The sequence below is a fragment of the Schistocerca nitens genome, chromosome 2 (assembly GCF_023898315.1).
Source record: "Schistocerca nitens isolate TAMUIC-IGC-003100 chromosome 2, iqSchNite1.1, whole genome shotgun sequence".
Lineage (NCBI taxonomy): Eukaryota > Metazoa > Arthropoda > Insecta > Orthoptera > Acrididae > Schistocerca > Schistocerca nitens.
The window spans coordinates 464,667,007-464,955,364 of NC_064615.1; the positions used below are offsets into that span (position 1 = coordinate 464,667,007).

Genomic DNA, 288,358 nt, shown 5'->3' on the forward strand with positions numbered 1-288,358 from the left:
AGGTGTTGGTATGGTACTGAGTCTAATGCTCTTCGGAAATCAAGAAATAGTGCATCTACTTGACAGCCTTGATCAAAAGCTTTCCGTATGTCGAGTGAGAAAAGTGCAAGTTGGGTTTTTTCATGATCGATGTTTTCGGAATCCATGCTTGTTGGTGTGGAGGAGGTCATTCTGTCGAAGATACCTCATTATGCTTGAGTTCAGAATTTGTTCTAAGATTCTGCAACAAATCGATGTCAAGGATATTGGATGGTAGTTTTGTGCGATGTTTCTATTACCCTTTCTGTAGAACCGCATCGTCTAGGCGCCTTTCCACGGTTCGCTCGGCTCTCCCCGTCGGTGATCTGAGTCCTCCCTTCGGCATGAGTGTTCGTCTTGTCCTTAGCGGAAGTTAGTTCAGTAATGTATGAGCCTAGGGACCGATGACCTCAGCAGTTTGGTCCCATAGGAACTTACCACCACCTTCCTGTATAGGAGTGTGGCCTGTCCTCGTGTCCAAGAACTAAACATGGTTTTTTGTTCAAGTGGTCTACAATAGATTATAGTTTGAGAAGGAGCTAACTCAGCCGCAAATCTAGTATAGAATCTGCCAGGGATTTCATCGGACCCTGGAGCTTTGTTCTGTTTGACGATTTCAGTTGTTCGTCAGTCTCAGTCTTCTTTTCAGTGGTATGAGGATGAAACTGTGGCGTTTCTGCTGGGTTTTCCTATGTAAAGGGACGTTTGAAAACAGAGGTAAGCATTTCACCTTTTGCTTTGCTACCTTCAATTTCAGTTCCTGTCTCATTTGCTAGGGACTGGACATTAACTTTGGTGCCACTAACAGCCTTTACATATGGCCATAATTTCTTTGGTTTTTTTCAAATACCATTTGATGATGTTCTGCTATGGTAGTTGCTGAAGGTCTCACACATTACTCACTTGACAGCCAAATGTGTTTCATTCAGCATCTCTCTGCCTATAGCCCTATGCTTTGTTTTACACCTATTACATAGTAATCCCTGTTTCCTTAGAAGTTTCTGTACAGTAACTGTATACCATGGATGTTCCTTCTGATTATGATTTGTTCTACTGGCTACATATCTATCCAGTGCATAGTCAACTGTTCTTTTAAACCTGAGTCATAGTTACTCTACATGCTCCTGCCCTGTGCTGAAAGTTTTAAGTTCTTCATTGAGATATAAGACTACTGATTTTTTATCCTTTTTACTGAACATATATATTTCTGCTTATTTTAGTTATTCTTTGTACTTCGTACTCTAGTAATCATTGTTGCCATTAGACCCAATATATTCCCATCATTAGTGGGGTTCCTAACTACCTGTTCTAGGTAGTTTTCAGAGAAGGCGATTAGTAAGGTTGCCCAGGATGTCCTATCACACCCACCACTAACAAAACTGTAATCTTCCCAATTACACTCCTGGAAATGGAAAAAAGAACACATTGACACCGGTGTGTCAGACCCACCATACTTGCTCCGGACACTGCGAGAGGGCTGTACAAGCAATGATCACACGCACGGCACAGCGGACACACCAGAAACCGCGGTGTTGGCCATCGAATGGCGCTAGCTGCGCAGCATTTGTGCACCGCCGCCGTCAGTGTCAGCCAGTTTGCCGTGGCATACGGAGCTCCATCGCAGTCTTTAACACTGGTAGCATGCTGCGACAGCGTGGACGTGAACCGTATGTGCAGTTGACGGACTTTGAGCGAGGGCATATAGTGGGCATGCGGGAGGCCGGGTGGACGTACCGCCGAATTGCTCAACACGTGGGGCGTGAGGTCTCCACAGTACATCGATGTTGTCGCCAGTGGTCAGCGGAAGGTGCACGTGCCCGTCGACCTGGGACCGGACCGCAGCGACGCACGGATGCACGCCAAGACCGTAGGATCCTACGCAGTGCCGTAGGGGACCGCACCGCCACTTCCCAGCAAATTAGGGACACTGTTGCTTCTGGGGTATCGGCGAGGACCATTCGCAACCGTCTCCATGAAGCTGGGCTACGGGCCCGCACACCGTTAGGCCGTCTTCCGCTCACGCCCCAACATCGTGCAGCCCGCCTCCAGTGGTGTCGCGACAGGCGTGAATGGAGGGACGAATGGAGACGTGTCGTCTTCAGCGATGAGAGTCGCTTCTGCCTTGGTGCCAATGATGGTCGTATGCGTGTTTGGCGCCGTGCAGGTGAGCGCCACAATCAGGACTGCATACGACCGAAGCACACAGGGCCAACACCCGGCATCTTGGTGTGGGGAGCGATCTCCTACACTGGCCGTACACCACTAGTGATCGTCGAGGGGACACTGAATAGTGCACGGTACATCCAAACCGTCATCGAACCCATCGTTCTACCATTCCTAGACCGGCAAGGGAACTTGCTGTTCCAACAGGACAATGCACGTCCGCATGTATCCCGTGCCACCCAACGTGCTCTAGAAGGTGTAAGTCAACTACCCTGGCCAGCAAGATCTCCGGATCTGTCCCCCATTGAGCATGTTTGGGACTGGATGAAGCGTCGTCTCACGCGGTCTGCACGTCCAGCACGAACGCTGGTCCAACTGAGGCGCCAGGTGGAAATGGCATGGCAAGCCGTTCCACAGGACTACATCCAGCATCTCTACGATCGTCTCCATGGGAGAATAGCAGCCTGCATTGCTGCGAAAGGTGGATATACACTGTACTAGTGCCGACATTGTGCATGCTCTGTTGCCTGTGTCTATGTGCCTGTGGTTCTGTCAGTGTGATCATGTGATGTATCTGACCCCAGGAATGTGTCAATAAAGTTTCCCCTTCCTGGGACAATGAATTCACGGTGTTCTTATTTCAATTTCCAGGAGTGTAATTGTTGGATGATTAAAGTCTCCACCAGTGATTAGAGTATGATTGGGGAACTTATGTATGTGTGAACTGAGGATTTCTCTAAAGTTTTCGGTTACTTCAGACGAGTCTAGTGGCAGAGGGATCCAATTATAATTCTATGCCATCCCTGATACTGAGTCTTCCTCAAACAATCTCACATGCATCTTCAGTTTCTATCTTCGTGGGTTTGAGTTTCTTGTCTACTGTGACAAATATGCCACCTCCATTTCCCATTTACCTATCCGTTCCGTGCACACTTAAATTTTCCCCCAAAATCTCAATGCTATCAATTTCAGGTTTTCCACGAGACTATGAAAACTCTGCACTCATTGGAAGAAACCATCACTCATCTCTATGATACGTACTGTGTATTGATGGAATTATAAATATATGAGGCAACAATGCCCAGTGTAAGTAGAGAACTAAGATCTAATTTTAGTATGTTCATATACACAGCTATTTTTAAGTGTTTATAGGTAAAAGGTTAATAGCTGCATGTGCATGTTCTCTATAAAATACCCTGCATGCCAATGTGAATGAGTAGTTGTCGCCATGACAGAGTGGATGAAACATCCTTGTCGCAAGAGTCTTACAATAACCAGCTGGTACAGCAATGAGGTTGGATACCGGAGAAAAAGACTGGAGAATGGATCATTCCTTCACAATAACATACACGCTTTAATTGTTGAAGCATATGACTGTGGAAGACTTGTCATTCTATCACTGTTATAACATCCTGATGGGATCTGCTTCAAGCAGGTATATATTTTTTCAACAACATTATTACAGCCAAAATAGCTGCATAGTATCAATGCAGTATCTTACCAGAAATTCAGCGAAAGCAGTGATATTTCACCATCTGAAAAAATAAAACCAAACAGCATATTCGTATTTGGCTGCGTCATAGTGGAGATCCAGGATCAGAGCCTCAAATATTTTTGTTTTAACCATCATGTGAAAGTAGATGTGTTCTGCTTGAGCCAGACATACTCCAGGATTCTGAAGCCATTGCTAAGGAATAGTGTGAATCTTATCATTGCTTTCAAATAAGACAATACGAATTTAAAACATATTTACCAAGCGCATGTAGGAACTGACATGACATTCAATGACTTTGTCACGATATGCAATAAAATGAGGAAAATCAATGATGGTCCATACAGATGAAAATTCGAGGAGATGTTGGTTAAAAAGTAACTGTATGTAACTGTGTCAGTACACTGTACACTGTGGATTAATTTTCAGACATTCAATGCACACATTCAAAGGGTGTGAAGCACAGACCAAACATTTGCACATCGATGGAAAAATAGAGCCAGTCAGTGTAACATTAATGGAACTGGATAACAGTGTCAACACAGCTATGAAAGGTGAAGCTGAGGTGCAGCAGATGAATGTTAGAATCCAGTGATGTAGGCAGGCAGTCTACACAAATTTGACACAATTGGACAGCCTTATCAAGCCAGCAGCTACGAAAGGTGAATCTCAGGTGCAGCAGTTGAATGGTGGAATACAGTCATATTACGATGTGATAAATGCAAAGATCAACGAGGCTCTTATGGAAATGCAGGCAGTAGCTGTAAAGGTCCATAGAATTGAATATATACATTACAGGAGATACAAGAAGTCTCCCCCTGTCAATATTGTGGAAAGAAAAGCCTGGGAAGAATAAAGTGAAACCCTTCTGAGGTTAGTCAGTGTATTTAATGGAAAGGTTGACGTGACTGAGAAAACTGTGTGTAAGACTTTATAAGATGTGTACTGCCTCGAATTGTAATCAGTATGCAACAGCATTTCAACAAAACGCAGTGTCATTGCGGCGCACAACGCTTTTTGTCACGAACTACGACTCCTAAAACTAGGGCAACAGGAGCAGGAACAGCCTCTCTCTGTAGCATTTAGACCTGTTACAGAACGTATTAAACAGCTCTCTCACACGGTGGCCTATGACGGTAGAAAACGAGAAGAAGAAAGATATACTATGGCCAATTTCATAATCATCACACTGTCAGCAAAAGTGAAGCGACGTGTTATGTCAGACAGGATCGGTCATGCAAGTTGGGAAATCATCTTATATGAGTCTGCTTCTCCACATACTCGATTCAGATTGGAGATAAAAGCATTTTAATGAGCACCCTATTTAGTGGAACTAATGTTCTTAAAAACTTTGAACCTCCAAAGTATTTTCCAAAAGAGATAAAAGTGTTTGTTGAACTATTATATATGATTAATGTACATACTCAAAGCCACACGCAAGTGGGCGAATAAAAAGCCCAAACAGTAGGAAACACAATGACATAATTAGACTCATGGTAGCTGGAGTATGTGGTGCAGACAAAGGCATAGAAATTGAACATAAAAGGCTGAACACTTTACCTCTGGAATACATGAACTGTGATGACATGAACGAAATCATAGATTGGCTAGGACTTCTAACAGCATCAGTCACCACAGGAAATACATCTTACATAAATGAAATAACATTAGTCATTTCAGAGCTTTGAGAAAGACACATTGTGAATAATAATTATGGAGACAGTGGTCCATGAACGCCTCACCCCTGCACACAAAACATTCTTGCATAGACGTGTTATAAAATGAAGACTGGATGGTTTATAGCAGACATATCTCGTAGATATGCGATAATATTCACAACAAATAAATGCTTCAAATCCATTTTGATGATCGTAGACACATATTCAAAATGTTCTTTATTCCTGCCTGTGAAGACAAAGATGGGGAAGGAAGTTGTGTAGGTCTATGAACAATTGCTGCAGACTGGGACAAATCAGTGTCCTGACGATGTACAAACCGACCACCATAGTGTTGAATTTTACAGTAGGTTATCGAACAATACAGATTAAATCATTGTTCAGCATTCTCCCACTTGAAACTTACTGTTGTTGAAAGTCTGATCAGGATAATCAAAAACTGGATGTGGATGCAATTTAATCCTTGAGGCTCGCACAAATAGGAAGACATTGTCTCACAAATCATTGAGGAGTACAGTCAAACTAATCACGATAAATTAAGATGAGACTGAAAGCTATATGTGATAATGAGTTCTTGGTACAGTATACAATCATATTAAGATGGTAGATCCACGCAAGCAGAAGTTTAATGTAGGAGATTTGGTGCATATATCCAAAAACAAAAGAGTATTTGAAAAGTCTTAAATGCTGAACTGGTCAGTTACAATCTGTAGTTGCTTACTGACGATGCTGTGATGTACGAGAAGGTGTCGAAGTTGAGTGACTGGGTGGATGCAGGATGACTTGACAAAATTTTTGACAAAATTTATACTTGCAATGTATGGCAACTAGCACCAAATGCAGAAAATTGTAAGTTAATGTCGATGAGTAGGGAAAACAAACCCATAACGTTCAGATACAGGGTCAGTAATTTCCTGCTTGACACAGTCATGTCATTTAAATATCTGAACATAATGTTCCATGCAATATTAAATGAAATGAGTGTGTGAGGAGTGAGGTGGGGAAGGCGAATGGTTGACTTCAGTTTATTAGGAGAATTTTGGGAAAATCTGTAAAGGAGGCCGCATGAAGGACGCTAGGATGACCTATTTTTGAGTAATGCTTGAGTGTTTGAGATTCTTACCAAGTCGTTTAAAACATTTTATATGCCATAGTTTCTTTCTGGCAGCCATTTTTAAAATTGCCATTGGGCAAATTTTAATGGAAAACGTGATTTGTGGAAACTTTAATCGCCAAGTTATTTTCAAAGATATCAGAATAATTTAAAAAACTGTTGTGTTCAGAATGAAATGAACTTCAGGCATATATTTTTTAATTTTTATGTCAGGCAAGAGAGTCAGTCAAAGTTTTATGAAGGAAGAGAGACTCACTAATAATATGTTATTTCTGTGCTGAACACTTACATAACTATCTGCAGTATAAGTTTTAGTCCTGAGAATGCACTAGTTTTTTCTTCAAGATCTTTTTTAAAACAGAAAAATGCCTATTAACATCAATGTTCGCAGGTCAATATCTGAAAAGGGACTGAAATGAAACAAGTGAAAATTTTACAGAATGTTCTTTATAGTCATAGGAATACGTCATAAAAATTATGACTGAGGCTCAACTACACTGAGTGTAACAAAGCAGTGAACTTCAGTAAAAACGCAACCTCTCTACGTGCTTGTGGAGTGCCAAGTTAACAAACAAGGCTAGAAATTATTACAATTGACATTGGTCGAATTATGTTTAAAACATTACATACAATAAATGATAAAATATTGCTACTTTTACATAACAATAGCCAGTGATAAGAATAGTTAAGAGTTACAATTCTTAAACTTAATTTACTGATACATTTGTTGTGCTACACTTGTGTACAGTACACACACAATAATGTTTCTCTAAACTTCAGTTTAACTACTTGCCAGTTGCAATTTTCATTAGAGAGTTAAATGAACACAATATTTCATTGCATAGGTTATCAGTTATGTTGTGTGTTCTAACAGACACTGTAATGAGTTCCTATGGAGTCACTTTTCGTACTACACACATAAAAAAAAGTTTTGCATCACCTTGATTCCAAGAGTTCCGGAACCTGTACAGAAAATTGGAATAGAGATCAATATAAACATCATTTCCATCCTTTTTACTGCTCACGAAAACCACAAATTGCATGTTGTACCACCATACAGCGACACCTTTGGAGGTGGTGCTCCAGATTTTTATACACCCTGTTTTGCATAACCCTACTGCGCTTTTGAGTTAATATGTAGTTTATATGGCATAATATTTTAATTAACTGTATATTGCTTATTATTGGGAGCAAAACAGATAAAATACGATTCTCACAATTAGTTTCTGCACTTGAAAATATTTTAATTTTGTACATCTTGATCTGTTACGTGGGGATTCACACAACGCTAAATGATTTCCACCTGTGCGCATATGATTTTTAATTTGCAAACTATTTTTATATAACCCTGATCTGGCTTGTTAGAAATGGAACACTGTATCATTACTGTAACTAATTATGAAATTAAACATGTCCTTCGATACTTCACTCTGAAATGCACTGAAAACAAAACAGATAAAATACGATTCTCACAATTAGTTTCTGCAGTTGAAAATATTTTAATTTTGTACATCTTGATCTGTTACGTGGGGATTCACACAACGCTAAAAGATTTCCACCTGTGCGCATATGATTTTTAATTTGCAAACTATTTTTATATAACCCTGATCTGGCTTGTTAGAAATGGAACACGGTATCATTACTGTAACTAATTATGAAATTAAACATGTCCTTCGATACTTCACCTCTGAAATGCACTGAAAACAAAACAGATAAAATACGATTCTCACAATTAGTTTCTGCAGTTGAAAATATTTTAATTTTGTACATCTTGATCTGTTACGTGGGGATTCACACAACGCTAAAAGATTTCCACCTGTGCGCATATGATTTTTAATTTGCAAACTACACTCCTGGAAATGGAAAAAAGAACACATTGACACCGGTGTGTCAGACCCACCATACTTGCTCCGGACACTGCGAGAGGGCTGTACAAGCAATGATCACACGCACGGCACAGCGGACACACCAGGAACCGCGGTGTTGGCCTTCGAATGGCGCTAGCTGCGCAGCATTTGTGCACCGCCGCCGTCAGTGTCAGCCAGTTTGCCGTGGCATACGGAGCTCCATCGCAGTCTTTAACACTGGTAGCATGCCGCGACAGCGTGGACGTGAACCGTATGTGCAGTTGACGGACTTTGAGCGAGGGCGTATAGTGGGCATGCGGGAGGCCGGGTGGACGTACCGCCGAATTGCTCAACACGTGGGGCGTGAGGTCTCCACAGTACATCGATGTTGTCGCCAGTGGTCGGCGGAAGGTGCACGTGCCCGTCGACCTGGGACCGGACCGCAGCGACGCACGGATGCACGCCAAGACCGTAGGATCCTACGCAGTGCCGTAGGGGACCGCATCGCCACTTTCCAGCAAATTAGGGACACTGTTGCTCCTGGGGTATCGGCGAGGACCATTCGCAACCATCTCCATGAAGCTGGGCTACGGTCCCGCACACCGTTAGGCCGTCTTCCGCTCACGCCCCAACATCGTGCAGCCCGCCTCCAGTGGTGTCGCGACAGGCGTGAATGGAGGGACGAATGGAGACGTGTCGTCTTCAGCGATGAGAGTCGCTTCTGCCTTGGTGCCAATGATGGTCGTATGCGTGTTTGGCGCCGTGCAGGTGAGCGCCACAATCAGGACTGCATACGACCGACGCACACAGGGCCAACACCCGGTATCATGGTGTGGGGAGCGATCTCCTACACTGGCTGTACACCACTGGTGATCGTCGAGGGGACACTGAATAGTGCACGGTACATCCAAATCGTCATCGAACCCATCGTTCTACCATTCCTAGACCGGCAAGGGAACTTGCTGTTCCAACAGGACAATGCACGTCCGCATGTACCCGTGCCACCCAACGTGCTCTAGAAGGTGTAAGTCAACTACCCTGGCCAGCAAGAGCTCCGGATCTGTCCCCCATTGAGCATGTTTGGGACTGGATGAAGCGTCATCTCACGGGGTCTGCACGTCCAGCACGAACGCTGGTCCAACTGAGGCGCCAGGTGGAAATGGCATGGCAAGCCGTTCCACAGGACTACATCCAGCATCTCTATGATCGTCTCCATGGGAGAATAGCAGCCTGCATTGCTGCAAAAGGTGGATATACACTGTACTAGTGCCGACATTGTGCATGCTCTGTTGCCTGTGTCTAGGTGCCTGTGGTTCTGTCAGTGTGATCATGTGATGTATCTGACCCCAGGAATGTGTCAATAAAGTTTCCCCTTCCTGGGACAATGAATTCACGGTGTTCTTATTTCAATTTCCAGGAGTGTATTTTTATATAACCCTGATCTGGCTTGTTAGAAATGGAACACGGTATCATTACTGTAACTAATTATGAAATTAAACATGTCCTTCGATACTTCACCTCTGAAATGCACTGAAAACAAAACAGATAAAATACGATTCTCACAATTAGTTTCTGCAGTTGAAAATATTTTAATTTTGTACATCTTGATCTGTTACGTGGGGATTCACACAACGCTAAAAGATTTCCACCTGTGCGCATATGATTTTTAATTTGCAAACTATTTTTATATAACCCTGATCTGGCTTGTTAGAAATGGAACACGGTATCATTACTGTAACTAATTATGAAATTAAACATGTCCTTCGATACTTCACCTCTGAAATGCACTGAAAATTACTCTTATTATACGTACAGAATTTACAGTTTGCTATGTTTGCTAAATGCAAAAACTGCAATGGATTTTTTAATATATGCACACTGTTGGTTGCCATGACTATGACGAGAGCATGAAACTAAAAATGAAATTTGGTTTTTTGGATTATTAGCCAGAACAAGTTTCATCCCAGCAGTCTTTGATATCAAACAAGTAAAATTTTATTACTCTTATTTACGTAAATTATTTACGTCACTGATATTGTAATAGCAGTTGCCCATGTCCACCTGACAATGATATAGTAAAATCCACCATTCACCTCTGATGTCTCCGGGAAGCTGAAAGAAATAATTTTGATGCACCGTTACCTGCCCGCGGGAAAACTGCTTTCATTCAATTTAATTTGGATTTGCCACTGCAGCAGCTCCCGCGATTGCTGCACAGCTCTGCGTCATGAAAAATTCTAAATATGCTAAAAATGGCTAAAATATGTGCAATGAAATACTGGGCAAGCTAGCAATAAACTATTACAAGTATTTTTAACAATTTCTATATTCAAAAATCAACATAAATTTAAAGTACACACCTTTTTCATCTATCAGCCTCCAATGGTGTGTTTCTCAAACAAGGAACAAAAGAAAAATACAACTTTAATGGCTACAAGAAGACAGAGAAAGTAATGTTTTAACCTCCACTCTTTATAGGCAATTTAATATGCGTCTTTGTTATCTTTTTAAATTATCATTGTTTAATTTGATTTTTACACTCGCCAACCACAAACTTTACTTGCAAAATATAGATACATAATTATTGCACAAACATAGAAACGAAAAAAGATTATTTCTTTTGTTTTACAGTCTACATAATCGACAAACGTTCATATAGAAATGAAATAAATAATAATAATAATAATAATAATAATAATACTGATATTTTTTCTTTTTTTCATATATTACAATGATTTTGAGAATGTCTTGCCAGGGTGCCTACTCTGAATCTTTCCGCCATTGTGCCGATCCCTTCGGTACTCAAGAGCACCAGAAGGGCTAGTACTCAAATTAGAGTCCCTGCAGTATTCAGTATGCATTTCGGTAGCGATACCGTTCGGGTCTAGAGAACCGAAGCGCTGTTGTCGGTTTGTGCCGCGCAAGCGAATCAAAAGCAAGCGGCCACAGATCCATGCATGCGCACTGCAGTCCACACAGCGCCACGAACACAAATCGCCTAACAGACGACACAGGCGCGCTATTCTCCCAAGTACCGAAAATTACGTTTACGTTGCCATAACGCATTCCATCGAGCTGACGTGCCCGCCTTCATCGCCCTTACCTCCTCCTTGACAGTATCAGGTGCAGTATATCCATTTCCATGATTCTCAGCTGAAATGCATAAAAATTTTTACAGTTTCTCCGACCGCATGTTTCCACGCATGCATAATAACGATAGCGTATTTGATTGTATTCTGCAGATTGTCGTAAATGCCGCATTATGTCGTCTTATTCTCATTCACACTGACATCTTGTTTTGGATCTTACGTTTCGCAAAATGAGTTAGGAATAGTGTGTAGTACCAGATTGCACTAATACATACAAAAAAACACCCGAAAAATTGATTCTGAGAGTTTCAAAGAATAAGAAGATAAACAGATCCAAATGATTAAGTAGCTCACTTCCCTATATGATACGTCTACGATTTGTGTCTAAAAACAAAATTGAAAAAAAAAAAAAACGCAAGTTCGAGAGCTCCTGCAGTTTGTCGAAGTTTATAACATGCATCTCATGAATGAAAATGTTTCGTATATGGTGCTACAGTCTAAAAATATTACGGCAGAGATCTTTCATCTCTGTCTACTGTGGTTGGGGTTCAAATGGCTCTGAGCACTGTGCGACTTAACTTCTGACGTCATCAGTCGCCTAGAACTTAGAACTAATTAAACCTAACTATCTTAAGGACATCACACACATCCATGCCCGAGGCAGGATTCGAACCTGTGACCGTAGCGGTCGCTCGGCTCCAGACTGCAGTGCCTAGAACCGCACGGCCACTTCGGCCGGCCTGTGGTTGGGGATTCGAGCGCAGGTAAATACTTGTGACAAGGAAGATTATGAAGATGACTGCTGCTAGATACATTCCCAGTAATTTAAGTTGTACTCTTAGATTCCTGTCTAACCGCATACTCGGAAATCGCTACATATTCGGAAAAATGGTGAATTATTTCTGTCGGTCACTGTCGGTTGCTTCACTAACAGCAATTTCATCTCGAACAATATTTCGTATTTTAAACACACAGAAATCACGAAATCATTACTGAGGAAGTGCGCTCTTACGGGTAAGTAATAACGAATATTGCTGAAAAATCTTAACTTACACGAATAACAACGTCTCAGAACGTGTTTGGATATATGAAGAGGAAAAAAAAATTTTTTTTGCATCCACCGATGTGCGAATCTGTGTCCTTTCGCTTCGCATTCCCGCGCGCTAACCACTTCGCCGCGCCAGACAACAGATATGCAAAGCCCAATTCTTGTAGTATTGTGTTGAGGAACGTAGGCTGACTTCGTTGTCAAACGGTGCTGCGTAAGTCATAAATGCGTGATAGTTTGGAAGGTTTCCAACATCAGGCTTCACGTAATTGCTTTCCACTGTTGCTTGAAAGTTGTACACATGTTTCGATAATTACTAACCCATTTGTGGGAAAAAGTACACAAAGGCACTAGTAACGTCAGTTCACACTCATGTAATATACGTTAGCAGAGCCGATGTCTTGATATTTAACGATCTTTAAACTCTTATTTGCATAAAAATAACATATATTTTGAGAGAATATTGATCGAAAACGTTTTTTTATGTAATCATTCACAGTAACAACCTAACATAACCATATTTCTAACGAAGGAAAATAGTCAATTATGAACTCACTTTCCAACCGGATGCATCCTCTGGTGATTCTTTAGTAACGCAATCACTAAACACAAAGCTAAAACCGCTAAATATGCTTTAAATAACAAATTATAGGTGCACATAAACCACAGCTCACCGATCGACAGGGCCAGACCGAAATCCAAAACCTCTCAGTACAATTGTCGTAAGATCGGTGGGAGGACCATTCGGTAACAAGTCTCAGAAGCTTACTGAATAGGATATTTCGATAAAGAACCGAAAATGACGTCACTACCGAGACTAACCTACTACACCGATCGGTAAGAACGATTCAGAATAAGACCCCAGGGGACGTCGTCCATGAGCAGCCTTTTCAATCTATCCCAGCATGTTCGATAGGGTTCATGACTGGAGAACATGCTGGCCACTTTAGTCGAGCGATGGCATTATCCTGAAGGAAGTCATTCACAATATGTGCATGATGGGGGCACGAATTGTCGTCCATGAAGATGAACCCCCCGCCAATATGCAGCCGATATGGTTGTACTATCGGTCGGAGGATAACATGACGTCCTGTGGCTGCATGAAAAGCGTTTCTCAACATGGTGGTGTCGCTATCAGAGTTCCTCCAAGCCATAACCCATAGGTAGCGGTCATCCAGTACACACTTGGGAGGCCTGAGCAAGGCATGTCATCGACAGTTCCTGTCTCTCTGTATCTCCTCCATGTCCGAACAACATCACTTTGGCTCACTCCGAAATGCCAGGACCCTTCCCTTGTTGAGAGCCCTTCCTGGCACAAAGTAACAATGCAGATGTGATGAAACTGCGATATTGACCGTCTAGGCATGGTTGAACTACAGATAACACGAGCCGTGTACTTCCTTCCTGTGGAATGACTGCTACTGATTGGCTGTCAGATCCCTTTTGTCTGATAGGTGCTGCTCATGCATGGTTGTTTACATCTTTGGGCGGGTTTAGTGATATCTCTGAACAGTCAAAGGGACTGTGTCTGTGATACAATATCCACAGTCAACGTTCATCTTCAGGAGTTATGGGAACCGGGGTATTGCAAAACTTTTTTTGATGTGTGTATTTTCTTTGCAGGCAAACAAGCAATATCATTTTTGGATAGTTGAAAGGCAGTTTTTGGCCCAGAAGTGTTAAAGAAATACACAAAAACATCACTATTATCTTCACTTTTGTCTTGAATTTCTCCAAACCACAACTTCTCAACATACATACAAACAGCAACGTCATTATTTCTTAAAGATGATACATTTGTAAAAAGTATTGAAGACTGATGATCACCAAAGTTTCAGCCTTTAGAAGTAACAAAACATCTTATTTGATTGTCACTTATAGGTATATATTTGTGATAGCTTTTCTTCATTTCACTGGTAAACAACATTCAAGTCTCTCAGTCAGTTTTGTTTAAATTTGCTCAATTTCATTTGAAGACACAAATATATATTTAATTCCAGTAATATTCTGTTGACAGTATTTGAACAGATCATATGGGATCAGGATCTGTTTTGTGTAAGGTCTTTGAAGAGAAGTTCGTGTAACTTTTCGTTTTGTTGTTCCACCTATTTCATCACAAGAATTCTTTCGATGTGATAAGGAAAAGAAATTTAACTCTGCTAGTAAATCAGAATCATTATCCTGTTGGCAGACATTAATGAAGTTTTTCTTATTTTTGCACTGCCTGCTTGCACCATCCCTAAAGTAAATGACCATTGCAACATGACATATTATATTCTTAATTTCCCTTGTGAGGTGATGTTGAAAAGTGTAGTCATGGTATTGTGAACAAGATGGTCACTAATAACACAAACAAATTTGCAACATACTTTGTCCTCTTTTTAAAGTGGTTGACAAATGGATGTAATGTTGCTTGTGTCTTTCTCAAGACATGGATTTCAAATGGCAAAGTTAGGAAAAGCTAAGCTCTGTGCAAATTTATTGAAGATGCTAACAAACAGTAGGCCTACTATCAAATGCCTGACCCCTTCCCATCAACATATTCCATCTCTATGTGCCGATAAGTGGAACCATAAGCCAAACAAGATGGAAGCCTCAACAGTTGCTGCAAAACCAACAAAAGCTGAAGACTGGGAAATACAGGCAGTGCTCCGCAATAAGACACCACTACCACATGCAGTAAAGAAGAAAGTAGCCACAATAAGTACAGAATGTACATAATCTGCTGCTGAAGTGGTACCACATGCTTCCAAACAGTTTAGTCACATATCATCCTGCAGAAGGTCATGTACTGCTATCTCTGTCTCAAGCCAGTGGCAGATACATATGGAAAGGGGGGAGGGAGCCTCCAGTGGGGCGGCAGGTAGATGTCAATTGTTGGAGGGAATTGTTGTAAATATCTGTTGAATGTTGTTCGCTATCTTTTATGAGAGCCCACTGAAAGAAATGTTTCTATTCTGTATTTGCTTAGCGGGATCAGGTTTATGATTATACGTGAAGATTTAGACTTCTAATTGATACATATATTTAGTGAAGTTTCACACACACAATTTTGTAATATTCATTCTGTTGACACTGACAGTAAATCGCTCAATCCTAAACTGCACTATGAGCAGCTCAGAGGTGACCTCTACTGTACATTCCCACCAAATTGTCTATCGCCCTTATAATCAAAATAAATGTTCGCCACAAAAGTGGAAAATGGTTGTCACCATTTGCCACACGGATCTGTAAATATTATGGGTGTCACACTAACATTTACTTTAGCGAAATCTAAGCGATCCGGAACAGTGTACAGTCCTCGCGAGTTCACTATCTATTATTACTGAAAATAAGCGTCATCCGAGGCAGCGCACACTCTGGCGTTTAACTGATGCGGATTTTACAGTGGCTGGGTGTGAAGTGAAAACTAGTCTTATTTTTTCTTTATTGTGATTTCATTCCCCTGCTCCATATCGGCAGGGGAAGGCTGTCAGCGGCACAATCCACCGCTCTTCAGCCAAGAGACATGACAGCTAATAAAAGAAGAAAATGATACATACAAAGCAATAAAAAGGGGAACATAAAAACAGAGGAAGGGGAGATAATGGAGGTAAAAATACACTGACATGGAGACGTTCATGGGGAGGACAATTTAAAAATTCGACATAAAGTTAAAAAAAACACAGTTGGTGATGCGTGGAGCATGAAAAGGGCACTGTAGTCACACGCACAGGTTAAAAGTTGGCCACAGTATTAAAAACGCTCAAGGAAAAGAATTTTAAATCCACTTGAAGAGATGGAGCACGCACAATGGAGAATAAAACTGCCAGGAAGGACCTGCCAATGGGGAGGCCTTAGAGTATGGAAAAGGAGCAGAGAGCAAGGTGCAGCAGGGGAAGGGGCGGGATGAAAAGAGTAGGATTGGCACATTACGACCAATTTCTGGTTTCCTAGCTTTATTATTTAGCACCACTTATTTTTTTCTTAAAACGAGGTATTTAAATAAAATATTGACCTAATCAATCTGAGACTTGACATTTAAAACATTATTACATAAAAGTATATGTTGACGAAGTTTGAAAAAGCAACTTTAACCTTTAATTTTATTCTTAACTAGGGTGCAAAACTTGTGCGCTACGCACATACGCGTTATGGTGACGTGGTGCTACTAGAAGTGAACTGGGGTAAGTCCCGGCACACTCGCTCGCCTCTGTATCTCTCAAACAATACAGAGCTTGTTTCGCTACACCTCCCCTTGCGCGGCCATCCCCATTGCCATCCGTGCCGCCCCTGCCAGTGAGCTCGCACGCTATTCGTTCGTTTCTTCATCAATCGACTCGGATGAATCGAGTAGTTGTACTTTCCTATGTAACACGCGCGTCCGCGTCATCGTATTTTAATGGTAGAGATTCTTCAATACAAGCAAAGGAGCATAAATGCCCTTAATGATCGTGACTCTGTTATGCAAGCGTTGTCTGTTTGTCCTAGGTCTAACTATCCTAATTTGCACACGCTGTACAAAATATTTGCTTGTGTAGCTGCATCTATTGCTACAGTAGAAAGAAGTTTTCAACATTACGACGTACAGACATGACTGAGGTCGACAATGAAGGAGGAACGACTTAATGGCTTAGCTCTGTTGAGCACTCACGCTCAGGCCGGTATTACACTATCAAATTGCTTTGTCAAAGATATTTGATGGTCTCATAGGGAACTTTGTCAAATGTCGTCCAATATTTGATCAAAGAAGTTTCTTGTCTTCTGTTTACTGCAATGTGACATGCTACCACATGGAGCGCTAGCATCGCTGCATTCTGTTGTCTGTAGTGTTTTTATAAACATTGCGGGTATCTACAATTGGTGTGTGCCGACAACTATTAAATTAATAGATATGTATTAAGTTGATGACGCACTTTACAACGTGAGGCACGATGAATACAAAAATATATTACGAAGATTGGAGACCTGACCTAACCCTCTCCTGTAGAAAGGAATCGGGACTGTTACAGTGAGCCTGTCTTCTGCAGGGAAATACAGAAGCGTCCGATCTTACCCGTCGGCTTTGACCCATGACGTCACAAATACCGCGGAAACGACCATAAACAACAATTCCAATATGGCGGATATAAAAACATCGAATACGTATTGTAAGCACTGAAATACACAAGTTTCACAAAAAGCCTAATGACTGTAACGGGACAAGCGTGGGAAATTGGGGGTTTTTGGGTGGGGAGAAACTAAATATGTCGTTATGCGGTGGAGGGAGTCTGCAGTGCCCCCCCATCCCCCCACAGGCTTCATTAGTGTCAAATCAATATTTTCGAATCATAGGCGGCCGCTGCCGCGGCCGCATTCCAAAAAAAAAACTCCCAACCTAACCTCAAGTGGGCTACGCTACAGATCAATATGTTCATCAAATTGCTTCATATTACGTATACATGTTCTTTAAACAAGAGTACATCAAACCATGTATTAGGTTTTCCGCGCCGTAATGACGTCACACACCACAACACGCTTACGTCACGGGTCAAAGCCGACGAGTAAGATCGGACCTTTCTGTTGACCCTTCTGCGGATGTAACAGTTCTTAAGTGAATATTGTGCTTTGTGATATGAGGATACACTTCATTGAGCACATACAGAAATGAATGCTCATCCATTCTTGTACGACTTGACGTCCTCCACTATAAGTTCACGTAACAAGTTTTGTCGAATGCTTGTATCGTGTCGTCGTAAAACCCACGGCGTCACCCAGGTATGTTTTCTTTTTTCCCTCGCTTCTCTTCCGCATATGCACACAGTGCAATTGTGGTACATGCAATTGCTGCGGTTAATAACAAGTTGTTGTCAGCCATCTTCAACTTTTACGAAAGACATGATGACAGTGTAATACCACAGTCTTATGTTAGACTCTGGTAATACCCCTTCTAGCGCTACGTCAAATATCTTTGTCAAATATATTTGACGGAATATTTGATCACATATTTGACAAAGAAATTTGATAGTGTAATACCGGCCTTACCACAGTCTAACTCTTACGTAACAGTCGCGACACACACTGCTGAAAAACTTGTTACCATTTGACAGATGGAGCGACAATAGTGCTCCAAGCGGCGAATAAGGTGAACGTCAGACTCGTCGTAAGCATGTTTGTTTTGCATCTATTTCCTACGTAATTTACGAAATATTTGGGTTATTTTCTTGCCTCCAAGGGTTTGTGCAGTATCAGAAGGCATATATGTTTCTAAAAATGATTCTAAAATAAGGGCAAGTATGGACAAAAACCGTGAATCGAGTGGCAAGCTACAACACATTCTTGAAGGAAGGCTTGTGACGTTGGATAGAATTGCAGCTTACCACGTTGATATCAAAAGAATATAAACATACAGATTCACACGTAAGAAGCACAGACATGTACCTCTACACGCAAAAGCGATCGACAGCTTATTTATCGTTCTGTAGGCCTACTGTGTTTGTCATTATCGTCGCCTGGTGCCACAAGTACGACCTTCATCCTTATATTATTCTAAGTTGGACAAGCAACTGCCAAATACCCGGAGAAATATGTTGAAAACATTATAATGATCAGTGATCAAGGTGCTAAGAAAATAATGTCATCACACGAAGGAAGCAAGGAAAATAAAGTGGCTAACAACAGAAGTGACTGAAATACATACCAAAGAACAAGCTTTTGAAATACACGAATGACTGCACTTAATCTAACCACTTCATCGTCAAAGCAGGTCTGTATTGACGATTCACACGAATCTGCACTGATACACGGAGAGTTGAACTGGCTGCTTCTGTGTCATATGACTGTTTTACAGCTTCAGAGTGATTGTCCAATCTTTGTGGCAGTTTCCTCTTCATTGTCAGTTGAGGTGGCTTATTTGGGAAGTGGGTACTGCGTTCCACACGAGTGTATTATTGTCTGCGTTCGTGAACTGGTTTTGTTCGAAATTTAGTGAACAAAACCTAATATTATTATACAGGTAAACTAGGTCTTTTTTCATAAGGTCTTCTCGTCTGCTATTAACTAGCCATTTTCTTCTCCTAAAACGAAACATTAATCATTAATACACATGTAGTTTGCAAGTGAATCCTGACGATACAGTTTAGTAACACGATCCTTACGAAACTTAAAAAAAGACGGCTGTGTTGTCTTCTTCCGCTACAAACTCTCCCGCTTGTAAAAACAACTGTAGAAATCAAAATAAACAACCACTATTCGCTTTCATGATCGCTCACAATTTAAGTTATTGGCCGCTTGGGGCGCTGCTGACGCGGTAGGCAACAAAATCGAGGTGAACTGTCGCGACTGTTAAGCCCGGTCCACACGCAACGATCTGTCTGCGCAAATGTCTGCGCACATCACATCTGCGCAGACAGATCGTTGCGTGTGGACAGAAGATTTGCACCAACCTGAGGTGTGTGCAAACCTGGAAGTTGGAGTTGGAGGTTTGAGCGAAACCTCTCAAATCTGTGGGTTCAAACCACATCTGCGCAGACAAGTTGGAGCGTGTGGACAGGAGATCGCCGCAAATCTGGCGCGAAACAGCTGTTTGCTCAGTCTAATGTTTGTATTTGGGCGCATAGGGCATTAAAATGGCTGATACTCGTCAGTGTTCTCGAGAGTTTGTAAGTGAATTCATTGGATTATATATAGAAACCATCCATGTTTGTGGAAGATTAAAAGTAAAGAATATAGTGACCGAGACAAAAAGACAGCAGCATACAATGCTCTAATTGAAAAATTGCGGGCAGTTGACGCCTCGTCAAACAGAGAAACGGTAAAAAAAAAAAAAATCGTTGCGAACTGGCGAAATTATTTGCGGATGGATGTCGAAACTTATAATTATCTCTTAAAGCTTGTAACCCCTCATATTATGAGAAAAAATACTTGTATGAGAAGGGCAATTTCTCCTCATGAACGGCTGGCGGTAACATTAAGATTCCTAGCAACAGGAAGGAGCTACAAGGATTTGGAATTTTCAACTGCAATATCGAAACAAGCGTTGAGTAAAATAATACCCAACACATGTGAAACTATTTACGCTGTCCTGAAGGATGAGTTCATGAAGGCAAGTCAAGTAAATTAAGTCTGTCAGCGAGCTGTTTACCGAAAAGAGTAATCCAAAGTTCAGAAATCTAGAAGATCTGGTGTAAGAGTAGATCAAGTATACCAGCCAACGTTATGGTATTTTGATCTGCTTGGCTTTCTTAGTGATCAAGAAACGCCAAGACCAAAGAGGAGTACAATTGAAGATGAAATTGGAGTGTCAATGTGCCAGGAAATGGAACACGAGGTAATGTAAAACAAAACAGGTTCGCCCTGCAACTCTCGCAGTAAATGTACGTGAGAAAACTGCTTTCGCTTTAGCAACCACTGTCTACACCATTTTGACCGCCTTCTCTGTCTCTTGCGGTTGGTCTGAATGTTTTTTGCAACACAAGTTGCGAACACAGACCACAACAGAACTTCCTCCATTTCTATATTTCAAAATAACTGAATTAAATTTTTGACGTTTACGGGGAGCGTAGTCGCTTGCCACGGATATTTCTTATCTACACCGACAGATGGCGGGCGAGTAGTAGATTGGGGTTTGTGTCGTGTGAACACACCACATTTGCAGCGATCTTTTGCATGTACAGACATCTGCGCCAATGTCTGCGCAGACAGATCGTTGCGTGTGGACCGGGCTTTATGTTAGACTGTTCTTTTGATTGTCCTTTTGACGCTGTAATTAACCAATTTGCCAGGAAGAATAAGCGCACAGAATTCATCATTTAAGGAAGAGAACCACAATTGTAACTTTTTTATATCATATGTGTATAATCAGTTTAAATAAAACGATTGCATGTGCCTTGACTATTTTTTATTGTGGTAAAGGTAAAGGTATCTCAAGATGTCCTTAGGGCCCCTCCTTGAGGTTTTCTCTATCCGCTACTGTCTCAGGCAGACCCAAAAAATTGCCACAGAGAAGTGTAGATTTTTTATGGGATGCTTCAAGGTAGCCCAACCACAAACTAACTTAGTATCTAGTGCTATACAAACAATCTGTGTTCCTCCAAATTGCCTTATAATACACTAAATCTTCCTCCTTGTAATAACTGCACTATTTTATTTTTACACTTAAATATCAGGTCCCTAAAATATATAACTGACGAACTTGGTATTCTTTTGAAAGATAATAGAAGAATGATAGTACGCTTAGATCAACATTGGATCATACAAGTAGACACAAAACCGTTCCGTCAGATTTTCATCCAATTACAAGTTAATGTAGACCCAATGAAGGTTATGGGGGTTCCTCAATACATATAAGTAGTGATCAAACAATGGAAAATCCAGGACGGAATGTAACACACAGCAGTCTTGTGTGTGAGTTGCGTTTGTATGAATGTGTTTGTGCATATGTTTATCTATTGTTGACAAAGGCCCATGGCTGAAAGCTTTAATTGTGAGTACCTTTTGGTTGTGTCTATCTGTGACTCAGTATCTCTGCTATATGGCATGTAACGTTTTAGACCTGAAATGTACTGTTATGGACATTAACGACTTAAGTATTAAAATGTTTTTGAAGCAGCCTATTATGCTTCTACAATTAGTACAGCTTGTAACTGTGTATCACTCCCCTGAAGTGGTGGAGAGAAATTTACTGAATGCTTAGAAAAGCTTATTATGTGTGTACAGAAATATGCCAACTACAACATGCTAATTTTTGCAGACTACTGATGTTAGAAAAAAATACGGTTAAAAATATTAATTTAGCAAGATGTTAAGATTACATAAATTTTTCTTTACAAGTGAAATTTTATTTATTTATTTATCCATCTTTAAGCATTTACATAAAATCGATGTCGTCACGAGTAATGTACAATTTACATATTAAGAAATATAACTATTGTGAGGTATCACACAAAGCTAAAGCATACATTTTAAAAGAACATACATAATAAAGGAATACATTTGATACATAAAGATATCCCACATAACTAAAGTGTGCATTTTAAAGAATGTGCATAATAAAAGAATACATTTCATACATAAGGATTTATCCGCATGTTTAACAGTTTAATATGGAACTACAGAGACAAAAAAAGCTTAGGAATAGGTACAAACAGAGTTGCAGGTTGTTTCGTAAGTCAGGTCTATTTTTGAAGAGTTTTCAAATTCTTTAACACTGTAAAAAGCTTTGTCTTTCAGCCATGTTTTATTCTTACTTTTAAATATATTAAGAGAGACACAATGTGCCTGCACAGGTAATGTGTTGAAAAGCCTTATTCCCATGTATTCATAACTGTCTTGTGTTTTCTTGAGTCGAGTTGTTGGTATGTCTGTCTTAAATATTTGACGAGTGTTATGATTATGAACGGACTGCCTAAGGTTGTAACGGTTAAAGTTTTCTTTTGTGTGCAATAGGCAGCTGTATATAAAAAGAGAAAGGACTGTCATTATCTGTAATTATTTGAAGTATGACCTACATGATATGTTATTTTTGGTAATCCCAGAGATGCTCCTGATGGCTTTCTGCTGCCATATAAAAATTTTCCTGGACCATGAAGAATTACCCCATAGAAGAATACCATAACTAATATGGCAATGAAAGAATGCATAATAGGAATTAATCAGCAGGCTTTCAGAAACACAGGTGCGTAATTTTTTCAGTAGATAGATAACATGCAAAAGCTTTCGAGATATGTTGTCTATGTGACTTTGCCAAGTTAATTTCGTATCTAAGTATATGCCAAGAAGTTGGGTAGAACTGTACTCAATATCAGCATTGGATAAGCGAAAGAACTTGCCCCCCTTCTAACAGCCATGTACCGCAAGTCTCTAGAGGAACGGAAGGTTCCAAATAATTGGAAAAGGGCACAGGTAGTCCCAGTCTTCAAGAAGGGTCGTCGAGCAGATGCGCAAAACTATAGACCTATATCTCTGACGTCTATCTGTAGTAGAATTTTAGTACATGTTTTTTGCTCGAGTATCATGTCGGTTTTGGAAACCCAGAATCTACTATGTAGGAATCAACATGGATTCCGGAAACAGCAATCGTGTGAGACCCAACTCGCTTTAATTGTTCATGAGACCCAGAAAATATTAGATACAGGCTACCAGGTAGATGCTATTTTCCTGGACTTCCGGAAGGCGTTCCATACAGTTCCGCACTGTCGCCTGGTAAACAAAGTTAGAGCCTACGGAATATCAGACCAGCTGTGTGGCTGGATTGAAGAGTTTTTAGCAAACAGAACACAGCATGTTGTTCTCAATGGAGAGACGTCTACAGACGTTAAAGTAACCTCTGGCGTGCCACAGGGGAGTGTTATGGGACCATTGCTTTTCACAATATATATAAATGACCTAGTAGATAGTGTCAGAAGTTCCAGGCGGCTTTTCGCGGATGATGCTGTAGTATACAGAAAAGTTGCAGCATTAAAAAATTGTAGCGAAACGCAGGAAGATCTGCAGCGGATAGGCACTTGGTGCAGGGAGTGACAACTGACTCTTAACATGGACAAATGTAATGTGTTGCGAATACATAGAAAGAAGGATCTTTTATTGTATGATTATATGATAGCAGAACAAACACCGGTAGCAGTTACTTCTGTAAAATATCTGGGAGTATACGTGCGGAACGATTTGAAGTGGAATGATCATATAAAATTAATTGTTGGTAAGGCGGGTACCAGGTTGAGATTCATTGGGAGAGTCCTTAGGAAATGTAGTCCATCAACAAAGGAGGTGGCTTACAAAACACTCGTTCGATCTATACTTGAGTATTGCTCATCAGTGTGGGATCCGTACCAGGTCGGGTTGACGGAGGAGATAGAGAAGATCCAAAGAAGAGCAGTGCGGTTCGTCACAGGGTTATTTGGTAACCGTGATAGCGTTACGGAGATGTTTAGCAAGCTCAAGTGGGAGACTCTGCAAGAGAGGCTCTCTGCATCGTGGTGTAGCTTGCTCGCCAGGTTTCGAGAGGGTGCGTTTCTGGATGAGGTTTCGAATATATTGCTTCCCCCTACTTATACCTCCCGAGGAGATCACGAAGGTAAAATTAGAGAGATTTGAGCGCGCACGGAGGCTTTCAGTCAGTCGTTCTTCCCGCGAACCATACGCGACTGGAACAGAAAAGGGAGGTAATGACAGTGGCACGTAAAGTGCCCTCCGCCACACACTGTTGGGTGGCTTGCGGAGTATAAATGTAGATGTTGATATATTTATAGCCTTTTCATAGTTAATAGCTAACTCATTGGCTTCGAACGACATATTGGATAATCTGAGAAAATCTTTACTTTGCTCCTTCAGTTTATTTATGTCCTTCCCTGAATTGATGAAGGTTGTATCATCTGCATAAAGCACAGATTTGCATGGCATATTGCTGGGCAGGTCATTTATAAATATTATAAACAGTAATGGCCCAAGTACTGATCCTTGGGGAACACCCCTAGTGACATTCAGTAACTGTGACTTTTGACCGTTGTAGCTTGCAAAAAATGGTTCAAATGGCTCTGAGCACTATGGGACTCAACTGCTGTGGTTATCAGTCCCCTAGAACTTAGAACTACTTAAAGCTAACTAACCTAAGGACATCACACACATCCATGCCCGAGGCAGGATTCGAACCTGCGACTGTAGCAGTCGCACGGCTCCGGACTGCGCGCCTAGAACCGCGAGACCACCGCGGCCGGCTGTAGCTTGCAGTTTGCTTTCTGTTACTGAGATATGATTTAATGAGGGAGAGTTCCAGCAGTATTGTTGGTTTACAGAATCAAATGCTTTGCTTAAGTCCACTAGTGTGGCTTCAGCAGATAATTTGGATTCAAAAGAAGATTGCACAATAGAAACAACATTTTCGACAGCATTAATTGTTGATAACTGGGCCCTAAAACCATATTGAGACTTAGTCAGAATATTGTGTTTTTTTTTTTTTTTCAAATGCATGTTAATTTGCTTTTGTGTACAATATTCGATTATTTTTGAAAAAATAGGTATCAGAGAAATTGGACGATAATTATCAGTGCAGGATTGATCACCCTTTTTGTGTAATGGAATTACTACTGTCTTCTTTAGACATTCTGGAAAAATACTGCTGTCAAATATCCAGTTTATGAGTGTGCAGAGAGGGAATGATATCAAGTCGATTATTTTTTTAATCACAAAACTTGAGAGGCCATAAATATCTTCTGATCTGGAGTCACTTAACTTTGTCACTGATTTAATTACATCACTTATTTCCACATGTCCCCAATTACAGGTTGGCACAGTATCAGCAAAGTTTTGTAAAAACTGGTTTATATAAGTAGATTGTGAATTTGATTTTGAACTCTTCTTATGAGAAGATGAGGGATTAGGGTTTGCTGCATTGATAAAAAAAAGAGGTTAAATTCATCTGGGGCGACATTAACATCAGTTGTAACTTTTACACTAAGGCTACCTGTACGTAATTCTGCTTTAATGACTCTCCACGCAGCCTTACACTTATTACTGGAGTTTTTGATGAAGTTATCATTTGCTCTATATTTTGCTAATCTGATTTGTGATCTATAGTGTCTCTTGAGGCTAACATACGTTGCATTGTCAACACTACCATTTTTTACCTTATCATAACATATCAAAACCATTAATCGTAGCTTCTGTAAATATGGTGTGAACCACCTATGTGGAGTAGTTCGACCATGCTTTCTTGCCATAGTTTTGTTTCGTTTGGTAACCATTGGACAGGAGGTATTGAAAATTTCAGATAGAGTACTAACAAACCTGTTACAATCCTCCTCAACATTGTTGGAAGCATATATTATATTATTCCAGTTTAGTACCTTCAGCTTATCCGTGAAGCTATTTATGCTTTTATCATTTAATAACCTGACATACCGGGTTGGTTCACAATCCCCCATTGTTTCATTAATTGTTAGTTTTCCCCATATACCTTTGTGATCTGTCAGATGGTCGACATTAAGGAGTCCCAATTCAAAATCATCTTTATGTATATTTGTGATAAAATTGCTGAGACAAGAAAGTTGTCTTGTGGGACTATAATTTGCACAGAAGAGATTATGGGATCTTAGCATGTTGAGCAAACTAGTATTTTTGTGTGTTTTTTTCAATCCTGCCTTTGTAACTTCATAACAAATAGACATAAAAGTGAAATGAACTAGGATTTAAGGTTCTTGGTAATTATTTGCTATGAAAAAGTAAAAAGCATTGTTGAGGACAAAGCCACTTATAACAATCTCAAATGACATTATACATCACAAACCAGGGTAGCACAAATGAACATTACACTGAAAAGCCAAATAAAGATGTAAGGCAGCTAGGGGGATTAGAAAAGCAGAATTGTGTACAAGTACAAATTGTAAGGAAACCCCAAGTACTGTCTGTATCACAGCAGATAAATTTAATCCATTTTCTGTCAAGGCAGCAAATCTCACTACCACCTCAACTTCTGGTGGGCATATTTCCAATTCAACATATGCTCCTAATCTAGACCCCATTTCTGGCAGGCAGTTTCTTCAAAATTGTGCAAACACTGTGCCCGCTTTTGGGTGAACACAAATACAAGTATGTGACATGGTTAAATTAATAACAACACTAGGAAATTCAAAATCTAAGGACATTTATGGTTTATAAAATTTTGTGATTAAAAAAAATAGTGGATCTCATATCGAACAATGTCTGTACACAATTAAATTAGATACATGCTAGTGTTCATTTTCCAGAGTGCAGAGTGTCTAAAAAGAACAGTTATTGCCCCTCTTCATAAAAGGAATAACAAGTTATGCACAAATAAGTATTGTCCAATTTCACTAGTAGTTATTCTATCCAAAATAATAAAATACTGTGAACAACAGGATATTTACAGACATTTATCTGAAAACAGTGTCATGATTCAATCTCAATATGGTTTTCTGTCCAACTTATCAACAGTGGAAGCAGAGACATTGTTTCTTTCATACAAACCTCATTTGAATCAAAGTTATCTGTTGAAGTCATTCTTGTCAATCTAAGCATGGCATTTGATTCAGTGAACCTTACAATACTAGGTACTGGAGAAACTTTGGTGTTGTGGACTTACAACTCTCCCCATAAGCTCCTATCTATGTGACAGGAAGCGAATTGTAGTTTACAATAACCAAAAGTCCCAATACTTATATGTAACTTGAGGAATTCCTCAAGGTTCTGTGCTTGGCCCCTATTCTGTTTATAATATTTGTGATGATCTTCCCAGTAACATGCCCCGTAAATCTGTACTTTGTCCTGATGACACAACATTAATTAGCTCTGGGATGAAACTGGAAAAAAAGAGTACCTTACCTGTCTAATACGTGGTTCAAAACCAATTAGCTATCCATCAACTATGAAAAGACAATTAACATCATTTTCAGTTTATCAAGCAACGAAACTGGGATCTCAAATGTTAAGCTACTTGATATACACCTTTACTCGAAATTAACTTGGGACAAACAAAAAAACCACTTATGCTGAAAGCTCTCATGTATTACCCTTTTATTGACTAAACTACAGACATGTGTAATAAAACCTCCGTTACCTAACTCCAACTATGCCTTCTTTCATTGCCATGTGCAATATGGTAACCTTTTATTGATTAATTCTGCAGAGGGGGGGGGGGGGGGGGGGAACCCTCATTGGCAACAAAAGGCTATCAGATCTATTTCTGGAGTTACGAACTCTAAAACCTCCTGCAGACCACTTTTTAAAGAGTTACAAGTATTGACAGTCCCATCACTTTTTATATAATTTTGTGTACTAAAGATTAAAGGAAACTTAAATAACTACATCTTAAGGGAAGCCGTACACCAATCCAAAACTAAGCAAATGAAACAGACAAATATGCCCATGTCAAGATTAAAGAAAATACAATCTTGTTATAAATACCTGGGTATAAAATTAGTTAATACTTTATCTCTTGCGGCGCATCTTGTCTAACTTAACGTCTTTAAAACAAAAACTAAAAAATGGTTGAAAACAAGACTTTCTACAGTATTTCAGAATTTCAAAACTGTTATAAGGATGACCTGAGATACTAAATTACTTCTAACTGTAAACCATTTTGTATTTACCTTAGCACACCAGCAGTTTATTTGATACTTCTATATATTATTTTCTGTCGTATATTTTATGTGGATTGTATTATTATTAGTATGTGTAGTGTAATTGCGTCACCAAAATGTATTTGTAAAATATATGTAACCTCCCCATGATAGCATCGATTGCATAAAAATACTCAAACATGGATCACAATAAATAAATACTAGTAGGCCTACGGTGAAAACTTTGAATTTCATATATACTGTAAATGTACAGTTTACCACAAAATCATCAATTACTTAACATTGGATGTCTTTCAGGTTTTGTTTCATTCCCTTGCTTGAGCTTTTGAGATAAATTGATGGGATTTTAAAAGTACCAGCTTATCAAGAAGAGAATGTAAAAATTCCTCCCTGGGCATTACCTGTGCAATGAACATGGCTCTATCATTTCGTACCTACTGTTTGAAAATTACTTTGTCAGGCAAGATGTCAAGTTCCTTTTTTGGGACATCAAGTAGGGTATATGGTCCAGTACATTCTGCACAGATCTCGAGTATGTATTTTTCATTATCGGTACTATACACTATGAAAGCTATCATGTCTTTATCATTTGCATTAAGCTTTGCTCCTTCTGTCATAAGGTTTGATGATGCTTCCAAACGTACACACTATGAGTCCCTGATGAGCCCAGAAGAACGCACCACTTTGATTGTAGAATGCAAAACACAGAGTGACCAATTCTGTGAGCTGTGTATTTCTGTTTATAGAGGCTGTAGAGCTCATTCAGCAATAGAAGAATTAACCTTTTCTGCTTGTGCATCTTAACATTGTTAATCACAGTTGAAACACACTCCTTTTTACAAGGACATGGTAGTAGTAGTAGTAGTAGTAGTAGTAGTAGTAGTAGTAGTAGTTTATTCATCCAGAGACAATGTACATTGCATTGCACAACTATTTTAATCATACTTGTAAAATTCCATAATACGATTAATATCACTTATTTTTTTGGCACCTTGTCATTTTGAAACTCTAACTTTTAACTTCACCATATATTCATGTGCACCAAATTTCTTGATTATTTTTTTTTTTTTTAACTACGATCTTGGCAAGAGGCTAATTATATTAATTTTATCATCTTTACTACATACTTTCACTTTTTCTTTCACTTTGGTAATAAGTACATCACACTTGCTTTGTGCATATTTTCTGTACTATTTTGATTCTGAGCTTCTAAACCACTATGGAAAGATGCTTCTCTTGGACACTGAGATTGTTCAGGAATGACGTTAATATTCACATTTTTGCTCTTGGAAAGGTGTTCAACTAGTATCTTATGCAAACCGTTTTTAACTGATTTTTTGTGAGTACCTAATGGGTCACAACATTTTCTGCCAAAAGTGTGGTTGTATTTGTCTAAATATTTATCTTTGTGGTAATGGTAAATATTACTAATTTCTTTCAAAATTCTTAATTTTTGTGAGCATTGTTCAGCTGGCAAGTCACTGACCCTTATTAATTCTTGAGGTATTTCTTTCCCATAGTGTTGGTTATGGCACTGTTCACTTATTAGTTCAACCATAAAACAACTCATACTTAATACGTGAACAATCTTTTATTCTTGGAAACATTTGATGATGGAGGAGCTCAAGTTTACACTTGTTCATTGACTTTGGTGTCTGCAAAGAAAATAATACGAAAAGTAACTCCATTGGAACTCACAACAGTGTCTGTTAGAACACACAACATAACTGATAAACTATGCAATGAAATATCCTGTTTTTTCCTCTCTCTAATGAAAATTGCAGCTGGCAAGTAGTTACAACTGAAGTTTTAAATCTAAATACATAGAAAAAATGTTATTGTGTGTATACTGTACACAAGTGTAGTACAACAAATGTATTGGTAAGTTATGTTTAAGAGTTAGAACTCTTTCTATTGTTATAAATGCCTATTGTTATTTAAAAGTAGAAATATTTCATTATTTATTGTATGTACTGATTTAAACAACATTTGATCAATGTCAATTTAATAATTTCAAGCCCTTGTTAACTTGACACTCCACAAGCAACACAGCACTGAAATTTAGTGCTGTGTTGCTTTCAATGTACTTGAGTCTCCATCATAATTTTTTATGAGGTATTCCTACAATTATAAAGAAAATTCTGTAAAATTTTGAATTGTTTCCGTTCAGTCCGTTTTCAGATACTGACCTGCGAAAATTGATGTTAAAAGGTTTTCGGCCATTTTTGAAAAGCTCTAGAAAAAACAGGAGTGTATTCTCAGAGCTAAAACTTATACTGCAGATGGTTATGTAAGAGTTTAACACAAAAATAACATATTAGTGAGACTCTCTTCCTTCATAAAAATTTATGGTCGTAAAAAGTAATGATTGATAAATTTTTTCCTACTCTTTACAGAAAGCATTTGTTTGACTGTCTTGTATGATAGAAAAATTTTTAAAAAATATGTACCTGGAGTTTATTTCTTGCTGAACACACTGGTTTTTAATTATTCTGTTATCTTTGAAAATAATTAGGCAATTAAAGTTTCTGCAAACCACATTCTCCATTAAAATTTACCCAAACACCGTTTTAAAAATGGCTGCCAGAAAAAACTATGGCTTATACAATGTTTTCAAACAGTGTTTTGTGACTGTCTGCCAACAGTGAACACATGGAAAAAAGTCTAGGGAAATACGAAATGTTGAACAACATTGTCTGGGTGATTTGAAACTAACTGACCCAGCATGGAGACCTGATACTGTCTGTCTGTGATGATTGCTGCCTTTGCTTCTTTCACGTCATAGCTTCCCTGATATATTTTTGCTAACAACACATTTCCTGCAGAGCTCAGTTGAAAACGGTTAACCTGGTTGATAAGATCATCATATATACTTTATTTCCATTGCCTCTTTTTTGAGGGAATCCCACAACCTGTTGATGTGGCACAGAAATAAATGTGCTTTCTTCATTGATGCTTACTTTGCCACGGCAGATTTGTCAGTCTGGTTAAGGTGAACCCTCCTCACATGTTCCAAACAACACTGCGATGTGCATCACTGCTTCTGGCCTATGTACTAATGCTTTGCCTCAAACCATATGATATATTGTTTTTTTTTTCTCAGTGCACAGAGGTTATTATTCCCTTTTTAATCCATTCCTTACAAACTTTCATTCTGATTTGAATTTGTGATCTTTTGAGGGGAAAGGCTATATTAAAATAATGGCAGTGTCAACAAATATTAATGTTTTCTTATGAGTAACTTCTGTACTGAACACCTTCTCACAGGAGTCACACTTCAACATGTATCTAAATACATTTAAATTACTAAGAACTTCATTACCTGTATGTATGTTTTGGACTATCTGTGGTGTAAGAGTATGGAAACTTGGGTTTAGTAAAATTCTTTTGTATTATGATACACACGGTGTCCTACGAAGGAGTTTAGAATGTTTGAACTTTGATAACTTAAACAAAAATAACAAGAGCTATCATTGTTAAGTCACATAGATGGTCACAACATTACTGATGATGCTTTACTGTTGAAGTTCAGCAGCAACACAGAATCTGCAACAATGAGAACAAATCGACACTTGTGCTGTGGCTTCAGTTGGAATGGATTCACAAGCAGTTGCAATCGCCTGTCTGTCATATCATCCAGCATATGTGGCTTTGTGGCACAGATAGTGTCCTTCTGAGTTCCCTCAGAAAGAAGTCTAACTGCATTAGATCAGGAGATCTAGGTGGAAACTCAACACTTTCTTGTAAGCCTATCCCCCAATCAACAAATATGTCATCCAGGAATTGCCGCACATAATGGTGTAAATGTGACGGTGAACCATCTTGTCAAAAAAAATGATCTTCATCTCGGTACAGTTGGTGTACACTTTGCTTCTCCAACATGGTAGGGTACTTCACACCTGTCACTGTTTCTTCAAAAATGAAATATGCGACAAGTCCTCAGACTGATGTATCACACCACACAGGTAATCCTCCAACAGATTAACAGCTCTATATTCTGCAACATAGGGTTTATCTCTTGCCCAGAACACAGTTATGGTGATTGATGGTTCCATCCAGTTTAAACATCACCTCATCAGACCAAACATTGACATGAGTCAACAGTTAATTATTGCAAGTCCATTCACAAAATTCAAGGCATCTATCCAGATCATCCTCATTCATCATGTGAAGAAACCTGGGAATATAGGGTTTCCACTTTGCTTGCTTTAAAATATGGTGAACACTTTATTTGCTTACATCCGATTATGTGGAGCTTGCAGTATAGACTACTACTTGCGAAAGCTGGCAGTAAACATCATCTCCCCCCTCCCTTTCATCTACTACTGATTTCTTCCTGCAGCACTGTCCCTTCTTCAGATCACACTCACACTTCCTCCTTCCCTCTCAAATTTGTCATGTGATTTCGTTACTGTTATCCGTGACGATGGTGCAGTATCAAACCCTGCCTATCACTGTCTCTGTATTTCTTTCATGTATTCAGATTCCCAATAACACTTTAAAATTTATTTTCTTGGCTCCAAGGACATGTTTCCTGCCATCTTGTTATTTACAATGGGTTACTGGAAACTACAAACACACAAAAGAAAAACAAAAGAATGGCTGTACACGCTACTCATGAGAGCACCATATAATCACAACTGGATCAGGTTGCCATTAATACCTCCTCAACAGTGTAAATCCCATTGTGGGACACCATGTATTTTGAACATTCAATAGTGTAATGAATGAATGATCAATAAATGTTGTAGCAATAGCGATACTGAAGACAACTGTTATTCCCAGTGGGGTCTCTCTCAATATTTTCCATATTAAATGCAGCCAAAAGGTTTCTTATATCAAATTCTGTGATATACTGACAACATTAAGATTTACATTCTCATACAAAATAATTGTGCTTCCCCTTGGAATGTACATACTAATAAAACATTCTAGAGTTACTTGGAGAGAATGCCACCAGGAGACCTGGGTGCAAATGATTAACTTTAGATATTCAAATTCAAGTGCACAGTATTCGGTCTGTTTCTCAACATCAAGCTGATTGGATCTGTTGGATTTACATAAGTTAATGCTGTTATTCATAAGAGTTTGACAGCATCTACCCCATTTACATGACCAGCTGTAGTTATTGCCAGCAGGTGTGATTTGGAAAATTAGAAATGGAGAGTTCTTCAGTTCTGAGTCAGTACTGAGTGAGGTAGATGTTATCTACATGTGGAAGAACAGTCAAGCAAAAAACTTCAGATTCTAATAGTGTCTTTGTTACTTACAATCTTTTGACAGAAAATTATGAAGGTTTGTGCTGATTTTGATTCTGTAAAGTTAGAGCAGTATCAGTTATCTGATTAGTCTGCTGCAGTTTGCTCTTGACATTGTTTCTAGCTGCCTTCCACTGTAATGCTGTAAGTATATAAGTGTGGGCTACAGAATCTAATCTGTGCCTGTGTTTTAAAAGAGTTCATCTGAGAAATTTGGAAAGAAATGAACAATTCAGGTGTAGGAAATGGGCTAACACTAGGCTACAAGTGTATGACTCTTACAATTGATGTATAGCCTATGCAGGTGATCTCATGATCTTTTCAGACTCCAAAGGTATGGCAGCAAAATAACTTAAATAACTGAACACACAAACAGTGGAATCTTGTTTGAGAACATACACTTTATGACAAACATAAAATCAGGACCAAGAGAAATGGAGAAAAATTAAGCACGCAGACAAGTCTAAATACTTAGGTTAATAGCTAGGGCCTAAATTATGAAAGAAAGAAGCCTTTACGAAATGGAAATGACCTTCCAAATAATGAAAGTTATCCAAAATATGGGATTGATATCCTTAAATGCCAAAATTAGACACTACTGTATGATTATTTGACCAGACTCTATATGTGGCAGAGACTCACACAATGAAGAAATAATGTCAGATGGAGAAACTTGAGGCCAAAGAAAGAAAGACTTTGAGAAAAATGCTGGTTCCAACCGAAGGAAAGAGTGAATACAGAGGGCATTACAGCCACAAACTGTATACACTCTTGCAGAATAAAAGTGACACAATTCGGAAAAGAAGTGTTGTTTTTTATGGTCACATGACATTAATGAGCCTATGGCGGATACCTGAAAGCATATTAACCTGTTTTCAAGACAAGAAAATCAAAGGAGCTTGGTTCACAAAAGTTTAAAAAGATCTAAGAGAACTGGAAATTTCGCTTAAAGGCATCCAGGAGTATGGCTTATTTAAGGAAATGCTAAGAATGCTCAAAGATTCAGGCGAAGCCGAAGGCAGGGATACAAGTGAGAAAAGACAACACTGAAAGTGAATGCCAGAGCATTGAGCAGCAGTTAAAACTCGCAAAAAGACAGTTGAATTTACATGGTTCTTAGATGGCTAAGCCGGCCGAAGTGGCCGTGCGGTTAAAGGCGCTGCAGTCTGGAACCGCAAGACCGCTACGGTCGCAGGTTCGAATCCTGCCTCGGGCATGGATGTTTGTGATGTCCTTAGGTTAGTTAGGTTTAACTAGTTCTAAGTTCTAGGGGACTAATGACCTCAGCAGTTGAGTCCCATAGTGCTCAGAGCCATTTGAACCATTTTTAGATGGCTAAAATGACGAAAGAAGAAGAAGATAAGCACATACAGAAAAACTGTCTTGCAAAACAAGACTACTGCATTTACACATTCCATTTATAATTTTATCTCACGATATAGGACTTCCTTTCTATTGTAATTTAAGTGCTCTCGCCATGTTAAGAATGTAAATTTTTCTCCAGCCTCTTATGAATGGGGCGCAAAGTTCTTTGATTGTAATATTGCTTTTTCAGATATCTTTGTTAATACACAAATTAACAATCAGGTCATGTCTATGAGGTATTATCACAACAACAGAGTTTTTCATCTTACTTACGTCTAAAATATTCTTTACAACTGTCACTTACTGGATTCATTGTGTACCATCTACTTACAAGGGAACCTCCCCATCAGACCCCCCTCAGATTTAGTTATAAGTTGGCACAGTGGATAGGCCTTGAAAAACTGAACACAGATCAATCGAGAAAACAGGAAGAAGTTGTGTGGAACTATGAAAAAATAAGCAAAATATACAAACTGAGTAGTCCATGTGTAAGATTATCAACATCAAGGATAATGTCTGCTCAGCAGTGCCGTGGTTAGCGTGAGCAGCTGCGGAGCGAGAGGTCCTTGGTTCAAGCCTTCCCTCGAGTGAGAAATTTAATTTTTTATTTTCAGTTTATGTCACAAACTCTTATGTTTTCATCACTTTTTTGGGAGTGATTATCACATCCACAAGGAAACCTAAACAGGGCAAGGTAGAAGAATCTTTTTACCCATTCGCCAAGTGTACAAGTTAGGTGGGTCGACAACATATTCCTGTCATGTGACGCACATGCCGTCACCAGTGTCGTATAGAATATATCAGACATGTTTTCCTGTGGAGGAATCGGTTGACTATGGCCTTGCGATCAACTGTTTTCGGTTCCCATTGGAGAGGCACGTCCTTTCGTCTACTAATCACGAGGTTTCGCGGGGCGGTCGCAAAACACAGACACTAAACTTATTACAGTGAACAGAGACGTCAGTGAACGAACGGACAGATCATAACTTTGCGAAAATAAAGAAAATAAATTTTTCACTCGAGGGAAGACTTGAATCAAGGAACTCTTGTTCCGCAGCTGCTCTCGCTAACCACGGGACCACGGCGCTGCTCAGCTTACGCTGTCCTTGATGTTGCCTATCTTGTGGATGGACTACTCAGTTTGTATATTTTGCTTATTTTTCTCGATTGATTTGTGTTCCGTTTATCAAGTCCTATCCACTGTGCCAACTTATAACTAAATCTGAGGGGGGTGCGATGGGGAGGTTCCCTTGTTAGTACCAGTCACACAAGCAACAAAGTCACTACCATCAGTATACCCTTATCTGACATCAATAACGTTTTTTGTCCTCACTGCAGGTTTCATAATCCCAGTTACACAAATGTAAAACTTCATTCTTCAAATTGTTAGTGAGCTTTCTACCATTGTTATCCACTAGGAAAAGCAAAATGAATTTATTTGTTGTCTATCTGACATTACTATTACAACTTCCCATTATGTTTTGAACCTCATGCTGGTAAAAAAGTTCCTTGAGATGGAACACTCCCGTCCACAAATCAACATATTTTTAGAAAGCATCACGCATGAAAAACTCAGTCTGTCCTTTTCTCACATGATATCCTGCAAACTATGTATGGAGTATACCAGGAAGATTCCAATTCTTAAATTTCCAAAAAGCATTCAACAGGTCACTGCAGACTGTTAACGAAAGTACGAGCATATGGAAAAGGTTCCCTGATGTGTGTGTAGCTCAAAAACTTCTTAAGTAATCGGTCCCAGTAAAATCTCCTTGATGGCAATTGTTCATCAGAGACAAGGGTATTGTCAGGGGAGCCCCAGGGAAGTTTGACAGACCCACTATTATTCTCTACACAGGTAACTGATCTGACAGAAAGGATGAGCAGCAATCTGCAGCTGTATACTGATGATGCCGCTGGGTACGGTAAGGTGTCATCATTGAGTGACTGTAGGAGGATACAAGACAATTTGAACAAAATTTCTAATTGGTATGATGAATAGCAGCTAGTTATAAATGTAGAAAACTGTAAGTTAATGCAGATGAGTAGAAAAACAGTTCCTTAATGTTTGAATAGAGTATCAGTAGTGTGCTACTTGACATAGTCAGATTGATTAATTATCTAAGTGTAATGTGCAAAGCAATATGAAATGGAATGAGAATGTAAGGATTATAGCGGGGAAAGCAAATGGTCGACTTTTTTTTAGCGATAGAGTTGTAGGAAAGCATGGTTCACCTGCAACAGAGACCCCCTATAGAACATTAGTGCAACCCATTCAAGAGTACTGCCTCGAGTTTTTGGGATCCCCACCAGGTTGGATTGTTTGGGGGAAGAGACCAAACAGTGAGGTCATTGGTCTCATTAAATTAGGGAAGGACGCGAAAGGAAGTCGGTTGTGCCCTTTCACAGGAACCATCACAGCATTTGCCTGGAGTGATTTAGGGAACTCACGGTAAACCTAAATCATGATGGGCAGACTCAAGATTGAACCGTCATCCTACCGAATGTGAGTCCAGTGTGCTAACCACTGCGTCACCTCACTTGGTTGGATTAAAGGAAGACATCTAAGCAGTTCAGAGTTGTGCCGCAAGATTTCTTCCAGTATGTTTGATCAACATGTGTTACAGAGATACTTTAGCCGTGCCTCAGTGACACAAATAGTCGTACCATAGGTACAACCACAATGGCGGAATATCTGTTTAGAGACTAGACGAATGTGTGATTCCTGAAGAGGCGCAATAGCCATTTCAGTAGCTGCAGGAACAACAGTCTGGATGGCTGACTGATCTGGCCTTGTAACATCAACCAAAACGGCCTTGCTTTGCTGGTACTGTGCACGGCTGAAACCAAGGGGAAACTACAGCCATAATTTTTCCTGATGGCATGCAGGTCAACTGTATGGTTAAATGATGATGGTGGCATCTTCTTGGGTAAAATATTGTAGCAGTAACATAGTCCACCATTCATATCTCTGGGTGAAACTATTCAAGAGGATATCACCACCAGGAGAAACAAATCTGGTGTTCTATGCATTGGAGTGTGGAATGTCAGATCTCTTAATGGGGCAGGAAGGTTAGAAAATTTAAAAAGGGAAATGGATGGGTTAAAGTTAGGTGTAGTGCGAGTTAGTGAAGTTGGGTGGCAGGAAGAACAGAACTTCTGGTCAGGTGAATAAAGGGTTATGAATGCAAAATCAAATAGGGGTAATGCAGGAGTAGGTTTAATAATGAATAAAAAATAGGAACACAGATAAGCTACTAGACAGGAAAAAGGAATGCATTACTGTAACCAAGACAGACACAAAACCCACACCCACCACAATAGCACAGGTTTATATGCCAACTAGCTCTGCAGATGAAGAAGAGATTGGAGAAACATATGATGAAAGAAAAGAACTCAGATAGTTAAGGGAGATGAAATTTTAATAGTCATGGGGGACTGGAATTCAATAGCAGGAAAACGAAGATAAGGAAAAATAGTAGGTTAATAACATAAACTGGGAGAAAGGAAAGAAAGACGAAGCCATCTGGTAGAATTTTGCACAGGGCCTAATTTAATCATAGTTAACACTTGGTTTAAGGATCATGAAAGAAAGTTGTACATATGGAAGAGACCAAGAGACATTGGTTACCACAATTTATTAGGTATGAACTGTAGATTCAAACTGAAAAAACTACAAAAAGGAAGGAATTTATGGAGATGGGACCTGGATAAACTGAAAGTACTAGAGGTTGTAGAGAGTTTCAGAGGGAGAATTAAGGAATTATTGACAAGAACAGGGGAAAGAAATACAGTAGTGAAATAATGGGTAGCTTAGAGAGATAAAACAGTGAAGACAGCAGAGGATCAAGTACGAAAAATACGAGGACTGGTAGAGATCATTGGGAAACACAAGAGATACTAAATTTAATTAATGAAAGGAGAAAATATAAAAAATGCAGTATATGAAACAGGTGAAAGGAAACATAAACGTCTAAGGAATGAGATTGACAGGAAATGCAAAATGGCTAAGCGGGAATGGCTAGAAGACCAATGTAAGGATTTAGATGCATATATCACTAGGAGAAAGATAAATGCCACCTACAGGAAAATTAAAAAGATCTTTGGAGAAAAGAGAACCATCTATATGAATATCAATAACTCAGATGGAAAACCAGTCCTGAGCAAAGAAGGAAAAGCAGAAAGGTGGAAGGAGGATATAGGGGGTCTATACAAGGGAGATGTACTTGAAGGCAATATTACGGAGATGGAAGAGGACGTAGATGAAGACGAGATGGGAGATATGATACTGCATGAAGAATTTGACAGAGCACTGAAAGACCTAAGTCAAAACAAGGTCTTGGGACAACATAATATTCCGTTAGAACTACTGATAGCGCCTTTGAAAAGCCAGCCATGACAAAACTGTTCCATTAGGTAAGCAACATGTATGAGACAGGCGAAATAGCCTCAGACTTCAAGAGGAAAATTACTGAACTGAGAGTTCAGTAAGTCACGGTTGCAAAGATCTAACACAAATTCTTCACAGAAGAATGGAAAAGCTGGTAGAAGCCGACATCAAGGAAGATCAGTTTGGATTATGGAGAAATGTAGGAAAACACAGCAATACTAACCCTATGACTTCTCATAGAAGATAAGTTACAGAAAGGTAAACCTAAGAGTCAAAGGGTTTGAAGGTGAAACAGTCGCTGAGAAGGGAGTGAGACAGGCTTGTAGCCTATCCCCAATGTTATTCAATCTGTATATTGAAACAAAAGAAAAATCTGGAGTAGGAATTAAAGTCCAGGGAGAAGAAGTAAAAAGTCTGAGTTTTGCCGATGACATTGTAATTCTGTCAGTTCTGTCCAACACAGCAAAGAACATATGAGAGCAGTTGAAAGGAATGGACAGTGTCTTGAAAGGAGGATGTAAGATGAACATTATCAAAAGCAAAATGAGGATAATGAAATGTAGTTGAATTAAATCAGGTGATGCTGAGGGAATTAGTTTAGGAAATGAGACACTCAAAGTAGTAGATGAGTTTTGCTATTTGGGCAGCAAAATAACTGATTGTGATCAAATTATAGAGAATATAAAATGTACACTGACAATGGCAATTAAAGTGTTTCTGAAGAAGAGAAATTTGTTAACATTGAGTATCAATTTCTAAGTGTTAGGAAGTTGTTTCTGTAAGTATTTGTTTGGAGTGTAGCAATGTATGGAAGTGAAAAACTGATGATAAATAGTTTGAACAGGAATAGAACAGAAGCTTCTGAAATGTGGTGCTACAGAAGAATGCTGAAAATTATATGGGCTGATCATGTAACAAATGAAGAGGTACTGAATAGAATTGGGAAGAAAAAGGAATATGTGGAACAACCTGACTAGAAGAAAGGTTCAGTTGACAGGACACATTCAGAGACATCAACAGAACATCAGTTTCGTACTGGAGGGAAGTATGGGGGTAAAAATCGTAGAGGGAGGCCAAGAGATGAATACAGTAAGAAGATTTAGAAGGATGTAGGTTGCAGTAGTTACTCGGAGATTAAGAGGCCTGCACAGGATAGAGTAGCAGGGAGAGATGCATCAAACCAGTCTTCAGACTGAAAACCACAATGACAACAGAGGCATATAGACAGCCATTTTTTCCCTTCCTCAGTCTGCGAATGGAACAGGAAGGGAAAAGACTAGCACTGGTACAAGGTACCCTCAGCCATGCACACTGGCTTGTGGAGTACATATGTAAATGTAGATGCAGATGTGGACTGGAAGTTTGCTTTTATTGTTTATGAACTTCCTGCAATTACTTTCTGACAGCACACTGAACCTGTTTGTGCACACAATACAGCATTCAAGCAACCATTTTGAAAAAGTACAAATTAAGAAGAAAGAAAGATGATGCATAAGATGGGCTTACAGAGGAAAAATGAAAATGATAGTGACTCACAGATACATGCAAAATATTCAGCAACTATTTTGAGTCATTTGGTGAATTACATCAAAATGTTGTTGGTACAGTAAGCACATATAACTTTTGTAGTTTAGGGTCCCAAGACTTATGTTGCAGGGTCCCAAGACTTTTATGTTGCAGGGTCCCAAGACTTTTATGTTGCATGCAGCATACGAAACCATCAAATAGCAGACTGAATCAATTAGTTATTAATTCATTCAGATCTAATAACTCAAGATATGGTGATGTATCAAGCAGGCTTAAGATTAGTGCACTATACATGTGTGCTAACCTCTTATCGGTGTTATTCATCTTCTGGTTGCTGTTTTTCCTGACAGATTCAAACATTTGTTAATTAAAGTACTTTTATAACATGAGGGGAAGAGACTGTGCAGACAACTAAAGGCCAGTTAGCCTAGTTAGGTTTTCAAAGAGGTCATGAATAATTCAGTATACACCCACAGAATCGCACACAATTTTTTGTTCAGCTTTGAAATTTTCGTCCAAGAGAGGATTTTCAGTAGAAAATGCAATTTACTCACCTGTGTGTTTGGTACTTACAGGACTTAGGCTTTTCACTTCAATTTGACAAACGGGTTTTGATTTTGTGGACCATGTTTGGTAGGTTGGACTATTACGGAGTTTTTGGGAAAGCTTATTGATGTTTCTTTTCTGGCTTGAAAACAAGAAGCAGAAGGTTGTTCTCCATTCTCAAGAAACGAATTTTAATTGGACAGGGGTGTTGTAAAGTGGGGGCTCACAGTGTTTCATTTTTGATCAACACAATTCCACTGTCCATTAAAACTATGCAACTTCCTTATCCATCATTATGCTACCCCCATTCCCAATCTAGTGCCTCACAAGTAATTTCCATGCGGATGACTTAGGTGCAAGTCCTAGCCCCATAGGTGTCCGCAAAGCAGGGTGGACGCCCCCCCCCCCCCCCCCCCAATAAAAAAAATCTGGAGTACAGAGATTTTATTCACTATGGTATTCTCCTCCACTTCTAGAAGTGGTTCCCTGTGATTCTGCTGCAGATCGTTTCGCCAGTTGTGGCACTACACGGCTGATCACAGTAAGATAATACAATGGTTTCAGCAACTGCTGTTTAACTTAAGTTTGTTTGGCAGTTTCAGTCTTCCCCTCACCTCTGGATAAATTTCTGCAGACTCTCATGCCTGGCCCATCCCACACCTAGCCTTACAACAGACCAGCCATGGGATTTTTCTATGGAGTCAAAGTTAGCACCACATGAGAAAGCAAACACACCATATGCAGTGATGCTGCATTCGCTGTGTAGGGTTCTATGTGGATATGACTTCTAAATAGCTGTCTATCTGCATCAATGGCCATTGCCAAACTGTGGCTGACCACAGACTTCATTATTCAGTTACTGATCCCGCACTTCACACAATCACTCCAATGTTATTTGGACCCCCACCCCAGCTCTCCATACTGTCACCACCACCACCACCACCACCACCTACTCCGAACTCTGCAGGAGGGAATTATAATTCCCTCCCCCAGTCTAAACATCTGCTTATCTACATTCCTTGCTGCTTCTTTTAGCCCAGCTTCCTTTATTTCCAACATGGTTTTTCCCATTTCCCTTCTTTCTTACTGCAAACTTTACTCTACAGTTTTGCAATTGTTACTTTACTCTATTCCCATTTTGGCACTGCCATTGTGAGCCACCTGTCTCCCACTCTCCTGTTGCATATGTTATTGGCTACAGGTAAGTTGTTGCTTCACCCGAGTTTTGTTAGAATAGTTCAATAATTTTAAGGTGATTACAAAAGGTTGACAGTTGCTGACAGATGTATCTGCCGGAAGTTGTCAATCTTCTGTTGACTAAAAATAAAAAAGCTGAGAATCAATGAAAAAATGAGTACGGAGATCACAATAAAGTCAGAATAGTACCAATATAACAGAAGTAATATTTTTCACAATTCTTTATTTTGTTAAAATGCATAACAATTTCTTATAATTTTTATTTGTATTTGAAGTTCTTATAATACATGACATTTCTCAATACAAACATTTGTCAAAGAATGCATGTGTTTATACATGTACAATTTGAACAGATGACTGAATGACAACAATAGTTTCAGGATCCCTGGACACAACTGTATTTCATTAGATCAGTATAGAATATTGTGTAAATTAGGGATTCAGCATCCTTCAGACATTCATTTCAATTTGCTGTAAAAAACTTTATTCATTTGGGGCATAAACAACAACACTGTGTAATTCTCAAAGCAAATCATTCAGAAATACATAATAAAGAGCAAACATGTGAAACATTTCTATCTAAAAATAGTGAATCACATTTACATAACTGCAAAAAGAGAGATCTTTTAGGAAAAGGGCACAAACATACTGTATAGTGACACATATGTAAGTAAACATTCTCAATGAAAACATTCTCAATCACGAAGAAAATATTATAGCAACACTCATAGAGGTTAACCAGCAAAAAATAAGATAACAAAAAATTAAAAAAAGAATTAATGGCTAAAACAATAGCAAGTCTGTAACCAGATCCACATAACATTTAGAACATGTACACATAAAATAGGAGGTTATTCATAAATATGACATCTTCAATAGGGAAACTGTCACCAGCAAGTTATATAACAGACACTCATGACATGGAGCACTGAAAAGATATTTAAAAAGTAAAGCTAAACAGTGAAAAACCACATACTGAAAAATGAACACAATGGTAGACATTTGGGATAAAATAACACACAAATGATAGTGAGAAAAAGCTTGTTAGTAGTTTCAGTGCTGTAAATAATGATAAAGATGTATAATTTTAGCAAAAGTATAAATTCATTAATTTTATTTTTGTAACTGGACCTGTAATTACCACACTCCCTCACTCAACCAGCACTTTCCAACCAACTTGTCCAAAACAGATAGCAAAAAATAGTTTGTGCAGTGGACTGGTAACATTCCAGTCATAAGCTACAGTCTTATTACCACTGTCAATATGGATACGGACCTTACTATTGCGGACATGTTCACATGTGAAACATAGTTTTGAACCTTTCTCCAGTGGAGGCAGTTTGGTAGTCTTCCCCTTGCCATCCACAAATACACTTCCTGTAAATAAAGAAATTTTATTTAATATTACTTATTGAGTCAATAACTGACACAATGCGGAAAAGGAGGGTTGCTTTTTTCTGCCACATTTTCAGACTACAAGAAACCAGAATAGTGGATAGTGAACCAACTGTTCACCTACTTTTGGAAAAGTAAGATCAAGAACAACTGATTCAAAGAAGTTCAAGATGATTTAGTTGATTTAGGCTTGACAATGCAACAAATTGAAGGCAGAGAAGAGAAGAAGATTTTGAAACAAAGTGACATGAGATTTAAACTAAAGACATTTGCACGCAAAAAAATACACCACAACTGATGTAGGAAGGGCAGCCAGGTCGGAAAGGATGAATAAGTTTTGGGAGTAGAAGAGGAAAGCCAAATCTACAACTAGTAGTAAGACTTAAATGTATATGGATTGTATAAAGTGCTCCAACGTGGGTGTAAAATATGTAAATAAATAAATAAACAATTACTTATAAAAATATTTTAAAAATGGTCATTTGCTGTAAAATGAATATCTTTACAACAGTTATAATGTGGTTCAGTAAAATGTGTGAAAAGGTCATTTACACAAATGTACTAATATTTATTAAGACTAAGAATACAATTCTGAATGCACAATAGGCGTTTCCTGTGACCTCATTACACATAACGGTTGCTGAAGAAGTAAAACAGACAATACAAGAATAAAAAGATTGCTTTTGAGGCCTTTCATGTTATAAAATGTTTTGGCTGCATTGGTAGCTTTTGTATTTGACAACATCTAGTTAGATCTTCAGACACACTGGGGGATGCCAATTGTTACTATATTCTTTTTGTAGTAAAAGTGAATCCATTAGCCATATTTAAAGATCTTGCAAGACCTTTAAAGACAGCTGAAGGCTTCATTTATGCTAAAAAATTCTCATTAATTCTGTTTCATGAAAAGAATGTCTTAAGTAAAAACCAGCCAGTTTTTATCACCATGTTTACTTATTATACAAAACAGGAGATGCTCTGCTGATCAACTGAGAATACCTGAGATGAGACATATTTCTAGTTAGTTAAAATCATTTAATGCTCTGGTGATAACTTCATTTAATTAAATTCTGCCTGTTTTATGTCTTTTTTGAGAGAACAAATTTCATGACCACAAATGGGACATAAGTAAATCTAAAAAAACTCATTTTTCTCCGAGCAGCTCAATTCCCCTTCCTAGCCCTATGTAGGGGCAGGGCCATACTGTGGTCATCACAAGACAGGCCTGTGTCAAGGGTGGGGGTGGGGGAACTTCTGTTAAAATACAAAAAGTGTAGACAATGGATGTGTAAAACTGGAAAAGAGGGGAAAATAGTAAATTATTAAAGTGGGAATAAAGTGGCTAAAACTGAATTAGTATCTTAAACTTCAAAAGTATAAAACTATAAGCTTTTACTCTGAATGTATAAAAAATAAGATATTACAAGAAAAGGCCTAGAATGATGGATGTATAAACAGTAAAAGACAAATATCATAAAATTATAGATGTACAATTATCACTATTGTCAAATCCTGTTCCCTGTAATTATAGTTGCTGAACATAGTTTCACTTTTGTAATTTATTGTTTTACACTTTTTATGGAATTACTGACAGGTTTCAAATAGATTATATAATGGTAAGACAGAGATTTAGGAACCAGGTTTTAAATTGTAAGACATTTCCAGGGGCAGATGTAGACTCTGACCACAATCTATTGGTTATGAACTGTAGATTAAAACTGAAGAAACTGCAAAAAGGTGGGAATTTAAGGAGATGGGATCTGGATAAACTGACTAAACCAGAGGTTGTACAGAGTTTCAGGGAGAGCGTAAGGGGAACAAATGGCAGGAATGGGGGAAAGAAATACAGCAGAAGAAGAATGGGTAGCTTTGAGGGATGAAGTAGTGAAGGCAGCAGAGGATCAAGTAGGTAAAAAGACGAGGGTTAGTAGAAATCCTTGGGTAACAGAAGAAATATTGAATTTAATTGATGAAAGGAGAAAATATAAAAATGCAGTAAATGAAGCAGGCAAAAAGGAATACAAACGTCTCAAAAATGAGATCGACAGGAAGTGCAAAATGGCTAAGCAGGGATGGCTAGAGGATAAATGTAAGGATGTAGAGGCTTATCTCACTAGGGGGTAAGATAGATACTGCCTACAGGAAAATTAAAGAGACCTTTGGAGAAAAGAGAACCACTTGTATGGATATTAAGAGCTCAGATGGAAACCCAGTTCTAAGCTAAGAAGGGAAAGCAGAAAGGTGGAAGGAGTATATAGAGGGTCTATACAAGGGCGATGTACTTGAGGACAATATTATGGAAATGGAAGAGGATGTAGATGAAGATAGATGAAGATGAAATGGGAGATATGATACTGCGTGCAGAGTTTGACAGAGCACTGAAAGACCTGAGTCGAAACAAGGCCCCGGGAGTAGACAACATTCCATTAGAACTACTGATGGCCTTGGGAGAGCCAGTCCTGACAAAACTCTACCATCTGGTGACCAAGATGTATGAGACAGGTGAAATACCCTCAGACTTCAAGAAGAATATAATAATTCCAATCCCAAAGTAAGCAGGTGTTGACAGATGTGAAAATTACCGAACTATCAGTTTAATAAGTCACGGCTGCAAAATACTAACGCGAATTCTTTACAAACGAATGGAAAAAACGGTAGAAGCCGACATCGGGGAAGATCAGTTTGGATTCCGTAGAAATATTGGAATATGTGAGGCAATACTGACCTTACGACTTATCTTAGAAGAAAGATTAAGGCAAGGCAAACCTACGTTTCTAGCATTTGTAGACTTAGAGAAAGCTTTTGACAATGTTGACTGGAATACTCTCTTTCAAATTCTGAAGGTGGCAGAGGTAAAATATAGGGAGCGAAAGGCTATTTACAATTTGTATAGAAACCAAATGGCAGTTATAAGAGTTGAGGGGCATGAAAGGGAAGCAGTGGTTGGGAAGGGAGTGAGACAGGGTTGTAGCCTCTCCCCGATGTTATTCAATCTGTATATGGACGATAAATAGTTTAGACAAGAAGAGAATAGAAGCTTTCGAAATGTGGTGCTACAGAAGAATGCTGAAGATTAGATGGGTAGATCACATAACTAATGATGAGGATTGGGGAGAAGAGAAGTTTGTGGCACAACGTGACTAGAAGAAGGGATCGGTTGGTAGGACATGTTCTGAGGCATCAAGGGATCACCAATTTAGTATTGGAGGGCAGCGTGGAGGGTAAAAATTGTAGAGGGAGACCAAGAGATGAATACACCAAGCAGATTCAGAAGGATGTAGGTTGCAGTAGGTACTGGGAGATGATTGCAGTAGGTACTGGGAGATGAAGAAGCTTGCACAGGATAGAGTAGCATGGAGAGCTGCATCAAACCAGTCTCAGGACTGAAGACCACAACAACAACAACATAGTATTATACTTCCAATGTTTTAAATTTTTAATATTTAATGACACTTAACGGAGTTCTAAGTCCTCCACATAATTATACTGCTATAATGTTACAATGTTCATGTTTTTTGTGATTTATACATCCATTATGCTAGACATATACTTTTAATATCTTAATGATAATTTTATACAATTTTTTAAATACTTTTAGAGTAAGACCTTATATTGTCAAAGTTTCATATTTTTAATATTTTAAGACACTAATTCAGTTTTAGCTACTTTATTTCCAATTTTATAATTTACTATTCCCCACCCCCTCCCCCGTTACAGTTTTGCACATCCACTGGTCAACAATTTCAGTATTTTAACAGAAGAGGATCTTTTAAAAATAATTGAAATTTTGCAGTTTTAGTATGAGACCTTATCTCGTTAAATCCCTTGCACCCCTGCCAATTACCTCTCCCTCACCCCTCCCTTGCCTTCTTTTCCCGCTCTAAACCTTCCTCATTCCATTTTATAATTTTACTATTTCATGCCATTTACAGTTTACATACCCACTGTCCTAAACTAGCATTAGTGTAGAAGCTGCAGTAGCCATATGTAGAAGGGCACGTGGTCGAAAGTGGTGGAGGGAGACACCAAGGTGGAATAAAAGAGTCACGGAGGTAGTGGGAAGGAAGAACAAGGCCTTCATACTGTGGTTCCAAGAAAGGACTAAATCAGGGCTTAACAACTGGCCGGTTTTGAGCGCGAGTACTCGCATCTGCTCAGGCACGTGCTCGCGAGCAGGTGCAAAGTCGTGGAGTAGGGTGGGAGGGGAGGGAGGGGAAATGCGCGCGAACGTTTGAATAGGGCTGCAGCTTGCCTATTGAAATAGCGCTGACTGTGTAACGTTTAAAGTACTACGATCAGCTCTAACTGTCAGTTCGCCGGTTAAGAATCATGTCAAGTCGCCGTTGTGTAACCCCAACCATGCTTTGGCAGTTGGGAGGAATTGTATCTGTTTACAGAAAAAGATGGTGTTGCAAAATGTTTAGTATGTCACAAAACTCTGAATTCTTTTAGGAAATTTAATTTGCAGCGACATTATATGTCGTACCACGCGAAAGACTACGGAAGTGGAAAATGTGATGGACCAGATCGTGCACAGAAAGTTATTAAACTTAAAAGAAAGCTATCCGAAGAAGATCTGGATGACGAAGAAAAATAAACTGAGGCAGCTCTCAGAGTGAGTTACAAAATTGCTTTGCTTTTAGCAAAATCCCTGCACCCCTTCACTGATGGCGATTTAATAAAAGAATGTTTGGTAGTCGCAGCGGAACATTTGTGTCCATCTCAAGTTGAACAGTTTCGGATTGTGCCATTATCTAACATGACCATTACGTGTCGCATACGGGACATGGCAGACGACGTCCAGAGCCAGCTTGCAAATATCTGTAAAGATTTTATGGCTTATTCAATAGCTCTGGACGAAAGTGTTGATATCACAGGAATAGCGCAACTTGCCATATTTATTAGAGGTGTTAAAAGAGATCTTCAGGTGAGGGAGGAGCTCCTCGATGTAGTAGCCATGAAGAACACTACAACCGGAGGTGATATTTTAAGTAGTATTGAAGAAAGTGTTGAAAATATAGGATTGACGTGGAATTCTTTGGTTTCAGTGTCTACAGACGAAGCACCTGCGATGACAAGGAAAAAAATCAGGTTTTGTTGCGCTGTTGAAGGAGAAAATGCAAAAACTGTCCGTGCCGAATGAAATACGGGGCGTTTACTGTGTGATCCACCGGGAAAACTTATGTGCAAAGAGTATCACTATAAAAAATGTAATGAGTGTTGTTGTTCGTACAACCAATTATATAAGGAAGCATGGGCTACAACACAGGCAATTTAAAAGCTTTCTTGAGGATGTAGAAAGCCAGTGTGGCAGCCTGCCTTATTACAGCGAGGTCCACTGGCTTAGTCGTGGCGATTTATTAAATCGATTTTTTTGCCTATTAGATGAGATAAATATGTTCATGGAAGTAAATAACATGTGTGTTCCTGAATTGAAAGAGCCTTCATGGAAATGTGATCTCGCATTCTTAGCAGATTTAACTAGCCATCTGAATGCTTTGAACATTTCACTACAAGGTAAAGATCTGCTAATTATTCATTTCATAGATCGAATACGAGCTTTTAAAAAGAAATTGACACTTTGGGTGAGTCAGCTGGAAACAGGAAATCTAGCTCATTTTCCTAAATTATCATCTATGCAAGATGTTCACAAAGACTGTGAACGTTATTCCCATAGTTTAGTTGCCCTTAAGGAAGAATTTGATCGACGCTTTCAAGATCTGACAGCATTAGACAGTGATTTTGATCTGTTCTCCTCTCCATATTCAGCGAATATTGAAGAGATTCGTCCTGAGCTGCAACTCGAAATTATTGACCTGCAGTGTGACAGAGAATACAGAGACAAATGTCAGAACAAGAAAAACATTTTGGAATCCTACAGACACTTTCCTCAGGATAGATTTCCTCGTTTGCACAAACTGGCGGCTACAATAATATCAATGTTCGGTTCCACATATGTTTGTGAACAACTGTTCTCTGCAATGAAATGTAACAAGACGCGCCTGAGAAACGAATTGTCTGATCAAAATTTAAACTGCACGCTGCACCTACGATGTACAAGAACAATTACTCCGAACATAGACACAATTGTAAAGGGCAAAAAGTACAAGATAACCGAGAATCTCACACTTCAGTGACACCTTTTATTGTGTAATAGTTCACAAATTAATACGAATGTAGAGGCATACACTAAGCTAATAAAATTATGTGGCACGTGTACATTCTCCTATATTTGTTTAATTTGTCGCAGTAACAATTCGTGAGTGATGTCCCTGCAGGTGGCCACGGATTTACATTGACTGGCGGCAACTGTTGTGTGCCCCACGTGACTCTCCCCACTCTCCGCTCTGGTCCGGTAGTGGGGGTAGCGTGCTCGCGCTGCTCCGTGCTCGCGCCTTGCTGCTCACAGCTTGCTCCGCGAGCATGTATGTTGTGAAGCCCTGGACTAAATTAATAAGAGAGGAGTATAAGAAAAAAAAAAAAAAAAAGAGGCCAATAAGACAGTGGTTGAGGAGACAAGAAAGTGGATGGAAGAATTGACAAAAACGATGGAGGAATAGCACAGGAAGTAAAAATGTACTGTAAGGATTGGCCAAAAGTAAGAGAAGAGGTTTGAGAGAGGATGCAACAATGATGGATAGAAATGGCAAAGAGGTTAATAACAATGAGACATTGAAAACAGTGTGGAAGGAGTACTTTGAGCATTTGCTAAATCTGAATGGACTTGGAGATAAGAATAATAGAGTAAAGGAAGTTGAAATAAACTGAGGAGGAAGGGGGGGAGGGGAGAGAGGAGAATTTGACATGGAAAAAAAATGGAAATGGCACTGGACTAGATACAAGATGAAAGGAGGAAAGGCACAAGGTGTGGATGAAGTGAGTGTTGAAAAGGTAAAGGTAGCATGGTCGATTGGGGAACAGTGGCTTTGTTGTGAGATGAGGGTGGTGTGGAATGAGAAGAGACTCCAGAAGATTGGAAGAGGGCACCAATTGTCCCTATATTCAAGAAAGGGAGTAGGAAGGAGTGTAGATATGAAAAGATCCTGGAGGGCAGAAACCAAACAAGGGTCAAGAACAAATTGAGAGAGGAACTATGAATTTGGGGAAGACCTTGTGATGGCCTTTCTTGATATTGAAAAGGCATTTGCTAGGGTCTGTAGAACAAAGGTCTGGAAAGCACTAGAAAAGAAAGGAGTGAAGGAAGACTTGACAAGCAGAGTAAAGGAGATGTACTGTGGAAGTCTGAGTTACGTGAAAGTGAGAAATGTAAGAACAGATTGGTTCCAACAAACAAGTGGTGTGAAACAGGGCACTGCATTGTTGCCTCTCCTCTTCATTGTGGTCTTAGATGAGATAACAACTAAGGTGACAGAAAAAAAAATGGAGAAGACAAGATGAAAGCAATGGTGTTCACTAATGATTTGATGATGTGATGAAGCAGGAAGGAGGAGATTCAGGAACAGCTGGATGCTTGGGAAGAAACTGAAAGACAGTGGGGAATGAAATTTAATGTAAATAAATATGAGATCCTGGTTACACCCAGAAAGAAAGATATACCAAATAGCGGAATAAGGATTGGAAATGAACAATGGAAGAAGATGGAAAGTGTCAAGTACTTGGGAAGTGCGACAGAGAAAAATGGAAGAAATGAGAAAGAGATAAGTGAATGTGGCAGCCAGGCAGTACCATTCCTGAGAATAGGAGTCTGGTTTGGAACAAAGCCGTCCCACAAGAAAGCAAAGAAAGCAATGTTACTACTCCCAATACTGGCTTGTGCACCTGAAACATGGGTAATGAAGAAAAGAGATGTTAGCAGATTACAGGCATGTGAAATGAAGACCCTCAGAAGTAGGATAGGAGTAACAAGGAGAGAAAGGATGAGGAATGAAAACGTAAGGGAAACAGTACAAGAGGCACCCTTGCAGAACAGGACAGAAACATCAAGCGTAAGATGGTATGGGGACTTGAAGAGAATGGAAAACGAGGATTCCCAAGAAGATACATGAAATGCAAATTCAAAAGAAACAATCAAGAGGAAGACAAAGGGATAGATGATTGAAAGTTGCGCATGAGTGCGAAAAAAGAGATGGGGACTGGACCAGAGTGAACACAGAAAGGTGATGGGAATACACAACTAGATAGCAAGGTTTATGTTCCAAACAGACCCAGCCTGGGGCTGGAAACAGTTCAATATGGTGGTGGTGGTGATAATTAAGATAATCCTTCTAAGCTATTAATAATTTAATGAGAATTTGTAAATAATTATACTTTCTATAGTTTTAGCAAGACTCCTCTTGTTCAACTCATGACATCCCCACAGCTCCCCTCCTGCTTCCATTTCCACAGCTCCCCTCCTGCTTCCATTTCCATCCCTTAACCACTCTCACACCATTTACCCATTCCCCTTCTTTTCCCCCTTTTGCCTTCTTTTTCCTCTTTTCCCGTCCTCTAACTGCTAGACTACTCTAATAGACATTTATCTAAAACACTGACAGCAGCTGCAAAACACAGTACTCTGAAGCAAGATTCTGAATAGGCAAGGCAGGTCATCAAACACAACTACGTACATAAATTCTACATTTATGTAAAATTCTTTTTTCTACTGATTGTAAAATATTATGTGGTACACATTTAGTTTTACTTTGTTTTAGATCTGACGATGATCCAGAGTGCTTGAAAAATGTCATACAATTAAAAATGTGCAACTTACACTGAATGACAAATGAGAATTATTTTGCATATCAATATACATCGAAGAGCTAAAGAACTGGTACACCTAACTAATACCGTGTAGGGCCCCTGTAAGTATGCAGAAGTGCCACAACATGATGTGGCATAGACTCAACTAATGTCTGAAGTAGTGCTGGAGGGAAATGATACCATAAATCCTGCAGGGCTGTCCATAAATCCATAAGAGTATGAGGAGGTGGCGTTCTCTTCTGAACAGCACATTGCAAAGGATCCCAGATATGCCCAATAATGTTCATGCTCGGGGAGTTTGGTGACCAGCAGAAGAGTTTAAACTCAGAAGAGTGTTCCTGGAGCCACTCTGTAGCAATTCTGGATGTGCGGGCTGTCACACAGTCATCCTGGAATTGCCCAAGTCTGTCAGAATGCACAATGGACATGAATGGATGCTTACATAAGTGTCACCTGCCAGAATCAATCTAGATGTGTCAGGGGTCACAACTGACATGCAGGGTCCATGGATTCATGAGGTTGTCTCCGTACCCATGCACGTCCATCAACTCAAAACAATTTGAAATGAGACTCGCCCGAATAAGCAACATGTTTTCAATCATCAGCAGTCCAATGTTGGTGTTGACAAGCTCAGGTGAGGTATCAAGCAGTCATCAAGGGTAAACAAGTGAACCTTCAGCTCCAAAAGCCCATATTGACTGCAGCACTGTATTCTGCCCGTTTACATATCTCAGTATTTGAATACACATGCCTATACCAGTTTCTTTGGCACTTCAGTGTAGTTGGGATATTCTTTGTAAAGCAGGACACACTTGCAATATTTAAAAGTTTAAAATTTGGTACTTTTTATATATATTTTTGAAAAAGCTGGATATTTTACTGTATGGAAACAATGGTTTGTGGCCCATTATTGCTTTCCCTCATAATTTGTAGCCATTTTTATAATGCTATATGTTTTTCGTGTGATAAAAAGAGTGTGAATTACTGGCAATTTTGGACCTTCATTTCAACTATTTGGCAGGTAAGAATCAGCATATCATTATTTATATTACTGTTACATAACCTAATGTATCGCATAAAGAGTATAAAACTGAAGTAGGTAAATTATAGGTTGGAGTAAACAATGTAATACAACAGCATGAACTTTCATGTAACATGAGTCACTTTCATGTAATTAAGTTTTTATAGCAAGAGAGATATTAGAGATAACTGTGTCTTGTTCAGTAATTTACTTCTTAGCGTAAATGTGTAACTAATATCACTAATAAAAATTTCCTAATTCAACCAATATTGTAACGTGAGTCACAAAATCTGAGTCACAGTTGTATGATTTTAAGATTAGAAGAAGAGGATGCCCTTAGCAGCAGCAGCAGAAAGAGAAACTTCTGGAATAAGCTCGGGCGGGGGAGGGAAGCAAAAACAAAAGTTTCTACAGTTGAGTCAACATAAAAAAGGACTGTTATTAGAAGAAAAAAGAGCTAAAAATAGGGAGAGTGTTAAAAAACATAGGAAACATAAAATGCAATATCAGAAACTTAGTAAAGCAAGTTTGTCACCGTATAAGTCACAAGTGCTCTGGATAAAGCCCTGACTCGAGTGCTGCAATTATTTGCATTAGCAAGGCGCTGAAAATGTGAAGGTAGTTTCATTCTGGTCAGATGGACCTGCCTCACAGTTTAAAAACAAATATATTACTGCTGCTGTGCCTCAATTTTAGTCGTTTCATAATGTCAAAATCGAGTGGAACTTATTTGCTACATACCACGGTAAAGGAGCCATAGATGGAATTGGTGCAGTTGTGGAACAGCTAGTGGCGAACACAGTAAAAAAGTGAAAATTCATAGTAGGTGATGCATCAACTTTCACTCAGGTGGCTGCAAGTATCACAACTATGCAGGTTTTTCATGTGTCTATTGATGAAATTTAAGGCATCAATGTGAAACTTTATCTGGCTCAAATATTTGCTTCAGCTCCATCAATACCAAACATAAAAAGGCATTCATTGCTTTCACTACAAGAAAGGAGTACTACAAACATATCCGCTTGTCTCCAAAGAATTTTGCTGCTGCAAATCGTCATACTGAGGAAACTATAGATAGTGTGAAAATTGGAGACTGGTACAAAGTAGAATATGACAGTAAATTCAATGCTGGAGTACGTACAGTTTTTGGAAATTCTTACTTAATCAGTACAATGGAATGTGCTGGTCACTATTGGAAATGGACTGTAAAATGTGATGAAATTATAAAGAAAATTAATCCACTTGATGCTGTCAATGCAAGAAAATATTTTCAGTTCTCTGACTTTTAACTGAAGGAGGAGGAGGAAGGAGATTAGTGTTTAACGTCCCGTCGGCAACGAGGTCATTAGAGACGGAGCGCAAGCTCGGGTGGGGGAAGGATGGGGAAGGAAATTGGCCGTGCCCTTTCAAAGGAACCATCCCTCTTTTAACTGAATTTACAGTTCATTTCCCCAGGTGTCATGCTCTTATAATTTTTCATAGTGTTTGAAAAGTGAAATGTTAATGTTAAGATTATCTTATTTGGCACATAATGTCATATTTTCATTTCTCTGCTTGCAGGAAAAAGTTTTTCCAACAAGAAGTAGCAAGTAACATGAGTCACGTACAAGTAACATGAGTCACGTAGCATTGAGTCATGCGCCTTTTCAATATATTAAAATATTTCACTTGGTACATATATTTTTAGAAATCTGTAAGTCTGTCATTTGAATGCCAACCTAATATGCATTTTCTGTGATAAAAACCAGATCAATACTCCTAATTTTTTTGAGGACACTTTCGACCTAAAATACACATTAGGAATAGGACGTCCCAAATTTGTAACATGAGTCACAATATAAATTACACTCTTGTTCTTTAATTTTAATGCTCTTCCCTGCTTAAATAATTTTTGCCTGAATAACACAATTTATAATGATGATTTACAAAAGAAAATATGGGTTTATAGATGAATAACAATTCTACATAATAAAACACTGATTTCAAAATGTAACGTGAGTTCATCGAACAATATTTGAAAACCTGAGAGCTTTCAAATCTCATCGAATACAATCCCCAACCATCAGTCTTTCCTTCTCATCTCATACAGTAAGTCTCCCCTGACACACGGTTCTGGGTGACTTCCCGAAATCTACCCCTTTTCCTAGACTTCTCCAGTCCTTTCCCTTCACCCCTCTTCCTTCTCCTTTAACCCTTCTGCCTGAAAACGGAGCCACTGGCTCCGAAAGATTGCCAGTTACAACCATTTTTTATGTGTGTGTTTTGCTGCCACTTGGTGAGTAGATTTTTTATCTATCCATTTAAATAAGATTATAAAGTGTGTTGCATTACAAAGTGATGATCTCAGGTTAATTTTTTTTTTATACTGGCTACTATCACTACACAGCTGTTGAACATGGTGTATATATCTGTGTGTGTGTGTGTGTGTGTGTGTGTGTGTGTGTGTGTGTGTGTGTGAGAGAGAGAGAGAGAGAGAGAGAGAGAGAGAGAGGAGCAGAAACGGTAAATAGAATAGGGAATGGAAGAGTAGAACTGGTACAAAGGATGTTATAAATAACAAGCAGGTGTCTGCAACATGAACATGCACCCTTCCTTGGTACAGGAAGTTGGAATGCTAGCAAAAAAGAAGCATGCGTCTCTTTTTCTTTTGTTCTTAGTAATAAAAGCAATAAATGATATATGTCCATTTAAATATAGAAGTTTATTAACTTTTAATGCTGACAGTATTGTACCATCCCTTATTTTTATTGGTAAATTATACATTTTAACAGTAACATCTTTACAATGTACTTTTTTATAAATGCCCAGACTTTGGGCATTTAAAAATATCTATTGATAAATGTCCTGCCCACGGAGCATTTGCCTGGCCCACATCACGGCACATTGCAGCACTTGCTGCGACAAGCAATTATATTGTGCCACTTACAGCCTGCCTAACAGATATGCTCAGGTCCACGGAAGCCCCAGGGAGGTGGAAACTCAGATTTTGCCACCTCTAGGAAAATAAGTCGGTCGTTGGTTGACTGCCAGGATATACAAGAGACATTGTACAAGGCTACTATTGTATAACTTGGAATGTAACCAACTGTAAAAATGCGATGTACTCATTGTAATAGAAAGTGAATACACATATTGCAAAGAAGAAGAGCGTGAAATCATTCAGTAATATCAGATCTCTTAAGTAACTTTCCAGACTGACACAGGCACTGCAACATAGCAAAAAAAGTCTGATGCCAAGATACCTGGACCACAGTACTTCTGGAACTATTTCCACATGCAAGTAAAATTAATAATCTACAGTGATCATAAAATATTTACATGTAAACATATCATTATAGATGAATGATACACTGCACATCTGTCATCCACACAGGGATGATCAGAAGTGTCTGTATTTTCAGGTAATAACATGTGATTGAGAAAGGAGAAGTAGTCAAAATTAAAAGGAAATTTTTACTTTGTGAAGAAAATTTGTTGTCCACAGCAACCGGACAACTGCAATTACTTGGTGTTTGAGTTATTACTAGCACTGCAGTTAAAATGGAAAATTCATGAGTCAGACGGTTGAGGAGTAAGGATTAATTGCCGCAACAATAGCTGAGAATGAGAAGAGAATATTAAGTCCATGGTTGGGAAGATAGGTGTTTCTGTTTATGTCAGTGGTTCCACATAGACATACAACAGCTGGTTATGATCTGTTCACAACAGCAATGGCAGTGGCAGCAGCAGCAGTGCAATAATTCACCCACCGCGTCACACATGTGTCTTGTTGGCAGCACTACACGGCGAGATCATCATGAACCTACGTGAGCTGTGTTTGGCTCACGCAGATTTTATTTATTTACTTACTTATTTGCAGTGTTGTGGTTTGTGGATGAGATGAACGCGAGTGCAACTAGCCGACAAAGTTTGTTACTTTCATGCAGTGTAAGGTCAACGCTGAAACAGCTGGCTGCAATGAAGGGTTAACAGTAGATTTGTTATTGTTTGGTGTAAGCCTGTAGGCATCTGAAGCATGTCGCAACCAGTAGAAGAGGTGTTAAGTGGTTTATGGAGAAGACGACTAGTGAATTTGAAGAGGCAAACAAATGGTTAAATAGAAACATGGGAAATCTTAGAACACAACCATATGCAACAATGCGAATTTAGAAAATCATACACACAACAAAAGAAGTTTTGCATCACCATGGTTCTGAGAGTTCTGGAACCTGTACAGAAACTTGGAATAGAGATCAACATAAACATCATTTCCGCTCTTTTTATTGATCATGAAAACCACACATTGCTTGATATACCACCATACAGCGAGACCTTCGGAGGTGGTGGTCCAGATTGCTGTACACACTGGTACCTCTAATACCCAGTAGCATGTCCTCTTGCATTGATGCATGCCTGTATTTGTCGTGGCATACTATCCACAAGTTCATCAAGGTACTGTTGGTCCAGATTGTCCCACTCCTCAATGGCGATTCGGCATAGATCCCTCAGAGTGGTCCATAAACAGCCCTTTCAATCCATCCCAGGCATGTTCGATAAGGTTCATGTCAGGAGAACATGCTCGCCACTCTAGTCGAGCGATTTTGTTATCGTGAAGGAAGTCATTCACAAGATGTGCACGATGGGGAAGCGAATTGTCGTCTGTGAAGACGAATGCCTCGCCAATATGCTGCCGATATGGTTGCACTATCGGTCGGAGGATGGCATTCACATATTGTACAGCCGTTACAGCACCTTCCGTGACCACCAGCAGTGTATGTTGGCCCCACATAACGCCACCCAAAAACAGCAGGGAACCTCCACCTTGCTGCCCTCGCTGGACAGTGTGTCTAAGGCGTTTAGCCTGGCCAAGTTGCGTCCAAACATGTCTCTGACAATTGTCTGGTTGAAAGCATATGCAGCACTCACTGGTGAAGGGAATGTGATGCCAATCCTGAGCAGTCCATTCGGAATGTTGTTGGGACCCTCTGTATTGCGCTGCATGGTGTCGTGGTTGCAAAGACGGACCTCACCATGGACGCTGGGAGTGAAGTTGCGCATCATGCAGCCTATTGCGCACAGTTGAGTCATAACATGACGTCCTGTGGCTGCACGAAAAGCATTATTCAACAAGGTGGCGTTGCTGTCAGGGTTTCTCCGAGCCATAACCCGTATGTAGCGGTCATCCACTGCATACCTGAGTGGCCTGAGTGAGGCACGTCATTGACAGTTCCTGTCTCTCTGTATCTCCTCCATGTCTGAACATCGTTTTGGCTCACTCCGAGATGCCTGGACACTTCCCTTGTTGAGAGCCCTTCCTGGCACAAACTAACAATGTGGATGCGATCAAACTGTGGTATTGACCGGCTGTTGGATCCCCTCTGTCTATTAGGTGCTGCTTATGCATGGTTGTTTACATCTTTGGGCAGGTTTAGTGACATCTCTGAACAGTCAAAGGGACTGTGTCCGAGATACAACATCCACAGTCAACGTCTATCTTCAGGAGTTCAGGGAACTGGGGTGATGCAAAACTTTTTTTGATGTGTGTATAAAGAAATCTAGGAAAGAGAAAAAGGAATTGCATACTTTGATTATAACTTCCAAACAACAACAACTGGGTATCGCAATCAGAAGTAACTAAACACTGTGACAAAGTTAATGAACAACTTATAGAGGTTAATAATTATGTAAAGTAATTGAGAGAGATAAACAAATGGGCATTTAAAACAATTTCTGAACAAATCTGAAACATGGATGGGAAAATCGACATATTAGAACAAAATAGGGATTTAGAGGTGACTGCTATCACAGGATATGTTTGTACTAACTTGAAGGAGAGTGTGAGCTACATAATTGATCAAAATGTACATGAGAAAGTAGATTCAACTGTCAGTACACCTCAATCGACAGAAAATTTACGGAACTGAAAAAGATGAAAAAGCAATTAAACAGAAAGAAAGCTGGCAACAGCCTGTCAGCAGAATAATGCGAGGAATTACAAAAAGGAAATGGGATTAATTTATCCGTACAATTCTCAAAGTTTAAACCAAATGAGGTGGTTCACCTCCACTTACTTTCTAAGGGTATTCTTTAGGTCGCTCCCTAAATAATGGGAGGAACTGAAAAAGATTTTGTGCTCATTTACTTAGAAGGTAGCACAACTGGCAGGAGATCAACACGTACAGAGGAATTTATTTTTGGGACGATTTCCAGTAGAAATTTAAAAGAAAGAACTGATCTCTGAGTGTTTGATACTAAGTATTACATAGTACTTGGAAGAATTATAAGAAATGCACAGAATTGCATCTTACAAAATCCAAATATCTACACAATACATTTAAGGAAGGGCATCTAGTTAAGATTGTAGTGCCTCAAGAATATCAGTGTTAATTCTAGAAACACTCGGCTTTCAACCATCTTGAACACCCGATCTTTTAGGTACGAGTGCAGGAGAGTGAGAACGTTTCTACTGATCCACCTGTTTCTATGTACAAGTAGGAAGTTTGTTATTAGAAGACTGTAAAATTGGCGAGTCACTGACAACGACTAATGTTTGCCGCCAGTCCCACAGAAGACGTGAGGAGACCTCAACGAATAATTATGTTGTATTCTTTGATGTGTTAGTGTCTGTGGTGATGTAAAAAGAAAAAAGACTATTAAAAAGTTGAATATGGAGTGCTACGCACATTCATGTATTGGAATCACTTGAGACTAGAGACTTTTAAATTATTTCATGCCTTGGCTATGAACGAAACAAGACACATGTATGCTATTTGAATATGTGTAAATGAGTCTAAGGAATAAGTTAGCTTGCAGAAGTTATTATCTGTGAAAGTTGAAAATATAAAGTGATGGAACTGAAAAGTATTATATGAGTACCAAAATTATTTCAAGGATAGAGAAGTATTTTAATAAATTCCTTTAACCAGCTATAGTCTTCGGAGAAGAAGCTTGAGGGAGATCGACATAGCTGATTATGCAGAGAAGAGGATCGACTATACACAATGTGCAAGTTAACTGAATTGAGAGACGTGTGTGCCTTGCAACCCAATACCACACTGTCTGTTGTCATCCGAAAATGTTAGAAGGTGTTTAGTAAGAAGACTATCGCATTATTTGCAGGGGGGGGAAGGGGGAGGGTGCAGTTTGTATAACACAGAATTAATAAAAAGATACATAGTTTAAGGCTAAATGACTAGGAGGATCTATCTCATTTAATTTTAGTGTTTTTAAACATCTCTGAGGGAATTTTTTTTTTTTTTTTTTTTTTTAATTTACGTACAGCAACTGCTTGTGCCTTCTTTAAAGTTGACGAAATGGTAGATATCGGATGATAACATAGCAACAATCTTATGCCTTGCTGTCTCTTCATAACAAGCAAGTTTTAATGATGGACACTGGATAATATCTATACAGAAATAACTACATATATTGACCCCTGTACAATAATAACAGAACCTTTTCCAACTTCACTGAGAATAAGAAATCGGCAAAGGAAACTAGTGAATATTGAGAATCAATTCAATAAACAATAAATCCTTTTTAAATGCAACTACCTGTAAAAAAAAGACATGGAGAAAGTAAAAGACCTCTATAATAGCTAATCCCAATTATACAATTAAAAAATAAATAATAAATTAAACAATACCTATCCAGTTGCGGTTACAAAAGCTAGCTGTTAGGATCATCACATTCACTGGGGGTAAGAAGAGGGTAGATACCCACCTCAGGAAGTAATTGATGTATATTTTAACACAGTACAAGGATAATGAATGAAAATAAGTTTGTAATAGCATGAACTCAGGGAAGAGGAAAGCATGTGAGCCACAGCAGATAGGTGAGCTCGGAAGTCCTGAAGCAAGCTCTAGCTATAAAAGGGAGTAAGCTTATGTGAATGAGGAAATCACAGTGACATGGCAAATTCTGATATGCACACTGCACTCACAACCAACAAATGGAAAATGGACATGGCCTTTCAAAAACCTTAAGTTGATAACAATAGTCCCAAGGTTGTTGAGACTGCATAGCAACAAACATTGCAACAACCCAATCAACTGTTTCACTTGCCCTTCCATGATAGCTACACCTGATAGTACCCCAATACAGGAACTCAAAGACTGAATTTTAACAAAATAATTCAAACTATCTGTTCTGTCAATGAACAGTTAAATCACAAATCTAAAACAGTTAATAGCACTTTTAAACTACAAAAAAGGGCCATTAGAATCTTGTTTGGGTGCAAGCCTAGAGACTCTTGTAAACCACTCTTTAAGAAATCTGGTATTCCTCCATTACCATGTGTATACATTATGGAAAGCCGTTTGTTCTTTAAATTAAATGTAATAGGCAAGGACTGGAGACTGCAAAAAAACTGTGATATACGTGATCACTTTACCAGACAAAACAGAAACTTACATATGACTCAAATCAGCACAGCGCTGTGCCAAAAAGGCACTTTTCACATGGGAGTTAAGCTTTATAACAAACTTCCCAAAAACGTAAAAGCTATCACTGAGGTCAATACATTTGGAAAATCTGTAAGTCATATTTACAGCATCACTGCTTTTACTCCATTGAATAATATTTAAATTTATGAAATGTGTTATATAAATACTTAAGTGTAAAGTGTATTATTGTAACCTTAAATATGTATGCCTTGAAATGACTTTCAGCCTGTATATTTATAACTTGACTCGTTGGTTGGTTGTTTTGGGGAAGGAGACCAGACAGCGTGGTCATCGGTCTCATCGGAGTAGGGAAGGATGGGGAAGGAAGTCGGCCGTGCCCTTTCAGAGGAACCATCCCGGCATTTGCCTGGAGTGATTTAGGGAAATCACAACTTGACTTGTCCAATGTCTTATGCATAAGCTGCTATGTAGACAACAGGATCAATAAAAAATACAATACAATACAAGACCACAACTTAATTCAGAATTATCTGATTATGTTAGAAATCCCACACATTTCCCTCACTTTCTGAAGTAAATTCAATTTCCCTGTTGGTTCCAGTTTGTTACAATGGGTTGTTTATGATACTTACCTTGTGCATTAACAAAGATTACTCCAGGTTGTAGAAGATTTTCATCGATAAAATGATGATCAGCAAGAGCAAGACCTTCATCACTACACCCTGCATCGCATTCCAGAACCTTAAAACAGAGGATTACTACATTATTTTTGTATTCCTTAAGTATTACTTTCTATGTTGACTACTACCAACACAGCAACAATCTAAATATGTAGAAAGGAAAAAATCTAATAACACTGCCCCGTCTCTTATTATGAATACATAAAAACTATCACTATAACTATAGACAGACATTTGCAATGTGTATCAAAATTTTTTATGACAAAATATTTTGGAAAAACGTCCAAAATTTCTGTTTATAGCATTACAGGGCTGCATCAAATTAATATATAGCTGACTTTACGATGACAGATCAATCACTATTGACAAAACAGAGAAGGCACTGAGCAGTAGATAGTAAAATAGAGACCCACAGCCTTTCAATGAAACTAGATGGGAAGAATATGTATGCCAAGTCAAAATGACAAAGCACAATATATTATTAAAATTAATAAGTATGAGTCTTCTCCAAGAACTTCTTTCACAATAAAGACTCGTCTCGGACATGGTGATGGTTTATCCCCACTGCATTTCAGTGGGCCCTTGCAGTACATCATGAAGATGTGCCAAAAGGAAGCTTCACCTAAGGTCAACATTAGAATAAAACACCCAAGAACAAACTGCAGAAGGTTTGCAGGTGATATACCTCGCTTATGCCTTAATGTGGATGGATAAATAGAACCAACAAAATGAAAACAGTTCTATTTTTAATCTTGTCATCATATAATAAGAAACACTTAACAGTAGATACCAAAATCCAGCTCTATAAAATCATAAAGTTCTTGGAAGCCACTTATGTACTGTTCCAAATTCTGCTCAACTTGTCAAAACTGAATGAAGGATCATTAGAACTTTTGTAAATAAAAATCTAGGCCCTCCCCAATGAAACTTTCTGTCACGAGACTGACCCAATCCTCAGTATTATGAAGAAGAAAAGAATCTCATATTTCTTTCATATCTTGTGACTGCCAGAAAACTGTATCTTATGACAACTAGTGAGAAGAAATCTGGCAAAGATGATGAGAGAGCTAACAATAAGAATTACAGGCCGACCCGGTAACTGAACTCAAGGTACTAGATGCAGAGAACAAAGGTAATATTGACACTTTTCTTAAGACTTACAAATTTCAGCAGAAATGATGCATAGAAAGGTTAGGGAGGTTTCATAAGAAATGAGAGAATCACAACAGGAACAAACAAACAGGTACTAGGTGAACTACAATAACCAAGTAGCACAACCTACAAAGAAAAAGTGAATATGTAGCATCTCAATTGGTCCAATGTAACCAATAATAATAATAATAATAATAAAACTGTATCAGTATGTCTTCTCCAAATATATTTATGCTGTCCTGGTGCTTCCAGCTGTCACCTCTTGAGTTGCATGCCTTCATGTTTGACACTAACTAGCCTAAGTACAGGTAATTATCATAAATCACAGAACAGAATGGTAGATGGGCCATTTTATTAGCAGATTATAGGTATATGACCTTTACAAAGGCAATTTTCTAAACAGTATACATGTTACTTCATAAATGATATAAAATCAATAAATAAAGATAATCAGCATGATAATGGAGAGATTCCTGATGATTGGACAAAGGCAATTATTATACCTATTTTTCAGTAGGGTAACCAGCTGCTCTGGTAGGACTACAGAGGAATAACATGTATGAAGATTTATGAAGAGAGAATTTTACAGAAAATACAAAACAAGATAAAACTGCAATTGAGAGAGGAACAACAGGGCTTTTGGCTAGACAATCAACTATAGATGCCATATTTACATCTAGACAGGTAGTAAAAAAGAAATGGGAAAGACACTGTAGTTGCTTTCATAGATATAAAAAAGGTGTAAAATACTGACAGGTGGAAAGAGATACGGCAAGGTCTGAAATGACTGGAACTATCTCAAAACACCTCTAACTCAGATTCAGAAAGATGTAAAGGAAATCCCTGGATTGTGTTATAATAGATGGAAAAATCAGAATGGTTTACAGCAGATACAGGGATTCAACAAGGAAGTGTACGCTCATCAGTGTTTTTCAGTGTAGTCATGGACAACATCACAAGGGAAGTTTACCAAGGATCAACAGCAGATGATAGAAAATTATACTATGTGCAGACAGTGTGATGACATGGGAAGATAATGAGCAGAAACTGAAAGAACAACTGAATACCTTGCAAAGGATAAATGGAGAAGCAGGTATGGAAATAAGCTCAACAAAAAGCGAGATAGAGAAAATCAACACGGAAAATGAAACATGGAGGGTGTAAGTTGTACAGTAAAATTTATTAAAGAAGTAGATGTTTTCAAACTTCTAGGAAGTAAGCTAACATCAATGAAGAAATTTTGGAGAGGACAGTAAATTTCTCAAAATTATTATTATTGTATATAAGGCATAATCAGGAATTGAAAAATAACCATGAAAACAAAGATCATGATATATAAATTACATTATTTAACAATTTTGATCCATGGATGAAGATGCTGGACCTGTACAAAGAAAGACTGAGTAGAAAACAAGCAACAGAGATGAGCTTTCTACAAGGGATCCTGAGTAAGGTGAGAAGGGATAGGATAAGGAATGAAAAAATAGGAAACATGGTTCAAGATCAGTCTCCTAAAAGAAACTATGGAGAGAAAGAGGCTGAAATGTTTCGGCCACATTAAAAGAAAGGGGAAAAAAAGACTACCAAGAAGAGCTCTGAAATGGACAGAATCTGGAAGAAGACCAACTGGAAGACCATGAGACCATGAACAGAGATCAGGTGAATTATGATGTAAATCAGAGAGGACAACAATGGGAGTAAATGGTGAGTAAAAGACTGTGGGAGATAAGAAAATACTGGAAGAAGATTTGTGAATGACCTGCACAGGCAGAAATGTTTCAGGAAGAAGAAGTAGAAACAGCAGGGTGATACCTTCATCGAAGAATACTTCTACTCCTCAGATAAAACTCAGAAGTACACAAAAATCTGTGATCTGTCCATCTGTTTTGCATCTACCAGAGAAGCAGGAGGCAAGGCAAGGAACAATTAGGAGAACAAAGTATAATGGATGTGACAGCTCTGGAGTGAGAAATAGAGACATGGAAATAAGATACATGGTGGACTAGAATGGTGGAGTGTAGTGGAAACAGGAGGGGAAGGCGAGGCTAGGTGGAGAACAGGGGCTAGCAGAGACTGAGGCTTGGTTGATTGTGGACATGATACATATATTGGAGGGAAGGTTTCACCTGCACATTCCCTCAGAAAAGCTGCTTTAGAGCCTACAGAGAATTCAGATAGCATGGCTTGTGAAAACAAATAAGTTGCCAGGTCCAGATGGAATTCCATTTTGGTTTTACAGAGAATACACATTGGCACTGGTCTCTGACTTAGTTTACATTCATAGCAAATCTCTCACCCAGTGCAAAGTTCAAAGTGAATGGAAAATAGTGCCAGTGATTCTGTATATAACAAGTGTAAAAGAAAGGACTTGTAAAATTACATGCCAACACTCTTAATGTCAGTTGGCTGCAGAATATTTGAGCATACTCTAAGAGAATAAATATAATAAGCTTGTGTCCACAAATCAGCATGGATTCAGAAAGGATCACTCATGTAAAAGTCAGTTTGCAGTTTTCCAGCACAATATGCTGCAAACCATGGATGAAGGGTAACAGATAGAGTCCATATTTCTAGATTTCTTCAAAGTGTCCAATCCAGTGCCACACTGTTGACAGTTAACTAAAGTCCAATCATACAGAATAGGTTCTCAGAGATGTGAGGGTCCAAAGCCTCTTTAAGTTTCAACGAAGGTCAAAATCTGCAGAATTGTCTCCAAAACAGATTCCAGACTCCTGGTTCTGAGCCAAATGGAAGGTTTGAACTAGAGACTGAAGGTTCTGTCACAAGCTAGGTTGTGATTTCCTACACTTGCGCCATAGGGTTGAGAACCACAGGCTGTGGTGTACACTACATATTATGGGCTGCTAAGTACATAGTTGATTGTACATGGGGGCGCACACAAGAGTTAGGTGACTCTCCTTCTAGTCCAGATTACCGAAGTATCAGTGTAACATCCAAAGAAATGCTCCCAACAGGAGAGGATATTAAAATCATTGTGGTTAACTGCCAAAATATTTGCAACAAACTGCCACGGAGTCTGAAGTGATCCTAATATGCAGTGAAGCTCACAGAAATAATGTGTACAGAAAGCTGGTTAAAACCGAAAATTGACAGCACTGTGAACTCAAATGTAGTGTGGTACCTTGAACAGAATGACCTGCCCCAAGTCATGAAAGCCATGAATCAAGGAAATCACACAGATTCAGTGTTCCCTGACTTCCAAAAAGTACAGGACTCAGTATCACTCACATGACTATATCAAAAGTATGATCATATCAGGTATCGAGCACGATTTGTAACTGGACTGAGGATTTTTTTGGTGAGGAGGACACGTTATCTAGGTTGGAGAGTAATCTACAGATCAACACGTAACTTTAGGTGCGCCCATGAAGTGTGTTGGGACACTTGCTGTTCATGTTGTATATTAATGACTTTGCAGACTTTTCACAGATAATGCAGTTATCTATAATGAAGTACTGTCTGAAGAAAGCTGTATGAATATTGAGTCAGATCTTGATACAATTTCGAAGTGATGCAAAGATTCACTATAAATGTACGGTGATGGAAAACTGTTCACTTCACAAAATAAAGAAACATAGGATCCTATGATTGCAATATCAATGAGCCACGGCTGATATTGATTAATCCGTTCAGATTCCTGGTTGTAACATCTTATAGTAGTAATATGAAATGGAATGCTCACATATCAGCCATAAATATAACACGTGGCAGACTGTGGTTCACTGGTAGAGTACGAGGAAAATGCAATTAATATGAATAAGAGATTGTTTGCAAAATACTTGTGCTGTCCATCCTAGAGTCTTGACAAATGTGTGGGACATGCACCAAATATGACTAACAGGCTTATTGAAAAGATACAAAGAAGTGCAGCACAATTAGTCACTGTTTGATCCTTGGGAGAGTGTCACAAAGATGCCAAAAGAACTGAATTGGCAGAAGCCTGGAGACAGATGCAAACCATTCCATGAAGGCCTCACTCCTACACGGTTCATGAAATCAAAATTAGATGAATTAGAACAAGCACAGAGGTGTTTAAACAATCATTCTTCCCATGCTCCATATGTGACTAGAGTGGGAAAAACCCCAAATAACTTGTACAATGGGATGTATTCCCTGCCATGCACTTCAAAGTGTAGATGTAGAATAAATTCAGTTTGTTGTCCTGGAGAGCTAGTGTTCACCAGGGGCAAAAATATCTTCAGGATTACACCTGGGAAATAATGTTGAACTGTTCTTGTTCTCCACATGCATAAACAATCTGATTGATAGGGTGAGCAGCAATCTATGACTGTTTGCTGATGATGCTGTAGCATATGGGAAAGTGTCTGTAGGGGGAATGTAGAAGAATTTGAGTTAATGCAAATGAGTACAAAAAACAATTCCATGATGTTCAAGTACGTTATTAGTGGTGTGCTGTTCAACAAAATCTCACATGCCTTAAGACAAAGGAGAAAAGGTGAAAGGTGCTATACATGGGATTAAAATAGAAGTAAAACGACAGAGAAGCTAAAAGAAAGACACAAGGAAATGTGGCTGGCTGACCACTTACAAAAAACATGGGTGAGCCAGTCATCCTGTTAACACATTAAGAACACCTCCCTAAAATGTGAGGAAACAAGTGAGACAAATCAAAAATCCTTAAACCTGTCACCACATTCATCTGCATGTTGCTTAAAATAGAGGGCAGATTTGTTGGAAAAATTGCAGCTGCTGTTTGGTTGGAAAATAAAACACAGTCTAATAAAATGTGAAGACAAATAGGACGACTTTGTCCCATCTGCGGGACTGGGAGGAGGTACACCATGGCCGCATTGTGGGCCTTATACAAAACAGAGCTTGTTGTCTGTCACTTCCAGCCACTCATGTTTCCATCAACCCATGACTTTGTACCTCAAAATACCTATGTGCTCTGGCACCCAGTAGGACACCTACTTCCCCAGCCTTTGTAACCAGAGGAGGGTGTCCTGGATATCCTGGACTACTTTTTCAGCTGGATACAAGCGTTTTAGGGACTGAAGGGTACTCACCAAGTCAGAACAGACAAGGAATTTTGCAGGCACGGCACATCTCATCTGCTCCAGCACCCTCAAGATCGCGGATAGTTTGGCATCAAATGCAGTGCACTCTGGAGGCAACCGACTCCTGAGAACAAAATCCCAGAAAACAAAAGAACAACCAAATGAGTCCCCTTCTTTTGACCTATCCGTGAGTACAGTCCACATCAGGGTGCTCATTAAAAATAGCGTACTAAAAACAGAAGCTGGAGGGCACTCCCTGCTCTACTGCACCAAATCTAAAATTACTTGAGGCTTCTGCAGTAGCTAGGATGGCAGTCGGTTAAAATCCCGGATTTGAGCCCATAAGTGCCCCACATAAAGGTCCAACACATAAAGGGACTCCAACACACATTTTGCATGGATCTGAAACAGCCTCGTTGCCCATGGATAATTTATAAAGATGAATTCCATAGCCAGACAAGCAATGGTATGGTATGCTGGGGAAGTAGGAGTAGTGAGGAAGTGATAAGCCTGACACTATAAGAAGCTGGTGCCGGATGGTACATGGTGGTGCTCAGTCTCTTGAACTTCAGCACAGAGACTGAGTATGGGGCTGGTCCTGTAGGCATCCTGATCCACTCATGGTGTACAGCATCAATGATCTTCAGGTAAGAAGGCCTCACTGACCTGTACACTGTGCACAAAGAGTCCTTTCTCAGTAAAACTGGAGCAGATGCACCCTATCTGCTCCTCAAGACCTGCGGTAAGACACTTCAAAATGTTCATTGCCTTCTAGGGCTGCTTTCACCTCCTTCAAGTCTGGTAAAAGACAGTTTGGAGTAAAAAATGAGGCCGAAAAATACACACAGGGTCTTTAAAAGGGAGAATGGTGTTCCACATACACAATTCACGTTAATTAAAAATACAATGAGAATGGTTAAATGAACTCTCTCTCTCTCTCTCTCTCTCTCTCCTCTGCAGAAAATGTAAAACTGGTCTTTGCAGCCCACTCCTCCAGCCTCTTTACTGTAAGTTGCAACTGACGAGTTGCTGTTGAAATGCTGGTGGGGAGAAACAGAAAACTGCACAGTTGTTCACAAATAAGGAGCATTATACAGGACTACTTACCATAGACATGGTAGTGTTTATGGCTATGGAGAAGAGGGTAACACTTAAAATACTGCCCAGAGGAACACCATTCTCCTGCTCAAAACTAAGTCACCAGCTCAGTACTGAAAAAAGTGTTTTGGTAGGAAGGGCCAAACAAAGATGGGGAGGTGGCCTTTGGTGGAGCTGCCTGAGAATATGTTGCCTCCAAGAAGTAAAGTACACCTTACTGATATCAAAACATGTACGTATATAACGCTGTTTACATAGGGAAACCTGCTGAATAGCTGTCTCAAGCCAGGAAATGTTGTCGATAGTGAATCGGAATCCCCTGAATCCACACTGAGAATGTCTTAGCAGCTGCCTGGTCTCCAACATCCAGACCGGACGATGGTTAAACATTCCATAAAGGCAATGCTCCGATAACTACAGGGACATGTTCGGTCCTTTACTGGTTTGAGAAGAGGTACCAAAATTGTCTTCCTCCACAAGTTGGGAAAATTGCCTGTCTGCCATATCGAATTAAAACATTGTAAAAGTATTTCCTTTGACTCTGGTTGCTGGTTCTGCACCATGCTGTATCAGATGTGGTAGTGACTGAGAGCAGTAACACAAGCTGCAGAGAGTGGCGAATCCAGCCCCCAGAAGTAGAATGGGCAGTTGCGGGACTCCGAACTGTTAGACCCGAAGTCCATTCAGCCTTTCCATGATGGCACAGTAATGACATAACACTGGATCCTGGCTGGCAGCAGCAGCAGTCAGTGCAAAATGCTCTGCCATTGTATGTTTGAAATCTCCAGGTGGTATTTGGAGATAAACATGATTCAACAATGTTGCTATAGGAGACCGACTGCCTTTTCCAGAAATCCTCCTGATGGCTTCGCACATTGTAGCGGAACAAGTAGAATAGTTGATGAGTCCAGGAACACTTTCCATAACCTTTCTTGCTCTCCTTGTTGATGCATCAAGCCTTTGCCCTTGCTACTTGAAAGGCTGCAAGGTCTTCCAGTGTTGGGCAGCACTTAAACTGTCGCAGAGCTGCACACCTGACCCGGATATCTGAACGGCACTCGTCGGTCCACCAAGGGACAGGTACCTCCTAGGAAGATGAGAGGACTTTAGAATGGATAAGTCAGCGGCACGGTGGATTACTTGCGTGACTTGGTCCACTCCCTTCTGGATGCTGTCATGGCATTCAGACACAGTTAGTTGGTTGAGCAGCACCCAACTGCTTCTGCTGATCATCCACTGTGGTTGCATCCTTTCAGGGAGAGCTCCATGCAGTAGGTGAATGCAGAGTGGAAAGTGGTCACAGGAATGGAGGTCATCAATGATTTCCCACTGAACAGAGTTTGCAAGGGCTGGAGAGCAGAAAGAGAGGTTGTTGGCTAAGGATGACACAGTAGCAGCACAGAAATGAGTGGGAGTGCCTGTGTAGAGGTTGCGCAGCTCATGAAACAGCATGAGTCTCTCCAAAACCTGACTGCGTGGCAAGTAGAGGTCGAGCCCCACAGTACATGATGGTTATTAAAGTCTTTCAGTATGAGAAATGGTTGTGGGAGTTGTTCTATAGGACCCATTAGAGCCTCAGAGTCAATCACATCAGGCATAGGTAAATACAAGTAGCAAACAGTGATCTTCTCAAATATGTGAATTTCAATGGCAACCTCTTGCAGGCCAGTAGCTAGGGGGAGAGCAGACAAGCAGTGTGCATTATTGACAAACAAAGTGATGCCTCCCTTGGCCCTTTCCCCAGTCAGGTCATCCTTGTGATAGAGTGTACAGCCCCATAGTACTGGGGCATCAGATGCTTTAAAATGTGTTTCCTGCAAACACAAGCACAGAGGGCATTCCAGTTTCAATTCCTCTACACATGTCCTGAATCCGCTTATGTTCCACTGTAATACAGGAGCCCTCAATCATGGACAAGTCATGAGAGAAACCACAGAGAGGGATGTCAACATCATGAGACTGCTTGCTTCTTGTCTCCACTGGCAGTTGATTCTTTGTCTTATACTTCAGTTTTTCTGCCTGGAGCTGCAGCCATGGAGGTGGTAGCACCAGTACTGGACGATGGACCATTCTGAACCTTTGGAGGAGCAGGAGATCCGCAATGGTCACAACCATGGCCTTGGCTGACAGTCTGGGAAGAGGTATAGGCTTCAAAGTAATTGCAGCAGGACAAGCACAATGTCAAAGGCACATGTTAGTACTGACACTAGCAACCTACAATTTTGTACAAACATTGATCTTCTGAACAGGCTGTTTAACAAAAGAATCAATGGAGGTAGTGAGTGTTGGGGGCTGCATGGCATTACAGATATTTTTGGCCACACCATACAAGATATGCTTGGTTGTTTTGGTATCCTGTATCTTTTTTTTCTTCAAGAAACACAATGCAGTCCCTACTCCAGACAGAGTGAACCCCAGAGCAGTTAACACACTTCGGAGGAGATGAACAACCAACTCCTTCATGGGTGGCCTCACCACATTTGCCACAAGTGGCTTCTTTCTCCTTTACAACCTAAGCTGATGTTCCCAAAGCACTGGCATGTAAAACAATGCATAGGGTTGGGGATCTAAGGCTGCAAACTGAGGTGAAGGGAACCTGCCTTAATGTTCTCTAGAAGTTTTGTGCTGCTGAACGTCAGCATAAATGAGTTGGATTTGTAAGATATTCTGCTTGTCAACTATTCCTTCTCGCGTGCACTCGACTTTCAGTACTTCTTTGGGGATAGGTACCAGATTCCTACATATCACAAATCCTTTTCTGTAATTCAATTTGGTGCAGAGTTCAGTTTCAATGGTATATTCCCCAAAGAATTTCATTTTTGCAGGGTCATTGCCTCCTGTGAATTAGAAGTTTCAACCAACAGTGTCCTACTGGGTAACTGTCTGACCAATTTTTATGTCTCTATGCTCTCTAAATCCTTTTGAATGTAAAAAGGGGTGACTTTCTCAAAGGTTCCCTCTCTTCTTTTTACTATCAAATACAAATTCTGATCTGCAGCATCCACTCTGTTATGAAATATTGAACTACTCTTAACAACTTCAGAATATGGAGGGCTTGTAACACGAGGCCTCTTGAGCAATTGAGTGTTGGTACCTACCAGCAGCCCACCTATTTGGCTGGGAGGAGGAGATGATGATTCTGAGGGGTCCATCTCGGTCACACGAGCAGCTATGGAAATAAAAGTCCACCTGGACAGAGCCCCACATGCCTAGGTAAGCATTATACAAATGAAGTGCTGTAGGTTCCCCAGGGGTTGCTCGCTAACGACTGTTTCACCTCACTGTCATTTGAAATAAATAAGGCGAGTTGGCACAGGTTCACAGTGTCCAATTTAAAGCCAGCTCTGTGTGGTATACAAGGATTATGCGCGCAATGGACTTGTGCCTCTATGTCAAACATCCCTTGTTTAGCATCTTACAGCACTGTATGTGGAGGAGTTGGGAGAGTATTAGCGACACATTATAAGACTGAAAAAGTACAAACCGGAAATGCTGACACAACTCCTGTTTACTTTGACATGCCATTCAGTACAACAGTAGAAGAGAAAGGCCTCAAAAGCATATTGGTTCATACTAAGGGCAATGAGAGATGGCGAAGCACCAAGACATTATGTGTGCTTGTCAATGGAACAAAGATGTGACACTACATCATCCTCAGTCATAAAACTATGCCCAATTAAAAGCTTCTACCTGGTGTCACATTTTGTTGCAATGGAAAAGGAAGGATGACCAATGAGTTGGTTACTGACACCAGCAGTGAAGGCAGAAATCCTCAGATTAAACACAGATCTTGTCGTGATTCCAGAAGGAATGTCTTTGCAACCACAACTGTTAGATATCATGGTTAATAAGCCATTTGAAGACAACCTGAAGCAACTGTACAGCAATAGATTACTACTGGGAAATTGATGAAGCCTTTGGTATATTTAACTGTGGAATTTATCCATACTACTTGGACACACATATCCTGTGTATCAATTGTGAATGGCTTTAAGAAGTACTGTGTACAAATGCATTAGATGGTAGTGAAGAGTATCTACTATGGGCAGAAATGCAAGATAATCATGACAGTGCCAGTGACACTGCAGATTCTGTGGACCATTCTAGTGAGGAGGACAAAGAGGCATTTGTACCTGACCAAGGGAGATCTATATCTGATTTTATTTTCTGTGGACTGGTACTTTTATTGTCTCCTTCACTTACCTGTAAAAAGGTAACCATTTTTTAAGGTTTCAAAATAAACCTAGTATGTGTGTACATGTTTTTTCTATAATCCCTTGTAGAGCAATGGAGAGTCATTCTGGATTTGGAGATATATAATATATCACAACGAGAACAGAGACAAGAGAAGTTAGGACTTATATGGAAGCATATAGCCAAGTCATTTTTCCCTTGCTCCACTTGCAAATGGAGCTGAAAAAGGAATGCTTAGCAGTGGTACAAGACACCCTCCACCACATGGTTGCGTCTGGAGTATGTAAGCAGGTGTACCTGTATGGATAGCCATTAAAGTCAGCCACATTATGCTGTGAAGCATGCTCTGCAACTAGGTGCACCAGTTGGCCTATGCCGCAGTGTAGTGTTCTCAGCTATTATCTGTCCTTTACTCTATGCCTATCAGCTACTGATTGCTGTTCCCATTTGATGAGTAGTGATATTAAGGTAGATTAATATAATGCATATATTTACTGGAGGGAAAGAAGTGGACCGAGTGAAATTTTTTTGACTTCACTGTGGTGTCTCCCCCCTACCTCTGCATTTTATGTTGTTCAACCTGCAGTTTATACAAGTTTCTCCTCCTCCTTCCCTTTCAATTTTTGCAGTTTTTCCTCTTATATTCATACTGTTGCATATGTATCTTTAAATTTCAGGATTTGTACGCAGACAAGGAAAAAAAATTCCCAGATATCTCAGTTAAAAATACATTCTCTCCGCCGGCCGGAGTGGCCGTGCGGTTCTGGGCGCTACAGTCTGGAGCCGAGCGACCGCTACGGTCGCAGGTTCGAATCTTGTGTCGGGCATGGATGTGTGTGATGTCCTTAGGTTAGTTAGGTTTAATTAGTTCTAAGTTCTAGGCGACTGATGACCTCAGAAGTTAAGTCGCATAGTGCTCAGAGCCATTTGAAGCATTTTTGAACCATTTTTTTGAACATTTTCTCCCAGGTAAAAACACATTCTTTCCATGTTAAGTGACAGTATATTCTACCTCGGAACTGTAAAACTTGTCAGTCCTTTGAATGATTATGGTTTTATATACGAGTGTAGAATTTTCCAGCACTTTAGAAAACGAAAATCGGGGGGAAAAAAAACATGTTTTGGAAAGATCTTTGATGTGCAGCAAACTGTACGCTGCATATTTTCGTATTACAAAAGTATTAATTCAAATTCCACCAAACACTGCAGGTTACTTTCAGAAGCATTGGAATCAAGATTGCGAACTGCTTTTGCAAGCCAGACATAGCTCATGTCAAGTGCTCTCGCCAGCCGACGACTGCAGATATTCAGAGCATAGGACACTTGATGTAGTCAGCCAATAGTAACATCACTGTTGAGTAGTGCGAACATACAAACAGGAAAAGTTAATAGTTTAAATTAATATACATAGTGTTGCTACAAGAAAAGCAATGCTTTCACATATAATATTAGTCTCTAAGGTTAATAAGCTGCAAGAAAAGCTAAACTTTCACATATAAATCTGATCTTTTTTGCACGTGTTACACTTTAAGATATATCACACAAATGTGCCAGGCACATTTTTAATGACAACATATAAATGGCTTGTCATCAAAGAGTTGATTTTTAAATGAGAGTCGCACACTCTGGGATTTAAGAAATTCACCATACATTCTTGCACATAGTTCAACTTGCGTAAAAGGAAATTTACTTTGAAAGTAACGCTTTTCAAACCACCATTCGCAATATTTTCCCGCAACCTGTTACAAATAGGTTTGTTTCGGCAGTCGCCACACAACAGGGACCACATTGCTTGCACAGCTATGACGACGTAGGAAGCCCGTATGTTTGTACATGTAAAACATTAAAAGATCTTACATTATGTCATAAAAGAAACAAGACATCAGACATACTTCAAGAACATCAGACTTTCATGAGCAATACTAAAATGTGCAGAGTTAAAGTGCACACTTGAAGTGCACATTCATCTGTCCAAATTCCCAATGAAGTAGGCCTCAACCTGATATTAAGTTTTCCAGTGTGTTTTTCGGGATGTAAATTTTCTTGGAATGCCAGTACTGTATTATTTCATGTTTGGTTCTTTATTATGGGATAATGCCAAATGTGCTAGAAGATGAAAACGTGCACCTGAAATGCAGTGAACAACTGAAACTAGCCAACTGTATGGAATTAAACATTTCGTTTCAAATACATTGACTGCCTCAGTGGAAAAGATTAATAAAAGCCAAATTTTTTTAGCAAACCGACAAAAATAACTTCATTGTTCTGCAAGGCGATTAATGCTTGACTGTCATAACGGTGGAAATAAAATCTGAAACTAATAACATATTTTAGCCCTTCATAATTATGTGAATGTATTTGATAGCTCCCGGCCACAGAAATCCGTTTTCATTTGAAGTGAGGGCAGTAAACAGAGAGGAAACACCAAAATCACTCAGTGTAAACACAGGTCACGTGAAGACTATCCACTTCCCCACTATAACTCAGACTGCCCTCGTATCAGGCCCAGATCTATGATATTCCCGAACTGGGGCAATACTAGATAGTGACCCCCCCTCGAGCATTTGAGATAGGATGTCAAAATTTTTAAAACAATCTAAATTTCAAAAATATGTTCACTTTGTAGAGCACATCTTTCTGAAGAGTCTAGTACATACAACATATGTGTTCGAGGAAATGTAAGACATGTTATTTGGTCTTAAGAGCACCAAAGTGTAGTGCCACGCCTCTTCACACAGTGTTCTTCTGTCGCATGTCATTGTATTTCACTCTGTGGAATTGAAATGTGTATATTTTGTAATGGATGCCATCAAACTACATTCATGATAGTGGAAATTAAACTGTCCTGCAGTGCCTCTCCTCCTGCCAGTCAGTCGGTTTGACATCCTGCCCCTCTTTTTTTTCTTTAAAAAACCTCAGATGGGATTATTTGTAATTGGGAGAACAAGAACTCTTAAGAAAATTTGCACTCTTTCTTGCCTGTTAGCTAATAACTTGCTGTTTTGTGTAACATAAAATTAAGTATAGGGTACATACAACCAGTAAAGACAAGAGACAAGCATGACAGTACACATTTCTTCAATCCTTAGCTCCTAGCATTTTTTTTTCTCTCTTATCTTGCTACAGCTTTACATGGCATGCTTTCCTTTCTGCGAAAGGATCTATTATCCCATCAAAGTTCATCAAACGTTTTGCTACATGAAAAATCAAAATGTCGTCGTCTAATACTGAGAAAGCTGTTAATACAAGTAGTACCCAAGATTAGTGTGTTTTCTCGATCTGATTATGTCTATTTTGTCACTGTCTGCTAGAGAAAACAAAATAGGCCTTTCTAAAACTGCAGCAATTGTAACATACACCAAATAAACGGGACTGTTTTTTGGCACAAATGGTCATTTTTATCACTTGATAGAATATAATTCACAAAGTACCAATATCAAATGCGTATTAGGCCTCCTATAAGCAAAAAGCTTTATGTTAGGAAATAGATTCACATTTCATTCATACTCTCCATTTTCTCAAGCGTGAGATGGAAAAGTTATTGTATCCGGATCCAGCTTCAGATACTGCTGGGTCTGGGTGCTGATGAGTCCTCTCCATTTTGCTTGGTCCTCCCACCACTTTTCTACCTCCACTTGCTTTTTTTTTTTTTAAATGTCTTCTCTCATACTTTCTTGTTTAAGGTTCTTTCTAATATCTACATTCCTTACTCTGTCCATTCTTGTTTTTCCCTTAACTGCTCTGAGAAATTTCATTTCCCCTGCTTGCAGTCAGCTCCAGTCCCTTTCTGTCATTGTCCATGTTTCTCTCCATACGTGACAATAGGGATGTAATAACTCTTTACATAAGAAGTTTTGGTTTTTCTAAAACTTCCTTATTCCAAATCAGGTGTTTTATTGTTTGGTAGAAATTGCCTCCCTTCTGTAACCTCCTATTAATTTTGTTCGTTATTCTTCCATTACTAGATATTTCACTCCCTAAATAAGTGAAACTGTCTACCACTTTGAGGGGTTCTCCATTCAAAGTAATATTCCCTTGATCCCTTTGTTTCTTCCAAATTCCATTACTTCACTCTTATCTTTGTTTATTTTTAATCCATACCCTTTCATTATTTCCTTCCACATATCAAGTTGCAACTGTACATCTACATCTTTATTGCTCCATATTACTATATCATTTGCAAAAATCATCTTTTTGTCTTTTTCTTTTACCATATCTTTTAACTGCCCTATTCATTCCCTCCATCACAACATAAAAAAGTGCAGGAGATAGAATACTTGCTTGTTTAAGTCCTAGTCTTATTTCGAAGTATTCAGAGTTCCCCAATGGTGTTCTAATTCTACAATTGTGTTCTCTGCACATTGTCTTTATTACATTAATGTATCCATCTTCTATACCTATCTTCTTCATTTCTTCCCAGAGTCTTTCCCTGTTAACTGGGTCATATGCCTTCTCTATGTCTATAAAAACCATTATCACCCTTTTGTTATACTCCCAACTTTTTTCCATCAGTTGACAGATAGAAAATATCAGGTCGATCATGCTTCTTCCTTTGCTAAACCCGTGCTGTTCTTCACTCAGCTCCTTTTCTAGATTTTCATGTATTTGATTTAGTAAAATTCTTTCAATAATCTTGGCTGTATGACTCATACGGGATATTCCTCTGTAGTTTTTACAAAGTCTTTTATTGCCTTTTTTGAAGATGGGAACAATGTCTCCTCTTCTCCAATCGTCAGGTATTGTACTATTTCTCCACACATTTGACAGTACTCTATACAGCCACTGCATTCCCACTGGACCCGCTGCTCTCATCATGTCCACTAATATTTCATCAGGTCTTGGGGCTTTACCCCCCTTCATCTTCTTCACAGCTATTTCCATTTCTTCCCAACTTTTCTCAATTTCTCCATTCTTTGTTGTTTCCTCGTGTACCTGCACCTCAGTGTTTAACAGTTTCTTAAAATGTTCTCTCCAGAGATCTTTTATATTCCTCGGACCTTCAATCACAGTACCATCCTCTGTTTCCACCTTTACTGATACTTCAGAAGCCTTCCTTTTATTTTTTATAATTTTATACAAGATTTTCTTATTGCTCTTCACATCTTCAGTTTTATATATATAAAACTCTTCCCATGCCTTTTTCTTTGCTTTTTCCACTATTTCTCTGCACTTCTTCTTTTCCTCTATATATCTTTTATGGTCCTCATCATCTCTATCTTTTATGGTCATCATCATTTTTAGTTTTCCACCACTTTCTCCATGCTCCATTTTTTTTTTCAAACTCCTTGGATTGTGGTATCGTCCCATCAACTTCACTGTCTTACTTTTTCCTTTCCAGATGTTGTACCACATACTTTTTGTGTTGCTTCAACTAACGTGTCTTTGAGTAAACTCCATTCTTTTTCTACATCACAGAAAACGTCTTTTGGAAATTTTTGTGTGATTAATTCTCTATACTTCTCAGTACTTTCACTCTCCTTCTGTTTCCAATTCCATATCCTCATCACTTACTTCTGTTTTCTATTTTTCACACACTGATCCATTTTCCATTGTCCCACCAGTAATCTATGGAGATGGGAAAGTATTAGTACGAAATTTTTATATAAATTTGGAATCATCATATTCTTCCCTAATTTGTCTGATATCCCTGTTTCTTCTCCTTCCTCATTCTAACAAACAATCTTGTCATCACTAATTCTGTAACTATTCATCGGTTAACTTCACTAACACTGGCCGAATCATCGGTTTAGTTATCCTGCGACTATTCTCTGGTTAGGCGTTGATGCATGTCTGTACAACGCATTTCCCCACTACTTCCAGAATAGAACTTAGCTGCTGATAGCCACTGTACAACTAGCCCTTATTAGTGTTGCAATCTGGCCAAAACTTTTCTTGGATACACCAATAAGATAATATGTAATCTTTCTTACCCATTATTTCTGTTAGTCGTTTCTTTCCACAATGGCAGTCTGAATCTATGGATTTCGCTAGCAATTACAACAATACTAATCACTCGCAAACCCAATCAACTACATAATCAGACAGCGACTGGCATTCATCCGTTTGGCCTTTGCCTCATCCCTTTTTGTCTGCAGGAAAGTTTATTTCTAGATATGGCGAGGATTCCCCTGACAGACACATCAAGTACACTACACATGCATTCAAAAGTCAACTCATGATTCATTCAGAAATCAACTTAGAATGCGTTCAGAAATGTTCAAAAACCGACAGAAATGTGTTTCAAAATCATATGAATAATCAGTGTGCGCTGAATGCTAGGCGCTTTGTGAATCAAGGTTTTTTTCTCTCAAGACAGTCCTTTTCTGATACTGGGCATTGTTGAAGTGCACCAATAAAGGATGAAATGTACTCTGTAGTTGGAGATGGGCAGTTCAATCACACATGGACTAGCATATAGTGCAGAAGCATTTTTTAAGGTGCAAAATGTCATTAAGCTCTGTTGTTTGTATGTTATTTAGTTTCTTATATGATTACTGTCAAATACAGAATGAGCAGAGCATGGAAATATTAAAGTTTTGGTAATCCAATTATTAGTATGAACCTAAATTGAATTATTTATAATTTCTAATGCCAGGATGGTTTATGTGCGATGAAGACACACTATTTGGTCTTAAAGGAACTGTCATGTTAACTGAAGTGCATTTAACTCTAGTTACTAATATGGATAAATTGATGTAAATTTGAGCTTTTAATATTTGAGCGTGTGGAATAGAATTTAGCAGAAGAGTCCTACTTAGTATATGGTCCAACTTCTTTCATTCCAAATCACCATCACATAATCAAACTACAGCATAGTAAATTATAAGCACATCATGAAGTACTGAAGCACAGATCAAACCAGATGTGACGTGATTATAGGCCACCGTCGAGTGAAGTTATCATTGCCTTAAACTGAACTATTTTGAACATTAGGAAAGGAGGGTGAGGTGGGAAGAGGGGGGGGGGAGGAGGAGGAGGAGGAGGAGGGGGGAGAGGGGGGGGCAGGGCATCTGAAGAGGCTCTTGCTTACAACCTGACACAGAAACTGCACCCCGAAATAAAGGTTTCCCAACATGTGATCACCTTTCACTTTAATTGCAATAATGGAAAATACCAGATAGAATACAAACAATGGTATCAGGAAAACATGTTACCTTCTTGCAAAGGTAGAAATTTATGGTAAGTTTCTATGGGACCTAACTGCTAAGATCATCAGTTCCTCAGAGTTACACATTGAGCATTAGATACGAATATAAATAATGTTTGGGTCACTGGTGTGTGCTGTAAGTGTGCACTATATAAAAGAATGCTAGTTTATTAGCTGAGCTACAGGCACCAACAGCTTCCTTATGTGAATGATTGTCTTTCCTTATATCATCAATCAGAATCTGATTTAAGGAAAAGCACTTCCAATACCTTTATTCTGCTGATATATACAATTATTTTCACGAATCTTTGTATAACAAAAGCTCTAACATTGTACAATGATCCTTGGCGGAGTCAGTTGGTGAAATAATGTATCTCATGGATTGCTATTAAATGTAGGTGAAAAAACTATTGAGAATTTTTTTCACTACACTTAAACTGTGTGCTACATTTTGAATCTGCCACCTATTACTTACAGTGAATTCCACTGCATGTCCTGGTCCAAACTGTGGTCCACATGAAAAAAGGACAGATGGTTCTGCAGTGCTTTTGGTTGCCAGCTGCTTCTCATTCGTTACAATGTAATTCTGATTTGTTTCCTCCCAGCCTGGTTAATGAAAAACAAAGCAATAAAACTTACAAATAAACAATAACTCAAAATAAAAGTACACTGACATTTGTCCAACTAAGAAGCATACCTGCGAAACAAATTTTATACCTCAGATTGTAAGACAATATATTAATTTTTAGGACTGTTGAACTGTACATGATATTTGATTCCATGAATTCAGCATAGTGTGAAAATCCCTTGCACTTTACGATTAAAACTTCATTGCATGGAATCAACTAAGCCCAGATTTATTCCCAACAACTCCAAACTGCCCTTGAAACATCATTTGCTGTTGCTTGAAGTTTGGGACAAATAAATTGTCAATCAAGCATATCCCAGACATGTTCTATTGGCAACATGTCAGGAAAACATGTGCCAGGAAAGCAACAGTATCTACCCATTGTTCTTTGCAAAATTCTTGCACACTGAACACCATATGTGACAAGTCATTATCCTGTTGAATTATGTCATGTGGAATTACCCCAAAAAATCACTGCACACAATCCTGTAGAGGTATTGCATCTGTGTTGACCACTTCACTGCCACCAGAATGGCATGTGCAACAAGGATGGGATCTTCCAGTACTGCAGAGAGCACAGAGTCAAGAATACTGGGCCAGTAAAACATTCTTTATTATTTGAAAATTCTCCTACAGTAGGTCGACAACTCCGGTCCAGGTTCCAGTCATGGCTAGGCCAGAGAGTCCACTGAGGCAGCAGAATGCCAAGACAGCACAACAGCAGCCAGTGGAGATAGCAACCTTACTGATGTGGGATGGATGCCCACTCCAAAGCACAGCGAACATACGGTCACACTGGCACACTCTGCATGCCTCAAGGTGGCTTGCAGGGGCTTTCAGATTCCATGACTCAAACCTAGGACTCTCAGAGATTGGCTGGAGTGTCAGGCGACAGTACCCAATGACACATCTCGCCTAGGCGGTACCAATTTGAAGCCCAGAACCATCAAGGGTGAGCTGATGGCTCACACCCTGGTGGCTACGTCTGGTTGACAATGCTGCTCGTCAAAGCTGTAGCTACTCATCTGCATATCTGACTGGTGGCCAGAACCATCACCGTAGCACAGGAATTTGCTGAATTGGGAGCATAATATACTAGTCCCGGCTGTTATGACAGAGACTCACATCCCATCATGTAGCTGGCTGTGGAACATTGCTTTAGGCTACAGCGTGTAGCCATCCAACCCACCACTGCAGTAGACTGCTGTATTGAAGAATGCCAAGCCAGCATTACTGGAGTGTCAATCTGCAAAATTTCACAGGTGGCTGGCTTGCATACCCCTAGGACGATTGCTGTGGTCTGCCTGTGACCGTTTCTGCAACGGGCCATTGGTTCCATACATCCACCACATCTTACCAACATGTGCCTTAGCAGTCAGAATAGCATAGTGTGATAAAGCTAGTTCCATGAGACCAATCATCCAGTCATGTTCAAAATCACTCGTACACTGGTTTTTCACATCAATAGTACATACTGGCAGTTGGTTTTACACTTTTTGCTGATTCACTGTTCGACACACCCTGTAAATTGGGTAATTCTTCTGTACGTCACTATTTAAATAAATATGTTAGTATAATCACTTTACTTGTAATTAATGTTTATTGCTGAGATTAAAATGATAATACTGCACTAATGTTGAATGTTTGTAGACATATGCTTCTTCAATACGTGCAAAGTACAAGAGAACCTTACTATGTCATGATCGTTCTTATTCTGTTTAACCAAAGACAATGATGCGACATTCTCCACTACAGACATGCATGTGGACTTGTGGAGTGTCACAGCCTCACTCTCATTGTGAGGAACTACTACTCACTTTATCAAGAAGCAACTAAGTCTCAAGCTTGGCTGAGATCTTATGAAAAAGCAAATTATATGCAATGTAGTGGATTACATTTTTATTTTGATGAATTCTATTTTGGAAACTATTTTAGTGTTCAAAAACACTTTGGCTATAAAATGCCCTGATGAGTGCCAGCTTTCATGACATCCCTTTACGAGTTGCTCTGTCTAGTATGTGACAAAGGCTGGAAGAGATCACTCAGGTGGAGGTCATCTTCAACTACCCTATAAATGCAGTCAAAAAATGCAGTAGGAGTGGAATGAGAGATCTACAAGTATTGATAATCACATGGCAGTGCAGAAAATTGTTTTCTACCTTGTGTTTGGAAGTTATACATATTTAAACTGTTATATTTAAATACTATGTAACTACACTGTTGTTATTATGTACTGCTTAAACTTCAATATGTTTTCAAGGAGGTTAGTTAAAATATGAGTCCTATTATATATTTTTTTAAATTGGTGTCCTTGAGAAGAGGACCACTGTAGATGGCAAAGTGGCGACTTTCACGTTTTTATTTAAAGGCCAATTTTTATTATCCAATATGGCAGAATGGGCTGAGGGCACAAAGGGCGATCATGGACAGTTTACTATCCTCAACCTTTTTTCTGAAGGTACCAGGCAAAGGGATACAAGCTGCAAGCTGGAGAGTTTTTCTGCCAGGATATCCCCTGGGAAGGATGAGGTTACACCATGTCACAAAAGGTTACACCATGTCACAAAAAGTATTTATAGTATGTTTGTCATGGGAAACAACATATTGCTTGGACTGAAAAAAGACCACTAGCACTAGTATCAGATTGTAGATACAACATTAAGTGTTCAGAAGTACAGAACAGAAAAGATAAACACAAAAAATGATCAGGGATGCTATATAATCACCTACACAGACAGACACACAGACAGTGCAGGCCTTCCATCTACTAACACAGTGAGCAGAGCAAACAGCTGAAATCTGTCACGTTTATGAACTTCCCAACTGAAGTTATTATGCTTCCTACAATTGCATAATGGCTTGGACCAAGCACTCAGAATTGCATGTGTAAGGGAGTGCACTTCGGCTATGACTACAGAATTGCATGTGTATGTGGGTGCACTTCAGCTATGGCTACATTTTCTATGTTTACAGTTTCTGATGAAATTAATTAAATCTGCATGGCAGGAACTCAACAAAAGGAATTCTCTTTCTCTTAACTGTGGTGGCATGAGCTCCCATTCCTGGCAACTTTGCACCAGTATTTGATAGGTTGTCTTCTATTAGAGACCTCTTCAAAGGTATCAGCATGTCTTCCCTTGTCATAATATCTCCTTTGGCTAATTTTCAGTATTAGGAGACACAACCACCACTACAATCTTCCACCAGTGCCTGTTAAGACTAGGCACCCAAGGGTTCACAGAGCTCGATATTTTACACATATGTATTATATGTGCTATCATTCAATTGCTGGAGCAGTTTATGACAGAAACTTTTAAAGATCTATAAGCACTTAAGTCTACTAGAATTAGAAATGGACTGGAAATCTGATTTATCTGGTAGCTTAAGAGTGTCAGTGTCCAGCAAGTCACTTGGTGGTAGATATATACAGCACGCCATTACTTTCCAGTGAGGGTGAATAGTTACAACACTTACTTGCAGTGAAGTATTGGAGGTCACAAGCTTTGCTGAGGAACAGTGCCACTGTCTTTTCCTCATTCTCCACCTGCTTTCATTGAGGATGTAACAGCACAGGAGTATCATATAGTTCATAATATGTCTTCTCTAAAATAGAAGTATTATATGTCTTTGGGTTTGACTTGTTGCTCAACACACTATTTTTTTAAGGTTTTATTTTTTTATGTTCTTACCAACCTCACATTATGGACAATAATCCTGGTCTCCAAAATGTACAATGCACCACTGCTGTGTTTCATTATGGTTACTGATACACACACAGTGTTTCTGATAATGGAGGGCAGTTGGTGCTACCTATACAATATCCCAGGTGACAACATTTTATGTACAATCAATACATTTGCACTCTGCAAACTACTGTAAAATGAAATGCTTTCCATTACACGAATTACTAATGTTCCTTCCTGATTCATTCACATATGGAACATAGGAAGAATCACTGCTTCAGTGCCCCTGTGTGCACTGTAGCTAGCTTAATCTGACAGTCTACATTTCTAAACCATTATGTAGGGGCTTCAGTATATCCCCAGGATCCTCATGTAATAAAATTATGTAAGTAAGGTACTTATACTGTAGGCATCGTTTTAGAAATGATACTTCAAAATTCCACTTCCAAGGGGGTGAAATATGGGATGATAGGCTTTTTGAAAACATGTTGCCATGTATTTTGAAAGAAGAACTATGAAAATTAGTGTCTGGTTTCTCAGTCAGAAATAAAACAATTCGTGTTTCAGCATTTTTGGAAATTCAACCACTAACGGAATAAAATAATGGGTGAAAGGTTTTTTGAAAATCTTGTTGTTGTTGTTGTGGTGGTCTTCAGTCCTGAGACTGGTTTGATGCAGCTCTCCATGCTACCCTATCCTGTGCAAGTTTCATCATCTCCCAGTACCTACTGCAACCTACATCCTTCTGAATCTGCTTAGTGTATTCATCTCTTGGTCTCCCTCTACGATTTTTACCCTCCACGTTGCCCTCCAATGCTAAATTTGTGATCCCTTGATGCCTCAGAACATGTCCTACCAACCGGTCCCTTCTTCTCGTCAAGTTGTGCCACAAATTCCTCTTCTCCCCAATTGTATTCAATACCTCCTCATTAGTTATGTGATCTACCCATCTAATCTTCAGCATTCTTCTGTAACACCACATTTCGAAAGCTTCTATTCTCTTCTTGTCCAAACTATTTATCGTCCATGTTTCACTTCCATACATGGCTACACTCCATACAAATACGTTCAGAGACGACTTCCTGACACTTAAATCTATACTCGATGTTAACAAATTTCTCTTCTTCAGAAACACTTTCCTTGCCATTGGCAGTCTACATTTTATATCTTCTCTACTTCGACCATCATCAGTTATTTTGCTCCCTAAATAGCAAAACTCCTTTATTACTTTAAGTGCTTCTTTTCATAATCTAATTCGCTCAGCATCACCCGATTTAATTCGACTACATTCCATTATCCTCGTTTTGCTTTTGTTGATGTTCATCTTATATCCTCCTTTCAAGACACTGCATTCCATTCAACTGCCCTTCCAAGTCCTTTGCTGTCTGTGACAGAATTACAATGTCATCGGCGAACCTCAAAGTTTTTATTTCTTCTCCATGGATTTTAATACCTACTCCGAACTTTTCTTTTGTTTCCTTTATTGCATGCTCAATATACAGATTGAATAACATCGGGGATAGGCTACAACCCTGTCTCACTCCCTTCCCAACCGCTGCTTCCCTTTCATACCCCTCAACTCATATAACTGCCATCTGCTTTCTGTACAAATTGTAAATAGCCTTTCGCTCTCTGTATTTTACCCCTGCCACCTTCAGAATTTGAAAGAGAGTATTCCAATCAACATTATCAAAAGCTTTCTCTAAGTCTACAAATGCTAGAAACGTAGGTTTGCGTTGCCTTAATCTTTCTTCTAAGATAAGTCGTAAGGTCAGTACTGCCTCACGTTCCAATATTTCTACCGAATCCAAACTGATCTTCCCCGATGTCGGCTTCTACCAGTTTTTTCCATTCGTCTGTAAAGAATTCGTGTTAGTATTTTGCAGCCGTGACTTATTAAACTGATAGTTCGGTAATTTTCACATCTGTCAACACCTGCTTTCTTTGGGATTGGAATTATTATATTCTTCTTGCAGTCTGAGGGTACTTTGCCTGTCTCATACATCTTCCTCACCAGATGGTAGAGTTTTGTCAGGACTGGCTCTCCCAAGGCCGTCAGTAGTTCTAATGGAATGTTGTCTACTCCTGTGGCCTTGTTTCGGCTCAGGTCTTTCAGTGCTCTGTCAAACTCTTCACGCAGTATCTCCCATTTCATCTTCATCTACAGTCTCTTCCATTTCTATAATATTGTCCTCAAGTACATCACCCTTGTATAGACCCTATATATACTCCTTCCATCTTTCTGCTTTCCCTTCTTTGCTTAGAACTGTGTTTCCATCTGAGCTCTTGATATTCATACAAGTGGTTCTCTTTTCTCCAAAGGTCTCTTTAATTTTCCTGTAGGCAGTATCTATCTTACCCCTAGTGAGATAAGCCTCTACATCCTTACATTTGTCCTCTAGCCATCCCTGCTTAGCCATTTTGCACTTCCTGTCGATCTCATTTTTGAGACGTTTGTATTCATTTTTGCCTGCTTCATTTACTGCATTTTTTTATTTTCTCCTTTCATCAATTAAATTCAATATATCTTCTGTTAACCAAGGATTTCTACTAGCCCTCGTCTTTTTACCTATTTGATCCTCTGCTGCCTTCACTACTTCATCCCTCAGAGCTACCCATTCTTCTTCTACTGTACTTCTTTCCCCCACTGCTGTCAATTGTTCCCTTATGCTCTCCCTGAAACTCTGTACAACCTCTGGTTTAGTCAGTTTATCCAGGTCCTATCTCCTTAAATTCCCACCTTTTTGCAGTTTCTTCAATTTTAATCTGCAGTTCATAACCAATAGATTGTGGTCAGAGTCTACATCTGCCCCTGGAAATGTCTTACAATTTAAAACCTGGTTCCTAAATCTCTATACAACCTTCTTTTATGATTCTTGAACCAAGTGTTAGCTATGATTAAGTTATGCTCTGTGCAAAATTCTACCAGACGGCTTCCTCTTTCATTTCTTCCCCCCAATCCATATTCACCTACTGTTTCCTTCTCTCCCTTTTCCTACACTCGAATTCCAGTCACCCATGACTATTAAATTTTTGTCTCCCTTCACTATCTGAATAATTTCTTTTATCTCATCATACATTTCATCAATTTCTTCGTCATCTGCAGAGCTAGTTGGCATATAAACTTGTACTACTGTAGTAGGCGTGGGCTTCGTGTCTATCTTGGCCACAATAATGCGTTCACTATGCTGTTTGTAGTAGCTTACCCACACGACTATTTTTTTATTCATTATTAAACCTATTCCTGCATTACCTCTATTTGATTTTGTATTTATAACCCTGTATTCACCTGACCAGAAGTCTTGTTCCTCCTGTCACCGAACTTCACTAATTCCCACTATATCTAACTTTAACCTATCCATTTCCCTTTTTAAATTTTCTAACCTACCTGCTCGATTAAGGGATCTGACATTCCACGCTCCGATCTGTAGAACGGCAGTTTTCTTTCTCCTGATAACAACGTCCTCTTGAGTAGTCCCCACCCGGAGATCCGAATGGGGGACTATTTTACCCCCGGAATATTTTACCCAAGAGGACGCCATCGTCATTTAACCATACAGTAAAGCTGCATGCCCTCGGGAAAAATTACAGCTGTAGTTTCCCCTTGCTTTCAGCCGTTTGCAGTACCAGCACAGCAAGGCCATTTTGGTTATTGCTACAAGGCCAGATCAGTCAATCATCCAGACTGTTACCCCTGCAACTACTGAAAAGGCTGCTGCCCCTCTTCAGGAACCACACGTTTGTCTGGCCTCTCAACAGATACCCCTCCGTTGTGGTTGTACCTACGGTACGGCCATCTGTATCGCTGAGGCACGCAAGCCTCCTCACCTATGGCAAGGTCCATGGTTCATGGTTGAAAATACAGGGTGACAATTATTGAACTATATGACATAAAATCATCATAACTTCTGAACAGTTTGCATTAGGACATTTAAACTGAACAGTTGGTCACGGGGCATCGTTGGTATTAGAACGTGCATGCATATGCACATGTTGTTGTCAGCCTTTTACATATGTCACGGTATAGCGTGCCTGAGCGTATAGCACTTGTGAAGGCCTACTATGCGAGCAATAACACTAATTTTCGTGATGACAGTGTTAGCAATGTCAGTCACCCAGAAAGGATGAAAACATCAAGATGGTACGTGCTGTGTTCCAAACCAGCCCCAAGAAATTGATCAGACGAGCTGCACAAAAGGTGGGAATCAACCGGGAGACGCTGCATCAAATTATTGTAGCAGACCTGCATCTCTTCCCATACAAAATTCAAACCCATCAGCCATTAAGCCCCAGGGTCATGGAACAGCAGTTGTGTTCCGCCAACAATATTGTCCACAGAATTGGCGAACAGAACTCTGACGCGAGTATGGTCTGGTTCAGAGACAAAGCACACTTTCATTTGGATGGGTTCATCAATAAGCAAAACTGGTGCATTTGGGGGACTGAGAAACCACATTTCACGACCGAGAAGTCTCTTCGCACTCACTGGGTGACTGTGCGGTGTGCAATGTCCGGTCTTGAAATAATCAGTGCGATATTCCTTAATGGCAAGGTGATTACCGAATGGTACATGAAGATTTTGGAAGATGATCTCATCCCCATTATCCAAAGTGATCCTGATTTCGACAAGATGTAGTTTGTGCAAGATGGAGCTTGACCCCATTGAAGCAGGAGAGTGTCTGATGTCCTGGAGGAGCACTTTCGGAACCGCATTCTGGCTCTGGGATACCCAGAGGCCATTAGCATGCGTTGATTGGCCACCATATTCTCAAGATCTGAACACAATTGCCTCCTTTTTGCTGTGTCCTGCCTACTCATCAAATACGGGGTGCCTAAGAAACCTGCTTCTCGGATTGCTAGGCAACAATTCAAGCAAAATGTATAAACGAATTTTTATTACAGTAAGATAAATGACAATACTTATCTTTGAGAATTTACAATGATGTGTTGCAAGCAATAGGCGACAGACAAAATAAGAAATCTCATCAGTATAGACAATGCCTAATATAAGTCAAATATACAGTATATAGCTGCTGTAGAGCTTGTAGAACAGCTAGTCTTCAACTGGGCTGCAGCCAGGCGGTGCAGAGCTTATGTTTTCTTTACCTAGAGGCTACAGCTGTATCGGTGTTGTCTTAGAGAGGAGTTGGTCAGCATACTATTGGCTGATGTCTTCTTCACAGCCCTCTCTGCTCAACCATTCCTAACCGTCTTGCTGGCGCTTGACTTTTATGCCGGAACACTTTTTGTCTGACTATATTAAAGACAAGGCATACAGCAATAACCCCAAAATCACTGCTGAGTGGAAAACAGCCATTCGGGAGGTCATCGACAGCATCAATGTTCCGTCACTTCAACAGGTCATACAGAATTTCGTTACTTGTCTATGCCACATCATCCCAATGATGGCAGGCATATTAAACGTGTCATAATCTAAATCCAAATAATTGTAGTGACATTTACATCTCAAATAAAACATGTGCATGCCATAGTTCGTAACTAAATTACATTTTTTTTCATATATTTCAGTAATTGTTACCCTGTAAATTATTACAGAACTAATGAAGCATTTTTAAAGCTACATCTATGAAAATTGGTATTTGATTTCTCACTTGGAAATAAAAAGTGTTTTTGGAAATTCAGCATCCTAATGGAGTGAAACAGGGAATGAAAAACTTTACAAAACTGAACACAAAAGGCATGATTAACAAAAACCTTGGACTATAGCTACAAGAATAACTTTTTTTTCATGGCCAAAAGTGCATTTGGAGACAACCACACTTCTATGGCCTTAATTAGCATTAAAAGTTCACAAGTTGTGGCAATTTATGAACAACATAAAATTCAATTAACGAAAACAAAAAAATCTTTGCAGGCGACACAGTCTCCGTGAATGAAGCAGCAGCTGATAAGCCAGTCATATATAAATGAGAAACTGTGCATTTATTTATGTTTTACTAAAGAGATATTTAAAATGGCACACAGGTTTGCACTCTTACATAGGACATGCTGGGTTAGTGGAGATAGTCTGTTTGGCTGTTATTTGTTTGAGGAACTCCTTGGACAGGGTGTAGCAGTTTGAGTTCGTCTGCAGATGCTTTTATGTCACAGCACATGTGTCATGGAGTTTCCAACATTCCACAGATGCTGAAGGGGCTACTCAGAGAAGAAGAGATCAAAAATCACCAAAGAAGAATGTGTATGAAAATTGTATTAATCAAACAAGGAGTAGTTAGACTGTTTGGTAGGACTCAGATAGCCACACTGAACTTACAATTATAAAAGCTCATGCAATAAATGCAAACCCTTATACTATTCTGTGAAAATTCATTGGAAGTAGTTAGTACAAAAGAAACTAAGTAATATATTACAATGGCATATATTTTAAGAATAATTTCTGATGATTTTTCCATCCAGAAGAACCATCCAACTACCTTTCAGGATGTCATGAGATGGGTTTTGCATGAGTGATATCTTCAGAATTCATGCTGACTAGAATGTAAGTCATACTATTCCAGATACTTCACTACGTTTTAGCTAATAATATTGTTTTAAATTGTACAACAGATAGATATCGAAGATACTGGGTGGTAGTTTTAGGGATCGCTTCTGTTATACTTCTTATAGGTTCATTTGACTTGTGCTTTCTTGCAACTCCCAGACACAGTAGTTTGTTTGGTGGATCTATATTAAAATTTTTTAAAAAAGGGAATAACTCAGCCAAAACTTCTAGATATAATCTGAAAAGAATTCCACAGGGCCATGTAGCTTTGCTCAGCTAAAGTGATTTCAGTTGTTTCTGTAAGTCAAAAACACTAATACCTGCATCATTCTTCTCTGCAGTGGTACAAGAATTTAAGTGGAGCAGTGGGTAGACACTAACTTTTGTGCTACTGATGGCCTTTATATATGACAAGAATTTCTTTGGGTTTTGTGAGATGTCTTTTGACAAGGTACTGCATCATTCTTCTCTGCAGTGGTACAAGAATTTAAGTGGAGCAGTATTCAGAGATTTCCTTTGTAAATAAACATCTGAAAACTGAGTTCATGATTTCTAATTTTGTTGTGCTACCCCTGTCATTCTTTAGTGGGTAGACACTAACTTTGGTGCTACTGATGGCCTTTATATATGACAACAATTTCTTTGGGTTTTGTGAGATGTCTTTTGACAAGGTACTGCTACAGTAATCATGAAGGCTTCATACATTGCCCTTTTTTCTGGAGGGCACATTTCCCAGAAAATGCACAGAGAAAAACAGTTTCCTCCTCTAGCTCATGTGCAAACAGATAGCTAGCTGTCCCATGTGCTAGAACAGAACCTTAATAACTTCACAATTCTCTTAATTATTGAATTTCACAGAGCAAAGTTAGGGCTGAGACACTGTGAACTAAACACCAATCTGATTTTAAAGGTCAGCAGGGCTGTTGAATGCATATACATGAAACTTTAAGGAATTACTGTAGCCAAATATATGAAAATGTGTCTCATCCAGCAACCATGTCATGTACAGTATTCACTATGAACAACAAAATGCAGGAGCTTTTCACAATATGTCCAACACTTTCTGTATCATTTGGGTACCATTGTCTGTCTGTTTCCTCTTCGCTTTTTGATTCAGTCTATCCTCCTTTTATCTTTGACCTGATAATAGTGCCTGACATTTCAGCTTCTCTGGTATCCAAATTCTGTCTGTTCTGGTATTTCACTTTCTGAGTTTCCTCTCCTGTCTTCTCTTGTTCTATTGAAGTGTTTTCCTCCTATTTTGTATTTATCTGCTTGTTATCTTTGTTTTCCTTGTCTTTAACCCTTTCACTACCACTGGGATGTGTGTGTCCCATGACAGGTGATCAGGATTCCATAAGACAACTTCGCAAAAATTACAATATATACAGTAAAAATGCGGTGGATAGAGAATCTCACCAAATTTAAATTCATAATGTTTGCTGTAGCATAGTCGCAATAATGGGCAGGCATGTCAGAACATGTACAGGGTTGCCACAAGTTTCCCCAAGTGAAATTCCCTGATATTTCCCGATTTCCAGACAAGTTTTAGCATTTTTCCCTGACAAATTTTGAAATCTCAAGCATAAGTAAAGACATTAGTTGACAAAAAAATGTAAGGACTTCCGTACTTCTCCCCCTTCTGTTTTGTATTGCTTTATGGCACAAAAACAACTGGGGTCGTATGTGCCCATGTCAAAACTGTGAAATGCGAAGACATAGAGAGGATTTAAAAAAGACTACATGTCAATCCCCAATGACAGAAGACAAGACGGCTAAAAACCAGGACAAGGAGAAAGGTCTAAAAAATATGCAATAGAGAAATGGAGGTCCAGAACTAAAAATTAAATGGTCTTTTCCATATTGCTACGATGGAGAAAAAGTAAAACGCAGTTGACAGCCCACACATCATTCACTAAAACAGCCGATAACTCCTCAGACAGCAAATGCAAAACACAGGAACATAACTGGTCAAACAAAGGGCATTCCATCAGAAAATGGTATACAGTTAAAAGTTGGGCACTAGGTGTACAAAGTGGTGGGGGAGCACCACTTAAAAAATAGCGATAGCTAAAACGGCAGTGCCAAATATGCAACTTAGTTAAAATGACCTCCTCATGGTGGGAGGGGCGAGAGGAGGACATCCAAACCACTGGAAGAGGCTAAATAACCTGGAGCTTATTCCCATGAAGGGAGGACCAATGGCAATACCAAAGTCACACCATCACCTGACAGACGGCAACACGGAGATCATCAGAGGGAATGTAAGAACTAGTGGGCTGAGGTACGAGGACTGCAGCATTGGCAGCAGCTTCAGCAGCCTTGTTTCCTATCAGACCGACATGACCAGGAACCCACATAAACATCACAGTGGCTCCATAGAGTGAACAAGTGCAAGCTTTCCTGGGCCCATTGCACTAAGGGATGGACAGTGTAGAGTGCACAGAGGCTTTGAAGGGTGCTGAGAGAGTCTGAGCAGATGACACAACTGTAAAGCCCGTGTCGCCAGATGTACTCCGTGGCCTGATATATAGCGAAGAGCTCTGCTGTAAATACTGAGCAGTGTGCCACAAGCCGATACTAGAAAACATAGGCACCAACGGTGAAGGCACACTCGACACCATGGTCAGTCCAAGAGCCATCAGTGTGCACACAGGTACTATCGTGAAATTCCACAAGAAGGTTGTGAAACTGAAGGTGATAGAGCGAGGCTGGTGTAGTGTTCTTAGGAAGTGAATGAAGGCCAAGGTGAACGTGGGCCACCGCACGAATCCAAGGTGGCGAAGGGTTCACACCCACCAGAAAAGCTGCACGAAGCAAGAAGTTCAACTGCAGGAACACGTGCCCCAAGCGAATTCCAGGAGGTAACAGAGAAGAGGGACACGCCCCATACAGGCAATCAAATAAGTCATCAAAGGAGGCGGCATAGGACGGGTAGCCATGCATGTAAGACAAACGGCATCCATATCTATTGAGGAGGAAGTGACAGCGGTAGGACACCGGTAGTTTGGAAGCTTCTGCAGACAGATTGTCAACCGGGCTAATGTAAAAGGTGCCAGTGGCCAAACAGATGCCACTATGGTGGACAGTATCGAGACGGTGTAAGAAGTACGGATGCGCAGATGCACGAACAAAGTACCCACAGTTTAGTTTCGAACGAGCAAGGGACTAGTACAAACTGTGGAGGGTGGCTCGATCTGCACCCCAGGAAGTACCACTGAGGACACATACAGTGGGCTGCCAGGTAAGACATGTGGGAGGACCAAGGGAGTTTCCTATCGAGCAGGAGCCCCAGGAATTTCGTAGTTTCAACAACAAGAAGAGCAACAGGCCCAAGATGTAAAGATGGTGGGAGAAACCAATTGCACCACTAGAAATTCATAAACACAGTTTTCTCAGTGGAAAAACTAAAGCCATATTCGATGCTCCATGATTAAAAACGACCGAGACATCACTGAAGATGCCGCTCATTGACAAAGGTCTGTGAAGAAATTCAACAGATGGCAAAATCGTCAACTGAAAGGGAGCCGGAGATGCCCAGCAGGAGACAGGCCACTATAGGGTTAATGGCGGTAGCAAGAGGATGACACTCGGGATGGAACACTGAGGCACACCATTTTCCGGGATAAAGGTGTCCAACACAGTACCCACACGTGCCTTGAAAACTCAGTCTTTTAAAATTTCCTCAAGGAAACAGGGCAGGCAGCCATGGAAGCCCCACGTGTAGAGAGTATGGATGATACCAGTCCTCCAGCAGGTTCCTTTGGCTTTCTCCAAATCAAAAAACATGGCCACAGTCTGGGATTTCCACAGAAAACCATTTATGACATGAGTAGACAAAGTGACAAGATGGTCAACAACAGAACGGCGTGCTCAAAATCCACACTGTGCAGTGGTTAGTAAATTGCAAAACTCGAGCCACCATATCAGCCAGACATGAATCATACATTCCATCACCTTGTAAACACAGCTGGTGAGAGAGATGGAATGGTAGCTAGAAGGAAGGTGTTTGTCCTTACCAGGCTTAGGTATGAGTATTACAGTAGCTTCACACCAGTGTCTGGGAAATTGCCCTCTGTCCAGATGTGGTTACACGTATCAAGCAGAAAGTACGTGCCTGCAAGAGAAACATGCTGCAACATCTGAGTGAGAACAGCATCTAGCCCTGGGGCAGAGAAGCTGGATGAATTGATTGCATGATCTAGCTCCCTCATAGTAATGATGGCATTGTAACACTCATAACTCTGAGAAGAGAAGGGTATCGCCAGAGCCTCCTCCACTCCTTTTCAATGGGGGCAGGCAGGGTGATAGTGGGAGGAGTTATAAATTTCGGTAAAATGGCGGCCCAGGGTCCATGATGACATCGTCTGCTACTGCCTGGAAACTGGGGAATGGATCTTGGTCCCAGAAAGCTGTTGGACGTTGGCCCACATGACAGAAGAGGGGGTGGAACTGTCAAAAGAACTAGTGAATGTAATCCAGGTAGCTTTTTTGTTATCCTGAAGAACACAATGACACTGGGAACATATCTGTTTGTAATGAATGGAGTTTGCCATCATAGGATGGTGGTTAAAATCAAGGAGAGCATGTCTCCATGCGCGAACTGCGTTGCAGCGTGCCTCGGTCCGCCGAGGGACTGGGACATGGCCTGTTAAAGGGGAAGTGCGAGAAATGGAAAATTCTGCAGCGATAAGGATAATGTTTGTAAGATATTCCACCTGGTCATCACAACTGGGGAAATCGTGTTTGTTGAAGGTAACCAGGGAGGAGTAAAGCCTTCAGTCGGCCTTAGTAAGCTGCAATTTGAGTGTGCACGGAGGTGGGGTAGGAGTCAGCAAATGGATAGCACACGGGAAATGGTTGTTCGAGTAGATGACAGAAAGAACAGACCACTCAAGACAATGGGCAAGATGAGCAGTGCAGAAGGATAGGCCCAAATGGGAATAGGTGCGCACGGAGTCTGAAAGGAATGTGTGTGCTCTGTGTCAACACAGAAAAGGTTAAGTTGGTTAATAAGATCAGCCAAGAGGGCACCTCTCCAACAGGTTCTGGGAGAACCCCTATGGCATGGTGTGCATCAAAGTCACCGAAATGGGTGAGGTAGCTACCCAATAAGCTGTTTCCTGAAGGCAGAGTACAAGTGGATGCTGCAATTCTAAAAGCAGCCATAAACCCTCTTTGTTGGATCGAAGGCCATGGAAGTTCCATTGGAAGAGAGTCATGAAGAGGAAAAAATGAAGTGGTGTCACTCAGCGGCTGCCAAGTGCCAGCCTGCGAAGATTCGCTGCTACAGAGCATTGAGGCAGGGACGATCCTGCTCCATGAGGTCCAAAGAAGCATCAGTTTTCTTCTGCTGTCAGCCTGCAGCCCAGAAAAATGGTTGGTGGTGCACAACAGTGACACGGTGGTAGGCCGGACGAAGATATCACATGGCAACACCCTTGAAGAGGATCTTCGAGTCGGCAAAGGAGAATACCATTTGCCTTTGTTGGACTTCTTTGAGCCTTTCCAGTTAGCAGAGGAAGACTCAGGTGTTGGTTGACTAGAAGATCATAGGAAGTCTTCACAGGAGCATTCCTTCTGTCCTTTCAATGTCAGAGCTGAATTTGAGGTCACATGTATGCATGGCTATGTTCTTCATGGAACGAGATGTAGCAAGAACAGTACTGTAAGTGCCAGATGATAGAACACAGGGTTTGCGACTAGCCAATAACTTGCGAGCGACTGGGTAAGTAATTTTCACCTTTATCCAGCTCTTCTGGACAGACCGCTCATCGAGATACACAAGAGGAAGCGGCATGGCCACCATTACAGTTGATACACCAAGGAGAAGGAGGTGGACAGTCACCCTCATGCACATCCCTACCACAGGTTACACATTTGGCCGGGTGTCAACAAGACATTCGAGAATGCTTGAAATAGTGACACTGGTGTAGCACATCGGGTTCAGAATGTACAGTCAAACTGTGACAGCATCACAGCCTGCTTTAATCTTGGATGGAAGTACCACTGTATCAAAGGTGAGAAGAGTGACTGTGGGCACTAAGGAAGCATATACCTTTTTCATCACCCAACAGATGGCAATGACACCCTGGTCAGAGAGGTATGTTTGGATTTTGTCCTTGGTCAGACCACCAAGCAGCCTAGTGTAAATAACATCACAGGAAGAATTCAGTGTTTGATGGGCCTCGACATGAACAGGATAGTCATGGAGAAGTGAAGCGGTAAGTAGTTGTTGTGCTTGAGAACCAGAAGTAGTCTTCAAAAGCAAAGTGCTAATTACTTAAACAAGAGCAGGATTTCACAGGGCTGGCAACTGTGTCAACACTTTTCTGAATAAGAAACAGACTTACCATTGCGAAGGACTGAACATCATCAGTATGTGAAACCATGAGGAACCGTGGTGCAGCTGGGAGGGTCTTTGAATCATTAGCCTCATTTCGTTTATGTTTATTGTGAAGATGATTGGTTCATTGCGAGAAAATCCCCCATGACTGCCAGTGTATCTGACGGCACACTCCTTCCAACTCAGGTCCCACATCACAAGGGGGCGTACCTGCCTTAGGTTATTGTTCACATCTCTGGTCACACCTCCCGAACACCGGACAGAGGGACCAATCGGCAATTTGGGAAGGTAGCAGCTCACGCAATCACCACTCCCAGGGCCAGGCCTTGCAAAGGGACACCCTCCTCTAGCATTACTTTTCCTCAACAGAAGTAGTCGATATCAAAATAATTACAACTTTTTAAACAGGTTAATATTATCTCAGCTGTTTTCTAAAAGAATTTCATATGTTTTTGTACACAATGTGGTATATATCATGCTATTATCATAAAAAGAAATTACTTTATTTTCGTTGTTACAATCGATATGTACTAGTTCCATAAGTACAGTTAAAACTAATTTTCTTTTAGAAATTACAAAATATCTGGCACTCTTAAAATTCATATTATTAACTGCGCAATCTGACGATATTCATTAAGTTTACTTCTGGATTCATTTATAAAATAATGATACAAATTCGTGGAGATTCATTTGTCAAGAAAATCTGTAAACTCTTTGGAATATTTTTAGTACCACGGAATGGATTAGTAGTGGGCATGCATCAGATGTAATAGGACGTGTTTTTACTTTTGGCAATAACAATGGAATTTTCGGTTTTGTTGAAGTAGAAATTGTAAAGATGGTGTGGCCTAGAAAAATGTGAAAGAATAAAAATTACAGAAACTGAAATTACTTTTCAGGCAATACTCCAGCATTATTTATATCAATTGTAACCATGAGAACTTGTAATATAACATTTTCAGCTTCAAGAATCAGCCCCTAGACACGAAGAACTGGAGCTAACTATGAGAAAAGAAGATAAGTAAAACGTTTATTGTAAATCTTACTACTCTGGAAGTTTATTGAAAAAGTTAATTATGAAGTCAGTGACAATCAACAAATGATGTGAGGGAGGGGTAGATTAAAGCCTGTACCAGGGGATATGTGTGAACCTTACCTGTTGACCCAGGGCTGAGAATTACGTGTTACCCTATCACCTGTTATGCATCAGATGCATGGGCCGGCCTTCAGGAGCGCACAGGGAGCAAGAGGAAAAAAGAGAAGCCTCAAACACTGAAGAAGATAAAAGAGGATCCTCAAATGCCGAAGCAGAGGAACGAGAGGAGAAGGGAAACAAACAAAGGGAAAGGGAGCCAAAAACAAAGGTGGGACTGTTTGTACATCAGCGACAGGATGCAGAACATTCCCAAGAATTCCACAGACATGTTCCCCAAGGGAGGAGAAAAAGAATGGCTAGAGGATAGACATGCAGCACAGAAGGGAAAAATGCTGCAAAGGCTGGGGCCTCACGGTAGCCAAGCACGAACCCGCCAAAGAGTGGTGAGCCCCCTGGGGGTTCTAAGAGTTTGAAGACATTCGGCATAAATGAAAGCAATATTGACTTTTTTCTATTGTATACATTGTGTAAGTCTAAACAGCTTAATTAGCGAGTTGTCTGATGGCTACAATAGCAGAATGTAGACTGATAATCCTCAAGTGTGCGAGTAAACTCACAAACCATACCTGAGTCGTGTTTGTTTAGCTGTTCTACTGTCGGTGGGACAGTGATTTGTGGCACTGTTACCCTGTTACTATTCGATGAAATTCCATCACACACACTATTTTGTTTGAGTCCGCTGTCACAATTTTACAGCTATAAATGTCAAAAATGATTTGGCTATGTCAGAAAAATCACCACATAGTCTGCTAAAGCTTAACAAAAACTGAATACTGATATGTTTACTCATTCTGGATATATTCTGGACAGCCAGTCTTGGCTGCCACATTCTGCATGTAAATAGCAGAAAATAAAGGGAAGATAAAACATAATTCAACAAATGAGGAACTCATAACTTTGTTCAATAATAACAATACACTAAATTCCGGAATGAATTTTCAGTCTGCAGTTGGGTGTGCACTGATTTGAAACTTCCTGGCAGGTTAAAACTGGGTGTCAGACTGTGATTCAAACCTGGGATTACTGCGTGTTGCAGTCAAGTGTAAGCGAGCACTTGCCTGCAAATTGAGGACATAGGTTATTGGCAAAGTAGAGTTAAAGAGGTGGGTTCTGAGTCATGCTTGGATAACTCGGTTGAGCACTTGCCTGCAAAAGGCAATGTCCGAGTCCTGATTCAGCACATAATTTTAATCTGTCAGCAAGTTTCAGAGTGAAAATTTGTTCTGTAAACAATCTCCCATGCTGTGACTAAGCCATGTTCCCTCAATACCCTTTCTTCCCCAACTCCTTGTTATTTAGTTCTGCTGGCCATTTACAGTTTTTATTTAAATGACTAATTATCTTTATTCAAGAGTTCCCCTATGGATGGGAGTTGTTAAAGAGAAACACCTTTAAGCTACATCTGAAAACACTTCTGCTATTAGTCAGACATTTTATTTATATGGGTAGATGGTCAAACAGTTTTATATATGCATATTTCACACCATTTTGTGCCAAATTTTTCTTCTAGTGTTGAACTTCTGAATATCTCTGTTATTCTTGAAGTTACATGAATTGTTGATAGTAAATTCTATAAGTGAATAAATGGACTATGAGGCTGTAGTTAGTATTTATGGCTGCTTAGTGAAAGCTCTGCAAGATGTATGTCTGTGAATGCCACACGCAAATCTAATTTCTTTTCTGTAATGAATATTTTTTGCCTAAGCAAGGTCTAACCACAGAAAATTATTCAGTAAGACATCCATAAACGAAAATATGGTAACTCACTGACTTCTATATTCCCAAAGTTTGCAATTATTCTTGTGGCAAAAGTAGCTGCACCTAAACATTTTACCATGTCTACTATGTAGTTTTTCCAGTTCATCAATATGCACACCAAAGAACTTACAATTTTTTACCCTGTTTGCCACTACTTTTTGGTATACTAGGTTAATATGAGGTGGGATTGTTTTGACAGAATAAAGCTGAATGAACTGTGTGTTTTGAAGTTTAAAGCTACCCTATTTGCACAAAACCATTCGGTAACCTCCACAAAACATCATTTACTACTTTGTCTGTTGATGCTTTTTCACTCAGCTTTATAGCAATGCTTGTATCATCTGCAAACTGGACTAATTCTGCCTCTTGATTCAAATAAAATGGCAGATCACTGACATACAGGAACACCTATAGTGGCTTAATGATCAAACCCTGAGAGACTGCTACTGCAGTTCCTCACCATGCAGATGATGTAGTGTTTCCCTTTGCATTATTCAAACTGTATGTTCTGTTTCTCAAACAACAACTAAACCAGACATTTGCTGAAATAGGAATTTCATAAAAAATTAACTTCTTTAACAGAATATTGTGACTAACACAGTCTAATGGTGTTGGTAAATCACAAAAGATCCCAACTGGTTATATTTTATCATTTAAAGATTTTATTAGTGCTCAGTAGGTATATAAATAGTATGGTCCATTTGAAATCCAAACTGTGACTGACTAATTATTCCATTACTACACAGTTTGGTGACAACCCTGAAGTACTCTACCTTCTCAAAAATTTTAGAAAATGATGTAAGGAGTAACACTGGGCAGCAGTTATTGACATCTGTTGGTCACTCGTTTTAGAGAGGCATCTAAAATGGCATATTTCATTATTTCTGGGGAAACACATTTAGTTAATCAAGCATTACATAAAAATGACTAAGAATATCACATATTCTAGGGCCACGACTTTTTAGTGTCTTGTAGATGTTATCCACCGCATATGAACTTTTACTTTTTGCAATCATGATCACCTTCCTTAATTCAAATGGTGATGTGAGATTAATTTTTTATTCACTAAATGTTCTCTGTAGTGCTTCTTCAGTGTACTGTTTCACTTTTGTTTTTGCTAACATGAATTATCTTTTACAATGCTCCCATTCTCAAGCAGAAATAATGTCGTCTTCCAAGGCTTCTTTCCCTGTCTGTCTTTTTAACAATATTACATATTGGTTTTATTTTGCTATCTAATCTGTCAATTTCAGACAAAAGTTTACCATTTTCGAGTGTTGTTGTTGTTATTGATGATGATGATGATCTTAATACATTATGCTACTGTTAGTAATAAAGCTCTTCTGAGTCATTACTTCTTCTGGCTACTTTGTACATATTCTTTTTTCATTCTGATAACTGCAGTTATCCAAAGTTTCTGTAATGACTTGCCATTATTACACTTAATTGTCTTCTTAGAAAACTGCTTTCACAAATGGACAGGAACTCATTAAGAAATATGCTGAATTTAGAGATCGCATTAGCCTCACCCCAGTCAACATGTTTTAATTCTTTAACAACTTGGTCATTAAACAGCATCACTGTTTTCTTACAGGTTTCTGAACTGTACATGAAGCAAGTTATATAATATGACTAAGTGTGCATCATGACCTGACAACCCATTTATTACCAGATTGGCATGTTTTTCTGTAAATTCTGGTTGTTGAATAAACACATTATTTATAAGGATACTACTATCTTGAGAGATTCAGGTAGAGTAATTTGTGACTGATACTGAACTATAAAAGCACCTCCAGATCAATTTTCCTATCGATTCTTTCAATAAAATTACTTTAAAACCACCACAGATTAATAATCCCTTTCTTCTGTTTCACAGAGAGCCCAGTAAAATTCATCAGAATTTTTCATCAAAATTTCCCAATTACTTGGTGGTGACCTGCAAAAAGTTACAACTGCAAATATATTTCCCAATAGTAACTTAGAAGCACATGCTTCTATAGCCTGATCTACAGGAAAGTTACCATTTCTACATTTTTGTATTAACATTCCCTTTTATGAATGTGACAACTGCTCCTTTATCCATACTGGATCCACATGAAAATGTAACTAACTTACAACCACTGACTGGTGTCAGACAGTCAAATGATATCAGTTTCTTTCTAACTACTAAGTTCTTGCAAACAATCATTTTTTAACTCCCTAATATCCCAATGAAACAAACTGATCTCAATTTTCACTCTACTACTGTAGGATGAACTGATAGCCCGTGTAAATTTTATTTCCTTTAGTGCTGTCTATCTGAATTGTGAATCCGACTTAATGCTGGTGTCTCACTTGACCCCAACAACCAACCACAGGTTTTGCTTCTGTGTGCTTAATGTTTTATGCTAGTAGCTCTGATAACTTGTACTTATCTCTCCTATTCAGGTATAAGCCATGAGAAGTATATCCCCATCTTCCTACAGCAACTAATGGAACAGAACCAATATGATATTTTGCATTAATCAGAAGAACCCTTTCAGCTCCATATTTACTTGGTTTACAGCAGAGATAACCCAGAGCTGATTACGGCACCACACAACCTGCTCAAAACTACATTTGTGTGTTCAGTAGTTACTCTCATTTTCCCAGGTCACACATAATACTATATTTTTCATTTTTAGCCAGGCTGCTTCTAGCTCTCCCTACTATTAACACCTGATCTTCTTTGTTAAAATCCTTGCACATTTGTACTAGGTTTTCTGTTACCAGGCTACGGCTAGCACTTGGTTTCACAAAACATGGGACTTGATACTCAGTACCTAATTTCTCCTGGATCAGCTGGCTTACACCCCTCCCCTTCCTAATAGCAGAACTCTTGCTTTCCTGTCTCGATTTTCAACTGACTTATCTCTACGTTTCTTAGGACTGTTCTGCTGCACCATACATTTCTCTACATCAGTATGAGGCTCTCCCCCTCTTTAATTCTAGTAGCAAGCTAAATCTATTGCTTAGTTGAATTTTGATTTGCTAACAAAATTAATCTGCGTTCACCCAGTTCTTGCCACCTTTTTCCAGCAACGTTTCACTTTTTTCCATTACAGCTGCTACAAATCTTCACCTCCTGTTCACCAATTTTATGGTCCTTCTGGTGTAACCTACAATCCCATGAAAAGCCCCACTGATCACCCCATTCTCTTTTCCACTACAATTGCCCCAATGAAATCACAACCTACAACTTTCGCAAGCAAAACACTCCCTGGTGAACTACTCTGTGCCACCAGCCACACATATCTTATCACAGATGGCTGATTGGTTTCAACACTAGATACAGTGAAACAAATTAAAAAGAAATTTATGTTATTTAGTCCATTTGATTCTCAAACATAAGACCAGACCTGGATTTATGACTGTAGGCACAATAAGAAAACCACACTTTTTACACCATTTTTACCTTACTTCACATGACAATAATACTTTTGCTAATGTAATTACACTCCTATTATATTTATAACAACACAAAACATTCAGATCTCTTATTTTTGTATTTATTTATGACAGCAGAATTCACAACGAACTCGCACACAGACTAATGACCTCAGCAGTTGAGTCCCATAGTGCTCAGAGCCATTTGAACTTGCACACACAGTGTTTCCACATGTTTCACAAGATATGTGTGCAGGTGAACTTCCGTGATGTTTAGAAGATAGAAACTGAGGTAATGGCAAAAGTCGAACTGTGAGGGTGGGTCACGGGCCATGTTTGGATAGCTCTGTCAGTGGAACACTTGCCAATGAAAGGCAAGAGTCCCGTGTTAAAACCCTAGTCCAGCAAACAGTTTTAAGGAAGTTTCAATAATCTAGCTTGTTTCTTAATATAATCTAAACTGGGATTATTCTTTATTCTCCAGTCAGTGATCACAAAAAATATTTATAAATCAACAATTCTGATCATCTTTAGATCTATACTCATATATATTGATGTACCTGTTACATGCTTCTACGTTAATAATCTTGAGTATAGATCTGAATATGATACCATGTGTCTTGCAATCACAGACTGGAGAATGGAGGATACTGAGTATCTTCTGGATCACATTTTCCCTTCTGCACTTCATTAGACCAGGGCTTCCCGATCTTTTCAGCAGGCGGACCCCTTCTTCAGTCGAAAATCCATGGCGGACCCCTAGTCAGTCAACAGCACAGTAACTTCAAATTTCAGAGCGAAACCCATGGGTATTGAAAGCTTCTTAATGCAGGTGCCATGTTCCCAATGCCCCCCCCCCCCCCCCCCCGATGTATCAATAGTCTTTGGTTTAGAGATGAATGAAAACAATTTGAAATTAACGATCCAATTTGAATTCCCACTGTATACAGACACTTACTAGTGGATTTACTCTTTGTTCAACACACTATAGCCTGATTAAAATTACTTGGTAATTGAAATTTCACACGATGGAGCTTTCTTTCTCCAAGAGCAATCAGCATCACGTCCAAACTGTTCGCTGTTGACAAGCTGCCGCTTATGGTCTGTTCACTTCGACTGTTTGGCTACTGTTGTGTAAGGAGCATGCACATTTCGTAACAGTCGTGTGTCTGTGGGGTTTTTCGTGAAATCTGAAGAAAAATGTTCAAATGTATGTAAAGTCTTCCTTTGGTCATCCTCCCTCCTCATTCATTTCAACTGGAAACTTCCCTTGTTGTGAAGGCGATGGAGAAACTGCAGCCTTCTTCAATGATCCTGACTTCAGGCACCGATCCATGTTAGAAGTAATAAACTGGTCAAAAATCGACTTATGAAATAGGTAGTGCACTGACAAGTCAAGTTTAACATTTAATGATGCCTGAGGCCGCATATGTGCCAGCGAGAGATGTGATTGGTCGATGAAGCTCGCTCCGCGCATGTGTAAAAGGTTTCAGCGCATCTAGCGCCATGAGCCAGCGCACAAACGACCCTCGTATTGTTGCTAAACAGTCGATCAGAGAAACCGCATTCTCCAGCACTAAACTGTGTATACATTCTCACTTGGGAACCGCAAAGGCTGCTTGGGGATACGACCTGAAGTACACATGTTCTTCACACGAAAAAAAATAGTGATGAATTTGATTTTCACATTTTTATTCAATAATTTTACTCATTATTTTACACGATTTGGTGAAACGTGGCCGCGGACCCCCTAGAAAGAGTTGGCGGACCCCTAAGGGGTCCGCGGACCACAGGTTGGGAAGCCCTGCATTAGACTATGATTGGTTTATGTCATTCTCTTTTTCAATAAACAGCTTAGTTACATTAACCTACACATAAAGTCATCAAAGCAGATTTTTCAAATGTGCCCTGATAGATAATAAGAAATGTGGTCATTTGTACCAACATAACTGCCATGATACTAGAGAGATTTACTGAAACTAATACTAGTTGGTGACCAATATATGTCTTCAAATAGTGCACCATTATTCACCTTCTCTGAAGATGCTATTTCAGATTTTGAGAATGCACCAGTTTCTCTCAAGATTCTTGAGCAAGAGAAATTTCCATTGCTACCTCATTTTAATGATAAGATACATGGCATAACAAATAATTCAATTGACAACAATATGAGAGAAGGAAAGTTGCTACTCACCATATAGCGGAGATGCTGTCACGATAGGCACAATAAAAAGATTCACACAATCATAGCTTTTGGCCATTAAGGCCTTTGTCAGCAGTAGACACAAATACACACACGCACACAAACACTCACGCAAGCAAAACTTGCACACACGTCTGCAGTCTCAGAGAGCTGAAACTACACTGCGAGCAGCAGCAGCACCAGTGCATGATGAGAGTGGCAACTGGGTGGAGGTAAGGAGGAGGTTGGGGCAGGGAGGGGAAGGAATGGTTGGTGGGAGTGGTGCACAGTGGAGTGTTGCAGTTTAGATGGAGGGCAGGAGAGAAGTGCGGAGGGGGTAAGTAGCAGAAAGAAGAGAAATAAAAATAAAAATAAATTAAAAGACTGGGTGTGGCGGTGAAATGACGGCTGTGTAGTGCTGGAGTGGGAACAGGGAGGGGGCTGGACGGGTGAGGACAATGACTAACAAAGGTTGAGGCCAGGAGGGTTACGGAAACATAGGATGTATTGCAGGGAAAGTTACCATGTGCGCAATTCAGAAAAGATGGTGTTGGTGGGAAGGATCTATATGGCACACGCTGTGAAGCAGTCATTGAGATGAGGGGTATCATGTTTGGCTGCGTGTTCAGCTACAGGGTGGTCCACTTGCTTTTAGCTCGTAAATCACATGACTGGTTTCACAGGTACCCCTGCCTTTGATCAGATAGGTGATGTTAGTGAGCGGACTGGAGTAGGTGATGGTAGGAGGATGTCTGGGACAGGTCTTGCATCTAGGTCTATTACAGGGGTAGGAGCCATGAGGTAAGGGATTGGGAGCAGGGGTTGCGTAAGGATGGACGAGTATATTGTGTAGGTTTGGTGGACGGCGGAATACCACAGTAGGGGGGTGGGAAGGATAGTGGGTAGGACATTTCTCATGTCAGGGCACGACGAGAGGTAATCGAAATCCTGGCGGACAATGTAATTCAGTAGCTCCAGTCCCGGATGGTACTGAGTTACGAGGGGAATGCTCCTCTGTGGCCGGACTGTGGGACTTTGGGAGGTGACGGGTGACTAGAAGGAAGGTTGTTGGTTTGGAATCCACAGGGCGTCTGGAGAGGTAGTGTTTGATAGCAGTAAGGCTATGGGCATTAGGAATGTTAGTGTACAGGGAGGTGGCATCAATAGTGACGAGCAGGGCAACGTGTGGTAAAGGGAAAGGAACTGTGGAGAGTTGGTCGAGGGAAATGGTTGGTATCTTTTATATAGGAGGATAGGTTCTGGGTAATAGGTTGAAGGTGTTGCTCTACAAGAGCAGATATTCTCTCAGTGGGGGCACAGTAACTGGCCACAATGGGGCGTCCTCGGTGGTTGGGTTTAAGGACTTTAGGAATCATGTAGAAGGTGGGAGTGTGGGGAATGGTAGGGGTAAGTAGAGAGGTGGACTCTGGGGAGAGGTTCTGGAATGGACCTAAGGATTTGAATAGTGACTGGAGATCCTGCTGGATTGGGATCGCTATGGCATGGTCTGTAGGTGGGAGCATCTGACAGCTGACGGAGTCCTTCTGCCTCATAAACTTTGCGGGTCAAAACTACAGTGGTGGAGCCTTTGTCTGCAGGTAGGATTATAAGATAAGGATAAGTTTTTAGATAGTGGACTGCGGTTCTTTCTGCGGATGTAAGGTTAGTATGCATGTTGAGGGATTTGGGGAATGATGGTGAGGCAAGGTTCGAGGATTTGGTTGAGTCTGATTGGTCGGGTTGGTGGCGAAGAAGTGTTTCCACTGTAGGTATCGGGAGAAGGGGAGAAGGTCAACTAGTCCTGCATAGTTGAATTTGGTATTGGGGCAAAATATGAGGCCTTAGGAAAGGACTGATATTTCTGCGGGACTGAGGTTTCTGGAGGAAAGGTTCATGACTGTGTTGCGGGTCTGTTTAGGTGGAAGACATGTTATCTCCTGGACTTTTCCAGTGCCACACGATCTTACATCTCTAACTACGAACCCCCACGCCTACACTTTCTCCGTTCTATCCCTGTTCGCACCCACTAAATCCACCTCATCCAGTCACATCTGCCACCCCCCTTCTCTATGCTTATCTGCCCTCAAACCTGTTACCCACAGAAATGTACATATATTTATTAATGATTAGTTTTAGTGAGTTTTTCCTTCCACTATTGTCATCTTCCTCAGTTTTCATCTCTTTTTTCCCCCCCTGCGCATATATTTCATGCTTTTCACACATATTTGGGTGTATTTTTGGGTAATTTTTCGGACGTAATTCTACTTTCTTACGTATTTTTTCGCATTTTTGCAGCACCATGAATCCTTGGTCCTTCCATCTGCATCAATACAGAAAAGTTTGCTTATCCCTAGCCAGATCCCAGTCCCACATACTGTTCCTGCATTGTCGATTGGGTCATGAAATCCCCCCTAATGGCCTTACCAACAAATTACCCATCTCTGGTTGCCACCCCTCCTTCCACAATGACCTCCACCTGTTCAGAGTCCACCAATGCTTAACCCTCACCTACATAGTCCTACAAAACCATATCAACCAAGCCCAATCCTCCTTACAGTACCTTCTCTCCATCCGCAAAATTCTCCTGCAAAGTAATCCCAAATTCCTGGAACCCATTACACACAATGAAACTCTTGCCCTGCAGGAACTAGAGCAACATGCACAACGTCACCTCAAAAGGCTCTCCATCCTGCTCACTTCCTACTCCTGCCTCGGAGTACCACATCCTTTCTACAACAACCTCCCCCACGCCCCCTCATAGCTGACAAACCCTGTCTTACCCCACCCTCCAAAACTCCCTCCCACCACCACACAGAACTCAAAACCTAAACAGACCAGCAACACAGCCATGAACCTTTCCTCCAGAAGCCTCAGTCCCACAGAAGTATCAGTCCTTTCCAAAGGCCTCATCTTTTGCCCCACTCCCAAATTCAACCGTACAGGACTAGTTAAAGATCTTCTCTTCTTCTCCCGGTCCCTACAGTGGAAACACTTTTTCGCCACCAACCTGACCAATCAGACTCAACCAAAGACCAATATTGAACCTTTCCTAACTCAGTTCACTCCTCCACCTAACTGTGATCCACCCCCACTGCCTCCAAACCACCCCCTGTTAACTTTCCAGAACTTCTTATCCACAAACCTTGCCTCTCCATCAATCCCCAAATTCCTCAACATGCACACTAGCCTTACATCCACAGAAAGAACCACAGTCCACCATCCAAAAACTGATCCCGATCTTATAATCCTACCTGCAGACAAAGGCTCCACCATTGTAGTTTTGAGCCGCAAAGGTTACGATGCAGAAGGACTCCGTCAGTGGCAGATGCTTCCACCTACAAACCATGCCATAGCGATCCCAATCCAGCAGGATCTCCAGTCACTACTCAAATCCTTAGGTCCATCCCAGAACCTCTCCCCAGAGTCCACCTCTCTACTTACCCCTACCACTTCCCGCACTCCCACCTTCTACATGATTCCTAAAGTCCTTAAACCCAACCACCCAGGACGCCCCATTGTGGCCGGTTACTGTGCCCCCACTGAGAGAATCTCTGCTCTTGTAGAGCAACACCTTCAACCTATTACCCAGAACCTATCCTCCTATATAAAAGATACCAACCATTTCCCTCGATCGACTCTCCACAGTTCCTTTCCCTTTACCACACGTTGCCCTGCTCGTCACTATTGATGCCACCTCCCTGTACACTAACATTCCTAATGCCCATGGCCTTACTGCTATCAAACACTACCTTTCCAGACTGTGGATTCCAAACCAACAACCTTCTTCCTAGTCTCCATGACCAACTATATCCTCGCCCACAATTACTTCTCCTTTGAAGGCATTACCTACAAACAAAGCCGCGGTATGGCTATGGGCACCCACATGGCACCATTCTATGCTAACCTATTCATGGGCCATCTAGAGGAATCCTTCCTAAAAACCCAGAATCCTAAGCCCCTCACCTGGTTCAGATTCATTGAAGACATCTTTGCTATCTGGATTGAGGTGAACCTCAAGAACTTCTCCCCCATTTGATTCACCTGGTCCTACTCAATCCAACAAGCTACCTTCCTCGATGTTGACCTCCACCTCAGAGATGGCTACATCATTACCTCCGTCCATATCAAACCTACTAACCACCAGCAATACCTCCACTACGACAGCTGCTACCCGTTTCATACCAAGAAGTCCCTTCCATACAGCATAGCCACCCGTGGTCGTCACATGTGCAGTGACGAGCAGTCCCTCTCTAACTATACTGATGGTCTCAGTGAAGGCCTCACTGACCGTAATTATCCTCCCATCCTTGTACAAAAACAAATCTCCCGTGCCTTATCTTTCCAGTCTCCCACCACCTACCAAAGTCCCACAGTGCGGCCTCAGAGGAGCATTCCCCCCGTAACTCAGTACCATCCGCGACTGGAGCAGCTGAATTACATTGTCCGCCAGGATTTCGATTACCTCTCGTCGTGCCCTGAAATGAGAAATGTCCTACTCACTATCCTGTCCACCCCTCCTACCGTGGTATTCCGCCGTCCACCGAACCTACACAATATACCGTATTTACTCAAATCTAAGCCGCACTTTTTTATCCACTTTTTGTACTCCAAAAAACTGCCTGCGGCTTAGAATCAAGTGCAGAGTAAGCGGAAGTTCTGAAAAATGTTGGTAGGTGGCGCCACAACTAACTTCTGCCATCGAATATACGTAGCGCTACACAGGCATGCTTGTGCGGACTCAAAGACAAATATTGGTGCCAAAACCTCTGCGCCAATAAATAAATTAAAAGAAAAGGTAGAAGAATGTAAACATTATGCCATGTATTCTTTCGTATTTGCTGCTATCTCATTTAAATCCTGTCTGCCTAATAAACTAGGAAACTAGAGTGAGACACCAGCAAGCGCGGAAGAATATACGTATCATGTCATTATTATATTTGTATTATTCTTATGCTGGATAGTGATCCAGTCAGAAATGAAGCACGGCAACTGACTAGATTTTTAAATCTAAGATGACTCTAATTTCTATGCAGAATGTTATGTACTAAACAGGCGTCTGCAAGGATTATCAAACGGAGAAAAATTTTCGCTAAACTCTCGTTCAGAACATCTATCATATGCAGTCTATTATTTGGTTCTTGTTGATCATTATCAAAAAAAGCAGCAGTGTAAGTAATAACAAATAACAGTTTCTTGTCATTCTTTCGCTTATGTGACAATTCCTCTCTTCTTTTTATTGTAAGCACAAAAGCAAGCCATGCCTTGAGCGGCGACAGGTCGTAATCACTCATTATCAGAATCCGACAAACAATGCATGACACAGTACAATAATGCATTTTCAGCTTGGAGTGACGTAAACACCTATAACAAAGAGAACGGCACTGATCTGATTAAAGCAAAATAAGCGATTGATTCAAACCAGACAAAACATTTGAAAAAGGAAGTGTACCCTTATAAATACGGACTGAGCGCCTGACACATACCAATGGCTACTTGATAAAGCTTAAATGTTGTGCTTACGACTCGAATCAAACTACTGTAGCTGTATATTCATCCATTCGACCTAAACTGTGTCTCATGTTACAATGGACCAACTTTGTTTCAATTTGGAGGTGCAGTCTAAAACTTTGCTCTCCCCCTTGAATTTCGAGTCCCAAATTTCAGGTGCGGCTTAGATTCGGGAAATTTTTTTTCTCTTGCTTTCGAGTCTCATTTTTCAGGTGCGGCTTAGATTCGAGTAAATACGGTACTCGTCCATCCTTACGCAACCCCTGCTCCCAATCCCTTACCTCATGGCTCCTACCCCTGTAATAGACCTAGATGCAAGACCTGTCCCAGACACCCTCCTACCATCACCTACTCCAGTCCGCTCACTAACATCACCTATCTGGTCAAAGGCAGGGCTACCTGTGAAACCAGTCATGTGATTTACAAGCTAAAAACAAGTGGACCACCCTGTAGCTGAACACGCTGCCAAACATGATACCCCTCATCTCAATGACTGCTTCACAGCCTGTGCCATATAGATCCTTCCCACCAACACCAGCTTTTCTGAATTGCGCACATGGTAACTTTCCTTGCAATACATCCTATGTTCCCGTAACCCTTCTGGCCTCAACCTTTGTTAGTCATTGTCCTCACCCGTCCAGCCCCCTCCCTGTTCCCACTCCAGCCGTCATTTCACCATCACACCCAGTCTTTTAATTTATTTTTATTTCTCTTCTTTCTGCTACTTACCCCCTTCCTCCTCTGTACCTTCTCTCCTGCCCTGTGTCTAAACTGCAACACTTCACTGTCTGCCACTCCCACCAAATATCCCTCTCCCCATCCCCGCCCCAGCCTCCTCCTTAGCCCCACCCAGTCGCCACTCCCATCATCATGCACTGGTGCTGCTGCTCACAGTGTAGTTTAAGCTCTCTGAAATTGCAGACGTGTGCAAGTTGCTCCTGCGTGAGTGTGTATGTGTGTCTACTGCTGACAACGGCCTTAATGGCTGAAAGTTATGATTGCGTGAATCGTTTTAAACTGCCTATTGTGACTCGGCATCTCCACTATATGGTGAATAGGAACTTTCCTTCTCTCGTATTGTTACATCCCATCCTGGATTTTCCATTATTTAATTCAATTGATAAATTTCATCTCCTAATTCCATTATTTATGAGTCAATAATGCTGTGCAGAATTACTATCATAAAAAGTACATTTATGGTTCATGTTTCTTTGCATCTTTTCATACAGTCAACTTACAAAATGGTGGTAGTGAGGTGGCAGCAACATGTAACACAGACCATGCACTCCATGGTGCAACTTCACTGTCTTCGCGGCAACATACTCTCAAGGTGACTGGTTCCTTTGGACGTAAATTGCGTATAAGGTACTGACATTCTGGTCCCACATACTCGTCATGGAAGTTGGCCTCCAACTCACGACGGCCACGTACATCTCCGTAAGCTCGTTGTAAGCGAAAAGAGCCAATTTCTGCAGGTTTCTCTGTCTCTACCTGTTACAAACAGCATGAAGATGCTCAGCTAAAATTGCCACAAAGTAAGTACAAGTATATATTTATTGTTTGAAAAGTGTTTCTTGGGGTGGAATGGGATGGTGTGAGAGGAGTGCACTGGCAGAAGCAGAATGGGAAGGGAAACCGACACTCCTCAATGTAAGTATGAACATTGTATGACAGACATTTCTTTCTATGATGGAGAGCATTGAGTCTTTAGAATGTATGCTTCAGAAACTGTGTTCAGCAATGACAATATTTTTGTAAAAGAAATTTTGCACATTTTAAAAAGAAAAACCAGAAATCCTTTTTCCAGAAAACTTGCTAAGCTGTCAGCTGCATTTAATGTCAAAATGTAATCATGTTTATTAATGGAGCCAAACATGAAAACAAACAGAATAAAATTATGAAAATCTAAATAGAATACTATGATGATAGCTGCTATAGATAGATATTGCATATCATTAGAGATACAGGAAAATACAGGAAAGGAATATAATTTCCTCACTTTTCTTGTCGCATCGATTTGAAGTGCGCCCTCAACTTCTCAGAAGATATATACTCTTCTTCCATCTTCTGGCTTAGTGCTCTTTTATCACAGTGTTTCATTTTATAGTCATCAGCAGCAGTTAATATTTCAGTTCCTATAATGGTTGCTTCACAACAATTTATCACTGCTCCAGTCCTGTGTTTATATGGCTATCAGTTCGCAGTCCAGCAAAATTGTTGTGAACTACTGTTGTAAGAATTGAAATATCAGTTACTGCCAGTGGCTGTATAATGAGTCTGACTGTGATATACGAACACTTGGCAAAAGTTGGAAACAGGGTAGATGCCTCTCAAAAAACTGTGGATGCACTGTGAATTGATACACAAAGAAACCCGAGAAGATTTATTGTATTAACACACTGTGAAAACCTTCATCTGGAAAAGGACAAGGAGTTACAATAGACTTACAACAAACTAAAAGTTAATTAAGAATCAATGAAAAATCTCTGTTGGAATATAGTTCAATGTTTCTAATGAGGTACTGGATCACTACTCACCATGCAGAAGTGGTGCTGAGCAAAAGACAGATGTGATCAAAGGATGAAAAATTGTTTAACTTTTGAAATGTGTGCTTGTTAGTAGTTTTTTGTCCTTTTTACATGGCTGTCTATTGCTATGCATCTCTTTTATTATACACAATAAAAATAATGGTGACTTGAAAGATAGTAATATTTCAATGCCACTGCAACTTTTTATGCACCCCACACCATTTTATTTTTCTGTTTCCGTCCTGAAATTTTGTTCTTGTAACACTAAAGGTGGAAACAGATACTACATATCTTGACCATTAAGCAATGGTCACCATGGACTGAATTATTTCACTGCAAGAATTTGATACAAATAAAGTAAACAATATTTTCAGTTGATTCCAAAATCGGTGAACCGGTACATCCTATGTTGATGTAGGATTCATGGATTTCTTCTAGCTGCAGTATTTTACTTTGCTAAGAGCTGTTTCAAGCACAATTACATTTATTCAGTAGCTCTGTCTTTCGTAAGAATTTACTGAAGAAATGTCTTGGAGAAAAGATTAGAAATCATTAGAATAGCATGCCTACTTCTTTGGTCAGAACAAATAATGATGGAAATTTGCTGTGCAAGTAGTCCCTTATCAGAACCACTCACATGTAAAACATGTAACATATGATATTACTGAGTGAGGAATGATACTTCAATTATACCCTTGTGTGAATGCCCCATCCTGAGTGCTCTCCAAACTCTGCATTAACATATTTCACAGATTGTTTCATCAAGTGCTTACAATACCAATCAAAGAATGACATGATCCTCACACTAGTGTCAGGACTACTTCCAGTGATGTGCCGGATGTCATCCTCAATTGAATAATTGAGGTTGTTCACCAAACTATTGCCTGCATCCCATACTATTAATACATTATGTTTACGAAGAGCCTCAATAGTATGTGGTGTATCTTAGTCCAGCACTCGGCTTGAAAATACTATCTACCTGGTGAGCATTGCCCAGAGAGTCTTCTCCTCCCTCGACTACTGCCTAGTATAGTGCACATAAAATGCCATGGCCTCTAGATGCACACTGACTGGGTATGCGTGGGGAGATTGGCAGTGGTGGGGGGCTGTAGGGGAAATGCCATTCTAAACTGAAGCCTACACTCACGTTCTTTGTAAATATTAAGTAGGGCCCCTCCACAACCAACACTGGCATGGTGACAATTCAAAAATATCTACTGTCACCTCTGCTTTCATTAGTATCTAAAAAGAATGCCACCGAAAATGCAGTGATTTATTTTCGTCTTACTTGTTAACCACTTGTAACTTTCAGGGGAGCATCACAAGTGGCAATTTTTTAGTAAAACCTACACATATCTCTAGCTGTAATGTCAAAATTTGCTTCTTTTGATAAGACACAGCCGAGTTTACACTGTCTCACCTCAATAACATGTTTTGTACACGCAATTGTGAGAGATTTCTGAAACAGTGGTTTATTAAGTGGGAAACTGAGGTATAGTAAAGTCAGTACCTTACGAAAAAGCGCATTCTCAGTACAAATTAAATTTGTAAGTCTTACTTATGTTGTTCCAAAACCCATAACCTTTCTCATTTCGCTAGCTGTCGATGGCCCTTAAAAATTACTTCTTTCACCAAAAAAAATCTGTAGTTATTGGAATGACATGGTAGATAATGAACTTTTACATAATAACAATACTGTTAAATACTCTCCTCTTTCCAGAATGAGATTTTCGCTCTGCAGATTAAAAGTGTGTGCTGGACTGAGACTCAAACTCGGGACCTTTGCCTTTCGCGGGCAAGTGTTCTACCATCTGAGCTACCCAAGCACGACTCACGACCCATCCTCACAGCTTCAGTTCTGCAAGTACCTCGTCTCCTACCTTCCAAACTTCACAGAAGCTCTTCTGCAAACGTTGCAGAACTAGCACTCCCGGAAGAAAGGATATTGCGGTGACATGGCTTACCACAGCCTGGGGGATGTTTCCAGAATAGATTTTCACTCTGCAGTGGAGTGTGCACTGATATGAAACTTCCTGGCAGATTAAAACTGTGTGCCAGACAGACTCGAACTCTGGACTTTCGGTCCCGAGTTTGAGTCTCAGTCTGGCACACAGTTTTAACCTGCCAGAAAGTTTCATATCAGCACACAATCCGTTGCAGAGTGTGTATCTCTTTCTGGAAACATCCTCCAGGCTGTGGCTAAGCCATGTCTCTGCAATATCCTTTCTTCCAGGAGTGCAAGTTCTGCAAGGTTTGCAGAAGAGTTTCTGTGAAGTTTGGAAGATAAGAGATGAGCTATTTGTAGGATTGAAGCTGTGATGACAGGTTATGAGTCATGCTTGGGTAGCTCAGATGGTAGAGCACTTGCCAGTGAAAGACAACGATGCCGAGTTCAAATGTTGGTCTGGCACACAGCTTTAATCTGCCAGGAAGTTTCACTCTCCTCTTTTCCTGCTATCATTTGCCAAAATCTCATTTTGGTATTTGAAACCATTTATGAAATATGAGGAATATTGTGAATGTTCCAAAAATTTCGGGCATGCAGCCACATAAATTCAACTTCTTCTTCTAATGTTTCGGCTGCATACCGTCCAGCCATTTTCAGAGTGAGCCGAGGTGACTAACACTCCAGCACTTGCTTTGTCCTTTTAAACCCGAGGACCAAAGATACACAAGGTGCTTGAGACGTTGATAGGCGGCAAAGAGGTGTAACATATGCATGGAAATTAAATCTATGGCTGCACAGTCGATCCACACGGTGATATCGATGTGTCCCGGAGAGCTGCACCGTCGCGACGTCTTTGTGATTTAATTACAGAAATTGCCGGATTCCATGATTTGTCCAAGCTGGAGCCGCTATCTCTATAAATTAAATTCATCACCAACTGAATTTCAATTGCTTCCTTCACTACTGAGTCCCAGAAAGATGAAGTCGAGGCTAAAATTTTGACATTATTGTACACCATAGAGCACCCAGTGTTAATACAGTACTCCATCACCACAAATTTATTAGGTTGTAAGAGACGGGTTTACCTACGGTGCTCTGTGCATCTCTCCTGGACTGTAGGTGTTGTCTGTCCGATGTATGAATGGCTGAACTCACAGGGGATCTTATAAACCCCAGGCTTACGAAGCACCAAATCATCTTTAATGGAACCCAGGAGTGCTGCAGTCTTTGGTGGAGGGCAAAAAATCACTTTCACTTTGTGTTTACTCAGGATCTGTTCTATTTTTGACGAAAGGCTTCCCACATATGGCATGAAAGCCACAGATTTAAAACTTTCTGTGTCTTCTTCTGCTTTTCTTGTGCTCACTGTTGATTTCATTTGTAGTGCCTTACGTATCTGCTGTGGCCGTTGGCTTCAAAAATTCTTCTCAGGTGTAGAAGCTTGTCCTCCAGACTGCTCTCACCAGCAGTGACGTGTGCTCTGTGTACCAGAGTTCTGAGTGCACTCATCGTCTGTGAAGGACGGTGGCAGCTATTTGCACATTAATAAAAATCCATATGGGTTGGTTTTCGATATACTGCATGTCACAAAGTGCCATCATCTTTACGCCATACCAACACATCCAAAAATGGAAGGCATCCATCTTTTTCGATTTCCATCGTGAACTGAATTTGTCTGTGGATAGAATTCAGATGATTTAAAAATTCTTCTAGTTTATCTTCACCACGGGGCCACATTACAAATGTGTCATATACATACCTCCAAAACACTGTGGGTTTCAAGCTAGCAGATTTCAGTGCTTTCTCCTCGAAGTCCTCCATAAAAAAGGTGGCCACCAAGGGCGACAAAGGACTAACCATGGCAACACCGTCAGTCCGTTAATAAAATTCGTTATTCAATAAAAAATACATCAAGGTCAAAACATGTTCAAATAAAGCTAAAATCTTTTTATCAAAAGTGTTTCCAATGAGAGACAATGATTCCGAAAGAGGAACCTTTGTGAACAACGACACTACATCGAAAATGACTAACACATATCAGAACTGTTCAGTTTGAATGATTTGAGTTTGCCAATGAAATTCACAGAGTTATGTATGTCATGAGCGCATTTTCCCACCAGAGGCCTTAATAACAACGCTAAGTGGTTGGCATAATCATAGGTTGGAGAGCCAATGTTATTCACTATAGGACGTAGAGGAACATCATTCTTGCAGATCTTTGGAAGTCCATAAAGCCTTGGAGGAATGGCACCACTTGATTTCAATCTTCGCACAACTTCTGGTAGAAGGGGGGAAGCATTCAGAAGCGAAGCAGTCTTCCTTAGCACCTGGTTGGTGGGGTCTTTACTGATCTTCCAGTATGTGCTGTCACTCAGTAAAATGTTCATATTTTCACGATAGTTGTCACAAGACATTATAACAGTAGCATTACCTTTATCAGCTGGAAGAACCATAGTCTCAGAATCCTGGCGAAACTTACAAGGTGCAGCTCTCTCTGCCACAGATATATTACTCCTTTGTGGGCGAGCCTTCATAACTGCTCAACAAGTTTTGCGTTTTTACTTCTTCCTCTGATTCCACAAAAAGAGGGCGAACAGCTTCTTCAACGGCACTGATGAAAGCCGGTATTGGTAAAACCTTTGGTGTGGGTGCGAAGTTCAGTCCTTTACTTAAAACCACCATCGTAGCATTGTCCAAATTTTATCTGTCATATTAACAACTGAGCGTCGAATAACAGTTTCTTGCTGCAAAGATGCCTCAAGCCGGCTAAACTTTGTCGTCTGTCTCAATGTGGCTACCCCACAAACCAAGTCTGACTTGGTCCACATTATACCATCAGTCCAGTTCCATGAATTGTAGGGTAACTCCACAGATATCTTTAGATGTAGGCGATAAAGTTGTTCTGAAACCAGGTCAAATTTTCGGCCGGTAAAACAGATCCTCTTCTTAACAATAGCAGCACCAGCTTTCCTTAAAATCTTATTCATGGCAGACAACTTTACAAAATGTAATAACCTGACAAACCTTGAAACTATGCCATGGTCAGGGCATCTTAATAAAAAAACTTAAAGAGTTCAGTAACCTCACTGTCAAGTGCCTCACTCTGAAGATGGCTGGACAGTATTCAGCCGAAATATTAGAAGAAGAAGCTGAATTTATGTGACTGCACATCCAAAATTTTATGGAACAATCTTTGTGCTGCAAAAACATGAAGATGCACATCAATATTATTTCACTCTGGCTTTATCGCTGGCATGGTACAATTGCAAATGAGTGTGCTACATCAGATCGATTTCCTCGACAATGGTGACAGATAGATGCCTCTATCTAAGTCTAATGAAAAATTCAATATGTTTCATGCACAACAACATATTATGTAATATGCACCAAATGAAAAATCACAGTTACCTCCATTTTTCTTTGCACACTTTTCTGAATTTCGCACAGTCTTACTTTCACGTAAATATCACAACAACTGCCTGTCGTATAAAGCTATAAGTAAAGCAAACATGAATTTTTTTACCAAATAGTTTCTGTAAAATTGGTTGAGAAAGACTGCAGGGTGCGCGCCTTGATTCTGTCATCACTGACCAGTGGAAAGGCAGAAAACACTCCGCTTACAAACAAACGAACTCGCCCAGCGCTTTGGACAAAAACTGGTCACTGCGCATAGGCCACTGTATCCTGTGAAAGCTATAATATGATTTTCTTGCTCTTCTTTGACCCCGATCTTTATAGCCTTGGTTTATGCCATATGCCCTGTGCTGCCAGTCAGTTTCTGAACTTGCTTGTATGTCTGAATGCATTTTTCCAAGAGCCTTCAAAGCAATGGTAATCCAGTCTTCTGATATAGGCCTAATACTGCTTATGCTCAAAGTTTCACTTTATGATTTTTCAAATGATTCCTATTCAAAGTTTGGAGAAATTTGCATCTAAAATCTGATGTTTCAGGAAGTTTGTAATTTATTTTTCTGCCTCACATAAAGGTGGCTGCCATTTTTAGTCAGCAGTGTAATTTCTACAACTTGCTATCATTTTTGGTACTTGCAGCCGCCTGTTTACATACATAATTGCTGCAGTCTACAACACATTTAGCTTACTGTGGTGTCGTCCCCCTTTTCTCTCTTTCTTCGAAGGTACACATACACAATAATGTATCTTCATGAGAAATGAGAAGTTAACAACAATTGATGGGATCAGATTTTGCATTAACAAAAGAGACAAGGAGCTTTTCATTAATGAACATTATTACAAATGTGTAGTGGGACACACAGAGATAAATGTTTCATCATGGAGCAATTATGTATACAATTAAGCAGAAGGTATCAAAAAACCATGAAATAACGTAGAAGGTGTATCCTGTAATATTAAAAAAATCATTAGACGATGCTGTGAGCCTCTTAATATAAATGGGGTCGCTATAAATGACACCTGAATCACAATATGCCAGCTACGGTTTGAGATACACATTACATCATCCATACTGTTCAATGTGCATAACTACACAAATTCGGCAATCAACAACTGTGGCACTGTTACTTAGGTAAACCCATCCACCACTGGAAGGTCATACCATATCAGATGGGAACAACTGGGTTTTAATTGTCTTGAGGCCAACAAGTGCACAAAAAATTTTGCTGGCACTAAAACCATATGAAAAGCAAAATGACATCAGTTATTAATTGTCCTGCAGCCAAAAACCATATAAAAATCAAAATGACATCACTTTCTAATCGTCATCACACTGGTGAAAGACATATTCGATATACTATCCTCCGTTTTCTGCCCCAAGTTGAAATCGAGAAACAGCGCATTCCACTAGATATTACAGCGTCTTCAGAATGTGTTGTCCAATGCATGCCTCCAATTCAGCTACATTCGTAATAGGAGCACTGAACACAACATCTTTCAGATAACCCTACAGCCAGAAATCACACAGATTAAGATTAGGTGATCTGGACTGTCAGGCTGTAGGGATATGATGGCCGATAATTATAACATTTCTGAAATGATTCTGCAGCAGCCGCTTCACTGGCTGTGACACACCCATGCTGTGGAACAGTTGGAATGATGTTGGTCTGCGTAGTGTTTACCAGCGATGGTACAGGTAAGAGAACCCGAAGGCCTTATTTCCTCGAAAAAATACACCCCTATTCTAAATGATGCCATCCACCCGCATCACACATCTACATAGTTACTCTGCAATTCACACTTAAGCGCCTGGCAGAGGGTTCATCGAACCATTTTCATACTACTTCTCTACCATTCCACTCTCGAAAGGTGCATGGGAAAAGGAACACCTAAATCTTTCCGTTCGAGCTCTGATTTCTCTTATTTTATTATGATGATCATTTTTCCCTACATAGGTGGGTGTCAACAAAATATTTTCGCATTCGGAAGAGAAAGTTGGTGATTGAAATTTCGAAATAGATCTCACCGTAAAGAGAACTGCCTTTGATGCCTTGACTGCCACCCCAACTCGCATATCATATCAGTGACACTCTCACCCCTATTGCACGATAACACGAAATGGGCTGCCATTCTTTGCACTTGTCCTACGTTAGTCCTACCTGGTAAGGGTCCCACACCACACAGCAATATTCCAGCAGAGGACGGACAAGTGTAATGTTGGCAATCTATTTAGTGGGTTTGTCGCACCTTCTAAGTGTTCTGCCAACAAAGCGCACTCTTTGTTTCACCTTCCCCACAATATTATCTATGTGGTCTTTCCAATTTAAGTTGCTTGTAATTGTAATTCCTAGGTATTTTGTCGAATTGACAACCCTTAGATTTGTGCGATTTATCGTATACCCAAAATGTACCCATGTAGATGACCTCGCCCTTTTCTTTGTTTAGTGCCAATTGCCACTTTTCGCAACATACAGAAATTCTCTCTAGATCATTTTGTAATTGGAATTGTTCATCTGATGATTTTACTAGACGGTAAATTACAGCATTATCTGCAAACAATCTAAGGGTGCTGCTCAGTTTATCACCTAGATCATTTATGTAAATCAGGAACAGCAGAGGGCCTATGACGCAGAACGCCAGATATCACTTCTATTCTAATCGATGATTTACCGTCCATCACTACAAACTGTGACCTCTCTGAGAGGAAATAACGAATCCAGCCACACAACTGAGACCATACTCCATATGCACGCAATTTGATTAACGCTCGCTTGTGAGGAACAGTATCAAAAGTCTTCTGGAAATCTATGAATATGGAATCGATCTGAGAGCCCTTGTCGACAGCACTCATTACTTCATGGGAATAAAGACCTAGCTGTGTTGCACAAGAACAATATTTTCTGAATCCTTGTTGGTTATGTATCAATAAGTAGTTTTCTTCAAGGTGATTCATACTGTTTGAATACAGTATATGCTCCAAAGTCCTACTGCAAATTGAAGCCAGTGATATGGGTCTGTAATTCAATATTGATGTGACCTGTGCTACTTTCCAGTCTTTAGGAACAGACCTTTCGTCAAGTGAGTGGTTGTATATGATAGCTAAGAAAGGCGCGATTGTGTCTGCATACTCTGAAAGGAACCTGATTGGTATACCATCTTGACTGGAAGACTTGATTTGAGTTGTTTTGCAACACCTAAGATATCTACTTTTATGTCACTCATGCTAATAGCTGTTCCGGTTTCAAATTCTGTAATGTTTACATCATCTCTTTTCATGAAGGAATTATGGAAAACTGTATTTAGGAACTCCGCTTTAGTGGCACCATCATTGGTAACATTTCCATCACTATCATGCAGCGATGGTATTGACTGTTTTTTGGCACTGGTGTACTTTACATACAACCAGAATCTCTTTGGGTTTTCTGCCATATTTTGAGACAATGTTCCATTGTGGAAACTATTAAAAGCATCTCGCATTGATGTCCGCACTAAATTTGGAGCTTCCGTGAAACTTAGCCAGTCTTGGGGATTTTGCGTTCTTCTGAATTTGGCATGCTTTTTTCACTGCTTTTGCAATAGTGTTCTGACGTGTTTTGTGTACCATGGTGGATCAGTCCCGTCTCTTATTAACTTATGCGGTATGAATCTATCTATATGGTCTACACTTACATACTTAGCTTGGAAGGAATGGAGACTCCCTCTTAGGAAGGCATCAAGTGAATTTTTATCTGCTGTTTTAAATAGATAGATCTTGCGTTTATTTTTAGTGGTTTCCGTTGATATAGTTTTCTGCCTCGCTACAATGACCTTGTGATCACTAATCCCTGTATCCATCATGACGCTCTCTATTAGATCAGGATTATTTGTGGCTAAGAGGTCAAGTGTGTTTTCGCAACCATTTACAATTCGTGTGGGCTCATGAACCAACTGTTCAAAGCAATTCTCAGAGAAAGCATTTAGTACAATTTTGGAAGATGTTTTCTGTCTCCCACCGGCTCTGAACATGTATTTTCGCCAACAAATCGAGGGTAGATTGAAGTCTCCACCAATTATAACTGTGTGAGTGGGGTACTTATTTGTATTGAGATTCAAGTTTTCTTTGAAGCGTTCAGCTATTACATCATCTGAGTTGAGGGGTTGGTAGAAGGAGCCAATTATTATTTTGGTACAGATTTGAGTATAACCTCTACCCATAGTAATTCACAGGAACTATGTATTTCAATTTCACTACAAGCTGAACTACTACCAACAGACACAAACACACCACCACTTCGGCTTAGCAGAATGAAATGGTATCAGTTGATATGTTTGTGGATTTTCTGTCACCCATATTCTGCATACTGACATGTCCTTGGAGATGAAAATGGGTTATATCTTTCCTCAGAATAATCCATGGCCATTCATTGTTCACTTCCATGCGAGCAAGAAATTCCAGAGTGAACATCTGTGTTGTTGCAAGTTAGCAGGAAGCAACTCCTGAACATGGGTGGTTTTGTATGGATAAAAATGCAGAATGTCTCACAGGATTTTATGCACTGTGCTCGCAGGTATGTCCAATGTACAGGCAATTCCCTGTGCACTACATGTTTGAATCCCATCACTTGGCTCCTCCTGCACTGCTGTAGCCACGTCTTCGACAGACACCAGATCAACGGCTTTCCTCCCTTTGCCACAGTGCACTTCAAAAGAACCTGTCTTTTTAAATTTTGTAGTCATTTCTCCAGACCCTTAGCAGATATCAGTACAATGCCTTTTTTCATGCTCCTGAGTGTCTGAAACTTCTGCAGGGCTGTTAGTGCACAGTTACTGTTCTTGTAAAAAAGCTTTACTAGCAGCGTGCAATCTTCATGGGGACAGTCATGTTGGGTGTTCCGAATGCAAACTGACAAACGGCTGTGTGCCGTGCATATTCTGATGCTTACAGCAGCATCTATTGGTCAAAATGTTGTTTTTCTTTTTTTCCCCATGACGTTTCCTCCTCCATTAATACTATGTTGCTCAAATTTGATGCCATTTTGAACAGTGGTCCTCTTTCTACTGTGTTTTGAAAAAGGGAACTGTAATTATGGTCAGCCTGTTTATATTATGAACCTACTGAAACCTGTGTGGATGAGAGAAAAAAATTATCAAGAGTCATAAAATTATGAAAAATAATGCTGGAACAGTATGTAGGGCTCTCTGTCAGGAGTAAATAATTTGAGCATGTTAGTTCAGTTCACAACCATCAGACAAGCTCAAAACCTAATCATAATTATGCATCAAATAAATTACATAGAATTCATAATTTAGTAACAGTAAAGTGACACAAAATTAGGAATTACCAAAAATATGCTAGTGGATAATTAAACCAGAACCTTTCACTTTTTAACATTTCTATTGTGTGTCCGAGTATTCTGATGTTTTAATAGCATATAAAAAATGAAGCTCTTTCCAGTGTTCAGAAAAGCAGAGAAGTATAACAGCATAATGCTCTGAGTCCTTCCACAAGGTATGAGCAGATACCTCATCTTGCTGAGACCTGAAGAACACAGAGGTGTGTTCAAGCTGCAGTATAATACAAAGACCCTGCTAAGCCACATTACTGAGGTTCTCCCAAATTAATCACAGTCAGTGCTGAGAGTAATTCTTTTGCAGAGAAACAAGAATCCTTTACACGAGAAAAAAATAAATCATGTCTTGCATCAGACAGAATTTAGAACTCTCAAAAGCATAAACTGCAACTTGCAGCCATGAACAGCTCAGCCTTGGACATACAGCATATAGCACAAATTAGAAACAAATTACTTGCACAGTATTGCAACAAGGAACAACATCTGTTTGTGCATAAATTTAGGTAGGAAAAAAATCTACCATACATATAGTTAATTTTGTTTTTATTTCAAGATAAATATTTGCCAGATGAGAATAAACACTATCAAATATAGCCTAAAATAATAACAAATAAAATATAAAGGAAGAAAAACACTGGTTCATAAATCTGATGTAAAAAGATTCATCCAAAACCATTCATGTGCCATAAATAACAACACTCCAAACAACTGACATTGTATAAGAACTTGCAGCTTGTTTCTACCAAAGTGAAGCTAAATTTCATGAACCAGCCTCAAAACACAATTTTTAATAAATAGATAGAAATGAAAACTACCTTTTGAGGACCAGTAATGTGCAACAGAAATGTCAAGAAAACAGACTATGTGGAAATGCCTTTCATTATGCATACATAACTTTTGCATTATCGGAACATTGAAAAAACTAAAAAAATAAATTAAACGAAGCAAATATTCCTGCTTTTCTGGAAAAAGAAATCTACAATAGCACGGATTACAGAAATAAGAAATGAACTAGAAAGAAACGTCCTCAAAGGACCAGAAAGAACAAATATTCCTGTTTTTCTAGAAAAAGAAATCTATAAATGAGTGGATTACAAGAATATGAAATGAACTAGAAAGAAACATCATCAAAGAATCAGAAAGAGAACAAAATAGTAAATTCTGAAGGCTTTCACACAGTAGAAGAAACAATAAATCAGGAACACAATGGACAGAAGGAAGGAAAAAAAACAGTGTGAGGAGAAAAGAAAGAATACAACAAAGAACGAAGAGGAATTGAAGTTGTTGCATGATCTTAGTTGGTCAAGAGGAAGATAAAACAAAAATAAATCTGACACTTAGTTTTTCAAGATTTGATGTTGCAAGGTCCATATGTTGTAAACCTGCCAACTGGAAAAATCTACAGAAATATCCTGTCTAAATAACCTACAAACACTATATAAGACAATACAACATAATGCACACAATTGTAAGAGAACAGATCACAGGTAGTAAACAAGTAAAAGCCTGTAATCTAATAAGATAATTAATTACATAAATGTGACACCTGCTGCCAATGGACGAGCAGAGCTCCAGGTTTTTCTTCAACAGCACAAATTTGGACAGGCCCAAGACGTGACACGCTGCCAACCCTCTCAATAGTATGCACCAAATCAGCTTCAACAGCATGCAGGCAACATTCAAACTGCACACCAGGAACATCTTCCAAGTTTGGGACTGCTGGCAACCTATCACACAATCTGAATGTGTTATCTATAATTTTCGGATGGGTCACATTACAGATAAAGTGTTAGTGATAAAAACAGTGAGACCTAAGCCAACATTAAGTGAAAACTAGAATCATGGCATAAATTATAGAACTAGCAAACCTCAATGGGAACATAAGGAAACATAAAACAGTGGTATAAATCATGACAGTGTTGAACTTCTAAAAGGTCATTATAGGGGAAGCGGTAAATAACCAAGGACGTACAATGTCCAGACAATGCCTTCCTGTTGTAGTTAATAAAAATACAAAAACTTGTCTGTCATTGCAATTAAAACTTTATTTTTGTGAGTATAACTAATTATTAATCTCTCTTCATTTTGTTTTGCAGTTTCCATTTCCCTTGGTCATACATTCTATCTCTATAGCTTCCTCCACAAACTGAATTTTTATATTTCTGTCTACTAGGCTTTGTTGTTTTACCTATTTGAACCTCAGCTGTCTTCAATAACTTATCTCTCAAAGCTATCCATTTGTCTTCTACAATGCTCCTTTCCCGTTTCAGTCAGCTATTGCCTAATGGTTCCTCTGAAACTCTTGACAGCCTCTGGTTCTTTCAATGGTCCCCATCTTCTTAATAGCATACATTTTCACAATTTGTTCACTTTTCATCAACAGTTCCTAACCAATAAATGATGGTCTGAATATTTGTATGCCCCTGGAAATGTCTTGCAGTTTAAAATATGGTTCCAAAATCTCTGTCTTACAACTAATAATCAATACAAAACTTTCCAGTGTCTCCAGGTCTCTTCCATCTATACAATCTTCTTTCATAATTCTTAAACCAAGTGATGATTAAATTGTGCTTGCTGCAAAATTTTACCAGGTGGTTTCCTCTTTCATTCTTTTCCATAGTCCATACTCTTCTACAATTTTCCTTTCCTTCCTTTTCCTACCATTGAATTCCACAGATAAATTACAATTAAATTTTACTCTCCCTTCTTTTATCTCATCATACATTCTTGCAATCTAATCATCATCTGCAGAGCTAGTTTGCATATAAACTTTTACTACTGCAGTGGACGTAGGTTTCATGTTTATCTTTGTTATGATAATGCATTCATAGTAGCTTACTCGCATTCCTATTTTCTTACTCATTAGACCTATATAATTTTGTATTTACAACCGTGTACAGACCTGACCCAAAGTACTGTTCATCCTGACAGCAAACTTCACTAATTTGCACTATATTTAACATCAATCTACCCTTTCCTTTTTTAAACTTTCTAACCCACCTATCCAATTAAGGGATATAACAGTCCACATGCCGACCTGTAGAATGGTAGTTTTGTTTCCTTCTTATGACGACATCATCCTTAGCAGATCTGAATGGGAGGGTATTTTACTTCCAGAATATTTTGCTCAAGAGGATGCCATCATCATTTAACGATACAGTAGAGATTCAAGACCTCCGGAGAAATAATGACAATAGTTTCATCTTGCTTTTGGCCATTCATAGTACCAGTATAGCCAGGTCATGTTGTTTGGATGATTGGGGGATAAGGGACTAAACAGCAAGGTCACTGATCCAGGGGTAGTCCCTTCATAATTAGTGACTCAGCATATTCTGATGATGAAAATACATAGGAGCAGTCAGACTGAAGCACTGGAAGCTGACAAAGAACTGGCAGAGAAGTGTGTGGATCAGGCCAGTATGGAGGTAAGAGCAGATGAGGGGTCTCCCAGAGCTCATCCAATGGTGGGAAAAGATCCTCCCCACATCTGATCCTGCCAGCCCAATCAATCACGAAGAAGTTACAGAGCACAGAATGTCTCTGAGTGAACAGATTCAGAACAAGAGAAAGTGAGAAGATTGCATGAGAAAAAATGTGGGGAGTACATTCAAGGAGGAGAAGCAAAGATCCTGGCAGAGGGCTGCAGTGAAGCGCACTCCAACTGGTAATCTCATCAGAGGGTTAGTATTAAGAGGTCGATGCCTCCCATACGCAAAAAGAATGTGGTATGTTTGTTGACCAGGGAACTGTCAAATGGCAGTTAGATAGGAGACCAAGAGCTGGTACTGTCGGAGATGAAGAGGTAAGATCTCACTTCAGCAAGGAGACTGTCTACAGGACTAGTTCAGAACACACCAGGGGCCGGACAATCTCCACAATGGACTGAGTCTGACAATTTCAGTGCCAGACAAACTGCTGAGCCTAAACCTGGCAATCATAGTCCAGCTGGTATGAGACCAAGGCACAGCAAATACAGAGGATAGTAACACAATCTACACACCCAGAGGTGTGGGCAAGGAAACAGAGTGTGTTAACCAGGACTGTGCTACTAAGCCATAAACCTGGCAACCACAGTCCAGTCAGGTCAAGACCAGGGACAGATAAATATGCAGAAGATGTGCAGGCAAGAAAGCAGAGAGCGTGTTAAGCTTCCACATGCAGCTAGTCTTTTGTTGGAAAATATTGGGCAGTCAAGTCAGCTTTTTATCAGAGAGGAAGCCCAAAATAACTGTTCAATAACTTCCAAGCACTGGGTCAGAATGGACTATGGCATGACGACAGAATGTGTGACCCCTGTTTTTGCACTAGATAATTGGTAACCATGGGAAAGAGCACAAGCAGTGGCCTGTCGGATGGCAAATTGTAGCTGGCATTTAGACAAGGCTACTGCGTGCGAGCTGTACCAAATGCAAAAGTTGTCGACATTCAGTGCAGGGGTGACCAGCTGCCCAACAGAGGTCACTAGCTCACAGATGGCAATGAGGAAGTGTGTGACATTCAAGGCAGAGCCCTGTGGAACACCATTCTCTTATACCCATAGAAAGCTGAATGAAGTACCAACAACCTGGTATAACTGGTGGGATGAAAATCATTAGGGAGCCTTGAAAGCCCCAGTCATGGAGGGTAGGTAAACTGTGATGGCACCAAGTGATATCATGTGCCTTACGTAGGTCATAAAAGACAGCAAGGAGGTGTTGACATTTAGAAAATGCCTGTTAGACTGCTGTTTCCAAATGCGCCAATTGGTCGGTTATGGATCATCCTTGTGAAAACCACACTGAAAGGGCAACAAAAGGCTCAGAGATTCGAGTGCGCAGCAAAATCCACGGTCAACAATCCTTTCAGGCACACTGGTGAGTTAATCTGTCGGTAGCTGTCAACAGATGTTGGGTATTTGCAAGGCTGAATGATTGGCAAAATGGTAGTATCTCACAACTGCAGAGTGAAGGGACCTTTGAACCAAACACAGTTAAAAATCCTAAGCACATGTAGCCTTTGAGCAACATTCAGATGTGGGATCATCTGATTGTGAACTGACTCAGGGCCTGGGGCTCTATCATGAGACAAAGCAAGAGCCTGAAGCAATTGGAAGTTTCATAATATAATTCAAACTGGCAAGAGGGTGGAACATAGGAGGATGTCTTCAACCTGTCTCTTCTGCATTAGAAAGATAGCTGATAAATAGAAGGTGCCAACACTAATGGAAAGTGCATGACAAGGTGTTCAGAAGAACAGACACATTGGTAAAAATACCAACCTGAAGGTCAAAATCAACAGATATTTCAAGGCTCTTAAGACTATGGATCTTGCCCTACACCAAGGATTACGAGGTATACGTTCCCAGGAAGGAGATGCAGTGTTCTCAGCATTCCTTCTTACTGTTTTTAATTAGATAGCAAACTTTAGCATGAAGTCACTTAGTAGTGATACAATTTGTCTGCAAAGAATGTCACTGGAAACAGTGCACAATTTTTCAGCAGCCCTGAGCAGCTACTGCAATGTCTTTGTTCCACCATGACAGTGAAGAGGAGCAGTAGAAAGGGGAATAGCAATTCTCACGGCATGGGAAATCACATTGGATACATCACGCACAACCTTGTCGATGCAATCTGACAGAGGGGGTGAAGGTAACAGCAGAGGCATACAACTGCGAGCTGGCTCTTCGAAGCACTGATTGTGGTAGTTGATCCAGCCAGTGATAGCAAGGAAGCAACAGGATCACCGGAAAGTTGTCACAGTCACATAGATCATCACGTAACAAGCAACGCAATGAAGCCATGAGATTGGGGGAAGAGATCATTAGATCAAGAGCTGGAAAGGTGTCACGGACAGCACTGAGTGCGTAGGAGTATCACTGTTGACGACACACAGTTCATGGTCAGTAAGAATCTGGTCAAGTTGATGGCCCCAACAAGATAACACGGTACTCCCCCACAGGGGGTGATGTGCACTGAAATCCACAAGTAGGAGAAAAAAAGGGGAAAGTTGTTGGATTAAGGTGGTCAACTCAAAGTCAGAAATTGGTCTGCCTGGAGGTATGTAAACAATGTAAATGGTGATTTCTGTGGTTGTCAGCACTTGCACTGCTATCACTTCCAACACTGTATGAAGGGGAACCCACTCACTGATCACATCTTTGCGATCCAATGTGCAGACCTTCCAGATGCCCTCTCAGGACCGGTGTGGTTCTGGACAGAATGCATGACAACCATGGAGCATTGGGGAATACCCACCAGTGAGGTGTGTTTCTTGTAGAGCAATACAAATTTCTGAGAGGAGGAATTCAGATACTGTAGTTCTGGCTGGTGATGGTAATATTCATACAGTTCCACTGAATGATCACATTACAGGTGTTCAGGTGATGTGTGAAGGGGCCGTGAGGACTGTTCATGCCCCAGTATTACTGCCTGTCAGCGATGGCAGTAAAATCACATCAATGAGCACTGGTTTAGAATTTGACAACATGGGGGGATATGACACCTCCAAGCTCACCGGAATAGCCTTGACCTGATTCTTTTTCTTCTTCTCCTTCGCAGCCTTTTGTAGCTGGGATCTTGTGAGGGCCTATCCACCCTGATGCCACTTATTCTGATCAAGGCCTCAGTTCTCCCCATGGGCACCACCCAGCCACAGCAAAGGCTATCTGGCACATGGGCCTTTGCTGGGATTCCTGATGCCCTAGGAAGACTGGCATCCACTCCTTGGCATGCACAGGGAGCTAGCAGCTAAGGCATCAGCAGTGTGATCCCAGTGTTATCAGGGGGCTCAACTGAAAGGGTACATCACAACCCCCCATGTTGCTGGCTACTGTGTTGGGTTTGAAGCTCAAATAGGAGCCTAAACAGGTATTGTGTGCACGTCATCTTTAGGTACTATTTAAGGTGTTTTTCCCCAGTCACTCCACATTACAGAAAAATTTGGAAAATGAAGATCAAACCCAGAATGGGACCACAAATTACTTCAGCCAATAAGATGTGAATGAAAGAATATTACAAAAAAGGAACACAAAATCTACAGAATAGCCAGGTTGGCATCAAAGGCTGCCATCATCAGAAAGTGTGCAAAATAAGGAAGGATAGTCAAACATGAGAGATTGCAGCACAGGAAACAAAGGAAGTGCTGCAATAAATTGAGCTACCATTCTTGTAATGTAGATATTCCCCCGAGGGGATCAAGGCTGCATTGGCTGGTGTTACAAGGTCACAACAGTCAATCATTTTGACTATGATGCAAGCAACTACTGAAAAGGCTGCTGCTCCTCTTCAGGAATGACATGCTGTCTGGCCTCTCCACAGATTCCCCATCACTGTGGTTGCACTTATGGTATGGTTGAGGCAAGCAAGCTGCCCCACCTCAGCAATGTCTGTTGTTCATAGTGGTAGCAAGTGCTGCTACAAGTAATATATTTTTGCACACCAGTAGAATGATGAGAGAGCTATTTACAGACTGTGAATATGTTTTCACATCCCTTCTATTTTCCAGATGTTGTGCACTTAAAGACTTTCTTTTTTTCCTTGATCTATCAAATAATCTCTGATGGAAATGTTTCAGTAAGTCAGAATGAAGTCTACTTCAACCTCATACCAGCAATTTTCTTCTAACATGGAAATCTGAAATTGTAGCTTTGGAAGAAGCAAACATGGTGGAAGAGAATATATATGATTAACTGCTGCACACTGTTCATCTGAAATAAAGACATTTATCATAGCTAAAAAAACAGTACACACCTTTGCAGCAATCCATAACCCAAGGTCACAGTACAAATTTCAGAACTACGAAACTACTACTAATGCCCAAAAACTTCCTCTGATTCCTTTCAGTTTGTTGATACTACAAAATAATACTACCTTTTTACAAAGACAATAAGTCTCATAGGTGGTGATACCCATAAATAGAGATAACTTTGAACAATAACTACACTGCAGACCATAGAAATATAATTAATACAGTCTAATGGGATGCATTCCTACCTCCCGAGAAATGCAGCACCACGCTCTGCAAACGAGTGAGTGTAGTCATCCCAGCTTTCAGTTACTGGAAATTTGTTATTGTCATCCAGAGAATGTCTCCCTTCATTAGCATAGCTGTGAGCCACTTGCATTTGAGTGGTAATCAGATCTCGACATTCAGTTAGAGGTGTCAGTCCTTCACTACACAAACGATCCACTTCTTCAAGAAGAGCACTTCGCCTTTGCTTTAAAGCATTAGTGAATGCTGCTGCTAGTGTGTCCAAAGCAAAATTGACATCATCTCTTGCCTGTTTGGCACTGTGTTTCACCTGTTAACAAAAATTATATTTGAGTAAACAATTGCTTCGTATGTGCATGCTGGGGAATGTACACAATATTCATTATATCAATTTACTTCCAAAACACAGAATGAAAATTAGTTGCTTTTACTATTTCACATGACAAATATATAAATGTCAAGATAGCAAGAGAACTTATACTGGGAAATAAAGGAAAAATATGCAAAATTCTGGGGTAAATTCCAGGATTACAATACCGGGAAATGAGTTACCATATGTTTAGAGCAACTACTGGGACAAACTACTGCAATCATGTTTTAGAGTTAAATATCCTCCCTTATAGCAGGGAATTCTCCTCCAACACATTCTTACAGCTCACCACCACCACCACCACCTTAGTCTTGACCTTTGCTTTCCCTTATCCCCACCAACTCTGGCTCCTTTCCAGCTCACTTGATCTGGCCTACAGCTCACTCCAATTTACTTGTGACTGTTTCAGACTTCTCCCAATCCGTTGCTGAAATGATATACTGAGTTCAATTTTGCACATCTTAACTGAAAACTTGAATAAACCAAATCTGTTCAGCACAGAAACCAAACTAGTTCTTTCACCTGGTGATACAATTATTATTGCTAAACACCAATTGAGGAGATTGGAAACAACATTTTTTAAAGCTGTTAACAAATCATTTTAATTGATTCAGCTTTATGTTCTTGATGAAACAATGAACACTGGATTAACAAAACAAAATACTTTTTTGTCTTATTCACAAAACTTTTGTTCTAACAGTGTGGAGTTCTATACTGATATAACTTTCGCATAGGAAGAAACTGTATGTGCGACATTCAAGAAAACCAAGAACAATTGGCAAATCAGTGTATAAAAAGAAGCTCAACTCATTTGCAAGTGTTCTATCGTATAACACTTATGCAGCTACAATGAGGAAAAAATTATTCATTCTTATTTATTCAATTTCTTGCTTAAGCCCTAATAAAGGAGAGGTTAGTGTAGGAATGAAGATTCACTTTGCACACAAACTGTCACCAATGAGGATCAGTATGAGGGGACTGGGCTCAGAGTCCCACATGCACGCCACCCCCAGGTAAATAAGACATATACTTTGCACTTCATACCTAGTATCTATGAAATTAAGTCACCCAAAGAGGTAATGAACACACATTCTTTATGCAAGCCAAACAGATACTGCCTTATACATTGATTATGTTAAGTGGTGCACAATGAAATGAAATGCATTCACCACTGGTTACAGTTAATCTACAGTTTCTCTCCTTGAAGTCTGTTGTATAACATTTCTTGGTGAACTTCTTGAACCAAACTGGGTTAAAATTTGAAACTTTCAACAATATTGTCATGAGATGTGCTGCAGGAACGTAGAGTACTTATTAGTGTCACCGGCTGCTATGTGTGAGTTGCCAGTTCATATCCAGTTACCAGCAAATATATGTTACTTTGTATTTATTGTTTCTAGAAGGTTCTAATGTTAGTCGTGTTTTCATATTCTGGAATACTCAATGTTTGTATACACATAGTAGCACTCTATGTTGGTGTCCATAATAAACATGCTTTTAGGGCTAAGTCTTGTACTTCACTGATGAGTATGCTTTCAGATTTGGACTTAATTGGGGGTATGATATGACAATAAAAGAAAGGTGGTTGAAACCTGAAACTCATAGCAGCGAAATTTCTGAAGAAAATGTAATTGTATATAGAAAGGACAGGCTAATGGGAAATGGAGGTAGTGTATTTGTTGCAACAGACAATGAACTCAAATCTACAAGATAGAAATTGAAGCTGCATGTGAAAGTGGGAAAGATTCAATATCAGTTGTGGGCATAAAATGGTAACTGGATCCTTCCCTTGCCCACCAGACTCATCTCCTTATGTAAGTGAAAACTTTAGGGAAAATGTCAGTTTACTTATACGTAAGTTCCCCAATCATACTGTAATCGTTGGTGGAGACTTCAATCATCCAACAATCAATGAAGAAATTTGGAGTTGTGTTAGTGGTGGGCATGATAAGACATCCTGTGAAACGTTACTAAATGCCTTCTCTGAAAAATATGTACAACAAATTCTTCAGAACCCCACTCATGATGGAAACATATTGAATCTGATGGCAACAAATAGATCTGATCTCTTGGAGGATGTCCACATTGAAACTGATATCAGTGAGAATGATGTGGTTGCGGAAACAATGATTACCAAAGTACAAAGGACAACTACAACAAGTAGAAAGATATATATGTCCAGTAAACTAGATAAAAAATCAGTAGTGTCATATCTCAATGAGGAACTTAAACTTTCAGCTCAGGGCAGTAGCATGTAGAGGAACTATGGCTCATGTTAAAAAGTTGAACATGCACTGGATAGATATGTCCCCAAGAGAACAGTTCCTACTGTCACTGTCACTGTAAAGAAACTTCTAAGAAAACAGAGACTACTGCATAATAGGTGTAAAACAAAGTGTAAGACTATAGATAGAGAGAGGCTGAATGAAATATGTTTGGCTGTCAAGAGAGCAATGCTTGAAGCTTACAGTGACAACCATAGCTGAATATTGTAAAATTATATTTCACAAAACTCAAAGAAATTCTGGTTGTATGTAAAGGCTGTTAGTGGCACCAAAGCTAGTGTGCAGTCCCTAGTGTATGAGACAGGAACTGAAATTAAAGGTAGCAAAGCAAAAGCTGAAATGATTTACTCCGTTTTCAAATGTTCCTTTACAAATAAAAACCCAGGAGAACTGCCTCAATTTAATCCTTGTACCACTGAAAAGAAGAGCAAAATCAGTATTAGTGTCAGTGGGATTGAGAAACACCTGAAACAGTTACAACTGGATGAAGCCTCAGGGCCTGAAGGAATCCCTATCAGATTCTATACTGTATTTGCAGCTTAGTTAGCCCCTCTTCTGAATATATAATCAATTGTAGATTGCTCGAACAAAAAATTGTGTCCATTAGTCGAGAGAAAGCACAGGTCACACTTCTCTACAGAATGGGTAGTAGAAGTGATGCACAAAACTACCATCCAGTATTCTTGACATCAATTTGTTGTAGAATCTTAGAACATATTCTTAGTTCAAACATAATGAAGTATATTGAACAGAATGACCTCCTCCATGCCAACCAACACTGATCCCAAAAACATTGATCATGTGAAACCCTGGTTCAAGGCAGTCAGGTAGATACCTTCATTTCTCAAAAGCATTTGACCCAGTACCACATCTATGCATACTGTCAAAAGTTTGATCATATGATGTATCATGTGAAATTCGTGACTGGATAGAGGACACTTTGGTAGGGAGAATGCAGCATTTACCTAGGATGGAGAGTCATCGTCAGATGTAGAAGTAACATCGGTTGTGATCCAAGGAAGTATTTTGGGCCCCTTGCTGTTCCTGTTGTATATTAATGACCTCGCAGACAGTATTAAAAGCAACCTCTGACTTTTTGCAGATGATACAGTTATCTATAATGAAGTACTGTCTGAAAGAAGCTGCATGAATATTCAGTCAGATAATGATAATATTTCAACATGGTGCAAAGTTGAGCAACTTGTTTTAAATGGTCAGAAATGTAAAAATGTGCACATCAAAAAAGAAAATATCAATGAGTCACTGTTGGAATCTATCAGCTCATACAAATACCTGGATGTAACACTTTTCAGAGATATGAAATGGAATGATGACACAGGCTCCCTCACGGGTAAAAGCAGGTGACAGACTTCGATTTATTGGCAGACTACTGGGGAAGTGCAATCAGTTTGCAAAGGAGATTGCTTACGAATCACTTGTGCGACCCATTCTAGAATATTGCTCAGTGTGTGGGACCAGTACCAAATAGGACCAACAGGTGACATTCAATGTATACACAGAAGGGCAGCATTAATGGTCGTAGATTTGTCTGACCCAGGAAAGAGTGCTATTGGGATGCTGAAGGAACTGGTCTGGCAAGACTCTGGAAGATAAGTGTAAACTAAGACCAAGTTTCAAGAACTTGCTTTAAATGACAACTCTAGAAATATACTACAGCCCCCTATGTATCAATCACACTGGGATCACGAGGACAGGATTAGAATAATGTACAGCACACACAGAGGCATTCAAACAATTATTCTTCCTGTGCTCCAAACGTGAATGGAACGGGAAGATACCCTAATAACTGTTACAATGGGAAGTGCTCTCTGCCATGCACTACACAGAGGTTTGTGAAGTATAGTTGTAGATGTAGATGTTTGGTGGAAATGGCAGGTACTTTGAAAACTCTATATCAACATGTGTCCTTAGGCAGTGTAAAAGCCGTTGACTACTTGGACAAGAAATGGAATACAAGCATTGCATATTTAGGAGATCAATGGATGCCGAAACAACAGTAAGTCAACTGCACATCAGGCACCCAGCAGTGTTTTCCAGAGACGAATTTCAGTACCCAATGAAACAAGTGAAAGGTTTCAACAGAGTCGTCGAATACAACATACGGAATGATCTGATGTGTTTTGCAAATTTGTATTTGGACAACACAGCTCAGCAGCGATTTGAGAACAGCAAAGAGAAGCTCAATAGCTGGGATAACTTCTGGGCCTTTCTGAAGAAAACAATTGGTGACAATTGACAGCAAATCTGCTTAGCAAAAGAACAACGGAAGAACAGGGCTCAATTGTGCGGGGAAACAATACAATCATAGATACAGAATTCTTTGCGCAATGCCAAGTCATTATTCTGAATATGACAGGAGCTGATAAGATCACACACTCAATGAAAGCAGTCATACAAGACATGCACCCAGCTCTTCTGGCAAACAATGTCACAACAGCTGAAGAATTCACTAAGCACTTTGAGGAAATGCAACAGAAAAAGAAGTGGATGAAGGAGGCGTATCTGACTCCTGAATGTGATCCCTATGGCAGCTGTGAAAGCCTACTATGACCTCAAGTCTCTCATACACCAGATAGTACTGCAACAGATGTGGCACTTTGTGGCAGCATGAAATATTGGACCAAGTACACACGAGACAGCAGTCACGAATGTCGACCCAATGCATCAGGAAGAAATAGAGAATGCTGAAGAGAGATATTAATCTTTAGTATCAATTTCTACCACCAGTCGATCGACCCAGGAAGAATGGACGCAGCCAACTCGGACTTATGCTGCAGCTATCAAATGACAAAGATGCATCTGAAAAACACAGGTACAACCAACTTCTCTGACAACTATAGCCTCCACAGAGGAACAGACAGTAAGAGAGCAGAGAACAATATGACAGTAAGTTTCCACTGTGGATGCACTGGACATGTTATACACTATTGCAGAAAAAGAGGAGTTTTAGACAACTACTACGCCACCAGCCATCACCCATCACAACAGTTCTATTCACACTGGTCAACTGCAGATGGTTAGAGTCAAGCAGTGGACAAAGCCCTTAGCCGTACCCTTGACGAGGCCACTCCCCAATATGCCACAGGCATTCCCCGGTGTCGTACAGGGGTACTAGTCACTCACTTAGCACCAAATTTAGAAAACTAAGTGAGGTGATCATCTAAGGAGGTAAGGCTCCCACAGATGAAAATCCTACATGGAAGACAGTTACCTAGATAACTGGAAATCTCATTGACATTGTCATCAATGGCCAACCTGTCTGGACACTAGTTATCACAGAGGCTTCTTATCCTGTAATGCTGAATGCTTATCACTGTCACATAAAAAACCATACGTTCTCTGACATGAAAGCGATTGTGTCACAGGTGCAAAATATGTGTAACTGACAGGAACATGTTTTGCAAGAATAATTATAAATGACAGAACACTGCCCTTTGAATTTGCTGAATAGGTAAATAGCATATGTGCCAGCTACGAGAAACAAGATGCTGGCACTTCATAACACATTATTTCTGCTGTTATTTATACAGACAATGCTTTAAAGTAATATCTGACCTTGCAGTATTTAAGTGGTTAATGGGACTCAAAGACTGCACAAGTCATTTAACCAGGTGCGCATTATGATTACGAGAATTTGATTTTGAAGTGGTACACTGACCAGATAAATAACATCTGAATGTGGATGGACTAAGTTGGAGAATACACATCATGTAATGTGGTGATGTACATGCAGAACAATAGACGAAGCATAAGCTGTTAACCAAAATTGTCAGCACCTTGCGAGGCAATCACAATTCAGCGAAATAGACAGTATGCTACACAGAAAAATGATATGCAATTTGCACCTAGTGATGGCAGCAAAATTACAAAACAAGGTGTTGAGACAGGTACATGATTCAATTTTAGCCAGACACATTGGTTGTACAGCCACTGAACACCAAATCGCACAAAACTACTTGTGGAACGCATTTAAGCAAGATGTGGAATATCATGTAAAAAACTGTGCCCCATGTGCACAAAGTGCGGAACTCAGCCATCAAAAAACTGCATTATAGAGATTACTAGTGGCAGATAAACTATTTCAGATGACTGGCATGGACAAATTCAGATCACTCACTCACACAACAGCATGGAACCGTTATGTACTAACAAAAATTGACCATTTTTCATATTTCATGTCCATGATCACCATACCAAACCAGCAGGTGCAAACAGAGACACAATCAGTGGATACTGACATTTGGAACATCTGAGAAAACGATAACGATCAAAGCATAAATTTTATGTCACAATGAATAAAGCAGTTGTGTCAACTTTACACATTATGAAACTCATGACTAGTACAGTTCAAATGGCTCTAAGCACTATGGGACTCAACATCTGAGGTCATCAGTCCCCTAGACTTAGAACTACTTAAACCTAACTAACCTACGGACATCACACACATCCACACCCGAGGAAGGATTCGAACCTGCGACCGTAATAGCAGCATGGTTCCGGTCTGAAAAGCCTAGAACCGCTTGGCCACAGCGGCCGGCGACTAGTGCAGTAGACAAGTTGCTAAGTCAATAGTCCCCATAATGACTATGACACCCTACTCCATTACACAGTAGCGCCATGCAACTGAAAGGTCCAAGACAGTACATGCTCATCCCAATGAGGTCGTTTTCTGTCAAAAGATGCAATCTCCTTTTGAGTTTTCCCAATCCCAACAGGAAATGATAAATCAGTTCAAAAATTTTTAAAAAGATTAAAATTTATTTGACAAGTTAAAAAGATAAACACTAAGGCATTAGAATGGCAGGAAGGCACCTATAATAAAAAAAGTAACACTACCAGTGTCAGACAATGAGTAATGCTAACCAACCTATATATTCTGAAGGAAAGACTAGAATGTTTTGTTTCGGGTTACCAAGGACCTTAGTAAGTAATAAAAATTACATCACCTGTTAATGTTGTATTACAATACAAGGGCACATTCGCCCTGTAAAAGGCACTCTGAATGCACTGCCTCTGCTACAGGCAACACCTTTCAAAGAGGGGAGGCAGGTGCCTCGAAAAGGAGAAAAGAAAGGTAAGATCAGGCAAGTGAAACATGTTACACCTACAGTTATTCAAACCTACTCATATGCCTTAAGGTCACAAAGTGACCTTGTGAGCTGACTGTGCAAAATACCTGTGTGATTTGTGTGTTTTTCCTTATTAATTACTAGCTATTCTCAGACACTTATTGCTGTGGCTCAATCTGGTTAAATGAAAAAGATATTGCCTACTCTTTGCCCCTACCTCTGTTCTTCACCTCCACACCCCCTCTCTCTATCCATCACTTCCTCCCCATCTCCTCCTGCCCCCATGGCCTCGTTCCCACTTTCTATGTCTGTCTTCTCCTCCCTTCTCTTTCTACATTACTCCTTGCGCCCCCCCCCCCCCCTCCATCCAAGATCTGCCCACCTTTCTATATTCATCTTCTCCTCCCTCCTCTTCTCTCTGAATTTTCCTGTCCCTTTTCTCTGTCCATCTCTTCCTTTTCACTTTCGTCTTCATTTCCTCCAACCCCTCTGTCCACCTCCTCTTCAGCCCCCTCTTTACAAAGTAAATCAGTCAAGAACTTTTCAGGATTTTTGGTTGTAATATTTCCCTTTTATGTAATCTTTTTGATATATTATGCACATTTTTTTTAAAACAAATATGTATACAGAAACATGCATATCTGAATGCATTTACGTGCCAAAATTTCAAAGCAATAGGAGAAGAACTTCTGGATATTTACAATTTTGCATGAACAAACGTTAACATTTGTATTGATTTCTCCAAAAATTATTACATATACATTTATATTTTATCTGTGGCACTCTAGTAGGTGAACAGAAACATATCTGTATTTGAATACAACAGTGAGTCAAAATTTCAGAGCAATTGGTGGAGAACTTATCGAGATATAAGATTCTGAACACACAAACATTTAGTTTTTGTTTCTATAGATGTAAATGTTTGTTTGTACAAAATTGTAAATCTCTGAAAGTTCTTCATTAAATGCTTTGAAATTTTGGCACAACATTACATTTGTTTTTAAACACATATGGGAATACCATATGATTGTGTGTGTGTGTGTGTGTGTGTGTGTGTGTGTGTGTGTGTGTGTGTGTGGGCGCGTTTGAAAATGGGTTCAGGTAACCCAAAACTAGTCAATAAACAGAATTTTCCAACTGTAGCTGTTCTGCATTTACATTTTTATTTATACAGAATATTAGGGATATGTGTGCAAATATGTTATGACAATCTTCATGTTTTAAGTATTAAATCATAAAAGGTGTTGCTTTTCTGAAAGCTACTCTTGAGTGAGTGTAGAGGAGACATTCTGTTTAGCAGTAGCAACTTTCGAGCGAAATTTTTATTTGCAGCATTGTTAATGATAGTGGAAACTTAAACGTGTTTGGTTGTGTAGGGAAAATCTGTGTCATACTATATGTTAATTATATTGTGAAGAGAGCACGTCTGGTTGATGCAAAAGTAGTTGTCCATTCTGTGCAGGCTTGTAACAGCAAGTAAATTGTCACTGAGCGTGAGTGTTTATAGATGTGTGTTTGCTCGTCTTAGTGTTAAAAATGTTAAAAAATGTTTATGATTATTCGCTAAGTCAGTTTATTCATGTAATATGATGGATAGTAATTGACAGAAAGTACCATGCTCTGCTCGCCAATCAGGAATTATTGCACTGCCGAGCTGGGCCATTCATCATTTGCTACACACAAGAATTATTCTAAAGGATAGAACAGTACTGGTTGTTCTAAGTGGCAAACACAGTGCTCACCATTTGTACTAATTAAGAACAAGGATATTACAGTGGTGCACAGTGCACAGAACAACAGGGACAAGGATTATTAATCAAAGCCACCTGAAGTTGCATTTCTTGATCAACATTCTGACTACTCACCACCATTGCTAAAACCACTGACCTAAATACCAAACATACATTAATGTATCTACCTAACCTACCCTTTGAGATCCTACCCTCCAAAAACTTGGCCTATCTAAATAACACATTAGATCCCACATTTCTTGCTTCCTTAGATCAGATGTTAGCTGCACAAAATGAGCCCATATCAATAGAACACCAATTAGACCATGTGAAAAGGTATTGTACAGAACATCATCGTTGTTTTTGTGGTCTTCAGTCCAGAGACTGGTATGATGCAGCTCTCCATGCTACTCTATCCTGTGCAAGCTTCTTCATCTCTCAGTACCTACTGCAACCTACACCCTTCTCAATCTGTTTAGTGTACACATCTCTTTGTCTCCCTCTACGATTTTTACCCTCCGTGCTGCCCTCCAGCACTAAACTGGTGATCCCCTGATGCCTCAGAATATGCCCTACCAAGTGATCCATTCTTCTAGACAAGGTGTACCACAAATTTCTCTTCTCTCCAATTCTGTTCAATAACTCCTCATTAGTTATGTGATCTACCCATCTAATCTTCAGCATTCTTCTGTAACATCACATCTCGAAAGCTTCTATTCTCTTCTTGTCCAAACTATTTATCCATGTATAACTTCCATACAGGGCTACACTCCGTACAAATACTTTCAGAAACGACTTCCTGACACTTAAATCTATACTCGACGTTAACAAATTTCTCTTCTTCAGAAACGCTTTCCTTGCCATTGCCAGTCCACATTTTATATCTTGTCTACTTCGACCATCATCAATTATTTTGGTCCCCAAATAGCAAAACTCATTTACTACTTCAAGCATTTCATTTCCTAATCTAATACCCACAGCATCACCCGATTTAATTCGTCTATATTCCATTATCCTCATTTTGCTTTTGTTGATGTTCATCTTATATCCTCCTTTCAAGACACTGTCCATTCCGTTCAGCTGCTCTTACAGGTCCTTTGCTGTCTCTGACAGAATTACAATGTCATTGGCGAATCTCAAAGTTTTTATTTCTTCTCCATGGATTTTAATTCCTACTCCGAATTTCTCTTTTGTTTCCTTTACTGCTTGCTCTCAATATACAGATTGAATAACATCAGGGATAGGCTACAACCCTGTCTCCCTTCCCAACCAATGCTTCCCTTTCATACCCCTCGACTCTTATAACTGCCATCTGGTTTCTGTACAAATTGTAAATAGCCTTTTGCTCCCAGTATTTTACCCCTACCACCTTCAGAATTTGAAAGAGACATTCCAGTCAACATTGTCAAAAGCTTTCTCTAAGTCTACAAATGCTAGAAACATAGGTTTGCCTTTCCTTAATCTGTTTTCTAAGGTAAATCATAGGGCAGTATTGCCTCACGTGTTGCAACATTTCTACGGAATCCAAACTGATCTTCTCTGAGGTCGGCTTCTACCAGTTTTTCCATTTGTCTGTAAAGAATTCGTGTTAGTATTTTGCAGCTGTGACTTATTAAACTGATAGTTTGGTAATTTTCACATCTGTCAACACCTGCTTTCTTTGGGATTGGAATTATTATATTCTTCTTGAAGTCTGTGGGTATTTCGCCTGTCTCATACATCTTGCTCACTAGATGGTGGAGTTTTGTTAGGCCTGGCTCTCCCAAGGCTTCCAGTAGTTCTAATGGAATGTTGTCTACTCCCGGGGCCTTTTTTCGACTTAGGTCTTTCAGTGCTCTGTCAAACTCTTCACGCAGTATCATATCTTCGATTTCATCATCCTCTTCCAATTCCATAATATTGTCCTCAAGAACCTCGCCCTTGTATAGACCCTCTATATACTCCTTCCACCTTTCTGCTTTCCCTTCTTTGCTTAGAAATGGGTTTCCATCTGAGCTCTTGATATTCATGCAAGTGGTTCTCTTTTCTCCAAAGGTCTCTTTAATTTTCCTGTAGGCAGTATCTATCTTACCCCTAGTGATATACGCCTCTACATCCTTACATTTGTCCTCTAGCCATCCCTGCTTAGCCATTTTGCACTTCCTGTCGATCCCATTTTTGATATGTTTGTATTCCTTTTTGCCTGCTTCATTTACTGCATTTTTGTATTTTCTCCTTTCATCAATTAAATTCAATATCTCTTCTGTTATCCAAGGATTTCTATTAGCCCTCGGCTTTTTACCTACTTGATCCTCTGCTGCCTTCACAATTCCATCTCTCAAAGCTCCCCATTTTTCTTCTACTGTATTTCTTCATTCTTGTCAATCGTTCCCTAATGCTTCCCTGAAACTCTCTACAACCTCTGGTTCTTTCAGTTTATCCAGGTCCCATCTCCTCAAATTCCCACCTTTTGCAGTTTCTTCACTTTTAATCTACAGTTCATAACTGATAGATTGTGGTCAGAGTCCACATCTGCCCCTGGAAATGTCTTACATTTTAAAACCTGGTTCCTGAATGTCTGTCTTACCATTATATAATTATACTGAGACCATCCTGTATCTCTAGGCTTCTTCCATGTATACAACCTTCTTCCATGATTCTTGAACCAAGTGTTAGTTATGATAAAGTTATGCTCTGTGAAAAATTCTACCAGGTGACTTCCTCTTTTATTCCTTACTCCCATTCCATATTCACCTACTACATTTCCTTCTCTTCCTTTTCCTACTACCGAATTCCAGTCACCCATGACTATTACATTTTTGTCTCCCTTCACTATATGAATAATTTCTTTTATCTCCCAATACATTTCTTCAATGTCTTCTTCATCTGCAGAGCTAGTTGGCATATAAACTTGTACTACTGTGGTAGGCGTGGGCTTCGTATCTATCATGGCAACAATAATGTGTTCCCTATGCTGTTTGTAGTGGCTTACCCGCACTCCTATTTTCCTATTCGTTATTAAACCTACTCCTGCATTACCCCTATTTGATTTTGTATTTATAACCCTGTATTCACCTGACCAGAAGTCTTGTTCCTCCTGCCACCGAACTTCACTAATTCCCACTATATCTAACTTTAACCTATCCATTTCCCTTTTTAAATTTTCTAACCTACCTGCCCCATTAAGGGATCTGACATTCCATGCTCCGATTGCTCCGATCCATAGGATGCCAGTTTTCTTTCTCCTGATAACAATGTCCTCCTGAGTAGTCCCCGCCCGGTGATCCAAATGGGGGACTATTTTACCTCCGGAATATTTTACCCAAGAGGACACCATCATCATTTAACCATACAGTAAAGCTGCATGCCCTTGGGAAAAATTACGGCTCTAGTTTCCCCTTGCTTTCACAGCCATTCGCAGTACCAGCACAGCAAGGCTGTTTTGGTTAGTGTATAAGGCCAGAACAGTCAATCATCCAGGCTGTTGCCCCTGCAACTACTGAAAAGGCTGCTGCCCCCCTTCAGGAACCACACGTTTATCTGGCATCTCAACAGATACCCCTCCTTTGTGGTTGCACCTATGGTACAGCTATCTGTATTGCTGAGGCACGCAAGTCTCCACACCAACGGCAAGGTCCATGGTTCATGGAACATCATCACCAACTTGTTATCGTACAAATCACAGCCTCAGCTACCTGCATAATGGGTATTGCTTACTACCTTCAGCCTCTGGGTTCCTACCAGTGAGATTGGCACCAATGAAGATTTAAATGGTATAGCACAGTGTAAATCATAAATTGCAAGCACTGTTATAGCACCTGGTAATAGTGAAAGAACAAGTAGACAGTAAATAATGTAAAGGAACATACTGACACTGATATTCTCTCAGAACTCAAGTAGGAGGTCACAAAGCATATACAAAGGTATACATTTCGGTGCTCATGTTGCAGTCAACTTTCAAACAGGAATTCAGGGGCTGGATTCAGGTAAGGATGGAAGAATGTAATGAACCAAGCGATGCCAGTAGGGTAGATCCAAGTTCCAGGCACTGACCACCGCAGCCACTGACCGCATGCCAACACAACAACTTCAGCAATGATGGGCCACCTCCATGCTCCAAACCACTTCCGCAAGGCAATGACAGTGATGACAGACATTGATGCTCAGCCCGAGTTGAACACTGCTGTGAAAATGACGATGTGCCCACAACGCAGCCACCCTGACTGCTTCTTGACTGCCTAGCCTCTTGGGAGCTCTGCCATTCTAAGGGGCTAGGCAAAGATACTTTAGGTATATTCCAATTGGTAATCACAATGGGGCTAGGTGTCAGGGGACCAATGGCCCTAGTATGAAAAAAGAATCTGGCACATTGGATGATTAGGTAATCAATAGATGGTGGTTGTGTAAGTGAGCAAGTGTTGGTACTTCCCAAAATGAAGAGGGAAGACCCCACTTTGGCAAGGAGATGGTTTATAGGACTAGCTTGGAAGGTGCCAGTGGTCAGTCTTACTCCAAATTGATGGACTGAGTCTAGTGATTTAAAAAGCTGATGTGCTGCTGAGCCACAGATCTGTCAACCATAGTCCAATCAGAATGAGCCCAGGGCCTGGTAAATATGGAGTACAATAGTGCAATCCACGCACCAAGAAATGGGCAAGGATACACAAGTGTGTTAAGCCTTTGCATGCACCTGGTCTTTAGCTGGTGAATATGGGGCAACCATGCCAGCTTTTTATCAAAGCAGAGTTCCAAAAATACCATCTGAGCAACAACAGCCAAATGCTGGGTAAACAAGAAGAGTTCTGAAGTGACATGAACTTTGGTACAACAACAGCGCATGATCTTCACTGGAGAAAACTGGAAGCCTTGGCAAAGAGTCCAAGTGAAAGCCTTTCAGGTGGCTCCTTGTGGCTGCTGTTGAGTTAAGGCTTCAGATTGGGAGCTATACCAATCACAAAAATTATCAACATAAAGCACAGATATAGCAACTAACCCATTTATGGTGATAAAGAAGAGAATAACACTCAGCATAGGGCCATGAGGGACACTGTTCTTTAGGCCCATGGGGAGCTGAACGATGTACCATCTCTAAGCTGAAGTGATTTGAAGGATAAAAACTGATAACTGAAAATTGGTATGGAATCTCAAAAGTTCCAGTCGTGAATGGTAAGTAAACTGTGTAGTAACAAGCAGTGTCATACGCCTTATGTAGGTAATAAAAGACTGCAATGGAATTTAGAAAATGTCTGTTGGATTGCTGTTTCCAACTTAATCAGATGACTGGTTGTAGACCGTCCTACCCTGAAACCACCCTGATAAGGAGAAAAAACAACCTGTGATTCAAGAACCAAGCATAATCATCTGGCTAACTTCCAGTTTGCAGAGCATACTGGTAAGGCTAATCAGTCAGTGGCTGACAAGGGATGTTGAGTTTTTGCCTGGTTTAAGGATTGCAAAGACGATACTATCTCTATATTGCGAATCAGAGACTACTTCTAGACAGACATGGCTGAAGACCCTGAGTTGATGGAGTCTGTGAATCAGATGTTGGATAATCTGATTTTGAATTGAATCTGGTCTCAGGCAAGATATGATTCAACAGCCTTGAGCAACAGCCGGTCAGTGAAAGATTGATTATACAATTCAGATTTATGGGGAATAGGAGAATGTCTTCAACTTGTCTTTTGTGTATTCTGAAGGTAGCCCGGGTATAAAGACAATAACGATACTGTCATAAAGTGGGTCATGAGGTGTTCAAGAACCAATGCATTAGTACAAACACCATGATGAAGAAGGAAACCCAGAACAGCTGTTGATCTTTGGGGGCCCATTAGACTACAGAGCTAGCCCACACCTGGGATGATGAAGCGTATGTTTTCAAGGGGTGATGTAGCACTCCTAGTATTCCTCCTTAGTGCTTTTAATTAGGTAGCAAGTCACCGCTTACAGTGTCTCAGGCAGGTAATGGCTGTCTGTGAAGGATGTTGCTTGAGATATCACAGGGTGCTTCGAAGTCCTGGATAGCTGTTACAATTTTCCTTGGTCTATCATGCCAGTGAAGGGGGCCTTAATAAAGGGCATAGCAGTTCTGTTACCAATGATTATTGCGGTGGAGACACCTCTGTCTACCTCCTCAGTACAGTCTGATGGAGAGGGGACAAAGGTGACTGAAATCCAGAAGTGGGTACCTCATGGTATGTAAGTGCTCTGTTTGGTGGTTAATAGACACAGAAAGTGGTAATCACTGGGGTTGTTAGCACTTACACTGCCTTCACTTCCTAAGTAGTACTGAGGGCTATCCATTCTCTGATGACATCTGCGTGAAACATGTAAGGATTCTTTTGGGGCTGCTATGGTTCTGGCAGAAGACACAGTGACCTCAAAAGGTTGGAGAATGATCAAACGTAAAATGCATTTCTTGGTGCACAGATCATGGAAGAAGAGGACGTTCATGGTTGCAGTTCTGGCTAGTGACAGTAATATCCACAGCAGTTCCATTCAATTATCATGTTTAGGATATACTGGTTAGAAGTGGAGGGGCCAAGGGTCACTCTTTTTCACTGGTAAGGACAGAACATCGCTGACAAACTAAGGTTACATTTGGGGGGAGGGGACAGTGATCTGATGTTTCTTGTGTCACTGGTGTATTCTTCATTTGAGGTTACTTCTTTTTTATCCTTAAAATACTTGGAAGAGCTTATTCACTGTGAGCGAAGAAATGGGGAGATTCAGGCAACTCAGTGCCCTGCAGTCCATCGCTCCTTCAGTCACAGACTGATGTCTTGTTGCTAGTCTGAAGATTTCTGGGAGAGCATTCCCTAAAGGAAGCTCTGTCACTGGTAGACACCAGTGGAGGATGTTGCACCTCTAGTTGGATGTGGGGAGTAGAAATCTCTGTACATGGTGCTGCAGGAACTACAAGAGAGAGAGAGCCCTACTCCCACCATGAGCTAATTTACTTCCGCAACTGCCAGAAATCAACATCGAGGGAATGGAGGGAATAAGTACTCGAAGTACTGCCCATGACCTGGCCACAGTAGTGGCAAAATTGCATACTGCTGGGACAAAACATAGGCGATCATACATCTTCCAGGTTTCAAAATATGAGACACATTTGGAGACCTTAAGTTCCTGGATTTTACATTCCTTGATTAAGCTAGCAGACTTTTGGAATCAAGGAGTGTGACTGTCTTTTCAATTGACACGATGCTAATGGCTCATATGTGGAGGTTTCATGAGGTAGATGACTACAGTCTCTATGAATTGGGTTGTTCATACACTGGGAAGATATGGCTGATGTGTCGGCATTTAAAGCACTGTCAACGGGTGTGGAAAATATGGCTTCACTTCACGCTGGTAGACAGTGACCTTAACTTTCTCAGGAAGCGAATCCACAATAAAAGTGAGGATGAATGCTCCAGTGTCAGTTATGTTGCATGGGGGGTTTGGCGTACGTGAGGTATGAAGCGGACTGTTTGCTTCTCCAAGTTTTAGTGTAATTTCTGATCCATTTGCAGAATTACGTCCTCATGAGAAATTAAACCCTTACAATGTTCAGGTTTATATGGCGTGTTAAGGTGAAAGATATGTCACCAAGTTTCTTTCAAGAGATTAACACTCCGAACTGGATAGGAGACAATACTTATAATTACGACAGAACCACTTCATAGTTTACTGAGGAAGATTTCTCCAAATACAATTTTGATATTACAAGGCATGTTCAGATAGGAAGTGTACAGGATTTTTATATTAACTATTTTTGAACGAAAATTACTGGAATTATTGATGACTTGTTGACCATTATTCCCCATAATTGCCATCCTGCTCAATTCATGTGGTGAGCCAAGATGCAAGCTCCTTTATACCCAGCTCGTAGATCTCTCCCACCAGTTCTTCCCCCAACTTCAGAACCTCTTTCTGCACCTGCTCGATGGTTGAAAATTTAATTCCATTTATATGTGCCTTTAGAGAGGTGAAAAGATAATAATCTGAAGGCACCAATTCAGGGGAACACTGGGGTGGTTCAAAACATCCCAACCAAATGAGTCCAGGCTAAAGTTAAGGCTAAAACTGTGGAAAGGTGGTCATTGTTGTACAACAAGCACACTCCTCTTGTCAGCATTCCCCTCCTTTTGTTTCAAATGATCCTTTTGAGTTTTTTGAGGGTCTCACAATATCATTGTGCATTGACGGTCTCCCCAAGGCAGTAATTCAACTGAAATGCCATATATTTTTGCCTAAAATTGTAGTTTTGAATTTTTTGGCAGATGCATAACTTGTGTGACATCACAGTGACAACTGCCTTTGTATCAGGAATATAATGAGCCATCCGAGCTTCATCTTCAGTCACAATAGAGCACAGAAAACCCTCATCTTCCAGCTCAAGAAACTCACAGACACTACTAACCTGATTTTTTCTTGTGCTACCCTGTGAGCTGTTTTGGGACCCATCCTGCACACAGTTTCTGGTATCCCAGTGTTTCTGTGAGTGTCTCATATAACAGAGTTATGGAGAGTTGCAGAAAAATCACACAAATTTCATCCACTGTCAATCAGCAGTCTTCACAAACAGTTTCCTCAATTTTTTGCACCAACTTGTATGTCAAAATGGAAGTTCTTCCACTCCTATGCCCATCATTCCACTCCTATGTTTATCATGAACATTTGTTCTGCCTCCACTAAACTCCCACAACCACTTAAACACACACAGACTGTTCATAACACCTTCACTGCAAACCATTTTGAAATGTGAAAAAAAATTCAGTAGGTGATATTCCTTCCACAAATAGGAAGCAGATGACAGCACGACTCCCACTTGACAGGATTTCTATCTTTCATACAACTGAACACTACAACATGAGTTTATGTACAATCATGTTACTGTGATCTGGGTGTGAACCAGGGACTAAGATGAGTATGTTTCTGCAGTTTGTTCAGTTTTACTTTCCTCCCATGGCATGGCCAAGGAAGGAAAAGTTCTTGGGGATATAATAATCAGAATTTAACAATATAATATAACCAGAATTTAAGCATGCAAGTCTGTCAGGGATGACAGCCAGCATTTCACCAGCTGGTAACTTTGGTCATTTTGTGACACCAAACTTCTGCTTTAATGCCTACTCTGGTCAAGAGCTCTCTCCTTGGGCATCACCCAGCCTGAGCAATGGCCATCCGACTGTATGTCCACTGTTAACAGCTCAGCCATCAATAGTGCAGTCTCTACTTAGGCACTGTTTGTGTACCTTATGACCTGCCATAATGACTGTCCACCAGGCTGTGTAAGGGGTGACTTTTCCTGCACAGCTTGCTGTTCTCTTAAAATTTTTGAAAAAAAAAAAACTTGGATGTGAGTCCACTGAAATGAAAATGGGGAAGAAATGAGAGATGAACCATAATCAGTGTCCTAATGACAAGTATGAGAAAAGATACAGTCAGAGAGCAAGAGTGCAGTGCAGGGAAGGAAGAAGTTCTGCAACTGCTCAGGACCCCATATTGTCATGCACATACTAACAAGTGAGTTGTGAGCCCCCCCAGGAATTACTGAAGTATTAGTCTCAACTACGACTTATTTTAATAGCTCTGTGATGACAGAAGGCTAAATCTTGAATGCTAATGGAGGTCACTCGTCTCAGTCTTCTGTGCTCATATGGAGACTACTATTGCGCTTGGCACTTCCAGAAATCCTCATAATGGTCTCCCGCATTAATGTGGACTCTGCTGATTGGCTATGTTCAGAAACAGATTCCACAACTCATCTTACACTCATGAGTAATTTGTCAGTATTTGGCCCATTCTAGGCTGTATTCCTATCTGCAGTGGTCAGCATTTTAAACTTCAGAGTTGGACACCCGCTCCACATTACAAGGCAGAAATCCTCACATAATCAATGGACAAGCAGTCTTCATATACGAGCTGAATACACTGGAATGGCTGCATCAGCAGCTAGATGGATCACAATCATAACATAATCTCAGAACGAGATTTTCATTCTGCAGCAGTGTGTGTGTAGATATGAAACTTCCTGGCAGATTAAAACTGTGTGCCAGACTGAGACTCGAACTCGGGACCTTTGTCTATCACAGGAGTGCTTTTCTGTGAAGTTTGGAAGGTAGGAGATGAGGTACTGGCGGAATTAAAGTTATGAGCAGGGGCTGTGAGTCGTGCCTGAGTAGTTCAGATGGTAGAGCAGGTGCCCGTGATAGGCAAAGGTCCCGAGTTCGAGTCTCGGTTTCTAGTGCACAGCTTTAATCTGCCAGGAAGCGTCATAAAGTAACCTGTCCATTACTGAACACTTTCCCAATATTCAAACACAGACAGTTGGCTGTACTGTGTCTAACTGTTCCAGCTAAGGACTCATTATGACAGATTCTTCTAAGCACTGTCAGATCTGCTAGATGTGTCCAGTTGGGAACTGTTCACTTGAATGCTGATCGACCACTTCCTACTAATCAGTGCCAATGAAGAGGCAGGAGAGCATTTATGGATGGTGAAGATTAACATCATAGCAGTGCTCAAGTATGGGCTTTCAGAAATTTCAGAAGGCACTGTTCCTCTACCTGTACAAGACTCTCAACACCTGGGCAAGTTCGTCACAGAGTGCCACAGTGTCATGTGTATTAAAATACATATACAGGAAGAAAGGCTGGAAGAGATGATCTTCTTCTTCAGCACTACAGCCTTTGGTGAGCCTTGGCTCCTTCAGCTATTTGCCTCCATACTTCCCAGTTTTTGCAGCTCTTTTCCATCCGCGACTCCCATGCTGGTGAGATGATCCATTACATAATCTGTCCACTTCATTCTAGGTCTCCTTTTCTGTATAGCAGCATGTATCATACTTTTCATCATTTACTTTTGTACAAATTTTATTATGCCTTTTCCTTGTATTAATGCTTCTATTTCATCATTATAGAGTATCCTCCAGCCTTCTTCCTCCCTTATTGGGCCATAAATTTTATGTAGTACTTTTTGATCAAAAGTTCTTAGAGTATTTTTGTCATCTTCTGTCAGTGTTCATACTTCTAACCACATGTGACTAGTAGTTGAACTAGGGAGTTATATATTATAAGCTTTGTTCTTCTTGTAACAAGAGTGTTTCTGGAAAGTTGTAAATTTGTGAAGTAAACTATGTTCCCTGCTTGTACTCTTTCCCTCATAGCTTTTCCAATACTATATTATCGTTTGATATTAAGGATCCCAAGTAACTAAAAGAGGACACTCTGTTGAAGCATTTCCTATTTACATTTAGATCTTTAGGGCTCTTCTGGGCTCAGTGTGAAATTAGCACGTATTTTGTTTTATTTTCATTTACTAAGAGGCTGATTTTTTATGCTTCTGTTTCCATTATCAGGTAGGTTTCTTTAATTGTGTTGGCAACTTCTCCCTAATATTGCAATTTCATGGCATACATATACATCTGATATGTTTTCATAAATATGGTGCCTATTTTATTGATCTTATTTACTATGCTGTACAAGGTGTAGTGATTCGAGAATTTCTAGAACCACTCAGCCTTCTACCGTCTCGAACACACAATATTCTAGATACGATTGTGGGATGGTAAAATCCTACCTACTGCACGTCACGTTTGTGTGTGCAAGTTTAAAGTCAGTCACCAGAAGAAAGCAGACGCGGCAGTCGAATGGCACCGACAAGTACTTGTCGGCAATCCATAGATGTTTTAGAGGAAGAATCATGTAGTTTTTACGCATCTCTGTGCCTATTGTGTCATTGACTATTGTTATGTGAAAGAAGAACAGCTGAAAAAGTAATCATGGAAATTCTTCATCCAGCCTTGTTAGAGGCAAGACCTATTTTATGATTCATATGAAGTAGAGTCATGGTTATTAATCCGACTCTTTTATAAATGTAATTAAATTTGTTTCTAATGTTGGACAGAGCGAGTGACTTACTGGAAGTCATATACGTATGTGGAAAGGGACAATTTTATTCAGTATGGAGTTCAAATATACCAGTGGTTGATGAAAAGTAAAGTTCGCTTATCTACTTATTTCACTAGTAGAGAGAGAGGCTTAAATATTCCCATACCTAGTGTCATTCTACGGAGAAGAAGTCCAGCAGCCCAGCTAGCCAGCCAAGAAGATCGGCTGTGAATCTCAAGTAAGTCACCTCGTATAAAAGAAGTTGAAAGTTTGTATGTCATATGTTTGTATGGCATCAAAAACGTAAGAAGGGCTATATTGAAGACAGTGAAGAGACTATCACATTGATTCACCCCTTTATTGAAGACAAAGCTTTCACTTGTCATGTTAACTATTTTTACTTTAGCTCGTTTGTCACTGTCAATTTTGATTACATTTATTAGCTTGGCACATATAATAGCTTCCCTCAGCACTCTTATGTATTTCTTGCGAGTTTATGCTGCCAAAGACTTGTTTGAAAGAAATGAACAGGAAATGCAGATCTATATTATGTTCACAGAACTTTTCCATCATTTGTCTTATCACAAATATTTGATTAGTTGGTGGTGGTGGTGGTGGTGGTGGTGGTGGTTAGTGTTTAATGTCCCGTCGACAACGAGGTCATTAGAGACGGAGAGCAAGCTCGGGTTAGGGAAGGATTGGGAAGGAAATCAGCCGTGCCCTTTCAAAGGAACCATCCCGGCATTTGCCTGAAACGATTTAGGGAAATCACGGAAAACCTAAATCAGGATGGCTGGTGACGGGATTGAACCGTCGTCCTCCTGAATGCGAGTCCAGTGTGCTAACCACTGCGCCACCTCGCTCGGTTTTGATTAGTTGTTCCTCTGTCTGGCCTAACGCCACATTATTACCAAAGTATGCTTTCTGTGCACTTTTTGTTCAGAATACTCATTAACAACTTATAAGTCAGGCTAACAATGTTATACCTATGTAATTTTCACATGCTGTTCTATCTCCTTTCTTATAAATGGGGATTACTATTCCTGTTTTCCAGTTATCCTGCATGGTTTTAGTTTACCATATGTCTGACATTAGTATGCACAGCTCCTTTACCAAGCACTTCCACCACATTTTATTAATACAGAGCTGTCATCACCAGGAGCTTGAATGTGTTTCATCTTATGGGTATTCAGAGGAACCTCTTGCAGCATTGGATTTCTTACATCATTTTTGCTTCTAGCTCCCTTTTTCTTCCTGTGGGCCTGTCTATTCTTCTTCTAAGCTGTTACTTAGTGCATCTTTGAAGTACTCTGCCCACAACCTTATCTTTTTCCCATCTACATTCGAGCATGCCTTTATTTTTGGCTCACATACACTACTTACTTTCCTTAAAGCATTACGGGCCTTTCTTATTTCACTGTTTCTTTAGCTCTTCTAGTTCTTAGAATTTGTTCTTGGTCCACTCTGTTTTTTTTTTTTTTTTTTTTTTTTTTTTTTTTTTTTTTTTTTTCTTGCACAGTCTGTTAGCTCTTTTCCTTTATTCTCTATATTGCTCCATGTTATTTCTTGTTTTTCTTTGTAACAATCCCGTTCTTCCTCTATTCTTTTTCTCTATTGCTAACCTGCAATTTTCTTCAAACTATTTTTAGATTCTTATATTTCTTCTTATTACTGGCTTTTTCAATCCTGTTCCACCTCTTGAACTACTCCTGCTGGTGGCGCTTCATTACTCAGGTTCCCAGTACATATTTTTTCATTTGAATAGGAATTTTTAAGTCTGCCTAAATTCCAATTCATCATATTTTTCTGTTCTACTGCTATTTACCAGTGATAGTTTCTCTCTCAAGATTGATTTTGTCACATAGTGATCCGACTCATATTTGGTCCACAGCAGCTCTGTACATCTACGAGGGTTGGAACTTAAATAGAGGCAACTATTTATTCACAACCGATAGAAAAAAGTTACAGGTTTGCTACTGTTCATGTCCTTCAAAGTAGTCACCAGCGTTGCGTAGAACCCATTGCAGTGATGTGGAAGGTGTAGTATACCATTAGCAGAGCCTGTTCTGTTGATGGTGCAAATGGAGCAGTCCACTGCCTGTCGAATCTATGGAACAGTTCTGAAGAGAATGCCACCGTCAATGCACAGTATTAATGCTCATTTTTGGAGCATCACCTGCTACCAGCTTTGCGAAAGAAGCAGCGACACTTACTGCACAGCCCACCCATCATTTTGCACAACAATGTGCAGGCGCATGCAGCGCAAGCTGCGGCTGCTCTGTTCGGTCGATGGGACTGGGAAGTACTGCACCATCCACCATACTCCCCAGACTTAAGTCCTTGTGACTTTGATTTGATTCTGAAGATGAAGGAACCACTTTGTGGCATTCACTTCAGAACTGTTCCAGAGATTCGACAGGTAGTAGACCGCTGCATTTGCACCATCAACAGAACAGGCTCTGATAACGGTATACTATGCCTTCCACATCACTGGCAACGGTTTCTACACAACACTGGTGACTACTCTGAAGGACAGTAACAGGTACAAACATGTGACTCTTTTCTATTGGTTATGAATAAATAGTTGCCACTATTTAAGTTCCAACCATCGTATAATTGAGATGGAGTGGTGGACATTCATTAAAATATAGTCAATCTGGCTGATGATTCCATTGACTGCCAACTTTCACGTACCCTGACAGATCTTTTCATGTGGAAAACAAGTGCTCTTAATCATCATATTCATGACACAGTGCAGTGCAATGCATGTTTTCCAAAGACTCGTGTGTTGATGCTCATTCCTCATAATTTTTGGGTTAAAATCTCCCACTGCTAGTATCAAGTCATACTTGGGCACTGAGCAACATATTTTTTCAAAATCTTGATAGAATTGTTCTTTTGTTACATCCTCCTTTCCTTCTGTTGGTGCATGTGTATCAATATGTTCCTAAATTCCTCTCTTATTCTTATTCTGCAAATGCTTTCATTAATATGTTCAAAAGTCTAATAAGCTTTCACTAGCATTCCTGGTTAGTATAAGCACAGTACCAAATTGGTCAGTTCTTTCCTCTGGCCCACTATATACCAATGAGTACTCACGTGTGCCAATCTGCCCATTTCCTTGCCATCTTATTTCCTGTAGCCCTGCAATACCATTCTTAAATTTTAAGATTTCATTGACCATTTCTTCCACTTTTCCAGGCTAAAGCTTTGTCCTTACATTCCCTGTTGCTATTGTCGAATCATTTATATGTTTCCTTTGATGGGATTGTGATAAGTATTTTCCTTCCAGTATCTGATGCATATATTCCCAGCTGCCTTTCTTTACAGTATGGGGTTATCAGCCCCACACCCAACCCCAGCCTAGAGGACCACGATTTGCATAAGATTTCCTCTTTTGGGGAAGTTAAGCTTCACCACAACCCTAGAGCCCTCCTGACCCTATGTTATGGGACACACTTTGTCTGACTCCTCTGACAAGACCACTCTACCTTCAGTCACCCTACCAGTAGCTACCTACTGCTGGCACAGTCTTTGATTTAAAAGCCTCCCCAGCACTGAAGGTGCTTTCAATAAGTTGGAGTCCCCTGCAAGGGGATGAATAAATAAAAATAAATTAAATGTATAAGGAGTGTCATCCATTATGAACACATCAACTAGACAAGGCTATATTCAGTATGTCAACAGAACCATTGTTGCATCAAATCGCAACCAAACTGTCACTTTGGAACCCGATTTAAGCCTCAGTCTAAACAACACCTCAGTATGTCATCACAATTAAGAGTACAGAGGAGGTGTGAGAAGCAGCAGCATAGTACCAATTTTATAACTATCCGTATGTGTTTATGAAGCTGAACAATATGCAATAAAAACAGATTGAAAATGGAAGATATAGAAAATGGTAGTAGCAGAGGTTAGAAAACTGACTATAAGTAATTGAAATATGTAATATACACAGACGATAACAAAGAAGGCAACATAAGTTGTAAATTAGCTATAAAACCACAAAAGTTATAAAGTCATACACAGCCCATAACAATACTTGACAGTAATAAGAGAAGTACGCAGCAGGACAAACAATAATGTTGTTTAAAACTCAAATATACAAAATACATTTATCAATAAATTGCCAAAACCATTAATTAAACAAGACTACAGTAAAAAGGAACACTTCAGAAAGTGGGGGGCTAAAGTGTACAGTCGTAAAGATTAAGTGACATCATTTACTTCAAATATGGAGTTGAAGATACAATATGACAAGGATGCTGTTCGACATGTGATAATCGTTGTGTCCTGTAACAATGGCATTCTGATGATAGGCCTAATTCATAACATTGTCTGAAAGATGTGTCACCACTTCCACACCTCACTATGATAATACAAACAACAGCTTTAAAAATTTGCCAGCAATTACACATATAGAGCACAGCAAATAAATCTTGCAGCAAAAAATTGTCATTTCAAGGAATGTATCACAACACCGATGTGCAAAGGAGACATAATGCACACATTTAAGTAATTATGTTGTGGTCCTAATGGAATGAAAACCTATTTTACAAAACCAGAGAAGGTGCTAAGACTTCATTGTAAACTAAAAACCACTAACAATAAATGAGAACATATATGCTAAAGAGAAGATAGCCTGTCTGATTTCTGCAAGTAAATGATTTCCTCTGAAGACCAACGCAGGGAATGTTTCTCAATGATGTGTTAATTGCTGTTTCAATATCGAGATATTTTCCATGCAATTACCAATATCCACAGCGTAAAATCAAACTAATTACTCACAGATACTCTAATGAAAGTATTCTTGGTTTCCTTACAAAATGCCATGTACAGTCAAATATACGTTTCATAGAAAGTTTGGGATCAGAGTGACAGAGAAACGCTTATTTTGTAGGTCTGTTGTTGAGTGAGCCAGCGTGAAAAGTCATTTGCTAATCTGAGAAAATGTTCATACTTGATGTTCCGCTTCAGTAAGGGTTTTCAGTAGATCTTCCAGTTTTTGGACATATTCTTCCGCAGCATCAACAGCTTCGACAACTGCACGACTATCTGCCTTGGAGTGTTCCATCTCAATTTAAAAATAATAATAAAATAATCAATGAATGTTGAACAATTTAATGAACATAATGCCACGCCTTCAGAAAGGTTTAATTTCCGGTACCCCGAATAAGCGGGCACAGTAACAATACAACAACATACTCATGATTTCAAACCTCACAAAGCTTATCATATCGTGATTGGTAACAATACGTAAGGCATAACCAAACTCCTTATTTTTCAACAAGTTCAAATGTCCCTCAGAAATCGTCACAGACACTGGCAAGTGCTTTTACTAGATGGTTGACGTCAACGATTTGCTTAAAACAGAGTAACTACTAATTAGAAGAAAAATAAATTTTAAGCAAATACCACGGGAACATAATAATGGATTTTCAAACGTGATAATGATTACATTAAATTTACAAAAATTATTCTTTGGAGCGATAACAAACTTTTCTCTCTGTGAGGAAAAATATCGTTGCTGTTGGTGCTACAATAACTACTCTGACAACATTAATGTTGGGAGGAAAATCCTTGGGATCGTTGTGCAGATAGAGTGAATTGATTTTCGTTCTGGAGAGTATACTAAAATGACGGCTCATGATCAAATAAGGGCGATGTTAGATCAGTTGATGGGAACTGGTCGAAATGGTAAGAAACAGCAATACGCATTTGCAGTAAATTTGTTATATTGTTACTTTACCAGCAGGGTCCTGTACTGCAATTTCAATATGGCGATGTAGTTTGTCGTTTATCAGGCGTAGTAATTTGTCAATCAGAGCGTATGGAAAGCACTTCATTGTACTAGTTATTTTGTCCATTAATATTAATTATTTTACTTCGCAACTTACTAAGTATAGGGTGACGTTTATTTATTTGTGGTGTGCCTCTCCCTCTTCCCCCCTCCGTGCTCATTAGATGTTCTTCCAGGCTGTTTTATTATTGTATTTTATATAAGGTGTATATACTCATAGGTCGTACTTTTGTAACATTAAAAGAAACGATGGGAAGTGACCAGAACTGTTAGTAGTATTCGTCAGGAACTCGTGAAAGTGATGGGAAGGATACGGAAGTAGTACAGTATGTACATGCTTGACCTGTTTGTCACTGTTGGAAAATATGTACAATGTTGTGCAGTAAAAGTTAGTTTAATTTTTTGTTGTACTTGATAAATGTAGAAAAAAGTCATCTGAATTTGAATGACGTTAAATATTTTTCTAACTTATTCCTCTTGTGTATAAATTTATGTAATATAATAGTGGAAACGAGTTTTCTGTATAAACTATGTACTCTGCAATGAGGATGGAATAAAGTTTGCAATACGTGCTTTTCTATTTTGGCTAGTGGAGTGATTTTGTGTGTGTGTGTGTGTGTGTGTGTGTGTGTGTGTGTGTGTGTTATCATTTTGGCACTTCTTTTTATATATATATAAATGTGATTGTAGATCTGGTCAAGGCCTGGGTTAGAGTGAAGGATTGTAATGTGGCTTGGATGCTAATAGTCTTAAAACTGAGGAAGAAAGACTCAAAAAAACATTACCAATGAGTTCTCTATAATTAATCTCGTGTACACACTGAAACCTTGCATTGCATATTTGCTGTTTGTATGGTAAGTCACTATTCAGCCGTAATCATGGTATGCCTCAATGGGCATCAGTGAACAGAATTCGGCACTTTCAAAGAAACCCCTGTAGTTCTGAAAAGTACCACTATGTTGTTGGGTATTGTAATGAACATTGGATAGCAGATACTGAAAATAACAAAATAGGATTTCTTTTCATATCACATTAGGTAATTTCTTGAAGTGACCAGAAGCAAACTTACCATTAATAAGCATAATGTTTCATATGTACTTCAGAGGAAGGAGAACATATCAAATGAAATATCCTTTGTAAAGCTATAGTTTTGCTTTCTAGAAATGTAGTAATTATAAGTGAAGCAGACTCTGAATCTGTTACTATGAGTCATTTGTTCCCAGTTGAATGTTGTCTGTTAGACAACTCTAACTTTCTAAGGGCAACAAATATTTGATTTTAAGTATTTTGTGTAATTATTGACAAAATTTAAAATGCTGTCATGTAATCATTGAGTTAATCCCATATCTAAGGTGGAACACAAGAAGTTGTTTATTAATTTTAGAAACTTTGTGTGTGTGGGTTGAGGCATTGTAAGTCATGACATGCAGATTACCCAGACTCTATTCATCCAGTATTTAAGAATGAGAGCACAGTGACCTTGTAGCAAACTTTCCTCATAGTTTCACAAATTTTCCTTGCAACACACACACACACACACACAAATGTGCACACAAAGCATTTTTTGCTCTGCAAGCAGTAAGACTGTCATTTGACATGACTAATTTGTTACATATTTTATCTATGCAACACAATTTTTCAGGCTGTATCTACATACACTACTGAAGGCACCTGCTAAATTATATCATTGTAAGATACATAGCTCAGGAGATACTACAAACATTAAGCTGCATGAAATAGTAGCTTTTTTAGTGCACATTACTGGATTATACTTGTCCATTGTTTGACAAGGCATTAGGGATATTTTTTACTGTATTTATATAAAAAGTAAAATTAAATGCATTTGTCTTGTAACATAACCATCAAGTAAAATAAGAAATTGATTCTGTAACATTTGTTAAGGTATTTTTATAACTTTCACTACCAACAACCCTAAAATAGTTTGACACCTGGCATTATTTGGCACAAAGATTTTGCATGGACATAAAAAGGGTTTCTCTTTACTTGGTTTACCAGATTTGGTTTTGACTTGTTCATTAGTCTGTGTGTGAATAATTGGTAAGTAATGAAACCCACGTAATTTTGCATCCTTCATCTTAATGTCAAATAATGACCACATTTGTAAAATAATAAAATGTTTGAAGCTGTTTGCTGTAATTCCATTCTTTAAAAGAATTAGGGGAGTGGTATTACTAGTATAACATGTTCCTATAATCTGGAGATAAGTTTTGTGGGTGTGATACTGTGTATACTAGTTTTATCAGCAGGTTGTGTGTGTGTTTTGCACAAGAAATTACGAACTCATTATTTGGTGTAAAAGTATACACCTGACCTGTATTGAGTTGGTGACAAGTCTCTGGTAGACAAATATTTACCATACAGTTGCATAAGGTACCACGGCAATTGTATTTTAATCATTTGATATGATAACGAAAGTTCAGTGCAATGCTCGACAATACTGTAATGTAAAATTACCAGATACCTTAATTCCAAGAGTTAATAAAGAATTCTTCTATATAATCTTTAAAAAATGATAGACAAGTGGTAGCAAATGCAATCAAATGCTTGGTTAGTGTTAAGAACTATTGCACCCAAGAGAGCCACTTCTGGTATGAAATGTCATACCTGTTGACAGGCAAGTGTTCATCAGATTCTTGAACTACTATGCTGTCAGTGATGGTGACTGGATAGTGCAGTCACTTTCTCAGAAGGTTTTAGAGAATGCAGAGGGTTGAAGAAGTAAGGAAGCAGGACATTCTGTGAATCTTGAGCTTTCATTTCTATACTTGGCCTTGCTGATAAGTGTTGAAGTGGGTGCTGTGATCTCTTTTTAATAATGTTGTCATGGAAACAGTGAACTGTGTGGAAGATAAGAATGATGACAATGGTAATTTGCTCTTGTTTGTGCTAAGACACACACTGTCATTCATGTCTAGAAAGGTGCTGAAAACAGTGAAGCATACAACCATAAGTATCTGAGGTGAAGAAAATACCCCTTAAAAACTTAAATTTGTCTATACATAAGAAATCACTTCGCCCTGTAGAAGAGTTTAGTAATACAGGGTGTACATAAAGTCTGGGAACTCTTTAAATTATTTGTTGCACAAGAACCAAACATTGTACAGATATCATACATATGTCATTTTGAAGAGAAACATTGAAAGTTTTTTCATGTATACCACCACAACGTAGTTTGGTAATTTGCTGATAGTCAGCGCTAGTTGCAAACATAGCAAGTTCGCGTGGGGAGCAAGCTTTCTGTATGTAGGAGTTCAACAAAAAAAGTGTGCTACAGCTTTACAACGGCTAATTAGAACTAAGTACGGAAAGAAGCCACCAACAAGGAAGACCATTTACCAGTGGCACAACAAATTCGTTAAGACAGGTTGCTTGTGTCTGGCAAAGAGAAGCGGACATCCCAATGTGAGTGAAGTGAATGTGGAGCGTGTATGAGAGACATTCATAAGAGTCCAAAGAAATTGATGCATCGTGCATTCCGTGAACTCTAAATGGCTCCAATGACTGTGTGGAAGTCCTGTGACAGCTGTATGTGAAACCATTCAAATTGGAGCTAGTGCAGAAGCTCAATGACAATGGGAAACAAGTATTTTGAGTTTTGTTCACAGTTGCAACAATTGAATGATGGTGGGAATGGCATTGTTGATCACTTACGTTTTAGCAACGAAGCCAGTTTTCACACTACTCTGAATGTGAACAGGCATAATTGTCGAATCTGGGGTGCAAAGCATCCACACGAATGCATTGAATTTGAGCGTGATTCCCCAAAGATGCCTTTTCATATTGGAAACTGTATGGACCACCCTTCTTCGCCAAGAGCACTGTCACTGGATATTCCTACTTGGACATGTTGCAGCAATAGCTGATGCCACAAATGCAGTCGGACTCTGCGTTCGTCTTTCAGCAGGATGGGGCTCCACCCCATTTTCATTGTAAAGTTCGTGGGTACCTGAACACGGAGCTACCGCATCGATGGATCTGACATGCTGCAGAAGGGGACAGCTGTTTCATGAAATGGCCTCCCCGATCACCAGATCTCACCACATTAAAGATCTGGTGTATGTATTGCTTCTACCACGTTATGTAGCAGAACTAAGGGAGAGAATATGGGAAGCAACTGCCACAGTCTACAATGCCATGCTGGGACAGGTATGGCAAGAATTCAGTTACCGTATTGACGTCTGCTGCGTCACTCATGGTTCCAATATTGAATGTTTGTAAAAAAGCTTTCAGAGTTTCTCTTCAAAATGCAATATGTATGACATCTGTACAATGTTTAGCTCTTGTGCAGTAAATAATTGAAAGTGTTCCTGGACTTTATGTACACCCTGTATATACATATGGTTTTCTACAATCTGAAACTATACATTGATCAGAAAATGATGATTGACTTTAAGGAATGGAAATGGACCAAGGTTTTTCATGTGTTGGCTGCACATGCAGGTACTGAGTTTGTCTTGTAGGATAAGTCTGTCATATTGGAAACTGTACGGACCACCCTTCTTTGCTGAGAGGACTGTCACTAGATATTCTTTTTGATGCCTTTACATTGTTTTGTCAAATAAAATATCTGCACAGGGGAACAAAGCTACATGCCAGTAACAAGTTAATTTAGCAGCAGCAATCTGAATGTTAACTGACTTGAGGAAGCAGATTCATATGATAGTGGTGAAGAGCAGAAGTTGCAACCAACCCCATTCTGTGTGTAGCCATGGTAGTTCTCATGTGAGCAATTAGTTGTCAGTCACTTCATAATATTAAAGGCATAGAATAGTTGACATAACCTAATCATAAAGTAAGTTCATGGGCAACTGCAGAAATACTTGTTTATAATGTATGACAGGCTTAATTTCGCAAAAATCTGACCTTAATAACAATCCACGGATGAAAGTAAAAATTAAACACACCAGATCACACTTCTCCTGGGGGTGATAGTGTATATAGTGATAGGTTTGAAAGTCAATAAAAATACATCATGTCTTAAAGTTTTATAGGAAAATGATACTCCATAAGAGAAGTCTGCCTTATAAATAGGGAAGTTGTCAGTTGCAATGTTGATTTTTATTTGCATTTCATAATATATGCTGATACATCTAAAAGTATTTTGGAAAACAAAAACATTGTAGCTGATTTTATCAAAAACACAGCTACTATTGGGGTGGGTGGGACAAATTTCATCACATTGTTGCAGTCCCACTTTTTATTTCATACAATTAAAAAATATGGACTTCTAGTCAATCTTTTTAGCTTTTCACTGTGAATAAAGCCTTAATTTTCTTGTGAAATGCAAATGTTATGCAGTTGTTCAGTTGTAATATAGACAGTTATTGCTTACCTGTAATTGTCACCAGTAGTTGTCATGTTCTTCAATCCAAAGACTGGTGTGGTGCAGCCCTCCACACTATTCTATCTTGTGCAAGTCCATCTCCAAATAACTACTACATTGTTATTAACCTGCTGACTATAGTTGTCTCATGGTCTCCCTCTACAATTTCACCCCTCTTCCCCTACATGCATGCACTATCCCCCCACCCCCGTGTGCCGCACGCATGCGCACACACACACTCACACACACCTACCTCCCCCCAATGCCACATTGGTGTCCCAGGATATCTCAGAATGTGTCCTATCAACCGATCAGTTCTTCTAGTCAAGTTGCGCCACAAATTTCTTTAGTCCCCAATTATATTCAGCGCTCACCATATAGCGAAGATGCTGAGTCACAGATAGGCACAACAAAAAGATTTTCATACTTAAAGCTTTTAGCCAATGGCCTTTGTCAACAATAGACGCGCGCACACGCAACTCACACACATGACTTCACTCTCAGGCAATTGCAATCACACTTAGAGCAGCAGCACCAGTGCATGGTAGGAGTGGTGACTGGCTGGGAAAAGGAGGCGACTGGGGGGGGGGGGCAGCAGGGGCAGGGAGGGATAGTATGGTTGGCATGGTGGACAGTGAAGGGCTGCAGGTTGGGTGGTAATCAGGGGAGAGGTGGGGGGGGGGAGTTGTGGAAAAGGAGAGAAATAATCTTAAAGAATGAAATTAAATAAATAAAAAAAGATTGGGTGGTGGTGGAATGATGGCTTTGTAGTGTGGAATGGGAGCAGGGAAGGGGCTGGATGGGTGAAGACAGCGACCAAAGAAGTTTCAGGCCAGGAGAGTTACAGGAACGTAGGATGTATTGCAGGGAAAGTTCCCACCTACACACTTCAGAAAAGCTGGTGTTGGCACAGGCTGTGGAGCAGTCATTTAAATGAAGGGTATCATGTTTGGCAGTGTGTTCAGCAAGAGGATACTGCACTTGTTTCTTGGCCACAGTTTGTCGATGGCCATTCAAGCGGACAGTCAGTTTGTTGGTTGTCATGCCTACATACAATGCAGCACAGTGGTTGCAGCTTAGCTTGTAGACCACATGACTGGTTTCACAGGAACCCCTGCCTTTTATGGAATAGGTGATATTTGTCACTGGACTGGAGGAGGTGGTGGTGGTGGTGGTGGTGGTGGTGGTGGTAGGATGTATGAGACAGGCCTTGCATCTAAATCTATTATAGGGGTACGAGCCATGGGGTAAGGGGTTGGGAGCGGTAGTTGTGTAATGATGGACGAATATGTTGTGTAGGTTCAGTGGACGGTGGGATAGCACTGTGGGAGATGTGGGAAGGATAGTAGACAGGACATTCCTCGTTTCAGTGCATGACGAGAGGTGATCAAAACCCTGGCAGAGAATGTAATTCAGTTGCTTCCATTCCTGGGTGGTATGAAGTTAAGAGGGGAGTGCTGCTCTGTGGCCAAACAATGGGGCTTTGGTAGGTGGTGGGAGACTGGAAAGATAAGGCATGGATGATTTGTTTTTGTACTAGGTTGGGAGGATAATTACACTCGGTGAAGGCTTCAATGTGACCCTTGGTATATTTCAAGAGGGAATGCTCGTCGCTGCGGATGCAACAACCATGGGTGGCTAGGCAGTATGGAAGGGACTTCTTGGTATGGAATGGATGGCAGCTGTTGAATTGGAAATATTGCTGGTAGTTAGTAGATTTGATATGAATGGAGATGATGATGTAGCCATCTTCAAGGTGGTAAACATTTAGGAAGGTGGTTTGTTGGGTTAAGTAGGACCAGGTGAATCAAATGGGAGAGAAGTTGTTGAGGTTTTGGAGGAATGTGGAAAGTTTCCTCACCTTCGATCCAGATAGCAAAGATGTCACGATTGAATCTGAACCAGGTGAAGGGTTTAGGATTCTGGGTTTTCAGGAAGGATTCCTCTAGAAGACCCATGAGTAGGTTGGTTTAGGATGTTGCCATGTAGGTTCCCATAGCTGTACCCCAGATTTGTTTGTAGGTAATGCCTTCAAAGGAGAAGTAATTGTGGGAGGGGATAAAGTTGGTTATGGAGACTAGGAAGGAGGTTGTTGGTTTGAAATCCATAGGACATCGGGAAAGGTAGTGTTCAATAGCGGTAAGGCCATGGGCATTAAGAATGTTAGTGTAAAAGGTGGTGGCATCAATAGTGATAAGCGGGGCACTATGTGGTAACGGGACAAAAACTGTTTAGGGTCGGTGGAGAAAATGGTTGATATCTTTTATTTAGAAGGGGTACATCCCGGGTAATAGGTTGAAGGTGTTCATCTACAAGAGCAGGGATTCTCTCTGTGGGGGCACAGTAGCCGGCCACACTGTGGTGTCCTGGATGATTGATTAGGTTTTTGGACTTCAGGATGATTAGATTTGTGGACTTCAGGAAGCATGTAGAAGGTAGTAGTGCGTGGAGTGTTAGGGGTGAGTAGAGAGATGGACTCTGGAGATCCTGCTGGATTACTGGAATGGAGTCACTGTGGCAAGGTTTGTAGGTGGAAGTATCTGACAGTTGACAGTCCTTCCACCAGGTAATCCTTGCGGTTCAAATCAACAGTGGTGGAGCCTTTGTCTGCAGGTATGATTATATGGTCAGGATCATGTTTTATATTGTTGACTGTGATTCTTTCTGCAGGTGTAAGGTTAGTTTGCATGTTGAGGGATTTGGGAATGATGATGAGGCAAGGTTTGAGGTTAAGAAATTGGAGAAAGTTAACAGTAGGTGGTTTGGAGGCAGTTAGGGTGGATCATGGTTGGATAGAGGAGGTATGGTTCAATATTGGTCTTTGGTTGAGCCTGATTGGTCGGGTTTGTGGCGAAAAAGTGTTTCCAGTGTAGTGAAGGAGAGCAGGTCTTTCACAATTCCTGCATGATCGAATTTGGGAGTGGGGCAAAAGGTGAGACCTTTGGAAAGGACAGATATTTCTGTAGGGCTAAGGCTTCTGGAGGAAAAGTTCATGACTATGTTGCAGATCTGTTTAGGTTCTGGATTCTGTGTGGTGGTGGTGGTGGTGGTGGTGGTGGTGGTGGTGGTGGTGGTGGTGGTGGGAGTTTTGGAGGGTGGGGTAAGTGTAATAGCCCTGAAAGACAGGGTTTGTCAGCTATGAGAGGATGTGGGGACGTTTGGAGGTTGTTGCGGAGGTGATGGACAGTGATACTCAAAGGTGGGAGTAGGAAGTGAGCAGGATGGAGAGCTTTCTACGGTGGCATCGTGCATGTTGCTAAAGTTCTTGCAGGGCAAGAATTTCATTGTGTGTTATGGGTTCCAGGAATTTGGGATTGCATAGCAGGAGAATCTTGCGAATGGAGAGAAGGTACTGCAAGATGGTATGGGCTTGGTTGATATGGTTTCGCATGACAATGTTGGTGAGGCCTAAGGATTGGCAGAATTTGAACAGGTGGAGGTCATTGTTGAAGGAGGGGTGGCAATCTAAGATGGGTAATTTGATGGTAAGACCATTTGGGATTCCATGATCCAAGCAACAATGCAGGAGCAGTATGTGGGTATGGGATCCGGCTGTCCACTGTCCTTCCCACCCCTCCCACAGTGGTATACCACCGTCCACCGAACCTACACAATACAATCGTTCATCCTTACGCAACCCGTGCTCTCAATCCCTTACCTCATGACTCATACCCCTGTAATGACATAGATGCCCCATATATCCTCCTGCCACCACCTGCTCCAGTCGGATCACTAACATCTACATCTGCGTGGATACTCTGCAAATCACATTTAAGTGCCTGGCAGAGGGTTCATCGAACCTATCTCATCAAAATCAGGGCTATCTGTGAAACTAGTCATGGGGTGTATATGCTAAGCTGCAACCACTGTGCTGCATTCTGTGTAGGCATTACAACCAACAAGCTGTCTGTCCACTTGAATGGCCACCGACAAACTGTGGCCAAGAAACAAATGGACCACCCTGTTGCTGAACACGCTGCCAAACATATCTTTCATTTCAGTGAGTGCTTCAGAGACTTGCCATATGGATCCTTCCCACCAACACTAGCTTTTTTGAATTGCGCAGATGGGAACTTTCCCTGCAACACATCCTATGTTCACGTAACCCTCCTGGCCTCAACCTTCGTTAGTCACTGTCCTCGCCCATCCAGTCTGTTCCCTGCTCCCATTCCAGCACTACACAGCTGTCATTCCATCTTCACACCCAGTTTTTTATTTATTTAATTTAATTTTTTGTTTATTTGTATCCTTTTCTGCAACTCTCCCTCCTCCCCACCTCTCCTCTGCCCACTACCCAACCTGCAGCACTTCTGTCCATCCACCACACCATAGTATCCCTCCCCTCCATGCCTCAGCCTCCTCCTTTCCCCCACGCAGTCACCACTCCCATTGTGCACTGGTGCTGCTGCTCACAGTGTGGTTTCAGTTGCCTGAGAGTGCAGTCGTGTGTGAGCTACATTACCCCCCCCCCCCCCTCCCAGCTTGCTAGCTCGCGTTTGTGTATTGTTGACAAAGGCCATTGGCCGGAAGCTTTAAGTGTGAAAATCTTTCTGTTGTGCCTATCTGCGACTTAGCATATCCACTATATAGTGAGTAGCAGCTTCCCTTCTCATAATATTGTTACATTCCCTTCTGGATTTTCCATTGTTTGATTCAGTTCTTTTCAGTACCTCATTGGTTACATTATCTGCCCATCTTCTTTTCAGCATTCTTCTATAGCACCATATTATAGAGTCTATTCTTTTCTTGTTGCTTTTTGTCTGTGTTTCAGTTCTGTGTAAGACTACACTCCAGATGAATATCTTTAAAGGCTTCCTGATATTTAATTTATATGTGAAGAGTTTTTCTTTAGAAAATCTTTCCTTGACATTGCCAGTCTACATTTTGTATCCTCTCCACTTTAGCCATAATCAATTATTGTTTGGTCCAAATAGCGATAGTCATATAATACTTTTAGTATCTTGTTTCCTAATTTAATTCCCTTTGCACTGCCTAATTTAATTCAACTACATTGTATTGCCCATGTTTTTGTTGTTCATCTTTTATATTCCTTTTTAGACATTGTCCATTCTGTCCATCTGCTTTTCCAAGTGCTTCACTGTCTCCAACATAATGACAGTGTCACCGGCAAACAGCAAAGTTATGTCTTCTCCCTGAACTTTAATCCCTCCTCCAATTTTTTCTTTGTTTTCCATTACTGCTTGATTACTGTACAGATGGAATGACATTGTAGATAGGCTAGAATCCTGTCTCACTCCCTTCTCCATCATTGCTTCCCTGTCGTGCCCTTCAGCTCGTAACATCTGTACTGCCTTTATATTACCCTTGCTACCTTCAGAATTTCAGTGTGTATTGTCAAAACCTTTCTCTGATTCTACAAATGTTAGAAGTATGGATTTGCTTTTCTGTAACCTACCAACCAAGATAAGTCGCAGGTTTAGATTAGATTAGATTAATACTAGTTCCATGGATCATGAATAAGATATTTCGTAATGATGTGGAACTAGTCAAATTTTCCAATACATGACATAATTAAGTTAATTTAACAACATACTTAAGTTAATATAACAACTTTTATTTTTTGTGTTTTTTATTTCTTTCTTTTTTATTTTTATTTTTTAAATATTTTTTGTTTTTTTTTCTTATATCTAAAAATTCCTCTATGGAGTAGAAGGAGTTGTCATTCAGAAATTCTTTTAATTTCTTCTTAAATACTTGTTGGTTATCTGTCAGACTTTTGATACTATTTGGTAAGTGACCAAAGACTTTAGTGCCAGTACAATTCACCCCTTTCTGTGCCAAAGTTAGATTTAATCTTGAATAGTGAAGATCATCCTTTCTCCTAGTATTGTAGTTATGCACACTGCTATTACTTTTGAATTGGGTTTGGTTGTTAATAACAAATTTCATAAGAGAGTATATATACTGAGAAGCTACTGTGAATATCCCTAGATCCTTAAATAAATGTCTGCAGGATGATCTTGGGTGGACTCCAGCTATTATTCTGATTACACGCTTTTGTGCAATAAATACTTTATTCCTCAGTGATGAATTACCCCAAAATATGATGCCATATGAAAGCAATGAGTGAAAATAGGCGTAGTAAGCTAATTTACTAAGATGTTTATCACCAAAATTTGCAATGACCCTTATTGCATAAGTAGCTGAACTCAAACGTTTCAGCAGATCATCAATGTGTTTCTTCCAATTTAATCTCTCATCAATGGACACACCAAAAATTTGGAATATTCTACCTTAGCTATATGCTTCTGATTAAGGTCTATATTTATTAATGGCGTCATACCATTCACTGTACGGAACTGTATGTACTGTGTCTTATCAAAATTCAGTGAGAGTCCATTTACAAGGAACCACTTAGTAATTTTCTGAAAGACAGTATTGACAATTTCATCAGTTAATTCTTGTTTGTCAGGTGTGATTACTATACTTGTATCATCAGCAAAGAGAACTAACTTTGCCTCTTCATGAATATAGAATGGCAAGTCATTAATATATATTAAGAACAACAAAGGACCCAAGACTGACCCTTGTGGAACCCTATTCTTGATAGTTCCCCAGTTTGAGGAATGTGCTGATCTTTGCATGTTATGAGAACTACATATTTCAACTTTCTGCACTCTTCCAGTTAGGTACAAATTAAACTGTTTGTGCACTATCCCACTCGTGCCACAATACTTGAGCTTGTCTAGCAGGGTTGGTATTACCTCACGTTTCTACATTTCTCCAGAACCCAAACTGAGCTTACCAGAGGTAAACGTCCAACAGTTTTACCATTCTTCTTTAGACAATTTGTGTCAGTATTTTGCAACCACAAGTCATTAGATGAATAATTTGGTAACAATCACACCTGTCAGCAACAGCTTCAGTTGCTACAAAAAAGTTCTCATTGTGAAGGCTGCTTTTTTTTCCCCCTACACACAAGCTAGTAATCTTGCATCATAGTGGAATATCCTCAATTGAAGGATTGGCTACTATTCTGTGGTGATGGCACATTTTGCTTTTATGCTATGATAGTTTTGTCTTTGACCCTGGTATATATGGTTCTGTCTCTGTTTTGTGCCCACATAAATCTGCTCTTCTCCCCTCTTTCATATCTTTAATTCTATGCTTTGGTGAAAGAAAGTCTGGCATATGTAATATTTTCTTTTACATAAGAATCCTTTGAATGTGGACTAAGAATTGTAGGAACTATGTATAGGCAGCTTCATGGAAACAATTAAGTACTATCTGTGTGTTGAGTAATTCTGAAATTGGCACCTGAGAGGGAATGTACCTCATTTGAATGGGAATTGTGGACAGATTATGGCAGTCAGAATTACTTAGTGTAATTGATTTTAGAATTAAATATGACAAAAGATAACACACTTTTGGATTTAGTACCAGACTTATATATAACACATCAGTCATGAGTGATATAAGAATCTATTTCTACAAGTTGGCACTGAGTGGACATTTTCAGTTTGGTGTGAAACTGTTCTCATTTTAATGAGATGATCTTCTTTACATCTTTCCTTTCTTACCTCCATTCTTTTAATGAGTGCATATAAACCATTGCCTTAATGTAGCAGAAACTTTGGAAATTCTCACTAATTGTAATAGATTTTGGACAAAATGACAATTTTGAGAAGAAATTAATATTAAAATAAAAGCTAGTATTATAAAGAAGCTTAGTTTAGTGTTAAATTTTGTATACTAACATTTATTCTGAAATTAATATGTGGGATCTAAAGCCTCATCCCTGATTTCATTCTAGGGGGGCTTCCGCGCTTAATACAAGTATTGAGAGTAAAGGGCAGCTGAGAGCAGCACACGTGTGTATTAATCTGTGATATTTCTTTTTTATTTCAAAACAGTGTCATCATAACTGCTACTTAATAGAAGAGTCTAAACATTGCTATTAATAGCTTGATATGTTCATAGATATTGTAGTTCTGTGAAGTGTTTTTGCAGTTGTAGAATTGTTTACTGTTAAAAACAAATTAATACAATTAAGCACTTTCTTCAAATATGTCTGTTAGAGTTCACAAAAATCACATGGCTCTAAATTGTGTAAAATAGATACACTTCTTTTTTGGAAGATATCATACATATTTCAAATAGTATTTTTGTACCTAATTGTGTAGGTTTTTCCACATTCCATTGAGCATTCATAGTTTTACACAAATATCATTAATTTAACAAAATGGTAACGGATTTTTAGGGGAAAACAACAGGTTCCAAGTGAAGTTTTCAGACCCCAAGGTGTGCAAAAGCTTCCTGCTCAGCTGCTGTCCACATGAGATTCTATCATCTACGGTATGTACATTTTATATCTGCTGTGAAGCAATCTGAAGATTTAATATATTGAATTATTAAATATTGTTTACAATTGTAAAGTAACTTCGTATTACGAAGTCACAAAATTAAGACAAATCTGTGTTTCATGTTGATTTTTGTATAATTTTTCAAAATTGTACTCCTGGAAAACCTTTCTGTGTAAACCTTTTTCTAGTTAAATTTCATTCATAAGGCCTCCAGTGGCTTATCACAATTTTTGGTTTGGTGCTGTATTATTGTCAGTTTATGGTATCAATCTTTATTACAATTTAAGCTTCATTAATGCCTCATACAATAGTTCTTTCCAGAATATCACGGCATATTGTTGTGGATAAGACAGGGTGAATTTGGGGTTTATTACATTATGTAAGTACAAGAATTAAATAATTGAAAGATACAAATGCAAATTCAAAAATTCTTTTTCATTGTTTCACATTTAAGATGTTACTATAAGAACTAGTATATCTGTGACTTTGACGGCACTTCAAATTGGTAAGTATTGCCACATGAAAGCTGAAGACATCAGCCATTCAAATATTATTGGATTCCAGTAAAGTGTCCTTAAGTATTGTTATAGCTTATTAAAATTGTGGGAAAAATATCTGGGTTCTAGGCAGAAAGATTTTTCCTCATCAAAATTGATCGGAATGTAAAATATCCCGAGGAAGGAACAAAATCTCCATTTTGTAAGTAGAGAAGTTGTTCTGCATGGCTCTGTAGTTGAAATATGCGTTGAATCGAGTGCTGAGGGACGTTTTCCTATTACCTTGTGAGTATGCCCATTTGACTTGCAGGTGGAAGTATCCTGAAGACTGTCAGGCTTCACCTTGCACTGGTGATGTACCTATCTTAGACAAAATTACTACTAAGTCACCTTCGGCCCATTAACCTTTGCTGACTGAAGGTGTATAATCTGTTTCATCTTTTAACGCCATAGCTTAAAGAGTTGTATTTCGATCATAGATTTACTTATTTATCAAGACAAATTGCAACTCACATATTTTTTTCAACTGGTCTCTTTCACCCTTTAGGAAGATAAAATATAATTTGACACACCATGTGGATAGTTTAGAGGAATTTTGTCACCATTACATCATACGGCGACACCATTCAAGTTTGAAGATATTTGTGACAGTCTGTAAGTTGCATAATTTACCGAGGGCTGGCAACATATATATTTTTGTCTGTATGTGGGCTCTATATAGGTGTGTGACTATTTCTCTGACTATTTTAACTTAAGTCTTAAATGTACCAATTTTGTAACCTTGGTCAACCGATCATAGAATTTGAACTATGGCAAATACAAGTGGAAGAAAGTGTGAAAACAAAAATTTTGAAGCAAACATTGCATAACGTGGCTACAATACTCTTTACCTGCAAATAGGCAATTACTGAAGTGAAAGGCAGGCATTCATCGGTAATACACCTTAGCAATTTGAGACTGTTACCTCATTGTAATGGATCTTGTGATAATAAAGTGACAGTAATTGTAAACTTAAAGCAGCCACTAAATGGTAAACTTGTTGTAGATAGAAATTATCATTAAGATTAATGCTGCCAAACATTTCTGATAATGACTATGAACCAAGTGTCCACTAACCACCTTTGATTCCATAAGGAACTTTTGTGCACTGTGATTGTAGACTACAAGGAAGGAGAGGCACACAACAGTCAGTTGCAATCCCATAGTTTTTATCACTCTTGAAAATGTAGATTTTGGTATAAATAGCAATATTCAGTTGGGAGTTAAAATTCAACAAACTTGCAGCAGTACATGTCACCACATGATCTTACTGGTGTATATGCAGAAGGAGATTGAGCTGTAAAGCCAAAATCTAGACGTGCAAGAGTAATAAGAACTAACCGGTTAGCAACAGGTTGCTGTGTGCCTCTCCTTCCCAAGCTCCCATGTCAGTTTTGTTTCTACTACTGCTGCTACTACTACTATTAGAAATAATTGCCAGCCCTGATTTGCAACCAGGATGCCATTCAGAGGCTACTAAAGTTAACGAACTTCCTATTTTAAGACTCATTTTACAGGGCTAATAGTAATACTTTGATAATATTTCATAAGAATTGAGAACTTAAATGGAGCTGACAAAATAAAAAAGTTGTAATGAGAAGTTTTCAGTGTTTCCATTTATGGACACAATGCAAAAAGTAAACTGAAATTGAAGTTGTGGTAAAGGTACTTAGATTAGATTAGATTAGATTACATTAGATTTACTGTCATTCCAATTGATCCGTAGTGAGGAGGTCCTCCAGAATGTGGAACATTTCAGAAAAACAATAATACATGACAAATATTTACAACTAAAACAAATAAGCTAATGTACCATTCCACAGGTCCCAAGTGGAATGATCGTCATTTTTTAATGAACACTAAGAGTCATTTTACAAATACTAATGCACTGAATTTAAAATAAAAAAGTTTTTTATTTATTTATAAGGTAATAAACATATAATACAACTACTGTAATACTTATTTACAGTGAACACATTACTGCACTGAAATGGTGCAGAAGTTAGATTATACTTAGAGACACACACACACACACACACACACACACACACACACACATTTTCAGTGAACACATTACTGCACTGAAATTGTGCAGAAGTTTTGTACTTATGTACAAATCAGTTGGTTTTACTAAGAAATTCATCAATGGAGTAGGAGGAGTTGGTCACCAATAAATCCTTTAGGCTTCTCTTAAACTGAATTTCATTGGTTGTTAAGCTTTTTATGGCTGCTGGCAAGTTATTGAAAATGTGTGTTCCTGAATAATGCACACCTTTTCGTACTAGACTAAGTGACTTTAAATCCCTGTGAAGATTATTCTTATTCCTAGTATTGATTCCATGAATTGAGCTGTTGGTTTGAAAAAGTGATATATTTTTAATGACAAATTTCATTAAGGAATAAATATATTGGGAAGCAGTAGTTAGTATCCCTAGTTCCCTAAACAGGCTTCTGCAGGATGTTCTTGAGTTCACACCACATATAACTCGCACTGCACGTTTTTGTGCCCGGAAAACTTAAGCTTGGCTTGATGAATTACCCCCAAAAAATAATCCAATTTGACATTATGGAATGAAAGTAAGCATAGTATGCCAGCTTTTTCATTTTTATATCCCCTATGTCTGACAAAATTTGCATTGCAAACAGAGATTTGTTAAGACGCTTCAGCAGTTCTGTGGTGTGCTCCTCCCAGTTGAATTTATTATCAAGCTGTAATCCCAAGAATTTAACTCTGTCCACTTCTTCTATCTTCTTGTCATCGTATGTTAGACATATACTCTTGGGACACCCCTTATAAGTTCTGAACTGCATGTAGTGTGTTTTTTCAAAGTTTAGTGACAAAGAATTGGCTAGGAACCAGTGATTAATGTCCACAAATATTTTATTGGCTGCTCTTTCTAAGACTACACTTGATTTGCTATTTATTGCAATGTTGTATCATCGGCAAACAAAACAAACTTGGCGTCTGGTAAGGTTACTGATGAAAGGTCATTGATATACACAAGAAAAAGTAAGGGCCTCAAAATGGAACCTTGTGGGACCCCACATGTAATTAGTTCCCAGTTGGATGATGCCTGATAGCTTGATACATGTCTCTTTCCTAATAACACCCTTTGTTTCATGCCAGAGATATAAGATTTGAACCATTTTGCAGCATTTTCTGTTAAACTATAATATTCTAGTTTACTAAAGGATATTGTGATTTACACAGTCAAATGCCTTTGACAGATCACAAAATATACCAGTTGCCTGCAATGTTTTGTCTAATGAATTAAGCACATTTTCACTGTAAGTGTAGATAGCCTTCTCAATATCAGAACCTTTTAGAAATCCAAACTGTGACTTTGACAGTATGTTATTTGAGATAAGATGGTTATAAAGACGACTGTACATTACTTTTTCAAAAATTTTTGAGAATGCTGGCAACAGTGAAATTGGATGGAAATTTGATGATATTTCTTTATCTCCCTTCTTAAACAGTGGCTTAACTTCAGCATATTTCAGCCATTCAGGAAATATTCCACTGATAAACGACTGGTTACACAGATAGCTTAATATGTTACTTAGCTCAGAATCACATTCTTTAATTAACTTTGTTGATATTTCGTCATACCCACTAGATGTTTTTGATTTTAAAGATTTTATGATGGACATTATTTCTGTTGGGGTAGTGAGGGTCAAATTCATATTATGGAAGTTACTTGAAATGTCTGGTCTAAGGTAATCCGTAGCAGCATCTACCGAACCTGACAACCCCATCTTTTCAGTAACAGTTATAAAATGTTTGTTAAAAAGTTCTGCAACACTATACACCTGTTACCAATGTATCATTTACTCTTAATGCTATTTGTCCCTCTTCATGTCTGGTCCTACTAGTCTCCTCCTTCACTTTATCCCATATTGTCTTTATTTTGTTGTCTGATGTGACTATCTTTTCCTTGTAATATATTTGCTTTGACATCCGTATTACGGTCTTTAATATTTTGCAGTATTTCTTATAATGTGCTATAGCATCAACATTGGAAATGTTTCGGATTGACATATACAGTTTTCTTTTTGTTTTACAAGATACCCCTATTCCTTGAGTAATCCATGGCTTCTTTTTGACTTCGTAAGTTTTGGGGGAAAGCAGTGTTCGAATAAGGTAAGCACTTTATTAGCAAAAATGTTATATTTTTCATTCATGCCATGAGCACTGTAAACATCAGTCCAGTGAATGTCTCTGAGGAGTGTCCTAAAATAATCAATTTTTGGCTTACTCTTGAGCTCAGATTTAACAGATTTTATATCCTGTTCAGTATTAACATTTAACAGAAGGAACTGCATGTCATGGTCTGAGAGGCCATTGACTATTGGTTTTGTAATATAATTTTGTTCATTGGACTTTTTCTATAAAGATATTATCAATGGCTGTTTGTGAGCAAGTGGCTATCCTAGTGGTGGGGAACTTTACTGTGGGAATTAAGTTGAATGATAGTGTTACTAACTCAAATAAGTTCTTATTGGGAGAGTCTTTAAGGAAATCTGCATTGAAATCACCAGCAACCACTATTTCTTTGTTTTTGGTTGTTAAATGGGCCAGTACAGCTTCAAGGTGGTTTACAAACAGATTAAAGTTACCTGCAGGTGCTCGATATACACTTAATATTATGAAGGATTTTTTGTGAAAATCTAATTCTGTTGCACATGCTTCTATATGCTGTTCTAGGCAAACTTTATGAATGTCTATGTTCTTAAATTTGACAGTTCCTGATGAATGTGGCAACTCCTCCTTTCTCCATTTCTGATCTACAAAAGTGAGATGCTAACCTAAAGCCTGTAACACTTACAAGTTCTATACCAGTGGTCACATGATGTTCAGAGAGGCAGATTATGCCAGCTGGGTTTGAAGACTCTAATTCATCTATGCAAATAGTTAATTCATTAATTTTATTTCTCAGTCCTCGGATATTTTGATGCAATAAAGATAGCTGACATTTCACATTGACTGAGTTAAAATTGGGTGGACTTAAAATATCTGCTGACAGTTGAAAATTCTTAACCAATGGCTGTTTATGCTGATGTAATAAGCTGGAATTATGTTTTTTGATTTCTTTCTCAAACTGAGGGTTTGTCTCAGTTCTAACCTCTTAAAATTTGCTTTCTTTCTGTCCTCCCTACCCTAAAAAAGGGTCTTTTCTGAATCCTATAACCACTGGTATTTTACCACTCATGACAGTGCCTCCCCCCTTTAACTTTCCTGCTATTTCCCCAGCCAATTTACCCTTCCCCTTCCTGTTGAGGTGAAGGCCATGCCTAGTATAATCCCACCTACTGAGAGAATCAACATGAACCACACCAATGTGTGACCCCGCACCCGACATGAGCAGCCGTTCCAGCTCCAAATTAACTCTCTTGACAGAAGAGTTCAAATGAGGTCGGTCATGGCGCCCAAGAACAGATACAAACTAAACACTAGTATGCTTCGATGCTGATGCAATTTCAGTAAAACTAAAACTCAGTAAAAGAATGAAAATGATCTTTCATACTCATCTATGTTCTGAAGATACACATAAATGAAACATGTAACAAAGAGTTAACCAAGGCAAAAAATTAAATTGAAGCACAATGACTTTTGTGGGTTTGAGAGAGATAGTTCTAAGATGTGATGTAGCTATTAATGAAAGATAACTACTCGGTATGAGTCTTAAGGCCTAGGAGGACAGGAATGCCACATTGTCCACTTACAAGGGTTTGATTAGATTCATTCATCAAAACCTTTAGTTTGTTTCACTGTCTACTTTGTAAAAATACCATAAGCAAAATTTCAACTGTCAACATGAACTGTAAGTTATTCAAAAATAATTATGAGGTAATCCATTTTTGAATGGATTCTGTACTGAAAACTGCCTAGTGTAAAACCTTGAATTCTAGTCCTGTGCAATACAGCTTTCTCTAGTCACTGTTTGCACTCATTTGTGAAACAATTATTAAATCTCTAATTGAAAGCCAATTAAACATGTATATTATGCAGGATAATCTTTATTGAGTTGAGTATACATAGATAGTATTTCAAAATTTTAGAATTTATTTGTAAACATTGCAAAACCATGTATTGATAAAAGGCTCCAAACATATGACATTTGACAGCTCTGTTTCTGAAAAAGATTGAACTGTAGTCAGGAATGAGTCAGGACTATCATCAGTATATTCTGACAAGTATTGCATGCATTCAATTGGACTTAGAAACCTAAGGAGGGGAAGACGTAGTATATTAGTGATTGTAACTTCAGTATGTTCATCATGGTGGTGGACTAAAAGCTTAATTGATCTATCCATAATAATTTTCTGTGTTAATGTGTTAAATGTCTTCCTGTGCCTGAAAAATTCTTGGCCTAACAATTAGTCTCGAGGTTGGATCAGAATTATTTGTTTTTGTGAAATCGATATAATGCTTGAATTCTTATGACCTGAAAGGGACTAAGGCCATCTTCTTCTTCAAAACAGAATAAGTGTGACACTTGGAAAAATCTCCTTCCCCATTTTTCCAAATTTTGACTAGTCTGATCGCAAGTGATTTGTTTCCACGTGTGATCCAAAATTTCCGGTTGGTACACACGGGTAACAGTAAATCATTCAGATTGGTCAGTGGTGTACATGCAAATCTCCTCCCCCCCCCCTCCTCCCAATAAGACTCCTCATATTGCCTCTTTCCCCCCCCCCCTCCCCCAGCAGTCAACTTGCTGATGGTCATTTCTTACCATCTGTATTCACCCAATGTACAACTGCTTCTTTGTTATACAAGGATATTTTTTCTTGTCTTCAGCAAACAGTTAACAACTAAAAGCAGCATTATCAATTGTGGATTCTGCATGAGTGTAAGTCTTCACAGTGATGAATCCATAGCATGTCTTCTAATGCTCTTTTGTTGCTATACACGTCTGCACTGTTAAAACATCCATTCGAAATTTTTAACTAGTTTGCACGAGTCTTCATGTGTAATTCCTGTTAGTGGATTCAGTTGGCAGATGTTGTATGTCACCTTAGCAGTTAGCAAAAGGAGAGGGGTTCCCTTGTCCTGTGGTGAGATTGGATGGTATAGAATAATTTTTGAAGCATGATTGTTGTCAGAATGAAGTCTTTCCGATCATTTACAAGTTAAGAGGTACAAAAAATGAATATTATGCTCAGCTTTTAACAAAACCTTGACGTGAAATTCCTCTTTAGTGTGTGTTCCTCCCATAGTAACTAGCATTGTGTAGTAGCAGCTGAAATTTGTTAGGTGGATTTTAAGTGGTGCGACATAAGTGTGTTAAAAAAAAATCCCAGGGGATTTTAACAGGATTGGTCCGACCATATTCCTAGTATGAGCACTGTATAATAGTGTACTGTTCAAAATATCTTGTTTATTCCATTTTCTAAAACATAATTCAGTTTGCAAAATAGGAATTGTCAGTAGATTCTGTAGGAAAGAAATTAGTCAAGTTTTAGCTGGAAGTATATTGAAATGTACTTGTCTTTTGTGTAACAGTAAAATAGTTCATCAAAAAATCAAAGTTAAGAACTGGAAGAATTGAAAGGAATTCCATTAACTTACACGTTCTTCTGGGTAGGTAAATTTGCAGTTTAGAAGTTTACAGTGGAATGTTTTGTGGATTTTTGATTGTTAGACTGAGGACAGATTATTTTTTCCCCCATCCACTTCTGTGGTAAAATTATGTATGTATATACTTGTATTTGCACAAAATAGCTGTGTACAGAGTACAGTGATCAGTTTAAAATTTAATCATGTGGATGGCAGATTTAGTTCACTGTAAATGAAATGTCTGTAGATTGCATTCTCACAGACAAATGCAGTTGAATGTAATAATTCTTTATTTGCTGTGATGAGAAAAAAGGATCTAGTTTTATGTGGTGGTTACATTTTTTGGGTCCTGGAACTGATACAAAAAACTTATGACAGGGTATATGTTTCATCTGGTAGTATCTTGTGAATGCCTTTTAAAGTTCCCAGTGGTGGTTGGGTGGGTGTGTGTGTGTGTGGGGGGGGGGGGGGGGGGGTTACCTCATAATTACAGCTGTAGCCCACACTAAACAAGTTACACCATAAATTTGCCTGACAATAGAAGGCAGCAGGTGGTGGTTCACATACCCATCTACCAGGACCTTCCACTCAGGTCAAGGTTTGTGGCAAGTTGTTTGATGGCAGAATGTCTGATTCAGGTCCTTTTATTCCCACATATAAGAAAGACTCTTCCCTATATGCAACCATTACAGCAATAATGCTTTCTTTACTTCTGTGGAGCCTTGTGCATCAATTAAGGGGCACTTTTAGGGCAAGTTTCCACTATTGTCTCGTTAGTGTGGTGATGCTTGCAGAGGGGACATGACTGGCAGGTTGTGATGCCAGACACAGTACATTGGCTTGGACAGGATAGGTAGAAGTCGGAGAATATTAAAGATTGCAGCAGTGAAGCTATTACCTGAAACTTTAGGAGCTCCCTGCAGCCTAACAGTCAAGGGTGCCTGCTTGGAAGCCATCGCACAAGCCAAAAAGTAAACTTCAAACAGATCTTACTCAGTGTGGCATGGGCTTTACAGAGATAATTGTTGCTCTTGTTATTTCTAAATGTCAGGTAACCTCATTTCTCTTTTAAAACAAACTTTATAATCTCACTGTTTAAATATTCTTTCAGAGTATCACTCCCCTAATAATCCACAACTTAAGTCATGCAGATGCACTTACTGATCTAGTGTTTGGTTACCATTTATTTCACTGCATTAGATGATTCCTAAAACTTTCCACTTCTGTACTGCAAACTGTTGTGCAAATATTTTGTTATTAATACTGTCACATTGTTGCCAATTTTGAGAGTTTACATTGGCCTTAATTTTTATTTGTAATACATATTTTCATCCATCCTGTAGATTTCATTATTGGCTGAGTGAAGAGATATTTGTGAAACATTGTTAGCATTACTGCACACATCATACTTGGCAAGTGCAGACTTACAAAAATACCATTTGAAACATTAGTCTTTAATGCAAAAACTATTCATACAGCTTTCTCTGTGCTTAAATAGCTGTTTCCTATAACTTATTTGCTCATTTGTGATTTTCGTTCACTGTAGTGATAGGGGGAGAGTAGTGATGAAATTTGATACACTGCCCTTCAAACTTAATTGAAATGATAAAAGATGGCGTGAATGCTAAAATGAATTAACTCTTCTCAGGTCACCACATCTATAGTGAGATGATTCTACCTCAGAAGATATTGAGTGATCCCTTATTGGTGCAGTGTTAATTGGAATTAATGATTTTTTTTAAACTTTATGTTGAAGTAAATGTTTTAAGCAGCTCGCACTGCTTAATTTGATGAGTGAGTACCTAATTACGTGCTCTTTGAGATTTGGTGGAACACTTCCTGCAAGAACTAGTGGTCCTTAATGATAAGCTAAAAAACATTATTCCTTAATGCTGATACTGTTTGATAAGGCTAGTTTGAAAGTTTTTGTGGTTCACTCTTTTGTTTTATAATTTTACTTTCTTCCTTCTGCTTGTCTGAATATGCTTAAAAAAAGGTGGAATGCAGTAGCAACTGCAGAAAGATGCATCTAAATACTGATAAACTACTCTATGGAGATAGAAGACACTTAATTTTTACTAAACGATAAAGTTCCTTAGTAAATTTTGGAATTCATGTGGTGTGAATCAATATATTAAAAATTAAATATCATAGGAGAGTTATTTTCTTTTACATTCTGTGATCTGTTGGCCAAGGCTGCGGCTAGTATTAAATATTAATTTACAGAAGGTTTTGAATGGGGGTTTACTTTGCTGTTGCCCTGAATCTTTGTTGTAATATCAAAGAACAGTGCATATTCTCTCTCTCTCTCTCTCTCTCTCTCTCTCTCTCTCTCTCTCTCTCTCTTTGAGTGATTTTTATCACATTTCTTGATTAAATGAAGTAAAGTTATCTTGTTTTATTCACATGTATTAAATAGAAAATCAATGAAAAGTTCTGCAGCTTATATAGAAGTACACTTAGTAGTTACAGTTAACTCGTGCAACTGAGTAATAACTGTGAAATTGATCATACATTTTGTACAGTTTAGGAGGGGTTACCACACAGTAAAAATGTAATGTTAAATGTGTTTGCAAGAAAATGTGCGGTGATGTCCATACATAGTTTAAGTAATCTCCTTTAAAGTAGTAAATTTCCTTGGCTAATCAGCACTGAAAAATTAACTTATCTGTGCCTGCATGTCATGTCACTTCACTGCATTATTATGTAGCAGTTTTATTGTGAATCATTATCCTACTTCAGTGACGTTCCTTCTTGTTTTTGGGCTCATAAATTTTCTCTTAACATTCACATTTAAAAAGCTGTATTTTCTATGTGATGGAACAGGCAGGTTCCTAATAAACAAGAAGAGATTTTTTTTCCTATGGAAGTCTGCCAAGTGGGGATCACAATAGTTGTGCTACAAGTGGTTTGTAAGCAGTCCAAATGGGTCTTGCAGCTGTGAAAACTCTCTAGTGAATTATTCTTTTTCAACTGTTAATTATGTTAAACATTGTGAAATCAGATTTTTAGCTGGAGCGTCATGCTAGTTAGTGTCAAGATCTGTTTGCTCATTTAGGATTTTTGTCATTCCTTTGTTTGCTCAATGAGGAACAGATTGATTTGAATGCCGTAGGGTTTTATTAGGCATACATCGATTAGAGGTGTTTTGTCTTTGCCATTCTGCTTCTTTTAAACAGAAATATTGAGTTATATGTGGAGCTCTACAGTCATTAAACACGGAATGTGAACACCATGAAAACTTGCAGTTTGCCCAAACTTATTTCAAAATAGTAGTTATTGTAATTATTAGTGAGGAAAAGGGATATGTTCCTTTCTAGAAAAGGGAAAGTTTCAATAACAAGTTTTTTATAAATATTAAAAGGATGCTCTGTATTTGATCATCAAGAATCTTACTTTAATATTTGACACTCATGATTAAAAAAAAAAAAAGTTTGAAGATTTTGGAGTACATTATCAAGTATTCTCAGAGTGCAAGTTTGTCATGTGGAAAAGGTGGCATGAGAGAAATCTATGATGTTAATAACTCTTCAGTTGGAGTGTAGGAAAAATCACTGCCTGTTCATTGTTGAAGACTTTTCCTGTTATAGGCTTTTTAAAATTATCCTGCTATTTGTTTAGTGGAATGATCATATTCTTACTGAACTATACAAGCCACTTTCAACATTCATGGTATAATGATAATGCATGACAACAAATTTTGTTGAGTGCGGTGAATTGAGTACTGGGCAGGTCGTAAGTGCAGTAAATATGTGGTTACATTGTGAAACGCAAGGCATGACTAATTTCATTTTTCATAGCCATATTTTTAAAATTCATGTCTTTTATGCTGTGTTAATGTTTTCTTTATTATAAACAAACAGTTGCAAAATACGTAATGTAAAGGTTTTTGCCAGCAGAGTAACAACTGGGCTTTTCTGACTCAAGCAAAGTAATCCCTTGAAAACTTTCTGTAAAATGTTCACTAAACTTCGTTTTGGAGCCCCTAAATATTACAAAATATTGCTAACATTGAAAATATTCACTGTTAATACAGGAGTAACTACAGCTGCTTATCTTTTTGTGTATTAACTTTCAGCGGATGGATCTGGGAGAATGCCCAAAAATACATGATCTGGCACTTCGTGCTGACTATGAAAAGGCCAGCAAAACAAAGGACTACTTCTATGATATTGATGTAAGTCAGCAAATTTATAGTTTATTTTTTGGCTCTTTTGTTACAAGCCCACAAATAATAAATGAACTTGGAGGTGAGAAAAAGAATGTAAAACACACGTTAAAAAATCACTTTGAGCATGAAAATAACTTTGTATTTTTGATATGCCACTCTAATTAATGTCTATCTGATGTTAATAAAAAATGTTATGAACTCAAACGTAATGGACCAATAGGAATGAAGATTAGCCCTTTGGGTAACAGTGATTTTGCTGGCACTTATATTGCATGTTAGTTGTAATGTAGTTCTCTGTTTATGAACAGAATAAAAGGGCAAGAAAAAAATTCACCACCATGCAGTAATAGTGTCAATGCCATTTAAATTATCTCAGTGTTACATATTGTAAAAATCAGATATTGATCTGGTATTGTTTGATTTATACAACTGTTTTAAAATAGTTAAGTATCCTGTTCGCATGGATAAATTGGAGGACAGTGCCACCATAAAATTCTTGTGGGCAGTTTACTGGTATGGGTCTCAAGCATGTGCTTTTGTGCATGCATATGTACTTGTAAAAGACCTGTTGATTATAAAATCCCATTGGAGACAGAGCAAGGATGATAAGGGAAATTGGTATGTTCCTTCTCAAGAGTCATCCCAGTGTTTGCATTACTTCATTTAAGGAAATAAACTTAAATCAGGATTACTACACTTGGATTTGAACCACCCTTGCCTTCAATAACTCCACAGTTTTAAAGTAGTAAAAGTCATTGTGCTTTCTCAGTTGGCCTTTTGTCAGTCAGCAAAATCATTTTTGTTGAGTTATTAAATGTCACAGTTGCATTGAGAAAGTTGCACACCATTGTAAACTGACAACATAACAGTAATTACTGAATTATAAAAGCCCACGAAAAAGAGGCTGCGTCCCAACAGGGCCGTAGCAATGGCATTGCAGTATGTCACAAAAATTGATCAGTTTGCTACAGTGTAGTGTCAAAATACACAATCCGCACATCCCTTTAATGCTTGTGTGATGCATATATGCTCCAGGAAAAATGCGAGAATTTCTTTTATCCAGGTAGAACCGGGGAATTTTTAGAATTCCAGGCGATTCCATTGGTTCAGTTTTCAGTTAAGTTTTTTGTAATTTTGACTAGTAAGAATTGATACTCTAACAAAGACTGTTACTGTTTCCCACTACTGCCACAGTAATAAATAGTGAGAGAGGAAAAACCAAAATAACTTAAGTTGCAAAGGAAATGTGATCATGTACAACAACAAAACACAGTGCACACACAAGCATCTGCCAACAGCAAAATGTGTCGAACGCCTTCGGATGAAGACTATGCAATGCTTCATACCAACAGACTGTTTCAGATGAGTGTGACATCACAATTGTTTGCATTAGGTTCATTTGTGGACTTCCCAGCAGGCTCATGCACATGCTCAGTTGAATCTCCTAAGAGCAGTACCTTCTTCCACTTCTGGCTACTTTTTGAAGTGTGATTGTTATTCCTCTTTTTGTTTCAAGCTCTCACGTCAAATGAAAACAAAACTGATTTCTGTGTCCGGGGGCTATCAAGTGAATTAAGAGATTCACATAATTACAGAAAAGAAATTTGATTTTTTATTAATCTTTTCCGTAGAGGCAGTCAGTTTGTTTGAAACAATGTTTTCAGTCCATGCTGTTGGCTAGTTTCAACTGTCTGCTAACTTTAAAAGGCACGCTTTCATCTTGAGGCACCTAAGACATTATGCCATAATAAAAATCTAACATGAGATAATACGAAACTGATACTCAAAGAAAAATTACATCCCCAAAACCATACTGAAAAGCTTAATACCAGGTTGGAGCCTATTTCAGTTGGAATTTGGACATATGAATGTGTACTTAAAGCCGAATTATGCATTTTAGTGTGGTTTACAAAATTCCGATGCTCTCGGAGTAGCCTCTGATGTCCTGTGTCTTTTGATGTAATGTAAGTTAATGCTTTGTACGTACGAACATATGGGCTTCGTACATCATCGTATCTGCACATGTGCAGTAATGCCTGTTTCCTAACACTCTTTGGCTGCTGGTGAAACAAATCTATTTCTAACAGATCACAGGAAAATACACTTTGTGATCAAAAGTATCTGGACACCTGGCTGAAAGTGACTCAAAAGTTCGTGGTGCCCTCCATTGGTAATGCTTGAATTCAATATGGTGTTGGCCCATTCTTAGCCTTGATGGCAGCTTCCACTCTTGCAGGCATACGTTCAATCAGGTGCTGGGAGGTTTCTTGGGGAATTGCATCCAATTCTTCACCGAATACTGCCCTTAGAAGAGGTATCGATGTCAGTCGGTGAGGCCTGGCATGAAGTCAGCGTTCCAAAACATCCCAAAGGTGTTATATAGGACTCAGGTCAGGACTCCGTGCAGGCCAGTCCATTACAGGGATGTTATTTGTCGTGTAACCACTCCGCCTCAGGCCGTATATTATGGATAGATGCTCAATCATGTTGAAAGGTGCAATCACCATCCCTGAATTGCTCTTAAACAGTGAGAAGCAAGAATATGCTTAAAACATCAATGTAGGCCTGTGCTGTGATAGTGCCACGCAAAACAAGCGGTGCAAGCCACCTCCATGAGAAACACACCCACTTCATAACACCACTGCCTCCGAATTTTACTGTCGACACTACACAGGCTGGCAGATGACACGAGGCAATTGCCATACCCACACCCTGCCATTGGATCGCCACATTGAGTACCGCGGTTCGTCACTCCACGCAACATTTTTTCCCATGTTCAATCATCCAATGTTTACACTCCCTACACCAAGCGAGGTGTTGTTTAACATTTACCGGCGTGATGTGTGGCTTACGAGCAGCCACTCGACCATGACATCAGTTTTCTCACCTCCCACATAACTGTCATAGTACTTGCAGTGGATCCTGATGCAGTTTGGAATTTCTGTGTAATGGTCTGGATACATGTCTGCCTATTACACATTAAGACCCTCTTCAACAGTAGGTCAACACACGAGCTTGGCCTGTATGCTTTTGTGCTGTTAGTGTCCCTTCACTTTTCCCCCTTCACTTTTCCCCCTTCACTTTTCCCCCTTCACTTTTCCCCCTTCACTTTTCCCCCTTCACTTTTCCCCCTTCACTTTTCCCCCTTCACTTTTCCCCCTTCACTTTTCCCCCTTCACTTTTCCCCCTTCACTTTTCCCCCTTCACTTTTCCCCCTTCACTTTTCCCCCTTCACTTTTCCCCCTTCACTTTTCCCCCTTCACTTTTCCCCCTTCACTTTTCCCCCTTCACTTTTCCCCCTTCACTTTTCCCCCTTCACTTTTCCCCCTTCACTTTTCCCCCTTCACTTTTCCCCCTTCACTTTTCCCCCTTCACTTTTCCCCCTTCACTTTTCCCCCTTCACTTTTCCCCCTTCACTTTTCCCCCTTCACTTTTCCCCCTTCACATCAGAAACAGTGGACCTAGGGATGTTTAGGGAGTGTTGAAATCTCGTGTACAGATGTATGACCCAAGTGACACGCAATCACCTGACCACGTTCGAAGTCTGTGAGTTCCTCAGAGCACCCCATTCTGCTCTCACGATGTCTAATGAGTACTGAGGTCGCTGATATGGAGTACCGGACAATAGGCGGCAGTTCAATGCACCTAATGCGATAAACGTATGGGTTTGGGAATGTCCAGATACTTTTGATTACATAGTGTGTTAAAAATGGTGGTTTGAAAGTGTCACTTTCAAAATAAATTTCCTGTTATGCGGAATGAATTATGTTATATGTGAGATTACTGGATGAATTTCTTAAATCACAGAGCGTTTGACTCATTTAAAACTTACCATTGTGAGGAACAGCAACTTTGAAGAATTTCGTGCCCAGAAGAGACATTTATTCATTATTTAAAATGTTACTGGCACATTTACGTAATGTATCATAAAGTGTAACATGTGCAAAAAAGACCTATATTATGTGTGAAAGCTTAGCTTTTCTTGTAGCTACTCTATGTATATTAATTTAAATCATTAACTTTTCCTATTTCTGTGTTCGCGCTACTTAAGTGATGTTGCCATTCGCTGACTACATCCATGTCTTAAGCTGTGAATGTCTGCTGACATCGGCTGTTGAGATCACATGAACTAAGATTGGCCTAAAGCAGCACATCGCAATGTCAATTTCAGTGCTTCGGAAATTAACGTGCCCCCCCCCCCCCCCCATTTCTTTTCTCCGTGCCTGCCTCTGTCATTCATTTTCTAACATGACAGAAAGTTCCACACAGGTGTATTAAGCCTTAACCATTCGAAGGATTGATATGTTTTACGGTCCTGAGGGGAAGTATACCATTACTCAACTTGGAAAAGTGTGTTTTCAGTGGGAAACTGGGGATTTTTCCCTTGTCCGCATATACGTCCTGAATTCTTCATAAAAACAAACTTTCCATGAGCATAACATCACAGCTGTATACATTTCTAACAGGTCACAGGAAAAATTGCAAATTGTGGTTTGTAAAGCGTTACTTTCAAAGTACAGTTCCTTTTATGCAAGATGAATTGTTACATGTGAGAATGTGCGGTGGATTTCTTAAATCGTGGCGTGTTTGACTCTCATACAAAACTCAACACTTTGAGAAGCAGCCACTTAGAAAAGTTTCGGGCCCAGAGACCAGCCATTTATGCCATTATTTAAAATTTTAACCAACTCATTTATGTTTGATATATCTTAAAGGGTAACACGTGCTGGAAAAATTCAAGCTTAAAGATTAGTTTCTCATATTTCAATTCTTCTATAGATTACAACTTGTGCAGTAACGATGACAAAGTATAATTATCCTTAAAAAGTGCAAGGTGAGTTCTTGAGCAATTTCGCACATAATTTGCATTTCTATGGAAAAGTCGAAGTGCTTGATGGAACATTTACTCAGCCAGGTAACACATGAAATTTTCTGTGCGCAACAGTGAAATTTATAAGTGTGCTTGTCAGAAATTTTCAGCTGATGTAATGTAAGCTGTGCTCTTACAATCTTGCATAAGCAAACTCTAGGAAAGCACAGCAAAACAATTTTGACAACCAATATTTGTGAAATCTTGGCTCTTTGTGTAGCTGTTCTGTATGTATTTCACCATTCGTTGATTTTTCAATCAGCTGACTAAATAATGTGATGTATGCTCTGAATATCTGCTGTCGTGGTGACATGAGCTATGACACTGACAAAAGCAAATCGTGCAGCGCAGTCTAAATTTCAGTGTTTCGGAAGCTACCATAATGTGTTTGATGTAATTCACATTTATACTTTTATAACTCGAAAATATGTAGTGTAAATGTTGCCGCCCGTTTAAGATCTTTCCAAAATGCATTTATTTATTTATTTTTTTCCCCCCCTCCCTGAAAGTAGGGCATTTCAATGCAATATATAAAATTCTCACGATTCAAAATTTTTGTGTGTTTTATAGCTCCAACGGGGGTATATCGTCACTTAACACAGAAAAAAGTACGTTCACTAGGGGTATAGTGTATTTTTAACCAGGATATCTGGGAAAATTCAAGATTTTCTTCTTCTTTTCCACTTATACACCCTGTTGTGTGAACGAGGTTGTGGGTGTTAAAATTGAGCATTGTATTGAAATGTTTTTAGTTTTGTATGATTCCACCTCACATGCAAACTTACTTTCAGGTGATTCATAACCTGGTAAATGGTATGGGTACATCCATGGGCTACAGATAGTTTAGAAACTTCAGCCCTTCTGCCAATGTTAATTTTTAATCATGTACTGCTTGCTCTGTAATCAGGAAATGTAGTTATAGCCGAGGATTAAAAATAGTTTTCCAGTTCCAGTACTCACAGAATATGCATGTTCGCTAGATTAGTGTAGATGGTGGATGTTAAGTCTTTTGCAACCAACAGTCCCTACGTGTAATTTACCATGTGAACTTGATATCTGGTGAAGAGAGGTGTATATAATTAAATGTACAGAATATGACAAAAAGCTAAAATAAAGTTATGGCCTTAACACCAAATGCATGAGTTCAGGGCCTGGGTGAGTAAAATTAAAAAGAGAGATGTAGCATTTGGCTTTAAATGGAAAAATTTAAGTGACTGTGGTGGGTTAGGAGGAGGGAAACTTTAGTAAACTTTGTGCAACCTTCATTTTTAACTTCTATTCCAGTGCTTAATTTGTAGGCACTGAATGCAGTATTTTCACTTGTGCATCTTTGTGTAGGCAATGGAGCATCTGCAAACATTCATTGCAGACTGTGATCGTCGAACAGAGCTAGCAAAGCAGCGTTTGGCAGAAACTCAGGAAGAATTGTCAGCAGAAGTGGCTGCAAAAGCTAATAAGGTTCATGAGCTTGCGGAGCAAATTGGCAAGAAGTTAGCACGTGCAGAACAGTTGGGTGCAGAAGGTCTTGTTGAAGACAGTATGAAGTTGATGGAGGAGGTATGTATTATATTTACATATTGTCTTATGTAAATACAAAAAAATAAACACCCTCAAATTCTTTATACCATTCCGTTAAACAGCAGAAATTTCATAACTTGTTTGATAAAAATAAGACTAGTGTAGACACATTTATTAAAATATTAACCATCCTCTTAACAATATGAACTTGTAAACATAGGATAATGTATTGGATTATCTTGTAACAGGCAAATCAGTAACTGTATAAACTGGATTTCATTCATTACTCGCATTATTACCAGTTGACCAAGTTTGTTTTGTCGGAGGAATGTGGGTATTGATTATATTTTTAGTTCCTTTCTGTTAAGATTTTATTGAAATTATTAGGTGGTAACTTGATTGTTTTAGATAACCATGATACTCATGGTTTATTAGCCAGACCTGGTTATTGTTCCTCACAGATTGAAGACCTGAGAAAGAAGAAAAGTGCTGCTGAGAGCGAATATCGCAATTCGATGCCTGCTAGTAGTTACCAGCAACAGAAACTCAGAGTTTGTGAAGTATGTTCAGCTTATCTAGGAATACATGATAACGATCGAAGATTGGCAGATCATTTTGGTGGAAAGTTGCACCTTGGTTTCATTAAAATTCGCGAGAAGCTTGCTGAATTAGAGGTGAGTAAAAGTACCTGTAATAACACAGAATTTAGATTTAATTTTTTATGTTGTTAAAACATTGTTTTTGAAAAGTATTAATTCTGCCTCTGGTTTTAGGAATTAAAGAATAGAGGGTCTTAGCTGAAATTTAGAAAAAAGACATAGAATTTCTGTGCAAATACGAATAATGAATATTGGCAGGAAATAATTGTAATGTATTTGGGACTGTTTTGATGAAAGTAAAGAAAAGATTGTGGTAAAGGATCATAATGTTGCTATAAGTGCTGTATTATCATTATAAATATTGCAATTGTAAATTACAGTTCTACAAAAGATTGTTGGTAATTGTTTCTTACACAAAACACATTAATTTTGGTCCACATTTGTAATTAGCAAATGAAATGTAGAATGCTTGTGAAGAAAGTGTAAGTACACTAAGGACAGATAAAACATAGTAGTGTTTAATCAGGGACTACTTCATTCCTAAAAGATAGAACAGTTGGAGGGAATGAGTGCTGTAAATACGAAATATCCACATCACCTAAGAAATGTATACAAAATTATATACAAAATTATACTGCAGGACAGAAAACTACAGTAAGAAAATGAAAATGCTGGCTACATGGTTTTTCCTGATACTTCCTGCCTGACTATGCATCTAAGAGTTCAGCCAACAATTATTTGTGCTATGTTTGGTAACCCTCGAACTCTAAAGTTGAGGGCTAGTGTCTGTAGTTTGCCCTCTAACAACATAGTATCTGTATATACTTCGTGGGAGGCGGTAGAAAATTATTATGAAGTGTTTAAATCTTAAATGTTTAGACTGTGAAGGTGGTAAATAAGTTGACAAAGTGCCAGCATGAAGAGTTCTTTTTTTGGGAGGGGGGGGGGCAGATTGATAGAAAGAATGGTTTCAATATAAGAACTGTTGAATATAGGAAGAGGAGCATAAAATTGATATTCAAAGAGGAAGTAAGAAACTAAAAAAGATATCAGGAAATTTCAGGCCTAGGAAGGAAACAAGATAACCAACTTCTCACCCTTGACTCCATTATCCGCGAGTTTTCAAATCTCTTGATTCTCTATTGTATTATGCTCAGACTCTTAACACACACATTTTCATCTTCAGTTTGCAGTAAAAGTGTTCATCAAATGTGTTAGTTTTATAATACAAATCGCATAGAAAGTGGTACTTCATACTGTCTGGTTTGATCATGTAGTTAAGTATAATAGAAGAAAGTGTAATTAAAACACACAGTATTGTGGAAAGGAGGATCATTCCATAGAAAATGAAACCTAAAGAAATAAAATGATGACATAAGCTCCTTGTCAATATCACTGTACAAAATTCACAAATAATGTGAATCCCCTGAGGATACTTTTAAGTAATAAATCCTTTAATGAAATTTACATTGTGCTACTTTGTAAGGCCCGTCATACCTGGTTTATTTCCTTAAGTTTGAACGAGAATGCTTAGCTTTCTCCAGCACCATATCACCTACTGCAGATTCTAGTATCATGATATTTATATTATGCTCCTTTATTGTAGCTTGTGTGCAGTTGCCAGAATGCAGTGTTTCTGCTATTTTCTGTGCTTAGTTTGTCGACTTCTTGTAGTCATGAGTTTCATTTGATCCATAATGATATACTGACCATGACTTTGCAGATATTTAATTTCTGCAGCTGTCTTGGATAATGCTGGAAGTAAGATTCTCAAATTTAATATTACATTCTCACAAATAGGAAGAGTTGCTTCAAAAACCATCTCCATATGTTCCGGCTGGAGCAGTCAGATATAGCAGTTTTTTGTGTGCGTGTGTGTGCGCCTCAATGTGTAACAAGCCTTTCAGTTGAGCCTGTCTACAACTCAACGGGTTAATTTTGCAGTGAGTAGCAAACTATCCCTTCCATAAATTGTCAATATTCCAACCTTGACTTCACATTGTTTTATTCACCTGTAATCGTACAGGAAATACTTCTGTACAAGACTCTCTTAACACAGGAGTAGCTCCTATCTTGTCAGTCGTTTACAAAGCAGTAGACGTAAATTTCACAGATCATTGCGTAACAGAACAGGAAAATGACATGAATCAAAATTTGGATTCTTTTGCTTTTTCTTCATGGATTGCTCCCAGCAATACACTGAGGGCATTTACTATGGGCATGCTGTGCTAGTCAATTCTGGCTCAATGATTTACAGAAAAAGCCAATGCAAGTACTTCACTTTGTCAAAGTTACTGCGGTCACCATCCAACCTTGAAGATACGTGGTGTCCCTCGGTGTACTTGCCACATGCAGAAACGTGAAGCTGTAAAGAGATGGTGCTCCCATAATTATTAAATTGTTATTTTGTTTATAGGCCTCAAGCATCATCCATCAAAAAGGTAGTGGTAGGGTTACACACAACTTTAGTGGAGTTACACATAACACCATGACTTCCCTTATCTTAAGACATCTAGGAATGTTGTCACATCCCACTTGTATTAGGCTTGTTGCTCTGTTTGTATTAGTTTACAAGTTTCTCACTGACCTATGTGGATGTAAAAGTGCTTGTAATTTTCAGTTGTCAGTTGAATAGATTGGATTCTAATATTTATATAAAGCCCTGTGTAAGTATATAATCAGTTACAAGCAATAACTGAACACTATTAGGTACAAAGTCGATTTGCTTGTAATATAGTGCCACAGCTTAACTTATTTTATGCACAAAGTTAATAATATGCTACAAATTACCATAAGGCAATTTTAACCCTTTCAAGTTTGTGGAAGACAAGGCATTTATGTTCACTTGTCAAAATTATTGAAAAGGACCACTTAAAGATGGAGTCTTGTCTTAGCTGACCCATTCCTTCATAATTCCATCAGTAAGCAAAATGGCTGTGTTTGTGAAAGTCCTGTCAAATGGCATAATGCAAGTTGTTAACATTGTTGGAATTTGTAAAACCCTTTTACTAGCCTGCTGTGTTAGAAGTATTATCTTAAGATGCATTTAATGGAATCCTTCAGACATAGTACCACAATTAGATGTCTGTGCGGGTACAAGAAATTGCTAACCATATTCTCATCTTCCATACATGGCCAGCTCCATAGATTTTGTTGACAGGTTTAGTGAAAGTATGTGTTTGGACATTTATCTTCACATGCAGTACATATTTGCAGCATATAACAGAGACAAAGAAACACACACATCTCACTGTACACTCGATAACAGTTCACTGCAGTGCTAGACAGTGGTGTGTGATATGTGATAACCTATTTAGCCTTTAGACAGTGGAAATACATGCCTCACCTACAGCAAAGCCTTACTAAGTAAATCAATGAAAAAGCATGACATACATAAATGTCAAAATTTAAGTTAATGATAGCAACTGAGGATTTGTTCCATTGCAAAATGAATATGGAAAGTATGTAGTGTTGAAGTGCAAAGAAGTGCTGTGGAAACCATGAACTGAAATGTCAAATATCACAATAAAAGTACACCTGAGGATGCAGGAAAAGTTATTGGTAAAGAAATGCACGTGCCAAAACTAAAATGTGTAGCCATTTTCTTTAAGATTTGTTCAATCATTTAAGTCAAGAATTTGAAATCGGATAATGGTATTCAACTAAAGTAGTATATTTTTACTGTCTCAGATGCCATATCACGCTATAGTCTGTTTCCTCTTTTCATTCGCTGGTGAAAAACTTTGTCCAGCAATGTACCTCTTGTTATGGCTGACTTTGTCAACAAATTACACATCAGAATGAAGGCAGCCACTGCAAGAGTGCTAGCCATGCTGTTGAAGAGTGGTGAACTGAAACATCAGTGGGCAAGAGCTGAACTGACATCAAACAGAAGTGACCAGTGCCTAATGGTGTACTGTGAGCAGACTTCTTCAGAGGCAGAAGCTGCACACGGTGGATATGTGGCATAGGAACTTGTCCATATGTGTGGGGAATTTTTGGCCCTTTAGTCGTCAATGTAGGGGTCCATTTCTGATCTAAGAAACCAAGAGATCTTTCAGCTAAGAAAGAAAAAATAATAAATAAATAATTATGACAATATTTTATGTTTAAAAGTTGGCTACATTATGAACTGATACAAAATCAACACTTGATCTCCTACAGCAATAGTAGTCCCCTGATGTCATTCCTCATTTCTGAGACAGAAATTGCATTTGCATTGTTGATTCAGTGTAGTATGTTCATCATCTAGGTAAAATGAAAGAACACTGTTATGTTATCTACTGGCAATAGGCAAGGAGAATTGGCAACACAGCCATGGAGACAGTGGCAGTACTAGTCATAGCTCGGATACAATAATTTCAGTGCAAGACCTGTAGCAATCAGCACAGATGAGTACTTAGTTATCAGCAGCATTGGTGGTGTTACTGCTGTACAACATGGAAGTTCGTAGGACAGTGAGTGACTTAGCATGTTAATGCTTTATTTGTTCAAAATGTATATAAATTATCAGTGCCTATTTCGCATGTCCGTTGTACATTACTGAAAAATAGATATGGTTGGATATCGAGAAGACGTGCTTTCCAACACATCAAAACCACAATTTATAGCTCAAGACAGTTTTGAAAGCACTTTCATTTATTTTAGCAAAAAGGATAAGTTAGATCTCAGATAGTTACTGGAACACACTTAAGTATGAAAAACTAGATGAATAGTTAATGCAGTCCAGTTTAGTCGCTTCATCTCCAAAATAAGCTTTGAATGGTTGCTTCAGAATGCTCAAATTTGTTTTAATTTACTCTGAAACATATAGGCTACTTGATAAAACAAAAATAATGATGGCTTTTTAACATGTTTATTAATTATAGTAGATTACATTAGAATTATGTACAAAGATACTTAAGACACGTATAACCCAACTGATTGCTTGAAACATTGAATTTTTTGAGTAATTTTGTCTTTTTAATAAACATTAATGCTGATTCAAACTGTTTTTCCACTTCATCCAAGAGCTTTCAGTTCTTTTGATACAGTCTTTTTTGAAGTAATACATTCTCCCAGTGCCGCTTGATTGAGGTGTGTCTACTACACAGACTATGTGCTCCAAAAGCACTATGCAGGAATCTTCTCTTTCAGGCCAGTAAAATGATGCAGCAGGTCCTGAAGGATGTAGAAATAGAATTTCTGCATCTTCTTCATCATTGAATATTGTTTTTACCAGTCCAAAGTACCAGTTACCATCATAATTTGCAGCCACATAGCTATTTATGGATGGTTCAACACGAACCCACTCAGAAGAAGAATGGAAAGAAAAGACTAAGGAGGGTTTTACACTATCTGTAGTCCTTCTAATTTCAAGGTTGTTTGTTGGAAGTGGTTTGAAGTTATGAAAACTTCTTGTTCCATGAATGGTTTGGGTTGCTGAAAAACGTTTTTCTAGTTTTAACCGTAGCAAATCGGCTTCTTTTTTGTCAATAAAGTGAAAATGAATGTTTTCAATATTTTTTTCACAAAACTTACACATAGATTGCTGTCATTATTTGTTCTTTGTCTGAAAGCTGTAGACTGGCTTTCCTTAAAATTCTTTTAATAGTTCCTCCTAGGCCATCACAAATTGACTTCCCATGACTTGTTGCAAAAAAAGTGTTGGGCCTTCAAATTAGTCTCTCAAGTGTTCAGTCAAATTTTTAAAACTGTTTATATTTTTGTACTGCCCAGCACAACAATCTGTAAAGTAGTGAACTGAGTCAATGTCAGTATGATGTAATGACAGCGACTTTGTAATTTCTTTTTGTACAAAGTTAACAAAACCAGTGTCATGTTCTTCGTCATCACTAATAAAACAGTGGTTGGAAACAAAAACATTGTTTTCCTCATTTCTTAGAAAAACTCCAACTGGGTGTAGAGTACAACCACCTCTATTCCAGTGGTAACTTTGGATCTCATTTTGTATAACAAAGGAATAATTTTCACTGAAATCCATCACAATAATTGCTGTTTTGGGTGGTGGGTCTTCTTTCAATCTTTTAAAGGCTGCTGATTGGGATTTTGCTATAAACGAGTTCGGGGTGAGCTTTTCCAGTGACCTAACCAATAAAGAAATGTAGTCTTCAACACTGATAGACTGTTTATCATTTCTGCCCTGTCTGTGTTAACCCACTGACTGATTACAATTTCTTCTTCTAAATCATAATATTCACTTAGTTTTTCAGTTAAGCACTCTGTTAGTGCAGTATTTGCAGGACAGCTGTTGCAATTATGTAGCATGCAGTTTTGGTTTTCTGTGTTGCACACAAGCATCTTAATTAGGTCTTTATAAGATTCTTAAATTTTCACAGCATCCAGTAATAGTTAAACATTCTGGTGGATACTGCATACACGTACAGTGTGTGTGCCTGCAGCACCAGCAAGGATACACCATTTAGGTCTCGAGAAACAAAATTTTGAAAATCCTACTTCTACCTCGGGATTCTCCTATTTGAAATAATAATAGAGTTCTCTCAAGTTACACAAAATGAGTCTCTTTTGCATGTACACATTTTCTTGAACACTTACTTTGTTTTTCGTTCCAGGTAGCACTCTGGAACTTTCATCCTTTTTATAAAAATCTGTTACAAGTCTTACTGTATTTTCAGAAAGAGTTTTACCTTTTTTTGGACCAGGAGTTTCCAAAATACCCTTTTCAGATTTTAGCTTTCTAGCTTGTCGCACCATGTACTCACTTACATTAAATTCTTTCATCACTTTATTTCGACTCCAAGAATCTGGAGCCAAGGTCAGAATCTGGATTTTTCTAGACCTCCCAACAGATGAAATCTTCTCTTTCACAAGAGAAATCATTACATCAAAATCCTTTGCTTTCTCAACCACACTTTTATCTTCTTCGTCATCATCAGAACTTGGTGCATCATATTTTAATGCTTTTGAAACCGCCTTTTTTGCAGTCTTTTCAATACTGCTAACCTTCCTTTTAAAATAAGACCCTTTACTTTGTTCTGACAAGCCATGAAGCTTTATCGGTGTTAAACCTAAATAATCAAGAGCAATGTTTGTTTGTACGAGGGATTCATTTCTGGATTCCAATGATTCTAATTCAACCATGACTTCATCATCTGTTTCACTTTCATTGACTTCAACTCTTAGTTTTTCCTCACAAAAGTTACGGCATGTTGAGCAAAGCTTTTGTCCGGGTTTTATGCTAATATTTTTTGTCAGTAATTGTTTAGAAAGATCAAAGCCTACACTTCTCAACGATTTTTTGATGGGCTTTTTGTGTTTTTTAGTGGGTCTACACATGTTGTTTGATACTTTTCAAAAACATTTAAAAAGTAGTAGCTGTGGTGTGAACATATATTCCTAAATTCACACAGATTAATTCCAGATCGTAAGTGGATCAAATCTTTTTCTTCCTCACTCAATTCTGATACCGGTTGTAACTTTTTTGAAGGTGTGTAGGTTGTTTGGAAACAGTCAGATTTTTTAAATAACCCTACACTACAGGTTTGAATATCTGACATACTGATTTCACTTTTGGTCTGATTACTGTTCTGGTTACTTTTATAGGATATTGGAAAAGAATCTCTGTAAACTAAGTAACAGTACTTAATGAGAGTTCGAATAAACTTAATAAAATACTATCCAAGCACTATTTAACACTGTAATAATTTTTTACTTCAAAACACAGGAGTAACAATACAAAATTCAAGTGTACATTGTTACTCCAAGAAGACAAAAACTTATTTTCGGTGTCTGTCACTTGGTATTTTTTATTTTTAAAATATAATTATTATTATTTTAAAAATTAGATAACTATTAAACAGGTTAAAAAGCCAGCATAATTTTTCTTTTATCTAATAGCCTATACAATTAAGAGTATTTTAAAACAAATTTGAGCTTTCTATCAGGTCTGAGACTCTAGATATTGCAGTTTTTGTAAAACTAAACATCCGTTAGCTAAAAAATAAATAAAAAACTTGAAATTTTTTTTCATTTGGAAGAATTTAATATATCTTTATGGTAATTTTTTTTAACATTTAGATATAATACACAAACTTATTCCAAAATTTCATACTGATATCTTGAGTATTCTTTAATATACAAATTTTTTTAGTTGTGAGGACACGTTAAGTTACAATTTCCGACTGCTGAAACAACGCCAAATCTAAAAACTTTAAAAATTTATTAAAAAAAACTATAAGAGATAGAGCAAAAAAATTTTACAAGTGCTTTCAGGATGATAAAAGAAGTAATTCTACAAAGTTTCATCAAAATCTGACATGGTTGGTGTCAAGGCCTGGGTGACTTGACATGGAATGACCCTTAACACTGCCACTAGCAAGCAAGATTTGCTGTTTTGAAAGACTCACCCAAGTTGATAAATTTCAGCACTTCATTTGTCTTCAGTTTCAGAATACTGGAAATTAATTTCCAGTAAGACATTAGATTTTATAATTGATTTGTTTCCAACTTTTTCTCACACTTCATTCATGCAGAACTTCAGGCTGTATACAACTCGGGAGATCTGGGAAAAACCCAGGAATTTTTTTCATCCGGGAGAAAACCAGGAAAAACCCGGGAACTGTTTAGAAATCTGGGAATTTTTCTTTGTTTTAGCTTTCAGTTAAATTTTTGTGATTTTGACTGGTAAGAACCAATATTCTAACAAAGGATGTTATTGTATCCCGCTACTGCAAAATAATACTGCAGGAGGACTGTGAAATGAATTGGAATCCTATTTCCATTAATTTTGCGAACACAATTGCTGACGTGTGAGCTGGTGCATTGTCGTGATGGAAAGGCTTTTTTGCAGTCCAATTGCTGGCGTTCATAATATGCACCTGCTGAACGTCCCATGTCCCCTCCGTGGACCATGGACCTTGCCGTTGGTGGAGAGGCTTGAGTGCCTCAGCGATACAGATAGCCGTACCGTAGGTGCAACCACAAAGGAGGGGTATCTGTTGAGAGGCCACACAAATGTGTGGCTCCTGAAGAGGGGCAGCAGCCTTTTCAGTAGTTGCAGGGGCAACAGTCTGGATGATTGACTGACCTGGCCTTGTAACACTAACCAAAACGGCCTTGCTGTGCTGGTACTGCGAATGGCTGAAAGCAAGGGGAAACTACAGCCGTAATTTTTACCGAGGGGGTGCAACTTTACTGTATGATCAAATGATGGCGTCCTCTTCGGTAAAATATTCTGGAGGTAAAATAGTCCCCCATTCAGATCTCCGGGTGGGGACTAATCAGGACGACGTCGTTATCAGGAGAAAGAAAACTGGTGTTCCACGGATCGGAGTGTGGAATGAGAGATCCCTTAATCGGGCAGGTAGGTTAGAAAATTTAAAAAGGGAAATGGATAGGTTAAAGTTAGATATAGTGGGAATTAGTGAAGTTCGGTGGCAGGAGGAACAAGACTTCTGGTCAGGTGAATACAGGGTTATAAATACAATATCAAATAGTGGTAATGCAGGAGTAGGTTTAATAACGAATAGGAAAATAGGAATGCGGGTAAGCTACTACAAACAGCATAGTGAACACATTATTGTGGCCAAGATACACGAAACCCACGCCTGCTACAGTAGTACAAGTTTATATGCCAACTAGCTCTGCAAATGATGAAGAAATTGATGAAATGTATGACGAGATAAAAGAAATCATTCAGGTAGTGAAGGGTGACGAAAATTTAATAGTCCTGAGTGACTAGAATTTGTCAGTAGGAAGAGGAAGAGGACACGTAGTAGGTGAATATGGACTGGGGCTAAGAAATGCAAGAGGAAGCCGCCTGGTAGAATTTTGCACAGAGCATAACTTAATCATAGCTAACACCTGGTTCAAGAATCATTAAAGAAGGTTGTATACATGGAAGATGCCTGGAGGCACTGGAAGGTTTCAGATAGATTATATAATGGTAAGACAGATTTAGGAACCAGATTTCAAGTTTTAAGACATTTCCAGGGGCAGATGTGGACTCTGACCACAATCTATTGGTTATGACCTGTAGATTAAAACTCAAGAAACTGCAAAAAGGTGGGAATTTAAGGTGATGGGACCTGGATAAACTGGAAGCACCAGAGGTTGTACAGAGTTTCAGGGAGAGCATAAGGGAACAATTGACAGGAATGGGGGAAAGAAATACAGAAGAAGAAGAATGAAGTAGTGAAGGCAGCAGAGGATCAATTAGGTAAAAAGACGAGGGCTAGTAGAAATCCATGGGTAACAAAAGAGGTACTGAATTTAATTGATGAAAGGAGAAAACACAAAAATGCAGTAAGTGAAACAGGCAAAAAGGTATACAAAAGTCTCAAAAATGAGACCAACAGGAAGTGCAAAATGGCTAAGCAAGGATGGCTAGAGGACAAATGTAAAGATGTAGAGGCTTATCTCACTAGGGGTAAGATAGATACTGCCTACGGGAAAATTAAAGAGACCTTTGGAGAAAAGAGAACCACTTGCATGAATATCAAGAGCTCAGATGGAAATCCAGTTCTAAGCAAAGAAGGGAAAGCAGGAAGGTGGTAGGAGTACATAGTGGAACTATACAGCGGCAATGTTCTTGAGGACAATATTATGGAAATGGAAGAGGAGGTAGATGAAGATGAAATGGGAGATACAATACTGCGTGAAGAGTTGACAGAGCACTGAAAGACCTAAGTCGAAACAAGGTCCCAGGAGTAGACAACATTCCATTACAACTACTGACTGCCTTGGGAGAGCCAGTCCTGACAAAACTCTACCATCTGGTGAGCAAGATGTATGAGACAGGCGAAATACCATCAGACTTCAAGAAGAATATAATAATTCCAATCCCAAAGAAAGCAGGTGTTGACAGATGCGAAAATCACCGAATAAGTCACAGCTGCAAAATACTAACGCAAATTCTTTACAGACGAATGGAAAAACTGGTAGAAGCCGACCTCGGGGAAGATCAGTTCGGATTTCGCAGAAATGTTGGAACATGTGAGGCAATACTGACCCTACGACTTATCTTAGAAAATAGATTAAGGAAAGGCAAACCTATGTTTCTAGCGTTTGTAGACTTAGAAAGCTTTTGACGATGTTGACTGGAATACTCTTTCAAATTCTGAAGTTGGTAGGGGTAAAATACAGGGAGCGAAAGGATATTTACAATTTGTACAGAAAGCAGATGGCAGTTATATGAGTCGAGGGACATGAAAGGGAAGCAGTGGTTGGGAAGGGCGTAAGACAGGGTTCTAGCCTATCCCCGATGTTATTCAATCTGTATATTGAGCAAGCAATAAAGGAAACAAAAGAAAAATTCGGAGTAGGTATTAAAATCCATGGAGAAGAAAAAAACGTTAATGTTCGCCGATGACATTGTAATTCTGTCAGACACAGCAAAGGACTTGGAAGAGCAGCTGAACGGAATGGACAGTGTCTTGAAAGGAGGATATAAGCTGAACATAAACAAAAGCAAAATGAGGATAATGGAATGTAGTCGAATTAAATCGGGTGATGCTGAGGGAATTAGATTACGAAATGAGACACTTGAAGTAGTAAAGGAGTTTTGCTATTTGGGGAGCAAAATAACTGATGATGGTCGAAGTAGAGAGGATATAAAATGTAGACTGGCAATGGCAAGGAAAGCGTTCCTGAAGAAGAGAAATTTGTTAACATCAAATATAGATTTAAGTGTCAGGAAGTCGTTTCTGGAAGTATTTGTATGGAGTGTAGCCATGTATGGAAGTGAAACATGGACGATAAGTAGTTTAGACAAGAAGAGAATAGAAGCTTTCCAAATGTGGTGCTACAGAAGAATGCTGAAGATTAGATGGGTGGATCACATAACTAATGAGGTGGTATTGAATAGAATTGGGGAGAAGAGTTGTTTGTGGCACAACTTGACTAGAAGAAGGGATCGGTTGGTAGGACGTGTTCTGAGGCATCAAGGGATCGCCAGTTTAGTACTAGAGGGCAGTGTGGAGGGTAAAAATCGTAGAGGGAGACCAAGAGATGAATACACTAAGCAGATTCAGAAGGATGTATGCTGCAGTAGGTACTGGGAGATGAGGAAGCTTGCACAGGATAGAGTAGCATGGAGAGCTGCATCAAACCAGTCTCAGGACTGAAGACCACCACAACAACAATTGCAAACCGTTCTTGCAATACTTCACACAATTCATTTTTTGGTTGAGCATGAGCAATCGCAGAACCCATCTTGCGGATAGCTTTCTCATGTCCAAATGTTTATGCCAAATATACGTATCCGTTCATTCGAGATGCCCACAGCACTAGCAATCTCACGCACCTTAACTCTTCTGCCATATGTCACCATATCGTGGATTTTGTCAAAGATTTCTGGAGTTGTAACCTCCACAGGGTGTCCAGAACATTCAGCATCACTTCCAATTGGCAAAATTTTGAAACCACTTATAAACTGTTCTAATCGAAGGTGCAGTCACCGTAAGGTTTATCAAGCTTCTGTTTAGTCTACTGAGGCGTTTTGCCTTTCATAAAATGATGTTTAATCGCCATACGAAATTCTTTTTTGTCCCTTTTTTGATAAATCATTAGACTTCCTTGATTCACACGAATGCCGAACACAAAGAAATAGGCCAATATGGCTGAAACTTGGTGTGCGTTCTTTCCAAAGATGCTACTAACTAAACATGACCTCGATACCCGCCGGTGGTACCATCTCTCGGACTTTTCCAACACCCTTCGTAGTTCCTCCCAAACCATCACATACAGATTTACTGTGGCTAGTAGCAAAACAGAATAGCTCAGCCTCAATAGAAAAATAGTTTTTGTACTCTCAAATTTTTAAAGCTTTTTCTATTTTTATATTGAGCAGCACATCCATCACTGAAATAATGCGCTTTCTTCATTCGTGGGTAATGATCTTCCAGCCACATAACCATTTCTTTCAACATTTACAAATCCAACATCATGTTGCATACCACCACTTATAAAGCAGTGGTTCACTATTACCCATTTACTTTCTTCATTTACTACATAATCACAAACAGGGGTGGATTATACAGCTGCTTCTTGTCCAGTAGTAACTCTGAATTTCATTCTGAATTACAAAACTGTAGTTTTCAGCAAAATCCGTTAACAAAATTGCTTTTTCTGGGATTAGATATTGTTTCAATTTTTTCAATAATTTTGACTGACAGGCGTTAATGAGTGTGGTTTAAATGCCTGTAATTTCGTTAACAACAAGACTATGTATTCAAACAACACCTGCAGGCTGCTTTACTAATTCTGCCTGATGATCTGTGTTTATCCATTGGTTGAACTCAATTTCATCATCAGTATCTTTGTAAGCTAAATTGTTACAATAATTCTGACAGTTTCACTGGGACGCTTATCACAGTGATTAAGCATGCAGTCGAAGTTTCCAGTCACGTACAAGAAATTTTTTAAGTTCTTTGTATGTTTCTTCAATGTGTCCTGCATCCAAAAGCAAAGGACGACTTTTTTATATAAATTCTGAATGCTAATTGTCTTTTGCTCCTGGTAAGACTAAAGAATATTCATCATTTTGGTAGAAATCAGTGACAGTCTTTACCACGTAATCAGCAATAACTTTCTTCCTGTTTGGTTTAGGAATTGAGAAAATACCCATTTCTGTTTTCATTTTCCTTGCTTGTCGAACCACATGCTCACTAACATTGAATTCTGATAGGTTTTCGTTTGACGAAGTGGGTGGAGCTAAAATTAAAATTTAACTTACACTAACCACTTTTTGTTTCAATAACAATATAATGGCTTCAAAATCTTTGGCTTTCCTAACAATTTCATCATCAAATTTTTCTTCTCTATGGTCAGAATCTTCAATACTGCAATTGAATGCCCAGCACACTTTCTTTCCAAACTATGTTTCACTTTTTCTAGCTACTTTTCGCTGTATGAAGCCTAGCTGTGTTTTGGAATTGAGTGAAGTTTTAAGGGAGAGCACCCCCAAATCATGTTAAGCTTTATTTGCATCCTCAGTACCTTGACTTTTTAGTTCTGATTCGTGAAATGTCACCTCCGTCTCATCTGCACCACTTTCATTTCTATCACTGATGTCAGTTTTCTGTTAACAAATCTTACAGCATGTTGTGCACAGTTTTTGGTGTGGTTTTATATAGATTCTTTTAGCATTTAATGTTTTAGACAGACAAGCAAATTGGCCTCAAAGATTTTTTAATTGTTTGTGTTTTCCAAAAGGATCAAAAGTTCTTTTATGAATTACAAAAGCTTTTAAGTAAAGGTATCTGTGACGTCCACATATAGTAACACTTTCTTGATCTTTTGGAAAGATTATACTGGATCACAGCAATGTCGGATCTTCTTGGTCTTCTGTCAGCTCTTCTATTTTTTGTAGAGTTTTTACTTAGGTGTAGGTTGTCAGATGACATGGTGTTTTTAGTCATTTTCCAATAGTGTGTGAAACCATTGTCCATTGCAATTAGTTGAGCACTTCACTTGAAACATACTTTTTAATAGTGGACTGATAGGGCCACACGACAAACAGATATGACCTGTCTCACGGAAAGACAGAGAGAACTGAGGCCAAATAGACTAATTGATGCTTGCCAGTTATTTTCAACAATGAATTTCAGTACTTGTTGCTTTGTTTTCATGCATATAAAGGTTTCAAACAAGCCACTGCTGTCTAAAAACTTTATCACTGTGAGCAGGTGATTGGCTGAGCAAACTCACAAATAATGTACATCATAGTCTTTAAAACATTGCTTAATTAATCAAATGATATGAAATAGATTTTCACACTTAGTTAACTTGCCTACCTGGAATGAATTATATATCTAAAAACAAAGATGGTGGGACTTACCGAACGAAAGCGCTGGCAGGTCGATAGACACACAAACAAACACATACACACAAAATTAAAGCTTTCGCAACAAACTGTTGCCTCATCAGGAAAGAGGGAAGGAGAGGGAAAGACGAAAGGATGTGGGTTTTAAGGGAGAGGGTAAGGAGTCATTCCAATCCCGGGAGCGGAAAGACTTACCTTAGGGGGGAAAAAAGGACGGGTATACACTCGCACGCACACGCGCGCGAGCCCACACACACACACACACACACACACACACACACACACACACACACACACACACACACACACACACACTTAAAGCGTCTTTAAATATGTCTGCTTGTGTCTGTATATGTGTGGATTGATGTGTGTGCGTGTGTGTGCGCGCGAGTGTATACCCGTCCTTTTTTCCCCCTAAGGTAAGTCTTTCCACTCCCGGGATTGGAATGACTCCTTACCCTCTCCCTTAAAACCCACATCCTTTAGTCTTTCCCTGTCCTTCCCTCTTTCCTGATGAGGCAACAGTTTGTTGCGAAAGGTTGAATTTTGTATGTATGTGTTTGTTTGTGTGTCTATCGACCTGCCAGCGCTTTTGTTCGGTAAGTCACATCATCTTTGTTTTCAGATATATTTTTCCCACGTGGAATGTTTCCCTCTGTTATATTAATATGGAATGAATTATAGCTAGAGATGCTAATTTGGTACTTGTGCACCTGAGACAGTGAATGGATGAACTTCAAATCACAGCAAAAAGTATTTTGTATTCAGATGTGTGTCAGTTAGCAGAAGACCCATTCAAATTTTTATTACATTTGAAAGCTTACAATCTGGGGGATCATTCCCAGCAGATTGGAGAAATGGTGTAAGCATTTTTCCATATCCTTGCAATTTTTATAAAATAGGAAGTTGACATATTAACATTTTTAAAATTTTCTTTGTATCTTCACTGCTTCAAGAACTGGATATGTTAACTATATGCCTCACTTAACTTCTGAAAAAAATTCCAAATCAAAAGCTTCATAAACACCCAAGTTATGGTCATTATGTAGATAGTACCATTTTGCATTGACATTCTTGCAGAGCCCAATTATCAGAATATCACTGCATTTAAAATTCGATATATTCTTGTAGTTTAGTCTCCGATAAATTGTAGTCAGAGACCAAAAAGATTTTGCAGAAGTTCGTATGTTATAAGCAAATCTGTGGAAGTTTTGTGAAAATCTGAGATAGGGGTTACAAATCCTTGAATTATTGTGTGTTTTGACATGAAATGACCTTGCCCCTTTCTCACATAAAAGTTTTAGCAAATTTGAAGTTGCTTTTTTGTATCTAGTGTAAGAACACATCTTTTTACATGCAAAACAAGCCACTAAATCTTGAGTTCCTCGTTGCCATCAAATGCGAAACCAAGTTTCTTCCAAATTGATTTCAGTTTGGCTTCTTGCATTGACGTGAAATAATCTTGTTTCACCTTACAAGAAATTATGCACTTTGTGTCCATTTTCTTACACCACTCTCACTGTTTACTGTAATGCATTCATTACGTAGTCATTCAGTCACTATAAAGTGTTAACTGAAGGTGGCAAAACCTTGCAACTCATACCTCTCAGATAACCATTGACCACATTTGTCATCCACAACATGCTTCAGACTGCACAGAACTTACGGTCAGGGCAATGCATGGTCACTACGTGAAAGTCCCCTGGGTGCTGCTAAAGTGGTCTGTGGCCAGTAATTGTGAACAGAAACAGACTTCCAGGTTCCAGACTTTGTTTCCAGCTAATATTACAACAGGTGTACAGTGCTGATTAATGCACTCTTGTTCACTGACTGTAGGTGACAGTTTGACAAGAAGCATAAATGATTTACTGTACTTTAATTTTTAACTACAAAGCAATTAATATTGTGGGCATCCACAACACGTGCTTTACTGTGGATACCTACATGTGCTGCACAGTCCTCTAACCATGATTGTCGTGTGATAATGTTTTTGTTCAGTAGCTGTATCTCATTGTTAGATGATTTTTTATGTTTATAAAACTGCATTGTGATTACATGGGAACTCATCAAAATTTAGTGGCTGAAATTAGTTTATATCAAGTTACATTGTTAGTTGTATTCTTAGGAAGTAAACTTTTCATTAAGAGGCATGTCTAGGTAGTATGACTACACTGAAACTCCATTGTAAAAAGTTTGTTACTGTAGTAACATGCTGAACTCTAGATTATTGTATCTTTCTTTGGCTTAGTTATTAGGTTAGTTGTGTGTCAGCATATACAATACTAATCAGTTGCAGAGTGTGTGATTTATGAAGACAAAACTACATATGCCACTGGATGCTACTTTGTTAGAGTAGAAGCTGACACATTATTAGATATGTTTACCAACAACTCTTACCGTGCAGTGTTCAGTAAATGGAAGTTACAGAACTGATTAGAATATTTTGTTTTATTTGTTCACTCTGGTTGTTGCTAATAATAAAGAAGCATTGTTTCTGAACAAAAACATCATATTATAATCACTGAATTAGGTAAACATAGCACTAAGTCTAAAAGCTTTCCATTAAATGTATTCTGAAGACAATAATTCAAACATAAAACAGAGTGGTGGAAGGGATTTACAAATTAGAACAGAACAGCTTGTGCTGGCTTTCCCAGTGTCAGGATTTGTATAAGCTGTTGGTGTGGCTTTTCTTACTGGTGGAATGGAAAAATTACAGGTCCACTGAACCAAGCTGTCTCCATCTTTCCAGTGGACAAGTATACATATAGGACCTATGGCCTGTCTTCTGTACTTGTCACTACCAACTGTTGTATGAAGTGTTGTTACATATGTTTTATTATCCAATAATGGAAAAACTTAGAGTAGTCTTCTTGTGGTACCACCTAAATGGGCAGTCTAGTGATAATGGATGAGATGGGTGGTGGAGAAATTGGACATGGAGTGAAAAAAGGAAGTTGAGACAGGTTATTAGGAAAGTATTGAAGTGGAACAAGTAGTTGCTTTTATGGACAGTTTAGGGGATAACCTATATCGTTGCAGTGGCTTAAATTTAATTAATATTATGTTCTTCAACATTCTGTTACTAGTGAAACGCCGGCCGGGGTGGCCAAGCGGTTAAAGGCGCTACAGTCTGGAACCGCGCGGCCGCTACGGTCGCAGGTTCGAATCCTGCCTCGGGCATGGATGTGTGTGATGTCCTTAGGTTAGTTAGGTTTAAGTAGTTCTAAGTTTTAGGGGACTGATGACCTTAGAAGTTAAGTCCCATAGTGCTTGGAGCCATTTGAACCATTTACTAGTGAAACACACTGAAATTTTATAATGAAGTAAAAATCTTTGTATAATGTATCTTATTTACATTAGAACTTAAGTTTATAAACTTGTCTGTTTGTGACGCTCAATGTTTTTTCAAGTTCAGATTGTATCACTACAATCACACAATTTCCAGTGTTCTGGGCCATTAAGACTTATGTTCACTATACCTTAATTCTAGGCGTTTCTTTCACTGGATTCCTTTACTTAAATTCTTTGTGATCAGTGTGAAACATATTCCAGGAGGAAGCAGCTTCATTATTAATACAGCCAATACAAAACATACACTATGTGTAATATTAAATTGTAGAAAGCATTTATGACTCCCCTTGGGGCCTTCGATTATTCTAATGTCACTGCATGCATTGTTTCTTGCAGAAAACCGTAGAAGGACGGAAACTGCAGATGCGCCAGTCATTGAAGGACAGAGATCGTGACCGTGAGAGCCGTGAGCGTGAAAGGCTCCGTGAAAGAGATCGTGAAAGGGAACGAGAACGGGAGCGTGGTCTCAGTGGTGGCTCAAGTAGGCACAGCCGTGACAGGGAAAGAGAGCGGGAGAGAGACAGAGAAAGAGACCGGGATCGAGACCGTGAGCGTCGTCACAGACATGGCAGCCGTTCTCGCAGTCGGGGAGATAAACGTTCACGCTCACGCTCAAAGTCGCACAGCTCCAGGTAGGGATCATGTTTTCATGAACCCATGCATGCTGTAGATTAACGTTCTAATAATTGAGTGCAATGGCAGAGGTGTGTACACAAAGTATAGTTTTTCACTGTACATTCAATCGAAATTGAGTTGTTGAAGTTTTTTGTGTGCTCTTAGTGTCTTCTGGAGACATGTGAAATTGTTTTATAAATTGTTTAAATTTAAAAATTTATTGTAGTTATTGCCCGCTATTTCTGAAAGAGGTTGCAGATTTAAAATAGTCAACAATAAGTGAAGCGTTGTAAAATAAAAATTTAAATTTTCAATTAAAGTGGAAAAAATTTTCATCGCAAACCCTTATTGTACTGTACATCATTGGAATGCTTGTGGGAAGTGCTATAAAGTGGCACCTCTTCAATCATTTTAGCTTAACTAGAAGAGTTGCTACAGCAATTTCAAATTAGAGCAGTCTTGTGTTTATTGATGGTTTTTGACAACTTTGCATTGCCTTATTTTCAAAATGGGTTGATATATTTTAATATAGTTGGGTATTTTTAGCCTATGTGTAGGCTACCTCAGTGCCAGATTTAATCAAAATTTGGGGCAAGAAATAAGATCAATGTCTTGACTTCACATGACGTGGAATGACTCTTGATGTGCTGGTCAGGTGGGGAAAGATTTCAGTTAAAGGACTGAAACACATTTTTCTTACAGATCACATCGGTCACGTAGCAGCAGTCGATCTAGACGTTCACACCGTTCCCGCTCTGGTGACAGGAAGGATAGATCACGTTCCCGTGACAGGAAAAGGGAAAATTATGAACATTCTTGACAGTTCCAGCACTAATTTTGGAGGACTATAGCTTTCTTAATTTCAGTTGTATTTTAAAGACACCATATACCAGTTGTTAATAATATTCATACATTTTTGTTACTGTTCAAAATAAATTAGTGTGCTAGTAGTGATTGTTTTCATTTGTTTGTTGACACGTAATGGCTGTTCACTGAATTTTGTTTCACCTGTATTACTGACTAGTAAACATTTGGATAAAAAAAATAGGTTAGTATAGTTGTTTCCTTTGATATAGTATTCCTTGTCTATTGTTTTCTCTCGTAGCATAGCATTGATAATATGGTTTTCATGTTGTGGTTTCACCAGTCTTAGGAGGAAATATTTAGTTCATCAGTACCTGACAGTTACCTGAGGGCCAGACCAATCAGCAACTGCTTTTTCAAGAGATAAAACAAGAGCCTATGAGAATCGCAGACATTGGTAAGGCCGGTATTACACTATCAAATTTCTTTGTCCAATATCTTTGTCCAATATCTTTGTCAAAGATATTTGATAGTGTAATAGGGATCTTTGACAAATGTCGTCCAATATTTGATCAAATCTAGGCCGAGGCCGTATATTTGATCAAAGAAATCGCTTGTCTTCTGTTCACTGCAATGCGATATGTTACCACGCGGAGCGCTAGCATCGCTGCAGCGTTCTGTCGTCTGTAGTGTTTTTATAACCATTGCCGGTAAATACAATTGGTGTGTGCCGACAACTACAGAATTAATAGAGATGTCTGAAGCTGATGAGGCGCTTTACAACGTGAGGCACCCTGAATACAAAAATAGATTAAGAAGATTGGAGACCTGACCTGACCTGACCTAACCTAACATAACATAACATAACATAACATAACCCTCTCCTGTAGCAAGGAATCGGAGTGTTATAGTGAGCCTGTCTTCTGAAGATGTAGCAGTTCTTAAGTGAAAATTGTGCTTTGTGATATGAGGATACACTTCATTGAGCACATACAGAAATGTATGCTCATCCATTCTTAAGTAATTGATGTACGACTTGACGTCTTCCACTGTAAGCTCACGTAACAAGTTTTGTTGAATGCTTTTATCGTGTCGTCGTAAAACCCACGGCTTCACCCAGATTAGATTAGTTTTTCGTTCCATAGATCCGTGCTGAGGAGATCCTCGTGGATGTGGAACATGTCGATTTTTTTTAAGCTGAAATAAAAATACTAATAGTATGAATAAATACAATACATCATTTGTTTCTATTAAAAATTTCGCCAATGGAGTAGAAGGAGTTGGCCAGTAGTAAGTCTTTCAGGCTCCTTTTAAACTGATCTTTATTTCTAACATAAATTTTTTGTTTCCTGGCAAATTATTGAAGATGATTGTTCCTGAGTAGTGGACCCCTTTTTGAACTAAAGTAAGTGCTTTTAAGTCCTTGTGAAGATCATTTTTGTTCCTGGTATTGTATGTATGAACTGAGTTGTTTGTTGGAAAAAGAGATATATTATTTACGACAAATTTTATTAAGAAGTAAATATACTGAGAGGCAGTAGTTAGTATACCCAGTTCTTTGAAGAGGTTTCTGCAGGAGGTCCGTGAATTTACTCCACAAATAATACGTATTACACGCTTTTGGACCTTGAAAACTTTTGTTTGACTTCAAGATTTACCCCAAAATATTATCCCATATGACATTATGGAATGAAAGTATGCAAGCTTTTTCATTTTTATGTTGCCTATGTCTGCTAACACTCGAATTGCAAATACAGATTTGTTAAGGCGTTTCTGCAGTTCTGTGGTGTGCTCCTCCCAACTGAATTTATTATCAAGTTGTAATCCCAGTACTTTTAAGACTGTTAACCTCGTATGTATGGTTCCATTTTTTCCCCCCACTTCTTTTCCGCACGTGCACACAATGCAATTGGAGTACGTAGAACTGCTGCGGTTAATAACAAGTTGTTGTCAGCCATCTTGAACTTTGACGAAAAATTTGATGACAGTGTAATACCCCTTGTAGCGCTACGTCAAAGATCTTTGTCAAATATATTGGACGGAATATTGGATCACATCTTTGATCAAATCTTTGACAAAGAAATTTGATAGTGTAATACCGGCCTAAGAGTTAGAATAAAAATTGTCAGGTTTGGCATCAGATGGCCTCTGGTAACAGCTGTCACTCTTATTCATTGCCTGAAAAGGGTGGTGGTGATAAGTGTGTCTCCAGTGATCACTGCCCTAAGTATACATCAGGTTGTATACAGGAATTTATCCAGCAAGGGAGTTTCAGAGTAGATTGGGTATAAGAACTAAAGTTGATTCACTCTGTTCCGAAGTTTATCAGTGGTGGTTGCATTGAGTCACAGTGCTACATCCATTGTTTCACCATCTCACATTTTCAATTGGCAACAAGTCTGGTGATGTAGTGAGCCAGGTCAAAAGGCTGACATCATATGACATCAAGAAGGCACGTGTTCCTGCAGAATCATGTGGTTGTGCATTGCCTTTCTGAAAAATAGCATCTGGGGTGTTGTACAGAAAGGGTATGCCTACAGGGTGCAGGATGTCATTCACGTATGCCACATTAGTCAGTGCCCTGGGTGCACACAAACTATGATTTGTGGTTGTACCCAGTAGCACCCCACACTATAGGGCCGTAAGTTGGTGCTGTAGGTATTGTGTGTATGCAGTCACTGTGATGTTGCTCCCCCATCTCCGGCAGACCAAATTGTGACCATAATTTTCAAACAGAACATGGATTTGTCCAAAACCAATATCTGATGCCATTTCTGTCCCCAGTGACAACGTTTTGTGCTCCATAGCTGTCTAGCAGGTTTTTGCATATTCATTAATGGTAGGTGGAGAACTGGCACCACGCACGTAACCCATGCTGTAATAAACAGTGATGGACTGTCACCACTGATAGTGTATGAAGTGTTTAACTTTTCCATTGTTAAAGCCAAGAAGGATGCGAATCTGCCCTGCAATGTCAATCGAATGAGGTGTCAATCTTCTCGGGGATAATCTGGGTGGTAGGACCGGACCTATCTCGTCATGTTCTATGGCCTTCCGTGAACCATTCTGCACACACCCATTGCACTGCCAAAGTACTTCATCCCATAAGAGCAGCAATTTCCCAGATGGATGCATCACAGTCTCTCATGCCAATAATGTGACTCCTTTCAAACTCGTTTGACAGTACGTTTTGCACTTACATCTGCGAAGCATTCTTCATGGCTAATTAAGTCGCTGAGCCATTATCTTTGGTTTATAGTGACAACAAGAACCCCAGGCACATTTTACCAGTAGGTAGTGTTGTGCGTGATATCAATGTTGACCTTGAACCCACAGGCTAACATGGTTCAAATGCTAATCATTTCTGCAGAATGTACTAGTATGTGTGTCCTGTGAATATGAACGCCCTATCTGTAGTCATTCGAGGTGTTCATGTATTTTCTAAACATGGGTGTACATCTATTTATTAATGTGAATGTGAAAAGTACCTTCCTTATTCGATAATCCAAAACTGATTCTTTCATATGTTAAAATACGGGGTATATAGATGGCTTATAAGTTAGTGACCACTTTAACTTTTATATTTGATTAATCAATCTTATTAAAGTTGGTGTCATTAGATTAAAGAAAAAGTTATAATATAAAATTATTAAATTTCTGGAATTATGCTACAAATATTTACAGATCTGCAAAGAAAACCGTTTCTGAAGATTCTTTTCAAATTTCAGGAATTTTTTCAGTGAAGTAAGTTGAATCACATAATGCCTATTATAATTTACAGCTTTAAACAGTTAGGAGGAGGATGTTTTTTCCTTGCTTGCTAGATCTTATACTTCAGAATAAAGATGTGTGATGAGTGAGTGTTTAAAGCAGCTAAACAGTACATGAAACAATGAAAAATTCAGTCTAGCAGCAGTACTCGGACATCAGGGTGTGTGTGTGTGTGTGTGTGTGTGTGTGTGTGTGTGTGTGTGTGTGTGTGTGTTTTGATTCCATGCTTTCTATCTGCCTGTATGCTTCTCTAAATGTCTCTTCTGTCTAGTAAGTTATTAGAAAGTAATAAGTTTTACCAGGTACATTAGTGAGACTGCTCTGTGAACTGCAGTTGTGCATTCTCACTCGGAGCTTGCTACGCAGATTTCTGCTGTCACGTTTAAATCTTATTTGTCCCCTAACATACTGGTTAAAAATCGCATAAATTAGATATTAATTCTTTGTTTCACCCTTGCAGATTCTTCATAATGCATCTTTGACTGATTAGTTCCAGAAAAATTTTAAATCAGTCCTTTTCTGCAACATACACACGTAATTTAGAAACCATGATGGGAAAACACATTCTATAGGTTTTGCGACAGCAGAGATGTCGAAAGGAAAGAAGCAGTAGCAGCAGGGAGATTGATTTAATAAGAGTCATGTTTGAATCGTGAATTATTTGAAATTTCACCATTTAATACCTAAAAGATGTTCACAAAAGGTGGTACCGAAGAGATGCACACAAGGTGCTTAGAATAAGTTTAAAAAGGTTAGTCATGTAACATTAAATTTCCTGCAAACAGTTTCTGAAGTGCTACTTGTTCCAGTGTAAAATGTCTCAAGAACATGGCGATGTTGAATGCTCAGACTGTGTTTAATGCAAAGACTTAGATAAATTTAGCAAAAATTGTGTTCAAAAAACAGCAAATACTTACTTTAGTATGTAACTTTAGATAAAGAAAAAATCCCAACATTTAACGCTATGGAATACATGAAAAGTATTTAAAAAACATTTAGTCAAAAGTATGCTGTAAAGAGGAAACATAATAGGCAAAGACATGGAAATACATGAGTCAAATTTCTACTAATAAGAGATTGTCTATTTGTTCCTTCAGAAAAGGCAAGATTGTGTTAAGACAGAATGCATTTTTTGTAATGTTAGATGTGTAAGTAGCTTTCAAAGAAAAATATCGTTTGTGTTAAAATTGGTTTTACTAAATTTTGTGAAGTTCGCCCAAAAGAATGTGCTCCTGCAAAGTCATGGAATACATTTATAAGGTAGTTGTTGGAATACTGAACTTTTACACAACCCTGGTTGCAGACTGCAGAAGGAAGAGTTCATGCTGCATTGCTGATCTGCCTGCTGAAGAATATAAAGTTTTTTTTTTTTTTTTTTTTTTTTTTTTTTTTTTTTTTTTTTTTTTTTTTTTTCCCCCCCCTGTGTAATGTGTTGATGTTGCTTTCCAGCAATGGAATACAGACCGAGTGACCTTCACCGGGCGTATTAATGAAGACAGTTGTTTTTGAATTTGTTGAGTATCTAGTTCAAAAACTTTATTCTTTACATATCAAAATCTGTCGCTAATTAACGTGTGGGACTGCAGTGTGGCCACCACTTGCCACAGAGAGCCTCGTTCTGCATGTCTTCTGGCAGCAACAAGCTCTGCCATTACCCCTGTATTTAAGTTCCAATGGCCTGGGCCCACAATGTAAACAAGATTGCCCAGCTTTCGAGCTATTTCACAGTTCAGCAAATTGGTCCAGTGTTGTATCAGTTGTGTACAATCCAACTGGTTTCATTTTGTGAAATATTTTATAAGTAACTACAGCTTCTTCTTGTAATTGTTAGAAATACCACAAAACATTTATCAATCGATACAGTGATACAAATTAATACCACTTGTTTCCAATTTTTCAATATTTCAAAATTCATATTATTAGCACTCCTACAAAAATCAATAGCACAGATTGATAATCTTAAAGGGTGCCATATCGTTCAAAACACAGGTACACTGCATCTTGTTATATTCTCATGTTGTCACTGTGTTGTTGTTGTTGTTGTGGTCTTCAGTCCAGAGACTGGTTTGATGCAGCTCTCCGTGCTACTCTATTCTGTGCAAGCTTCATCATCTCCCAGTACCTACTGCAACCTACATCCTTCTGAATCTGTTTAGTGTATTCATTTCTTGGTCTCTCTCTATGATTTTTACCCTCCGCACTGCCCTCCAATACTAAATTGGTGATCCCTTGATTGATTTACAAGTAAAATGTAGTGTCGATGGCCTGGATTTTGATGCTGTTGGGTCAATATGTTTAGGAAAATGAGCGTTATGTTCCTTGTGTAGTGTCTAGTAAATCTCAGTACAATACTCGTCCTCATCCTTCATTATCTGGTTGTGGTATATTCTTCAGTAATGATTCAGCTACTTCAGTCCTATAATCATAACTCTGTTTTTTCCTGTTTGTTTTGTCGCTCAAAATATACGAATTGAAGACAATATAAAAACACACAAAAGAATTTTTTTGATATCTTCTGTATAGTTTCTCGTGATTGGAAAGCATGCTAGTATTTAGTCCAGTTAATCAATTCTGATCATTCCCTTGTACTCAACAACACGACTCAGTTTCAAAGTAAGACTGGATCCTTGTGTAATCATATCCACTGTTATGTGTTTTGTTGTTATAACATGAACATCTCACTGATCTTTCCATTTTACAATGAGTATTAGATTGCGACTCCTCATTTTATATCCCCCTCTTCAATTTTACTTTACAGAAACTTTTTGGCATATACTTTCTGTGTACACATACTGTACCAGTGACGTTTGTTTTATAATTGCACAAAAAGTGTCATAAAGTTTATGTGAAGAGCACAGATTATCTAGGTATAAAGTGAGTCTGTGTAGCGCCAACTGTGATAGCTCCTTGACAACACTTTCGGGGATGCTATAATTACAGTTTCTTATAGTGGCCTGTATATATTTGTCATAGCAGTAACCTGACCCATGTTCACATAATTCGTAAAATTTAGTACTAAATCGTGTCGTGTTGAATTATTTGCAAGATACGCATCTCTTAAATTTCATGAGCACTTCATCAATAGTAATGTTGTACTTCATTGTGTACACTGCTTCAGAATTTTTATTTCGATACTTGGTCACAGGTATTATTTTGTTCAATTTGTGTGTGTTGGCAATCAGATCATTTGCAAAGTGCAAAAATTGTTTAATTTGTTTGTACCTTTTTAGCTGCATTGTTTTTTTTTCTAAATATGGTCTGTTTCTGTAACAGCCCTCTTCAGCCAGTTAAGTTGTTTACTTCAGTGATTTTTTTTTCCTCTCCCCTCTTTAAACATTATTATGGACAATGCAAAATATCTTTTAATTTCATTACAATCCACATGAAATGAATTGGCATCAATTCTTCGTATTTTATATTTGGATTGGTTTGGATTTGTTCTACGTATCAGTCTCGGTTCCAATATTCTCCCAAAACACATTACCAATGCCTCTTTCATGCCAGAAGTCATTGTACTGTTCCAGATTTTTAGACTATTTCGTATTTCTTTTCAGAGCTAGGCCTTAGTAGTTGATCTTCATCAGCAGTACCTGTTGTTGTTTTCAGTCCTGAGACTGGTTTGATGCAGCTCTCCATGCTACTCTATCCTGTGCAAGCTTCTTCATCCCCCAGTACTTACTGCAACCTACATCCTTCTGAATCTGCTTAGTGTATTCATCTCTTGCTCTCCCTCTACAATTTTTACCCTCCACGCTGCCTTCCAATGCAGTACCTACCATTCTCAATAAATAATTGCCTGCATTTTTGTCATACAGGATGTATGATGTCACTACTATCACTGTTGATGTCAGAAGTATCAACATAACACTCACTGTTCTCATCACAACATTTAAGTTTTGAAAAAACATATTTCAGTATGTGAATGTGGCCATGAATAACATGTAACTGGGTGATTCAGAGATACGAATAATGTCAAAAGCCTTGTCTGTTATGTGTGGTGAAGCATATCAAAAGTCACACCAGTCATATGATGTACCAGGTCCGTACAGTTTACATTTTGCCCAACCTATGTACCATGGGCCAGGCTCTTGATGATCACATTTGGCCCAAATACTGGACCAAGAGTCTCGCACGTGGTTTCAAACTACAGTTGTAGCCCACGGATCATCTAAAATTAGCGCAGCATAGTGCTGCTGTTTCATATATTCCTCAGGTATGATTCCCCATTTCCACTAGTAGTGTGGAGACTCCCATGGTGCAAAGATGTCTAAATTGTTGTTGAAGCCTATGGCAAGTATTTGTGGAAGTTAAATGTTGTAATTTTCTTAGTAGTTGTTGGTTATAGCATTTCGTATTGTGTGTGTTTATATAAATAATATGGATAAACAAATTTGAAGCTGACAAAAAAAGCAATGAAAAGGCGGCCCCAGTTGCTATCTAGAACATTATTTAGTCCACTACTGGTTTCGACTTTTGATGAAATGCGCAGACAGTAGAACATTACTCGGAACTGTCGCCAGTGGCATATCGTGCTGGTCTACAGATTTGTCAATATGGTGGATATAATGGTCTTCTGATATATATCCAGATGACTAACTCTGGAATGAAAATTATCTGCTCTCATTGCCTGGAAGAAGTCATTCATGCAGCAAGATCTTCTGTTGTATATAACAACAAAACAAATCTGAAGGTATGAAACTCAAAACAAAACTTCCTCTTGGGCTTCCAAAACAGCCCTTGCAACCTATTATGCATATTCATGGCGGAATTGCCCATTGTCCTTTTTGTAGCAGGGCATATGATCACAGCACATGTAAACAGTGCAGCAAATGAGATCCATTTGTGACAATCATTGGCAGTCATATCCTGAATGCATGCCAATAGATTGAAGGTGATTGTGGAAAATTGATTATTGGTTCAGTTAGATGATCAGAAATTGTTACACTAATAAGTATTTATGATATAAAAAAACGTGAACATAATCTAAAGATGTGCTCGAGCATTGATTGTTTGAGATTGTTTGTTTAAAACACTAGTTAAAAAAGTTGAACTTCGTTAATTTTATGTACAAATGTGGTACAAATAAAGAAATATGGTGATACTCTTTGCTTGCATTCTCATGTCTAATTGCCTATTCAATAAATTGCATTTTGCATATGTGATGATTTCCTTTCTTTCATTTATAGCAGGGTTGTCCAAACCATGGGCTGCATAAAGCCCAAAGCAGGTATTGAGGCATTCCATAGCATTGATCACACATTCGGAAAAAAAGTTCCATAAAATTGAATTTTTGCAAAGTTTGTAATGGTACTTTGACTTCCGCAAAGTTATAATTTACGATCGCGCACGCAGAAGAGCGCTGCGCCAGCGACCGATTTTATAAATAATTTTGTTCTTTTTTTTTTTTACTTTTGCGTAGTTTTTTGTTTTTAAGAACGAATAGAGCACTCTCTCTCTCTCTCTTGTCTTGATACGAAAGACGTGTATTTTTCCCGCTGTGTTGAATGTGCTTTTGGTGAAAATTAAAATTACATTACAAAGCGATGTTGTTTCAATAGCTAATGAGGAGAAGATAATAAAAAGGTAACACTACAATTGGCGTCCTGGTGACAGGACTTGCAATCTTCGGATTTGATACAAGTGCAGTTCGGATTTGATACAAGTGCAGTTTGGATTTGATAAAAGTGCAGTTATTATAAATTTTGGACATTTTATCCAATTTTAACCACTTAATAGCATCAGAAAATGAATTTGGACTAAGTCTCATTCATTTCAATTGTAATGTTACGTGCATGAAATTTACAACAATATTGTTTTCCCTGTTATTAATTTGTGTTAATTTTCATTTTCATGCCAAGGAAATTAATTTGGTAAAAAAAAAGGGAAAAGGATAACGTTCCATAAAATAATTTGCACGGACGCGAAAGAAAAAAATTTTGGATTGAAAACTGTATATTTGACGCTACATTTGCAACATAAGACTGAAAAGAAAAAAAATGGTGAGTACAGAAATTTACATTTTTTTCCAGTTTCAAGCAGCCATCTGTACTTCCTTTATTCCGATCCATTTATTTCGAAATTATTTTTTCAAATTGTAGTTAAAATTGATTTACTACTATTATTGCAAATGATAAGTGAAGAGCATATTCACAGTCATTTATTTGTGAGAGGGAAATTTCAGTGCCAATGTAATAATTCAACTTATAATTAGAAATCATATAGAAATATCCATTTCCATAAGAGAAATTTCAGATTTCAACATATCATATTTAAAAAATTTTTTTTACCATTGGAAAGTTTTATTTGCAATTAATTATGAAAATCGCAAGATGGACGCTAGACGCGTAGAAATTGTTTCCGCGGACGAGCTTAGTGAAAGTGACACATTGCAAAACATGTCAGACAGTCAAATGAATATTGAACTTAATAGGGAGGATGTTCAAGACGTAATTTTACCGGATCGATTAAGACAACAACCCCTATATTTAAACAGATATACAGGCGAATGGAGAGTGAGTACTACGCGACAAAACATGACATTGACAACGTCAACTTCAGAACCAGACATCAATCACACACGAAAAAATGACGAAACTAAGACACAGGACTCTGACATGCTCAACCAGATTCTGAAGTTACTTGGTGACCAAAACAGAAAATTTGACACTTTAGACAAAAGATTTGACGCTTTAGACGACAATTTAAAACATGACATTGGGAAATTTGACACTAAATTCGATGAACTGACACGGGACATAAAACAAAATTTTGAAAAACAATAGAGACAAATTGCCGACTTGACAGAAACCACCAGTAGTCTTGGAAGGAAATTTACTGACTTATCAGACAAGGTTACGAGACAAGAAAAGGTATTTGTGGAATTCATTGACGAGACAAAAACTGACTTCCAACGATGTAATGAGAAATTGTTAACAGTAGTTTTTGAACAACAGAAAACCAGTACCCAAGTTGACGAATTACGACAGTCACACAATTCCTTAAAAACAAACCAAGAACACTTAGACCTGACGATTACAGACCTTTCAGACAGATTAAATGATGTAACATTGGAGCAGAAATCCTTACAGGAAAAGTTAGAAAAGCTTGAAGACAGAGCAGATGTAGCATCTTTAAAGAGTGACACAACTCTAGCAGAAAAACTTGTACATGAATGCAAATTATGTGATGATTATTTAGATGAGAAGTTTGAGACAATGACACAGATCATTTTAGATAAGACAAAGGAACAAGTAAAGGGAGAAACAGATAATATTCAGAAAGAGATAGGTAAACCTAAAGAAAACGTAATACCAAGTTCGTCAGTGATACCAAAACCAATAACAGGCATTTATCCAGACTCAAGAAAAATTGATGCAATAAAGAATTTTCCATCCCCACAGAATCGTAAGCAACTCAAAGCCTTTCTTGGTCTATCTTCATTCTTCAGGAAATTTATACCCTACCACCTTCTTAACAGTCCACATCTTCTATCTTTACTCAAAAGAAATAATATTTGGAAATGGACAGAGTTCTGTCAGACAGATTTTGAAGCGATTAAGAATGCTTTGGTTAATGCACCGTTGTTATGTCATCCAGACATGACGTCAGACTTTTGCCTAGTAACAGATGCAAGTTCCTATGGGCTCGGAGCATTTTTATTCCAAATTCATGTAGAAGATGAACAAACAGTCATCAAACCTATAAGTTTTGCTAGCCGCATGCTCACTGAATGCGAAAAGTCATATACAGTGACCGAGCGCGAAACACTTGCCATAGTATGGGCGTTTCGCAAGTTTCGCTACTTTCTATGGGGAAAACGTACTAAGCTTTATACTGATCATCAAGCTCTTTCTTTCCTGCTATCATGCAAGTTATTACATCCACATCTTGCACGCTGGTGTGCATCACTACAAGAATATGATTTTGATATTATATATATAAAAGGAGAATCCAACATTATAGCCGATGCTCTATCTCGTTTGCCACAAGGCCTACAAGAATTTTCAGATGTGACAGAACAAACATCAGATTTCAAAATTTTACTCATGTATGACGGTACATTTGCACCTTACTACAAAAACATGTGCAGGAAGTTAGCCATATTGCAGGACAATGATCCCAGGTGGATCCAGATAAAGAATAAATTACGTGCAGGAACAGACCCACATCTTGAAAAATATTACACGTTACACAAAGAAGTATTATTTCACCGACGAAACCCTGAATCACAGCATTGGTGTGTATGCTTACCTGAAGCTCATGTTGATGATTTTATTTTATTTACACACACAACTTGGGGACACTATGGTGTTGCCAAATGTACAGATAAGATTATACAATATTGCTACTTTCCAAATTTAAGGCGAAGAGTATTGAGTAATATTATGAAATGCATCATATGTCAGAAAGCCAAATATTCTAATCGCACAAGCATGAATGAATTGCACCCAATCATACCTAAGAGGCCATTACAGCTAATTTCTTTAGATATTGCAGGACCCTATCCACAAGCACGTGGAGGAATGAAATACATCCTTGCTGTGTTAGATGTTTTCACAAAGTATTTAAAATTATATGCTTTACGTTCAGTTTCTACCACTGCTATTACCAGACGTCTATTAACATATTATTTTGTAAGAATAGGAAAACCTGAAGTTACGATCACGGATAATGCAGCATATTTTACCAGTTTAAAATGGAAGACATTTATTGAAGAACAGAATGTTAAACATATTTTAATTTCAAGATTTCACGCAGCAGGAAACCCAGTAGAAAAAACATTTCGAGAATTTGGACAGTTTATGAGAACACACACACACCAGAGAAGCACACAAAATGGGTAGAATACCTAGCACCATTTGAACAAATAGTGAACAATTTAACTCACATTTCTACTGGATACACACCAACTGAATTAATTATGGATAAACCAGAAAGAAATGAATGGACAGACCCTCTACCTAAATTTACAACAACAACAAATCATGTTAGTTTAGAAGAAAAGGTAAGACAAGCTTACACAACATTATGTGACAAAACTAAGGAAAGAAAGCAGAAATATGACAGAGGTGTCAGGAAAGCACAAACATTTCAAGTTGATGAGTTAGTTTTACTAAGAACACATCCTAAACCCACAAAACTGAAACATTTAAACAGGAAATGGCAGATCTTATACTCTGGACCATGCCGAATTGCAAATATTCCACACCCTGGCTGTTATTCATTAGAATATCCATTAACACATAAACCCAGAGGTCTACATCCACACAGACATTTGAAAAAATATACAGTAAAATGTTAGCTAATGGGAAGAAGATAATTAATATGATATACAGTTATGATGAGCCTACATTTAAGTTATACAGATACTTACAATCTAATGAATGCAGGTAAGTCTAGAAAGCAATGTGAACCATCCAATAGCTAATAAGATATTTGGTTATAAGAGGAGTTGCTATTGAGGCATATACACATTAGAGGAGGCATATACACATTAGAGGAGGCAGAGAACTGAACAGAATTATTTTCTTCAGGAGGCATGTGATAATAGTAATGTTGATATGAGTGATGTGAGTGGCTGAATGAGATGAGTGAATGTAATTTTAGTTTAATAAGAGGATAAATAGTAATACGGAGAGAGGTAAATGGAATATAAGATGAGAAAAGGGTATTATTATTATTATTATTATTATTTCTTTACTTTCTCAGACGTTAAGTCTGGTTGAGAATGGAAAGTGATGCGGACCTTGATAAAGCGTCACTTCCTATTAACTGTACGGTATGTGTTAAATTGCATTTAGGAACTTTCGGGTAATTGAACATGTATCAATAATTACGGATTTCTGTAGTTGTATATATGTGTTTGGATGTAGCTGTATTGCATTGATGTACTGGTGGATATTGTGTGGTATGACTCCTGTAGTTGATACTATAATTGGTATGATGTCAACTTTATCCTGATGCCACATGTCTTTGACTTCCTCAGCCAGTTGGATGTATTTTTCAATTTTTTCTCCTGTTTTCTTTTGTATATTTGTTGTGTTGGGTATGGATATTTCGATTCGTTGTGTTAATTTCTTCTTTTTATTGGTGAGTATGATGTCAGGTTTGTTATGTGGTGTTGTTTTATCTGTTATAATGGTTCTGTTCCAGTATAATTTGTATTCATCATTCTCCAGTACATTTTGTGGTGCATACTTGTATGTAGGAACTTGTTGTTTTAAAAGTTTATGTTGTAAGGCAAGCTGTTGATGTATTATTTTTGCGACATTGTCATGTCTTCTGGGGTATTCTGTATTTGCTAGTATTGTACATCCGCTTGTGATGTGATCTACTGTTTCTATTTGTTGTTTACAAAGTCTGCATTTATCTGTTGTGGTATTGGGATCTTTAATAATATGCTTGCTGTAATACCTGGTGTTTATTGTTTGATCCTGTATTGCAATCATGAATCCTTCTGTCTCACTGTATATATTGCCTTTTCTTAGCCATGTGTTGGATGCGTCTTTATCGATGTGTGGCTGTGTTAGATGATACGGGTGCTTGCCATGAAGTGTTTTCTTCTTCCAATTTACTTTCTTCGTATCTGTTGATGTTATGTGATCTAAAGGGTTGTAGAAGTGGTTATGAAATTGCAGTGGTGTAGCCGATGTATTTATATGAGTGATTGCCGTGTGTATTTTGCTAGTTTCTGCTCGTTCTAGAAAGAATTTTCTTAAATTGTATACCTGTCCATAATGTAGGTTTTTTATGTCAATAAATCCCATTCCTCCTTCCTTTCTGCTTAATGTGAATCTTTCTGTTGCTGAATGTATGTGATGTATTCTATATTTGTGGCATTGTGATCGTGTAAGTGTATTGAGTGCTTCTAGGTCTGTGTTACTCCATTTCACTACTCCAAATGAGTAGGTCAATATTGGTATGGCATACGTATTTATAGCTTTGGTTTTGTTTCTTGCTGTCAATTCTGTTTTCAGTATTTTTGTTAGTCTTTGTATATATTTTTCTTTTAGTTCTTCTTTAATATTTGTATCATCTATTCCTATTTTTTGTCTGTATCCTAGATATTTATAGGCATCCGTTTTTTCCATCGCTTCTATGCAGTCGCTGTGGTTATCCAATATGTAATCTTCTTGTTTAGTGTGTTTTCCCTTGACTATGCTATTTTTCTTACATTTGTCTGTTCCAAAAGCCATACTTATATCATTGCTGAATACTTCTGTTATCTTTAGTAATTGGTTGAGTTGTTGATTTGTTGCTGCCAGTAGTTTTAGATCATCCATGTATAGCAAATGTGTGATTTTGTGTGGGTATGTTCCAGTAATATTGTATCCATAATTTGTATTATTTAGCATGTTGGATAGTGGGTTCAGAGCAAGGCAGAACCAGAAAGGACTTAATGAGTCTCCTTGGTATATTCCACGCTTAATCTGTATTGGCTGTGATGTGATATTATTTGAATTTGTTTGGATATTAAGTGTGGTTTTCCAATTTGTCATTACTATGTTTAAGAATTGTATCAATTTAGGATCTACTTTGTATATTTCCAATATTTGTAGTAACCATGAGTGGGGTACACTATCAAAAGCTTTTTGGTAATCAATGTATGCGTAGTGTAGCGACCTTTGTTTAGTTTTAGCTTGATATGTCACCTCTGCATCTATTATCAGTTGCTCCTTACATCCTCATGCTCCTTTGCAACAGCCTTTTTGTTCTTCATTTATAATTTTGTTCTGTGTTGTGTCATTAATTTCTGTTTAATGATTGAAGTTAATATTTTGTATATTGTTGGTAGGCATGTTATGGGGCGATATTTAGCTGGGTTCGCTGTGTCTGCTTGATCTTTAGGTTTCAGATAAGTTATTCCATGTGTAAGTGTATCAGGGAATGTGTATGGGTCTGCAATGTAACTGTTAAATAATTTAGTTAGATGTGAATGTGTTGAGGTGAACTTCTTTAACCAGAAATTTGCTATTTTATCATTTCCAGCGGCTTTCCAATTGTGAGTAGAATTAATTGCTTGGGTTACTTCATGTTGCAAAATTATCACTTCAGGCATTTGTGGTATCATCTTGTATGTGTCTGTTTCTGCTTGTATCCACCGTGCATGCCTGTTATGTTGTACCGGGTTAGACCATATGTTGCTCCAGAAGTGTTCCATGTCTGTTATGTTTGGTGGATTGTTTATTTTAATGTTTGTGTTATCTATTGTCTGGTAAAATTTCTTTTGGTTTGTGTTGAATGTTTGGTTTTGTTTCCTTCTATTTTCACTTTTTTTGTATCTTCTGAGTCGTTTGGCCAATGCTTGTAATTTTTGCTTCTTTTCATCTAATTGTTCTATCACTTCTTGTTGTGAGAATTTTACCCAACCTTTTTCGTTTTTTGTCTGATATTTCATTTCTTATAAATTGTGTTAGCTGTCCGATGTCTTTTCTCAGTTTTTCTATTCTGATCTGTAGCCTGTGTTGCCATGCTGGTTTTGTGGGTTTCTTCTGTGTGTTGGTTGGTTCTGATCTCTGACTAGTGTGTATATTTAGTGTAGTGAGTGCTCCTATATAAACCAGTAGTTTTAACTCTTCCATAGTTGTGTTTTCATTTATTTTGTTGTGTATGATTGTGTTGATAGTTTTTGTTGTTGTTTCGACTTGTGGGTTATTTGGTGGTCTATGCAAAAATGGTCTAATGTCTGTATTTGTGTCTTTGTATTCTATATATGTTAGCTGAAATTTTTCTTCTATATCTAACATCTGTGTCACTTCGTGTTCTATTTGTGCTTGTTCTGGTGGCTGTCTTAAGATTTCGTTTTCCTCTGATTGTTTAAATGGTGCGTGTTGTTCTTTGTTTGTTTGCTCTGGGATGTTGGAGTCCATTACTGTATTTTCTTCTTCTGATTGCACATTATTTTGTTCCAGTATTTGTTGTACTTGTTGTTTGATGTTTTCTAATTCTGACGGGGGTATCCTGTTATTTTTGATTATTACACGGATCTGATCAGCTAGTCGTTGTTCTGTTAAAAATTTTAATTCTGGGTATCTGGTAATAAATGTTATTATTATTATTATTATTATTATTATTATTATTATTATTATTATTATTGTTGTTGTTGTTGACGTAAAAAGTAAGTGGTGATGAATAAGAGGAAAATATATATAATGCTGAGGAATAAGTATATGTTATTTTGTGAAGAATGAATAATGGATAGGTGAGAATGCTATGAGTAATTGAGAATATGTTGAGAGGAGAGAAACTAGATTTGAATGCTATATCACATGTACTCATGGAATACAGAATGAAAGTAGTGGAAAGAATATTTATTATTGACAGATTGGTATGCCCGAGATAATAACTTATGTGGTGTCTTATATATTCTTATAACTAAAGGTGAAAGTATAGATTTATGTGGAAAGAATTATTTACAGCAGCCACTGTTGGAAATATACCAGAAGATTTAAATCTATAACACTTTAACACTAATCTAATGGGAACTTGTAATGAAATTTTTGGAGTTATGTAGGCTTGACACTTCAGATTGGAAGAATTATTTAAGAGAACATATTTAGCTGTCATCTAATGACATAATTAAAGCTCATCTACTGTACTGAACTAATGCACCATTAAATAGAAAGGAGAATAAGGAGAAAACAAAACGTCAGTCCTCTGTTGTGGCTCATACTCTCATCCCTCCCTTAGAAAAATTTATACATGTTGATGAAATATTTGATATTATATAATTCGTGATTATCTGACAGTATGGAGAGACATACACACATATTTATTTATGAATAGAATTTTACAGGTACCACAAGGTAAATACAGAATGGATATACAGCATGGAACGCAGCAGCAATTATCTAAGAAGATTTATTTATTTATTAAGTAAAACATTTATTTATATTGCTTGATATATAGCAGAGGGAAACATTCCACGTGGAAAAAATATATCTAAAAAGCCTTTACAAATGTCTGCTTGTGTCTGTGTATATGCGGATGGATATGTGTGTGTGTGTGCGCGCGCGAGTGTATACCCGTCCTTTTTTCCCCCTAAGGTAAGTCTTTCCGCTCCCGGGATTGGAATGACTCCTTACCCTCTCCCTTAAAACCCACTTCCTTTCATCTTTCCCTCTCCTTCCCTCTTTCCTGACGAAGCAACCGTTTGTTGCGAAAGCTAGAATTTTGTGTGTATGTTTGTGTTTGTTTGTGTGTCTATCGACCTGCCAGCGCTTTTGTTTGGTAAGTCTTTATATATATATATATATACCACACTGATGTACATACTTGTAGGATCCTAAGATATTTAGAGGGACACCACTCTTAGAAACGGCAATAGTGGGGCACCACACTTAGAAACGGTATTAGGTATAGGAACTTTTACGTTATATTAAGTTAACATGTATTTTATTTATCATATTTTATTTTGTGTAGTCCACTGTAGGGGATGACTTTACTAGTATTTATGAAGTAGTTAGCAACCATCCCATGAACCTATCCTCCTACAGAGGGCTGTCTTGAAGCTTGAAATATGTGTAAATTTTATTCCAGGATGCAAGATGAATTTTAAGTTGAATATCCTAGCGAGTTGCCACAATTATCTTCAAATGTTGCAAGTGTAACGGAAAAAAAAGTGCTAACAAATAAAATAAATAAAATGTATATTTCAATCTGAATGTGATGTAATTCACATGTCAGCACAATGATATTGAACGTAACGTAAAAAATTGACTATATTTTTCATTTAATTCTGTATATGTAGTATATGACAACAATGTAACTATCTCATGTAATGATTAATTGTAAATATTTGTATACTTATGTACTTACTATATTAAGAAATGTATTTTAAGGAGATGTTAATGAGCTGCAAAGGACTTGTGCATGTAGCACATGATTCATATAAATGGAACTGAAAATGCAAAGAAGAAACCAACGTGATGGAACACTGGTCAAGAAATATTTACTTAGTGTCAATATGCTTTGAAGTGTATGGTGTTGTGGAAGCCGGCAGGTCTTCAGGTTGGTGTAAAAGACAAGCTCATCACCTGTCGTAGGCAGTGAGGTGTTTCCTGTGCCCTCATTGACCATTTATACCCCGGTAGACGCCACGAAAATTCGACTGCTGGAGATCACAATTTCGTGTTGACACATTAAACAAACTTTGGATTTTCTTCAAGTCACCCAGGCAGTACACACATACTACGTTTAAAGACATTGGAGCAATATAATAGAAACATTTATTGTTCGAATTAATTCCATTGTAAACACGAATCATGTGAACTGAATTCAAACGCTGTGCTAAGCAACGATAATACGCTGCAATTCAAAGACATTAATGTTAAGACACCTAAAGAAGATACACACCAAAAAGACTGATAAGCAAAGAGCATTGTGCTCAGAAATATTTTTTGTAATATGTAAATTTCTTATTTTCTCATATATGTATGTATCTATGTAAATTTTCTATACTGCCACGCTCGCTTGCGGAGCGTGTCAGTAGAGGAGGCATTGTAATGGTACTTTGACTTCCGCAAAGTTATAATTTACGATCGCGCACGCAGAAGAGCGCTGCGCCAGCGAGCGATTTTATAAATAATTTTGTTCTTTTTTTTTTACTTTTGCGTAGTTTTTTGTTTTTAAGAACGAATAGAGCTCTCTCTCTCTCTCTCTCTCTCTCTCTCTCTCTCTCTTGTCTTGATAAGAAAGACGTGTATTTTTCCCGCTGTGTTGAATGTGCTTTTGGTGAAAATTAAAATTACATTACAAAGTGATGTTGTTTCAATAGCTAATGAGGAGAAGATAATAAAAAGGTAACACTACAAGTTGTGTTAAATTGAATATTGTCAATCTGAAACTGCCACCACATGGTGCTATTCTGTCATTGATTTATCCTTTTAAAAATGAAGATACAAAGCGGTTATTGTTAGTGTTCAGTATATTATTTGCAACACAAAATGTAACCTAAAATGTTGGGCACCCCTGGTTTATAATTTGCGTATTGTTTACATTATATTCTGTTTCTAATTTCGTGATGACAAACCTTCATCAGTAGGCGTCGTCGTGTGTTGATGTTTCAAGTTTGTTGGCTACCCAGAATTTTTGTGTCTTTTTAAAAGAATGTCCTATAAGGACCACTGTTAAGTATGAAGTAAAATAACTTGAGAGTTTCAGATTTTGTTAACACATACTGGCATGGTGGTGAAACACCCATCACTAATGTGTTAAAATTGAACAAGGAAACCCACTGATATTTTACTCACTATTATAGTGGATTCAGCAGAAATTTGTTTCCTTCAGGCTGCGCACAATGATTTTGCTGACAGAAAATTAAAGTTCTCCTTCATCCATGTTGTTTTATACCATAAAACAGAGGATTGCATTAAGTGTTGTAAAAGTGAGTGTTTGCAGCATGATAAAGTTTCTAAGGTTTCCAGAAAACCACTCTCATCTGTACAGCAGAATGGAATTTTTTGGCAGTACTTATGGCAAAGATGCACTTAATGGAATAGGTGTAACTGTTAAATGTCAAGCCACAAAATCAGTTCTGTGGTGTCCATATGATAGTCACATTCTAAGTTCAAAAGGTGTGTTCACGTGTGCCAAAACTCGTGTTACAGGAATACAAATATTTTACACTGTGACAGAGGAGGTAACAAATTTAATGAATGTTACAAAAAATGAAACTAGTTCTACTATTCCTGAGACAATAGTTGAATGATTTTTTCCCTTCAAACCACTGAATGAAACCAGGTTGCTGATAGTCTGTCATCTACTAAATTCATACAACTTAATCTTGGCATTAAAAGCAATGCTTCTATCACTAGTAAAGAAATGTTTATTGCTTCTATGTATGAAAACAGATTGTGGCTCAGAACAAATGTTCTGGTGACCATTCAAGAGCATAGATACGCAAACAGTCAAATTCATGAGACATTCGACCTTCTGCAGTCGAGTTATGGCTAGTACTGTTTGTAGGGTCCATCATGAAAAATATTTTAATGACTTTGCCTGCTCTTAGTGCAAGCTCAAGCACAGGCTATCTTGTATACTGTGCTTTAGGATCAGACACACTGTTCCCCATTGATAATTTGCTTAAGACAGTAGTTGTCACAAAATAAAATAAATGCATTTTATGTTCTTTCATTTGTCACTACACAGGACAAATACCATTCTGAGTTTTTTTTAAATAAGATTGTGATTTTGATGGAAAGACTTTCAGTACAGAGTTGTAAGCATAATTATCACACTTTAATAATTTTAGATTGTAGTTGATACTTTCCTTTCCAAGACACCAAGTGGAATAAAATAAATCTGTGAATAAAAATTTTGTAATTACACTGTAACCACTGTTTTGATCTCAAAAGAAAATAATTCAACCTTCTTTCATCATGTACTTTTTACAATTTTTTTCACAAATGTCAGCGACATGAGGGCAACACCATTAATTTTAGCTGATTTTCAGTGGAATGAGCTAAAAGGGAAAAGTCTAATACACTGATCCACTGTTTTCACATAAATCTTGGTATTTAGAACTGCACAAGAGTTTTCATACCCACATTTGGGCAGAAACATTAAAACTGCACCCAGTTCTATGTATAAAAGAAATAGAAATCTTGTAACAAAATTTGAGGTGTAATGGATTTTTTAGAGGGACATGATTTGCAAAGTACTAAAAACAAATGTTTATAATATTATACAGATATGATACAAAATTAACATTACATACATATAAATGATATGTTCGGAGTTATATGATGCACATTAAGTTTTACACTTTAAGCAAATGAGTCCACACAAAATATGTTCAAAAATTTCCTGGTCTTATCTGTAGATGTGTTTTCTTGTGACCATTGTGTTCCTTTTCATTCTGAAATTTCTGCTTTTAAGTTTGAGGTTTGTTGTTGCAGTAAAAAATCCATTTAATGGTAACTGTCAGTTTGAAGGTCCAAGCTCTTGTGTATTTCCCACAATCTTATGTAATAGATAAATTCAGTTAATATTGTAGGAGTGAAAGTGTATGGATGGGAAAGTTTTCTTTCTTATCCATAATGCGATATGTAACCTGAGAGAGGTAGGCACTTGTTTCTGCAGAATTTTAAAAGGCAAAGTGTTCTTATGGCGATACAAATTTAGTTCCTTTTGTTTAACATACATTGTAGTAAAGTTACAAGAAGTGAAAAAATAATAAATTTAGTGTTCTCTTTAGTTTAGTTCTGCTTGATCTCCTGTTATTTTTTTTAAACCACAAATATTGTTGTACTTTCTGGAATTACTATTGTGTCCCACTATTTTTGTTACAGTCTTGGTAATACTGTTACACGAAGGCAGTCATTGCTTTCCTAACACTACAAATTGCTTTCTCCTATCACAAGCTTAGCAACATGAACATAATGTTAGATACATGTTCCACAGATCATTTGGATGTTGTTGGTTTTTTTTCCCCCAGTCCAGTTGGAAAGATATAGACCTTACTGTTCTCAAATTGTTATGGACTATTTGTGACAAATTTCATTAGCAAATATGTGTATTGATAGCGCAGTTGAAATGCCTTGCTCCTTGAAGTACCTGCATGATGTCTGTCTGTGGACACCACATAATATGCTTGCTGCTGGGTTTTGTGCAGTCAATACTTTCTTTCTAAATGAGGAATTACCCCAGAAAATAATTCCATAAATCTTTATTGAGTGGAAATATGTCAGGAGGTTAATTTCTTTCCAAGAATAGCTGTTTTATTAATATGTACACCCAAAAATTTGGAGCAATCTACCCGATTTACTGACTCCCAATTGTGCTACGTCAGTTGTTGATGTGACTACTTATTTTATAGAACTGAAGATAGTGTTTATTTTCAAAATTTAGGAAGTGTCCATTTTCTGAGAACCACTTAATTGTGTGAAAAGCATTGTTAACAATCTCTTCAGCAACTCTAGTATTGTGTGCAAAAAGTACCAAGAGTGGACCCAAAATTTGGCCCTCTCCTCTCACTAAAATTTTCTACCCTTCCAACATCATTTGAATTGCCTGGCACGACATTTTGCATTTTTTTTATTTATTTTTTTTACATAAGATTCAAGCTAGCTGTGTGTAGAGCCATCAGTTCCATAAAACTTCAGTTTTTTTAAGAGAATTAACATAGCTACACAATCAAATGCCTTGATAAGATGACAAGAATTACCAATTGATTGTTGATTTTATTGTTATTATTATTATTATTATTTAGGGCTTGAACTGTTTGGTGAGTGAATGTATAAATAACATTCTCAGTTGAGCATCTGTTCTGGAATACAAACTGTGATATGGTAAGTAAATTGTTTCTACCTAAGTATGAGACTACTCTGGAGTACATTACTTTTTCTGATATCTTGTAGAAAGATGTCAGCAGCGAAGCTGAATAACTTTTGAAGCCTTTCTGGTCCCCTTATGGAAAGGTGTAACATATGCCTATTTTAACCAGTCTGGAAAATTTCCAAGTGCCAGTGATGCTTTACATATTGTAAAGCAAACCTTACTTATTAAGTTGGAACCATGTTTCAGAATTCTGTACACTACAATAGCTTTTATTTTTTAGAATTATATTAATTTATGTGAAGGTTGTTGCTGCTACTTCTAGTTGCTTTAAGTTTGCAGTTAAATTAGTGATTTGCATTTACCTGTGGGCTCTCAAAATTTGTACTGATGTTATGTCAGTATTTGTAGCAGAGGAGACTGTTGCTAGGTCAGTTTTTTTTCCCCTCTGTCTTCATAGAGACAAATACATTTTTGCCTGGCTATCTTGAAGTGAAATGAGGGATGTAATAAATAGTTTGTTTCATAACTCCTGGGTTTTGAGCAAGTGGATATTGTGTTCTGTCAACACCAATTTTGTTGCTGTTACAGTCAGTGGTGAAATCAGTTTGTCATCTCTGTTAGGGTTCAACAGAATTGTTGTAGAAGTGGCTATGTCGTATTTAAATTTCCATGACGTGTCACTGGGGGAAAAAATATATATTTTGTGAGGAACACTTTTGAATCTTGAAAGAGATAGCCTTTTCTGTTTTTATTGCTATTCCTACTTGTTTTTATTTTTCTCGATGTGTTGGAAAGTGATGTGTGGTGTACTGTCTGTCATTGTAAATTCAGAAATCTTTCCCAAAATACTCAGAATAGTCTTGCTCCAAGTCTAAGGTCACTAATATGAACATTCATTGCAGCTTCCATGCACACTGCACAGTATAGCATGCAGCCTGTTGAATAACAGTCACATTTTTATCAGTTCTGGTGTTGTTGAGAGTAATTATAGAAGTGGACTGTCATACATTGATTTGATAAGTGGTTCATTGTCTGAACAGAAAGAGTGCTTGGATATGTGGTCTAGAAATAGTTGTTTACACTGAGTAAATGTAGTTTTCATTACAAAATGTGAAGAATAAGATTCATTTTAGGATGTGTTGTTACTTGTCATATAACTAGCTTCATATGCCAAATATATATCTTCTCTGGCAGGATCTACTTTCACTCCAAAATTTTCTGGCTTAATGTTAACCATCTTATACTTCATATATGGTTGCCAAAGATCAGCCCAAGTAACACTATTCTTGCAACTCTCAACTGTTGCGATTAAGCGAGATACCTAATAGGTGCTACATTCTAGTATGAGAAAGACACGGATGTCTTACATGAACGCCAGATGTATGTAGCATGTGAAACTTGATTAACTGGTAAACACTTGTTGGTGAGGCATACAGGCAGTCTTGGATTTCAATGCATATTAGCCTCTTAAATGCTAATTATGTTGAAGTCAAGCAGGTTGGCCTACTGTCAAATTCTTGGGTAGTTCAGTGAAGGACTTCAAAGTTGTTTGTATACTGGGTCTTGTGGTCAATTGAAATTTAGAGTATGTTGCAATCGCTTTATTTATACTTCATTGTTTAGTCACGAAGGAGAGACAAAATTGCTTGTTAGAGGTTATGCTTTTTTTTGCTCTCTCTCTCTTCATTAACACATTCATTGCACCTGACTCTTAAGTGTAGGTGCCCACTTGTGATTCAGTTTAGTTTTGCAGTTGTGCACATGTTTCTTCAACCGACTGACTCCAGGACTTTGACATGAATGGGTTTATAGATTGAAAACATTATTGCTGATCAGTTACTAAATGTTTTAGAAATGACTCTTCAGAGGCAGTGAATTGGAAAATGGCTGGCATCCCAAAAACTCAGAAGTTGGCATAGTAATGAGTGTGGAAGCAGGTCTGTCAAATGTTGTGTAACCTTTCAGTATCGGAAAGTGTGGACAGTAATGGTTATTAAATCGATGATGATGATGATGATCCCACATTAACAGAAGGAACCACATGACACAATATTCATAAAAAAGAAATGTTTTACATACTCGTCCCCCTATTACCAATAGCCCTATGGATTTCCGTATAGGTTACTGCCTTACAGATAACACTCCAGTCTGTAATTGCTGATGTGAATGACAAACTAGTGAATATGAAGAATGAATGTAGGATTTGTAACTGGAAATTAGAAGCAATACTCAGTATCTTGCAGTATATATGATTAATGTGAAACAGATTTAAGTCTGTTGAAAGAAAGGCTCACAGGTGGAAAACAGTGAAATAGAGATAAGGATGAGCCAAGACTGCTCAAGACATCAGTCTGAACATCCAAAACCAGATCAGTTAACAGTTATTACATACTAAATTATTCCAGCAGTAGATTGTGTTAATGTTTCACTTACGAGGAGGCTTATCTTCAGATGAAAATGAGTATTTCATCTGTATAATATATATAAAACAAATAAATGTCTTATCAGGATGTAGGTAACCGAACAATCAGATTATTAATATAAATAAGTGCTGTGTGTGCAAAAGGGAAGAAAAAATTTCATGTCTGGATGGTTGTGAATTTGTTGGTGAAGCTGTATGTTAGCCATCATTATTATTTGTATAATTCTTAGAATAGTTTTCCTTTTTTCTTTCAGCTAAATCTTTTTTAAAATCTAAAAACACGTTTCACTGGAACACAAAGGTTAAATAGAAGGAACAGTTCTAAGAAACTGTATCTGTTGAATTGAGAAAAGGAAATATAATTGCAGGTTATTCTACATGCTTGATTGATGACTGGTAAGTGTAAGGATAGACAAAGATTTGTTAAATTTTGAGTTTTGAGGTGCTAATAAATGCTTCCAAGCAAGTAATACCTATATCACTGTCACTGGCCAAATGTGCGTATATGTCAGAAACTAATAAGCAGGACCAGATGTTATTGTATTATTTGTATGAAGAGAAGACAGATCAGTGGCCTCAAACGTATTCTGTAATATGATTGACTTACTGTTACTTTCCAAATCACTTTACTTCCATAACAGATAGTTAGGAAGTAAAATGGTACAGTACAAATACAAGATAAAAGTAATAACGGAACTGTCTCCACCAATCAAAATTGTTAGATGCATGAAAGAAACTTTGAGAGCAGGGGAAACGTATAACCTGCATGTTGTGCAGAAGTGGGGAGCAATTGATGTGTGTTAATTCCAGTGGAATTACACTTCATTAGTAAATACTTTGTATGGTAATGGCAGTTCTTAATATATCCAGATAAAAATGGTTTGTTTCAATCATACAATGTTGAGTACTTCATGTGCAGGTTAGACGTAGGGCTGGGGAGAGATGGAAAAAAGGGGGGGGGGGGGGGAAGTAGTGGAAAACAGAGAAATAAAGATGGTGTGGTGGTGGAATTACGGCTTTGTGCTTGCAGTATGGTTTCAGTTGCCTGAGACTGCAGCCCGAGAGAGAGAGTGAGAGAGAGAGAGAGAGAGAGAGAGAGAGAGAGTGTGTGTGTGTGTGTGTGTGTGTGTGTGTGTGTGTATATTGTTGATGAAAACGTTAATTGCCAAAAAAAATGAGGCAGAATGACTTTGTTGCTCTCAAGTAGGAAGTGTGACCAAAACTTGAAAATCATCAATGCAGATGATGCAAATTTGGTGTATTTGTCTGTTAATCATAATTTCATTCATCCTTGGATAAGTCAGTTTCTGCTAAAAAATCAAAGAGAGAATCAACCTCAAGTTAACACCTTATTCCTGTTTTGAGGTTTCCTACGTCCGCATCTATGTGACTGTTCTGCAATTCACACTTAAGTGCCTGGCAGAGGGTTCATTGAACCACTTTCAAATTATTACTCTACTGTTCTGCTCCCTAACAGCATGCAGGAAAAACAAACACTTAAATCTTTCCGTGTGAGCTCTGATTTTATTATATTTTCTTTCTATGTTGATGGGTGCAAAAAGAAATATTTTTCACTCTCTGAGGAGAATTTCGAGACAAATTTTGTGAAAAGATCTCGCCACAAAGAAAAATGCCCTTATTTTAATGACTGCCATTCAAACTTGCATATCATATCCATGACACTCTCTCCCCTATTTCACAATAATACAAAATGAGCTGCCCTTCTTTGAACTTCTTCGATGTTCTTAGTCAGTCCTAAATTCCTTTGTTGTATAGAGAGCTTCTTCCTCTATCACCAGAGGAAATGAGGTACAATTTGGAGATATACCTTGATGTACAATACAAGGAACTTTATATGAATTTACCTTCTGAGTGAATAGTTCAATTTATTTTTCCTCTGTTTAATTTTGTCTTTTTGTTGTTTCTTGTTCTGTGTAGGACTATTTTTTCTTTAGCTTGGAGGTTAATTAAATAAATACATTGTATTATTTCAGTGTGTCAGATATACATTCTGGTAATACTATCCATTATTTTTGCCATTATAAGAGTTGGTTCATTGTTCCACAGTGTATTTTTACAGCATATGCAATGTTCTTACACGGAAAGCGACATAAAAATTAAGATAACTTTCTAAATATTGTAATATATGCCAAACAAAAAAGCATATAAAAATACCACCCAAGGAAAACAATTATTTTTACTTCCTGAAAAATGATCAAAGTGTAATATACAACATTCTTTGAGGGAGGTCTTCAAATCTTGACAGTAGTGAAACTGATGCAGAAGATGAAGATGCTGGAAAAAGAATGTTGTAGATCAATGAGTGTAGTGATGGAGTCATTTGCTGGAAGCAGAATTACAAAATCTCAGTGTTCTGAAATTGACATTTATGACTATATCATAAACCCCTCCCCTTGATCCTAGCAACAGATGCTGATGACATAGTTGACAAGTGTTACCTGTAAACTGCACATTGGTTGCACTCCTGTTGAGTTAATCAAAGTAGGTTGGCAATACATCATATGGTGATGTAACCAACTAATGAATAATTTGGTGACATATTATCCTGAGCAAATGACATGTCATTCCCAGAAAAGATAATCCCATTTATTTAGTGGCTATGCTATCTGTTCTACTTTGTTATATACCAATGTTATGGTCTTAAAGGTTTGTTATTTACTTGCTTCTTCCTTACACCATAACCATAATGTCTCACTTGTATGAAAAATGATACACTTTATTTAACAGTATAATCTAATATTTTATGGGGACTGTTGTGTCTAGGAGTCCTGCATACTCGGTTTTCTAAATAAACAGTCAGACTATTTGTGTTAATGAGTTTTATTACAAAAGACAATTACAATATGTAACTTGGATTGCACAGATGTGTCACAAGCAAAGGGTGACATACAAAATAATCAGTCTTCTTCAAAATAGACAAATACATAGTTATTCCTAACGAAATGGCTAATGTTGACGCTGCTATTGGAGTGGGCCACCACCAGTCAGGTGCCGCGATTATGTCCTCTTCACATAGGAGCTGCTGCTGTCATGTTGTCGTCCTAGAGGGAGGTCGGTCAGCGTGTGATTGGCTGACTTCTTCTCACAGCTGTCTCTTCTCTGTCGTTCCCGACTAGCGTGCCGGTGCCGATTTTATGCCGTAACAGTGTGTCTAAGGTGTTAGCCTGTCCGGGTTGCCTCCAAACACATCTCTGACGATTGTCTGGTTGAAGGCATATGAGATGATCTTCGGTGAAGAGAACATGATGCCAATCCTGAGTGGTCAATTCGGCATGTTGTTGGACCCATCTGTACTGCAGTGCGTGGTGTTGTGGTTGCAAAGATGGACCTTGCATGGACGTCAGGAGTGAAGTTCCACATCATGCAGCATATTGTGCACAGTTTGAATCTTAATACCATCCTGTGGCTGCACGAAAAGCATTATTCAACATGGTGGTGTTGCTGTCAGGGTTCCTCCAAGCCATAATCCGTAGGTAGCCCTTGGGCGGCCTGAGCAAGGCATGACATCAACAGTTCCTGGCACTCTGTATCTCCTCCATGCCCGAACAACATCGCTTTGCTTCACTCCGAGATGCCTGGACAGTTCCCCTGTTGAGAGCTCTTCCTGGCACAAAGAACAATGCAGATGCGATCTCGAACCGCAGTATGAACCATTTAGGCATTGTTGAACTACAGATAACACGAGCCGTGTACCTCCTTCCTGGTGTAATGACTGGAACTGATCAGCTGTCGGGTCCCCTTGGTGTAACAGGCGCTGCTCATGCACGCTTGTTTACATCTTTGGGCAGGTTTGGTGATACCTCTGAACAGTCAAAGGGACTGTGTCTGTTATGCAATATCCACAGTCAATGTATATCTTCAGGAGTTCTGGGAACCGGGGTGATCCAAAACTTTTTTTTTTTTTGATGTGTGTTTTTGAGGAAAATGTTCAAATCTGCAATTTTCCTATAGTTCAGAGGGAAGGACTGAAGCAATTACAGAATCCTGAGCATTGGTATGACAAGATGTAGCAGAAGTGTCAAAGTTTGTATCAGGGCCAATCATAAAATGTGAAAGTGTATCTGCATTACCTAGTGGAGCTGTCGGACGATACACAATCTCATACTGGTATTGAGACAACAACAAAGCCCATCTTTGCAATCTTTGGGCAGTTCGTACAAGAACCTGCTTCATTGGATGAAACAAGTACTGCAATAGCTTGTGATCTGTTACTAGTAGAATTTTCTGCCATACAAATAGCAGTGGAATTTGGTGACACCATACACAATAGCCAATGCCTCTTTCTCTATTTGTGAATAGTTACACTGAGCTTTGGACAACACTTTTTATATAAAAGCTTTAGGCCTGTCTTTATCTCACATTCTGTGCAAAAACACAATACCGATTCCGTAAGGGGAAGCATCAACTTGCAAAACACAACTGGTTTGTCAGGATCAATGTGAACCAAGCATCAATCACTGAACATAACATCTTTAAGCTTTTTGAAAAGCTTCTTGGCACCCATCTGCCCAAACAAAGGGGACATTCTTGTGATGCAAGCAGTGCAACGGAGCTGCAATTTGTGCAGCGTTCGGTGTGAAACGAATGTAATAGTTCATTTTCCCTAAGACTGACTGCAATTCTGTGACATTGCGAGGAACTGGCAGGTCACATATGGCTAACAAATGCAACTGAAGAAGATGTACACCTTGACTTTATAACATGATGAAGATACTGCAACTCACGTTTAAAAAAAAAATCACACTTGTCCAGTCTACACTTTAGTCCTGCATCAGATAACACATGAAAAATAGCACACATATTTGCAATGTGTTCTTCAGGTGTGTGTCCTGCTATGACAATATTGTCCAAATAGTTTAAACAGTTTGGTACTTGAGCAGTCAACTGTTCCAAATACTTTTGGAAAATGGCGTATGGGGAAGCACTGCCAAAAGGCAAATGCAAATATTTAAAGAAGCCCATATGATTGTTCATAACATACGCAGTTTGAGATCCTTCATCTAGTGGTATTTGAAAAGTAGCGACCAGCAGCTAATCTGTGTATGAGGTCCTCTGGGTGTGGCAATGGATAAGTATGAGTCACAATTTGTAGGTTGACTGTAGACTTAAGTCAACACAGAGCAATACGATGTGCAATCCAAAATTTTCAGGACTAGTGCTGCCATCTGTTAAAAAACTTACCTTTGTACTAATGGTCGCCATCACCCTCGAAGTAGTTCCCATCCGCACATACACACTGGTCCCAGCGCTTCTGCCACTGGTCAAAGTCCTGTTCTTTGAGGGTGTTTATCACCTCCAGCGATGCTTCTTGAATCCTCTCTAGAGTGTTGAACCGACAGCCTTTCAACTAGTGTCAGATTTGGGAATAGCACAAAATCGAAAGGTGTCAAGTCTTGAGAGTACAGTGGGTGGGGTACAACCGCCATGTTGTTTTTTTACCAAAAAGGTCCTGGTGAGCAAGGACGCGTGACAGGGCGTGTTGTCATGATGCAGCAGCCAATTCCCTTGATGCCAAAGTTCGAGCCGTTGTCGCCACGTTTTCATGGAGCCGTCACAGTAGTACACAGAATTCAATGTGTGGTTGGGTGAGACGAATTCATTGTGCACAATTGCCTTGGTATCGAACAAAACGATGATCATGCTCTTCACTTCACTCTTCACCTGTCTCACTTTTTTGGGTCTTGGAGATCCCGGGCTCTTACACTAGGACAATTGTATGGCTCATGCTCTGTCCTCCAAACACTTGTTGAATCATTGCAAAGGTCTCCGTAGCACTTTTCCCAAGATTCGCACAAAATTTGATACACACACTCTGTTCTGTTCGCAGAGTATTACAGAAATCATTGTGGACACACAACACGTCCTCCCAGCTGAAGGAGACTCCGCACACTGACTCATTAGATACGCAGCTCTCGCCACCTAGCGGTGCATAGATCTACTACTACTTTCCAGATGGCAGCACCAGTCCCGAAAATTTTGGATTCCACCTCTTTATCTTGGAACTCTTCCATTTGGTCCTTGCTTGACAGAAAAACAACAATATTGGAATTGAGTCCGCCTTGATGCAAAACGCCTTATTATTTGTTTACGTATTTATTTCACAAACTAGTTTCAGTGACAAAGATCACCATCATCAGTGGGTTTTTAAAATCTAAAACATGTTGAAAATAGCATAGTTATACAATCACGTTATTACGTTTTTATTGTTCATTTTCTCTGTGCTTTTTTCTGTTGCCTTCCCCCCACCCCTCAGCGTACATCAAGTCATTTGCGACTGTGGTAGCAGTCATGTCATCTGCAACTGCGGTAGCAGTTAAGCAAATACTAAAAGATGAATTGACCTGAAGGTTCAGGGAGCAAAACCAGTGGACTTGTAGACTTGCTTGTATGGTTGCAATAGCTCTGCTATCTTGCAATTCTTTTAAGTTCAGCAGCCGCTTTTTCCCCATAGTGCAATGGGAACAGTTCTGGCCCGGCAAAAGTTCGGCTGAGAATCGTCTTTCAGAGTAATATGTGCAACGAAATTGCTCTAGCCTTGCCTAAACTTTCAGAAAAGAGTTCATGGAATTCCTTCAGTATCGAATACAGTCACTGACGACACATTGTCCTGAATTTGAAAGCCAAACGAATCAAGGCCAAAAATGTTCTCACAATCACATGACTGTAGCGCAAAGTCACAGCGTGTGCAAATGATACATGGGAGGCAAAGTACATTTTCCGAGAATGGGAATGTTTTGTCCATTATAAGCCATCAGGTGCATGCTAGTTTTAGCCTAACAGTTCATATATGTTATGATTCAGCAATGTAAATGAAAAAAAAAGTTTGTTGAACTGGTGTAGCTCTGAAGAAACTATCTGCTTGCTCATTTTGCTAATGCCTCCAGCAGGCTTTGAATACACTTTATTGATTTCATGGCCCATGTGACTAGGTTTTGGTGAGTGGGCAGAATTCTTACGTTTGTTCTGGTGCAAACATTGTACATGACCTTTCTTGCTACAAGTGTAACACTGTGCGGACGAGCAATCTTGGCGTTTGTACCGTGAATAGCACTGAGGGAATGATTTAATTCTATTCGCTGATGTAGCCGCCAGTTTAAAGAACTGTTTACGTGGCTTGGCACATGTGTGCTGTTGCTGTCTACTTGGCCGGTCATGAGCAAGGGACGACTCAACCCGACAAATTGATGGCTTCTGAAATTTATTGGCTGCTACAGCACCTGAATCATACTGATCTAGAATTTGCACAATGTAATGAAATGATGGATCTAACTGTTTCAAAATCTGTTCTCTAAGGTTGAAGTATGTTACACTGTACACGATTGCATCATACAACATAACACCTGAATATAAAGCACCACAAGCACATTTGAATATGCATTTCCTCATCATACCCTGCAAATCTGTTACCCACTCACGATGGGTGCTCTGACCTTTTCTTGCTACATAAGAACTGTTACCTAGCTGCCACAACATTCAGTTGTTGGTCATAATAGTTAGAGAACCTACCTACAACCTGATCGTAGGAAAGTTCACTTGGAGTGGCGTTAGGGAACAATTTCTGAATGAGGTGAAAGACTGCACTTCCAACTGTTGACAAAAAGTAATGTTTTCACTGTACCTGATACTTTGCAAGCAATGATGTGGGCTTCATACTATTGCAGCCACTCGAGCCAGTCCTCTTCTTTTTCGTTAAAGTGGCGAAAAGGTGGTAGAGGACTTGGAGCTACAGTTGTTGCTTGTTAGGCTGCATTAGTTGTTTGATTCGCCAGCAATTGCTGTACCGTGTTTAGAAGGGTTGCAATCTGCTGCATATGAAACTGAAACATCTGTATTAGCTGTGTTGCATCTATTGCTTGCAGCTGAGGCGCCTGGGCAGTGGGTGGGAGAGGTGGGTTGCTCATTGTTGAATAGGCAAATGCAATAAAAAGACACTGCAAGCAATAAAAATAGGCTCATAGCAAAGAAAATTTCTGCATTGCTGAAACTCTAAGAGACACTGTTAAAACATGTAAACACACCCCTGAAAAGAAAAGACAAAGTAGAATTAAGGTGCCAGCAAAACACAAAGGCCCCCAACAAAAAACAGAGCCAGTCTGTGGCAGCGGGTGGCTCCATTAACAGGTTATCGCTATGGTATTCATTCACCTCATCACCAATGTTTTTTTTTCTTCAGAATAGACAAATACAAGTCTGTGCTACATAGAGATTCCTAACGAAGTGGCTAATGTTGAAACTGCTATCAAAGTGTGCTGCCACCAGTCAGACACGGTGTTTATGTCCTCTTCACATAGGGGCCACTGTCGTCACGTTGTCGTCCTGGAGGGAGGTCAGTCATCATGCGATTGGCAGACTTCTTTTCACAGCCATCTCTTCCCTGTCATTCCTGACTGGTGTGCTGACTTTACGCCATAACAGGGACAAAGTTAAATGGCACATAGACATATATGTGGGCATCCAAACACTGCAATTACCTCAGTGCTACATTGTGAACAGATGTTTTGTCGAGAGCTGTCAGTGAGTAGCTTTAAGGTAGGAGTGACGCCCTGATATGCTGCTGAGTTTGTGAGAAAACCGTAGCATAGAGGAATTTTTTCGGGAAATTTGTGCTGATAGTATCCTTGTAGAAATTGATGATACAATATTTAGCAGAAGAAAATTTGGCAAAAGGAGGTGTTTGGGCAGTGTATAAAAAACAAGGAATGTGTTTCCAGGTTATTCCAAAGCAAACAAAAACTGTAGAAAGACAGAGAGAGAGGGGGGGGGGGGGATACTATGTGGCATCACAAGTGTGCCCTGTAATTGTCCCACACTATGTGCTTCATATACTGAGTAACCTGATAACCAGCAATGCTGGGATAAGGGTGACAGTTGGCTAGTGTTTTTGCTTCTGACTGTCTAGAAATTTAATATCCTCAAACATTTTTGTGCCTCCTATTATCTTCAACTTCGCCATTCTCTTTTTATACAGGTCTGTGTCAGCAGATTAATTTTTTTGCCTCATATTATCTTAAATTTAGCCTTTTTATTTTGTTGGTATCCCCAGTCACCTAACGTGACGGGGGATTTGAGACATCTGTTTGTTTTATCCAGAATACTACATTCATCCTGTCAAATGGGTTTAAGTTTTAGATATCTGACAAATATTTTGCTACTGTTTAAGATGGGATAATCTAAATTATGTTACATTAAAATAAATGTCAAAGCAGTTAAAAAAGAAGCAAAATAAATAATGTTGTGCTATTTATTAGGTACCACAGTTTTTAAACATTTTCAACTATAAAAGCAAAAAAATAAAATGTATATATTGTTTTACATTTCACTAATCAATTTTTGTTCATATAAATTCACTTCACTCTGCACTTTTGATCCTCTTCGACCAATGAGATTTTTAACAATAGCATCATCAGTAACACTAGTTTCATCATAATTGATAATTCCTTCAGGAGGAATGCCATCTAAACTTCGTTGAAGTTCAGAAGAATAGCTTTGCAGTGTTCCTTGGTTGTTATAGTGTGTGCTCTCTTTACATTTATTCAACATAGCTCAGGTAAAATTTGCATGTGTTTTTCTAGGAATGGTACAATCCCGTTCTGTCTTGGAAGACTTATCAAATTTTGTCAGCCTTCTTCCTTGGCTACCTAGTTACTGTCTCACAGTTTTTCTAACATTTTCAGAGTCAAGACTCACTTGCAGTCACCAAATTTTTACCTACAATGTCTTCCACATTAAAACTGAAGGAAGTTTGGACACCAGCTTCCTTGGGTAGAGAATCTTCTGATGATACCCATCTCTTAATAGAGCTTGTGGCCATGTTTATCAGGTGGTTTTCTTACAGATGAAATGTTTGCCTTAGCATCAGGCACAGATATTTTGTGATTTGTTCATAAGGTCTTCTACTGTCTTTCTTAATATACTGTCTAGTTATCTTGAAAAAACAGAAAATGTTTTCTTGTAGATTATATGTATTGTTATATTATCTTGAAAAGATGACAGGGAACAAGTAAATGAAGTTCATTGATACCATATGTTAACCTACCATAAGTTAACCTAGCTTTTATAAAATGACCATGAAACAGTTGAATTTGTTCCCTTGTAGATATTTACAGCAATATTTTCTTGAAAATATAGCATTAAATCAACTGTATTGAAGAAAAAAAAAACCATTACGCATGCAGTCCTTTCTGGATTATAGATAGTAAGGGTACAGGAGAGCAAGATAAACATTTCAGAAAAACATTGACTCTATCCATCATGGTAAGATTAGGCTGCTACAGGATCAAATCTACACCCGAACTCTGCACTGAAACTGGTGAGCTTCCACTAAACACCTCATGTCAATTTGTCAAGATGCAGCAATCATATAGGTTCTTGTCTAGTCTGCAGACATCTAATTAAATGTTCACTTCTGAAAATATCTTTCTTCAATTATTCACACCCTACCAAACCATTCAGCATCTGTGGAAAACGCACCATAAGTAGATTAAAACTGTGTGCCGGACTGAGACTCGAACTCAGGACCTTTGCTTTTCGCGGGCAAGTGCTCTACCAACTGAGCTACCCAAGAAGTAAAGATGTGAGGACGGGGCGTGAGTCGTGCTTGTGTAGCTCAGTTGGTAGAGCACTTGCCTGCGAAAGGCAAAGGCCCCGAGTTCGAGTCTCGGTCCGGCACACAGTTTTAATCTGCCAGGAAGTCTCATATCAGCACACACTTCGCTGCAGAGTGAAAATCTCATCCTGGCACCATAAGTATTTTGGTATTGTTCAGTCTGTAGCCATAAGTGGAGCACTCTAGTTAACTGTGGGGCTCAGACTGAATTTGAATTCCTCAAGTACAGGTAACATAGCACTGAAGATTTTGTTTTCAGACTGCTATAAAATAATCTTTTATGTCAGAATGGTAACTAGGCCCCACTGTTTACTGTTTCATCTAATTGTGGGTGTAAGCTTGCATGCTCTGTAGTTTACACTGATTTTGTCTTCAGGATTGGTTTTAAAATGAGTTCACCATCTACCACAATGAGGTTCACGTGAATTTGAGGGCACTTACTCGTGCTGTGACCACTCACCAACTAAGATTGTTAGTGCATGAACCCACAGAGAAACTTGTCCTATCTGTATAGAAGAACCTCCTTCACCTACCACATGAAGGCAAGGAAGTGATTCAGATTCTTTATTCGACATTCAGCTTATTACATGAAATAGACTTTGTCAGTTCACTTAACCTATTAATTTTATAAAATACATTCTTACGTATTTATGTTGATATTGGGCATTTCTAAAAATTCTTCAAATGAATAGAATGGGTTAGTTAATAAGAAGTAGTGTAACTTTTTCTTCGTGTTTAGGCAGTTTGCTATATATATTTAACTGGCATGTACTTATGACTATTGTTAGTTTTTGCTAATTTATTTTGTGGCAAGAACAGAGAAATACAGATTCTTGTGTTGTTGTCATGTCTTTGATTCATTACGCCTGAATTTGGTAGTATATATAATTCACACTTATCAAGAATATATAGATTAATATCTGTTAATATTCTATATTTAATGAACAATGGTTTACATTGTGTCCTATCATCTACTTTTTCCATTACTCTGATTGCTTTCTTCTGGATCACCAGAATTTCACTCAATCATCCATACTTTAAAATAGGTTGGAGAGGGGAGGGGGGGGGGGGGGCAAAGTACGCCATCCTTACATGTTCATATGTTATACAGCACATCAGTCTCTTCAGCAGATATATAATTTTTGACATCCCAGCCACTGTGTTCAACATGAGAGTTCCATGTTAGTTTATTGTCTAGTATGTAACCTAAAAAAATTGTATTTTGTTTTTTTTTTATTTTTTCAGTCTGATAGACTGAACTACATATTCTCATTTAACAATAGACCATTCGCATTAAACCATGATATTGCATTTTCTTTTGCCAGATTCATACTATCAACAAGGTTATCAAATACATGGTTCACAGACAGAATAGCTGTATCATCTGCATACATACATGTCTGCCGGCCGGAGTGGCCGAGCGGTTAAAGGCGCTACAGTCTGGAACCGCACGACCGCTACGGTTGCAGGTTCGAATCCTGCCTCGGGCATGGATGTGTGTGATGTCCTTAGGTTAGTTAGGTTTAAGTAGTTCTAAGTTCTAGGGGACTTATGACCACAGCAGTTGAGTCCCATAGTGCTCAGAGCCATTTATAATAAATAATAAGCCATACATGTCTTTATGTTTATTTTTCCTGGTAAGTCCTTTGTATGTACAAGGAATAGAAGTAGTCCTAGTTTAGAGCCCTGTGCCACTCTGTGTTGAACCTCAAGTGTATTTGACAAATGACTTCCTGAACTCACAAGGTTACATGTATGTGAGCATGGTCCTTAAATGCTGCTAAAATATCTCTCACTAAGAGTTCTACAGCTTGTATAGTTGACTTTTCTTTTCTTAAACCAAACTGTGATGTACTTAACATAACATTTAATTCTAATACTCATACATCTACTGATACATTATGCCTTCTAAGACTTCGGCTAGTACTGGAATAAGATAAATTGGCCTGTAGTTTGCTGAATCAGAGTTGCTACCCTTCTTAAAGAGTGGAGTCACCTTGGGTAGTTTGAGAGGATCAGGAAAAACCCCTTCTGTGAGAGACAAGTTTATAGAATATGTTAATGGTGCTGCAATGTAATGTGTTGTTTTTTTAAATAGATTGTTCGACATATTAAAAATATCCGTACTGTATGAATTTTTCATTTGTTTGACAACTTTAAGAACTTCATCTTGGCGTACCTCTTTGAAGTGTTTCAATGAAGGTTTGGCCTGATTATGATTTAAGTTTGTGCTCTTAAGATAATCTGTATACATTACATTGGGTTTACTAATCAACTTTTTGATTTAATCAGCATAGCTTACAAAATATTTGTTGAACATATCTGCTGGTATTGAAGCTGTCTTATCAAAGTTTCTGATTTCACCTTTAATGTTATTAATTACTGACAAGGCTGTTTTGCACTGGTTTTTACTATTTTTATGAGATTAGTATTGTTTCTCTCTTTCACCAATAGTAGCTCTTTCTTATACTGTTTCTTAGTGGTTATTTCAAGGTCCTTAATTTCATTAGAATTATTTTTCTTTGCCAATGCGCTTTAACAGCAGTAGCTTATTTTTTAAACTCTCCAACTCTTTGGTGTACCACAATTTACCTATTCTTGTTTTATAATATTTGTTTGGAATAAGATGAGCTTTTAACATACCTATTAAGCAGTTGTGGACTGTTTCATAAACTGTTTGGGCATTGGAATCACATCTTTGAAATAATTTGTGCCAGTTAGTTATGCTCAACTGGTGTGTTAGTTTTCTGAAATTGTTTTTTGTTAGCATTAAGGTATAGGATTTTGATAACTTTTGTACAGCTTTGTTCCCATCCCCTTTTATAAAATGTCTTAACTCTATTGTTGACATAAAGTGGTCTGAGAAAGCAAATTCCTGTACACTGGTGGAGTACATATCACGAGCACAGTTGACAAAAGCATTATCTAAGCACTCTTTTAGCCTTGTTGGTTCTGAATTTACATGATGGAAGTTGTGCTGCCTTAGCATAGCCAGTAACTTATGTACACTGGGTTTGTTACATGTTACGTCAAAGCTTGAATTAGTGTCTCCCCCCAATTATAGTTACATATTGTTTCCATTTTGTTATGTGGCAGAGTACATTATCTGAATTATCTAAAAAAAGTTTTTTCATATGAGTCAGGGAAATGGTAAATTAATATTAAAATAAGTTTCATTGCATTACGTATGATTCCAGTAATTTCAAAGTGTTTCTCTACATATGCCAAACTAAGATCCAGTGCTCCAAACTGTGTTTCATCTGAAACGTAGATAACAGTACAACTATTATGGTACTGGGATCTGCAAATACTGTTTCCGTGTTTATAAGCTTCTAGTGCATAGTATTCTATTTCTCCTGGTGTAAGCCAATGTTCAGATAAACATAGGAGAGAATATTTATATCATGGCAATGACTCCTCCAAGATTTCAACTTTACTTTCAAGATAGTGAGTATTTAGAGATAAGGTGTTACTGTGACTTATCTGTGAGTTGGCAGGCTGGCTTTTCACATGTTTATTTTTCCTGGCTTGAAAGCATAAAAAATTGTAATTGAGTGACACTGATGTATTTAGCCTTTGGCTCCTCCTTAAACTGTGCTGTACTGCTGCTCCAGTTGTTCATACTGCTGCTGTTACTGTTGTTGTTGCTGCTGTTGCTGCTACTGCTTCTGATGGTGATGCTGCTGTTTCACTTATTTCTGGTGTTTACTCTTCCACAACACTGTGCTGTACTGTGAACTGTTTGCATTTGGAGTGCTCACTTCCCGTTAATAAAATCACACAACTGTCTTGGAGCATTGTAGTGCTTCACTGACAGCAGATTTCCTATTTGAGTCTCCAGGTAACACACAATTCTTGCCCATGAGAGCTATGATTCCTGTATCATTACACTGCACATTTAAGATTTTATTTACTACATCCAGAATTTTTGTTAGTACATACATAAAAAAAGGTTTACATCACCTCGGTTCGGAGAGTTCTGGAGTCTGTACAGATAATTGGAATAGAGATCAACATAAACATCATTTCCACCCTTTTTATTGTTCATGAAAACCATACATTGCACATTCTACCACCATACAGTGAGACCTTCAGAGGTGGTAGTCAAGATTGCTGTACACACCAGTACCTCTATTACTCAGTAGCACGACCTCTTGCATTGATGCATGCCTGTATTCATCATGGCATACTATCCACAAGTTCATCAAGGCACTATTGGTCCAGATTGTTCCACTCCTCAATGGTGATTCGGCATAGATCCCTCAGAGTGGTTGGTGGGTCACGTCGTCATAAACAGCCTTTTCAAACTATCCCAGGCATGTTCAATAGGGTTCATATCTGGAGAACATGCTGGCCACTCTAGTCAAGCGATTTCATTATCCTGAAGGAAGTCATTCACAAGATGTGCACGATGGGGGTGTGAATTGCCATCAATGAAGATGAATGCCTTGGCAATATGCTGCCGGTATTATTACACTATCGGTTGGAGGATGGCATTCATGCATCGTACAGCTGTTACGGCGCCTTCCATGACCACCAGTGGTATCCATGATTGCCAGCAGCATTAAATGTGGTGCCAATCCTGAGTGGTCCATGCAGCATGTTGTTGGGCCCATCTGTACCGCGCTGCATGGTGTCGTGGTTGCAAAGATGGAGCTTGCCGCGGACATCGGGAGTGAAGTTCCACATCATACAGCATATTGCGCACAGTTCCACATCATACAGCATATTGCGCACAGTTTGAGTTGTAACACGACATCCTGTAGCTGCACGAAAAGCATTATTCAACATGGCGGCATTGCTGTCAGGGTTCCTCCAAGCCATAATTCGTAGGTAGCCCTTGGGCAGCCTGTGCAAGGCATGGCATCAACAGTTCCTGGCTCGCTGTATCTCCTCCATGTCTGAACAACATTTCGTTAGTTCACTCCAAAATGCCTGGACACTTCCCTTGTTGAGAGCCCTTTGTGGCACAAAGTAACAATGTGTACGTGATCAGTATACAGTAATGACCATCTAGGCATGGTTGAACTACAGACAACACGAGCCGTGTACCTCCTTCCTGGTGGAATGACTGGAACTGATAGGCTGTCTGATCCCCTCGGTATAATAAGCACTGCTCATGCATGGTTGTTTACATCTTTGGGCGGGTTTAGTGATAACTCTGAACAGCCAAAGGGACTGTGTCTGCAGTCAATGTATATCTTCAAGAGTTCTGGGAACAGGGGTGATGCAAAACTTTTTTTGATGTGTGTATAACGTTTTTCCCAAATTTATTAAGATGAAAACCATGTGTCGTGTGGCATCTTTTCCCCAAATTGCTTATCTTCACAAATGTTACATTTCCAAACCACCTGCATGTATTTTGCATCTCTGTATTTGCACTTTCAATTTCTTTGTTTACACAGGGCCATTCCCTCAAGTCATAACAATGTGGCACTGAAAAAATAACGTTTGTTCCTCTCAGCTCATACAGTTTTCTTTTTAACAAGATTAAGAGATCCTTATTTTCATTCCTTGCAAAATTGTTTGATCCCACCAGAAAGATAGAAACGTCTTTTTTGCTTTAAGAGGGAATTTCTTCCTCACTCATTGATGTAGCAGCACTGAATTTCACTCCTGGCTTTATTATGCAGATAAAATTCTGACTGCTTGTCTGACAAAATTTGGTGGTTATGTTTCGTCCTTGGCTGTCTGCATAAAGTTCAGTTTTTCATGTACTTGGTGTTCAGAACTTACCAATTTTCTGCCTATCTATGCTGTGTGCAGTGTCTTGTTTGGCACTATTTATTTTGTCTTTTTTTGCTAACATAGGTCAGTAATGTCTCAGCCGAACATCTTATTGGTGGCAAATTTTTTGAGAGCACTTTAGCACATGATCTTTCACTTAACTGTGGCTGAGATGAGTACCAGGATATCTGGAAACTGGAGGGAAAGAATTAAGAGATGCAGCAGTCAATGACACATACACAGTACCTAGCTAGGTAAGACAATGTGCTAGCTCCAACGCTGTTGAGGTGTTCCAGTTGGCAAAACCCACTGCCAGTTGCAGTATACGTTACTGCTAAGCACAAAGGCAACATATGCCCCTCCTATGAGAGGACCAAACAGTGAGGATACTTGTGGCATAATACTATATTTATGCCCTCACTTTCAGTGAGTGCAGTCTGCATGGACATCAAAGGCAATCCAAAATATGGCCAGGGACTTGACTTCTCCTGTATTGTAGATGACCAAATACAAAGTGTGTCGTGATTACTAAACTTTTGTTCACGTTCCCAGCTTTTGCACACGTCAGTTGGAAGAAATGATTGCTTGGTGCCTCCTCTGTATAATTTTTATGTAACTTTATATCTTTTTGGCTAATTTTTGATACTCAGAAGGTATATTGACAGGGCACTATTTGCCCCAAACAAATGAAAACTAAAGAGCAAGGAGTAAGGTTCAGGGAGCCAGTCACTCTCTCTTACTATTTGTGTTACTCCTTTCCCCATATATAATTTGCTATCACTCCACTTTTACCATGCCAACAATGCATGTCTTCTGCCTGTTGCAGCTAACAATGGTGTTGGAAGGGCTCCTGATAGTACCAAAGGTACCCCAGTGCTATCCTCACCTGTGGGTCCTATCTCCTCTGCAGAAAGTTCAGGATTTGTCATTACTCGGCCACTTGACTGCAAGTGGCATTTCAGTGGTAGATCTAGGTGTCCTGTACAGGGTGGATGGGGAGTAGGTAGGACTCAGGATGTTGTACAAGTTTAGATTAGGCAACTCTCCATCCAATCCGGATAAGAACAGGTGTAGGAAACCCAGAAGTGTCAGTGTGAGATTCAAAGAAGTGTCTCTCACAGGTGAGAGTATTAAAATCCTAGTGGTTAATTACTGAAGCCTTCACAACAAAATGCGACTTCGAAGTGCTTCTGAAAATCAGTGAAACTAACATAATATTAGGTACAGAAAGTTGGTTGAAACCTGAAATTGATAGTAGTGAGATTTTTGGGGAAAATTTAATATATTGAAAGCACAGGCTAATGGGAAATGGAGGTGGTGTATTCGTCACAGTAGACAAGAAACTCATATTCACCGAGAAAGAAATTGAAGCTGCATGTGAGACTGTTTGGGCAAGACTCAGTACCTGGGGTGGGCATAAAATGATAATTTGATTCTTTTGTCATCCACCAGACTCATCTACTGATGTAACCAAAAACTTTAAAGAAAACCTCAGTTCACTTGTATGCAAGTTCCCCAATCATGCTGTAATCATCAATGGAGAATTTAATCATTCAACAGTCAATCAGTGAGACTCGATCCAAGGGGCAGGGCCTGCACATTAGTGGGAAACAGGCCTGATGCATTAGATACATGAGCAAAAATGGCCTGCGGTTTTGGGCCATTGGGAAATCCACTCATATGGCCAGCTGTTCACACGTCACAGATTATATGAGACTGCAGTGATCAATCCATGCAACAGATAACTGCACAAAAACTCTGAGAATCAACACTAATGATGATAGCAACTCACCACAAAGATACTTGCTGAGCTGCAGACAGGTATGTAGAAACGACAAATGCACTATCACAACTAAATTTTCGGCCATAGCCTCTGTCAGAAAATAAAAGCACACACACATTCATACAATCACTCAGACAGAACTCGTGCACCCTTGACCGCCATCTCCAGCCATTGCGCTCTAAGAATCAGATCCAAACAAACCATTCCTCATGCCTCTTTGCCTCTCGTCAGCAGCTGCTGGGCTAGCAGCAAGAAGTGGTGGCAGCACTGACAGCAAGCTGAGGGGAGTGGTAGGGAGGGGAGAGAATGAGGGAGTAAGGAACCGGCGCACGTTCTCAGCTGCGTGCAGACACCAGTGGTGCATGACATCTCAGTAAACAAACAATTTCATGTACTGAGACAAAAACGAGATTTTTCCTTTTTTTTTTTTTTTTTTCCTTCAAATTTCTCTGATATTTCCCTGACATGTTTGAAATTCCCTGATTTCCAGAACTTGTGGCAACCCTGATAACAATGAGTCACTGTTGGACTCAGCCAACTCATGCAAATACCTGAGTGTAACATTATGTAGAGATATGAAATGGAATTATCACATTGGTTCAGTGGTGGATAAAGCAGGTGGTATACTTCAGTTTGTTGCTGGAATACTGGGGAAGTGCAGTCAGTCTACAAAGGAGACTGCTTACAAATCACTCATGTGACCAGTTCTAGAATGCTGCTCAACTGTGTGGGACCCATACAGGATAGGACTAACAGGGGATATGTAAGTATACAGATAAGGGCAGTACAAATGGTCACAGGTCTGTTTAATTCATGGGAGAGTGTCACAGAGATACTAAAGGAACTGAACTGAACTCTAAGACTCTTGGAGACAGATGCAAGCTATCCTGACAAGTTTCAAGAACCAACTTTAAATGATGACTAGGAGTATAGTACAACCCCCTACATATTGCTCACATAGGGATTGTGAGGATATGATTAGAATAATTGGTGCATTCTCAGAGGCATTCAAACAATGATTCTTCCTGCATTCCGTATGTGAATGGAACAGGAAGAAACTCCCGTATGTGAATGCAACAGGAAGAAAACCTAACAACTGGTACAATGGGACGTACCCTCTGCCACACACCTCACGGTGGTTTGCAGAGTATAGATGTAGATATACAGGAGTTCTTACCCACTGATACTGCACATAGAAACATGGCTCAACATCTTCGAAACCAGGCATCCATCTGGTTACTGGCTAATGTTTCTGTTTATGCTATAACAAACCCAGGCTTTGTTCTGACTTATTTGTCAAATTTTCCACCAATCAAAATTTCTCTCAAACACCTGCTGCAGTCTGAGAGTATGGTGATGTTCTTTTAAGGATGGGACACTTCATTGTACTTTGTATGAAACAGTTGGGATGTTGGTGTTAAGTTTGTGAGAAATGTAGGAAACCAGTTGGTATTCAGCGTCAGTAAAGAAAGGAGAGGAGGGAAAGGGTGGGGGGGAGGGGGTTTAGTAAGTTCATGCATGTTCTAAGTGTGCTGCACACAGTCAAATATTTGAAAAACACAGTAAAGCTTGACACATTGTTTGGTCATATACGAGGTGCTTATTAGACTGGTTAAGTGGTACACTACCTTTTAGAAGTAGCTGCATTTGCAGGAAATGTCTTTCTTGCTGAACTTTTGATACTGATGTTGATCCTGTTGTGGTAGTGTGTGCTGTTGATGCTCACAGTGAGGTATCAGCTGTTGTATGGGTGCTTGTTGCTGTTCTTGAGGGTTTGGCTGTGCTAGTGTTTGTTCATGCTCTCTTTATGAAGTTGCATCAGTTTCGTTATAACTGCTGTTGATGTAGTACTTGTAGTACTGGTTCACCTACTTCTTTTCAGGTTTGTAAATTTTGTTCATCGTACCATGTCTCCAGTGCAGGATGAATGGCTTGACCATGACAAGGCATGTGCCATACTGATTTTACTCCTTCTCAGATTCAAGATCACGCATGAGAAAACAGATTACATAGCGTTGCTGTATGCACAGAGCAGTAGGCTGCTGCACAACTTCTTCTAGTGGACTGCACTATATGAAATACAATGGGCTCAAATTAATCACTTAGTTGTTAGCAAATATTCCACACTCCGAGCATGTATGAACTTGCTAACCCCACCCCCTTCCCTCCTCTCCTTTCTTCATTGATGCTGAATACCAACATGTTCCTACATTTCCCACAGACTTAATACCGACATCCCAATTGTTTCATACAAAGGCAATGAAGTGTCCCATAACTTAAGATCATCATCAGAGAACTCCTCAGACTGACAGTACACAAGCAGTGTACACACCAGATACCTTGCAAGGAGTATGTCCCAGGAAAATTTATGCTAGCACTTTGAAGACAGCAGCAGTAGTTCCAACCACTGCTATGGAAATTAATATACAAGAAACAGCACCAGCAGCAGTTTCCATTGAGGTGAGCAGAAGGAAAAAAGTCCCAACTGAATGATTTTTTAACAGAAAGCAGACCAAGGAAGAACACAAGACGAACACAGGACTTTATCTGAGGTAAGTGATTCATCAGAAATGACAAAGTAGAAATCATAAGCAAAACAAAACCGACTTTCCCACATTTCTTATAATTCATCGTAATATCCAATCTCCAACCAACAATTACATGAACTAGAAATAAAAGACAGCAAACAGAAACTGTAAATATACCTGGTCTTCTCCATGGCAGTTCATTCTGCATGTCTCATTATAAACATGGTGGGACAGCTATCTCTATAAAGCAAAATCTAAGGTATAAAGAAATCCAAATACATTCTGGTTTGATTAAGTAGAAGGTATTTCAAAAGGCTGCTATTGAACTTACGGACATCCACCTTATCATTCTAACTGTATGCGGATCACCTGGTGGCACCTTTGGGGACTTCCTGGGTAAATTCGAAATGATGTTAAATAATCTCAATCCAACAAAAGAGAAAATCATTTGCAGTGACTTTAACATTGATTTTTTGAAACCCTGAAACTGCAGAAATGAATTACTGAACCTGCCAAAGAGTTTCAATTCGATCCCCACAGTAAATGCACCATCGAGAGTTGTGTATAGAGGAAATATCACCCACCAAAATGAATGAGTGCAGGGATCTCAGTGATGGTAATACAGCAAATTTTTGCCGTCTATTAAGCTGGGAAACATGGGATGAAGTCTTCAATGGAGCAGATCTAAATAGAATGTTCATTAACTTTCAAGAAACATATCAATGCTATGTTGAAATAGCTTTCCCACATAAGCAACATAAATTAGAACCTACAAGACACAAAAGTTGGATCACTACAGATACAAAAATCTCTAGAGCAAAGAAAAGATTTCTGCATTCATACAAAATACTATATTATTAGAGGTGCAAAATTATATTAAAGATCACAGAAGGAGCGACAACAAAATTATTGAAGATGCAAAAAAGGTTATTTCGAATAAATAAAAAAACAAAGACATGGGCCATATGGAACATTGTCTGTTCTCAAAACAGGCACCAAGCCAGTGGCAAAGAGTACTAGCATAAGTCTAGAAAATGGGCAAGTATCTGATGCCAGCTAATACCTTCAATGAGTACTTTAGCGACATAGCAAATGATCTTATCCAAAGTAAGATCTTTGAGAAGTTCTTATACAATAGATTGCTAGAGTTAATTAACAAAAACTCTTTGCTGTCAAATCATCAGTATGATTTCAGTCAATCAAGATCCACAACCACAGCAGTATATGAATTCCTTCACGCGATCTTAAAAGCTGTAGACGAAAAGGAAATGGCTACTGGAATCTTCTTGGACCTACCCAACGCATTTGATACTATCACTCACACTATCCTATTATATAAATAGGAAAGAAAGGGAATTAGAGGTATTTCAAATGAGTGAATTAGATCGCATCTTACTAACCGACAACAGGAAGTTGTTCTTAAACAGGATAAGATTACTGGCAGCGTTATAAGAGGATGAACAAACACATCAGAAAGAGCTTCAATGAAATATTAATAAAATCAAGACCCTAAGCTGTCAACAGGCGTTGATGTGCATCAACTGGGACAGTTGAAAATGTGTGCCCCGACTGGGACTCGAACCCGGGATCTCCTGCTTAAATGGCAGACGCCCTGTGCATTCACCCCCCCCCCCATGTTGTTTGAAAACCCTTTAATAAAATGGAAACTACAAAAAAAAGTGCCACCGCCACTTTTTATCCTATAACAAAAAAAATCTGGTCCACTTCAGGCATTGGCTCCTGACTAAACCTACCTCCGGAGAGCTGCCTATATACCAGGGGAAATATCGGAAATCAAGGTTAGGGTTATCCATACAAACAAAACAAAATCTTCCTTTTTCTGAATTTTGTGTGTGTGTGTGTGTGTGTGTGTGTGTGTGTGTGTGTGTGTAATTGATCAGAGGCCTTCTGCGCCCCGCTGGTAATATGTTGAGTCACGTCTTCTCGAAATTGATGTGTTCCGTTGAATTGGTCAGAAATGAGCATTGGTTCAAACAGGAAACCTTCTTCTCTCTTGACTTAACACATTCCAGCTGTGAGGCGGCTCATGGAAAGCACTCCCAAGGAAGTTCGAGAAAAATTGTCTGTATTTTGGGTGACGGACAACGACATAATGACGGTCATTGAGGTATGTCCAAAAATCGAGTACAGAGTTTACAGTTTGTCCAAATAGGTAGTGAATGGCATGTCCGCGAATCCAATTCACAGCATTGGTCTTTGTCCGAGGAAAATAGTCATGTTCCGGAAATAATAATGAAAGGGGAGTAATCCGATCCGGAATGTCCCGCGTTAGAAAAGCCACAATACATCGAACCAAGTGCCAAACCTCCGCCGCCGGTCCGCAAACAAAACGATGTTCATCATTGTCTGGCACTCCACACGTGGAACATAGAGGTGATTGGGCGAGGTGGATACGATGAAGGCGAAATTGGTTGATTTGCTTACCATTGACATTTAGGTACCAGACAGATTGAACATTCGTGTCAAGGTAACAGGCGAACACCGCGCGCCATACATGACGCCAGTCAACCTGGGGGAACTTTTGTTCAATCGGGTTAGGTGGACGACCTAATTGGAGGACATTGTATATTGCCTTTGTCTTGAGTAAAAGCTGTCTTGGTAAGGTGAGGCGTAGATAACTGAGTTCCAGAAAGAAATATTGTATATAATGGAACTGTGCCGGAACATCCGAGATCATCACTGGGGCTGACAGTGAGACCGGCGTATACGCCGACAGGAGGAGACCAATGAGGCTCGTTGGGCAACGTGTCCATACCGCCATCTGGGAGCTGACAAATAGGGCGCGAGCTCTATCCGGCACGTGAAACAGACCTATCCCACCTCGTTCACGGGGAAGAGTAAGGGTTGCATAGTTAACTTTGAACAACAGCCCAGAGCTGACGAAAGATGCCATCGCTGCCAACATGCGACATGCCACAGTAAGAGGGAAAGGTAGAACTTGTGCTACATGGGGAACTCGGGATGCGATATATATATTGACATATCGAGCTCGTTGGAGAATATCTAGGGATCGAAGGCGATGGTCCATAAGACCTGCTCTGATCATTAAAAGGAGGCGTCGGCAGTTGATGGTGGCTGAATGCCGGAGATCAGATGAAAAATCTATTCCCAAACAACGAATGGTATCAACGGTGGTGAGAGGTGTAACGCACTCCACGGGAAGTCCCGTGCCAATGAACATAACTTGTGACTTACATACGTTTAAAGAGCTACCCGACGCCTCACCATAAGTCGCTACCCACGTCAGAACAGCTCGAACCTCGTCGGCATTACGTAAACAGATGACTACATCGTCAGCATAGGCTGTGCAACAGAATCGGTAGTGATCTATGGACAACCCTACCAAACGTTGTCTTAGTCCACATAGCAAGGATTCCAAGGAAAAGGCGTACAAAATTGCTGATAGAGGGCAATCTTGATGTACGGATCGACCTATTATTATCATCGGTGGAGTGAGTCTGCCATTGTTCATAATCCTGGATGAGGCACCCCGCAGAAGGCGCATCACTACCGTGATAACGACGACTGGGAAACCCATATGGTGGAGAACGGCCGTAAGGAACAAATGGTCAACCCTATCAAAAGCTTGACTAAAGTCCGAAGACGCAAGTGCCCCAGAGAGGCGTTGTGCCTGGGTAACGGCGATCATATCCCTGTAGCGGCATAAAGCCATGCGGATATTATTATCCCCTCCCAAAGATGCTTGGTCTGGCGACACAACATATCGGGCAACGTTTTTAAGTCGTGCTGCCAAAAGGCGAGTGAAGATTTTCATATCACTGTTAAGGAGGGTGAGGGGCCGATAATCACTGATATTGTTGCCACCATGCCGTTTATGCACAGGAATAATAATTCCTTCCATGAAAGCGTCTGGCACAGGTACTTCCGGAGACATCAGTTCCCGACAGATGGAGGTGAAGGTGGACTCTAACAAATCACGGAAGGTGCGATAAAATTCGAGGGGAAGGCCGTCGGGTCCTGGGGAGCGATTGATGGTTCCTGCCCGGATCGCATCGCGGACTTCCTCATCAGTCACCTCTGACATCAAGTCAATCGCCGCATCTCCTGGGATACCACCGAAGTTGAGCTGTGTGACTTCCTCGATCAACTCTGGGGAATGTGGAATTGTGGCGTATAGCTGCTGGTAGTGGGCGTGAAGCACATTCCCTATTGCAGATTGGGTTACGTAGCGACGCCCTTCTTGATCTGTTAGGACGTGAATCAATTTTCGGCGTCGATGTTGGCGTTCTTGGATGATATGGTACATCGACGGATGTTCATGAGGCATGCGATCAGCAGTACGAGATCGTACTATCGCTCCTTCCAAATGCCTTCGCATGAGATTGGTGATTTGGGCCTTAGCATGGTTCATCCTTGTATGGCGCTCAGGGGAGGCTGGTATCGTGGAGCATTCTCGTAGGATCCTGTAGTAAAAGTCCATAGTGCTCTTCCTCCAGGCGACATCTTTGCCATACCGGATTAAAGTTTTTCGAAGAGCAGGTTTTGCACACTGGATCCACCAGGATATGGTAGACGGATACGTGGGTCGGCGTCTATTACATGTGATCCAAGTGTCTTCTATTAGAAGTCGACAGTCAGGTGAATTAAGAAGTGCCATGTTCAGTTTCCATAAACCACGTCCGTGCCATACTGCCTGTCTTGTGAGAACAACATCGCAGAAGTAAGCCTCATGATCTGAGAAAGCAACAGGCCAGATTTCAGCCTGTCGAGTGTGTTGAATTAGGGATTGCGAGATGTAGATGCGATCCAGTCGGCTAGAGGAGTGCGCAGTGTAGTACGTAAAGCCCAAAAGATCACCGTGAACATGTCTCCACGTGTCGACAAATTGTAGCTGCGTGACCACTGTTTCCAGAGCTGCGCGTGGTGAGTGACACGGCAATTGATCCTGAGGTCGCTGGGTGCAGTTGAAGTCTCCAGCCATGACCCAGTCATCGTGTGGTCCCATAAAAAGGGGTGTAACTTCATTCGCGAAGAAGGCATTGCATTCACGACGGTAGCTGGAGCCCGACGGCGCATAAATGTTGACGGTGCGTACACCAAAGAGAGTAAGGGCCATACCTCTGCCGTTGGGGAGGTATAGGACAACTTCGGCAGGAAGACCTTCGCGTAAGATGATGGCAACAACACTACCGGTGTCCGAAGCGGGAGAAAGATGCGCCGTGAAGCCATGTGGTGGTGAAAAATCGGCGACATGCACTTCCTGAAAAAGCGCAATATCTATGTCCGTATCATAAATCATATCGCGGAGCAGCGCTAGTTTGTGGGGCGCACGAATGGTCGCGAGGTTAATCGTTGCGACACGATAATGCTGGTGTTTGAGTCCCACAGGCACAGGTGGGGCTCCTTCAGGAGCGTGAGGTCGTCGATCTTGCCGGTCCGCCGAAGAGGCTGCTATTGTGGAGAGTTTGCGGGCGCGGGCGCAACCGATGGGGGTGCCCCATCATCAGCACCGTCCACCCCAGTCCCTTCGATCTCCACGTCGTCTGCCCAGGAGACTGATACTGCGTTAGGGCATCGGCCGTGCACATCATCCACGCGGAGAGGAGACGTAGTTTTCGGCTCAGCGGATAGGCTCTCTTCAGCGTCGACCTGTGGGGGCGACGGCGCCAATAAGGAGGGGTATTCGTTGCCAGTGGTCGCCTGTGGCGGGTCTTTCGCATCAGACTTTTGGTCACCAAAGAGCGGTTTGTCGTCCATCGTCGGGTCTGCATCCCTGGTATCCATCTGTAGAATGGATTCTTCAGGGGGTGTACGGTTACGTTTCTTTCTCTTTCGTGTCGACCCTTGTTTTCGAACAGGTCGTTCAGTGTCCGATTGCGGGTGGCTTTCGTCTGACTCCGGACCAGTCTGAAGGAAAGCAGAAGTAGGTACTATTCCCGGATCAACGTCCATCTCAGTAGCATTTTCAGTCACAGTGCTGCGATGATGCGGCAGGTCAGGATCTGGTGTCTGTGGCACTTCAGAAGGAATTTCAGGAGCGGTTGCATCTACCTGATCAGACGACGTCAACGGAGCAGGAAGTCCCTGTGTAGAGGTGCTACCTTCCTGGGCAACCTTGGTATATGTGACAGGGATCTGAGAGATCACCGATGGGGACGCTTCCTCGCCGACCGGCGTCTGGATCAGGCGGCTTCGCATGCAGGCGGATCTGACGTGGCCTTCTTGTCCACATCCCGCACATGTTCGGGGTTGGCCGTCGTACATGACAATGGCTCGCACCCCGCCAATTGTCAGGTATGATGGTATATGTTTTTTCAGTTCAATTTTGACCTGACGCACACTATTAAGGACATGGTAGGTCGTGAAGGTTTGCCATTTTTCCTCTGCGTAACCGATGACGTTACCGTATGGTTGTAACGCAGAGACAACTTCGTCCTTCGGCACTTCAAAAGGTAGTTCAAACACCCTAATCGTGCGTCGACCGTACTCTGCGAGTTCAAGTGTTACAGCTCCGACGTGACCATCAGAGTATTTGAACTTAAGTCCATTGGCATGGCGGCGAATAACATCTTCACACACCTCGGTGTTTGTCATTTTAATATGAACGACACTACTCGTGATCGAAAAATGGATTCTGATAACGTGATTAGGATCCAAACGAACTTCTTCACGTATGAACGTTTCAACTTCATGTGCACGAGGTCGCGCATGTTCAGCTGGGAAGGAAACTTTAAGGGTCGCACGGCGGTAAGCGCTCGACATGTTGTTCACGATGGACGGACACAAGCCTTAAAGCTACGACGCGGAAGTAAACAACGCCTGCAGCGGAGCACTGGCCGTCGCGCGGGGCCCTCCGCACGCTGCCACGGCTGAGAGCCGACTGACCGTAAATTACACTCATTACTCGTGGCATCTTACCAAGTCCCGTAATAGTTCAGGCAATGCTTGTGCATCCAGCACAGAAGAATAAAGTCAATGGCCAGTTAGCCTTAACTATATGAGGATGGTAGCTGTTCATTCGTTCACGTCCGAAAGAACAGATACCATATTCATACAATGAAATACGGTGTCATCTGTCAGAGTCGTATCTAGACGTATCAGATGCCCCATATCACTCCAACTGCACACGTCCCACACCATCACACAGCCTCACCAGCTTGAACAGTCCCCTGCTGATATGCATGGTCCATGGATTCATGAGTTTGTATCCATATCTGTAAACATCCTTCTCGTCAATACAACTTGAAACGAGAGTGAGGGAAATGAAGAAGAAACCTAAAATCAGCGCTCCTAAGTTGGCTGGGGAGTTAGAGTCTAGGGGAAAGAAGGTAAGTGCCAACATAATCAGAGATACCTTCAAAACGTATGGCTATCACGACTGAGTAGTGCGCAAGAAATTTTGGGTCAGTGGAAGAAACGTCTTCATTTTGCGATGGAACACAGATTCAAAAAGGACTTCTGGAATAGAGTAATATTTTCTGATGAGAGTAAATATAACGTATTCGGGTCGGATGGCAGGCTAATGGTGTGGCGTAAGAAGTATGCAGAGATGTTGCCATGAAATCTTGTGCCAACGGTTAAACACAATGGTGGCTCCCTGAATGTGTGGGACTGTATGAATGCTGCAGGTGTTGGAAAATTACATTTAATTAAAGGTACAATGGATCACCATATGTATATCAACATTTTAAAGGACAATCTGAATCCTAGCACCGAAAAATTAGGTCTGGTAAAACAAGCTACCAATCTAAATAAAAAAACATAGAAAAGGCTGACACGTGAGAAAAACAATTAAAATGTGGCATAGTCTCTGCTGTCTACGAAGTATAAAATAAAATTTACAAGCTACTAATTGGGGAGACTTCTTTTCCAAAGCAGAACTACTTCAATTTAAGTACATGCACATAAGAAATATATTCTGTTACTAGTACAGGAATGATCCTGCTGTTTTTCCTCATCATTTCAGTTACTTTAAAGTGCAATGAAGAAGTTTGCTATTCGGACAGCGGTTCGTAATATACCGCACAAATTTGAATATACTTCTGACAAACTGTGTGTTTACTTACCATTAGCGGAGTTTCTTGTTAAGCTCTTTTTGTAATACATACGATATGTAGATAGCGAGTATGACGTTGATAAGTTCTTACTTTCAAAGAAAGAAAACACAATAATAATTTCCAAAATTGCAATGAATGCAACACCTGAAGATATGTTCAGCTGCTGCTTTAATTTGTCCGCTAGAATGGCTACCACACTCATGAAAATCGCAAAAGTCCTAAATAAAGAAAGCAGTGACAATCTTTGTGTCTGGATTGAGGTTTGTCATTGGTCATTTCAACGTCACATGGTAGAAGGCAACTATTTTGGACCTAAGTGGGAGAACTGAGCTAATTAGCGATTATCTTCGTACGTTGGAGTCATTGAAACCTACAGCTCATTTTACATTAAATTAAGAGCCTAACACAATGTATAAATTTATCTGTGGTGAAGAGTGCCACAGTGTTGTGCAGTAAACTGCTATTCAGGGGCAAAAAGTAGCAGTAGATTTTTCCGAATTCCACAAGGCAAAAGAAACCCGAAAAGATGCAAAAATATGGCTGCATCAATTGGAAGGAAAGATACATTTCCACATGAGAAATGAACAAACATCTCTCTCTCATTGTGGATTACTTACCATGAATTTATTGTATTACATTATGTTGTATGTGAAGCGCTTGTACCTTTGTAGAGTAATTCGCGCTATAGCGCCAAACTACAAATGTAATGTTCACAAGATCAATCCTCACTCACCGAAAATACAGACAGGGTGATTCAGCTGCCCTCACTAATGTCATTGTATGCAACCTGCAATCTTATATCTAGCCTTTATAAACCATGCGCGAAGTTTTCATATGCTTTCGCTTGCTACGTAGAAAGTACTAATCGTACAGAAAGAATGAACAGTAGCTTTCAGTAAGAAATTTAATGTAAATAAGTTTTTACTGTGATGTATTTTCGCTGGAGTACATGTTTTTCAAGTTATTAGAGACATTTGTATAAAAAAGACTTTCAAATGGACTCAATCCCACACCCCTCCAACACCACTCAGGATTTCTAGTATGTTGTTCGTGGCATTCCCTCCAATGAGATACAAAAATTTCCGACTACACGAACTATTCCCAATATTCGACCAAACTTTTATCTATAGACTGGTTTATTGTGCCACCAGTATAGGTATTTCATTAACATTATTAATTGGAAAATGCCTATGAGTGTAATGAAAGGAAAACGACTTTTGCAAATGTTATGCTACAGCTAATTACGTTTACAATTTGTTCCAACTTAACCTTCCTGTTTGGAGCCCAAAAGCTCCAAACTTAACCATTATAAGCATAGTAGTTTCATAGTTAAAAGCGGTAACGAATACTACAATGTGATTGTTTATTTTATGCAGTAAAATTCACAAAACAGTTAGGTAAAATTGATATGAACATCAGTTTTGAAATTTGCAGGAGGTCGACCAAGGGCCAATTGTACAATCTCCAATTAGCAGCTCGTGAAGTGCTATTCTCAGAACAGCGCGAAAAATGTGTTGTGTGAAACCAGAGTAACGCCTAATCTGAGAATAAACCGGGATAACTTAAGGGAGCCTAGAACCTAGAAATGACGAAATTTTGGATTTTCAGTTTATTGTGAAATAAAATACTACACTTTTCCCTCTTTAAAATTACGTATTAATCTTCCTTGTAGCTAAAATCCAAGTATTAAAAATATTATTTCCACTAATGTGCTGTAGTGGGCGTGTTACGACATGTACTTTTTGTGGATAAGCGTTCATTGAAAACATCCTTATTCAAAAACCCTGGTCTTTCCAAAGAGTTCATATTATGCTTGTAGGACATACTTCTTGTGTTGGCAACACGATTTGGTAGGCAGTTGTTTTGTCCATGTAAGTGGAACTTATCAAACATGCATTGATTTAGAAACAGAGTTTAAAAGGGCTTCCTGGGAGGTACACTAGAGCAACTGCGACAATTTCTCCTACTCTGGGAAATGATTCTGAAAATAGTGGGGTTATTCATGAAGTGAAATATACTCCTGTGTCTAGCACAAGCAAGAAGTTGCATGGATCAACTGAAAAATACTGAAGTTTATTGTAGAAGTGTAGTGAGGATAATGTGAACGAAATAATTAACGTATTATTGCTCTAAAAGGTGACAGAGAGTTCAGTATTGTGTAAGGAATGTTCCAAATTGACCATATCAGTTAATGTCAAGTGACACATAGGACTTTCAGCAGAAATCTCTCTTCATTGTACTAATTGCCATCGCAATGTTTCATTTTAGAGTTCAGAATATGTCGAAATAGGCCAAGGCGAAACTGATAATGAGAAAAGCAAGTACTATAGTGCAAATATTAGATGTGTTTATGCTCTAAGGTCAATCACTAACGATTCATTTGCTGATCAAATGTCTTATGGTATAATGAACCTACCACCACCACCACCACCAAAATTCTCAAAATATTAGTTGATTGTTGGATCCTGTGTTGAAGATATTCCCTAAGAATCCATGAAAGAATCAATGGAGGATGGTGTGGTGCTAAATGAAGAAATTCCAGATGTTTATAATCCTTGGGACTTGCCTGTTGCAGTACATGATACGTTGCAGAAGCATGCGCAAATTTCACATAATGGGGTAATAACAGCAACAAGTATTGATACTACAAAGGTTATAGATGTTGTAATTAAATCTAAGCATTGTAGCTGTCCTAAAAGACTGAAGGATGAGTATGCAGAAAACTATCAAAGGAATTACAGTGGGTCTAGCAGGGCCATGGGAGGTGCCAGTATGGAAGACTTCAGTCGCTCTCTTCAGTGGTACAATGTCAGATACCTACTGTTTCTGTGTAACGATGATTCCAAGTCTTCTGCTGCTGTATCTGAGCTGAAACTTTATAGAAATGATGTCACCAATACTAAACAGGAGTGCATAGATCACGTTCTGAAACGTGTGGGGGAAAATTGTTATGGCTGAAGATCACAATGAAGGGCCAAGTACTCAAGTGGAGCTAAAAGATTGACAGCTGAGGTAATCAAAAGATTGCTGAGAGGCTACTGACTGGAAATAAGACAAAATACTCAGACTGTTGAAGCATTGGAAAAGGCTGTAATGACAATTAGACAATTAACTATCACACCTTATCGACTGATGAGGAGCCACCGCGTGGACTATGCCCACAGGCACCCAATTCCTGGTGCAAGTACAACAGAGATACAACTATTAGAGATACAGACTTCATATTTTCAGGGAATATAAACACTGCAATATACACCTTCTATCATAACCCTTTTGTCACTCACAATTAATGCCAGATTTTATTTCAAGGATACTATACCAAAATATGTGTCAATTATATTCAGTAACAAAAAAATTAATATCTTCCCAGAAAATAAAAATAAATTAAAATCGATGTGGTACTTGGTGTTAAATATATGTAATAGTCTACTGTAAAAGTTTCATCATATTGCTGTTAATAGTTCATAAGAAATGTTCCTTAAGGCAGGCCACACACGCAAAAAACGTGTCGCCACAGCTAATGGCTTATTGCAGTTGCAATGCAGTTACGTGTGTGAACTCCCAGTTTTTAGTGGTGCAACTTAAAAGACGCAACTATTGTCACGCAACAAAAAGTTTAGCTTGGTTGCACTTTGTTGCATCACTTTCCTGCCACCACTGCTCCCTGGTGGCAGTACTTTGAAACATGAGCATTCTGTCGTAGTTATCGTGAAGTGATAATTGCATCTGTACTCCATTCGACTTCAATGTATTTTAATTTTATTTCTGAAAAAAAGTGAAAACAGGTGTCAGAAGTAAACTTTCGTGGCTTCTGGAGCTAGAAGAACAGTGAGCAACCAACGTTTGATTTTCTGCAGCAACAGCGCTCGCGCGCGCTTTTGTGTGTGTGTGTGTGTGTGTGTGAACAATATTTGGAAACCAATGACATATCTCACAGCTTTACAAGATTTTTGGATAAGTGAATAAATAATATATGTGACCAAAATGCGAGTCATAAAAACTTCGTGATTTGAGAAACCAAACATTCTATATATTGTGGGTTATATGCAGGAAATAGCTCCAGAATGTGATGTGACAGCTGTTAAACTAAAAATTAGTTATTCGAATTGCCTCCACCAACGATTACAAGAAGGTTCTAAAATTTTGAAAGAGTGGCATGCCTGCATGTGATATTTACATGCCAGCTGTTGGTTAGTTTCCAATTGTTATTCCTGTTAAAAAGGTGTTTGTAGCTGCTGATTTATCCCTGTACGAAATCTATTATCGGATCCAAATTCTGTGTTTTGTGTTTCTTATATTTAGCTCTTGTCATCACACTAAAAGGCCATAACCTGCACTATAACATTCATATCCGCTTAGTTGGAGATAGCACATTAAAATAAGTAATTCTGAACACGAAAAAATGCAAGACTAAGGCAAGCTATATTCTGACATTCATTACATAGAACAGCGCATTTACAATTGGTTGGTAAGGCAACGCCATAGAGTGTAGAAAGCAGCACTACTCTTTGCCACATACACATTCATATAAAAAATTACTGTTCATATATCCCCCCCCCCTTTGAACGGATATTTCGGATGTTACTTTCGCAAATCAAACCCTATTGTCTCACTATCTTCCGAAATATCTCCTTGTTTAAGGGTTTGGTTAGTAGATCAGGTAACATTCAGATATCTTCTGTGCATAAATAGTCTTCTTCAATGTTCCCTTGCTCCACATGATCCCTTATAAAATGGTGCCTTATATCAATGTGTTTGGTTCTGGCGCTAGTAAAATTATTTTTCACTAAATTTATAGCTCCCTTGTTGTCACAGAATATCTTGGTGGGTTCTATAGTAATATTAGGCTATATATCACTCATTAGAATTCTGATCCGCAATGCTTCTTGAGTTGTGTGTGACAGAGCCATATACTCAGCTTCCACAGTGTTCAAGACTACTGTTTCCTGTTTTTTTTACTGGAGCAGGATATAAGTCCCACTATTAACCACTATTAATCCAATGCAACACCCAGTAAGGGAATGTCTACTCTCCAACTCACTTCCCCAACCTGCATCACTAAAGCCATCAAGCTTTATATTTCCCATTTTTACAATGTCTTAATTTATAGTCTGTTGTTCCCTTTAAATATCTAAATATCCTTTTAATGGCTCTCTGGTGTTTCTCTCTTGGGCTTTTGCTGAATCTGCTTACAACATTTGTGGGGAAAGCAATAACAGGTCTTGATATTGGTGACAAATATAAAAGGCTCCCTACTGTCTCTAAATATGGTACACTTTGCACTCTATATATTCTTCATTAGGCTAACTTTTACAATTTGATGAAAACTCAACAGCCTTTGCAGCAGTTACTGTGGACAAAATACGCAAGTTCAGTTCAAATACTGGTAACAGCAGTGTGTCTAGCAAGGTCAGTAGAAAAGATGTTAAATGTTATTACTGTCACAAACAGGGGCATTTTAAATCTGAATGCAGAGAACTTTTAGCAAAACTTAATATTAAAACTGATGGTCTGAGCACCAAGCTTTGAGTGCATATGTTTTTGCTCCAGGTTGCGAAGACATTTGGTTAGCTGACATTGCTGCATCAAAACATACGACATCACACAAAGAGTGGTTCAACACATTTAAGTCAGATGACTCATTTGTTGAAATTGGAGACAACTCGATCGTCAAAGCAGAAGGCATTGGGTCAATTGAAGTATTGCCATTAGTTGAGGGCAAATGTCAAGCTTGCACTTTGGAAAACACATTATATATTCTTAAGCTACAGAAAAATTTATTTTCAGTAGGAGCAGAGGAATGAAAGTTATTTTTGACGACAAGAGAATGGAAGTTCGCAGGTCAGGTCTGATTGCAGCACGAATTAAGATCGACAATCAGTATTATCAAATGTTGTTTAAATGTCCGGATGTACTACAGGAAAATCCTGCGTCCCTGACTTCCACCATGATCTGGCACGAGAGACTTCAGCGCTTTCATTTCAGGGTCTCAAGAATAGGGCTGATCTGAACTTAATACCTGGTTTCAACATGAAGTTAAGTTGAAAATCCTCACTGTGAATCATGTCAGTATGGAAAGATGAAAAGAAAATCTTTTATTTCAAATTTGGAATCAAGATCGAAAGTTCCTGGCGAATTTATTCGTGTAGATTTGAGTGGATGGATGAGAAAACCGTCTCTTTGAGGTGTGTACTTGTACATATTTTTCAAGGTGATTGCACTTCATACAGGTTCATGTATTTTCTTAAAAATAAGCATGATACTTTCCCTGTGTTTTTGAAATTTAGGAGACTGATTGAAAGACAAACTGGAAACAAAATCGAAGTTCTCAGTAGTGACAATGGAACCTAATTCATATATAAGCAATTTAAAAATTATTTCAACCAAAATGGTATAATACATGAGAAAAGAAGTCCATATACACCACAGCAGAATGTCCGAATTGAACGAGAAAAAAGTTCCTTTGCTGAGTATGCACGCACTATGTTATTAAGCACTTACTTGTCTCACGGATTGTAGGCCGAGGCAGTAAATTGTGCTGCATATATCTTAAATCGCCGACCATGTAAAGCAAACAACAATGTTACGCCATATGAAAAATGGCATGGAAAAACTCCTAAAGGACACACAAGGAAGTTTGGATCATCAGCATACATACACGTTCCTGATAAATTTAGATCAAAATGGGATAGTAAATCAAAGAAATAGACCATGGTTGGCTATGATGGGTATAGTACCAATTATCGCCTCTACAGTCTTGAGTTAAAGAAAATTACAATTTCCTGCAATGTCTCGGTCAATGAAGAACAAACCCATAGCTTAAACACAGAACAAAGGTATATTGAATTTTACCTGGGAGACAATGCTGCAGAAAATGTTTGAGAGGAATCTGGAGAGGATGATACTGGTGAACAAATGAAAGAAAATCAAAGGATGAATCTGAGAGATCGGTCTAATCTGCGAGCACCTGCTCGGTTTCGAGACCAAGATATAGCTTGTTCTGCCATTATCTTTGAACCTCAAACTTTTGAAGAAGCAATGGCATTGAAAGAATCATCAAATTGAAAACAAGCAATGGAAGTGGAAGTGACATCCTTGAAGAAGAACAAAACTTGGGATCTAGTACCATTACCACACAACCGCAAGGCAGTTGGATGTGAGTGGGTCTATCGTGTGAAGCAGAATTCTGAGGGAAAAACTGACCCCTTTAAAGTTAGATAATGTGCAAAAGATTATTCACAACAAGAGGGCATTGATTATGAAGATACATTCTCTCCTGTGGTCCGATATGATTCACTTAGAGTTTTAATAGCCATAGCAGCTTTTAGAGATATGGAAGTTAGGCAGTTTGATGTTAAGGCTGCATTCCTGAATGGGGATTTGAAAGAAGTTCACACGGAGCAACCAAAAGTTTTTGTTTTAGAAGGCTCAAATAATGTTTGCAAACTGAAGAAGAGTCTTTATGGACTCAAGCAATCACCACATTGTTGGAATAAAAAATTTTTACACTTTCTGACAATGTTTGGCTTTGTGCAACTGAATGCAGACAAATGTGTATTCCATGCTTTAAAAGATGACAGTGAGTTTACCTGGCACTTATGTGGATGATGGCTTGCGTATTTTTAAGTCTCCAAAAATATTGGAAAATGTTTTGACAGCACTGGGATCAATGTTTGAAATTACTATGGACAATGGAAAATAGTTCTGTGGATTGGAAATTGAACAAACCCCTTCTACAAAAGAAATCTATGTAGGCCAGCAAAGATACACCAATTGTTTACTTCAGAAGTTCAACATGGATGATTCAAAACCGAACTCCTCTCCTTTGGATGTTGGAACCATGTTGCACAGTGGGCAATCTCCTGCAAACCAAAATGAGGTAAAGGAGATGGAAAGCAAACCTTATCGGCAGGCAGTCGGCAGCTTAATGTTTGCAGCAACTGTCTCATGACCAGACATGTTCGCTGTGAGCATAGTGAATAGGTTGTTAGCAGGTGGACCTGTGACATGGTGTTCATGTCAGCAGAAATGTGTAAGCAGATCAACAACAGAGGCTAAACACATAGCAGCTTCAGATGCTGCTACTGAAGTTGTTTGGTTGTTTGGTTTTCTCAGTGGACTTGATTTTCAGTTATACCAACCAACAACGCTCCATGTTGACAATCAAAGTGCTATTCGTCTGATTAGAAAGACAGAACATCACAAACATACCAAGAACATTGACATTAAACACCTTTATATACGTGAACATGTTGAAAATAATGAGATTGAAGTTTATTATGTTTATTCTTTAAACAGTTGGCAGACTTATTCACAAAACCTTCAACTAGATATAAATTCATATCAAACAGAAAAGCTCTGTCAACAATCTCAAAACAAACTCAATAAAACAAGAGTGGGAATGTTGACAGCAGTGAATTTGTTTTTCAGTTTTCGTGGCATTGTAAAATTATATCTTTGTTATTTTTTTTTTTTTTTTGTTCTGTTGTTACAGTTACCGCATAGCTTTTGGTTGCAGTAAAGAAAGGAGCAATAAGTTATTTTTACTCCAGTTTACCGTATTTCGCTCTGTGATTATCTGCCAAACATAATTAAAGATATCAGTTACCTATTCTTGCTCCATTAATATCGAAAATTACTCTGTTTCCCTTCTTGACTATTTCACTTACAGATAACAAGTTAGTTGCAGCATCTTTTACATAGTAAACATCATTTGCCATGATATTTTCTTGTTCTCCATTTACAGTTATCTTGAAGATCAACTTTTTCAGCAAGCAAATACTATAACTTGGAACTATCCACTGCGTTAGTAACCTCATAAAGAGCTTATTTGTCTCAAATAATATGCACTGATGCTCCTGAATCTAATATCCACTCTGGTTCTCTATAACTCGTTACTCCAAAAGAGTAATAAATGAAGAGAGCCTTACCTTGATCAGCAGTTGTCCTCTCTGGACTATTTGCGTCATACTTTCTTTCCTTTGTACTTGGCCTTTGTCGGCATTGGGATGCAGTTTACCCCTCCTCTGGCAGATGTAGCACTTGACTGGTTTCTTCTTTTCCTTCTTAGAGTCAAGTGCAATAACTGTTTCCTTGTCTGAAATAAGACACACTGATGTATTTTTCACATCCTGCAAGGATCTTCACTTTTATGCTGTCTCCCATAATCGGTATGCCTGAGCCATAATCATGGGTGCACAATTTTCGATCAGTCCTGTTAACAATAATGTGCCTACCCATTCATCGGCAACCTCGAACCTAATGTTCTTTAACCGATTCATTGTGGGTACTATCTTGTTGACGTACTCGTCCACATTCTTCCAGTTATCCAGTCGAGTGGTTATAAGTTCATGTAGTATTCTGACTTTTCTTCTAAGGTCACTGTCTTCAAATATGCTCTGTAACTTGTCCCAAACGTCTTTTGCCGTCACAGCTTTCTCTATGTGTACATAGTTCACTGAATCAACCACTAATATTAGCTTTGATATTGCCTTCTGGTCCTTATTTGCGTAATACTCCTCAGCGGGCTTCAATGTACCACTCACTAAATCCCTATAAATCTTCCAAATGTAAGTATGCTTCCACAGCAAATTTCCATGTAGCATAGTTCTCATGACCTACAAGTCTCTGTGTCTGCGGCATTTGTGCTGCACTCATTTTCAAAAGTCCTTTTGGTGGTACTAATGACAGTATTAAACTACGCCGCAATTGGCCATTGTGAACATCACATCAAAAAACCCCAGATGTTCATTGAGAAAAGCAAACAGATTAGAGTTGGTTCAAGTAACATTTTAGTCAGCCTGGATGTGCTGCCACTGCTCACAAAAGTTCTTGTCGAGAAAACTTTGGAAATGCTGGCGGATCTTTCTCCTCCTGAAACTATAAAGTTGTTCCCGTATGTGATGATGACCATCTACTTCTTGTGTAGTAGTAAATTTTATCAAATGATATACGGTATGGCGATACACTCTCCGTTGTCTCCATCACTGGCTAACTTTTTTATGGAGAATTTTGAGGAACGTGCATTAAATTCGGCTCCCCTTCCGGAAATCCTTATTTCATCGTTGTGTTGACGATACATGTATGGTCTAGCCACACGGCGCAGAAGCTCTCGAACAATTCTTGGAGCACATGAACAGCATACATCCGAACATTCAGTTCACTGTCGATATGGAGAAGGAAGGAAGGTTGCCATTCTTAGACGTTTTAGTAGGACAACAGGCGGACGCGCTTTTCGGCCATGATGTGCACCGAAAGCCGACGCGTACCGATTTGTACCTTATTGCACAGTGTTTCCATCATCTTGTTCAGAAGAGAGCCGTTTTGAACATGTTGGTGTATAGAGCAAAAACTGTTTCTGACGAGGACCACTTGAAGTTCGAAATTAACCATCTGAAGTACGTGTTCGAAAGAATGGATATGGTACATGCGATACAAAACAGTGGTCTCCAAGGTTATTAAAAAGTCCAGAAGCATGTGCATCATGTCTGAGATTAATACCTCTGATAACAAAATCAAAACAATCTGGAATATTGTTACAAGTGAGACAGTGCAACCAAGAGTACAGGATTACAGCATTACCATCAAAGCGAATGGAAACTTGACAAACAACAAGCCGGAAGTCGAAAATATTTTGAATAATAATTTTTAAATATTGTAGAGAAAATACGATCTAAATGTTCATTAGAAGAAGCAAGGCAGTTAATGGAAGAGGCCTTACCCACACAATTTGATACAATTGAAATTCCACCCACCTCTACTTCTGAATTTAGGAAGATAATAAACTCTCTCAAGAATAAAAACTGACATGCAAATGATGGCATTTCCAGCAGGATAATAAAAGCTTGTTCCCAAGAGATAAGTGGGATTCTTAGCTACATATGTAATAGCTTTCTGAAGCAGGGTATTTTCTCAGATAGAGTGAAGTATGCCATTGTTAAACCACTGCATAAAAAAGTGAATACGCCTGATGTCAACAACTACCGTCCAATCTCTCTTCTGACTGCCTTGACCAAAATTCTTGAAAAAGTAATATATTGTACAGTAGCTTCACACCTTTGTAAAAATAAAGTTTTCACAAAATGTCAGTTTGGTTTCCAGAAAGGTTTTTCAACGCAAAATGCTATATATACTTTCACTACTGAAATATTAAATGCTCTGAGTAACCGGAAGTCACCTGTTGGGATTTTTTGCTATCTCTCAAAGGAATTTGACTGTGTAAATCATGGAATACTTCTAGATAAGCTCAAGTTACGTGGCATGAATGGCACAGCGCTCAAATGGTTTAAATCGTACCTAATAGGAAGAGTGCAGAAAGTTGAAAGAAGCAGTTCACATAATATGCAGAAAAACTGGTGATTTCTCAAAGTGGGGAACAATCAAGAATGGGGTGCCACAAGGTTCGGTCTTGGGTCCTCTGCTGTTCTTAATATACACTCCTGGAAATGGAAAAAAGAACACATTGACACCGGTGTGTCAGACCCACCATACTTGCTCCCGACACTGCGAGAGGGCTGTACAAGCAATGATCACACGCACGGCACAGCGGACACACCAGGAACCGCGGTGTTGCCCGTCGAATGGCGCTAGCTGCGCAGCATTTGTGCACCGCCGCCGTCAGTGTCAGCCAGTTTGCCGTGGCATACGGAGCTCCATCGCAGTCTTTAACACTGGTAGCATGCCGCGACAGCGTGGACGTGAACCGTATGTGCAGTTGACGGACTTTGAGCTAGGGCGTATAGTGGGCATGCGGGAGGCCGGGTGGACGTACCGCCGAATTGCTCAACACGTGGGGCGTGAGGTCTCCACAGTACATCGATGTTGTCGCCAGTGGTCGGCGGAAGGTGCACGTGCCCGTCGACCTGGGACCGGAGCGCAGCGACGCACGGATGCACGCCAGGACCGTAGGATCCTACGCAGTGCCGTAGGGGACCGCACCGCCACTTCCCAGCAAATTAGGGACACTGTTGCTCCTGGGGTATCGGCGAGGACCATTCGCAACCGTCTCCATGAAGCTGGGCTACGGTCCCGCACACCGTTAGGCCGTCTTCCGCTCACGCCCCAACATCGTGCAGCCCGCCTCCAGTGGTGTCGCGACAGGCGTGAATGGAGGGACGAATGGAGACGTGTCGTCTTCAGCGATGAGAGTCGCTTCTGCCTTGGTGCCAATGATGGTCGTATGCGTGTTTGGCGCCGTGCAGGTGAGCGCCACAATCAGGACTGCATACGACCGAGGCACACAGGGCCAACACCCGGCATCACGGTGTGGGGAGCGATCTCCTACACTGGCCGTACACCACTGGTGATCGTCGAGGGGACACTGAATAGTGCACGGTACGTCCAAACCGTCATCGAACCCATCGTTCTACCATTCCTAGACCGGCAAGGGAACTTGCTGTTCCAACAGGACAATGCACGTCCGCATGTATCCCGTGCCACCCAACGTGCTCTAGAAGGTGTAAGTCAACTACCCTGGCCAGCAAGATCTCCGGATCTGTCCCCCATTGAGCATGTTTGGGACTGGATGAAGCGTCGTCTCACGCGGTCTGCACGTCCAGCACGAACGCTGGTCCAACTGAGGCGCCAGGTGGAAATGGCATGGCAAGCCGTTCCACAGGACTACATCCAGCATCTCTACGATCGTCTCCATGGGAGAATAGCAGCCTGCATTGCTGCGAAAGGTGGATATACACTGTACTAGTGCCGACATTGTGCATGCTCTGTTGCCTGTGTCTATGTGCCTGTGGTTCTGTCAGTGTGATCATGTGATGTATCTGACCCCCATGCTCTGTTGCCTGTGTCTATGTGCCTGTGGTTCTGTCAGTGTGATCATGTGATGTATCTGACCCCAGGAATGTGTCAATAAAGTTTCCCCTTCCTGGGACAATGAATTCACGGTGTTCTTATTTCAATTTCCTGGTGTGTATATTAATGACTTGCCATTCTATATTCACGAAGACGCAAAGCTGGTACTTCTTGCCGATGATACAAGTATAGCTATCACACCCAACAGACAGGAATTAACCAATGAAATTGTAAATGATGTTTTTTAGAAAATCATTAAGTGGTTCTCTGTAAATGGGCTCTCATTAAAGTTTGACAAAACACAGTATATACAGTTCCACACAGTACATGGAATGACACCATTAATAAATATAGACTTCGATCAGAATTCGGTAGCTAAGGTAGAATATTCAAAATTTCTAGGCGTATGCATTGATGAGGGGTTGAACTGTAAAAAACACACTGAAGATCTGCTGAAACGTTTTGAGTTCAGCTACTTATGCTATTAGGGTCATTGCAAATTTTGGCGATATACATCTCAGTAAATTAGCTTACCATGCTTATTTTCATTCTCTGCTTTCATATGGCATCATATTCTGGGGTAAATCATCATTGAGTAAAAGAGTGTTCATTGCACAACAGAGTGTAATCAGAATAATTTCTGGAGCTCATCCAAGATCATCCTGCAGACACTTATTCGAAGAGCTAGGTATCTTCACTGTAGCCTCACAATATACAGGGTGGTCCATTGATGGGGACTGGGCCAAATATCTCACGAAATAAGCGTCAGACGAAAGAACTACAAAGAACGAAACTTGTCTAGCTTGAAGGGGGAAACCAGATGGCGCTATGGTTGGCCCGCTAGATGGCGCTGCCATAGGTCAAACGGGTATCAATTGCGGTTTTTTTTTAACTAGGAACCCCCATTTTTTATTACATATTCGTGTAGTACGTTAAGAAATATGAATGTTTTAGTTTAATCACTTTTTTCGCTTTGTGATAGTTGGCGCTGTAATAGTCACAAATATATGGCTCACAATTTTAGACGAATAGTTGGTAACAGGTGGGTTTTATAAATTAAAATACAGAATGTGGGTACGTTTGAACATTTTATTTCGGTTGTTCCAATGTGATACATGTACCTTTGTGAACTTATCATTTCTGAGAACGCATGCTGTTACAGCGTGAGTACCTGTAAATACCACATTAATGCAATAAATGATCAAAATGATGTCTGTTAACCTCAATGCACTTGGCAATATGTGTAACTACATTCCTCACAACAGCGAGTAGTTCGCCTTCCGTAACGTTCACACATACATTGACAGTGTGCTGATGCATGTTGTCAGGCGTTGTCGGTGGATCACAATAGCAAATATCCTTCAACTTTCCCCACAGAAAGAAATCCGCGGACGTCAGATCTGGTGAACGTGCGAGCCATGCTATTGCGCTTCGATGACCAATCCACCTGTCATAAATTATGCTTTTCAATACCACTTCAACTGCACGTGAGCTATGTGCCAGACATCCATAATGTTGGAAGTACATCGCCATTCTGTCATGCAATGAAACATTTTGTAGTAACATCGGCAGAACATTACGTACGAAATCAGCATACATTGCACCATTTAGATTGCCATCGATAAAATGGGGGCCAATTATCGTTCCTCCCATAATGCCGCACCATACATTAACCCACTGAGGTCGCTGATGTTCCACTTATTGCAACCATCGTGGATATTCCATTGCCCAATAGTGCATATTATGCCAGTTTACGTACCGCTGTTGGTGAATGACGCTTCGTCGCTAAATAGAATGCATGCATAAAATCTGTCATTGTCCCGTAATTTCTCTTCTGCCCAGTGGCAGAACTGTACACGACATTCATTGTCGTCGCCATGCAATTCCTGCTGCATAGAAATATGGTATGGGTGCAATCGATGTTGATGTAGCATTCTGAACACCGGCGTTTTTGAGATTCTCGATTCTCGCGCAATTTGTCTGCTACTAATGTGCGGATTAGCCGCGACAGCAGCTACAACACCTACTTGGGCATCATTATTTGTTGCAGGTCGTGGTTGACGTTTCACATGTGGCTGAACACTTCCTGTTTCCTTATATAACGTAACTATCTGGCGAACGGTCCGGACACTTGGATGATATCATCCAGGATACCGAGCACGGTAAGTAGTGGGGCAACCTACGTACCACCCTACTTGCCATTGCTGCCAAATTTATTCAGGATGGCGGCTCTGACGTCATCCAAGATGGCGGTATGTAGACTTGGCAACAGTGCATGTCGTCATCCAAGATTGCGGCTTTTGGCGGGAAAATAGGCCAATTGTGCTAGGTCTACAAACCTTACCCTCCAGAAAAAATGATGGGAAGTTTGAATTTTGACGGGAAAATAGGTCAATTGGGCTACGTCCACTTACCTTACCCTCCATAAAAAATTGCCGCCAAATTCAAATTGCAGCAAGATAATGCATGCAAAACCTTACTTTGCTATATTATTATTCATTATCATTTACTATTATTATTCATTATCATTTATTATTATTATTCATTATCATTTATTATTATTATTCATTATCATTCATTATCATTTATTATTATTGGCCTACCTCCACTAAAAAATTCGCGCCAAATTAAAATTCCAGCACAATAATGGCTGCAAACCCGTACTTCTCTTTATTATTATTAATTATTATTCATTATCATTCATCATTTATTATTATTTATTATTATTATTGGTCTAACCCATAGAAAATTGCCTCAAATTCAAATTCCAACACGATAATGTCTCGAAAACAGTACTTCTATTTTTTATTATTTATTATCATTTATTATTATTATTTATTCAAGATGTCCGATTTTCGCGGTGAGAAAGCCATTTGCGTTACATCCATAACAAAAATCTATTACAAGTTCAAATCCCAACACCATAATCGATCACACGTACAGAATAGTCCACGTCCTACGAACTTTCGCGCTCACTTATCTTTTTGTCACTGCTAACCTATCAAAATCGCGTCAAATAATAAAATGCACTTATAGTAAGTCACGTCCTCTGATTTTGCACGGGGAAAGGGGCTGAAGTCTTTATTTCAAGCAGTATGGTCATCACTTGTTCTCCAACACAATCAGTACACATCTTCGAGATCGCAGCAACACCCAGTGCAGTCGCCACGACGTCCGCACTCCAACTGAATTAGTTAAATCGTCGCCACCCCCCGGCCCCGCCGGGGGGTGGCGCTCGATTAGATTTCATAAATTTCCACATAAAAAAATGTTTTCCATTTATCTATGTCCTCAAGCTGCACCCTCTCACGATAGCATACAAATTCACCTTCTCTAGTAATTATACAACTTTTATGAGTGACACGCCTCAGTCACTATCCCCAATAATGAATACCTGACCAGCGTGCGTAAGGCCTGTGAAGACATCGACGACGCGGGTTTGTGTACTGTAATCATCATCACATTTCATTGAACAACAAGGAAAGCCGCGAATTCGCCCGTCTTCGATGTTCTAATGTTTCACTCCTTCCATCATGCGTTACACTTCATCCATTCAACATACACATTCATTCGCGCCGCCGTTTAGAGACTCCTGTATCCGAACACATAGCATCATTCAAAAAATATCACTTGCTCTTATCTAATAACTCATCCGTCAGGTCTGGGGGCAAGGTCACCCATTTCCTTCTTTCTTTCTTTCCTTCAGCAGCAGACTGCTATTTTTTACAGTGGTAGCTTAATTGCGCCATCAACTTAACATCACCAATCGTGAAACATATCTTCAAATACCTAAACACTCTTACTCCATTACACAGCGTTCCCACTGAGGACATTACCTTCAATATTACAGTTCTTAATCCAATAACCACCAAAACAAGTACTAAATGCTCAAACTAATCCCATTGCACTTTACAAAGCGAGCGTCCGAGTGCCGTCGGCAGCATGTCAAAGCCTCAAATCTGTCCATCTAAACAGCCATCCACTCAGCCCCAGGACCAGCATGCTGAAGTGGGCTCTCTCTATACCTGCTCTCCAGTTATTGTCTAACGACATACAGTGCATAAATGGATTCCTGAATAGCGCAGATCTCTAACCTCCCCTGCATCTCCAACTGGACATATAAACAGTGTCTCCCCCAGCCAGCGAACTAGAATTCCTGCCCTGCACAGACATTAACACATGAATGGCCTCTCACAGGAAACTGTACCTTGGACCTTGTAAATAATATTCTTACAGTCGATAGCACAACATTGAATGATTTTAAATAAAGGACAGCCTCAACACAAGGAAACTAGAAGAGCCTGGTGGCGATGTGGCGACCTTCCAAACTATCCTCCGAAAGTGAATGACGGCCTTTACATTTAAACTCATATGTCGCAATGACCCAATAGTTGATAACTCTGCGTTCCATTTCTAGTGATTGTTCATATTTTTGCACACAAGTGCGGGATCACCGTTTTCGGTGCTAGCAGCCCCAAAAGTTGCGGTCCATCAACCAAAATTTGTTCCCCAGTTCAAACAAGCATTGTCACTCAATCATTATGTGGTACCCAGTGCACGGATGGGATGGATAAAGACACCACCGATCTACTGTAATATTATCCATCACAGCTGATATCGCGAAAAATTTTACAGTAAGTCCAACACTGGCCAATCATGTGACAGCTTGTTTTCCTAATTTCAGTATCATAGCTAAACCATACCTCCTCTACTGTGCAAGTATCATTGCGAGCATTGATAGATGACTGCTCAGTACGTCCATTCAAACTTAATTCTCGAACACATAAAGACGATCAAAGTATACCAGGCAACACTATACATATTTTTAAGACCTTGCGCATAGTACTCGATCAATCTCTCTGCGTATGGCGGTCACAGAGCAATCTCGCCCTCTTACATTAAAAGGCCATCCTCACCTCGGCATTGACCAACCTCCCCCGAAACATCGCTACCCATTTAATCCTCAACCGAGCAGACGAATACAGTTACACTCCACATTCCTTGACTGAATAGAGCTTTCCTAGTCCTAACCCCTCCAAGTGCACCACATTTCTCGAGATGTAACCAAGTCTTGGAATCGATCTATAGTAACAGATCTCAAAGAGCCTTAATTTAATACCATTCAGTTAAGAAGAACAAGAACCGAGTGATATTTATACGCAACGTAGTTCGACACATTTTTAAGTAAATCATCCAATCTATCATGTGTAAAGTATTGTTCTAGAGTCTAGGATCGGTGCATCGAAGGTTCTGGTAAGAGAGAGAGAGAGAACATAAACACACTCACTCCTAAGACTAGAACGTTCAGCACTTAAAAACGGGCGATAATCTTAGATCGCCTACTTTTCCGTCCTGTCAGACATACATCCTTCTCCCCTGTTCCCCTACGCTGAGCTATCTTTCCCCCAATCGTAAAACTTTTCCTTTGTATGATACGAGCGCAATATAGGCCTGCGGACACGTGTAGTGTCCACTGATCACATCCGATCACGAGTCATAAATAATACTATTACTCCATCAGGTCTAAATAAAAATGATAGTAGCGGGCGGTACATCCTACAAGGAACAGATGCGCATAACAGCAGCATCCAACAAGTGAAAATTACAAGTCATTCCGTCACCAACTCAGTAAACAGCCCATCTGTCGGGTAAATGTGTACACAATGATTACAGTCCCTAACAAGTGCCCACAGCTAACTTAGATATGACGCTGAAGTCTCGATTTTACATCAAGGATGCGACAGGGTGGGGATCGCGTAAATCAAAGTGCGTTTATAGGAATGTGACAACTTTCATCACACATGAGATGGAAGTCCTCTGATGACCGACGGGTTCACCATTAACGATCGCAAGTACACAGTGCTTTAAACCACATACGGAACACATAGCTGCATACGACTAGAACACAAGCTATATCACGTGACTAAAGCATACAGATAGAACATTGGAAAAAAAAATTACCTTCAGCAACTTGTCCTTCGCTAGAATAAATCAGTCAACGTTTAAATCGTACCTAGTTACAGCTCTATCTCAATCGATCATCCCGTACACTCTCTGTTATCCTTTAACACAGATATGAGTAAGTTAAGACGTGAATAATTCTCTGTCCTCCTGAAAAGCATCCAATACAGTAGTCAACTTGCGTGTATCACTGCTACCTCAGTAGACATACATTATAATACGAACTCAACGAGAAAAAATTGACTACCTTCCTGATTCCGCTCGCTTCGATGTCATCGTTTTCCTACATTCCTCCTGTTGCCGCATACTTGACTCCATGTACAAATGGCTCCGTGCGAACCAGAAAATAAGCAAGTACATCCTCATTTTCACCGCATTTCGGTGTATATTACGTTAGTTTATACCTATGCCCTAATCAGTTTTCCCATTTCTTTCGATTTTATTTCAGATCCATCCATGCGACCGCGACATAACCTATTGTTCTGTGTTCTAAAATTGCCTGTAAATGTAACGCAGGCGTATCTAGTCACCTCCACATTCGGAGAGCGCTTGCTCTGTTTTCTGTATGTCTGTGTACATGCACGCCAGGCGGAGGGTGCTCTGATGTAAAATGGTCGTTTTGTACCGTATAGGAAAATGAATTGTATCTTTACTACAAGGACAAGGTGCACGTCAGAATGTTGTTATCATTGGTCTGTGTGTAAGTATATAATATTAAATGCACTATCCTCAGTGAGAGGGGCGTTTATGTCGGTAAAAGTATTTGCTTATTTGACTACATGTATGCGTAATTTAGTATGTTTAATTGTTCACCGAATATGACTAACTGTGGAAAAAGGAATTATTATGTTCTATTGAGGTGGGTTGTGTGTGGGAACGTAAATGCTTGTACAAAACTATTATAACAGGCTGGGTGGCAAATAAGTAGAACAAGCTCTGTGAAAGCGTGTGTAGAAAGAATGAGCGAGTGGATGACACGACTCTTCTACAACTGTATCATTAGGACATCTACATAAATGTTGGATAACCTAAATTGAAGTCTTTTTTTTTTTTTAATCATATGTATGACTTCTGCTTGGAATTATGTTTGTCTATTTGTTCCAAATGCATACTCATCTATGCTTAGAAAGGGAGAATGCTTTTTTATTATTAAGTGAGTTTTGGCAAGAATGAATAGGCTTTTATATACGTAAGTCTTTAAGATTTGTGAGTGGAAATTGTCAGCGAAGCGTGAATGACGTTGGGTTCGCTCGCTGGGGGAGACACTGTTTACATGTCCAGTTGGAGATGCAGGGGAGAATAGAGATCTGCGCTATTCAGGAATCCATTTGTGCACTGTATGTCGTTAGACAATAGCTGGAATGCAGGTATAGAGAGAGCCCACTTCGGCATGCTGGTCCTGGGGCTGGGTGGATGGCTGTTTAGATGGACATATTTGAGGCTTTGACATGTCACCGGCGGCGTTCGGGCGCTCGCTTTGTAAGGTGCAATGGGATTAGTTTGAGCATTTAGTACTTGTTTTGGTGGTTATTGGATTAAGAACTGTAATATTGAAGGTAATGTCCTCAGTGGGAACGCTGTGTAATTGAGTAAGAGTGTTTAGGTATTTGAAGATATGTTTCACGACTGGTGATGTTAAGTTGATGGCGCAATTAAGCTACCACTGTAAAAAATAGCAGTCTGCTGCTGAAGGAAAGAAAGAAAGAAGGAAATGGGTGACCTTGCCCCCCAGACCTGATGGATGAGTTATTAGATAAGAGCAAGTGATATTTTTTGAATGATGCTATGTGTTCGGATACAGGAGTCTCTAAACGGCGGCGCGAATGAATGTGTATGTTGAATGGATGAAGTGTAACGCATGA

The 288,358-nt window shown here is 39.2% G+C and overlaps 2 protein-coding genes and 1 long non-coding RNA gene across 8 annotated transcripts; 2 read left to right on the top strand and 1 right to left on the bottom strand.

Moving 5' to 3' along the window:
* The first annotated feature begins 22,670 nt into the window (after window positions 1–22,670).
* Window positions 22,671–29,409, top strand: LOC126234442 (uncharacterized). The gene is made up of 4 exons (XR_007544724.1): window positions 22,671–22,691; window positions 22,941–23,080; window positions 28,797–29,031; window positions 29,120–29,409. It is a non-coding gene; the product is annotated as an uncharacterized LOC126234442 (long non-coding RNA).
* Window positions 29,410–43,033: 13,624 nt separating this feature from the next.
* Window positions 43,034–160,633, bottom strand: LOC126236362 (cytokine receptor-like factor 3). 4 transcript variants are annotated; one of them, XM_049945594.1, is made up of 8 exons: window positions 160,443–160,633; window positions 160,236–160,349; window positions 133,945–134,252; window positions 127,521–127,701; window positions 113,996–114,248; window positions 82,065–82,195; window positions 62,912–63,020; window positions 43,035–44,156 (listed from the first exon to the last, which is right to left on the bottom strand). In XM_049945594.1, the coding sequence occupies exons 1-8, from the start codon at window positions 160,509–160,511 to the stop codon at window positions 43,930–43,932; spliced, it is 1,392 nt and encodes a 463-aa protein (XP_049801551.1). In that variant the 5' UTR covers window positions 160,512–160,633; the 3' UTR covers window positions 43,035–43,929. The 4 variants fall into 4 exon arrangements, with proteins under 4 accessions (XP_049801554.1, XP_049801551.1, XP_049801553.1 ...); XM_049945596.1 differs by having other exon boundaries at window positions 160,495–160,623; XM_049945595.1 differs by having other exon boundaries at window positions 160,481–160,620.
* A 184-nt stretch (window positions 160,634–160,817) lies between these two features.
* On the top strand, window positions 160,818–213,702 carry LOC126236364 (putative RNA-binding protein Luc7-like 2). Of its 3 annotated transcripts, XM_049945600.1 has the most exons (9): window positions 160,834–160,972; window positions 174,194–174,251; window positions 174,641–174,735; window positions 175,788–175,894; window positions 186,922–187,020; window positions 193,223–193,441; window positions 193,864–194,076; window positions 212,474–212,769; window positions 213,455–213,702. In XM_049945600.1, the coding sequence occupies exons 5-9, from the start codon at window positions 186,925–186,927 to the stop codon at window positions 213,570–213,572; spliced, it is 942 nt and encodes a 313-aa protein (XP_049801557.1). In that variant the 5' UTR covers window positions 160,834–160,972; window positions 174,194–174,251; window positions 174,641–174,735; window positions 175,788–175,894; window positions 186,922–186,924; the 3' UTR covers window positions 213,573–213,702. The 3 variants fall into 3 exon arrangements, with proteins under 3 accessions (XP_049801555.1, XP_049801557.1, XP_049801556.1); XM_049945599.1 differs by lacking the exon at window positions 175,788–175,894; XM_049945598.1 differs by lacking the exons at window positions 174,194–174,251; window positions 175,788–175,894 and having other exon boundaries at window positions 160,818–160,972.
* Window positions 213,703–288,358: the final 74,656 nt, after the last annotated feature.

What these genes read in the sequence shown, in the direction of transcription:
- LOC126236364 (XM_049945598.1), top strand. Translation starts at nt 160,912, where the DNA reads ATGACGGCTCATGATCAAATAAGGGCGATGTTAGATCAGTTGATGGGA. An exon ending in GATGGGAACTGGTCGAAATG is followed by an intron (nt 160,973 to 174,640) that starts GTAAGAAACAGC and finishes ACGGATTTTTAG; the next exon opens with GGGAAAACAACAGGTTCCAA. An exon ending in TCAAAGTCGCACAGCTCCAG is followed by an intron (nt 212,770 to 213,454) that starts GTAGGGATCATG and finishes TTTTTCTTACAG; the next exon opens with ATCACATCGGTCACGTAGCA.
- LOC126236362 (XM_049945594.1), bottom strand. Translation starts at nt 160,511, where the DNA reads ATGATAAGCTTTGTGAGGTTTGAAATCATGAGTATGTTGTTGTATTGT. An exon ending in CACCTCACTACCACCATTTT is followed by an intron (nt 82,196 to 113,995) that starts GTAAGTTGACTG and finishes TTCATTAACCAG; the next exon opens with GCTGGGAGGAAACAAATCAG. An exon ending in AATCTTTGTTAATGCACAAG is followed by an intron (nt 44,157 to 62,911) that starts GTAAGTATCATA and finishes CTTTATTTACAG; the next exon opens with GAAGTGTATTTGTGGATGGC.